This window comes from Notamacropus eugenii, chromosome 1 (genome assembly GCF_028372415.1).
Source record: "Notamacropus eugenii isolate mMacEug1 chromosome 1, mMacEug1.pri_v2, whole genome shotgun sequence".
NCBI classification, from domain to species: domain Eukaryota; kingdom Metazoa; phylum Chordata; class Mammalia; order Diprotodontia; family Macropodidae; genus Notamacropus; species Notamacropus eugenii.
Window position 1 is genome coordinate 307,067,356 of NC_092872.1, and position 246,717 is coordinate 307,314,072.

Below are 246,717 nucleotides of genomic sequence, written 5' to 3' on the forward strand. Positions count from 1 at the left end.
CTGGATGGTGTGGTTCTCTCACGCTTAATTAAGCTGATTCCCTTGTTTTTTGTATAGACGGCACTCCCCACCCTGCCTGTTCTCATCAGTTTCTTTTCAGCCAGCAGAGTGAGCAGTCCCCTTCCAGCAGTGGAAGAAAGAGGAAGTGTCTCAACTTCTGGCCACAGTGGGACCTCTAGTGTTGATTCTCTGTCCTGGCACAGTCCTCCGAAGTACAAACACACAGACTGCTCATTGTTTGGAACCCTTCACCAACCCACTCATCCTAATATGGAATGCAGCAGGAAACCCATGATTTCCTGACACTTAGCAAGCTGGAGAAAGAAAGGAAAAACTCCATTTGAAAAAAAAAATCCCGGCTTTCCTCCATGTTAGATGTGAAATGGAAAATGGGAAGGATTTAGAAGAAATCCCTGGTGTCTCCAGCCAAGTTGAAGAAAGAGAGGAAAGAGAGAAAGCTTCAGGCTTCTATCTTTCAAGATCACAGTAAACACCCAGATCTCTAGGAAAATGAGGGTGTCTTGATTCAAACGACAGGGGAAAGACAAGCTATTATATTTTTTTCTTTAAAAGTGGACATTCCCTTTCTTTCCCAGCATGGTAAAGTGAGCGGGCAAACAGCAGCAACCTGGAAAATGTTAATTCTGAGCCAAGAGTACCCAGCTAAGTGAGGGTAAACAAACCTGGGCGCTCACTCGGGTTTCTCTTCATGCGCTCCTAGAAGAACTTGGAGAATCAGGAATAGCCCCAGATAAGAATGAACTGCAAAGAGGAACAAGGGCAAAGTGGCTGCCCCAGCGAGGAGGACGTGAAAAAACCCCTAAAGTGTGTGGTGGTCGGAGATGGTGCAGTAGGGAAAACCTGCTTACTGATGAGTTACGCCAATGACGCCTTCCCGGAGGAGTACGTGCCTACCGTGTTTGACCACTACGCAGGTAAGGACAACTTTGGGGGACTTGCGGAAAATATACAGTGACCATCACTGTGCTCAAATAATCGCAAAGGGGGGAAAATGTTCTTTATTCAAACAAGTGTATTTCAGTCACTCTTCTGTTTAATAACTAACTGATGACAAGTTTTAAGGAAGAGGAGAAAGGAAACAGACAAATTCTCAAAGTAGAGTTAAAGAGACCAGGCTTACTTCTCGGATGGTTAGGAGAGTCAGGAAAGTTAGTAAGCCAGATTCTTTAGTCTGATGAACCAAGGAGCATTAGTAAATCGATTTATGTCACTTTATTTAAATTTTAAGCAACTATATATATATATGTATATGGAAAAATTAACCTAAATTCTCCTTTGAGTTCTTAGGCTGTAGCCATAAGTTTGAAGGGTCATTTGTTTTTAAATGGGATCCTTTAAAAACAACATTATTTCGGCAGCATTTCACACACCTACACCCCCCAAAAAAACTTTTGTCTTTTGCATTAAAACCTTCACCTAGCAACTTTTTTTCAAGTGATATATGTGCGAGTGTAAAAAACTTTGCAAACTTTAAACCATATTATAAATGATATCCATAATATACTGTATCATTCAAATGTGTCTGTGGATGTTATGCAAAAATTTATGAACACTATCACTGAATGAGCTTATGTTTTTATCAAAGCCAGCAGCAACCCAGTCATGTGAATTGGTGTATGATAAGAATAAAAAGGTTTTTATAGTTATCATCTAACTACCACATATCTTGAAGCAAAAGAAATTTTTTTTTATTAATAGTCACATGGCATATTAAAAAGAGCATTGCTTTTCAAGTCAGAGGACTTGTGTTCAACTCTTGCCCCTGCCCTTTATTACCAAAGTGACTTAAGCAAGTCATTTAACTCTGGAACCTAATTTCGCCTTCTGAGCAACTGTACTAGATGTCCCCAAAGTCCTTTCTAAATCTAAATCTATTGGTCCTACAATAACAGCCTAGAATATCCAATGGGAAAAAGCAGAGCAGATCAATTCAAAATAATGGACAATCTATTAAACACAAGATACTGTGTAGTGCATAAAAGAATTACAAAGCGATGTCAGGTGCAAGGTTGTATAATGGAAAGAGTACTGGATTTAGAACCGAAAGTCCTAGATTCTGATTTTGGTTCTGCCACTTACTTCCTGTGTGCCCTTGGCAAGGTGTTCAATTTCTGTAGGCCTCCAATCTCTCATCTAAATGCTCCAATCTCTAATCTAAAACTCCTTCCACTTCTAAATCTATATTCTGGAACTACTTGAGTCAAAAATGTCATTGTTTTAACTGATTTATGCTTTCTAGGATGTTCTGAAGTGAGGGTATGAACAGTCCATTGAATTAGAAATGACTACAATGTTATTTAAACTTTTACATTCAGACATTTACTAATTCTCATGATTTAGTATTCTGTAGCAGATCATAGGATCTAGGATTTGAGAACTTCGAGAAACCTTAGATCTCATTAGACCCTTCAAAAGCAGATTAGCAAAAAACCTTCAAACTGTATTCCTTAAGATGCTATTTCTGAACAATATTCTCATGATCACATCTTTTCGGAGATTTGGGATTTTGCAATAGGAAAAAATTTATCTATGTGCACCTTGGCTTTGGGTCAGGTTTAGTAAAAGGGAAATAGCCAACAGGAAACCTGAGTAATTGTTCAGTTTGCTCCATGACCAACTGAAGCCCTCTTTCCATAGGAAGTACCCTCTTTTCTAGAAATAAACAATCACCTAAGTCACCTCCTCCACCTCCATTTATGTGACTTATGGTCTGTATTATGCAGAAGATGAAAACAACACATTCCTCCCCAGTCCCATCTCCCCAAAGCCGCAGTGAAAATAACTGGCCACTCTCCAAGAGTACTCTTGCTATGTTTGCAAAAACCTAAAAGCAAATTTTGTTCATGTTTCCTCTAAGCCCTTTCTGAAAGCATAGTTACTGTGCATGACCCCCAAAAACACTTTAACAAGAATAGCATACAGAAAAGAGTAAGTACATTATCATCTTGATAATGTAAGTAATTTTAACAAATTGTGTTCCTAAGCCTTGCCATGTGTCTATAGAAAGTTACTCACACTCCAGACTCCACTAAACTGAGGCAAACTTCCTTTCTGCTGCAAAGAAGACCCCAAAATGATAAGAATTTTTTTCCGGAAAGCTACAAAATAAAGTAAGAACCCAGTCACCGAGGAAAGAGACTCCAGTCTTTATAAAAATCATATCTAAATGCCAAGCTACTATCCCAACCATATTTCAAAATAAACTGGAGCTGAGGCAAAAAAGAGAGAGATACTTTTGAGAAGTAGAAATGGGCAAAGAAATATAAGGTTACATTTCATTAGGATATAATGATCCTATGCCCTATCTATAGAATCTATAATGATTTGAAACTCTGTATCTGGAGTCAGAGAGACCTGAGTTCAAATCCAGACTCAGACACTTATTAGTTATGTGACCCTGGGCAAATCCACCTCCATCTGCCACAGTTTCCACATCTGTAAAACAGGAATGATAATAATAGCAACTATGAAGATAGAATAATATTTGAAAAGTGATTTATAAACTATAAAGTGGTATATAGATTAATTAATGATAATATTATTATGCATGGCATAGTCATATTAGGCTTTCTGAAGGGGTTTGGTTACTGTTCGTTTACACATCTACAAAGCATGTCCACCTCTAAAATGATATATAGCACCTAGCACAGCTTCTTACACATAACTTTTGTTGTTGTTTAGTTGTTTTCAGTAATGTCCAAATCTTTGTGACCTCTTTTGGGGTTTTCTTGGCAAAGATACTTGAGTGATTTGCCATATCCTTCTCCAGCTCATTTTACAGATAAGCAAATTGAGGCAAACAGGATGAAATGACCTCCCTAAGGTCATAGAACTAGTAAGTGTCACATACTATCCTTGAATTCAGGCTCTCATGACTCTTGGCCCAACACTCTATCCACTGTGCCACCTAGCTTCCCCGTTACACATAAGGCTCAATAAATATGTCTCCTTTAAAATACGTTAGACTTTCAAGCATATTTGTGAACGAATGGCACTAACTCAAGTAAAAAGAATTAACAAATCTAAAGTATAAGAGACAACTTCAAATCCCACCTCTGGCCACCTTGGACAAGCTATTTAACTTAATGTGTTAGTGACTTCATCCATAAAATGAGAGCTTGGACTAGATAACCCTAAGGTTCCTTCTCATTCTACAACTTTGATCTATGATGATGATGGGGAAGGAAATGCAGTGTATAGTTGTAAAGATAGTCTTATACTACCAAAAGCCCATGAGACACTGATTGCCAGTACTAGACTGTAAACTTCATGGCAGCAGAAATTTATTTCATCTTGGAAACTCAGCTACTCTTGCACAATATTAACTTCACTTTAAATTATAAAGCAAAATTCCATACAACATTTGGGAGTATGGAAAGATATTACAAAATCAGAAAACAATAGGGTGTCACCCAAAAGGATTTGAAGCCATTGCCGTAGGGATGAGAAAATAATTCCATGAATACTGTCGTTAAAATGTCATTATCCCCTGTATGCCAGAATAAAGATGTTTCTCCTACCACCACCCATATGTCTTCACTTAGAATGTGAACTGGAAGAGAGTGTGTGATTATGGAATGAAAGATGCTGAAGGAAATGGGCATAAGGTGGAACACATAGACTGTCAGTCATTAGAAAGATTTTATTAGTGGTGATTATTAGACCTGAAAAATGGGTGCATAGGGAAATAGGGAAGTCTATGGACTCTCCAATTCAGATGTCCTTTAAAAATGGATTTTGAAAGATATTTTAATTATGGAACTATCTGTTAGCAGTTGCATAACTTCCCAATGCCTCTTCTCATTCTGAGGCCAAAACTACCCCTTTCTCTGGGGAGCATTCTTATTTTCTAAGGAAACTATCTAAGTATAGGGTTTCTGTTTTTGTACTTGAGTCAGACATGAATTAATTCTTTGATTATAAGGTGGAGGTGGTTGAAGAAGCTGGCAGGCCAAGATATATAATCCATTCCATAAACCTGAAATAATATGACTAGAATTTATTAATTACCCATACACTACATAATACAAAGTAAAATAAATTTCCAAAGTAAATTTCTGATCCACACATTTCCCTCCCACTTTATCTAGTTAGACTTAGTGGAAACTTCCAGGTCACTCATAGAATGAATGAATACCAGAAAGATTCTTCTTTCCTTTCAATATCAATTTCTACCCACCTATGATCTGACTGAGAATGAATCTTTATGCAAAGTCATACGAGATATTTTACCTCATCACAGAATAATGTTAGACGTTTCAATGACTTGGAAACAATATTCACTCTCTGATTGCGATCAACTTATTGATTCTCTTTGATGAAATCATCTTCGGTTCAAATGTTCACTATATTCTGGGTCACTGAAAACTTCTAGTTTAGTGATAAAAAAAAATCACCAAGCAGTGCCACCCTTCTAAATCCTATTAGTCCTCAACTAAATTGAGATGTTGGCAGAGTGGAGTAGATGCTAGGTGTAGGGCTCCTCATCTTAAGGAGATCTCCAGCACCTTATTAACATTTGTTTAACTGAAAAGGGATTAAATGTTGTGTCACCCACAGTCTAAGTTAAGAGAAAATAGAATTCCTTTAAAATATTCCATAGGAGATATAAACAAGTTCATGTATGCTATGAAATAATTTGATTGCCAACAAATTTGTTCTGTCTTCATAGAATGAATCAGAATTTTAATTGGGTAATAAATAAAAGTTCTGCATAGATAACTAGAAATACCATACAAATAGCAATACTGAAGTAGGCTAAAAAAAAACAAGGCAAGAGAAATCTTATGGGCCTTGCCTGGTAATCCTTTCTCACTACATATCTTTATAAGGTTTCACCCATCAACCAGTTCATATGTTGTATAAATTTATAATTCTGCTTATGTTATGATGAAGTTGGAGAGATGGTACAAAAGTAATTTCAATAATTAATTATTTTAAATTTTACTTTTAAAAGGGAAAAGATAATATTACCTCTTTGTACCCATTACTGGTGCTACATCTGTCCCCACTAACTCCTGTGAACCTGTACTGCAGTGGAAAATCTACCAAATAATGTGACTCCACTGTGGATGAAGGCAAGCAAAGGGTAGCCTTAAGAATCCACTAGATTTCTACCAAGAGCAAACTAATTTCAAAGTCAAAACCTATTTGCCAAAGCACCAGACAATCTGAGCCTTTAGACAGAGTTAAAAGAAAAAAGAAACTCCTAGTTTTTATTTATGCAAAAATATTTTATTTATACAAAATAATTTTCTGACCCCATTGGGTTTCAAACTAGAGTAGGGCTGACAATGAAACTGAGTAGAAATGGACTGATGTGGAAACTGTTTTCCATATGGTCTCCAAGTGTGATCTCAATATACAGCTCTGACTGCAACTCTATGCACTTCCAAGGGGAGTATAAGCTGTCAATATGAACTTCAAAGCATTTTCTAGTTTTATCAAGGTCATATATCTTTTCACATACTACCCTAGCTTTGAATTTCTCGGTAGATATTTCACTATTGAAGAATCCTCAATCAATTAATGTCAGGCATGATACAAACCTCATCTGGTTTCATTTCTGTTTTGAGTTTAATTTTTGCTAGATTCTTTCAAGTAACCTAAATTCTTACCAACCAAAGTTCATATACTGCTTACTTAAATAGCTATATTAATTGATCTGCATTTTAAAATTGGTTTTACTTCAAAGTCTGCCTTTCTTCCACATTGACTTCTCTCCTTAAACATGCACTTGAGATTCTCTGTCATAAGTCATCTAACTTGGAAACTTACTGTAGGAACATACTTGACCAACTCAAATCTTACTCTCTCCATAATGTAACAGAACTTTTATATTTTAGATATTTAAGTCTAAAATTTGGCACATAGTTTGAGTGTAGTAATTCTGAGTAACAGTAGGGATGAATCCAATTGAGTGTCTGAACTAAGTTCAGCCTTAAAATGGTGAACTCTGGGAAGCAGACAGCCATCAGGCTACCTAAAGAGGGGCAAACTGGAAGACGGCAGAGTAGAAGTAGGGACCTACCTGAGCCCTCCACCCAAACCCTTCAAAATACCTGTAAAAATTACTCTAAATAAATTCTAGAGCAGCAGAAGCCACAAAATGACACAGTGAAACAGATTTCTAGCTCAAGACAATCTGGAAGGCCAATAGGAAGGACTTATTGCACTGGGCTTGGAGCAAAGCATAGCCCAGCATGGATCACACCAGCACAGACAGAACTGGAGCAGTCCTCAGGGCCACTGAATCACTGGCAGCTGTAGCAGTTTTCAGACTTCTCAACCCACAAACATGATAAATAGCTTCCAAGGTCACTGGGAAAGCTCTCTCACCTTGGTGAGAAAGGAACATGGTCCAGGTCCAGCCCCAGGGTGCAGCAGTGGCTGCTTCTAGAACTCTTGGCCTACAGATGGTGGGAGAATTGAGCAGCTGATCTGGGTCACAGTCCTAGGCGTTGGCCCTGGGGCAAGGAGGAGTGCTAGTCAGGCAGAGCTGGTGGCAGCTGTAGAGAGGCAATCCTACTCATGCTTCCATGGCAGAAAAAAGTGCTTGTGGTTGTTCACAGACCAGAGTATAGGCCAGGAGAGGAGTAACACCTTTCCTTTGATCATACCACTTTGGAGGAACTGAGAATTTACAGGTCCCTAGAGATATCTCTGAAAACAGCTGCACAAAACCCCTAAAACTTGGGGCAGTACATCCTCCATTTAACAAAGAGCTGAAAAGTCAAGTAGTTGGCTGGGAAAATGACCAAAAAAGGGGAAAATAAGACTGTAGAAGATTACTTTCTTGGTGAAAATGTATTTTCTTACAACAAGGAAGATCAAAGCATACAACCACAGGAAGACAACAAGGTCAAGGCTCTTACATCCAAAGCCTCAAAGAAAAATATGAAATAGTCTCAGGCCATGGAAGAGCTCAAAAAGAATTTTGAATATCAAGTAAGAGTAGAGGAAAAAGTGGGAAGAGAAATGAGAGTGAGGCAAGAAAATCATGAAAAACAAGTCAACAGCTTGCTAAAAGAGACCCAAAAAATGCTGAAGAAAATAACACCTTTAAAATAAGATTAACTCAAATGGCAAAATAGATCCAAGAAGCCAATGAGGAAAAGAGTGCCTTAAGCAGAATTAGTCAAATGAAAAAAGGAGGTTCAAAAGCTCACTGAAGAAAATAATTCCTTAAAAATTAGAATGGAGCAAATGGAAGCAAATGACTTCATGAGAAATCAAGAAATTATAAAACAGAACCAAAAGAATGAAAAAATGGACGACAATGTGAAATATCTCATTGGAAAAAAAACTGACAGAATAATAGATCTAGGAGAGATAATTTTAAAATTATTGGTCTACCTGAAAGCCATGATCAACAAAAATTTCAAAAAATTATCAAGGAAAACTGCCCTGATATTCTACAACCAGAGGGTGAAATAGAAATGAAAAGAATTCACTAATCACCTCCTGAAAGGGATTCCAAAAGAAAAACTCCTAGGAATACTATTGCCAAATTCCAGAGCTTCTAGGTCAAGTAGAAAATATTACGAGCAACCAGAAAGAAGCAATTCAAGTACTGTGGAAGCACAATCAGGATAACACAAGATTTATCAGCTTCTACACTAAGGGATCGGAGGGTATGGAATATGATATTCCAGAGGTCAAAGGAGCTAGGATTAAAACCAAGAATCACTTACCCAGCAAAACTGAATATAATACTTCAGGGGGGAAAATGGAATTTCAAGGAAATAGAGGACTTCCAAGCATTCTTGTGAAAAGAATAGAAAATTGGACTTTTAAATACAAGAATCAAGAGAAACATGAAAAGGTAAACAGGAAAGAGAAGATATAAGGGTCATAGACAGAGGGCACAGGGTGAGCTGAGTATAAGGGAGGATACCTAATAAATAAAATTCAGTGTTGAGAAGAACGTACTGGGAGAAAGAAAAAGGGAGAGGTAGACCGTAGCAAGTCATCTCACATAAAAGAGGCAAGAAAGAGTAGGTAAGAGGAAATGATTGAGCCTTACTCACATTGAATTTGGCATAAGGAGGGAATAACACCCTTTCATTTGGGTATGGAAATATATCTTACCCTACAGGAAGACAGAGAGGAAGGGAATAGGAAAGGGAGGATGATAGAAGGGATGGCAGATTGGGGGAAAGGATAATCAGAAACAAACACTATTGTGGAGGGACAGGTCAAGGGAGAGGAGAGAATAAATTGAGAGCATTACAGGATAGAGGGAAATGTGGTTAGTCTTTCACAACATGATTGTTATAGAAGTGTTTTGCGTGGCTATACATGTCTGACCTTTATCAAATGCTTGCTTTCTCAATGAGGGTGGCTACAGAGGGAGAAAGGGAGAGAATATGGAACTCAAAGCTTTAAAAATGAATGTTAAAAACTGTTTTTGCATACAACTGGAAAATAAGTTGTACAGACAGTAGAGTATAGAGATCTATCTAGCCCTACAGGAAAATAGAGGGGAAGGAAATGGGAAAACGGGGGCTGATTAAAGGGAGGGCAGATTGGGGAAAATGGTGATTGGGATGAATGCTGTCCTGGGATAGGAGAAGGGTAGAGATGGGGAGAAAATTTGAAATTCAAAATCTTATGGAAATGAATGTTGAAAACTGAAAATAAATTAATTATATTGAAGAAAAGAAAGAGGGGCAAACTGGTTTGGGTTGGAAACAGTGCAAGTTATAGCTCGTGAGTTGCTGTTTCACTTCCACCCTAGGCAAGAGAGGGAGTATGTTCTTGTTAAATTGTTTTTCAGTTGTGTCCAGTTCTTCATGATTCCATTTGGAGTTTTCTTAACAAAGATGCTGAAGTGGTTTGCCATTTCCTTCTACAGCTCATTTTACAGATGAGAAAGTTGAGGCAAACAGGGTTAAGTGACTTGCCCAGGGTCACACAGCTAATAAGTGTCTGAGGACCAATTTGAACTTAAGGAGATGAGTCTTCCTATTCCAGACATGGTACTTTATCCACTGTGCCACCTGAAAGAGAGAGAGAGAGAGAGAGAGAGAGAGAGAGAGAGAGAGAGAGAGAGAGAGAGAGAGAGAGAGACCTAGTCTCAAAAACAAAATAAAATAAAGTAGAAAATTCAGTCACATTACTAGATGTGGAGAGAGAATAGGGAGAGGACCCACTTCTTCATCTACCTTTGATTTCATCTCTACAATTACTTTCTCCACCAATATAAATTAAACCCATCTATACCTTCTCATCTTATACCATTCTTGTCAATGTCCTTCTATAAAGTATCTGCCCAATGTACTTGATAGTTCATTCCTCTCAGTTCATGCTTCCCAGTACTAAAACCTTGTTTGTCTAACTCTTTTACCTCCAGTTGAATGGTGGCCTAGGCATCATGGTAGATTCAATAGTAACTTCACTTTACCTATCAAAGCAACATAAACAGATGGCAATCAAGACCCATAAGAAGGAAAAATATTCATTGGTTAGGTGAAAACAACTGGTATTTGTACAAGGAGTTTAGGTGACAGAGTTGATAGAGCACTACACATGGAGCTGGAAAGAAATAAATTCAAACCCTGGTTCAAATACTTACTAGCTGTGTGACTGGGCAATCACATCAACTGCTATCTGCCTCTGTTTCTCCATCTGTAAAATGGGGATATTAATAGCACTTACCCCACCCTGGGGTTTCTCTGAGAATCAAAGTAGATAATATTGTAAAATACTTTGTAAACATGAAAATACCATAAAAATGCAAGCTATTATTATCATTTAAGGAACATTTCTATTAGAATTTCACTTCTGATTTATCTGAAATTTATTTATTACAGCATTTTGTCACCTGGTAGTCTAACAACTGTCTGATGATGGTTTGAGCTATCTATTTTTCACTTTCTTCTAAAAAATATGATTTTTTTTTTGGTGAAGGGGAAGGCCTCCCTTCAATGAAAGACTATGGATTGCTTGAAAATATAGTGATTTTGTAAAAACCAATAATTTTCAGATGGGGAAACACACAGTGCCTCTGAGGCTTGCTTTCTGTGGTTGCTGGTTTTGTTGGGTTCACGTAGTGGTGTACAGCAATGGGTAGCAGTAAGAATCATATTGACAATTTCTGCCACACTGGATACTGGGCCTCTTGTGAGGACAATTTCAGAGGGAAATGGACACTCAGGAGGCCAAACCACATTGTATTTGTGGTTATGCTGAAAAGTAATTCCTTTCGTGTGGGAATATGGCAAGAAAGAGCAAATAGGAAGGCATAAAAATAAAATATTTGCTATTGGAGTGGCACTTTACAGAGAATGTTAAAAAAAGAAAAGCCAAGTTCCCAAGGTTAGAAACTGTGTCTGGAGTTCATGAACTATCCATTCTTCCAGCTTTTAGCTCGGCAGTAAGCCAACTGCTATGACCAATTCAATCTTGAAAGGACAGGTCCTCTGTGAACAAGCACTTTAGTTCTGCCCAGCCCTACTGGCTTTGCTCCTCTGTCTAAGAAATCTATCTCAAATCTTACTATAAAACAACTATATGTAATGGGGCTTCAGATAAATAACATTTAATTACTAATAATATTGCAATCAAAGTTTTACTTCTCTCTCTCCCTTTCTTCTTCTCCCTTTTTCCTTCTTCCTTTCCTTTTCCCTTTTTCCATCTCTCTCTCCCTCACTCTCTATTTCTTCCTCTCTATATATGTCTTGTCTCTCCATCTCTCCCTCCCCCTTCTTTTTTCTCTTGCACTGTCTCTAGTTCTGGGATTTTTTCCTCTCTCCTTCCCCCTTCTCCCCCTCTCTCTGTGTTTTCCTCTCTCTCTTCCCTCCTTTCCTTCCTCTGTAAGTCAGTGAAACAAAGTATGTACTAAAAAAAAAAAGTAGGCAAGAGATCTAGGGAAATTGTGTAGATCAGTACAAAGTACAGGTCACACTTTGTGTGTCAGGAAAAAAAAAGTTTAGGAGAGTCTTCTTGGAGTTCAGTCTTCCCAGGTAGAAAATGCTTGAGGTCTCTTGAATTAACACAGCTGAGTTTTATCAGGTTTCCTTGATTTAAAAAAAAAAAAAATGATGGGAGGTATTCTAACATGCTCCACAGCAAAACATTGTTCTTAAAAAAGTGCTTCATGAATACGCCCGATTTGAACATGAGAAATGCACCGGATTCACATATCCAGGTAAATTCATATATATCCTTTAGCACTATGGCACTCCTACTGTTTTTGTTTGGATTGATAAAATAAACTTTAAACTATAACAACTGTTAAAAAATCTTTAAGAACTTCATTCTTTCGATCTGAATTCCCTCTGCTATCTTACAATATAGAGCTATTCTCATTCAATTTATTGAGTATTTATTCAATACGTTGGCGGAACACTGTACTAACTAGACCTTGAGGCAGAGAAGATACATCTCTGCCCTCATGGAGCACAGTGTGAAAGAGACTGTGAGACCTTGTGAATCTGAACAACCACTCTAAGAATATGAGCTCTGGTCAATGAAAAAAGAAACAGTCCAAAAGTCAACACAGGCCTTCCTAGGACTTTAGAGAGAACACATTCCTAAGGTGAAATGATATGAGCTGAATTTTATTTTCCCATTATAATGAAGTTATAAAGAGAGATACATTCTGAACTAAAGGCCTGATGTCAAGCTGTTTCTAGAAATGACCACAATTAATCAATTATTTAGCCAACTAGAAATATGTAGTATAAAATGTAGATAATAATTAAAAGCAGGAAATATAATAATGAATCACACTCACAAACATCTTTTATCTGAATAAAAGAAGTCCCTGAGTGTCCAAGTACCACATGATACTTTTATAAAACTTAATCATGTGCTAGGTCATAGAGAAATTAAAAATAAATATAAAGAGCCAAACTACTAAGCACGTCCTTTACTGACCATAATGCAATGAAAAATAGTAGTTAATTTAGAAAACACAAGCAAGAGATATAGACCTTACAGACCCAGATGGGTTTTTAATAATGATATACTAAATAATTAGTGGATCAAAGAATAAAGCATAAAAGCAGTTATTAAATGCTTAAATGAGAATAATAATGAGAAAACATGCCAAAATTTCTCAGATACAACTAAGACAGTTTTCAGAGGGAAAAGTACATCTCTGATAACATATTAACAAAAAGAAAAAGAGAAAATTAATGACCTGAGTATGCAATTTTAAAAAAATTAGAAAAATCTGCAAAATAACCTGATATAAGTGCAAAAGAGGAAAATATAGAATTATGTTAGAAATAAATAAAATGTAAAAGAAAAAAGAAAGAAATAATAAAACTAACCAAATAGATGAAAATAAAATTACTGAAATAAAAAAGATGAAATCACAAAGAAAAAAACAAATTATCAGAACCTATTCTATACAATTAAATGCTAGTACAATGGAGGATTTAAAACAAATGGAGTATTATTTACAAAAATGTGCAATACCCTTTTGTAATACTTAACCTTAAGCCTAGAACAATATAATGATTTCATGTGACTCCCTTATGTGAGCCTTTACAAAGTTTATTTTAGATAAGAATATATGAACACAACCATAATATCTCTGATTCCCCCACTTAGAAAAATTTGTAACATTTAGGCAGACTCTCTTTCTTCGTTACATTTATACCTATGTGGCCTCTTTGTCGTCAAATCAAGATTCAGCTTTCCAGAAATATTTAGGTAATGAAGCAATAGATTTTATTATGGTGTCTGTAGGAACCAAGAGGAGAAGTTGGGGAAAGAAACCAACCTTTTCTCAGTCCTTGAGTAGATATGTAAAACTTCTAGTTGCAATCTATGTCTTCTCTTCTTGTATGCCTGTGGGACCAAGATCACTCCTATATATCTTCCCTCCCTACCACAGTTCAGTCCCACCATTTCTTTCTCCTCTTGCTGTCCCTGGGCTGCCCATTCTTTCCAGGTCTATATGATGCCATTTCTTTCTCCCTGTTTCTGAACTCTAGTAATTGCTGAGATAAAATCTTCTTTTTATACATGTTCCTTAGGATGTGACCAAATCTCTCTCATAATGGCTTTAATTGACTCAGTGAGGAGTACAGATCCAGTTTACATTCAATTCTGATTGAATTATTCAATCGTAAAGTATTCTTACTTATTAAAGGTAACTACTTTTAAGTGGAGTGGAATAATGAATGAATTATAAACTTTAACTTTTACAAAGTCAAGTTAACAGAACATGAAATAGAGATCATAAAATGAAATTAAATAAGTCAGAAAGCAACTACAAAAAGAAAAACTCTTCATCCATCTGAACCCTTTCATAGGCCTAAATAGCTATTAATCTCTATGCTACACTGATTGTTCTCAAAAGTTTAGAAGGAAAATAATCTACAAAATTTGTTATATGAGACAAATATGGTCCAAATGCCTGAACTAGGTAGAGATAAAGAAAATAAAGAGAACTGTAAGCCAATAGGACTAATAAGTATTGATTCAAAATTTGAAAATAAATCCTACCATAGCCAGATTCCAAAGCATGATTGCACAGACTTATGGGAACTGTAGTCCAAAGGGACAAAACAGATTTTTCTCCATATAAGAGTCACCCATTTTGTCCCATTAAACTAAAATTACCATAAATCCATGCAGCCACTTTCTAGAGTCTAATTACGCTAGCAAAAAGCCTATAGAGAGATATCCCTAAAATTATTCACTATATTCTGTTACTGTTCAGTCTTGTCTGGCTTTTCATGACCTTATTTGGGATTTTCTCAGCAAAGATACTGAAGTAGTTTGCCATTTCCTTCTCCAGCTCATTTTACAGATGAGAAACAGGCAAACAGGTGACTTGCTGCAGGTCACACAGTTATCAGGTGTCTGAGGCTCAATCAGAAGTCAGGAAGAGGGGTCTTCCAAATTCCAAGCCTAGCATTCTATCCAGCCATCCAGTTGCCCCATTCACTATACCTAGGTCATATTTATATCAGAGATTCAAGGACAGTACAACATTGGTCATATAATTAACATATTTAATCACATTAAAAACAAAAACACCTCAAACCACATAATTATATGACTAGATTCTAAAAAGAAAATAAAACAACTTTTAACAAGCATTTATGCTTGAAAAACTACAAAGCACAGATAGAGAGGAACCAATATAAAATGATGAAAGAAACATGACTCTAAAACCCCAAACTAGCATTATTTACAATGAAGAAGTACTAGAAGCTTTCCAAATAAATACAAGAATAAACCAAGGATGCCTCTCTCCCTACTATTGTTTGGCACAATTTTAAAAATCCTAGCAATGGTTATAAGGCAATAGAGATAAATTAAAGGTAAAAATATTGACAAAGAACAGAAAAATATTCCTATTTTCAGATGATATAATGGTTTACCCTGAAAATCCTAGAGAATAATAAGGAAAATAATTGAGATAATAGATATTGGGACTGGCCATGTGATTTTGTTGGTATAAGGAACTCCCAAAAGAGGACATTCCATCCAGTAATGTGAGTCAACCCCGTTCTATGAGCCATATTGTAGAGCTGTGTAGAGTCATGAGAAGCCAAGGGGTTTGTCCAGGGTCCCACAGCCAGAATGTGAGAGGTAATCTTCCTAACATGAGGCCAGTTCTCTTTCAGTTATGATGTTTCTCCTAACAATAAGCAGGTTCTGTAAAGTAGTGTGGATACAAAATAACTATGCAAAAATCATCACTACTTCTGTATAGCAATAAGAAAATCCAGGAGAAAATAAGAGAAAGGGAAATATCATTCTAAATAACTTCAAAATAAATAAAATGCCTGTGAGTCAAACTATAAGAACCTACTTAAAACAGATAAATAAATTATAAAATACTCTTTGCAGAATTAAAGAATGCCTTGAATAATCATTGATAATGGTTGGGCCACACAAATAGGATAAAAAGTATGATACTCCCTAAATTATTATACAGATTGGGGGCTATATTCAAACAAACTACCAACTGGATACTTTATAGGAGTTATATGAAATAGTGGTAAAATTCATTTGGAAAGAATAAAGGGTCTATAATCTCAAGGGAAATAATGAAAAGAATGAAAGAGGATATCTAAATTACATTATAAGGCAGTGTTTATTAATATTATTTAATCCTAGTTTAAGAAATGGTAAAGTAGATCAATAAAACAAATTAGAAAATCAATAAGAAATAGATTCATTAAATCACCATTTGATAAAGCTAGGGATCCCAGTGGAGGCCTGTGTCAGTGAGAAGAGGCTCATAACATAGAAGAATTTTGTTATCACTTGACCTGAAGTACTTGAATGTGAAGTATACAAACCCAAAGTTAAATACTGTTTATTTAGCAAAGTTCTATAATATCTCTTTTATTTCCCAATGTCATTCATTTTGGCAAGTATCACATAATAGGCCAGCTTCCCAAAATATCTGCAATTCTTTTATTTATTAGTTTTATTGACGTCTTTTATTTTTATATTACAAACATTTGCAGATTGCCTCAACCCCAAGAGGATTATCATATAAAAAAAGCAAAACAATTAGCAAAATTAATGACAGTGATCTCATCTAGAACATTTCACATCTGCGTTATTCCCAACACTGTTTTTAATTGTTTTATTACCAAAAATCTATTTTCTCTCCCTTCCACCTCCAACCCCATTGGAAAAAAAGAAAGAAAAACAAATTCCTTGCACTAAATACACAGTCATGCAAAACATTTTCTCTGATTGTCTGCATACAGAAATATGTTTCTCAATCTATCACCTCTCTGTCAGAAGGTAGATAATATGGTTCTTCACTGGTCCTCTGGAGTCATGGATGATCATTATATTGATCATAGTTTTTACAGCTTTCAAAATTGTTTTTCTTCACAATGATGTTGTTCTTGTATGAGATATACCATAACTTATTCAACCATCCTTCAATTGATGGACATTTCTTTCATTTCCAATTGGGGCCATCAAATAAAGTGATGCAAATATTGTTCTACATATAGGACCTTTTCTTATTTCTTTTATCTCTTTGGGATAAAGATAGGTCTTCTAGTGATATAGCTGGCTCAAAGGGTATGCATATTTAGTATCTTTCTGTGTTTAATTCTAATTGCTTTCCAGAATGACTATACCCATTCACAGGTCCATTGATAATATATCATTAGGCCTGTTTTCCCATAGACCCTCCAGCATTTGCCATTTTCCATCTTTGTCAATCTGATAAGTATGAAGTGGAATGTCAGAATCACTTGAATTCACATTTCTCTACATGGTTCTGATTTGGGGCATTCTTATGTAGATCTTGGTTGGTAGACTCCCAAATACCTTACACGTCCTGTAGTTATTTTAAATGAAATCTATTTCTAACTCTTCCTGCTGGATTTCACTGGTAGATCAAAAAAGTAAGGGTAGAGGGAAGGGATGGGTCCTATCAGGTTGCAAAAGAAAAGCACTTTAACAATAAAATCCTGAATAAAACAAAATATGATGCACATTCCTGTGGGTGGGGAGATGACAAAAATTTATTAAGCATCTACTATATTCCAGACAGTATGCTAAGCACTTCTTAAATAGAAAGAGACCTTTCCTTAAAACAATAGATAGTGTATATCTGAAACCAAGACATATTTCACATGTAACAGATAAACTAGAATCCTTTCCAATAAAATCAGAGGTGAAACCAGGCTGTCCATTGTCACCACTTCTATTTAGCAAAATACTTGAAATGCTATCTCAATAAGACAAGGGAAAAATGTTGAGGAAATAAACAGGTAAAGAAGAAGCAAAATTATCACTTTGAAAATGATATGATGGTTTACTTATCATTATGGAAATTTTTTATAGTTTTCAAAAATAAAATTCATTTAATTGTCATTTCTATTGTCTCTAATTTTTTTAAAAAATGAAATATCCTTTTGATACTTGTGACAGATATTTAACATTTCAAACATACTGCTAAGTTCAAGGGAGCTAGGGCCTTCTCCTCTTCACTAAGGATCCATCTCAGATCTAGACCCACAAATTGATGACTAGATTTAGTCTTGGGGAGCCTGACCAGCTAAAAGAAGGAATCAGACTTTGTTGTCTTATTTACTTTTTACTTTACTTATTTACTTATTTCCTTTTTTTATTTACTTATTATTTTATTTATTTTTTATTTTATTTACTTATTTACTTTACTTTTAATCCCTCCCCATTACCCCAGAGAAAATTACTTAAAGTTTTGATTTGGGGTCATGTTCAGGGTCTTAGGAAACTTACAGGTAGGAGTAGAAATAGATATGCAATATAAATCAGATATAGGACAGCTATTTCCTTCCTCTATACAAAATAAAATACACAAAAACTCACAACATACATTTATAAAGACTTGAAACATGAAACTCTAACCTATAACTACTATTATAATCTTTCAGAAAGCTGAAACTGAAACATCAGAACATGAAACAGTTTGTAGGACTGCTGAAGAGGCATTTTCATTTCATGTTGACTCTTTACAATTTGAAAAATCCCTTCCCTTATCTTCTTGGCAAGCCAAGGTTGGATTGAGGATAGAGGATCCCCAGACTTCTCAAAATCAAAAAGTGATCTCCGAGAGTAAATGTGATGATCTTAGGATTGGTTTTTTTGGTCACATATACTCAGGAAAGAAACATAACTCAGATAAAGCATCAAGGGCTCTGAGATCAAGTCTCCGGATAATTCAGGTAGGACATGTACTTTAGCCGCCATGTTATCACAGATACCATAATGCCAAAGTAGAGAAAGGGTATCAACCATTCCATTGACCCTCTAAGGAACTAACATGATTTACCTAGGGGAAGAGGAGACCCTTTTTAAAAGTCCACCGAGTCAGTGACTCCTCTCATCATCTCAAAGCAAGAAACTCTTTTAGCATTGAGACCTATATGTTCACGATGTCTGCAGAAGTTTCCAGTGGAGCTCTGACATATCCATGGAATGAACCCTAAAAGTTCATTCCCACACATAATCTCTGCAACACGTAAATAAATAACCAGTTTGAACAGAAAAATCCACTGGAGCAGCTGAAACTAATATAAGTAAAGACAACAGAGAAAGTTTTAGTGGTGGAAATGCAGAAATACAAAGTAAAAGAAAAACGTAAATCCAGAAGATATGTTCTACTCTGTGTATCATTAGGATTCATAATTACTGTTTTGATGAAGACAAAAGACTACTGTGCTTGCTTTATAGAAAAACTAGCTGCAAATAATACTGCAAATGACACAATAATTTGAAATTTTTTAAAAGTCTGCTTATAGAAGGAGCAGCTAGATGATATAGTGGATAGAGTGCTAAGCCTGGAGGCAGGAAGACTCATCTTCCTCAGTTCAAATCTGACCTTAGACACTTACTAGTGGAATGAGTTTGGGCCGTTTGCTTATTCCTCTTTATTTTAGTTTTCTCATCTGTAAAATGAGCTGGAGAAGAAAATGGCCAACAACTCCAGTATCTTTGCCGAGAAAACCCTAAATGCAGTCACAAAGAGTTAGACAGACTGAAAACTTGCAGAATATATTGACAAGCATGATAGAAGTTTTCCAGATAAAATTAGATATAAATGAATCAATCACAAGCCAAAACAAAGTTAAGAAAAACACACTGAAACATCAAAAGGATGGCCTGCGCATCTTATGAAGTTAATTGCAAAATGACTAGGCATAAAACCTCATTTTATAGGAGAAATATTGATTCAACAATTGGTCTGGTTCAAACAATGTTCAGAGAATCCTATGCAAAGCAACTTCGAATAATTCCACTTGAAGATTTTATGGTGAGGAGAATTGTCCATATGATTACATACACACAATATGCTGGTGAAACTGACAGTGAAGATTTGGTACTTTGCAAACCTATTGATTACAATGCCTCAGAAGGTAAATTGTCAATATAATTGACAGGTTTCTAATGAAAATGAAAGAATGTGGGAGAACTGCATCAGACTCTTCACTAATAGAGCTTATCTATAACAGGATGAAATACAGTAAACATATTCTACTTTAAAATATGACCCCTCATGCAATTTATGCACATTACATAATTCAGAGACAATCACTTGTATTCTATATATTATATATAGAAAGATTAGTGAGAAGTAGCATAGAGCTTTTCCAGTTGTTTCAAAAGTAATCAACTTTATTAAAAATAGCTCATGAAAACTATCTCTTTACTAATAATAGTGCAATAATATGGGGGTAGAGCATAAAACATTTCAATGTTATTGTGAACAATCTGGCTTTCTTTTGCCAAAGTACTTTCAAGATGTTTAAGTTCAAAGAACTGCCATTTGTCTTAATGATAATAGCAGAAGGGAAACAAATGCATTTTATATCAATAATTTTTCTTATTGAAACTTTTTATGTTTGGGAGATATTTTTGAAAAACTCTAAATCCTCAAATTCATTCTCTGTTCCAGAAAGATAAAGTGTCTACATTTATAAAAAAAATATTGCTTCCCAATCTAAAAAAAAACAACCTGTCAAACAAATGTAATAGAATAATGATTTTAATCAGCCAGTACTACATTAATTTGTTATCATTAAGAAATTATTTATCAATTATTAGTTATCAAAAGGAGTTTTATTGTAATTATTATCAAGACAACATATCCCACTCAATTAATGGTTAAAAAAGAATTGTGAGTGGCAATATAATCAAAGATGCCACATAATAAGAAAATGTACTAAAAAACAAGCCCACTTATCACATTAATAATAATTTATTACATTCACTTTATATTACAAATGTAAAAACTGTAAATAATTTTATCAATAAACGTGTCTGTGCATATTAACTCTTATCATTATTCTATGTGTAAGATTTGTGTTGTTATAAAAAGTGTAACAACTTCATTATTTAAGTAAATATGAGATAAAATTATTTACAAAATTGTAAATTTGCCAAAACATTTTATGAAATGTATTGGAGGCATGACTTTTTTTTGAAAGGAAGGACATTGATATGTGACCTTTGGAAGCTACTGCCTTTGCATGGGTGGGTGAAATTGGCAGAGAACTGTGATTATGATTCATTATGAGTCTAACACTGTACTCTGGGAAAAGTAGTCATCAGAGTCTTTAGCCATAGCAGAGGGTTACTAATGGAGCTTTATAGCCACTTATTCTGAGTAGGAACCAAAGGATCTCAGAGAAAGAAATAGAAAGAACAGATCCTGATCTATTTGCCTAGGATTGTGTTAGTCGAAAGCGAAAGGTTACATAAGGCATGGGCCATGTCATATCTTCATTTAACCTACCATCTAGTATATTGTGATAACTGTAACTCTGCAGTATAATTATTTTAAAAATATGAGTTATCCTTCTCATATGGAAGGAAATAAGCCCAAAATAGAAAGATGAAGTATTATTATAGGGGGTTTTTTCCTCTTAAAGACCCATTTGACCTTAAATTCTACAATAAATAGTTATCCTTAACATTTGGAAGCCTTTATGTTAAGACTTTTTTCTCATACATTTATTTGGAAACACACAAAACCAAAACCTACCTACTACGTATTTCCTCCAAGTTCAAATTTTTTTTCTCTTAATGGAAATGTGGTTGTTGAAATTCAAAAAGTCAATGTCTAAGATATTAGTTAGCCAGCAAATGTACATTCATCTTAATGGAAACAAGTATTAATTTTCCAGTTGAATTTTCTCTACTGTCTCAGTACTGAAATGGTAAAAACAAACATGGTAAAGTCTAAGCCACCAAAATATGAGTCCCATGTAGGAAGAGCCTCAATAGACTACAGCAGTTACTGAACTAAAATAAAGGCTCTGCAGTACTATCTATTTGGCCTTCAATAATAACAATAGCTAACATTTATATAACGTTATATTAAGGTTTGAAAAGTACTTTGCAAGTATTATCTGATTTTATTCTAGCAATGCTGAAAGATAGGTACCATTACCATCCCCATTTTATATGCACAGGTTATACACACCTAACTAGAAAGTATCTGAGACCAAATCTGAACTCAGGTCTTCTTCACCCCAGGTCCAATGATCTAATTTCCTAGATAAATATTTGTGGTTTCTGCTAGTTAGTTAACTGAACTGAATTCGCTAGAATTCAACATGTTAAATGGGTGAGCAGAATATGTCTGTCATGGAGAAAAAATATTCCCAAAGCCCATTTTATTTCAAGTTTAAACACATGAACATTAAAGCATCTTTTTTTGAAAAACATATATGTATTTTGATAATCAGAACCATCGCTAAAATTATTAATGCTTCCCTTAAAAATATTGTATAGAATCATAGCATCTCAGAATTGAAAGGGACCTCACAGACCATCAAATTTAATTTCTATCTGAAAAAAAATTCCTTTTACAACATCCCAGAAAAGTAGTTATTCAGCATCTATTATTGGATTTGGATGAATTTAAAAGTTGCATTTTGAGAAGAAAACAAATAATATTCCAAAGAGTTGCATTTTCTTTCTCAATTTCACATGCATGAATTTGGAGGAGTTCCTAAATCTGTTTTAAAAAAGAATTTAAGGAATTTTTCCCTAATTATGCATTACACCTTTTGGTTTGTGTATAGAGGCATTGTACTTTGGTACCTTGGGCAGCTTAAATATTTCATCGCTGTGAGTACTTTTTCTATTGATACAGGATACAATTAATCATTCCACTTCCCACCTAGTTACACTCCTCTAGACTTCTCCATCATGCCCCTTCTACTGCCTTCTCCACATCTTCACCCCCTCTTCTAAGTTTTCCCCCTTCAGCTTCCTTTTCTGTGTTTCCTTCCCCCATTAGATTGTAATATCCTTGAGGAAAGGGCCTGTCCTTCTTTGTATTTAATACAGTGCATGGCACATAGTAGATGCTTAATAAAAGTTTACTGACTGTTGACTGACACAACTTTATACAATGTATGCATCTTGCCCATATTTCCCCATAAATGCCATGCACAGGATATACCCAGTACAATGAATGACTTCTTGGTTTTTTATTAATTTGGAGGAATTTAGATTAGAGTAATGCATTCTATGTCACTTTTTGCAGCCAGCTATCTTTGGTAACATGAATACATTTTGTTTTACCATATCAAGTGTTTTCTTAAAACCAATCAGCAATCATTCAAATACTTTTAATTGTTTGGTAAGGTGATATGCTCCTTAGCCTTTTGTCATCTTCCCCCATAATGTTTTGTAAATGAGTTTAAACTGCTGTTGCCCTCAAATATGTCTCCTCACCGGGCAAGAAGATTAAGGGGCTGCTGGATGAGGTCTTGTATCAGTAAACACCCCAACATACACAGGAGGGCCTTCTGCCACAGGTTCTTTGATCTGCTTCTCTTAAAGGAAAGGCAATTTTTGAGGGGTTAACAATCAGTTTAATTAATCACAGGTATCGGATTAAATAAAAATAAAAATTTCAGAGAAATCAAAAATCAACAGACAGCACTTCCAAACTGTCTGACCATTAACATACATACATCTTAACAGAGAGAGGGAAGCACCAACATCTGGGTTTGGGGGACTCCTTAGCGACTGCCCACAGTCTTATCTGACTCACAGACCTTCTTTCAAAAACCAAACCCCAAAGTAAAACCTCAGAGTATTTATACACTTTTCAAAGTCAGAGGGCATGACGCTCTGGCCCAGTGCCTCAATAGAAAAAACACAAGGTACTTGGGACCCTCCTACAAAACAACTCCCCTAATCAAGCTTCCCTCAATGGACAGGTCCATCAATGGATGGGGAAGATTTTCTTTAATCACATTCAAACAGAGGCATTATGCTTCTTGACTATACTAAAGCAAAAACACCAAAAAGATCCTACTTTGCTTGCCCTCACAGGTCTCTCTGTTTTCTAACAGTTTCACAGTTGGGTTTTTTTTTTCCTTGATAGTCACTTTGTTTATCTTGGAAGTCGTGAGATCATTACTTTTGTGCAGTCAATATTTTTATTTTTTGTCTATTTTTTCAGAGTTGTCATCTTGTTTAAATAGGTTGGACTGGATTTTCTATAACCATTAGTGATATCTTCTCACCTTCATATTTTGTGTAATTTGATTTTTACTTCAGCTTTTATTTTATCCACTAATGATCTGATTTCCTTATAAGTAGCTGATTCTGAAATGACTGCTACATATATTATCTATCAAATCCTATCTGAAGATATAATAGACTTGATTTTTTATTCTTAGACTCAGTGTTCATCAAATCCAATGCCTTCTTCATTTCTTGAAAAAAACATTCAGTGTATAAGCATGAAGCTGCTTAATAGTTCATACTTTTGTCTTTTTTCATTTCTTGATTCCCATAAATATAATTATTGCCATCTTCCCTAATGTTTACTTTCGAAATGAAATCAGTTGCCACCAAAATACATATTGATTTTCTTAGATGGGAAGATAGCATCAAGTTGCTCACCGGGCTTAACTATTTCATCCTCTGTCATGGATGTTGATGTATCAAGATACCATCATCCTCATTGGTTTCTTATACTCTTCATAAATACTGTAAAGTCATATTATCAACATTCAAATGAAATGATGACCATTGTTTCCTTTGGTTGATATGAATCATTGCTTAGAGAGCTTGAAAACTGTTCTGCTTTTGATTTTATTATTTTTCAGTTCATATACAGTGGGCATATCAGTCTGATTATGATCATGGTGGTGGAATTTGTTGATCTTCAGGAAAATTTTGTATGTTGAAAGAAACAGTTAAATCACTCTTTGTAAGCATTCAGAAAATTGGGTGACTCTTAAAACCCTCTACCGTGCCACTCTACCACTATCATGGCAGAAGGCACCATAACAAACTAGGGGTCATTTCGTGTTTTAGATCATTTCATGGGTTTCCATGGTCAAAAAATTCATCACCTAGTAGTTAAGCTGATCTTCAGATAGTAGACATGGTCTATTGCCAGATCTGTGTTGGGAAGTCTTACCTATATCTATTTCACTCAATTCACATAGCTTTCAAGAATATAGAGGTAGAAAGTCATCATAGAGAAATTATGTTCCTTAAAATAATATCTTGCATAATACATATCATTAACATCAATAATGAGATCAGTTGAAAGAGGAAAGCAAGTAATTTCCTTAATGCATTTCAAAATGCAGAGCTATCCCACTAAGAAATATGAGTGATGTTGGTTATAAAGTACAATAATCCATTTATCAAAAAAAGCACCAATTTTCAGCTGGTATGCTCACAGGAAATGCAATGAACATGTCTGTATATATTAATAATGGGCAATTTGCATTTGTCAAAGTAAGAATTATGTTAGTGAAATATATACTTCCACTTCAGATCTTCTTTTGATCTTATATTACTAGATTACTGTAATTATCACTGCCACCAGTCTGGAATGTTATTTAATAAGTTATTGGCAAATGTTAAAGTTACTAAATTAATATCACAAAATGTGGAATTCTCATGTAACTCCTTAACCAAACTTCCCAAGAGAATTCAAAGATATATTTGAAAAGTTTGGGTATTAATGTTAAACAATAAATTTACTTTTGTAGTTTTTTTATTCCCATTTAACTTATAAATTCATAGGTCCACAAGAAACATGTAAAACATGTCTAATTCATCCTCCACATTTACTCAAATACTCAAATGGATTTGTATGATATCAGCAATTTGAGAATTTCCTCTAATCATGCAAACTGTAATCTATCTGTACCTACCCATTGTCTACAACCTTGTCCACATCCTCCAAAAGTTTGCCATGGGAGTCCATCCATATGTTAGAGGTCTTCCTTGATTTTTCCTGATATAGTGAAGGTAACAATAAAACACTCTAGCCATCCACCTTTCATTCCTTGCTTTTGACATATGACCAACCCATCTTTTCTTCCTGCCACACAGTCCCTTGACAATGTCCTTTCCCTTTTTCTTTGGCATACCTTGCTGCTTATGTGTTGTGCTCTGCAGTCTCCATTTCTTTTTGTGTGGTAATCATTTTTGTTTCTTAGGAGGCAGTGTTGATAGGTGTCTTACTGACATATAGCAATATAGTAAGATGGTGGTATTGAAAAAATAGGTTTTTGCTCTCATGGGAAGTTCAGGGTTGGTAAAAGAGCCCTGTAATTCAACAAAGACAATGCAGTCAACTCTTTTCCTTTTCAAGTCTGAGTCCAATTCATTGTCCATCTGTATATCTTTTCTAGATATGCATATTTCTGGTCAAACTTTATAGATTATCCATCTAAATGTTGAAATCAGGCCTTCATCCATTTGGCCATTCCCATGGGGACAGGCAGACTAAAGTCCTTAAAGTAATTAGACAGATCCCTTCCAGAAGTCTCTGCAATGTTCTGGGGCTTGATGCAAACAGAACAATGTCCTCCACAAATAGGAACATCTGAAGGACTTCACTTTCCACAGGGAATATCTTCAACCTAAACTCTGTGTTGGATCTCCTCCATCACAGCAATGAATACTTTTGGCAAACACAATTCTATCTTAAATTTCATTTGATATTTCTTATCAGAGAATCATTGAGCAGTGTTATTTCTGTTGTTACATCCTCCAAGGAATATTGAATAGTTTTTGTATAAATGGAAAACATCTTTCTATAAAAACTTGTAAGGCAGAATTGGAGAAGGAAATGAAAAACCATTCCAGTATCACTCTGAAGAAAACCCAAAAAGAGTCACAAAGAGTCAGACACAACTGAAAAAAATGATTGAAAAAAATTATATGGGAATGATAGAAATTGGAAATTGTGCAGCAAGTCACTGAAGACTCTAAAAATTTAGCATCTACTAAATACCTAGAGAGACCTGAACTAGTGACTAGAGTTAAACAGAAGTTCATTACTTTTAAAAACTAACAAGACATTAAATCTACATGCTTCAAATTGCATAAATTACCTATACTGAAACCAGACCATTGTCACAAACAAAAAAAAAAAAAACCACAAAAAAATTGCTCACAATTGCCCTAGCATAACATTGATCTGTAAAAATTCAAAAAAATGCTGTAATTCATTTTATCTTAACAAATAGTCATAATTTCCAAATTAAGCAGAAAGGAAAACTTTTTAAAGTATGGAGATCTAGGAGAAGGAATAAAAGTTGTGTAAAAGCAAAATGAGGGACATTTTATTCCCACCATTCTACCTGCTATTAGAGTTGCCCAAAAAAGGTACTTTCAGTGAGGCTGGAGAAAAAAACTGCCACTCTAATATTTTTATTTAATTACCAAAAACAAACAGACAAAAACACAGCCACTTTAACCGCAGGACATCAAATATAAAAGAACAAAGCAAGATGAAGATTTGTCCCAGAACTATTTCTATCTTTTTGTTGTTCAGTCATTTCAGTCATGTCCATTTCTCTATGACCCTATTTGGGATTTTCCTGGCAAAGTGGTTTGCCATTTCTTTCTCCAGCTCATTTTACAGATGAGAAAACTGACGCAAACAGGGTTAAGTGAATTTCCCAGGGTCACACAGTTAGTAAGTATTTTAAGTCAGATTTTAATTTGGGAAAATGAGTCTTCCATACTTCAGACCCAGTTCTCTGTCCTCTGTACCACCTGGCTGCTCCTAGCTGTTTCTATCTAAATTGCACTTAAGAAAAAAAAAGATAACAATAGTGATCCTAAATAATGTATATGGTGCTTTAAGAGGGCAAAGTACTTCATCTGTACAATCTCATTTGGGCCTTATAACCACCCCAAGGAGTTAAGGTCTTTATGTAAGTCAAGTTCAATCCAAATTAGTGCTACATTTAAGGAGACAATTATAGATATGCCCCTAACAAGAATCATATGAGAATTCTCCCACAGATTGGGCCTAGGAGGATCTCTCTATGTTAATTTCATAGTTCAATTTCACCTCACTCTAAAATCTTCACAAAGCACACAGTTGACTAAGGTTGCTACCACTATTTTTGTAACTTCAGATTCTGAAATTTGAAACTAGTTACCCTTTTTGCCTTATGACGTAGCAGATCCCTATAAGGCACTAAACCACAAAACTCTTAACACCCCAAACAAATCACTATGTGCATTAAAGATGCCATAAGGCAGGCACAGGGCATGATTTAATTAGTTGCAGGGCACAGAATTGGTACGAAACCAAAGATCTTTTTTCCCAACATAGCATCTCTCCAAGAGCACATTTAATTGGTACTCTTTCTGTCACACATTCATAAGCAGCATGAGTGCAGGGGTGCCAAAAATAGAGCTCAGGGTTAGTCTATGCTTCGTGGACTCTGTAACGCTTACACAGAGCTCACTCTTCAATAAACAGAAATGCCTCAGAATTCTGTTCCTGCTGACCCTGGCAGAGCAGCAGCTGCTTTGGGGAGGAAAGGGGGAGGGGAGAGAGCAATTTCAGCAGCACTCATTTCCCTGGCTCAGGCCAGAAGAATTGTTTCTCATATGCACAGAAATTTATTTTTATGACCTTAAAAAGACTCATAATTTTGAAGTGTGGTTATTAGAGCACTCCATTCTAATGACACACTTGTTTTTACATAATGAAAATATGATAGTATAGTTAGACTAACAATATTTGGTGGCAAATCTAGGCCTCCTCTAGATCCCTTCAGAAAAAAAAAATAGTTAATATATAGCTATATCCAGCTAGGAGAGGTCTGTGGCCTTTATTCTGGTTTCTGCTTTTGCTTTTTACTAGATGCTTCCAGCAGTAATATTTCTTTATTATCCCATTATTGTTCTCAGGCCCTCACTACCATTTCTCTTTAGATATGGTCATGTCAACTTCACAAGTCGTAATCACAATCCTCTTTCTGTAGGAATCGCCCTAAGTTTTACTTACCCCTTCTCTGTGTTTGTCTTTTAAACAAGATCCACAATCAATCAAAAGAGTTTAATCTAGTGATCCATAGAGGAGAATCGAAGTAGATGAGTAATTCCTACTGTCCAGACTATGATATACAGTCAAATGGAGCTATAAATTTGGTGTATCAGTATATATGCTTTGAACAGACATGGAAAATGAACCTAGACTTGAACAGGCCAAAGAAAATAGGTCAGACTATATTTGGAAAAATGCATAATTCTAACTAACAGTTAATGAACAAAACAAAACCCCATTTTTTTAAATACCTGTATTTTTCTGATAACACTAAATGGCTCCAAATCATAAAATGGGGGTGGACAAGGTAAGGGATTATGAAGGGAAAAGGGAAGAAGCATTTATATAGAACCTATTACGTGCCAGGCGCTGTGCTGAGCACTTTATAAATGCTATATTATTTGATACCCAAAACAAACCTTGAGAGGTTAGTATTGTTATTACCCCAATTTTACAGTTGAGGAAAATTACCTCTCTTTGAGGCAAATAGAGTTTAAGTGACTTTCCCAAGGTCACACAATTAGTAAAATCTGAGACTGAATTTGAACAATGGTCTTTCTGACTCCAGACCCAGCATTCTATCCATTGTATTACCTAACTGTCTCTGATATCTGAAGAACTGAAATTATAGGTCACCCAAACATCAATGAAAGGACACATAGTGGAAGTCTACAGTATATTACAAAGTATTACCTACCATATTCGGCATTCAGGATACTATCAATGGTATTTATGACAGGAAAAAGAGATGGGTCACTCATACAGAAAGAGGGGAATAACCAATAAACAGCCCTGTAGAGATCCATATAATATTCAGTATTCAAATATTCAAAGACCTACTGGAAGACTCCACCTCATTGCATGGATCTCCCATGGTGGATCTGTGAGAAGACATAATCAAGAATCACACAACATGAGAAGATGTGAATGGTTTGCCATTCACTCTATTTGAGAGAATACTTTCCTTGGTGAGATCATGGATCTACCAAAGTATTATGCATGAAACCTTGAATATTTAATTGAGTGACAGAAGACTTTAGGAGAATAATCTCTTTCTTAGATGTCAACTCCTTACTCTGTTACATACTACCTATGTGACCTTGAACAGTTCATCTAACTTCTCTCGTTGTCATTTTCCCCATCTGTAAAATAAGATTTTATTAGGTAATCTCCAAAGTCTTTCCCAGGTCTAAGTCTTATAATTATTCTACTTTTTTTAAGAAAAAAACTAAAGATATACCCTAGGGAATGCAAATTATTTCCTTATCTAATTTTAGTCCCTACCCCTCTTCCACCTAACTTGAAGAATTTATTGCTTTTATTTCAGCTATTTTTATTTGGATATTTTTTTGTCTTCTGTTTTTGTGCAGACCTATGATTTCAGGGGGACTGGGGAGAACTTGCTCCACTGAAGTAGACACTTGATTTGTATCTTAGAATCTAGAGAGTTCCTTGAGGCAGTGAAAGGTTTAGTGACATGCTGGTAATCATATAGCTTGTGTCAGAGGTGGCATAAAACCTAACTCTTTCCTTTACTCTGAAGTCAGCTCTCTGTCTTTAATGCTTCACTGTTCTCTTTGTTTTGTTATTATTAGCTTTCTAAAATAAAAGCTCCATTGAAACAATACCCTTTGCATGACAAGAGGAAATGAGCCATTTTCTTTCAGCTTTGCTGTTGTTCAGTCATTTCAGTCATATCTGACTCTCCATGACCCCTTTGGGGTTGTCTTCACAAAAATACTGGAGTGGTTTGCCATTTTCTTCTCCAGCTCATTTTACTCATGAAGAAACTGAGGCAAACAGCGACTTGTTCAGGGTTACACAGCTGGTAAGTGTCTGAGGTCAGATTTGAACTCCAGTCTTCCTAACTCCAGGTCTAGTACTTTATCCACTGCCCCTTTCTTTCAGAAGTAAAATGTAAAATTGTGCCTTCTCATGCTATTTCTAAAAATTAAACCAAAGGTACATTTCAGCAAATCATACATGACTCTCAGGATATGAAGCTGAAACATGATACAATACCTGCCTTCGGGTGGTTTTATATTCTAAATGCAAAGGAAATGTCAAGAAAAAGTACTGGGAAAAAATTTGATAATGGAGAGGTGAAGGGGGGTGGATCTTCATAGATAAGGTGGCAGCCTTAAAGGAAAATAAGTATAGTCAAAAATGTGAAAGAAAAGCAATGAAAGTGTCAGAGACAACCTGGATGAATTCACCAAAGATGGCAGAGAACAAGACAAGATCAGAGAACTCAGTAGTCCAGGCTGACTAGAATGTAGAGTAGGCCAACGGAGTAGTGTGAAGTAAAATTGGAAAGTTAGGCTGCAACCATGTTGTGGAAGTCTCTCAATATCTAACTAAAGTATATTTTCTACTTAGTAAGGAGTTTTGGCTTTGGAGTGGAGAAGCGACAGCATGATCCTAGCTGTGCTTAATTACTATATTGTAACATATATGTAAAGAATGGATTCAAAAGGGGGGAGAGGAAATGGAAGGATTCCCGTTGGGGACTCTTTCAGTGCTGGGTGGGAGATAATAAAGGAAAAATATATAATTGAGTAAAGATTAGAACTCATCTGATTCATCTGGATTGACTATTAACAGTGATCGTTTTTACTTCCTTCTATCTTCATTTCATTTTGATTGTAGACATGTAGATTCATTACAGCTGCATTACTACAGTAACAGTTTACCTCCCCATTCCTTTCTTGCTTTATTCTCACAGTTCTTGGGATTCAGAGTTCTAGGAATTCTCCCTAGTATTTCTAAGGAATACCTCAACAACTCTTAAAGGAAAATTGGAAGAGGAACAGATAAGGAAATGTGCTGACAAACAGAAGAACACACCAACAGGAAACTATATCAATGAAAGGAAGGGGGAAGGGAGGAACCAAGCTATAAATAGGAATTTTCATGTGTGAGGCAAGGGAGGTGGAAACCACACGTGAAATATGGAGAGAAATCATTATGCTGGCTCTGGGGTAGTAATGGTCAGACTGAGGCAAAGTATAGGAAAGTACTAGGGTGCCACCTCTTTGGTCTTCATTATCATCATGCCACCAGTGGCTTTCCTCATCTGCACTCATGATTTGGTATAATTACCCTGGGCAAGGACCAGATCATCAAAAGGAATTTAGAATGCCCTTCCCCCAACAACTGACTTCCCTCAATTAGAATGGAGGATGTGAGATTTATCTCCCTTGTTCCTGGTAAGTGACAAAGAAAATGCCATATCTATAATAGCACAATAGTATTCCATCACAATCATATAACAAAACTTGTTCAGATATTCCCCAATTGATGGGCATCTATGCAATTTCCAGTCCTTTGCCACCATAAAGAGAGCTGTAATAAATGTTTTATAACATATAGGTTCTTTTCCTTTTTCCCTAATCATCTTTGGAAATAGACCTAGTAGGGATATAGAATACAGGCAGTTAAATATAGGCATAATTCCAAATTGTTCTCCAAATGGTTGGATAATTTCACAGTTCCACCAATAGTGAATGTGTCCCAATGTTTCCACATCCACTCCAATATTTGTCACTTTCCCCTTCAATCATTTTAGTGAATTTGATAGGTGTAAAATCTGATGCTGGACATGTGAGCAAACCAGGTAAGGGAACCACAGTAGTTTTTTATGGACAGGGGAGCTTGTGGTACAGGGGAGGGGATGATTGAGCCAGGATGTCTATCAGTTTGTACTCCAACTCCTCAGTGCCCTTGACATCTCTCACCTGAACTCCAAATTCTCTTCTTTTGAATTGTTACAGTATACCCCCTTTTCTCCCAAAGTATCTTGAATGTATTACTGATACTGTAGCTTTCAAAGCAATTCTGGAACTCTTCCAAGTCTCAGTCTGCCTCATATGTTTGGAAATTGAGTGGATGGAAGGAATACTTTTCTTCCCTAGCATATACCAAGAATTGAAGGAAGGGGTAAGGACTAAATCTGTGATCTCATAGCTCACCAGGGATTCCTGTGTGAGGAAACTGTCTTCACAAATGCAAGTCAGCATCTTTTTTGGAACTTCTTGTCTTAAAGAATACCCCAGAGCCTTAAGAGATAAAATTACTTGCCCAGAATCGTGCAACTAGTATTTCAGAGGCAGGCAGGAAGGAAACAAGCATTTATAAAGTATTTACTATGTTCCAAGTGCCATGCTAAGCTCTTTAGAAATATCATCTCAATCCTCACAACAACCCTAGGAGGTAGGTGCTATTGTGCCCATTGTATAGTTGAGAAAACTGAGATAGACCACGGTTAAGTGACTTCCTCAGAGTCCCTTAGTAAGTTTCTGAGGGTGGATTTGAACTTGGGTCTTCTTGACTTTGAGGTCCAGGGCTCTATCTACTTACTATGCCATGCTGCTTCTACAACTATTAAGGGGGAACCTGCTTTATAGTAAAAATGGTTTTCATACCCTAACTCTCAGACCAGTTCACTTGCAAAAGTCTCATGGATGAGGTGAGTAGGGCTTTTCATTTTGGGACAGAATATTAAGGGAAGTTGCCTACATTATGGATGTGATTCTAAGCTTAAGTTTGTTGAGGTTTTGCCCCCTATAGACTTTGGTGGGAGATTTATTTATAAAAGAGGAAAGGTGTTGTTTTTTTTTTAATGTTATCCTAGAACAGAGTTTAAGACAGTCATCCTAAGCATATTCAAAGTTATTGCCAAGTGGGCAGAGGCCCCACTTAAACTGGACACTTAGTTTAAGAAACAAAGTAATGTCCATGGTGGTCTGGCTATTTTACATATATCAGCGACTAAATGATTTGTGATCACCTCCTGGGGATGGCATCTGTACCCCTGTAAATTTCAGTGCCTAGGAATAATCCATGTTTGTCTCACTCTAGGTTCAGCTTTGGAAGTAGGAGAATAAACTACTGTGAGTTATAGTAATAGCTAGCTCTAGCTTAGATAACTAATTCCATATTCATGGATTACATCTTCTTTTCCATCAAGCTGTCCCTTATGCTTACTTTCTTTTTTCATTTCCAGTTTGATATTCTTATATTTTTTCTTTGTTCATTTCTCTGTGAGGTGTCATCATTTTCTTAGTTTTAATTGGTCTGAGCCCTGTTCCGTGGTCCCCTCAAATAATCTTCCATGAGCTTGCACATTTCCTTATGTATTTTGCCCATTATTTTTTCTAGTGTTTCTTCTATTATCATGAAATCGAACAAGTTAATTTATCCCTGTCTTTCAAAAATTTCAAAATAATTGTCCCCGTGACATTTTATGGCCACTGTATTCACTCCCCTATATCTATTGCCTCTCCTCATTAGAATGTAAGGTCATCAAGGACAAGAACTGTCTCATTTTTGTATTTGTATCTCATGAAACTAGCATTGCACATAAGTGTTTAATGAATGCTATTTCATTTCTTTATTTTTTCAAATCCCAGGAACACTTTTAGTCTCATGTATAATTTGCCTCCTCTTCCATAATCACATTTCCAGATAGCTGAATTACTGTCTTTAAGATATTTTTTTAATCAGGTGAATATTTGTTTGTTATTCTCTAAATCCTTAAATGATAAAAAAGAAATGGACTCAATTGAGAAAGGAAAAGTCTGACTCTGACAAAAGGAAGGTCATCATTATGAGGATAAGGAAACACTGGAATGGGTTACCATTGGAAATTGATGCTACACACTTAAAGATCTTCAGAAAGAAAATGAACAACCATCTTCCTGCATAGTTTAATATTAGGCAACTAGGTGACAGGGTTGACAAGGAACTGACCCTAAGTTGGAAAGATCTGAGTTCAAATGTGGCCTCAGACACTTACTAGCTGTGACTCTGGGCAAGTCACTTAACCTCCCTCTCCTTTAGTGCCCTCAAATGGAAAATGGGCATCATAATAGCACCTACCCAGCCAATCAATCACTCAAATAGCATTAAATATCAAGCCCTGTGTTAAGTACTGTGGATGAGAGAGGGAGAGAGCCAGAGAGAGAGAGAGAGAGAGAGAGAGAGAGACCCTGCCATCAAGGACCTTACAATCTAATGGGGGAAGGGGGAGACAGCATGCAAACAAATGTATATAAAGCAAGCTAAATATGGGATAAATAAGCAATAATTAACAGATGGAATGCACTAGAATTGAGGTTTGGAAGAGGCTTCCTACAAGAGATGAGATTTTAGTTGAGACACAAAGAAATCCAGGGAAATCAGTAGCCATAGATGAAGAGGGAGACCCTTTCAAGCACTGGGGACAACTTGAACTGAAAGTCGGTGTGTGAGGATAAGATGAGATAATAGAGAATGTCCCAAAATTCTTATTGCAGTTTTAAATGTCAATACCTTCAAAAGCATGAATGCTAGAAATTCATGCAAAAAATTTGAAAGTTTAATTAAAAGTTTAAAATATTGATAGGTTCTTATTAAAATTCAAGATAATCACCATCTTATGCTGTCATCACATTTTTTTAATTTTGTTAAAGTTTTCTTCATCTGTTGCTCAGTGACTAGAAGGGATTGCATTTGTATTTTGATGTATACATGACATTTTTCATGTGTTCCCACAAGAAAAAGTCTACTAGACCTAGATCAGGTGACAAAGGTAGCCAAGCAAGAAGTACTCCTCTGCCAATCCACCAATCAGAGAAAATGTCACCCAGAAATTGCTGTACAGGCAGTGCATAATATAACTGAGTGTCCTGTCTTACTAAAATTTTAAATGTGTTATTCAAAATTCACAAAACTAAATATGTATAAAAGAAATTTAAATAATCAAACTTTCAAATGATTTTTTTTTTGTAAATTTATATTCTTGAAGTAATTAAAGCTTTAACTACACTAAGACTTTTGGGGACATGCCATATTTGTAAAATGCTTTTCAAACTTCAAAGTGCTATATAAATGCTAGTTATTAATATTATTGTAATTACAATTACACTAAAAGTAAAAAGATAGTTGAGATGACCTTTTGAAGTTCCTTTCATCTCAATTATTCTCTTTTCCTGGGAATAACTATCCATATTGTGGGCTGGCCCAAATAGTTTTCAAACAGTGATAGACCTTTGGACCTCTGCCATCCCAAGCAAATTGTCATATCCTTAATCCAGAAGACAAGAAGAACTGTCCTCACAGTTTCTTGAGATGGTTAGTGCAAGTATTATGATCCACATAAGTGAAGACACTGAGGTTCAAATCAGTTAAGTTACTTATTCATGACTGAAGATGATGTCAGAGCTAAGACTCAGACCCATGTCATAGCTTCAAAGAATCTTATGACTTTAGAGCCAGGAGGAAGCTTCAGTGCTCTGACTCCAAGACCAAAGCTCTTTCAATTACATCATACATACTGCCCTCCACATGTTTGTTTTTCTTTCTGATACTCAGAGGCCTTTCTGTTCAAAAGGGCTTTATATCTGAGAAACCTGAATAAGAAAAAAATGAAACCCAAACATCATTATTTCCCCAGAACTCATTTGCCAGTCCAAAATAACCACAGTGAGACCAGAGCAGGGTAAAGGTCATTTTAGTGAACTTGGTAAGTGAACAGCAAGGAAAATGTGTAAATTATTTATCTTTGATTCAAGTGCCTACTATATGAGAAAGTTTGGCAGAATATATGGGTAACTACACAGCTGAGGCATTTTTAGCCAAATGCATGTGTTTCTTAAAGGCATGGTCTCTGCAACGAGTTGTTAAGGAAATCAGTTTGGTTTTTGAAATATTTTGTCAACAAATTCCAGGCAATGGTGACCTATTTCTTGAGGCCAAAAACAACATTCAAAAAGAGTGATATCATCAGGAGGGTACCAAATTCCCAGGTGTTATGTCATTTTTGCTTCTTCAAGTCTGATCATCTTTTCTACAAGAAGAGAAGGAGAAAGGAATAAGTATTTATTTGGCACGTACAATGTGCCCAGTACTGTGCTTCAACCCTTTTTCTTTTACAAATATTATCTCATTTTCAGGTATGCAATATAATAAGAAGTCGCACAAAGTACCCAAATGATTTTGTGATGAATTAATTGATGCACTCCAACCTGCATTTTAGAATGTATTTAGATCTAGCTCTCTCCTGTGGCTTAGGTTTCACCTGATATATTTGGCAAAAGTAGGATTTTAGTACGTTCTGTACTTTAAGAAAATATTTGCCATCGTGGTCTCATTAATGATTCAAAGTCTAGAGATGATGATCATCTATATAGTGCCTACTATTGTACCAAACACAATGCTAATCTCTTTGCAAATATCTCATTTGATTCTCACAACAACTTTGGGAGATAAGTGTTATTGTGATCCCCATTTTACATTTAAGGAAAATGAGTCAGAGAAAGGTTAAGTGATTTGCCCAATGTTACACAGAAAGTAGCTAAAGGTGAATTTGAACTCAGGTTTTACTGACTCTAGGCCCAGCATTTTATCTACCATACCACCCAGCTGTAGAGACCATGCCCTGAAGAAAAATATACATATATCTCAAAATTCATGAGGTATGCAGATACCCATAAGCCTTCTCTGCAGCCTATAGACTTATAAAAATTTACCTATGTTACACTAAGAAGGTAATTGACTTGCCCAGGTTCATATAACCTGTATGAGTAAGAGGCAGTACTGAAAACCAGATCTTCCTGGATATAGTCAATTCTTATAGCCGCTCTGTTGCATTGCCTCTCCTGTATGGCTGTCTACATATATACATGCATACATGTATACATGTATACATGTATACATATATACATGCATACATGTATAGACACTAAAATGTATCTTCATTTATTAGATGATATTCAATTTGGGTAACTCTTTTTTTAAATGTCTTGAATAAAAACAGATTTCATCCAGTAGTATAATCAATACCTAAAGGTATTTTTATGTGTAAGTAGATTGGTGCGCAATGTACACAATAGACTTCTGAGCCTAAAGTTAGGAAGACCTGGGCTCAAAACCTGCCTTTGACACTTATTAGCTGTGCAACCGTGATCAGGTCATTTCATCTTAATGTGCTTCAGGAAACTCTCTGGAATAAGGGTTCTCAAACTGGATGGTCTATAAACTTGTGTTTTTTTATACTTTGATGACTGTTTTTCAATGTGATTGTTGCCTTTGTAATTCTATGTTTTATGTATTTAAAAATAATATTCTCTGAGTATGAGTCCATAAACTTCACCAGACTGCCAAAGGGATGTCTGTTACAAACACACACACACACACACACACATACACACACACACACACACACACACACACACACACAGAATTAAGAATCCATGCCCTAGGCTTCATCTACTAAGTAATGGAGAGGCTGTGATCTGAGTTTGTAGAAGGAGCTGCCACACCAGGAATTCCCCGCACTCATGAAACCTCATATTCTTCTCATATAAAATCTCACATTCTCTGCCCTCCTCCCACCATACCTTTCTTGCATATTCTTCTAAATCACCTGGCAAAATCTAACTTATTGAGAGGCTGGCACTTCCAGGAACCATTTGAAATGATATAATTAACTTGGACAGAAGTCTTTTTCCAGGAAACCTACTAGAGTGAACCAGCTGGGGTAGTTTAGCCCAACGAATGACTTTTTAAAGATATTCTTTCCAAAATCCCTATGTGGTATGGAATGTTTTCTAATAGCCAATAAGAAAAAAACCAGTTTATTTTCCTGGAGTGGAGCCAGAATTCACTCCCCATGAAAATTGGCTGGTGAACACATTTTTAAGTGGATTGTATTGGACTTTAATTAAAGAGTAAACAAAAGAGCATCTTTAGATGAAGTAACTGTAAAGGTTTCATGGCATGCAACCCAAGAGCTCAAAAGATAAGGGAGAACCCAGGGGAAATCTTGTCTAATTTCCATTTTAACAAAGAACTTTGTTCCAGTGATACATGGAAGAGCAAAGAGCATGATGATAGGAAGGAAGGAAGGAAGGAAGGAAGGAAGGAAGGAAGGAAGGAAGGAAGGAAGGAAGGAAGGAAGGAAGGAAGGAAGGAAGGAAGGAATGAAGGAAGGGACTCATTCAAATTTTCAAAAGCCAAAAGATACTGTATAAAGCTTCCTCAGACTTTAGTGGGGATGTTTATTCCTCCATAATTCACATTAATATCTATAATAAAAAACATTCGACCTACCAACAAAATTCTTGCCCATAAGAAGAAAGACCAAAAGACTGATCTGTCCAAATAGGAAAGTTAAGACAGAGAATTGCAGTCTTAAGTACATTCTAAGGCTTCTTTCTCATATATTATAAGGTGAGATATTCCCGATGAGTATCAAGCTTTCTCTAGGGCCAGACATAGGTAACATTGTGAAATGATTTTTTTTTCCATTACTAAACAGCTGACTAATGGGAATGAGACTCTGAGAAAATCAATTAATCTCTATATGTAGGATATGCACTTTTCCTGTGACATCTCTATAATCAGACTTTGGTAACTGTCCAAATTGGAAGAGAAAAGTTTATTTAAAGCTAACTTTTGAAAGTTTTATTGAAACTTTTTTAATGAAAAAAGCAAATTTTAAGAAAAAAACTTTGTTAGTTTTTAATCAATCAACAAGTATTTCTAAAATCCCTAATGGCATTGTTCTAGTCACCAGGAATATAGATACAAAGAATGAAATATTCCCTGCTTTTGTAAGGAGTTTATATTCGCCAATTTCGGAATTGCAATTCAGAATGCAAGTTGCTTGAGAGCAAACGCTATTTTGTTCATCTCCAAATTTTCAGCACAATACACTGTTGTCCTTCCTGCTTAAAGAGGGCCAAAATAACATCATTATGTTGGGGTCAAGGTACAGTGTCACTGACTTTGGCTGATCTGACCAATATGAGCTCAGAAAGCTCTACCACAGATCAGTCACAAATAGTACATATGAACATTTGAAACAGAACTCTCTCTAAATTTGTTTATCTCGTGTTTTGTTTCAGCAGCTAGAATTCTGCTTTGCTCATAAAACACTGACTAATTTGATGCAGGCATGCCATGCGGGGAGGTCCTGTACCAGTGTCTTCCATGTCTCTAACGCTTAATACTTAATTGAAGGAATAAATAATTTTCACTTTAAAATCATTTTAAAATGCTGATATTTTCATAAGTTATCTTTTGTTTCCAGAAATACCAGGTCAACTGAATAGAATCATTGTCAATAGGTAACATGTTTTTTTAAAATTCTCACTTAACTGTCCTTTAACAGTTGTCACATCTAACCAGTTCCCAATAAAGCTCTCTTTTATGGTTTTAAACCCAAGTATGATGCCATTATCTAAAAAAAAATTATAGTTATCTGTTACAGTTCCAAAGCTATGGATTGATGTTATGGGGGGACAATATGGATTTGCTGCCCTCTTAAGTGTTCATTACAGTTTTTGTGATATAGTACATTTTATTTTGATGGATGTATGAGACATCTGTATGGATACTCCTCTCTTCCTGCAGATGATTACCCTTCCATCCTACGAGGTTCTAATCTAAGACTTTCTGTAATTCCTACATGAAGGAATCACCCATCTTGCTTATTAGCTTTCCTCTGGGTCTTTTGATATCATAGTAATGCCAATATTTAGATAGCCCCATTTGGGCTATCCATTTGCTATCACATTCTCACTGCTTGGTCAATCTGCCTACTCTTTCCATTACACCCATTCTTGATAGGTGTCTTTTAGGCCACTTTTTGTACTCTGGTAATCTTTGGTAAGATGCTGCTCTAGACCATTCATCTTTCCAATGTTCTTTGAGTTAACTGTAATTTTGATTCTTCTAAGATCCTGGTGTTATATGATTTACAGCTATTTAACATCGTCAGGAGAATATTAAAAATTACATTAAAAATTATGAATTTTGCATCAAGGAGCAAGTTTAGAATCATTGATTATTTGTAGAGTAAGTGGATTTCCAATCTTTTCTTCTAAAAGTTTTATCTGCAAATATTGTCAAGATGATTTAGTTCAGCTACACCTCCCAGCAAACACTCTGAAGACTCCCTGTATCCTCCACAATTTTCCACTCTTGTTGAGGTGATATAGTTTGAATTTTTGCATCCTCCATTATGTTCTGAAAATGAATTTATAGATTAAACTGGTATTGCCTTTGGTTTCCAAATCTCTCCTTTGGGAGAGGCAATTAAGCTTTTGTTTGTTAAAGCAATTTCTGGGTTCTTTCAATCACCTCATTACAACAACTTTTACATTTAGTTAAACTTCTCTAAGAAATTCTGTTACACAAAATTACTATCTATATTTTTGTCCATTACACACTTTTAAGAGCCAATGACTTGTTTAAATAAACTAGGTAGGAGTTGCTATACTCTCACATATACAGTGTGCTATCTTTATGTTTTCTTCTAATTTGGAATTTATTTTTACCTTTCCTCCAGTGAGTCAATTATCTAATTATACCCAACAACTGATTTTGAAATGACTACTATCTACCAATCAGTATCAAAGAATCTGAGTTGAGAGAGATGTCAAAGGACATCAGATACAAAACTGAATGAAAATTTCCCCATTGAGAACATTGAGAAACACAACAGTGTTCTTCCAGTGTTTCTTGAAGACCTTCAAAAAGGGAGAACCTACTACCCCATTGCCAAGTAGGGTCGATATGAAATGGTCTCTTTCCTCTTCCGTTATACTTGTATATCTTCATATTGGGGTAGCTAGCTGGTACAGTGGATAGAGTGCTGGGTGTGGAGTCAGGAAGGCTCCTTTTCACTGTTGTTCAGTCATTCAGTAGTGTCTGATTCTTCATGATCCCCTGAACCATAAGATTTCAGGCCCTTCTATCCTCCACTATCTCTCAAAGTCTGTCTAAGTTCATTTGCATTGTTTCTGTGACACTATCCATGCATCTCATCCTCTGCCATCCCTTTCTCCTTTTACCCTCAATCCTTCCCAACATCAGGGTCTTTTCCAATGATTCCCATCTTCTCATTATGTGGCCAAAGTATTTAAGCTTCTGCTCCTGTATTTGATCTTCCAATGAATAACCTGAATTAATTTCTATAGATATTGACTGATTAACATATGTATATGTTAAAATTTTACATTTAAATAAAAATATAATATATATTGTGGATTCTCTTTGTATTTATATTACAGTCATTTCTTACCCAGATTGCCCCATCCTGTGTGACAAATAAAAACTATTAATGCAGTAATACTGAGACAGTGTGACCCAAATCTATTCTGTCCACTCTTCTATGAGAGAAGTAGGTTACATTATCTCGAGGACTTTCACAGATTCTTTTTTCCATTACTCAGAATTCAACTTCCTTTTAATGATCTTTTCAATGATACTCTTCATTAAGTAGATTGTTCTCTTGATTCTGATTGTTTCACTCTTTATCAGTTCATACAAATCTCCCCATATTTCTCATATTTGTAGTTTCTTACTGCACAATAATATTTTATTACATTCATGAGGACATTTCAAGCAAGAGTAAAGGTGTAGAGGCAAAAGTGCATCAGTTACATTTATTGGGTGAAGAGAATTTGGAAGGAAGTGAAGGGACATAAAGGTAGAAATCTAAGTTGGTGCCAAATTATGGAAAATCTTAAGTGCCAAACCAAGGAATTTGAATGTTTTCTTATAGACAGTAAAGAATCACTGACAGATATTTTAATATTCTTCAGATATATCCATTCCATGTTATTGCCATTTAAGGGTAAGAGATATAGGGGTACAGGAAAAAAAGAGAATAAAAATAAAATAAAGAAATAAAATAGAAATTTAAAGGAGTTAACAGGAGATAGATATTATCCAGAAACGAGGACAACTAAAGAAACAAGAGGGAGAAGGTAGAGAGACAGAAGGAAGAAGAATTTGAGGATCTGAGTTCAAAGTGTAGCTCTGCCAAAGTTAAATGTGTGACATTGAAGTTGTCACGTAAACTCTCTGAGCTGTAGTTTCTTCATCTACAAAATGTGAGTCAGGGAAAGAATTGTACTATATGACCTTTAGCGTCTCATCCTGTGGGTTCATATAATTCAGTAAATTATATTAGTACAGTATTAATCAGCATTGATGCCTGACTTAGAGGAGAAGTTTCTGTGCTTTAGGTAAAGCTGTTGATTGTGGTTAATTACTACAAATCTGACTTTGGATTATGGTAGTTGTCCATGTCCATGGCTAATGGCTTTCAAGGAACTTCTGGAACCTTATGACAGAGGAACAGGTACATATTTCTGTTATGAACGTATTTCTTTTTTAAAATAAAAATCATATTACCTCAGATACTCACTTAGTTATGTGACCCTAAGTAAGTCGTTATACCTCAATTTCCCAAAATTAAAAATCTTAATGAAAAGGTTATCTCCCTTTAAATGTACCTTCATTGTATTCAAAATGAACAGACTCCATCAGTTCCCTCTAGTGTGCCACAGAGCAACAGAAGATAAGGTGAGAGTAGCAGCAACCTTATTATTCCTAGCCCTATTACCAGCCAATAGAAATTTGAATAATATATCCCTTGCATACAGAGATTTTCCACATGAGTCCTTGATAAATGATACTTATATGAAGAAAGAAATTTTTCTTGTCACTTAAGCCTGGCTGTTCTACTGCCTTACTTTGCCCTGCTGTCAACACAGATGTCAGCCATTGGCAAGCTGTATTTCAGACCAACTTCATGCATGGTTTAGGCATTTACTCCAGTAGGGATCATCTGCTGTTATCTTGGCTTCTGCCAGCAATTTATCACACTGTTACAAAGAAAATCCTTCCTAGAAGGACAAATGATGCTACTGATAACTCTTTAATAGAAAATAAGAAAGAGATTTCATTGCTCATATATTTTGAGTTTCAGAAAACTGATTTTCAGAAAACTGATTTCAAATGCATTTAGGGAAACATTTACTATTGTATGAAAGTATGTGAAGATGAATTATGAAATCAGCTATTCTCCTCTGCCCTGTAAAGCAATATGGATTTAAGCTGAAGCAAGAGAGAATGCATGTAAACATGGGGAGGAATGCAAATTCACAAAAACAGAGCAGAGGCCAAGAAATCACCTTCCTTTTGGATCTTTCCTATAGAAGATAATTATTTGTCTTGAATCGTCTGTTTAAAAGTAGAGGACAGGATCTCAAGGTCCTATCTGTATCATTTTATTTGCCTTAAGGTCTGAACATTCTCTATGATGCAAAATTATTGTTGGTCGTGGTGGTGTTGAGTCATTTCAGTCATGTCTGACTCTTTATGACCCCATGTGGGGTCTTCTTGGCAAAGATACTGAATTGGTTTGCCATCTCCTTTTCCAACTCATTTGAAAGATGAAGAACTGAGGCAAACAGGGTTAAGTGACTTGCCAAGGGTCACACAGCTAAATATGTGTCTGAGGCCAGATTTTAACTCAGATCTTCCTGACTCCAGGCCTGGTGCTCTATCTATTGCACCGCCTAGCTTCCCTATAAATTATCTTGCTAATCAAAAATAATTAGTTAAATGGATCCTTGAGAGAATCACAGAATTTTAGTATTGGAAAAGACCTTAGGGGCCATCCATCTTGTCTATCACATATATGAAATGAATTCCTGCTATAACACACCTGACAGCTGGTTATCTATCTTGTGCTTAAAGACTTTTCAGTGACAGGAAACTCATCACCTCTAGGTAGCCCATCCCATTTTTGGACAACTCTAATTATTAGGATGTTTCTCCTGATATCAAGCCTAAATTTGCTTCTTTGCAATTTCGACCTTCTGATCTTGGTTCTTTCCTCTGTGACCAAAGAAACAAATCTAATCCCTCCTTCATATTCTAGCTTTTGAGACACTTGGAGACAACCATCATGTTTTTCCACCCCTTCTCCCACTCTCAAGTTAATTCTTCTCTAGGCTATGCTTAGTTCCTTCAACTAAGCTACATACATCATGCATTCAAGGCCCTAAACCTTCTGGTTGCCTGGATTCCGTCTTTTATTTGTTTATGTTGATAACATTCAATACCGTAAACCCTTATACAATGGCTCCATTTAGTGGTGTTGCCAATCAACCAAGTGCTTAACTACTTGTTGAATTTGTCTCTTCGCATCTCAGCTGCTTATGATCCTCCTGAATCTATCATTCACTCCAGTGCTCACTCCAATGTTACCATCCTAAAAGCTACAAGGAACCTCTGAACCCATACAGTCCAGTTACCTCATTTTACAGATGAAGAAATTGAGACTGAAATCCAATGACCTCTCCTCAGACCTTCTCATCTTCTTTGATCTCTGTGCTTTTGACATCGTTGACCCTCCTTCTAGGTGGTTTTCCCCTCCCTTGACAATTCTCCCTCTTGGTTCTCTTGCTGTCTGTCTGATTGTCAGAGAGATAAAGGAAGATGTGGCATATGTAATCCACATAAACAGGTCATGTTATAACAGGGTTCTATTAGCTTTCAATTTTTGCAAAATGGTTCCAAGATATGGCAAGCACTACCAACTATAAATAACATTGCTAGTGAAAGGTTTATTCAGCTTTCCACCGGCTCTGCCATATTTCAGGTACATGGGTCTCACATGACTCCTGTTTTGCAGAGTGTTATTGCCTTCCCAGGGAAGCTCAGGAAACAGCATTTGAGTTGCCAAAATGACAAACACAAAAGGAAAAGGGAAAGGGGCACAATACATGTTTTCTAAGCCCTTTTGAAAACATGGTATCATTCTTTTGGCTACATATATGTGAATATACAAGAAAGGTTTGTTCAGAAAACAAGTTTTAGAGGAATTAGAGACAAAACCCAAGTCTAATTCCTGCCTCAGACATGAACTTGCTGTAAAGCAATTCACTTAGTCTCTGCCTCATTTTCCTCATCTGTAAGGTGGGAATAGGGGCAGCTAGGTGGTGCAGTGAATAGAGCACCAGTGCAGGAGTCAGGAGGACCCGAGTTCAAATCTCACCTCAGACACTTGATACTCACTAGCTGTGTGACCTTGGGCAAGTCACTTAACCCCAATTGCCTCATCCTCGGTCATCTCCAAGCATCCTAATGAATATCTGGTCACTGGATCCAGATGGCTCTGGAGGAGAAGAGAGGGTGGTGACCTGCACAGCCCTCCCTCACTCAAAAACAAAGTCAAGTGCAAGTCATGTCTTTATTTCTTTAATGGCATGGTCTTCTTGGCAATGAAGGACAAACACACACACAGATCAGAATAACAGTAGCACTTACACCACCAAATTGTTGTGAGGATCAAATAAGATAACCTGTAAAGCACTTTGCAAACCTTAAAGCAATACAGAAATACCATCTATTATTAATATTAATATTATCATTATTGAATTACAAAATGAAGTACAAAAAAAAGACCGAGAACAGAAACTCAAGGCCATTACATGGTCAACTGGGTTAACACACAAAATAAAAAGTTAAGGGTTGAGTTAAAGAATTCATTGTCAACAAAAGACTATTGATCTTCCCTCTTCTGGGGAAGCCTGCAGTGAAAGTCACTCCCACTTAAGTCTTTCAGGTGATCTAAGCTGCCTGAATGAGGTATTGGGCAAGAGGAGAAGTGACTGAAGAACTGAGATTTCTAAACCTATTATTACATTTTTTCAATTTTATTTTTTCAAATCCTAGAAATAAAAGGAGGCCCTTTTCTCCCTGTCTTTGTTCATATGTATAGAAGAATGATGGCTGTGGCAGCCTCAAGGTACAGCCTAGGATTTTTTGATGCAAAGAGGACAGGCTAATTCAGGCACATTCATTTATGAGTTTTCAGCTGCTTCATAAATGATAGGGATATCAACATCCACTGTAGTTTTACACTGTAGTTAGTCATGTTCCTAAGAACTATGTAGAAAGTAGGACAACCAGACACCAAGGACCAGCTGAGTAACTCAGCACCGTAAGCCGGGCCTGCTAATTGGCAGATTCACTGACATATGAAGCGAAATGCCAACCTAATTCTTATTTTTAAATGTAGGTACTCCCATGAATTAAAGGGTAGGAAGGCCATGCTAGAGGTCCATTTGGCCTCAAATTGGTAGAAGGATCGAGGATTTTCTAATAAGAGTGGAAACATTGGTTTATCCTATAAGTTTCTGCATGTTCCTTTTGAAGGAAGCCTCTTCTATACTAATACACTTTTAAGTGAAATGTGAACAGGTTTCTTGAAAATAGTTTGTAATTATATGAATAAAGTACTAAGCTATTCATAAGAATTCACTCACTGATCCCACAACTAGGTATGTATTCTAAGAAGGTCAGTGATAGAATGAAAATTCCCATATATGAAAGAATATTCAGAGGAACACTTTTTGGTAGTAAAAATCTTGCGAGGTGGGATGGGGAACGACATCTTTTGTATAGTATTTTATTGTTTCCAATTACATGTAAAGATGGTTTTCGACATTCATTTTTTATAAGATTTTGAGTTCCCACTCCTCCCCTCCCCTTCCCCAAGATGACAAGCAATCTGATTTAAGTTATACATGTATAATTATATTAAACACATTTCTACATTAGTCTTATTGTGAAAGAACAGAGTAAAGGGGGAAAACCCACCAAAAAAAATAAAAGTTACAATAGTACGCTTCAATCTACACTCAGATTCTATAGTTCTTTCTCTGGATGTGGATAGTATTTTCCATCATGAGTCTTTTGGAATTGGCTTGGATCATCATATTACTGAGAAGAGCTAAGTCAGTCATAGTTAATCAACACACAATGTTGTCCTGGTTCTGCTCCCCTCGCTCAGCATCAGTTCATATAAGTCTTCCCAGGTTTTTCTGAAGTCCACCTGCTTATCATTTCTTATAGTACAATAGTATTCTATGACATTCATATACCACAACTTGTTCAGCCATGGGGGGAAACATTTTTAAAAAGAAATCATTTTCCAATAAAATGTCATCCCAGAGTAGTCAATGCATTATCATTATCTTTAAAAGGAGAATTAAATGCCACATTTATTTTATATGTAAATTTTATTACCAAAAATACTTGAAGGCAGAGACTATGTCATTATCATGTGTGAAGATTCCCCAAATACGGCCTAGAACACTGAAAGCCAATAGTGAGTATTCAGAGCCATGTCAAACAGGCACAGTTTGAGCACAGAAATCTTTACAAGGACAAAGGAAACAAAATCCACAGCTGTAACCTTAATGACTTCTGATTAGAAGAATTGATTGCTGCAAGTTTTCTATCAAAGCAAATGATTTTTAAATATGCCTTCCAGACATCACAAACAGCAACCAATACTCCTATCTAAAAAATGAAAGAAAGAACATCCAGCCTTTCTCATATTGTTGGAGGTTTCCCAGCTGGCTGCTACTTTTTAAACTCATTCACTTGGAATAAGCTCACAAGAACCTGGAGAGCTCGATCCTGTTTATCTTGTTCTGTGGAAGGAAGCGTTGACATAGAACTTGGGGAGTTAGCTGTGGCTCTGAGGACCAATATTCCCCTCTGCCTGAAGGAAAGGACTAATTTAGAAAGTTATATGATGGCAGAAATTTCCAACTAGCAGAGCACTTTGGAACTGCTTAAGAACAAAGTCTTTCAAAGAGGACAAATTAACTGCTCCAGATGTTTGGAAAGTTTGGACCTTTGTTTATTCCTTTAAACAAGGGCTTCTTCACCTGGGGTCCACAGACACCCTCCCAAAGGGTCAGGGGGGTCTATGAATTTGGGGAAGAAAATAATATGAATTATTTATTTTCACCAATCACCAGTTTCCTTAGCAATTTTGTTATTTTATTTTATTCATTTGCAAACATTGTTTTGAGAAGGGATCCATAAGCTTCACCAAACTGCCAAAGGGGTCTGTGACACAAAAAATGTCAAGGACTCCATTTTAAACAATGTGCAAGTAAGCCTCTTATGAATCCATGAATGTTGAAGTAGTGACTTTCATTTAGCGTATCCCATGGGCAGCTATTTTGTTAGCAAATCCAAAAACTCCTGTCAAAAGCAAAAAAGACACAAAGAAAATATTATGTTGCAGGACATTACCTCAGGTTCCAGTTTAAATGGAAACTTATATATCTTATATTTAAATAAACATATATATGATATCTGTCATATCTGTTTTACTACAACAGGTTAAATATGTTGATTAGCCGTGGCAGCTACGTGGTGTAGTGGATAGACTTCTGCAGCTGATGCCAGGAAGATGAGTTCAAAGCCAGTCTCAGTCTCTTCCTAGCTGTGTGACCCTAGGCAAGTCATTTAACTTCTGTCTGCCGCAGTTTCCTCAAATATAAATAAGGATGATAATAGCTCCTCCCTCCCAGGGTTGTTGTGAGAATCAAATGAGATATATTTGTACAGTGCTTAGTAGATGCAGAGTAGGTACTTAATAAATGCCCATTTTCCCCCTTCCCCCATGCAAGCTAAGATTCAGGATGAGCACTAGATATAGAGTTAGATTACCTGGGTCCAAATCCTATTTGTACTTCTTTCTACCTGTGTGAAATCTGAGTGGATTGAATTTAATCATTTCTTAAGCTCTTTCCAGTTCTTTGTTATACAAAAATCAATACCTATGAATATATATGGACCATTCTATTCCCAATCTAGAGACTTAGTTACTGAAAACATTATTTGATGGCAAGTACTGTGATCAGTGCTAAAGAAATATGAAGTTTAGATAGTACTTTGTCCCTAAATTCAGTTAGTGTGTGTCTAATGGTAAAAGAATGGTGAGATTATCTCTCCAGATTGTCTCTCCAGTTTCCCTCTGAAAAAAAAGCCTAAACCACAGGGTAGTGCAATACATCTGGAAAACTTCAGAACCCTGAAGGGAAGTGGACATCACAAGACATGAAGAGTTGTATTGATTTTTTATGGCTTTCTACAAGTTATTTGCCTTTGTTACATTTCCTGTAGGTTGGACTAAAGACTGTCTTATCCTCTATAAATATTACCTTGAGTACTTATAAGGGAGTTAAGAACCCTGTTACTCTCATCTATGGAGACCTAAACATGAGCTATATTTAGAGATTTCCCAGAGGTAGGGATGAGCCAAAAAGAGAGATGATTGAGGTGGGGGAGGGTGTCAGTTCCCCAAGATTGGACCCGGTCCATGTAAACCAAAAGCTAAGACTGTTGACTCATAGGTTATATATACATGAGAATACAGATAGGTTGGACCTGCAATTTCACTGATAAAGGGAAATAAAATGAAGAAATTCCCTTTTCCAATGTAGGCCACACATTGGCACTTTTTCTATGGTCTTAGAGAATGATCTAGGGCACTAATAGGTTAAGTGACCCACCTTTCCTGATTCCCCCTTAATTCTAGTGTTTTCCTCTGCTATTTCCAGTTTATCCTATATTTAGCTTGTTTATGTGTTGTCTATCTCATTAATCTCTGAGCTTGAGAACAAGGACTATCTTTCACTTTGTTTGCATCCTCATGACTTGTCATGATACCTGAAACAAAGTAGGAACTTAATAAATGTTGAATGATACAGCCAGTATGTGTTAAATGTGGGACTTGAACCCAGATCTTCCTGTCTCTGAAGCCACTTCTCTATCCACTATCTCACAGTTGCCTTTCATTACATATATATATATCTGTTGATTATATATTGAATATTTCAGTTCAAAGTCCATTAAACATATTTTATATGATAGTCACTATGCCAGGAACTGTAATACAAAGATGGAATACTATTCCTGCCTTCAAGAAGCTTGTCATCTAATGGATAAAATATTTACATAAAATTTGATAAAGTAGAGCTTATATTTGTTATAAATGCAGAGTGCTAGACAAAGTGCTTTAAGAAATAGGAAATTGAAAAGCTCAGTTTGACATGGGAATGCTGAATACTAAGTACCAAAGCTGGGTATTTAAGTGGGAGAAAGCATCTCAACCATGAGAGAGAGAGGGAAAGGATATTCCAGACACAAGGAATAATTTGTATGAATGTAAGGGGGTTTGAAGGCAACATGAGATCAAAGAATAACTTGCAGTCCAATTTGACTAGAACACAGGGTGTGTGACAGGGAAAGAATGAAATGAGACTAGGACCATATTGTGGATGATACTAAATGTGAGGCTAAGGAATTTGTACTTTATGTTCAAGGTAGTCAGAACCCTTGATGGCATTTGAGCAGAGGAGAGAGATGATCAGACATGCATGATTTTGATTATGACTGTCTTGGCAACTATATAAAGCATAGTTTAGGGAGGAAAGAGACTACAAATAAAGAGTTCAGTTAATAAACTATGCATTATTGTAAAAGTCTAGTAGTGAGGTAGGAGAGATGGAAAGGAGGATATTGACAAGGATTAGAGAGTGGCATGTGTGAGGGATAAATATTGTAAATGTACACTTAAGGATATTAGAGACCTTAGAAATATGAACATAGAAATAGTTATTAATAGAAATAGTTATACCACTGATGTAAGTATAAATATAGCTGTATCTGGATAAGACTGCTATCATTGTGGAACCCTTATGGCTAGAGATACATATAATATTATACAAATTTTAAATCATAATGCATTAACTAGTCACTTACTATGTGTTAGCCTCTATACTAAACCCAGAGGATACAAAGAAAGACAAAAAATAGCTCCTGCCCTCAAAGGGTTCACATTCTCAAGAGAAAACACACAAGTTATTAGGTCCATACAAGATCTATTCAGGATAGATGAAGATTAATCTCAGAAGAGAAGATTCTAGCATATTGGGGGGAAAGGGGGTGTTGTTGTGTTTGTCCTTCATTCTCGACGAGGACCATGACATCAGGATGATAACATGATTTGCAGTTGACTTTGATTTGAGTGAGGGAGGGCTGTGCAAAGTCACCAACCTCTCTTTCTTCTCCTGTGCCATCTGGGTCCAGCGACCTGATATTCATCAGGACAGCTGGAGATGGATCAGGATGCAACATAGAAACAACTGGAAAGGCCTCCTGCAGAATGTAAGATTTGAATTGAGTCTTAAAGGAAGCAAGGGAAATTAAGAAGCAGAAATGAGGAGGACAGGCATTTTAGGTATGGGGCACAGCCTATGCAAAGGCAAAGAGATGGGAAATGTAGTATCATGTTTGAGGAACAACAGATAAACTAGTGCCATTGGATAATAGAGTACATGGAGGAGAGTAAAATATAAGAATGGAAAGGTAATTAATTATTAATTCATCATAGGCTATAGACTAGATGTGACTTGGAACAGAAATCAGGTTGCATAAGTAAGATGTTCAGAAAGGCCAAGACTATTTGGCCACAGATAGACATCTACAAATTATCCCAAAAAGTTAGAACCAGTATCATCTTGCTAAACATCCTGAACAAAGAGCCACCATGGGAGCTGAGAAGACTTAGGGTCTCCTCCTCCCACTCCCACTTTATGAGCTGTAGAAGATATTTTATGTCATGGACCCTTTTGATAGGCTGGTGAATCCTATGAACCCCTTCTCAGAATAATGTTTTTAAATTCCTAAAATAAAATACATAGGATTACGAAGGAAACAGATTATATTGAAATATAATTCTCTGTTTAAAAAAAAACTTCACAGACATCAAACCCTAGAGGATATTGGAATTCCTATCTTCCTATCTTCCAAGCAGATCAGCTGCTGCCATGTCTGCACTGAGAGCCAAAGATAGACTGGCTACAGATTTGTTATGCTTAAGGGGAACTTGCTGAGGACCCTACAAACATGAGGTTCTTTCAGCAATAAGGAGTTGCAAGTGATCCCTTTACTATATATGCTTTCAAAGTCTGAGCCCACTCTCTCCAGAACTGATAGGCACTTCTGAAAGAATGTATCACAGACTTGAGGGAGGGGAGGTAGATGATGTTCTGTACCAATTATTCTTTAACATACCATCTAAGTATGGTATGTTCCTTAGGCTGGCTGACTAACACGATTCTTGAACAACAGTCTGGGAGGAGAGAAGTATACCAGTAGGGGGTTCTAACTAATAATAACAGAGAATTATTCCCTCAGCTCTTGTAGGAATACTCCTAGAATCCTGAGATAGATAGATGATAGATGATAGATAGATAGATAGATAGATAGATAGATAGATAGATAGATAGATAGATAGATAGACAGACAGACATGAGATAGAGATAGTTATAGATATCCTTGCTTCGGACTTGAGATTCATCTATGAGTTGCAGTTTGGCTAAGAATGCCTCAGAGCTTAGATGAGCTACGTATGTATTGAGAAATCACTTTAAGCAGCTAAATGGAGGATGGATTTGAGTGGGAAGAAACTTGAGGCGGAAAAACTAAACTTGAGGACTATTACAATGGTCAAGGCAAGAGGCAATGAGGGTGATGACTGTGTGAGTGGAAAGGTTGCATTATACAGGGATGTTATGATGGTAGAAATTACAAGATTTGGCTATGTCATGTGAGTGACAATGAGGAGTCAAGAATGATACCAAGGTTGGAAGACCATGGCATTCTCAACAGTTATAAGGAAGTTTGGAAGAGGGGGAAGATTTGGTAGGGAAAAATGATGAGTTCTGTCTTAGACATGTTGAGTTTGAAATGACTATAGTCTATCCAATTCAAGATGTCCAAAAAGCAATTGGTAATGTGGGACATTTTAGCCTAAGAGAGAAAGTAGGGTGAGATACATAGATCTGGGAATCATCTGCATAGGGATGATAATTTAACCTGTGGGGGCTGAAGAAATCACCAAATGAGATAGAACAAAAAAGAGAAGAAGTCTCAGGACAGAGCCTTGGGGGAATATTCACATTTAGTGGCCATGAAATGGATCAGCAAGGGAGAATGAGAAGTAATTGGACAGATATAGGAAAAAGTTGAGTCACGAAAACCCAGAGAAGAAAGTATGCAAGAGACAGTATCCAAGAGAAGAAGGAGAGCAACGGTGTCAGATGTTTGCTGCTAAGAAGAAGGATAAGGACTGAAAAGAAGCCATTTCAAACGAATGATGTCAGAAACCAGATTGCAGGTATTTTAGAAGATAGTAAAAGAAGAGAAAATGGAGACATAGAGAAGCACAACTGATGTTATTGAATGGATTTCCTAAAACAAAAAACAGAGGCTAATCCACCAAATTCCACTTAAAAAGGAAAGAGGAAAATATACCAATTGTGAAATGAAAAATATCAGTAATAAAGAAAAAGAAAAATAGCCATTATCTTCCTGTCAAGGGTTAGTCTGATCATTTCATTAATCTTTTAGGTTAGAGAAAATATTTTGCTAATTATTTTCACAGGCATAAAGATAGGCCATTTTTCACATCAAAAAGAAACATCAAACTCTGTCTTGCTTTCAAAAGAAATATTTCCCATTTGCCATAATAAAAGTATGTCACTAGCAGCTTAATGTATTATGCTCTGAATCTTCACTAAAACAAAAGGTTTTAATTCTTTGGCTGCTCCATAATGTTGTAGAAAATGGAAAAAATTCATCTTCATCCCAAAGAAATGGAGAACCACAGACCAATTCATTTAGTTGTTCTTAGAGATCAGCACTTGGATTCATTTTATTTAATTCTTCAACTAAGAATCTTAACTTACCTGGAAAATAATCATGTCATAATATTTGTGAATTATTGCTACTTAAGTATTTCAAAGGAAATTTAAAATTATGAGTAACCCAGTCCTGGATGCCTGCAACATGGTATACTGGGAAAAAGTCAATTTACTGCAAGGCTGCAAATAACACAATTAAGCACTTTTCAATTACATCTGCAGAAATGGTAAATGCAACATATTTCCATCCAGGTCTAAGGGACTTCTTCGCTTAGTCCCCTAACCCACATTGGCATTGGCAGGTAGGGTCCCCTGAAAGGGGATAGATACTACTCTTAGGATTCTACCACATGTGTGCTTCCTCTTAACAGTCTGTTCTTTAGCAAAACCATTTACTAAAATAGCACAACAAGGAAAATATATTCAGTTGCAAAAACTGACCTTTGGAATGCAATACGATTTCTTGAAGACCACCTGCATGGCTTGATGCGCAGTCTGGGACTTCAGTAGTCACAGATGAAATAGACTCACTAATTCAACTACACCTAAGGATTTACTGAATGACAACCAGCCTCTAGATTAGGCACAGAACTTGGGTGGGTGGTGGAGAGGGGAGAGTGGCCAAAGAACTAAACAGTAGAAGCTCTTAGAACTATAGAGTATGAGTCTTTATAGATGATGGGGTTAAGTAGGTAAGACTTCACTCTTGGGCTTCACTTGCCCTCATGCCAGCTTGGGGGCCCATGTGGGTGTCATATGGTAGGGATTTCGTTTGACTGCTGTGGGGTGCTATACTTGAAACTTGAGCTATGCCAAGATGTGCAAGCTTAGGATGTGCAAAATTGAAAACGAAAAACCCTAGTCAGCTGAGCTTCTAATTTCCCCATTTATATAAGCAATGGTATACATAGTATATGTAGCTAGATGACTCAGTGGATAGAATGCTAGGCCTGAAGTTGGGAAGATTCGTCTTTCTGAGTTCAAATCCGGCCTCTGATGTTATTAACTGTATGACCTTGGTCAAGTCATTTAACCCTGTTTGCCTCAATTTCCTCATCTGTGAAATAAACTGGAGAAGGACAGGGCAAACTATTCCTGTGTCTATGGGATCATGAAGAGCTGGACACAACTGAAAACAACTAAACAATGATAACAAATAGATTAATTTCCAAAAACAACTCATACTTTTCTATGTGCCCCTATCCACTTGTTTATAAATTTTATCTCTTTACAAATATTTTTTCATTTTATCTTCAAAACAACCCTAAGAGGTAGGTGATATTATTGTCCCCATTTTACAGATGCAGAAACAGTCAGAGAGAGGTTCAGTGACTTGCCCAGGACCACACAGCTAGCAAGTGTCTGAGGCCGGATTTAAACTTTGGTCTTTCTGACTTTAGATCTAGCACTCTATCCACTGTGCCACCTTTATTTTAATATTGCTTCCTTCCCAGAATAGTCCGAAAGAATTTATTTACTTAGATTCTATCAGCTAAATGGAATTTACTAACAAGCAATTGAAAGTAAAACATGTTAATATACTAAGCAGCTGGAACAGATACCCTAGCTTCTAACAGATGCATCCAAAGCCCTTTCTCCAAAAATAAATGTTACCAAGCATCTTCAATCTCACTTCATAGCAAAAAGGTCAAAGTGTCTGGCTTTTCTTGCCTCACCATACTCCAGCCCTCCTCCCTTCATGACTTGTGGCAATCACCAGCTAGAGAGCACGACAGCCTGACAGGGAAATCCAGCTGTGACACTTACATGGAAATCCCCCAGCCTCTCTCCAGCTTCTTTCTCCGTATCTCCTCCAGATGTGTTGCAGAGCACTAGAAACCACCCACAAGAGGTCAACACACAGCTCTGTGTCTGACACGCCTAGTATGATCATCAGGTAACCTCAATTTTGTTCTTGTTATTTAGTTGTTTTTCAGTCATGTCTGACTTTTTGTGACCCCATTTGGGGTTTTCTTGCAAAGATAATGGCCATTTCCTTCTCCAGCTTATTTTACAAATGAGAAAACTGAGAAAAACAAGATTAAGTAACTTGCCCAGGGTCACACAGCTAGTAAGCATCCGAGGCCAGATTTGAGCTCAGTAAGATGAGTCTTCCTGATTCCAGATCCAGCATTCTATCCATTACACCATCTAACTGCCTACTCCTGCACTCTCTGTCACATTGACTTTCTTAATATCCTTAAACTATGACTTTGAATGGGCAAGACTGTCCTTACAGGAGTCAGACCTCAGAACCTTAGAGAGGCTATAGATTTCTAGATCAATACCTCCAAAGGAATCATCTGCTCACAGTAGTGAGCACAGGTGGCACAGCGGATAGAGTGCTAGATCTAGAGTCAGGAAGACCCGAGTTTAAATCTGGCCTCAAATACTTGCTAGCTGTGTGATCCTGGGCAAGTCACTGAACCTCTAGCTGCCTGTTTCCTCATCTGTGAAATGAAAACAATAACAGCACCTAGCACTTAAGGCCATTGTGAGAATAAAATATCACCTTATTTGATCTTTATAACAACCCTATGAAGTAAGTGCCATTACAATATACCGTACTGAGGATCCTATTTGCCGATGCCAATGTTGGTTAGAGGAGTAAGGTAAGAAGATCTATTACAGATAAATAAATTGAGGCAAACAAAGGTTAAGTGACTTGACCAGGGTCACACAGCTAGTAAAGATCTTAGTTCAGATTTTAATACAGATCTTCCTAACACCAAGTCTAACACTCTATCTACTTCACCCAAAAAAAACAAACCACGAAGGACTTTAAATGCTAAACTGAGAAGTTTATAATTTGTCGTAAATACTACTAGAGTTTCTTGAGCAGAGGAGTGATATGATATGCTTTAAGGAGATGATTTTGCCAGCTGTTCAGAGGATGGGCTATGAAGAGAAAACACAATAAACTGGAGGTCTAGTTAGGAGGTTCTTACAATAATCCAGGTATGAGGTATGAGGTAGGAAGGAAACAGATGTGATCGGTTTTACGGAGATGGAATAAAAAAACCAGCAACTAATTAGATGTGCTGAATGAGGGAAAAGAAAGATTCTTCTGTGAATGTAACATCTTTAAGGATTGTTCATGTTTGTCTTTACATCCCCTGAGCAAATGTTTGTTGATTTGAGCTGAATTAAAGTGAAGTGAAATATTTCCCACACCTGAATCAGCCCTTTGAGACATGGAGGGAAGGTCATTAGTAACATGTCTTTTACAGGAGGAAGTATGGTGCATTGTAAAGATGCTAGATTTGGAGCCAGAGGCCATCAGCTCAAATTCTCCCTCTGCTCCATAATATGTGGAGCCTAAGTTTCTTTTCAAAAGTAAGGGGTTTGGACTAAAGTATCTCTAAAGTCCTTTCCAGCTCTAAATCTATGAACTCCGATCCCTGAGTGTTTCACTAAAGTAGTATTAGTGTCGCTGATATATTGCAATATTGTTAAAACATAGCAGAAAATCCCTTGAGTAGGTGTTCTGGCATCTGTTGGAGGTACGAAAACATATGTAGATATTTGTTTTTGGTGATGGAGTGATTCCACAAACACAAATTCGATTTAATTTATGACAAGGTAAAAATGATTCAAAGCAGTAGAATGTTTGGAAAGCTAAAGAAAAAATAAAACCCCACAGTTTGGGAACTCACTGCCTTACATTCCTTTAGTCTGAGTCAGCTTCCCCTGACACTTCAGTGTTATGGAAAATATGAATTTGCTACATCCCATCCGTTGTAAGGCCAGAGTAATTCCTTGCTCTTTCCATTCTAACTGCTGTCCCTCTGCCCTTTGCTTTTGTTATATCAAGGTTACAAAAGCACAGGCTCTTTTCTATGGTTTCATATATATTTCAAGAGGAATGGGAGTGTTGGACCATAGCCTTTACTTCTGAAGTGACATCATTTCATTGCCAATTTTTAACACTGCTGTCTTTCCTCCAACATCATAATGAATACGGAACAAGAGTTGGAGTCAGAAAACTGGATTTTAATCCTTCTTCAGACATTTAAATATCTGTGTGGTCCCAAGCAAATCATTAACTACTCTAAGTCTAAGTTTCTCTGGCTGTAAAATGGGGATGATAGTATTGGTAACATTCAGTTCATAGCATTGTGGTCATAATCAGTTGGGGAATTATTGAAAAGCACTATTACTATTGGACCTATAGAATAATTAAAGTTTCAGCAATACTCACCATACTGATGGCTTTGTCTGAATCTCTGTGCTAACATGTTGTATATATAAGGAAACCTCACAGCATGAGGATGAAGACTCATTTCATATAAAGGCCACTAACACCCATTAAAATTTGTTGTTTTGGTCATGATAAAAGCAATGACTTGGAAATGAAAACCTTAATTCCTCAAGTCATCTGGTTCCTAAGAAATCATCTTTATTTATGAAATTAATAGTGCAAGATCAACTTGAGCCATGCTTTAGAATGTACATGTTAATAGCAATCTCACATTTTCATCATATGAACATTTGCTTAACCTTCTCATACATTTGTGGTTTCATGAAAACAAAACCATTCTTATCTCATTTAAATCTGATACTGTAAGGAATATTTATCATATAATACATTTCCCACCATCTGTAGCCATTGTTGTAATTGGAAAGAAATGATAGAAAATTTCATTAAAGAAATAATAGTGAAACAACATATTAAACATTTGGAGATGCAGCCAAAGTATTCCTAAGGGGAAAATTTACAACTCTAAACATTCTCAACAACAAAAGAGAAAAACCATACCAATTAATTGGCTGTGCAACTAAAAAAAAGTCAGAAAAACAAGAAATAAAAAATCAACTTAATAAAAGAGGAATACCCGAACATCAAAAAGTAGCTCAACAAAAGTGGGAACAAAAAATTATTAAATTAATAAATAAAACTAGGGTAGATTTTAAAAAAACTAGTGGACAAAACATTGGTTAATCTGATTTTTTTCAAAGGCAAACTAAGTTGCTGATATAAAAATTGAAAAAAGGACAACAGAAAAAAGATACATAAGAAAAATTACTACAAAATATTTTGCCAATTTATATGCCAGTGAAAATGAGAGCTCAAATGGAATGAATAAATATTTACAAATATGTAAAATTCCCAGGATACTGGAATATCAAAAATTGAATTTAAATAACTCTAACTCAGAAAAAGAAATTGAACAAGCCATAAATGAACTTTCAAAAGAAAATTTTGAAAATAAAAAAGAGTAGGGATTCACAAGTGAAATAATAATAATATTTTTATAATGGCAAGGATGTCCATTGTCACTATTATTTGATATAGTTCTGCAAATATTAGCTGTAGAAATAATCAGAGAAAGAGAAATTGAGGGGAAAACGATAGGCAGAAAAGAAATAAAATTACCAGTTTTTCCAAATGGCATGATGGTTTGCTTAGAGAACACCAGAGATTCAACTAAAAAAGTAATGGAAAGAATTATTTCAATAAAGTAGCAGGATATAAAGTAAAAATAATCACAAAAAAAAGTGTTTATATTTTCAACAAAACTCAGAAGAAATGGATTTTTCAAAAGGAAATTCCATTCAAAATTCCTACAAGATAAATAAAATATCTGGGAGTCCACTTACCAAGATTCACACAAGAATCCTACGAATACAACAAAAATTCGTTAGAAAATTAAAAGGAGACAAAAAATTCAAAAAAAAAACTAATTGCTAACAATGGATCATGCCAGTAAAATAAAAATTATAATACTCTTTAACTTAATTTTTCTACTCAGTGCCATAGAAAGTAATAACAAAATTAATCTGAAGGAACAAAAAAGATGAAGAATCTTTTTTTTTTTTTCAAATTGGTGGAGGAATGAAGGAGGCCTAGCAGGACTAGATTTAAAACTATACTATGAAGTAGTTATCATGGCAGGGCAAATTTGATAGTGACTAAAAAGACAAAAGTTGATAAAATAGATGAAATATGTGAGATAAAGAAGTAACTGAATGGTGTTAAGTAAATTGTATTATATATGTATTTTTTTCCAATCACATGTAAAAACAATTTTTTAACATTTGATTTTTTTTTAAATTTTGAGTTCCAAATTCTCTTTCTCCTTCTTTCCCCTCTCCCCCTCATTGAGAAGGCAAGCAATTTAATATAGGTTATATTTGTGCAGTCATGCAAAACATACTTCCACATTAGTCATGTTGTAAAAGAAAACACAACCAAAAAATAAGAAAAATAAAGCAAGTATTTAAAGGCTTTGATCAACATTCAGACTCCATCTGCTCTCTCTGTTGAGGTGGATAACATTTTTCATCATGAGTCCTTCAGAATTTCTTGGATTATTGTATCACAGTTGATCATCATACAGTATAGCTGTTACTGTGTATATAGTTTTCCTGGTTCTGTTCATTTCACATCAGTTCATCTAAGTGTTTGCAAGCTTTTCTGAGAGCTTCCTGTTCATCATTTCTTATAGCAACAATAGTATTCCATCACAATCATATACCACAACTTGTTCAGCCTTTCTTTAATTGAAAGGCATCCCTTCAATTTCCAGTTCTTTGCCACCACTAAAAGAGCTGCTATAAATATATTTTTTTATTTATAGTTCCTTCTCCTTTTTTATTTTTTATTTCTTTGTGATATTGACCTGGTAGTGATATTGCTAAGTGAAAGGGCATGTACAATTTTATAGACTTTTGGGCATAGTTTCAAATTTTTCTCCAGAATGGTTGAATCACTTTACAACTCCACCAACAGTGCATTAGTGACTAAATTTTCCAACATCCTTTCCAATATCTGTCATTTTTCTTTTCTGTCATGTTAGTCAATCTGATAGGTATGTGGTAGTACCTTAGAGCTGTTCTTATATACATTTCTCTAATCAATAGTGATTTAGAGCAATTTTCATGTGACTATAGATAGTTTGATTACTTCATCTGAAAACTGCCTGTTCATCTCCCTTGACCATTTATTAACTGGAGGATGACTTGTATTCTTATAAACTTGACTCAAGTCTCCATGAATTTGAGAAATGAAGACTTTATCCATGAAACTGCTGTAAGAAAAAAAATTCACAGTTATGATTACTAACTACATATTTCCCTCCATCCTATTTTCCTCCACTTTGTTCTACCATCTCCTTCCTTTCACCCTGTCCATCCTCAAAAGTGTTTTGCTTCTGACTACCACCTCCCCAATCTACCTTCCCTTCTATCAACATACCTTTTTTCTTTTCCCCTTCTGAACCTGCTTTTTTTCCTCAAGGGCAGGATATATTTCTATACCCCATAATTTTACATGTGATTCCCTCTGAGCCAATTCTGATGAAAATAAGATTCAAATGCTCTGATCCACCTCCTTCATTTCCCCTTTCACTGTCAAAACTCTTTCACACCTTTTATGTCAGATTATTTATCCCATTCTACCTCTCCCCTTTCCCTTCTTTCTCTCAACCCTTAATTTTATTTTTTTAAAATATCATCCCATCATATTCAACTTATACCCGTGCCCTCTATGTATACTCCTTCTAGCTGCTGTTAAAATGAAAAAGTCCTTAGGAATTACAATTATCGTCTTCCCATGTAAGAATGTAAACAGTTTAACCTTACTGAATCCTTTATGATTTCTCTTTCCTATTTAACTTTTTGGGCTTCTCTTGTGTCTTATATTTGAAAGTCAAATTTTCTATTCAGTTCTAATTTTCATCAAGAATGCTTGAAAGTCCTATATTTTATTAAATATTCAGTTTTTCCTCTGAAGGATTATAATCAGTATCACTGGGTAGGTGATTCTTTGTTGTAATCCTAGCTCCTTTACCTTCCAGAATATTATATTACAAGTCCTCCAAGTCTTTTAATGTAGAAGCTGCTACATGCTGTGTTATCCCACAGTGGCTTCAAGGTATTTGAATTGTTTCTTTCTGTCTACTTGCAACATTTTCTCATTGACCTAGAAACTATGGAATTTGTGTATAATATTGCTGGCACTTGCCATTTAGGGATCTCTTTCAGGAGGTAATTGGTGGATTCTTTAAATTTCTGTTGTTATCCTCTGGCTCTAGAATATCAGGGTAGTTTTCCTTGATAAGTTCTTGAAAGGTGATACATAGACTCTTATTTTGATCAAGGGTTTCAGGTAGTCCAATAATTCTTGAATTATCTTTCCTCAATCTATTTTCCAGATTGGTTGTTCTTCCAATGAAATAGTTCACATTTTCTTCTATTTTTAAATTTTTTTTAATTTTGTTTAGTTGTTGCTTGATGTCTCATGGAGTCATTAACTTCCACTTGCCAGATTCTAATTTTAAAGCAGTTATTTTCTTCAGTGAGCTTTTGTATCTCTTTTTCCATTTGAGCAATTATACTTTTTAAAGAATCCTTTTCTTCAATCAATTTTTGTACAGTTTTTCCATGTGACCAAGTCTACTTTTTAAGAAGTTCTTCAGTGGAATTTTGTGCCTCTTCTACCATTTGACCTATTCTGTTTTTTAAGGTATTTTCTTCAGTAACCTTTTTTGCCTCCTTTAGCAAGATATTGACTTTTTTTCATTATTTTCTTACATCACTTTTCACAGTTTTTTCTGTTCTCTCATTTGATTTTTAAAATCCATTTTGAGCTCTTCTAGCAATTCTTTTTGGTTATGAGATCAATTCACTTTTTTTGTTGAGACTTTTAATGTAGTTGTTTTGATCTTGTATTTTTCTGAGTTTGTGTTTGAAACTTCTTTCTGGTCAGGTTCTTTTCTGTTATTGTTGTTTTGCTCATTTTTATAGCCTATTTCTTGAATTTTAGCTTTATGTTAAAGATATGCTCTGCATCTGTGGTGGAGGGGATGAGAGTTCCAAGCTTTGGGAGTGTTTTGTGTAGTTGTTTTCAGAGCTAGTTCTGGGGGGTCTGTAATTTTTTAGCTCTTCCAAGCTAGTATTGTATAAGGAGAGGTATGTTTACTACCCTCCTGGCCTGTGAATGATCACAAGCACTCTTGTCCGCCTTGAAACTGTGATCAGGGTCCCCACTCCTCTGCAGCCACAAGCTGTGCTGTGATAGTGTGCCTCCTCACCCTGGAATTGCCACCCAGGACTGAAACCCAGATCCATGTATGGGCAATGCAACAGAGTCCTGCAGCCAGTGCCAGCAAAGGGTCCCCTATAATTTCCTTCTGACCAATTGTCTGACCCTTTTGCCATCTGTGGGTTGAGAGCTTCAGACGCCACTGCTACCAATTCAGTTGCCCCCAAGGCCTGCTGCTGGCTTGCCAGTTCATTGTCTGCGCTAGACTGTGTTTCACTTTTACCCAGGTTGAACAGGCCTTTCCTACCAACCCTCTAAGTTGTCGTGTTGGAAAATTGTCTCATCCATCCTTTTTTGAGTTCTGCCATTCCAGAATTCATTTCAAGGCATTATTTTAAAGTTGCTTGGAGGTAAACTTGGGAGAGGTTCAGACAAGTCCCTGTCTTTTCTTCACCATCTTGGCTCTAACCCTCCCCCCCAAACTGTGTTTTATAGTGTTACATGAACTGGAGTATTCAAAATGTTGGGGTAAGGACCCCACTATTTGACAGAAACTACTGGGAAAATTGAAAACAAGATGGCAGAAATTAGAATTAGGACATTTCATGCCACAGATCACAATAAGCTTGAATATATAAATATATGTGTGTGTGTGTGTGTGTGTGTGTGTGTGTGTGTGTAAACGTTAGTATAAAAGAAAATATCATTAACTAAAGATAAATGGAAGAAGATAACTGTTACAATGATGGAGAGGAGAACTGTTCTAAACCAAAGGGTAAAAAATACACTTGGAGATAAAATGGATGATTTCAATTACAAAAAAAGAATGAAAAGCTTTTCTACAGACAAAAAAATACGCTTAGAATTAGAAGAAAAAGAATTGATTGTGGGGAGAATTTACAGCGAATTTTTCTGCCAAAGTCTGATGCCCAAGATCAGATTCAAAAACATCTGAATTACACCCATTCCCCCAGAGAAATAGTCAAAATATATGGACAAGTAGTCCCTAATGGAGGAAAGCTAAGTTATCAACAACCACGTGAAAAAGAAAAAATGCCCAAATCATTAATAATAAGAAAAATACAAGTTAAAACAATTTTGATGTTCAATATTATAGCCATAAGAATGGCAAATATAACAAAAATGGAAAATGACAATTGACAATTGGATGTAATTTGGAAGGACAGGTACACTAATGCATTATTCATAGAGCTGTGAATCAGTCCAAACATTCTGGAAACTAGCATCATATCATGCACAGTATTTACATGGCAAAATACACTGTGTAAGAAGTGGATTTACTCATACCCTGAGCCTTTCACCTAGAATTAACTGATCAGCACCAAGAGTCTGGCTGACATATTTTCTTTTACGCATGGCCCTGATACTCCATCCATACCTTGATTTGGGGGGACATATGATCCTCCTAATTATCCTGGCCTAGGCCTAGGCAAGTCCCTCTTTCTTTAAGTCAATTACTACATGGCTGAGGCTTTTCCAAAAATGATTTTTACTACCAATTAAGGGCTGAAATAAAATAATTAAGTAAAGCATAGCCTAAGAAAAAGAACATGTTACTACAATCAGGGAGGAAGAACACTTAAGCTGGAAGAGTAAAAGATTACACCTGCTGACATTCACCCTGGTGAGAACACCAACCACTGCCCCATTATCAGTCTATCTAATGGAAGCAGATTTATGCAAGGAGAGACCATACCTCTAGCCAGATGTTCCCTACACTGGTCTTTGCTCGCTATCTGTGTCGCTGATTGTGTTGAAAGGAGGATAAGCAGAAGGGCCAGGTGGAATCTTGTGGGAAAACAAGATGAAAAGCTAATCCAGTATTAAGACCTGCTGGCAGCAAAAGTATGCTGTTATCAGCTCTAATCAACTCAAGAGAGTCAATAATCAGGGCAAATCCCTGCAAAATTTGTCATTTTGTTGATTTCTAGACTTAGAGTGTTAATAAGGCAAATTAAACTTAAGAAGGTGTGCATATATTTTTTCCCTAGAGTACCTGGTTGTTAAACATTTGACAACATCCCTCTGCCTATTCCCCATGGTACAGTTGCTTGATGTCCTTAATGTAACAGCAAGAGAAACCTCTATTTCCTCTCTTTGACTATAATCCTGCCTTATTTCTCTCTGTCAAAATTGACCTGAAATTCATTTACCCAACCCATCCAGATTTAAATTAAGCTTAAACTCTTTACCTATTGTACTAGTTAGCTACCTAGGTTTTGTCTCTTGTTAGCCATCTGTCCCAGAGCCTCCCATATGCATCACCCCAGCATTCAGAAACCATTGTTTCTCTTTTCCTGTTTTAGCACCCTATGTTGGAATTCCCACTAAGATGCATTTTCCACTTGCTGGTGAAGGGGATATGGGTAGTTACTCTAGTCATCACCTTACAGACAGAGTCCAAAAGATAGATACAATGGATACTATGTCCTGTGTCCACTTAAATGTTCAATGTCCTTCCTGAATCAGGTTAGCAGCCCCACCCAGCTGTTCATGTTATCTTTTCTGACTCATTCTTGGAAATTCCTACAGGAGTGGTCTTTTTCCACAAGTCCATTGTACAGCTTTACAAAATCACAAATAATTTAAGCATACAGTGAAAAACAGAATGTAGGGTCAAAGCTGGAAGGTATATTAGAAATCAATTAGTCCAACCCTTTCATTTCCCAGATATGAAAACTGGTGCCCAGAAAGGTTGTAACTTGCCTAAAACCATTATAATGCGTATCATATTCACTCCACAGCAAGAGAAAAATTATTTCATCACAGGCTGTTCAAAAGATATTTTTGTGGCTAATGATGACCATCTGGCTTTCATTTATCTTTATGTACCAAATACTAATTCCCTGATCCACCAAAAAAATTTTTTTAAATTAAACAACCCTCTTGCTTGGATATTACTAAAGTATGCAGATTTTAAATCACTGATAGGAGTTTTTTGACATGGTTTTAATAATATCTTCACTGACAAAGTTCAACATCATCTCCCCCACTTCCACCCCACCAAACTACCCATCAAAACTTGCTTTCCTCTAACCATTTCTGTTTTAGAAAATTCAGCCAACTGCCCTTATTTATTTGTAAGACAGACTCCATCCACACAATTACTGAGATAAGGTATATAATGAAACACAATGATATACAGGATAAGGTTGCCCAAGTCAAGGCCATTCCATAATACTGTCATTTATTCATTATAATCAAATAAGCCCCAGCATAAAAACACAGACCCTGGCTTTAATGTTGTTTGAACAGTTTCCAATTTGTAACTTTATCCTATGGAAATAACTGTTCCCCGTGATTTCTCCTAATATTTATTTGCTTGAGACCAATTAACCAGGTAAGGTGAGATATCCCTAATACTGCCTACGTACAGGATATAGAAGTAGAAAGTCAGAGAAGGACCTTAGAAGGCATCCAATCCAACCCCTTAAAAAATGACTTTTCTCAAGAATAAGAGAAAGGTATGGTAGAGAGGAGTTTTAAACAATTAACTAAAAGTTAGTTTTCAAGATTACTGGTAATTTACGAGATGTCTATTGCTTTCAGTATATAAATAGTTCCCTCTCCATTATAAGATGGCTGTTAAAATGTGCATGAATGAGATGGGCTTCAGTGGGATAATGAATGATGAGAAGAAACTAGTGGTGCTGTCTCAGGTTATAGAATTATTATTCTGAGTTTTGAAATGGCCAGCTATTGTGATTTCTTACTGGACTGGTGAGGCAAAGGCTGAAATGAGATAATAGATGTAAAGCGTTTTGTGAAATCTTCAAGGACAGTCATAATACTAGCTCTTTGTTGTTATTGTTGTCAGCCCATATCACCAGATCTACAGTCTGGTGAGGATTTTATTCTCTCAGCCTTCTACTACATTCCTGCTTGGCTCAAGGAATGTTTATGGAGCAACGCAGGGAGTATGCTGGTAAATGTTTAACAGTCAGACTCATAAAAGAAAATGTATACACACTTTTAAATTTAATCTGCATTAATAGAACTTTCTTAAGCACATAAATGAACAAAACACTCAATAAAGCCTTCATCTGCAATGCTTGCTTGATTTCCGAAGTGTAAATGCTCACACTTAGAACTGGCTCCAGTGGGAAGGTGTAGCTAACTCTTATTACCATAATTTTCCACTCTCTTCCACAATTCTAATCCGTGATCCTGAGGTAGGGTTCTGAACAAATACACCCAACCCTCCCTTTTTTCAGGATCTATGAGAGCAGGTAGTTCAAGGATTCTTCTGTCCCTCCAAAGATCTTGGAAGGAAAGCAGGTGAAGGATTAGGAGATGGCTAGAGGTGATGATTCCATGTAACAGCACTAGGCTTATTTCCTTTTGTTTTTTACTAAATTCAATAAACTATATGATCCCAGTATCCATATCTTCTAGTTATGAGGGACATCCAGACACACAGAGTTGTGACTCAAAAGCAGTATTTTCCTTTAGTTATTTGCTAAGACCCAGCCGGTACTATCTACATTAATATCCCATTAAAGCTCTTTTCTTTCTGTTCTTTTTTATAATTATCAGCACTCATGAATTTCTATACCTTTTAGCAAACTTTTCCCCAAACAGGAGTTTTACCATGTAACAAATAGTATAATCAGGCAAAACAAATTCACACACAGGCCCTGTCTAAAAAGGTATTTCATTCTATTTCTCTAATCTATCACCTTTAGCCAAGAGGTAGGAATCACCATTTAACCTCTCTGGGTCTTGGTTTCCTCATCTATCAAATGAAACTAGACCAGATGCCCTTTAAGGTTCTTTACAGCTCTAAATATATGAGCCTAGTGATATCAAAGGGTACAAATACTTCAACGATTTTTGCACTATAGTTCCAAATTACTTTCGAAAATAGTTGGACCAATTCACAACTTCATCAAGAATAGATCTTGGTGCCTGTCTTCCCACAGTCACTCCAACAATTGCATTCCTCTTTTAACATTTTTTTTTTCCAATAAGTAAAAGGAGGGAGTTGACCTAGTTGACTTTGGTTCCAGTTCTAGATAATGATTCCCTTATAAGGTGGAACCTGAGTTGTTTAATTTGCATTTCCTCTTATTATTAATGATGTGGAAACTTTTTCATATAGTTCTTTTTTTTTAACTGTGTTGTTTGCCTCATATGCTCCACTGATCAAGTTTTGTATTTTTAACCACTATCATGCACTTTTGACCATCAGTGCTTTATCTGGAAACTGATACTGCTAGGTCGTTTTCTTCCCTACTTTTTTTCATTATTGCCCTTGGCATTTTTGACCAAGGTAAATTCCCCTAAGTGCATTGTGTTATTATTTTGTCTGTTTCGTTATAGTAATCTTTTGTTAAGTTTGGCTGTAATTTTTTTAATTAGATTAAGTATTAGTTTTATAATGGTTATATTAGCCAGGTTCAACTATGAGCAATTAGTATCTCTTCAATTATTTTCCTTCCTTTCTGTAAAGAGTGTTTTATAGCTATATTCATATAAGCCTTGAGTATGTTTTGGTAGGTAGAGTTCCAAATATTTGGTGCATTTATAGTTATTTTTGATAATTAGTTTTTTGGGGGGATATGGCAAGGCAATTGAGGTTATATGGCTTGTCCAGGGTCGTACAGGTAGTAAGTGTCAAGTGTCTGAGGCTGGATTTGAACTCAGGCCCTCCTAACTCCAGGACCCGTGCTCTATCCACTGTGCCACCTGGCTGCCCCAATAAATAATTTTTGAAAAATATTTTGCTACCTCTTTCTGCTGAGTTTTTCTAGTAATGCACAGAAAGGTTGATTATTTTTATGAATTTATTTTATATTTTGCTACTTTGTTGAAATTATTGATGGCTTCAATTAATTTTGCAGTTAAATATTTAGAGTTCTCTAAGCAAACCATATCACCTGCAAAAAGTAATAATTTTGCTTCTTCTTTGCTTATGGTTATTCCCTTAATAATCCTTTATCTTACAATAGCTGGCATTTCTAGAATTACAATAGTTAATCAAGTCATATAATTGTTTCACAAGTAATGGTCATGACAGTAGACAACCTTGCTTTGTAACTGATCATATGAAAAGGTTAGAGCTACAGGCTAGCTTTTCTCCATTACAAATATTACTAACTCTAGTTTTAAATATACAGTTTGCTATGTTAAAGTTCAATTTATTACTGTGCTTTTTATTATTTAAAAATAAAAAACCTCTGTTTCATTAAAGTTCCTTTTCCCCCTGGATAATATATTAAGTTTTTGAAGATGTTATTCTTGGTTATAAACCTATTTATTTTGCTTGTTGGCCTAGTATATTCAAAGATTTCCTCTCTTTTATCCTACTCATTGCAGAATCTTATATGATCCAAACTGTGTTTCCTTTAAACTTGAATTTTTTCTGGCTATTTGCAGTACTTTTTCTCCTTCCCAGAAGCCTGAGATTTTGGTTTTGACATTTGTAGATGTTTTCAATTTGGAGTTTCTTTCCAGAAGAAACTCATGGGTTCTTTCCATTTTCATTTTGCCTTCTGATCCTAACAGTTATAGGTAGATTTCTTTTATGATTTCTTGAAGTGTATGTGTGTGTTTGATTTAGTCTTGCTTTTTTAATCATTTTAAAATTTTCTTTCTTCATTCTATTTTCCAAAAGTTGTTTTTGATAACAGATATCTATCTCACATAGACTTATTTTTCCCATCTTGTTACTTTCTTCTAATATTTCTTGTTGAAACATTTAGTTCTATCTGTTCCATTCTATTTTTTAGGAAGTCTACAGCTTAAAGCATCTTTTCCACCTTTTATTCTGAATAGTTTACTCTTTTCAATTTTTACCTCAGTAAACCTACCTCAGTAGCTATAATTTTATTGTTTTTAATATCTCACTTCATTTCTTCCTTCCATCTTTGGAGTCATTGTGGTCAAACCATTCTTTTTTTCTGAGGTTCAATTTCTACAGATTTTGGAGATTCTCTCTTATCTCTTGGGCTTGTCTTAACTGATAGTATTTCTTCATTTCATTCGGAGCTTTCTTTAGCTTATTCATGTCTCCAGCCTCAGTTTCTGAATCAGGAATTTTTCCAGGTCCAAAGTCTGCCCCCTTCAGACTCCTGAATGGGGTAGTTAAGCCCTGATTGTAGGCCTACTGCTGCTGTCTTTCCACAATTCTAGGTAGGATGGCTAGTTCTTGGTCTCCCTTCTTGCCTTCTCCTACAGTCCTAGACTGAAACTGGGAACTCACCGAGAGCTACCACTAAGTCCTACCCTTCATTTCTCCCTCTGTCTCCAGGTGGCTCAGTGGGGGCATTGACCTTGAATCTGTCTTTGTCTCTGCTTTGTACTTAGTCCAAGTACTTAAAATGGGCTTTGTACACTACTGCAGGCCTGATAGGTCCAGATAGTATATCAAAGATCCAAAAGAAATCCAAGAATGAGGTAAAGGGGCTTTATTTTCAAAAAAAATTATAATAACTATTTTTGTAATGTCAAAAAAACTGGAAAGTAAAAAGATATTCAACAATTGAGGAATGGCTGAATAAGTGGTGGTATATGGCTGTGAAAGACCATTATTTTACTGTAAGAAATGGATAGATGATTTCAAGACATGGAAAGACATAAGAAGTGATGCAGAGTGAAGTGAGCAGAAACAGAACATTTTATACCATGAAATCAATATTATAAAAAATTATATAATTTATTATATAATTATAATAATAAATTAAAAATAAATAAAAATTATAAAAATAAACAATTTTGAATAATTAGTTTAAAAATAAACAATTTAATTGAATAAACAATTAATGAATGAAGAAGAAATGAACAAAACCAGGAGAACAATTTATATAACAATAATATTATGAAAGCAAACAATTTTGAAAACTGTAAGAACTATGATGCATACAGTGACAACCATGATTGCAGAGGACTAGGGATGACGCATGTTACCCATTACACGTAGGTGACAGGTTTATATGGAGATAGATTTATATGGATGTGTGTGGGGGGGTGTGGGTGTATACACACAAATACTTGTTATTATGTTGTTTCAGTCCTGGCCAACTCTCCATGACCCTATTTGGGATTTTCTTGGCAAAGATTCTGAAATGACTTGCCATTTTCTTCTCCAGCTCATTTTATAGATGAGAAACTGAGGCAAATAAGGTTAAGTGGCTTGTCTACTGTCACACAACCAGTAAATGTCTGAGGCTGGATTTGAACTCGGTCCCCCTGACTCCAGGTTTGGCACTCTGTCCACTGAGCCAACTAGCTGCCCTGTATAGCCACAGGGAGAATTTGTTTTGCTTGAATATGCATATTTACTAAAAGAAATTGGGAGGGAACAGTTCTTTTCTTTCTTTTTTTTCAGTAAGATGGGGTAGGGGACTGAGCAACTAGATTTCTGTTCAGTTTTTTAAAATAGAGAGATAGAGGGTATTATATGCCACGTTTACATGAACTTTTAGTTGATATCACTGTATTATTAGTTTTACTTAATTGTTTTACTTTGTTATAAAAGATTTCTCTTGAATAGGGAGTAATCTGTAAATGTTTGCAAAGTATAAAAACAAAATTTGTCAATAAAACTGAAAGTGTAAAAATTTTTTTTTAAATTAAAAAGATCACACTGGCTTTAGGTCTTCTGCAGCGTCTCAGTGCAGACTGAGTAAGCTTCTTTGCCCCATCTCAACCTTCTCATGTCTAGAGCTGGCTGTCTCCTGATATGGCTTTGGAAGTTTTCAACTGAATATTGAAGATCATACTGACTTCAAGCCTCTGGGAGGGCTCTACTGTGGGTTGGCTCAGTGTTTTGCTCCAATCTGTCCCCTTGTACAGTGATCTACTAAGAGCTGGCTTTGTCCCTTACTGTAGCTCCAACAGTCTGATATACTATTGGCTTCAAACTTCACGTACTGGAGATTGCAGTGCCCCTTTGCATTCTCCCATCCCAAGCACCTGTAGGTTTCCAGTCATCTTTTGAAGTCCTAAAAAGTTTATTGGGTTTTCTTTTGTTTCAATTGAATCATGTGAAGGTCTTTGAAATCTTTGCTGGGGTGGTTTTGAAAAAAGCTGGGCTCAGCCAGGAACTGTTCATTCTGTCGTCTTTGCCCACTTTTTCTTGCATTCACCATGCCTATATTTAGCAATATTCCTAGATCCATCCATAGATTTTGCTATCTCCAATATGCTGAGGATTAAACAGAGAGAAGGAGAGAGAGAGAGAGAGAGAGAGAGAGAGAGAGAGAGAGAGAGAGAGAGAGAGAGAGAGAGAGAGAGAGAGAGTGAGAGAGAGTGCTAAGCTTGGTAGAATTGTGTGTAAAACAAAAAATCAATACATTCTGGGTGAAAAGCTGATGACCTTCACTTGAAGCAAAGTACATAGTTTTTTGGTACCTCATACAATACCTTGTATGTAACTTAATAACAATTATTTGCATTAAAAATGGTTGTAGATTCCTCAGAGTCCTTGTCACAAATCTGGGTTGTGACCATTCTCTAGGTAATTACAGTTGCTAAAAATCAGAACTTTTGGAAAATGAGATATAATGGAAATGTAAGTCTTCAGGGAAGAAAACGAAAGAGAAGGCAATTTTTCTGAAGATATCACAGGATAATGTGGAGCTAGAAGGAACCTAAGAGGTCATCTAGTCCTACCATTCTTTGAACAATAATGCCCTCTACAACATCTCTGAGCAGTGATCATCCAGTCACTGTTGGAAGATCTCCAGAGCCAGGGAACTTATAACCTTCTGATGCAGAATTTTTTATTTTCAGATTACTCCAAGCATTAAGAAGTCTTTTCTTATACTGAGTCAAAATTTACCTTTCTATAACCCATTTTCCCCTTCCAAGTCCTTTCACTCAATCCTCTTATGGCATGGTTTGCACTCAGTCTTTCTGCTATCTTGGTCACTGGATATGTGCTTGTATAATGTCCTTCCTAAAACATCACACCCAGAACTGAACCAGGTTGTCCAGATGTAGTCTGAAGAAGACAAACTACAATTGGGCTCTCAGTTCCCTGACATTATGAATCTACTGAAGCAAAAATAGTTCAGTAGAAAGAAGTTCTTTGAAGCCAAAAGGCCTGGGTTTGAATCCTGGCTCTTTAACTTAGCATCCGAGGCAAGATATTCAAACTCTCTAAATTTCAATTTCCTTATCTATAAAATTAGAAAATTGCACCATAGGATCCCCAAGGCCCCTTCCACCTTTGACTATATACTATGGTGCAATCCAACCAGTAGAACCACCTCAAACCAGCTTGAGAGAACCAGTTGTTAAGTTTTCAACATGAGCAGACAGAAATCAGCAAACATGGCAAATTAGGACTCAATTTATTGTTTTGTTTACTATCTAGGAAGTGATGAAGGGAATGTTAGAAACACAGATTAATCGGAAAAGTGTATCATTTTTCCCCCAAAGGAGACAGTTGTTAAGCATTTACTGAATCCAACTAAAATTGCATTGGTTTTTGAGGCTGCCATAGAAACCATGTACTCATATTAATTTATGTTACACTAAAACCTGCACACCTTTTTTGGATGAACTATTATCTAAACTCTCCTTTCCAATCTCGTGCTAGTGAAGTCAATATTTTTTTACTCAAGTGTAAGATTTTACATTTATTTCTGTTAAACACCATTTTATTTGACTGAGCTCATGATTCTAATTAGTCAATATCTTTTTTGAATCTTGACTCATCTAATATGTAAACTATCCCTCCCAGCTTTATATCATTTCATAATTGATGGGCATGAAAGTTATGCCTTTATTCACATCATTAATTAAAGCTGCACAGGTCAGAATCAAGGACAGATGCCTGAGGCACTCCATTCAAGGCCATCCTTCAGGGAAACAGTAACCAATTAATCACTGCTCTTTAGATCTAGCCATTCAACCTGTTCTGAAAACACCATCACTTGTCTATAATCTGGCCCATATAACTCCATTTCATCCATAAGGACCTTGAGAGATTGTCAAATATTTTGCTGAAATTGAAGTATACCCTGCTTCTGCATTTGCTTGGTCTTTCATTCTGGAAAACCTATCAAAAAAAAAGGAAATTATAGTCTGGCAGGATCTGCTTCTGAAGGATCACACCTTCCCTTTAACAATGTTCACAAAGTATCTGCAGCACCAACACAACATTCATAGTACCTACAGCAGCTATGAATATGCCAGCACAGTTCTGAATTACAAAATATAACAGACTCTCCACATGAAAGACAGAACCAAAACATTTATTCAAACACCAGAAAGCTACATCCCAAGACCAGAAAGCCAAATCCATCATAGTAACCAAGAAGTCTATACTCATGATCAGGTCTTTCCACAAACAAACACTCACAGTCCTAGCCGCCTGCTTGCCTGCCTCCTTCCCACCTCTGACTAGTCTGACCAACCTCCTCTTAGCTCTGTTCCAGCTCTGCCTCTTTCTGTTCTGCCACTTCCTGTTTCCACCTGCTCAGCAAACTCCTCCCACCACAGGCTCCATGTGACTCAAACTCATGTGAGTTTGAGTTTAGGTTTCCATGACTTAAGGAGGTCACATAGGCCTATTAATGAATGGGAAAAATCTTCCCATTCCATTAAAAATACATTAAAAACACAATATCCACTCAGCAATACATCAGGGTAGTTAGTTGATGCAGAGGAAAGAGTATAGACTGTGGAGTCCAGAGTACCTGAGTTCAAATTTAGCCTCAGACACTTAATAACAATGTGAGTCCCTTAACCCTGTGTACCTCAGTTTCCTCATCTGTAAAATGAGCTGGAGAAGGAAATGGCAAGTCTACATGCCCTGCAGAGACTACATACCTTGGCCAAACTCTGTACTCCCTGAGACCAGTGGAGAGGGATTAGACCCAGAGGCAGTAGTCTACTGAAGGCATCAGAAGGCAGTAGTGACCTCACTGTATTAGAGAATTGTTCCTCAACCTGTGTACCCTATCCACACTCATTTCTTTCCTACATCTGTCTCTTCCCATGCTCCGTAGGTGTGTCAATTCTTTGCACTGACAGTGTGCATATTTGTGGAAGAGTATTCCTGAAGTTTACTGATTTACTCTACTGTTAATTTCCTTAGTATATAATATCAATAAGTGTTTTTGCTTGGAACTAATTGTGTCAACTGATTGACCAGGAAAAGTAACTACATTGGGTAGATGTAATCTATATGGTTTTTGAGTGGATGAGAGTCTAAATTGTAGCTAGAACTTGGAGTAGTCTGTCTTAGGGCCCCACTTGCAGAGATGTTTGTATGAAACCTACTTAACATACTTATATGTTTATAATTATCTGTTTTTAAATTCTCCTATCAGAATGTAAATTCCTTTGGGATGAAACATGTTGGGATTTTTTTCCTACGTACCACTAAAGCATAGCAAGGTATCTTGACCAGAGTAGGTTAACAAATATTTGTTGGATTAGATAACATTGGATTATCATCTTCTTGTTTATCTTGTGTTTCAACTCCCAATTACACTATTAACCATTTTTGTTCAATATTTCTACTTTCATGGAATGAATTTTGTTCTCCTCAGTAAAGAAAATAGAAAAAATAAAATAAAGGGTGAATAGCTCTGCTTCTTCTCTGTCATCCAATGGGTATTTTAGATGGAGGACATTTGACTTCTAGATAGAAAACTCTAATGTGAAATTGATGTGTGCAGAGTCTGAAAACTGCAATGCCATGTGTCCAGGTCAGTTTATGGAATATTAAAAATCACTTTACAATGGTAAATTCTGTATGGGGTAATTAGTTGCTGAGTGACACACAGTTCAAGGAAAATCTACACAGATGCATCACAAATCAGCTATCATGCAATATAAAGGAGGAAAGAAGGGCAGTTGGGGCAGAGAGTTGCCTAATTAACCTAAGTTTAACTGTTAAAATGAGATATTCTGCTGCTTCAGGGAGATTTGCAAATCTTAGGCCGATGGGAACTGAGCTCAGCTCAGGATAAGAAATGCATCCACAAGGAAACTGTCAGGTTTTATTTTCAAATGTTGTTCTAGAAAAGTGAGAGCTTATATTGTCACATCAAAGGACAGCTTTAAAAAAAATTGCAAAACATCTGCTACTCAGAGACTCTTTTCAAGAAAGAAAAAAAGAGCCATCTCAGCCTTACATTCAAGTGTTGGCATAGGTCAGACAGAAATGCATTTGGGGAAGCATATGGAAAAAGAGAATTTGTAAGAGGATTACCTCCCACCATGGGGAACATGCACATCATTCCTCCTAGAGAAGTTAATCATCACCTTTCTTTTCACATCAGGACTGAAACTGAATCATTCTTTTAAGTTAGACTTGGGGGAAGGAAGACTGACATTTCCATTCCCAAGGCTGATGAGTTCCATTCGATTCAGATTCTTATTAAGGGTCTATCCTATGCAAGACACAGAGTTGGGGTCAAGGAGATTAAAAAGATGAATTAGACACAATTTCTTGCCTCAAGGAGTTTACAGTCTAATAATAGAGACTAAGACAAGAACACAAGTAGCTTGAATAAATAAATTCAAGACAGACTGTGATACATGCCTTAAGAGAGGCATCAGATCAAGGAAATGTCTTAATCTGGATTCAAGAAGGGTCAAATTAATGAGAGAATGTCTCTACTGAGGATAAATAGAAGGCTAACTAAAGTGATTAGCATTTAATCTGAGCCTGGAAGAACAGGTAATATTTTGGCTGGCAGAAGAAGGGAACAGGGCATTCAGATAGCATAAGCAAAGGTTCAGAAAACATATTCATGTTATGCTTTGTAGCCCAGTTTGGCTGAGGTATGGGATGTGTATAGGGAAATATTGGGAGATGAAGAACATAACTCATTATGTTTCCCTCTAACCCCTTTTCTCTTCCAAACTCCCCTATCTCTGTTGACCATGACCGCAATTCTTCTGGGTTTGTGATCTCTGAATAACTCTCATTTCCTCACAATTCTTCACTCCATATATCCAATCTGAATTGTCAAATCTAGCTGTCTCTACTTCAACATTTCTTACATCTGAAGTGGTTTGCCATTTCCTTCTCCAGCTTCTTTTACAAATGAGGAAAATAGGGCCAAAGTTTCACAGTTAGTGAAGTGTCTGAGACTGGATTTGAACTCACAGATATGAGTCTTTCTGATTCCAACCCAGTGCTCTATCCACTGAACCACCTAGCTACCTGCCTCTTCTCACACAGCAACCACTTTAATTTAGGCCTTCATCATTTCTCACCTTGTGAGAATTATTACAAAGACTGTTACAAAAGTCTCCTAATTAATCTGGCTTCAAGTTTCTTCTCATTCCTCTCCATCATACATGCGGTTCCCAAAGTGACATTCCTTCAAAGCAGATCTGATAATGTCGCTCCAATATTCTAATCAACTCCAGTGCTTTCCTCCCTATTGTCCCTAAAATCAAATATAGTTCTCTGTTTAATTGTTTAACTCATTAAACAAACTTGCTCCAATCAATCTTTCCAGTCTCATTACCCCACCCCCAGTCCTGCACTGTACTACTCAGACAAGCTCAAGCTTCATTCCTTTCCTAACATACACATTCCATCCCTAGTTTCATTCCTCTGCACTGTCCTTTATGCCTAGAATGTACTCCCTCCTTACTTCTGCCTCATAGAATTCCTCTCTTCCTTCAAGACAAAGTTCAAGCACCACCTTCCACATGAATTCTTTCCTGATCCCTCCCCAAATGCTAATGCCTTCCCTCCCAAACTATCTTATACTTAACTATTTTGCATTTGTAGTTATTCTTTTTATATTAATTCTGTATGTAATTATATGAATATATATATGTGTGTGTGTGTGTGTATGAGATACCTGTATATGTCTCTGTCTCTCATTCAGAATGTAAATTCCTTGAGAATAGAAATTGTTTTGTTCTTGTATGCTCAGTGCCTAGTACACACAGTGTCTGATTCATAATGGGTGCTTAATAAATGTTTGTAATTTGACTGAGACAAGGTTTGAAATGTAATTTAGGGTCCTATCATAAAGGATCTTCAGTGCCAGGTAAAGGAGTTTCACTCTGTTCAGGAGACACTGGGAAGCCATGAAGGCTGATGAGTAGGGTAAGTGATACAATCAGAGTAAATGAATATGCAGGCAATGTGTAGGTCACTGATGTCAGACTCACATAGAACCGAAGGCCACTAAACCATAATAGGGGTTCCTACAGATGGATATTGACTTAGAAAACCACATGTTAACATTATCTGTGTTTTACTGTTTTTATTTATTTTGTTAAATATTTCCCAATTACATTTTAAGCTGTTTGTGGGGCATATGGCACATTTTGTGTAGGATGTTTCAAGGCAAGAAGAGCGTCCAAAAGGAGACCTGCTAGTATGATCTCTTCATAGGCCAGATGACTGGGGGACAATGATGGCCCGAACTACAAAGGTCATGGTGGGGATGGAAATGATGGGACAGGTACAAAGGACACTCCAGTGGCAAGATTGTTGAGACTTGGCAACTTAATTAATTTTGTGATTAAAGAGGGGTGACTAAGGTTTCTAGCCTAGAATTAACAAAAATAAGGAAATCAGAAAGATGAATTTGGGTTGAAATCTGCTAGTGGATATTGATGCTGGTTTGGATGTTAAAGATATTGGCAAGATGGCCAAATGGAGATGTTCGTCAGGTAACTAGAAATGTGATACTTGGAAAAATGGAAGAGGGAACAATGCTGAAAATAGGGATTTATATCCCTGTATTCCATAATTGAATTACACTTCCAGAAATAAGAATGAAAGAACTCACCAAGGGACTATAGAATGAGGAAATGATTGAGGACCAATACTGGGAGAGATGAAGAAATGACCAGGAAGGTACGAGAACAAGGAGAGTGCAGTTTCACAGAAACCAACAGAGGAGAAAATCTTTTCTAAAGTGTAAGGTATTTGAAGGTAGGAACAGGGTCATTTGTTTTGCCTCTGTGTTCCTAGCACTATCATGGCACTTTGCACACAGTAGACATTAGTAAATGCTTAATTGAAGCACTTCTCTTTACGTACTATGCACTCCAGTTAAATTAAAATACCTCTTGTTCCTTCATCTTGTATTGCTCTCTCCCACCTTTATGCACACCATCCTTCATGGCTAGAATATCTCCTTTCCTCAATTTTTACTTACTGGAATCCTTCCCCACTTTCAAGGCCTAGCTCAAGTGCCGCCTCCTCCATGATGCCTTCCCTGATCCCCTCTAACTGTATTATATTTTTTACACATTTTTTACCTCCCTCCACTCCCAAAAGAATGCAAACTCCCTGAGGACAAGGACTGTGCTTTTTTTTTTTTGGATTCTCAGCAGTTAGCATAGCATCTTCCTTGCCTGTTTTTTTGTTGGGGGTAGGGGCAATCATTATAACAAATACTCATAGTCAAGCAAAACAAATTTGCATATTGATCATGTCCCAGAAATACGAGTCTCATTCTGCAATTTGGGTTCATCACTTCTCTGTCAAGAAGAAGGTAAGATGAAGGCATACTGTCAGAGGAAGTCAATGCCTCTGCCTCCAATACCTCCAAAATGAATATGAAATGGGCTTAGGCCATAGAAGAGCTTGAAAAGCATGTCAGCAGCCTGCTAAAGGAGAACCAAAAACAGGCTGAGGAAAATGACACCTTTAAGAAGAGGCTACCTCAATTGGAAAAAGAGGTCCAAAAAGTCAATGAGGAGAAGGAGGCTTTAAAAAACAGAATTAGCCAAATGGAGGAGAAGTTTCAAAAGCTCACTGAACAAAATAGTTCTTTAAAAGAGAATCAAGTTCAGGGAAGGTAATGACAATGAGATACACCAAGAAGTTACAAAATAAAACCAAAAGTTTGAAAAATAGAAGATAATGTGAAATGTGTCATTGGAAAAACAACTGACCTGGAAAATAGATCCAGGAGAGACAATTTAAAAATTATGGGACTACCTGAAAGCCATGATCAAAAAAAGAGCCTAGACATTATCTTTCATGAAATTATCAAGGAAAACTGCCCTGATATTCTAGAACCAGGGGGCAAAATAAATATTGAAAGAATCCACCGATCACCTCCTGAAAGAGACCTGAAAAGAGAAACTCCTAGGAATATTGTGGCCAAATTTCAGAGTTCCCAGATCAAGGAGAAAATATTGCAAGCAGCTAGAAAGAAACAATTTGAGTGTAGTGAAAATACAATCAGGAAAACACAGGATCTGGCAGCTTCTACATTAAGAGACTGAAGGGTTTGGAATAGGATATTCCAGAAGTCAAAGGAACTGGGATTAAAACCAAGAATCACCTACCCGTGGAAATGGTCATTCAATGATATAGAGAACTTTCAAGCATTCATGATGAAAAGACCAGAACTGAATAGAAAATTTGACTTTCAAACACAAGAACCAAGAGAAGCATAAAAAGGTAAACAGGTAAGACAAATCATAAAAGATTTTCTAAAGCTGAACTCTTCACATTCCTACATGGAAAGATAATATTTGTAACTCTTGAGACTTTTCTCAGTATTTGGGTAGGTGGAGGTATTACACACACACACACACACACACACACACACACACACACACACACACACACATAGACCAAAAAATTAAATAAAAATTAAGGGGTGAGAGAAGAAAATACTGGGAGGAGAAAGGGAGAAATGGAATGGGGCAGGCTATAACTCATAAAAGAGATAAGAAAAATCTTGTTCAATGGAGGATAAAAGGGAGAAGGTAAGAGGGGAAAAGTGAAGCTTACCCTCTTCACATATGGCTTAAGGAGGAAATAACATGCTCACTCAATTTGGTATGAAAATCTATCTTTCACTACAGGAAAGTAGGGGAGAAGGGGACAAGTGGGATGAGGGGGATGTTAGGAGGGAGGGGCAAAGGGAGAAAGGAGTAACTCAAAGTAAACACTTTTGGGAAAGGACAAGGTCAAATGAGAGAATAAAAAAAAAGAAGTAGGTAAGATGCTTCATCCTCAGTCCTCTAGAATTGTAAACCCAGGTCTTTTTGTTGTGTATAGAGTCCAAGAGTCATCTAGGTGGCACAGTAGATACAGCATGACTTAGAGTCAGGAAGACCTGAGTTCAAATCAGGCCTCAAACACTTAGAAGCTGTGTGACCCTGGGCAAGTCACTTAACCCTGTTTGCCTCAGTTTCCTCATCTGTAAAATGAGCTGGAGACAAAATGGCAAATCACTCCAGGATCTTTGCCAGGAATACCTCAGATGGGGTTACAAAAAGTCCAATACAACTGAAAAACATGAACTAAAAGAAGAGCCTAAACCTCTATCTACTCCACCAAGCTGCCACTCATTCCTTGCCCACAAAAGACAACTATTGTATTTTATTGTTTCCAGCTGAAGAGAATGGTAGTGAATAGAACACTGGAGTTGGAGGTAAGAATAACTGAGTTCAAAACTCACGTCAGATATTTTACTAGATGTGTGGCCCTGCACAAGTCATTTAATCTATTTGTAAGAATTACAGGATTTAGAACAATAAGGAGGAAACTAAGACCTAGAGGGGTTAGAAAACTTGTCCAAGGTCATGCAGGCAGTAAATAACCAAGGTGGGATTTAAACCCAAATCTTCTAACTCTATATCTAGCACTCTTTCTATTCCACTACACAACTTCCTCTGTGCCTCAATATCCTGATCTATATAATGAAAGGGTTGGAATCAGTGGTATCTAAGGTCCCTTCCAAATTCAAATCTATAATCTTATAATTCCATTACCTACCAGCTAGTGAGGGCATAGGTCAGCTACTTAATTCCCTGACCCTCAGTTTGTCTCATCAATAAAATGGGGGTAAGATACCATGGCTAAGGGTTCGAATGCAATAATGTATGTAAAATACTTTATAAAGGTCAGTATTAAGCTGAATTAAATGTGAAAGTTGGAATACCAGTACTAGGTCTATATCTCAAAGAGATTTAAAAAAAAAGAAAAGGACCTATGCACACAAAAATATAACAGCTCTTTTTATGCTGGCAAAAGTTAGAAACTGAAAGGATGCCCATCAACTGAGGAATGGCTGAATAAGTTATGGTATATGATTGTGATGAAATACTATTGTGCTGTAAGAAATGATAAGGAAGATGCCCTCAGAAAAACCTGGGAAGACTTACATGAACTGTTGCAAACTAAAATTGGCACAACCTGGAGAACAAAGGAACAGCAATATTGCGCTATGATGAACTATGAATGACTTAGCTATTCTCAGCAATACAATTATCCAAGAATAATTCCAAAACTGCTATCCAACTACAGAGAAAGAACTGATGAATTCTGTATGTAGAGAGAAGTATACTTTTTCATTTTATTATTTTGTGTTTTTTTTCTCTTGATCTATGTTCCTTTTGCAACATGGATAATGCAGAAATGTATTCTGCATGACTATGTATGTATAATCTACATCAAAATATTGGACTTGTCAAGGAGGGGGAAGGGAATTTGGAAAATTATAAAAAGCAAATGTTAAAAATTGTTTCTACATGTAATTGAGAAAAAATAAAATAAAAACATCATTTTAAAAAATGTTAAAGCTGGAAAGAATGTTCGAGATCATTAAATCCAACACAATCATTGTATAGATTCAGCTTTGTGATTTTAAGGAAATATTATCATTGGCAACATGAACCAAGCAACTGAGCTGAACACTGCATCTACTCTCTGGGTGAAATACTAGAAAACACACAAAGCCAAAAGAGAAACAGAAAGAAAGATGGGATTTAATGGAATGCAAGAACTTTCATTTTACATACTTAACAGGTCCCAGACAATGCTTCACACTTTGTTGCAAGAACCATTACTGCCATTAACAGGCCATTAGAGCACCTCAGTTCAAAACCTCCTAGAGCAAGAAAATAACTTTAATAGCTCGAAGAGCCTGGGGCTGATCTGGGATTGCAATCTGTCTACTGCCTGCCAGCTCTGTCTGCTCCTCTGATTTCTCTGAAGTCAATGTGCCAGATTGCTCAAATTTCGCTTCACTACAATCTGATGTTGCTTCTTCTGCCTGAGTAGGCTTTGGGTGCTGTCATGCCATCGGACCATAAGTGGACCCTAAGGGTGAAAACACTGAGCTTTCATGTAACATGATAAAAATTCACAATTCTAAATCACTCTAAGATTTGCAAAGCTCACAACTACCCTGTGTGGTAGATACATAGTGCAAGTATAAGTACCTCCATTTTACAGATGATGAAACTAAAGCACAGGAAGACTAAGTAACTTGCCCATGGTAACGTTCCTGATATTGCTGAGTGGAGACCCCTTCTCTTTGTCATCTTTGTACTTCAAGTAAGGACTGAGCTGGGTTAGTCACTCCTTCAAACACATTAAAAATGGCAGAGGCTGTGTTATCAGTTCCAACACTGGTTCCCATTGGATTAAAATCACAGTTCCCAATGCAGAGTGCCATCCCTTCTAATCAAACTCTCATGTTGTTTTTAAATTGGGGCCATTAAAAGTAAGGATGTGAAGTAGGATTCAAATTTGGATCTCATCATGCTGAATCTGTCACATTATCCTCTGTAATATTCCCACCCTTCCAAAGCTGGGAAGTAAGTATCATAGCCCTAGCCCTCTACTAGTATACAGCCATGTTGAATACTATAGATAACAATGATTTAGGACTGGAGGAAGCCTTCACGTAATCTCACAACAGGTTCACTTCTAGGTTGGGTTTCAGTTTCCCATCTCTAACAAGGATTTAATCACAGTGCATTATTACATGGGCTACTATGAGAGATCACATATCTAAAACCACTCTGACCAATAAAGTTCTATGAAAATATATGGGATTGTTATGTAGAATTATGAGATCACAGAATACCAGAGCTAGAAGGAACTTGAGAATGTATCTGGTACAATTCCCTCCTTTAACTAACTGAGACCCAGAAAGATGAAGTGATTATTCCAAGATCACATGTCAAGTAAGTGACAGAACAGGATTAATATTCAATTTTTTCCATAGCATTACAATGGTTCTCAACCTTTTTGTGTCATGGATGCTTTTCACTATCTGCTGAAGTCTATGGACCCCTTCCCAGAATAACATTTTCAAATAATTGATGGAAATACTCAATTTCAGTTAGATGTTAGTAAAAATAATGATGTAATCTTTTTATCATCCAAGTTTACAGACCCCCTGAAATCTATCCACAGACTCATAAAAAAATCACTTTATTTAGACATTAAGAATGACTCTGTGGAAACATGGCTTTGATATAGAACTAGAGATTCTGTTTTTTATGAAGCATCTTAACCTGAAAATGTGGCAGGTGGAAGCCATGCCTCAGAAGTAAAGGAAGAAAAAAATGGTAGAGGATTTGAAAAGCAAGAAGGGGTTCAAGATCTCCTTGACAAGACTAGCTCTTCCACATGTGCCCTTGATCCCATTCTCTTCCATCCTGGGAGTTAGCTTTATCAAGCCTTCCCTCTTTTTTCTCTCCGTTTCCATCTCTTCCTATCTAATGACTCCTTCCCAGTTGTCTACAACCATTCCTAGTTCTCCACCATCCTCAAAACTTTCATTTGAGCCTTACATCTCCTTAAACTGTAGTTCTTTATTAGTCCTTTCTATCAAAACCAAACTTCTAGAGTCTGGCTGTCACCACTCACTGTAATCAACTCACTTCTCATCCCCCTACGATTTGATTTTTCTTTTTTCCCTCACCATACTACTCAAATACCTTTATAATGACCTTTTTTTGTCTTCATCGTACTTGACTCCGCTCCCCTACAGTGTACACACACACACACACACACACACACACACACACACATGCATGTACGCACACACGTACATGCGCTGATGCATATGTGTGTGTGTATATATGTATGTATGTATGTATATATATATATGTATATATATATATATATACATATATATATATATTCACTCCCCAATTTCCTTTATTGGATCATCTTCTATCTCCCACCCCTTAAGTAAGTGTCTAACCCAAGGCCCCATTCTGGGCCTTCTTCTTCTTTATATTCTGTTCTCTCTGGTGGTCTCATCAATTCCTAGGAGCTCATTTATCAACTCTCTACAGATGACTTTCATATCTACATATCCATTTGTGGTCTTTCTCCAGAATTAGACTCTTACATTACCTTCAGCCATCTCCACTCAGATAATTTATCACCTTTCCCCTAAACTCACCCTTTCTCCAGATCCCTCCCACACTTTGTCATGGGCACTACCATCCTTTCAATCACATCACATCTTAACCTCAGTATGATCCTTCAGTTTTTATCCTTTATTCCCAGATAAATCAAATCTATACCCTTGGAAGTTGAAACTGCTACCATCAAGCAATCTTCCTTAGCGTACTAAGTGCTAAACTAAGAATAAGTTTATTCTGCTATCCATTTGGCTGCTATTTCATTTGCCCTCCAGTCTTGAGGAACTACTGGTAGATGAGATTCCGCATGAGCTTTCCTAGGAATCTGGACTGAGAAATTCCCTCAACTAGGAGAAAGGACCATTTACTTGCTTTTTGGTGCTTTATTCCCAACATTTAAACAGTGCCTTGTGCGTAAGGAGGTACTTAACAAATGTTTGTTGAATTGAATTGTGAGCTGCATAGTGTTGCACAAATGGTTGCTATTAGGGTAACTCATCTTCTAATACAATCTCCAGTGCCAAGCAGTAAACTAGCAGTAAGCAACACAGGAAGGTGGAGGCAGTTCATAGGTGGTATCCGGTGTGCACTTTCAAGAAAATTTCAACAAACTTACAAACAATTGCCTCCTTTCTGATGTATCTAGGGCTCACTTAAATTAGAGGTTTCCATATTATATTCTCTGGGTTTGATTTAATTCAACTAACACTTAAAAAGTACTTCTGGCTTTGTTCCCTTTATTCCTGTTTCTCAGATTGGCCCTGAATAGGACATTAAAGACATTATGAGGACATGTTTTCCTATGCCTCGTTAAAGGGGCCATGCCCTGGCTACTTCTTAAAGAGACCTATTCACTGAATGGGCGTTACCTCAACCTAAGTGAGTTCCTGGATAGACCTTGGTCTAAAGGGGCCAAGGTCTCCCATTGCATCCTGGGTCATCTCCAGTCATCCTGATGAATATCTGGTCACTGGATTCAGATGGCTCTGGAGAAGAAGTGAGGCTGGTGACCTGCACAGCCCTCCCTCACTCAAAACAAAGTCAAGTGCAAGTCATGTCATTATTTCTCTGATGGCATGGTCTTCTTCATCAACAAAGGACGAACACAACAGCAGGATATTAAAGAGGAGCTATTTCATTACACATCAGGAGTAGATATAGGTAACACAATGGATAGTGTTGGACCTACAGTCAGGAAGACCTGAATTCAAATATGGCCCCAGAAACTTATTAGTTGTGTGACCCTGGGGAAGTCACTTAACTTCTGTTTGCTTCTATTTTCTGGAAAATGGAGATAATAATAGTAGCGCCTACTTCCCAGTGTTGTCAGGAGAATCAAACAAAACATTCATTGTAAAATGCTTAGCACAGTATGTGACCCACAGTAAGTGGTACATAAATGTTAGTTATTATTAGTTAATGAACAACTGGGGGGAAGGGGTTGAAATGAGAGGAAAAAAATCTTGTGCTCTCACATTAACTTCCATTCCTAATAGGCTTTGGCAGAGGGCTGGGTAGAGACCCCTTCTCTTTGTCAGCTTTGCACTTCAGGTAAGGACTGAGCTGGGTTAGTCACTCCTTCAACCACATTAAACTGGCAGAGGCTGTGTTATCAGTCCAAACATTGGTTGATCCCATTGGATTAAAATCACAGTTCCCAATGCAGAGTGGCATCCCTTCTAATCAAACCCTTACTTTGTTTTTAAATGAGACCATTAAAAGTATGTTTCTACATCTCATCCTGAACCAAAAAAATAAAGAACATCAAAGTCCACATTAAATCCCTATGATCACGGTCTCCAGACTTGAAAATGGAGCCAACAGATGTCAGAAGTTCAGCCCCTAGGAGAGTTGTTCTATTTATCATTTTGAAGTTACCTGCCTTAGCTGCGCAGGAAACCAGTCTGGTGTGTGTGTCTCGAGTCTGCTTTCATTGCTTACTAAATTAAGAGAATGTATAGTTGGAGCATTTCACAATCTTAGACTTCAACGACTCTGGTATAGGCAAATGAGATGTAGTGGAAAGCTTCCCAAAAGACCTGAATTCTAGTAACTTGAGGCAAACCACTTACCCCTCCATGCCATGGTTTCCTGATCTATAAAATGGGCAAACTGAATGTCAGAGGACCTTTCTGATTCTAGATCCTATGATCTGAACCCCTTTAGCTTACAGATGAGGAAACTGGGCTAGGCCTAGAAAAGTGAAGTAAAGAAAAAAAGAAAGAAAGAAGAAAAGGGAAAGAAAGCATTTTATTTGCTTTTGATCTATTCAGTCTAGATTAAATTTCAACCAGGGGGTGTATTCTATTTCTAGGCATGTATATTTTGCCTGGTTTTTCTGTAGTCCCTCTCCAGGCACTTCCAAGCACAAAATTGCTTTGCAAGATGGTTCCCTCCTGCTGGGTAAATCAACCCATCCACCTGTCACTAGATACACCACAGTCCCCTTTTAAACATAGGAAGCCGATACTGCACAGAACAAAGATAGATGTCCAGATGATCCTCTTCTTTCCCCAAACTTCGAGGTAAAGGTGACCGGAGTAGATTGTGCTTGTATACAGAATAATTTAAGAAGTGAGTTTCATTTAATAAAAGGGGAATAGCCCCTTTCCATTAATTATTTTCTTTTTTTTATAAGCTGGAAGATACACAGGTGGGCTCTTTTTCTCAAGGCAATATTAGCATTTCAAAGCCTCAAAAAAAGCAAAAAAGACTTGTAACAACCAAGAATGTTGCTTATACAACTCTATATTCTGAAAGGGGTAGTCCCCTCCCCAAAAAAAAGATAAGAGAAGGCATGGAGAGATGACCAAGGTTATCCCTCTGATAGCCTGCTGAGAGATACCCTAATCCAAGTCACATATAGGAGTTGTTCGAGCTGTTTTTGGTTTCCTCGAGCTAGGCTAATGAAACAAACCAAAACAAAAGGAAAAAGTCATCAATATAAAGCTTTCAGCATCCAAAAGTTTTCCCTGCAGGAGGTTTAGTACTTCCAATGACTAATGAAGATCAGTCAGTTAGTGGCCCCCTGAGCGCCCCTCAATGGTTGGCAGCACCACTAAGATTCATCTCCCTCGGTTGAAAAGTTTGGGCTTTCCTAGGACCATCTGCTCTCACTTGTAGATCAAGGACGCCTTCCATTTGAGATTACTGCTGTCAGCTTAGTTTAAAATATACATGGGTAAAGTATATGCTTATCTGGCCTGCCTGGGAAGATGTTGGCATGGAGAAACATTGTCTGCTGGTTGATGTCTTAATTTTACAAATTCTTTCTTCTCTTTTTCCTTAGTTACTGTGACAGTGGGAGGCAAGCAGCACTTGCTTGGACTATATGACACAGCAGGACAGGTATATTTTAATTATCTTGATTCTTTATAGTGGTTTTTGGGGGAAGGAGAGGTAGAATTCTATTATAAGTCACATAGGTACAGAAAACCCTTTCCAAGGAAGATAAAAGGAGAGTAGACATACCTTTTCTTTTTATTTTTTGCCAGTTTGCTACTTATGTATATTGACTTCTTTGATGCTTTCTAACTGGGTATTCCAGCTCTTATCCCAGTGCCTTTGCAATGGTTGCCCACCATGACTGGAATACCCCACCTCACGCACCACATCTTGGAATCCCTAACTCCCTCCAAGCCTCATTTCAAGTGTCATCTCCCATGGGAAGCTTTTCTCATATGGCAGCACAGTGGATTAAAGCACTGGGCCCCTAGGCAGGAAGACCTGAGTTCTAATCCAGCCATATTCACATATTAACTATGTAACCCTAGATGAGTCACTAAACCCCTCTTTGCTTCAGTTTTCTCATCTCTAAAATGGGGATAATAATAGCATTTATTGTGAGGGTGAAATGAAATATTTGTTTGTAAAGAGCTTTGCAAACTTTCGAGCTCTGTAAAACTACCCGCTCTCATTATCATTATTGGTTGTTGCTATGCTGATTATTATTTCTATTTCCTGATTCCCTTAATTGCTAGTGCCTTTTCCCATCTCTTTATTTTATCTTGTTTATACTTATCTATTTACATGTTTTATTCCACCAGTAGAGTATAAATCCCTTGGAATCAGGGACTGATTTTCATTGTACCTTTATCCCCAGCACCTACTGAAGTATTTTGTATGTAGTACACAATTAACAAATGTTCATTGGATTGCATAATGATAGCTCATATTCACAAAGGACGTTTGAAGTTTATATCATTTTTTTTTGCTGGTTAAATTTTGTCTTTATTAACAAATGATGTTTCCAAGACCATTACATTGAGATTGGGGGCAGGAAACTGGGTGACTAGGGCTATTTGTTGCTTCTGCTATGCACAGATGAAAGCAAGGTAAGGATGATGGGTAGATGAGAACAGTAATCAGCCTCATTTTCCCTCTCCTCCATCAAGGAAGAACATTGGGGGAGAAGAAAAGATGGATAAGATTAGAAAGGGAGATAACATTTTAGCTAGCAGCGTCCCCCTCCTGATTTCCTGGAGGTAGAAGGAGATGATGACAGTGCTTTCAGAGAGTTAGAAGGAAATGATCCCCATGAACCATCACCTCCTTCCCCTGGAGTGACCGGTGATGTCCCCCTCTAGATCTCCATGCCACCCTCTAAGGTTTGGTACATTCACTAGGTAACCAATGCCCCTAGCAGACATTAAAAACAACTCCACCAGGTAAGTGTTGCAAATGTTATTTTTACCCCCATTTTACAGATGAAGAAACTGAGGCTAAGAAAACAGAAATGACTTACCCAAGATCAAAAACTAGGCAACAAATATGGAACTAAAATAAGGGTTCTTTAAAGCCAAAATCTAATCCACTGTTAATTTCACTGTACCATCATAGGCTCCAAGGAGAATATTCTCCCCATGGAAGAATATCCTTTTATCAAAAAGAAATAAATAACTAATACTATTTCATAATCTGATAAGTAACTTTGGATCATCCCATGTGTTAATTGGTAAATGAATATTGTTTTTTAGTTGATGGACAGGAATAGCATGAGTACCTGAAATCCAAAAATAACACTAGAGGGTTATTTGGTAATAGTCTTCTGCTACCAAAACTTTTTTCTAGAGCTAAGACAGAATGAACTTGATTGGTTTGGGTTTATCTTTCTTTGTCTTATCTCCTCATTTTGTATTACTTTAGAGCTGCCTTCTGCAGCTCTCCTCCTTAATCTGTCTCATATGAAGAGGTGACTTCCCTTGCCAAGGCAAAACCTCTACATGCACAAAAAATCACATTCCATCGACTCTTCTTCAACATATTGACCTATCATTCTCTACCCTCTCACTAATCTTCAATCTCTCACTGTCTATGAGTTGTTTTCCTACCACCTATAAACACACCATGTCTCCTCTGTTCTCAAAAAAAAAACCCTACTTGATCCATCCATCCCTAGTAGCTTTAATCCTATATATTTTCTCATGTGGCTGAACTCCTTAAGAAGGTTGTCTACAATTCCCTTTCCTTTCTTTCCCTTTCCTTTCCCTCTCCTTTCATTCTCTTCTCTGTTTAACTCTTATTCTTTTCTTAACTTATAACTTTTCTTAACTTAACTTTCTTAACTTTTCTTAAAAATGATTTCTGAATTCATCCTTCAACTGAAACTCCTCTTTCCAAAGTTAGCAATTATTTCTTAATCACTAAATTGACCTTTTCTCAGTCTTTATCCTTCTTGACTTCTCTGCAGTCCTTGACATTGTTGATGGCCATGTTCTCGATATTTTCTCTTCTCTCTAGGTTTTTATAGCATTTCTCTCTCCCGATTCTGCTCCTGTTTGTCAGACTACTCATCAGACTCCCTTGTGGATCTTTATCTAAGTCATGCTTACTAAAACTGAGTAGCCCCCAGAGTTGTGACTGAGGCCTTCTTCTCTTTTCCCTCTATACTATTTCACTTGATAATTTCATCACTTCCAATGGATTCACTTATCATCTTTCTGTAAATTGCCTTTTCAGTATCTTGAACTGGAAGGTCTGCAGACATCTTAAACTCAACATGTCCAAAACTGAATTGTTATCTGTCCTCCCCCACACCCACCAGCTGCCTTCTCCATAACTTGCCTATTACTATGGTAAGAGGGTACCACAGTCTTCCCCATCACCCACGCTGGTACCTGCATGTCATTCTTGACTCCTCACTCTCTCTATTCCCCCATATCTACATCCAATCTATTGCCAACTGCTGTAGGTTTTCTTTTCATAACATCTCTCTCATGTATGCCTCCTTCTCTCCTGTGACCCTACCATCATTCTTAGGCAAGACTTCATCATCATATGCCTGAACTATTGCAATAACCTGCCGGCTGGTCTTCCTGCCTCAAGTTTCTCCCCACTCTGGTCCATCCTCCACTCAGCTACCAAATAGATCTTCCTAAAGTAAAGGTCTGACACCCTCTCTCCATTCAATAAATTCTCTCTATCACCTCCAGGATCAAATAGAAAATTCTCTGGCTTTCCAAAGCCCTTTATAATCCACTCCCCCTCCCTCTCTACTCCTCCTTATACCTTACACCTCTCTATGTATTCTTCGATTTAGTGACACTGCACTCCTTGCTTTTCCTCCCATGACACCCCATCCTCCAACTCCAGGCATCTTCACTGGTTGTCTCCCAAGCCTTCCTCATCTCTTCCTTTTAACTTCCCTGCTTTCCTTTAAGTCACATCTAAAATCTCATTTTCTGCAGGAAAACTTTCTAAATCCCATACAATGTTAATGTTTGCTGAGTCTCTCAAATTTTATATATGTATATGTATATGCATATATACATATATGTATATGTGTGCATGCATGTATACAGTATTGTGCATGTGTATATGTGTGTATGGTATGTATGTGTGTTTGTATGTGTGGTGTGGATGTATATATATGTATACGTATGCATGGTATGTGTGCATACATATATGTATGTGTATATAGTTTGTATATGTGTATGTATGTATGTATGTATTGTGTGTATATATGCATGGTATGTGTGTGCATATGTGTGTGTGTTTATATATGGTATGTATTTGTGTGTATATATATTACATATGTGTGTATCTATGTCTTGTTTGATCATAGATGTTTTCTTGTTGTCTCCCCCATTGGACTGTGTATCTCAGGTATTTAGCACATAGTAGGCACTTTATACTGATTTGACTTCCTCTTTCCACCATCAGAAAACAAACATTTACTAATCACCTTCTATGTGCCAGGCACTATACTAATCACTAAGGATGTAAATACAATGAATGAAACAATCCCTATTTGTAAGAATCTTATAGTCTAAGAGGAGTAGTGGTACTGAGGACCTGGGCCATGATCCATAAAGAACCAGGATAAGGAGAACTCAAGGTGAAGTCAAGATCTTGGATACCATCAACCAAAAGTCAGTCCTTGAATATTCCTAGGTTGAGTCTGATTTTTTTTAAAACATTCTTACCTTCCTGCTACATTTGGAGAAACCATAAACCATCAGTTCTAGTTTTCCCAGAAAAGCTTTGATGTCCACCCCTTCCTAAACACAAGTCAAAGTGAAGGCAATGTGGAATAAAGTAGAATAAAGATAAGTCACTTCACATCTCTAGGTTTCTAGTTCTAGGTCTATTACATAGTAATATTAGTATTACTATTACATAGTAGGTGGAAGTTTACAAAGGGCAATGATGGGATTGGACTAGATGATTTCTAAAGTGCCTTCTAGTTCTTGATCCTAAGGAAACATAATATTTAACATTAGCAGAACAGTTAGATGGTGCAGTAGATAGAACATCAACCCTAGAGCCTAGAGGAGCTAGATTCAAATCTGGCCTCAGACACTTAATAGTTAATAGCGTGACCCTGGGCAAATCACTTAACTGCAATTGCCTCCCTCCCCACCGAATGTGTGTGTGTGTGTGTGTGTGTGTGTGTGTGTGTGTGTGTGTATTTAATGTTAGCACCTAACTCAACATGTTCAAAAGTGTCTCATCTTTCATATTGTGTTGACCATCTGGGAAATTCTGCCTCATATTCCCTTTAAAGAAATGCTTCTTTCCTTAAAAGTTTGGTTAAAGTGCTGTGTATTGAAGAAGGATGGGGAGAGAGGCTCCAGGGAAGAAGTAAAGGAAAAAAAGCAGAGAAGGAATTTAATAGAGCAGTTTTTGGCTCTTGCTCAATTTCCAGCTTAGATTTTTTTCTTCCCCATATGTCTTGGGTCACTTATTTAGGTCAGAATCAGCAGGCTATTTAGTCTGTCCAAATTCATACATCTTAAGTCCTTTGGAGTAAACATTTAGCCCTGCTTCTCACCCACTGGGACTTTCCTGGTAATTGTTATTTGCAGTCTTGTATACTCATCTCAGTCTTTTTTTTCACAGTTATCCAGAATTGTGTCTCTTTCCTCTTACACTTGAAAGTTCTTTAGAAGAAGAGACATCAGTTAAACCTATGTATTCATTCTGTGAAGAATGCCACTGTATCAAGCGGCATCATGAATGGGTTAAAGGGGTGAATGAAGTGCACAGATCCAAAGAACAGTGGTCACAATGCACCTTTGGAGTGAGCAAGGACCTTGGAGCTCATCTAGTCTAAGTGCTTGATTTTATAGATGAAGATCCTGGGGCCCAAAGACGTGATTTGCCTAAAACTGCATGGCTTGTAAGGAACTCCACCTAGTTCTTCTGAATTTAAGTCCAATTGTCTTTCCAAGGCACCAAACTCCACAGTAGTGAGTGACTCCCATGGAGGGGGACAGCAAAGGGGAGGGAGTGGGGAGAAGAAAAGATAAGGCAATTCCCCCAGGTCAGCCGCACTAACTCAGGAACTGTGTGTTTGGCCTAAAGAACAACAGGGACAGCAGTGGGGCTTCCCCCTTGGTTCATTTACTTAGCAGAAAATACTATATTTTTTAGTTAGTCCTTTAAAATGGGAGCTCTTTGATTCTTTGAATGAAAGAACTCCCCACTCCAACTCAGAAGAGTAGCTATTAAGAAATTAAAACTGAACAATGCCCTTTGTGTTGCCCAAAGGGAGGAGTATATTAAGTGTTGTATAGGTAAATGTTTAACAACCAACTCTGCAAGACACACTTTTAAGTTTAATCTGCATTATTCATCTTTACCTCATCTCTTTCTTCAGTCTAGACAATCAACAGAACAATGAATTGTAGTCTTTCCTCATTTCTAAATGGCAATGCATAGAATGCTGGACCTGGGATCAAGGAGACCTGAGTTCTCAGATACTAGCTGTATAACCCTGAGCAAGTCTCTTAACCCTGTTTGCCTCAGTTTCCTCATCTGTAAAATGAGCTGGAGAAGGAAATGGGAAACCAGTCACTAAACAAAGATAATAATCTTTGCCAAGAAAACCCCAAATGGGGTCCCAAAGAATCAGACACGACTAAAAATGCTCACACTGAAATTTCGATAAATAGCTTTCCTGGTTGGATATGAGCTGGCTCCAGCACGCCCCTGAATTCACCCCTCTATCACCCATAAGAGATGGTAGGAAGAACACTAGATTCAGAGATCAAAGGCCTGGGTTCAGATCCCTAGTCTTTGAATACTGGTGTTATTTTGGGCAAGTCACCTAATTTCTCTTGTCCTTACAGCAGTTATCTGTAAAATGAAAGGATTAGATGAGCTGCAAAATCTGTTGCAACTTTAATTCTGAGGCGACATGGTGAAATGAATAGAGAGAGGGTGAAATAAATAGAATGCAGAAGACCTGAGTTCAAGTCCTGCCTCTGATGTATATTGGCTGGGTCCCCAACAGCCACCTCACTTAAACTCTCCATGTCTGTAGGCAATTATGTAAGGCAGCTGGCGGAGCTAATCTGTATTGATAAGAGTTTCCACATCATCATAGATCTAGTCCAAAAAAACCAAAACACAAAAATCATTTACTCAGTCATCCAGTCAATGGATGGACACTTATTAAGTGTCCACTGTATACCAGGCACTGTTAAGTGCTGGGAATACAAAGAAAGGCAAAGATATTCCCATCCTCAAATCTAATGAAGGAAATAACCTGCAAACAATTATGTATAAACACCTTGTATACAAGATAAAATCAGACCCAAAGAATGCATTTCTTAGACAGTCTTGAGAATGTCCTATTAAAAACTAGTTTGAAAGTCCTAATGCTACAAGGCATAATAATAGCCACAATCAATTTGTGATGCCTTATTCCTCATCTTATGTCACCAATCCTTCTAAACTGCCTTATCCTTAAAATTGTCCATGTGCTAGGCTCCCATCTTCCTCTTTCCTTTAAGGCTTCTATCACGTTTTATCATTTTTCTTAGCACACTTGTTTTCTGTAGGCTTCAGATTTACTTAATTTAAAACTTTCTAATTAGCTTAAAAATTTTTTGGAGAGTTTCATCATATTTTCCAATTATAACTGAGTGCTCTTTCTGTCTGCTTGTCTCAGTCTCTGTCCCTCTCTCTGTCTCTGTCTCTGTTTCTCCCTCTGTCTCTGTGTGTGTATGTCTGTCTCTCTTTGTCTTTGTCTCTGTTTCTCCATCTCTTAATTTCTTTGTCTCTGACTCTGTGTGTGTGTCTCTGTGTCTCTCTGTCTCTGTCTCTCTATCTGTGTGTGTGTGTCTCTGTCTCTCTTTGTCTTTGTCTCTGTTTCTCCATCTCTTAATTTCTTTGTCTCTGACTCTGTGTGTGTGTGTGTCTCTCTCTCTCTCTCTCTCTCTCTCTCTCTCTCTCTCTCTCTCTCTCTCTCTCTCTCTCTCTCTCTCTCTCTCCCCTATTTCTAGTAAGGGAGTTGAGGCTATGAGATGTTGTTTAAAAAAAAGAAACATGGTATGCTTGTAGAAAATGTTTCTATTCAGGTTTGAATAGTTGACCTCCAAGGTCCCTTCCCAAGTCAGCCAGGTCACGTAGTAGAAAGAGCACTAGACATGGAGCCAAAAAGATTGGAGTTCAAATCCAACTTCAGACATTAGGAGAAGGAAAAAAGGGTGATGGTGGGGAGGGGGAGGCAGTAAACATTTATATGGCATCTATTATGTGTCAGGAAATGTGCTAAGTGCTTATATAAATATTATCTCATTTGGTCCTCCCAATAACACTGTGAGGTAAATGCTATTATTATCCCCATTTTATATTTGAGGTAACTGAGGCAAAAAGAGGTTAAGTGACTTGCCCAAAGTCACACAACTCATAAGTGTCTGAGGCTAGATTTGAACTCAGATCTTCCTGACTCTAGGGCCAGCATCTATATACTATGCTGCTAACTGCCCCACAGTAGCCTCACACCACCACATATTAGCTGGTGACTCCAGACAAATCACTTAATTTTTGTCTGCCTCAGTTTCCTCTCCTGTAAAATGGGAGATAATAATAGCGCCTATCTTCCAGTGTTGTTGGGAGGATAAAATGATATATTAATAAAGAGTTCTATAAACCTTAAAAATGCTATATAAAATTATATTAATATTCCTATTTCAATTCTGAGATTCTCTAATTCCTGACACTGGATCTAATGGTACACATGTAGGACAAGGCATGGTTTTGTTCCTCCACCTTGTGGCCCTGTTCCTTATTGGTCCTTGACCTTGGCTGCCATTTGACTCAGGAAACTAGGTCCAAAATTCCTCTCTCTCTCTCTCTCTCTCTCTCTCTCTCTCTCTCTCTCTCTCTCTCTCTCTCTGTCTTTGTCTCTCTCTTTCTCTTCCTCTCTCTTTCTCTTCCTCTCTCTCTCTTTTTCTCTCTCTCTTCCTCTCTCTTTCTCTTCCTCTCTCTTTCTCTTCCTCTTTCTTTCTCTTCCTCTTTCTCTCTTTCTCTTCCTCCCTTTCTCTCTCTCTTTCTCCCTCTCTTTCTCTTCCTCTCTCTCTCTCTCTCTCTCTCTCTCTCTCTCTCTCTCTCTCTCTCTCTCTCTCTCTCTCTCCTCTGTCTCTCTCTCTTTCTGTCTCCCCCTACTGCTCTACTCCTTCCAGCATGTGTTGTGGCATTTCCCAATTTGATTCAAGAACACTTTGCCGTTCTGTTTCTTCTGTTCTGGAACTACATAGCTCCTTATCTCCTAGAAAGTTACATGATTCTCTGAAGGAACTTCATGGAAAATAAAGCCACCTTCCAGGGTTGTTCTTGGTTAGTAATTCAATCTTGTACAACTTTCCGTGACTCCATGGACTTCTATCCTCTAATGTCTCTCAAAGTCTGTCCAAGTTCATATTCATTGTTTCCGTGAAGCCATCTATCCATCTTATCCTTCTGCCATCCCTCTTTTCCTTTTGCCTTCAATTTTTCCCAACATTAAGATCTTTTCCAGTAAGTCCTGTCTTCTCATTATGTGACTAAAGTATTTAAGTTTCAGCTTTAGTATTTGTCCTTGCAGTGAATGGCCTGAATTAATTTCTTTAAATATTGGCTAATTGGATCTCTTTGCTGGTCAAGGGATTCTCAAAAGTCTTTTCCAGCACCACTTTAATTCAATTCAAAAGTATCAATTCTGCAGCTATCCTTATTGCCCAGCTCTCACAGCCCTCCAGGGAACTGAGTTCATATTTCTGTGCAGAGCTCATCTCTTCTTTCTTCCTGTCTCTCCCTAGTTTTCAGACTCCTTTTAAAAGGTCAAGTCCAATGGGTGTGTCACAGGTGCATGAACAAGCTATAAGTCACATCAATCTTCAAAAACTCATTATCTTTATGGTGTCCATGTGATAGCAAGTATACAGCACAAAGCAAAAAAACTACACTTTATCAGTAAGATAACATCGATTCCAGAATAGTTTTTCTCAGTAGAGGACTTAAGGATATTAAGCCTGATTTAAGGATAAATAATCAATCCCAGAACAAAAGACCATAGAAATGGAACAACAATGGCCCTAGACAATACACCATACGTAATGTCCCTCAAAAATGTAAAGGACTTCCTTCCCATAAGCTGTTGTTGTAACAACAGCTTTAAATCCTAAATCAAAGAAAGTGATATCCCCTAAGTATGATCAAGTCTCCGTCAGCTGCCTTGTCTAAGCCTCAGGTACCAAAAGCAAGAGGTTGAACATTGGTTTAAAAAAGAAAAAAAGAATAACAGTCTGAGGACATTTTGCCTTATTGTCTACCACCTCCAATTTCCAAACTTCCAGAATTCATCTCTGAGCTCCACAGCTACAGACAAGAGCAGAGATCTTGGACATGGTCCAAAGGCGTGCCTCATGGAGGGTGATGAATCAGATTAGGATGGGATAAGAGACATGAGCACAATTAAAGCATGTGGTCCTGGGGCTAGTAGCAAGGGGCTATTAAATGGATTGATGAAGGAGGGTATGGGATCATTCTCTAGAGGTCTTACAATGAGATTGCCTGAAGGGTGGTTAAAAGTGATCCTGCAAGGGATGTGGAAGAGAGATTTCTCTTGGTCTCTGATGACCTTCAATGCCTTATTACCAATGTTTATGACCCCAAATTTTCTGAAACAGTACCACTTTCGAATAGTCTGGTCTACTGTCATCAAACACTATCTGATATTCCAGAAATTACAAAGTTTTGGCAAATAATGGCTGAGTGAATCAAGTCTTACAATACTAATATTTATATTCATTATGTATTTATTTATAAAATCAATTTATTGATTGACTTATTAAAATAATGAATTATTATTTATTATGATACTCATGCTCATGTTATATAGCACATTAGTATTTATAAACTACAATAATCTGTGAGGAAGGTAGGATGAATAGTTGTGCCCAGTTTATATATGGGGAAACTGAGGGTAGAGGATTTATGTGGCATACCTTGAGTCCCACAAAGCTAGGATTTTAATCTGGATCTATACTGACTCCTGATCCACGGTTCTTTTGATTGTACCATGCTACCTATGATTCAAAGATACAGAAATCATCCTAATAACCTGTCTGGCATAGTGACCTTGGAATCAGGCAGGTGTGTGCTAATGTCCTGACTCTGAAATGTCTGTCTAGCCAAGTAATTTAACCTCTTAATGCCCCTAGATAACACTCGGAAAACATTTTTAATTTAAAAAATTGTTTTTAAAACTTCATTAAAAAATCCCCTTAATAAAAGGATTTGTTCTGTAAAACTTGGACTCAGTCAAAAGGTGGTACCCAAGGACCTAGAAGGCATTGTGGCCTTTAGGCTGTGGGTTGCCCACCCCTGTATAGACAATAGATGATCTGCAGTGGTGAAGGGAGTTTCTACACTATCTTGACCACCACCTCCCCTCAGACCTTCATGGAGAAAGTCCAAGACCCTGAACCCTAAATGTAAAAGGGGGTCCACTTTCCTTGCCACTATTAGTCAGGTAAGCACAAGAGACTGAAGAGCTGACAGCATCTCCCAGACCACTAACCTTGCTTCCAGCTCAGCCCCTGCAGCCTATCATTCCTGTGTAAATGCAATCTGGCAGCTGCTTCTGCAGGACTCAGAACCCCTGCCTCCTCAATAGCCATAGCTACTAAAGATCTGGAAAATAAAATTCTTGCAAAAGAATTTCTATTTGTATCTCTAACTCTTAGCACAGTGCTTTGCATATAGTAAATGCTTCATGAATGCTCTTAAAAATTCCTTCCTTCCTCCTTTCCTTCCTTCCTTCCTTTCTTCCTCCCTCCCTCTCTCTTTTCCTTTTGGGTATGGGGTCCTGGGATTTCTCCATCAAGATCTGAGGGGAGGTGTTGCTCAAGATAGTGATGGTAATGTTACTTGGCTGACACATGCAGCCTTCTATCTTTGCTTCAGGGACCCTTTTTGTTTCATTTAGTCAGGCTTGTCTGCCCTGTAGAAGGTAATTGGTGGGGATGGCTATTGTACACTAATTTAAAATACCTTTCAACTGAAGCAATAAAGGTGTCCCCTTTTAGGATTCAGACAATGTGATCACCAAACTGATGAAGGATTGTGGATCTTTTCCACTGAGGTCTCATTCCAAATGAAGTATGAAGTATGAGTCAGATCCTAATTCTGTCTGATCTCAGGGATAGGGGAATGTGGATTGGTGACATCAGGAAGGAATCCAAAAATCTCATTTAAGCCTCTACTTCCTTCTTGGCCAAAAGCTCTGAATATAGTTTCTAAGAAGAAACTGAGATAATATAAAAAGCAAATAACTAGTATCATCAAGAGTGACATCAGTAGTCCCTAAATCTGGTTATATATAGGGCTTTGTCAGGTTAGGATTAGTGGAAATTTTTTAAAATGAATAAACCAAGCTTTAAAGCTAAGAAGTATCTGAGATAAAATTTGAACTCCAGTCTTCTGAACTCCAGGCCCAGCACTCTATCTGTTGCTCCACCTAACTGCCCTTTGCAATTTTAGGAGGTAAGTGCTATTCTTCTCATCTTACAGTTGAGGAAATGGAGGCAAACAGATTACGGTAATGAAGTTAGTAGGTGTCTGAGACTGGATTTGAATTAAGAAAGAGGAGTACTTCCTGATTCCAGGCCTGGTGTTTTATTCACTGCACCACCTAGCTGCCCTCATAATTAGATTTATCTAAAAGCAGATGTGCTACCTCAGGAGGTAGTAGGCTTCTCTTCAATAGAGGTTTTTTTTAATAGTATTTTATTTTTTTCCCTAGTTACACGTCAAGAACATTTTTAGCATTCAGTTTTACAAGATATTGAATTCCAAATTTTTCTCTCTCCCTTCCCTCCCTTCTTCTGAAAATGGTAGGCAGTTTGATATAGTTTATACATGTACTATCATGTAAAAAAACCTTTCCATATTAGTCACAGTTGTGAAAAAATAAACAGATTTTTAAAAAGATATGAGAAATAATAAAGTAAATGAAAAGAAAATATGTTTCCATCTGTATTTGGATCCCATTTGGTTCTTTATCTGGATGTGGATAGGCATTATCCTTTGTGAGTCCTTTCTCACTGGAGGTGTTGAAACAAAATCTGGATGGCTATTTGTTTGGATATCTTGTACAGAGCATTCTTGTTCAGGTATGAGTCTGGAAGAGACTTTGGAATCCATATAGTCCAATCTCCTTATTTTACAGATGAGAAAACTGAGACCTAGGTAGGTAAAGTTACATTTCAGAAGTCACATGGGCAATAAGTATCAGAGGTCAAATCTGAACCCAGCCATGAGCTTGGCTATGTCACTCTCTTACTTAATGAACTGAAATGGTTCCCTATTCTCTCCCAAACAATTTTTGAGATTGTCCCACCTCTGAGATTTGGTGATTCTGTGACTTGTTATTTGAGAGTTATGTGGTTGAATTTGGTAAAGCCTTTTAAAGAACAAATATCCCTGGGAAGGGTTACCTCAAACCATGAAGTGTGTGCTAGGAGGGAAGACAGAAATATGCCTCCATCACTAATTTGAAGTTTAAAGATACTTACATAATGTTTGATCATGTAGCCAGAATGGCAAATGTGTGTTTTCCTAAAACATTATTTTACAGAGAACTCACACAAGGCAAGTGCTCACACAGAGGTCAGATCAAGTGGTACAAGGACACTCTCAAGCTCTCTCTAAAGAACTTTAGTATTGATTATGAGACATGGAAGACACTGGCACAAGACTGCCCAACATGGCATGCTTGCACCAAAGGAGGCACTATTGTCTATGAGCAAAGCAGAATCATAGTAAATGTGAGATGAGCAAATCTAAAGACATCTCTACCCCAAATATTCAAATGGATTATTTGTGCCTGACTGGTGGTAGAGCTTTCTGAGTTTGTATTGAACTGATCAGCCATAGTCAAATACACTATACCTTGATCCCAACACCATGATGTCATGCGTCCTCTTAGAGTACAAAGAACAAGCAACATCTATACCATTAATTACTATACCAGTAACGAACTACTTCCCCATCAAAGGCAATATGATGTAATTGAAAGATGATTGTAGAATTAGACAGCCTGGGTTCAAATTTTGACTATCACAGTTATTACCTGTGTCACTTCTGGAAAGTCACTTTACCTACTTGGGCCTCAGTTTCCTCATCTGTAAAATGAAGGGATTGAACTAGATGAATTCTAAGGTCTCTTCTAGCTCTGAATTTATGATCCTATTTTGTCTGGACCCAATTTGCCATTATTTGTATCTATATCTACGTTTTAGGAGGTGTAACTATGGTTAACTTTGAAATCTAAGTAACCCAAGATTAAGAAGAGGAAATCCTGTGATTAATTGATTTTAGCTTTAAAGCTTGGTTTATTCATTTTAAAAAATTTCCACTAATCCTAACCTGACAAAGCCCTATAACCAGATTTAGGGACTACTGATGTCACTCTTGATGATACTAGTTATTTGCTTTTTATATTATCTCAGTTTCTTCTTAGAAACTATGTTCAGAGCTTTTGGCCAAGAAGGAGGTAGAGGCTTAAATGAGATTTTTGGATTCCTTCCTGATGTCACCAATCCACATTCCCCTATCCCTGAGATCAGACAGAATTAGGGTCTGACTAATAATTCATACTTCATTTGGAATGAGACCTCAGTGGAAAAGATCCACAATCCTTCATCAGTTTGGTGATCACTTAGCTGACCCTGGGCAAATGACTTAACCCTGTTTGCCTTAGTTATTGTCATCTTTAAAATGAGCCAGATAAGGAAATAGCATACCACTGTAGTCTCTTTGCCAAGAAAACCCTGAATGGGATCCTGAAGAGTCCGACACAACTGAAATGACTCAACAACAACAAACCCAAGGCAGTTGTGATGATCAAATGAGAAAATATCTGTATAGTGCTTAATAAAGTACCTAGAACATAGTAGGCAATATATAAATACTGCTGTTATTGTTACTACTTTATCCTGACTCTGGGCATTTTCACTACCTGTACCCCCATGCCTTGAACTCTCTCCTTTCTGATCTCTGCCTCAGTCTCCCTGACTTTTCATCACAGCTAAAATTCTACCTTCTGTAATCCCTCTTCATTTTAGGGCATTTTGCCTTTTGATTATCTCCTCCTGATCCTTTCTATATCTTGTTTATATAATTGTTTACATGATGTTTCCCTCATTAGACTGTATTCTCCTTGAGAGCAGGAACTGTCTTTTACTTTTCTTTTTATCCCTGTGCTTAGCAGAGATCCTGGCACATAGTAGACACTTAATAAATAAATGTTTATTGACTACCTGATAGCTAATATTTCTTCCCTGAGTTTTCCCTTCACCAGCCTAAATATACCCAATTCCTTCACTCCATACTTTATGGCATGGTAGTACGATCCTGAAGCCTTTCACTATGAGAACACCCATGTCATAAAAATCACAGATCCTTCAAGAATTAAATAAATGTTAAATTATTCTCAAAGACAGATAAGGATATGAGATTCCAATTTACTTCTGTGCTACTAAAGTGTTACTGCCCTTCACCCCCACTCCTTGCCACACAGTCACATTTTTTTTTTCCCAATCACTATCCCAGAGACGGTTGCATTCTCTTTTTAATGCCTTTCTCACGATTCCTCCTGCAGTCTCTAGCTCCTCTTACCCAGATTTCCTATAGGTATTTTCACAGGTTTACATCATTTTTTCCCTATCCTGCTGTTTCTGAAATAAGTTGGGACCTTGCTTTTAGATTGGTGGCACCTTGATGTGGTTTGAGTGCAATTCCAGGATTCTAAGGTGCAGTATAAAGAAGGGCGGAGCATTACAAGAGAGAAGACAGCATGAGATGGGAGTCAGCTGAGAGAGAGTAAGATAAGCAAGTTTTCTCAGGGAGAGGGGGGAGGGAAGGCAGTCAGGGAGAATGGATACAGATCAGGTCCTACTTGGATCTCCAATTGAAAGAAGGCACTAAAAACTAACTGACAAAACTAGGTGAGTTTTTGTAGGATTCTTATCTGGTACAAACAGGACCAGGCATTGAGAGCAGAAAATGAGAAGCCTGGATCTGGTATACAGTCTAGTGGTAATTCATCCTGGGGGCAAGAGGCTGGGGAATTGGCAGCTAGTGGGTATGCAAATTCTCTTCCAAATAGGAATAAAGACTTTCAGCCATTATGCAGGTCTTACTTTGACGGAGTGACTCAGGGGATTTGAACCTTCCTGGTGGCTTCTTCATTTAGCAGGGTTGAGAGGCTACTGAAGTCCTTACAGGAGGCTTGTTTGTTATTGTAATTATGGCTGTTCACTGCTAGTAATGCCAAAGAAACAGACTTAGATAAACAGGCTAAGGGGGAAGGAGGTGACATAGTAGAACGAATGGAGAGCCCAACTCAGTCAGGAAGACTTGAGTTCAGCTTCTCCCCTGACATATATTGGGTGTATGTGACTCTCAATACTCCAGGTAGCTCTCTAAGACTCTAAATGCAAAGGAGTTGCTGATTTGCATTGGTGGAGGGACATTTCCCACTGGGAATTCTTTATACTGATCATATCTCAGATTTGAACGACACAGAAAAAAATAGCAGGGGAGGAGTGACACTGGAGGTGAGGAGATTACAAAATTATAGAGAGGAAGAAAGAGAAAGAGGAGAGAAAGACAGAGAGAGAGAGAAGTTGATAGCTTTAGTCTTAAGTACATATGTAAGCAAATTGCTGTTTTCTTATTTTCTTCTATTCAGTAATACATTCTTTCATGTCTTCCCAGTGTTGTTCAAGGTTTTAGTTGGGGTGAAATTGTCAGGACCTTCACCCTATACTTTGCAGGAAAAAAATCCCATTTTGGATTCATGCACACTGACCTCCCAGTAACCGTTATAAATAGGGCTTTTGCCGATTCTCCAGAGCCAATTGTTAAATTTTCAGCGTGAGCATTTAGATCTCAGAAATGAGCAGATTTTACTAATCAGGGCTTGTTTTATTGTTGTTTTTTTATTGTCTCTAGATTTAAGTTAGTGATGGAAGAAATATTGGTAATGCAGATTAGACTTAAAAATGTGTCCAATCTTTTTGGAGAGCTGGTTATTAAAATTTAATCAACACCCCATTATAAGGGCCACCTAAGATTGGAATCTGATTTTACATAAAGATTTTGAGAAGGTGCATTTATATTTCAAAGAGAAATCGGGCTGTCATTCTCAATCACATCTCCCTGTGTTCCCTGGGGAATTATTTAGAATCATTAGCTTAGTCTCCAATATTGAAAATCCTTGGTTAGCTAAATGTTCCAGAGACATCTTCCTTTCAAGGAATGATTATTCCCAACAAATCACATCAGAATCTAGTTGCTTAATCAAAAAGTGTTTTACATGCATTATCTCATTTTAGCTTACCAGCAACCCTATATGATAGGGTGCTATTATTATCATCATTTTAGAAATGAAAATGAGGCTTAAGATAGGTCATGACTTCCCCCAAGTAGTATGTAATCTGCACATAGGTCTTTCTAAGTCTAGCCCTCCAGCCACTGGATCAGTCCTTTGGGACTATCCAAGTCCCTAAGAATGGTCTAACAGAATTTCCCAGAACACCAATCTTTGGCTTAGCTACAGAAAAAGAGTTTCCTAAGTTGACTTTTCCATGACGTACTTAAAGGCAGATTTGTTTAGAGTATGTCATGGGACATACAATGGAGAGCTAGGAATGAGAGAGGAGCAGATTGGTGGGGGAGGAACAGACAAGGAACAGGAGAAATGGTTGGTTCTTTAGTGGCAAAAACCAAAGAATTCTAAACAAGGGAGGGGTTGGTTCCTGCACAGAGATAAAGTTACTACCATCCCCATAGAACTGAAGAATGCAATAGACCAAAGAACAAAAAACAACTGGGCTCACTTAATCCAGTACTGACACTCCCTGCTACCCTGTCTTTCCTAGAGCAATATTCTAGGGCCTGTAGTAAGTGCAAACCAAACCCTCCCAATGTGATATCTCAGACAACATGGTATGATGAGAAAGCATCAGAAGAAGTGAGCTTACATCCTAGCTCTGCCCCTTCTTGGTTGGAAAATTGAGCAAATTGCCTAATTTTTCTGAGTCTCCTTCCTTCACCGATGAAATGGAGCTAACAATAAGAATCATGATTATTTTTGGACCTTTGATTTCATCCTCACCTCCCACTGAGGAAACTCCCTTTATCAAGTCAGATCAGCATCTGCTCTGCAGCTTAAGGAGCACTGACAGGTTAAGGGTCTTGCCCAGGATCACACAGCCACTATGTGTCAGTGGCGGGGCTTGAGCCCAGGTCTTTCCAACTCTGTGCCTCTTGATAATAACATTGTCATCTGTTATCATTGTTGTAACAGAAAATTCATTCTCATTTGATGGACTTCAGATATAAATAGTCCTGGGACAAGCCATTATCCTGCTACTATTCTTTCATATATAATGTTCTGAGAGGCAGCATGATGTAACAGTAGTAATAATATGGCATTCATTCATATAACACTTACAATGTGCCAGGAACTGTGTTACATACTTTACAATTTTTATCTCATTCTGATCCTTGCAACAGCTCTGGGAGGTAGGTGCTATTGCTGTCCGCATTTTAGAGATGGGCAAACTGAGGTAGACAGTGGTTAAGTGACTAGCCCAGGGTCACATAGCTAATAAGTACCTGAGGCCAGATTTGAACTCAGGTATCCCTAACTCCAAGCCCAGTATATCCACTGTGCCACCTAGCTACCCTAGTGGAGAAAGAGTTGGCCTTGTAGCTGTGAAGACCTAAGTTCAAGTCTTGCCTCTAACATACACTTGTCTGTGTGCTCTAAGCAAGTCACCTAACTTCTCATTGTTCAAAGCAATTCCCTAAGACTCTGGCAAGAAAAGTTTCCTCACCCAGGAGTTCAAAATACACATGAAATAATAGGTCCCATCCCTATCCCTATTTAATGTTCTGTGGGCAATTACACAAGTGGATAAAATCTCTGTTTTTTGTATTTGACAAAAAGTATGAAGATCTTTGTTCATCTTTGATAGGGTCCTACTTTGAAAATATCCTAGATGCAATCCCAGTAGCTGACAGAATGAGAGGGGTGATCTGTCTTTCTATTATAAAACAATTGTTTTGTTCTGCTGTCTGTATTTTAGAAGTTTTAAGTTTCATGCAACCTGGACATTATGAGTATTTGATATAGGTGCAGGCTCATCTGTGTGGATCAATGCTCTATTATAATGGTCCAGGTTTATTGTTTGTCCTCAAAGGTATTTTAAAGTCCTTATATGTAGCACAAGAATTTGTTTTCTGGCAGTCAATAAAATATATCAAAATTCTGATGTTAGTAGATCATATCTTGCTAGGAGTTCAATATGTGCTCGATTTTTACAATCTGCAATGATGTGTTATACAGTCACTAAAATTGTTTTGTATAATATTCACTGATCAATTAGTCTGGGCTGCTAACTTTTCTGTACCACCTGGTGACGTGGACCTGAATTGCTTAATATAATTCTTTCATTTCCATACATAAATCTATACAGTCATTTGCTCAATGATTCTTGAACAACATGTTGGCTGGGTTCATACAGCTATCACCCATCGAGTCGCTTTCGATTGCATTCTTGGATCTTAGCTATTTCATAAGCTGCATCTAGAGGTAAACTATAACTTGTTACATTAGAAAAATGCCTTGGCACAGACCTGTTGACCCAAATTATTGCTTGGTGAAGTGATGTCTGCATTTTTCAAATATATTCTTGCAAAAAAAAATTTATGCATTTGTCAAATGTTTTGAGATTATCTGTCAGTCTTCCTCCTTTTTAGTGGAGTCCTAGTCTTTTTATAGCAACCTTTGGATGATGTGCCTTGGATTTTTTTAATATTGTCTAGGTTTCCTGTTACGATATCTTTCAGATCTGTTATGCTCTGTTTTGTAGCTCCAAAGGTGTACGTTAAGACTGATATTAGATATATGTGTTTTTTCCCACTGGACTTTTATTTCAGGATGCCAGTACATCTCTTAATATATTCAGCCATAGTGTCTGGTATATCTGGAGAAGACCAGGATTTATATAAGCATTGCCTTTATCCACTGCTGAATTTGAATTTAAGTTTGAAGACTTTAGACTCTATCTTTCCTCAGCATATGTTAATAATCTAGACTTATTGAGTCCAGTAATGTTTTGATATCATTGGAGAAAGATTCCACAAGATGAGTATGTTTAATGTGTTTTTCAGTGAAGTCCTGTGATTTTATATCATCTATATACAAGTGATTAATAACATGTTTTGATATAATTGCCCTTCTAAATCAAATGTTGTGAGCAATTCTGTTTAGGACTGTTGGCATTAAGGGTTTGGGTCCAATCTGCTTCCTGGAGCTTATCCTCATAACTGAGTTTTACTCTGACTTTGTTAGCTTGGCTTCTTGGTAGTCTGCATAGATCACCTCAGCAGAGTGGAGACAAGGTTGTGTGTCCTAGTCAAGGTTTTAAAACTGCATCCTGTGGATTATTATCCACCAGAGATTTTGAACTTTCGCTATTAACACATAAACTTTGAATTATAACAAAGTTAGTAGTTGTGCACCATGGAGAACTGTTTCATGGCATTACAAATCCATATGTGCATTGATGGGGTGTGGGGGGGAGGTAGTTTCTACAAAGGAATATTTATTCCAAAGGTATATCAAGAACAAACACACCAACATCCATCCCTGCCTTAACATCTAAGGAGGCATAATATCCCTCTATACCACTTCAGTTTCTGGGGAGTAAAGGGAATTAGGTTTGCCCAATTCTGCCTGGGCAAAGAATTGGGTGCTTTAGGGAATTAGTTTCATGGTACCTTGATGCCCCTACTCCACAAACACATGTGGAGCCCCCAGAATATTTGTAGTATCCTGAACTAAGGAGTTCAAGATACTCTATGAATGAATCCCCTTCCTATCATGTGGACTTTTTCTCTAGTCAGCTAGAGAACACAGTTCAAAGCAAAAGCGTTTAACAAAATAGCACAGTAACAAATTGCAATAGAATATTCTCTCTATAAACCTAGAGCATTCTCATCCACAAATACATACACCACCAGCAGAGAGAAAGGACAAGCACAGGGATCACATCAGAGAGGCATACACAGGAAGCATACAGTCACATGTGGTGGGATAACATGTCTAACACTTCAGAATCAGGTGATGTCATTACTCTGCTTTTGGGGGGCCCTACACCCCTTTAGGGATCACTCTACTGGACCTCTCTTGCCTGCTAGGTATTGGCTTATAACCTCACCTGAGCACTGCTCTTCTGAGTTTGTAGTTCCTGAGAGATAACTAGCCTCTTTTGGGCCTTTTGCCTTCTGCTACCATTTTCTGGGTTTATCTCTTTTGAGTCACTTCCAATGCATACTGAAGGCTGCTAGAGTGTACTGACAAGAACTTCTCCCTGTTAAGGACAAGGGGACACCATGTCTACCTAAGAAAAATTAGGCAGAGTGCCCCACCACCCAGGCTAAATCCCTTATCTTTTCAACCCCCATATTTGGGCTCCATGGAAGATTTCTTCTGTAAAAAAACTACCCAAGATTCTCATTTGTTATGTAAGGGGGTTGCCCTACAGCCTTCTCTCAGTGTAATATAATCAGGGCAAGGGACAGATAAAATTTCAAATGTATAAACACAGTGGTTTATACACTGTAATCTCTTTAAAGTGTTAACTTCTTTGATTAAGACAAGAAGCAAATAATCAAGCAAGCTAAGCAGGCCTCTGGGGGTTTTAAATAACTGGAGTAATATTGACAGAAGACCATCCAGCAATGAAGTAGCCAGGCTTCGGAGGACTTCAGGTCTTAGGTGGCCTTAAGGAGGCCCCCTTCCACCCGTACCAGAGAGCAGGAAGGGAGAGGGGAGAAGAATAGTCCCAGAAGGAGTATTTTACTTCCCCTCCTTGTTGAAAAAGAGAAAATAAACTAATGACAGACAAGACATCCATCTGAGAGCAGTGACAGCACACTGAGGGCAAATGTGGACACAGGCAGATACAAAAGGACAACTTCCTGAGCGAGAAAAGAGCTTCAGGGAGCATGACCCCACACAATAGAGAGAATGTTGACTACAAACTCCAGAAAAGGCAAGCAAAGGGTTACATCTAAGGGGGACTTTGCGAGAACTCCATAAGGGGAGAAAAAGACTTACAGTAACCAGGAGATGTGAACCTTTTGTTGTACGTGCACTCTAGACATGTACCTCACTGCCTTTGTGCTTTTAAGTTGGAACCCATTCTCCTTAGAAATATTGTGTAGGCAGAGAGCACATCCCTAATCTCTAGGATCTGTAATTGTTCTTTTGATACTACCTTAGTAAATGCCCTATGCTAAAAGTCTGATCTGTTATTAAAAGGAAATACACATAGGAGAGTTGCAGTTTGAAGCTCTGGGAACCCTGAAATGCAAAGGTACAGAGGGTCTGCCTTGAAAGAATTTGACCACTCAAACCTTCTTTCAGTCAGAGTAGCAACATTTGGATATAACACTAGTAAGACGGGCAAGATTCCTAGTAAATCTGCCGCATTGTATGGCCAATAGGAGTGGGCAGAGTTCCTAGTGAATGGGAATCTGATGAAGATGGGACTGATATTTATATATAAAAAAGACTGTGTGAGAAGATTTGGGTGGGATTAAGGAGTGGTAAATAGCCTGAGGGGCCAAGGTCCAAATAGTGAAAAGATCTAGATGGGATTAAGTAGTATCAAATCAGTTAATTAAATAATCAAAGTGAGCTAGGGTGGACCAGATGTCTTGGGTAGAGGCACCAATAATCTGGGCTACTAAAATGTATAGGAAAATTCAGGGTCCAGGTCCCATCACCTTATCAGGGGTGCACAAATACTGGAAACCCCCAGTCCCTTGGTGCTGCCTCTAGAACTCTGAGGAGAAAAGTAGTCAACCAACACTCTAGGGAACCCAACCAGCAAACGCAAAGTCAGCTTGGGAGAGTGGTCTCAGAAGACCTACCATGCTTAGCATGCAAATGAACATCTGCCAGAAGCAAAGGTGAGCTAACTGGCAAGGTCATTGTTTTCAACCAACCTCTTGTGGATTCCTGCTTTTATTGTGCATTATGTTGCAGCAGGAAAGTCTGTTGTTTCCATGCTGTTTTTCAGCCAGAAACCTATCTTCCTACATGTGTAAGGCACTAAGCAGAATCTCCCACTAGAATACTGCCATCCCAACAGCCTGCAGTAGTTCAGCTTTTGCTAAAGACCGTGGGAGCTTAGAGTTAGGGAAGATTTCGATTGGGCCAGGCCCTTTGCCCACTTCAATGGCACCTCAAGGTTTACTGTCTTCCTTGATTTCCAAGTCCCTTCTAACTTCCAAGGGATGCAGAGGCACAAGGCCAAGCTGAAAGGCAAGTACAGCTGGGGCTTATTAATAGCAACCCAGAGTCAAGTTGGAAGGCAACAGCCCTTCCCTCTTCTGTTGGCTCAACCAAACAAGCCATCTGGAGCGAGAAATCTGACTTCAAACTTCATATAGAAACTCTTTAAAAGCCTAGAACACAAGTTTTTCCTCAGCTGGCAATGTGGACTTCCTCACTGTCTCAAGTCATAATTCTGACTTGCAAACTGTGAAATCAGGAAAGTTAGGGCTTTTATGTGTGTGAAGCAGCCTTAGTAACCTTAAAAGCCATGTTCTTGCTTCTTCAACTGTGAGAAAATAAAGATGTGTGAGATACTGATTTGGTGTTTGGAGACTAAGTTTGTAAACACTCCTATAATCTCATCACTGGCTCTGGGTTCAGATGACTCCTCTGTCTGTTCTGTTCAGCTATAGTACAACCTACTTTCAAATCTGGCCCTGCTATTTAATGGGCGTGGAGTAATAGAGCTGGAAATTGCATCCATGGCTGGCATGGGGAAGAAGAAGGATGGAGAGAAAACATTTTGTTTGACCCCTGAAGCCCTGAATTGGAATCTGGAGGAACTCCAAAGCAAAGTGCTGTTATTTCCAAGCTGAAGCCTTTTTATTTTTTCATTGACAGAAAGAAGAGGCAAGCCTCAGAGTAGCTTGGAAAAAAACTTCACTATATTCAGATCTCCAAATGGTGCTTATGTTTAACAGCAAAGTCAAATGGGCTTTGCTCGCCCCCCTGCCCAATCTAACACTTCCACCCTCTGTTGTTCACATTCACAATAAGAGTCTATTCCAAAAGTGGTTCTGGGCCCTGTGAATCTGATGACCCTAAAGCTCCTTCCTTTGAACTTTGGCTCATGAAGGCCACCCCGAAAAGCCAGCCCCACCCATAGGCAGACTCTTTGCATGTTGCGATTTAAGAGGCACATAAATCCTTCCCCACTGGTCCCTCACTTTCCTTTCACGTAACCTCAAGTTCCCAATTTTTGAATTTCTCACTATTTTGGTTTCAGGCATTGGATTGCTGGAAAACCACAGTTAAAATGCATTTATACTACCTAGTCTCAATAGTAAGGGATTGTAATTTAATGAGCACCATTAATAATGTTTTTTTAAGCTGCTGACACAAGACCAAGTCCTCCCTGCAGTCTCCATAACATCTCCACCCTTTTCCTCATTGCATCTCTCTTCAAATAATTCATAATAGCAACCAACAGTGATAAGACACAATAAGTAGGGGGAAAGGGTAGGCCCAAAGACTGAGTCACAGGCTGAATAGAGGGTTAGTAACCTGGAAAACTCTATGCCCTATCCAAGCACTCATTTAATTTGTACCCACTGCTGTTGTGGAAAGGCTGGGAGTCATCAGGACCTGGCTCCAACCCAAGGTTACAGGCTGATGACACAGCCTTCCCCCTCATACACCCTATTCTCCAGCTAAACTGACGTATTTGCTGTTCCCCATATCCTATCATCCATCTCTGGCCTCCATGCCTCTCTTTACATGAGCCTATCTATTTCCCATACTTAGAATGTTCTGCTTTTCCCCCTTACCTCTTGGAATCACTAATTCCTTCAGACTCAGATGCTACCTCCTTCAAGGGGCCTTTCCCATTTCTCAGGGTCATAAGTATACTCCAATCTCCCTAAAACTTGACTTATTTTGTATGTATCCAGCATGCACTTATTTGTGAATATGTAGAAAACTCCCCCAACAACGTAGCTCTTTGAGGGTAGGGACTGTCTCATACTTGTAACCACAATGTCTAACAATGCCAGACACATAATAAGTGCTTACTAAATGTTAGTTGACTTGTTGGTTGATGAGGTTCTGGTCTTGTCTCCTCCATGATCCATGACAATGGACATGTTCATTCTTTATATCTCTGCCTCAGTTTCTTTATCTATAAATAAATAAGTTTTACTAGATCAGTAGTATTGAACTCAAAGAGAAATGGGGGACCACTAAACCATACATAAGGATCCCTGAGGGCAACATATTGACTAAGAAAAGCACATGTTAATATCTGTCTCCTATTGTATTTTTATTTAGCATGTTAAATATTTCCCAGTTACATTTTAATTTGGTTCTGGCTATACTGGGGAGTGTTGCCAGTTATGTATCTGGACTAGATAATTTCTAAATCACCTTCTAGCTCTAAAGTTTAGTGATTCTCTCCAATTTGATGACTAAAATATTATCAGTCAAAAAGCTTAAAACACATACAGCCTCGCTTGAGTAAACATTCTACCTTAACTCATTATCATCCATCCTCTAACTTCTTAGACTAACTCATTTGTTCCATTTATCACCTCCTCCACCTCTTTATCACGCACCATCCCTACTGTGTCCAGAACAGTCTTCAAAAAAAAGGCTCTCCTAAGACCTATTGAATTGACCAAAGCAAGTGAATGTCAACGCAAGATTCACATCAGAACATCAAGTATTGGTATTTGGAGGGGGGGAGGAGAGAAAACAGAGAGTGAGGAAGATACCCTGAGGTCATTGAGTATCTTGATGGGAAGTTGAGAAAGAAGAAGAAACTTTTTCTCCTTTACAATGTTCCCTGGTGCCTAAAGTGTGCTAAGCCCCCATATACTCTATGTCATTAACAACACAAAACATGGCTTAGATCAGAAATCTTTCTTTCAAACTGTTAGATGAAAAACCAAATAAGCGTAAACTTCTCAAAATCTCCATTATCTTGTTTCACCATGATGGGATCTCCACCCCAAGCCTCCACTTCTTTGAATCTGTAGTACATAGCTCCCACAGTTTGTTTTCAGTTTTGAAATTAACATTATACAGTATCTACTGCCATCTTGTGATCTTCCTTAGCATACCACTCAAATGGATCTATCTAATAAGTTTTCTCCTGTTTAGTTTCAGGTGAAATCATTATGCTATATTAAAACTTTGGATTGCTCATATTTTCAAAAGAAATTTAACATTTATACAATGCTAACTCTTAATTGCAAACTGATAGTCCATGGCCCTAGGAAAACACTTAGGTCACAATTGACATTATCTCTTCCAGCTAGTCAGTCTAATCAACAATGAGCTGAAGTGTTATAAAAGAATTGTAAAGAAAATCATCATGGTACCAGTTCCTGTCTTCCACCCAAAATATTTGGTCTTGAATGATTTATAGAGTATTTCATTAACTTGCTTAAAGTATAGATCTGGTGTTTGACTCATCTTATCTTTGCAGTTATTCCCTTAGAGTAGGGGTTCTCAACTTTTTTGTGTGTCATGGACCCCTCTGACAAACTGGTAAATGTATGAACCACTTTTCAGAATCACATTTTTAAATAATTCAAGGAAATATCCCATTTGATTTGGAGGTTAATAATAATAATGATGTAGTTTTTTCCCCTTCCAAGATCAATGGACTCCTTGACATGTGTCCATGGACCTGTTGAGAGTCCTTGAATGCCTGGTTAGGAACATTAGAGGGCGGCTAAGAGGACAGGACTCCAAAACAGTTCAAGACTGCAGAAGGTTCAGTTGGTGTATGGAAAGAGGTGCCATTTAGAGAAAGGAATGCAGAGCAACCATACTTATCCAGAGAAATTAACTTAGTTCTGGATCTGCTGCCAAATGTAGCCACAACTATCTGTTCTCATGAAAGCTTGGTAGATCATCCAAAACAATAGATAATCCAAAAATCGTTTTTATTTGACTTCAGAATGTATCACTGGATTGTACTTGGCAATGTGCTTTCTCATCTCCAAAATGGCTATTTGGCACGAGGACTGGAAAATTTTTCTTGGAATCAAGATGACAGGGGTTCAAAACCTGTCTCTGATACTGTATAAATGGGGGAAAGTTATTTAACTTATCTCTTTTCTAAGCCTCAGTTTTCTCTTCTGTAAAATAGGGGTGACAATAACTGTACCACGTACAGTTCTTCTAGTTCCACCTTTGACATTTACTGTCTGTGTAACCATGGGCAAATCCCTTCATCTCTCATTGTCTCCACATTACTGCCCAAGTAATTACAAGATGTCAGAGTAGTTGCCAGTGGGCATTGGTAGAGAAGGCTACCTTACCAGGCATTCCTACACCAATGAAATCACAGGTGCAGGACCAAAAAGAAGTAGCCATCTCAAAAAGTTAATGAGAGACTCAAATGAAGTAACTTATATAAAGCACTTTGCAAACTTCAAAGCAACTATCCTTAATTTCCTTCTGGTTTGTTGGTTTGTTGGTTTGTTTTGCCCCAAGCTAATATTAAAAATAGTTTGCAATCTCCTGCACATGCCAGCTGGTGGAAACTACTGAGAGGTGGAGGGAAGCTTCTCTGGGGTTGTAAACTGTACTGGGTACCATTCACGTGCAAATAACCAAAAGCCAGCAGGTTAGGTCTAGAATGCCCATGCTTTAGTTAATTCTTAACAGTACTTAAAAAAAAAACCTCTAAGGCCCATACCATGTCATGAGCAAAGGAGCACCGAATATTGGGATTTTCTGTATTGAACAATGGGACTTGTCACTATTATTGTTTCATGTATGTCCTAAAGAGTTAATGGTTTTTCTATTGTGTATCTACAATCTTTTGAATGTTCCATGCAACTCCCATTCATCTAACCCTCTGGAACAAGAATTCCCAACTTTTCTCCAATCAAGACACTGTATTTGTTTCGCTGGCTTTGTTATACTCCAGCTCCCAGTTGCTGGACCTCAAGTATTATCTGTAATTTTATTGTTTAAATCAAAATGGATTTTGGATTTATTTTGGTTAAATTGATTTATTTTGATTAGAAAATTTCAGGACAGTAGTTAAAGTAAAGTAATCTTGGAGCTAAGAATTGCTAAAGTAGAATCTGGTTTCCCAGAAGCTCAAAGTTACTACCACCACCACCACAACCACCCCCATCTAAGAAAAAAAAAAAACAGCTGGGTCAGAGTTCAAGCAAAGTTTCTTCATCTTAGAGACTTTTCTCAAATTCTCTGGCTCATTGTCCTTGGGCCAGACTTCCAGGGAAAGTCCCTTACACAAGACTCCTGTCTAGGACATCTCTCATAGAAATTAAGAGGGTCCTTTTGTATTCATGTGCAAAGTAGTATATGTCAGATATAGGACAGTTATTATTTTCTCCATCATAAAAGAACTGAGCTAGCAAACCAATTGAGTCTAACTCAAAACTCAAGCTCTTGACTCCTAATTTAGTGCTTTTCCCTCTCTACCAGAGTTATCCCAACATGATACAACCTCCCCAGACTTCAGCAACCTTCTCCATAAATTGAGGGTTTAACAGTCCCTTCCAATCATAATTCTCTGATCTAGTCATGAACTCTTCTGAATTTCATGGTGTAAACTGCCATGGAAACATACATAAAAAAATAAGTATCTTTTGACCCCAAGTATACTAAACCACTTTTCATAAAATCTTTTGACCATGCCTAATGGAAGTTTCCTGACCCTGGTTTTACAGAGCTACCTCTGAGGTGACCCAGTGTTACAGTTCATTCACTAATATCTCCCAAGCTCTTTATTTCATCAGAGACCTTCTGAACCTGAACAGATTTTGTTCTGCAGTCTTGTTATGAAGTATAAATTGTCTGATACTTAACCCATCCCATCCACAATATGACCTGTAACCTGATTACAGACATTAGAAACTAAGTGCAAGTTATAGTACCAATTTCTCATAAATTCTATTGTATAAATGTTAATGTTTTAGAGTGGAATTGTGCAGGGACCTTTCATTTTTTTATTATAATCACTCATATCCAAAAATCAAATCCTATTACAACAAATATCTCTGTATAAGAAAACCAATGCCCTCCCCCAGGGAATGGCCCACTAATTCAAGCAATATCCAGTACTACAAATGTCCTGTATATCAAATCATAGGTTTTGAGCTGAAAGGGGCTTTAGAGGTCATCTAATCAAGCACCCTAATTTTATAACTCCTCTAAGATCAAATAAGTAAGAGAGCTAAAATACAAATCTAGGTCCTCTGACACTAAATCCAGCATCCTTTCTGCTGTACCACGTGGCCTCATGAGAATTTGGATCTTAATGAGATTTGACCTATACAGTAAAAATCTTTGTAAAACAAACAAAAAAAATGTCTCCCAGCTGATAGCAGAATCCTAGGATTTTGCAACTACTAGGTTTCTCAGATGCCATCAAGTCTAACTCAAAATGGCTTCATTATTTAAAACAATATTTGACTAAAAGTTTTCATACAATAATGCAATTACCTGTATTTACATTCTATCTGCTATTAAGTGAGTACTTGCCAGCAGAGCACTCAACCCTGTCTTTTGTTTTTCCCACAGGAAGACTACAACCAACTGAGACCACTCTCTTACCCCAATACTGATGTTTTTCTGATCTGTTTTTCTGTTGTAAATCCTGCCTCTTATCACAACGTCCAGGAAGAATGGGTACCTGAACTAAAAGACTGTATGCCTCATGTCCCTTTCGTCCTCATAGGAACACAGGTTAAAACCTAAGATGCAGATATGGGTGGGTGTGGGTAGGTGGATGGGTAAGGTGTTAAGAAAAGTCAGAGGATCTTTTTGAAATCTTTGAAAACTGAACTTATGAATCTAATAAGTATTGTATAGCAACATTTCCTTTGCAAATGTTTCAGGATCTCTCATGTAACCTCAATCATTTGGTCCATATAAAAGAGAGGTAAAAAGCTGTAATAATGATCTGTACATACATGAATCTGGGTATAGATGTTCTCTATTTCCATTTAAGAATACTCTCCTCACTGCCATCTTGGAGAAGAAGATAAAACTGGAATATTTTATTGGTAGTGCATAAACAAAACGGTAGTTACAGAACTCTTTTAAGTCCTTTTTAAACTAACCAGATTTTACAAATATAAGAAATATTTTATAAATAAACAATAGTGTTAATCAAGTCCCTCTCTACTTAAAAACTTTAAATGGTTCCCCACTGCCTACTGAATTAAGTCCAGGCTCCTTAACCTAGAATCCAAGACTCTTTGTGGTCTAAGTTCAACCTCCCTTTCCACCCTCATCTTCTGTTTTCTTCCCCTCCTCTTCCACAAAGTGGACTTTTTGTTGTTCCTTAAACACATCCCATGTTTTCCTGCCTCCATGTCTTTGCAGACATTTCCTTCCTTGTAGGATGTCCTCCTCCCCCAATGCCACCCATCTACCTCTACTTCTCAAGAATCTCCCGTAAGTTCCTACTCAAATGTCATCTCCTCATGAATATTTCCATGATCCCTGTAATTGGATCATTGAATCCTTGAAGAAAAAGCATTGGAAAAAGTGCTGCATTTTCAGTCAGAGAATATAGGTTCAAACACCAGCCCTGCTACTCACTACCCATAATTTTGTCAGGCAGTTACTTAACTTTTCTTGTTCCTCATCTATAAAATGAAGGGGTTAGTCTTAAATGACCTCTAAGTTCCCTTTCATCTCTAAACCTGTCATCCTATAAATATTTTTTGACTTCTTAAGTTAATTTTAACAATTATCAACAAGCATGAACATTTCAGTATTTAAAAAAAGAAATGAGGATTTTATATGAAACTATAAACTCCTTTTATATACAATTGTTTTGAGCCTTTTTAAGGGATGATGTCTTCTTCATCTTTCTATTCTCCACAACGACTAACATAGTACTTTGCTCATAATAGGTCCTCAATAAATATTTGTTGAAGGAATGATTTTCAAATAGTTGCCTCCATGTCCACACAAACAGAATTTAAAGAGGGCATTAATCTTTACATATTTACCTGGATTTTGTCCCTTTTTATTCAAATAGCTGTATTTGCACTTAGAAAACTGCCTAAACACGGAATGACACCAATAGTCTTAGTATTATGAGTATAGGCTTTCCTCATTATTATTTTATTTCCCTTCTTGGGAGTCTTGGGAGGGAAAGAAATCTACAAAGGGATGGAGAGATGTTTTCTAAAAAAAACAAAAGATGAACACAATATATATGTTTGCATATATTTGAATATTGTAAATTGTACATATTTGTATAAAAAGGGCAAGAAAGAAGAAATTATAAATTGGGTTTATAATTCTGTTTTTATGAAAAGTATGCAAACATAGCAGTTGCCTGATTCTGAGTGCTCACTACAAAAATAACAGCCCCCCAATTCAAATACCCTATGTAATATAATGTCAGTACTGCTTATTGAGAGGTACTGATGTTGCTCATCAAGGCAGGAAATACATACGTGGTTAGAGATGAATAATGCTAGTATAATCAGGTTTGGAATTAATGATTGTGCTTATTGCTTTATGTTTCAGGTAAAAAGTCCACAAAAACTCAGAATATTCTCTGTTACTGTCATATGTACAAATATACGTAATATGACTATAATGTGATATGGCATTATTTACCATGAATGTCCAAATTTATCCATCCAAAAGAATGTTATCCACATTAAAATAGTCACCCAGGGACACCATGCACTTATTCCACTGTTCTTGTTATGATTCATTGCAAATACTTTTAGCACTATCTCCTTTTGAGTATACTCAGTGCTGGTAAATACTTATCCTCTAATGGTATATTTGATTTTTAGAAATAGTCAAAAGAGATTAGGAAGTAAGTATGATGAATAAGCTGAATGAATATGAATTTAGGTAATATCTTGGGGGGGGTGAAAAAATGTAGTTATAAAATAAACTATGTTGCAGGGCTCATAAAATGACTCTGGAGGCAATTCCAAGAATATTTGGTCAAATGACAGGATTATAGGACTTAGCACATCACCTCTTCAGGTGACATTTTGGAAGGACAGCATTCATTTGTGACACGTACATTGTGCATATTGTTTAAAAATCAGCCTTCTTACTTTATGGTCCTGACCGATGAATGTGGCTGTTCATTTCCCAAATTAAAAAAAAAAAAAATCTTGTAGTATGTTTGTAGGGTTACTGCTTCACAATGGAAAACATCTCATGTAACTTGGGGAAATCTGAGTTTGTCATGTGTGCTCTTTTTTATAGATTGACCTTCGTGATGACCCCAAAACATTGGCTCGGTTGTTCTACATGAAAGAGAAACCCCTCACTTATGAGCATGGAGTGAAACTTGCCAAGACGGTATGGTAGAACTTGAGTGAGATCTTCAAATTTATTCTAGGAGAACAATTTGGAATGTTCTATATGAGTGCTTTGGAACTGGCGGGAAGGGAGACACTGCCATGCTTTTGCTAATATCCATTTGAAATCAATTCAACAAACATTTATTTACTGCTGGGCACTGAGGGTACAAAGACAAAACTGAAATATCCCTTCTCCCCATAAAGATCACATTCTACTGCGGCAAATAAATATGTAAGTAAGGAAATAGTTATTCCTTCCACATCACAATTTTCGCCATCTTGGTTTCTATAAATCATGGATTGGTATAAAAAATTAAATGAGAATTTGGGGGGAGTTTTGCAGAAGCTGCAGATGACATGTTAAGACCTGTAAATGACACAGAAAAAGTTTAGAAACTCAGAAATGTAAAATATTTGTATAGTACTATATAATAGCAACCCAAATTTTCCAATAAGGTACTGTAAACATTCCATAAAATAAAAAATATTCAGACTTCTTCTCCAGTACAAAGGGAGGACCAAAAAGATGTAGGCAGATTTTATAAATCGTAGAGGTGCTGTGCCCCCAATTGAACTCCCTATGGAAAGGATAACTGTACAAAGTAATTTGGGGGTGGGAAAACCTTAAGAACTATGGAGAAAGGAGAAGGGATCAGAAAAAATTATGGGAAATAGCCTTTGAGCTGATCCTTGAATAGGTGAAAATTCAAAGAGCTAGAAGTGATGAGAGAGAGCATTCCAGGGGGAGAGGTTGTTGTTATTGTGTTCGTCCTTCATTGCCGAAGAAGACCATGGCATCAGACATGATGACATGGCTTGCCCTTGACTTTGTTTTGAGTGAGGGAGGGCTGCACAAGGTCACAAAGGAGAAGAAGGGGATCAGTCTAAGTAACAGCTCAAAGGAGACTGGAATTTTCTGAACAGGGAATATAGAAAGTAGACCAGTTTGACTGGAATCAGAAAATATGAAAGGAAGTGAAGCAAAATCATTTTAAAAAGACAAGATTGGAGCTAGATGATGAAAGGTTTTAAAAGCCAAAGGAGTTTTTATTTATCCTAGAGGTGACAGAGAGCCATTGAAATTTCTGGGGTGACATGATCCAGTGTATGCATTGATTTGATGACTATACAGAAGATGAGAAGAAACTTAAGGCAGAGAGGCCAGTTAGAAGACTGCTGCAGTAGTCTGGCAAGGGGTTGATGACAGCTTGAACTAGGTGAGTGGAAAGGAGACAGATGTGAGAGGATTTAACCTCTCCTGTAGCCTTGTGGGAATGGTACATTTGATTAATGTGTTGTAAAGCAAGATTGTCTGTACCCTAATAAGAAGAAAATTTGGTTAATTAAAACATCTGAGGTTCTTATTGTTTGATTTAACAGCCGCCATGATTACTGTTTGCTGTATTTTATGATAATAAAATCACTCATCCAGTCTGTTTATTTGCAAATCTCACAGCACATTATAGGTGCAACATTTAAATTAGCCTCTAGAGGCATTTTGTGGTTGACTTGGGAAAGACTTTAGACTATCATCTAGCAAATTAATGTGTGCTGAAAAACTTGACAATAATTGACAGAGTGGAATGAGTCCTGGATCTGAAGCCATGGGACCTGGATTCAAATTACAGTTGTATCACTATTTATATGACAAAGAGCAAGTCACTTAACATGGGAGGTGATATAGGGCTTTGGAAATAAGGCTAGATTTGGAATCAGAGAACCTGAGTTCAAATCCCAGTTCTGTCACCTGTGTGACCTTGGACAAGACACTTAAAACCTCTCCAGGCTTCAGTTTCCTCATCTGTAAAAGAATAAAGTTGGAGTAGGTGACCTTGGAAGTCCCTTCTGTCTCTAAATCTACACTCCCTGGGCCTCAGTTTCCTTATCTATATAATGAAGTAGTTGTACTGGAAGGTGTCTACAGCTCCCTGATCCTCTTGGAGAATCTGTGCTGTCAGGAATTTTTAAAAGAATAACTCAGACAAAACATAAGCATGGCAGGAATATGAACTTTTTCACTAGGAATTACAACATACTCACAGCTGGATTTATTTTTTAAATGTCCTTTCTTGGCAGCAAGTTATTTGGTTATGAAAACATTTGGGGAAGTATTTGCTAAGTTCTAGATTCTGCTCATGTCCACTGTGTCTCCCTGTTGCTGCAAATATCTGTCTAAAATTGATACCAAAAAATTCAAGTATTGAGGGCAAACTTCATTTTCTACAGTGAATGTGCTTCTGAAAAGTTTTCTGTAAAACAAATCATACTTTCCAACTGACATTTCACAAGACTGTCAGCTCTGTGGTAGCTCTGCTCCAAGACTATAGAAATTCAAGAAACATAAGTAGTTGGAGCCATATTAAATTTATATTGCTGTTCAATGATTTTTTATTTTTGCAGCTGACGTTCATTGTTTTCCTGGCTAAAGCCAACCTTGGGGGAAAGTTTGAATTCAACACATTCAGATTTTCATGGTTCTACCCTCCTGTCATTCCTTTGGTGGTTTTTCTCTTCCCACCACATTTCATCAAAATTATTCTTATAGCTGTTCTGACCAGAAAGTCTGAGGCTCTTCCCTTTCTGGACTAATTCTTTTGTGAAGGCAAAATAGGCCATCTCTTACCTCAATTCTTACCTAGCCTTTAATTACAAAATGGGTGTCGACTGAGACAAACAGAGACCTGGGAAAGACCTTAGTTCAAAATGGACAAAGTCTCCCACTACATCTTGGGCCATTGCCAGTCTTCTGACCTATATCTTTCCACTGGACCCCAATGACTCTAGAGGAGAGACTGAGGCTGATACTTTGCACAGCTCTGCCTCACGTAAATACAATTCACTTGCAAGTCAAGATATCACCCTCCCAATGTCATTGGTCTTCTTTGAGAACAAAGAACGAACAACACTTCCTTCACCTTTTGCCAATTTTAATTGCTGTCATATCCCCTGCATTAGCTCCCTCTCCCTCTCACCTTCATTCTCTGTTGGCATCTTCCCAGTATGTACCGTTTACTTTCAGGAGAACCTCATTTATAGAATCATGAGTCTAGAGGTAATCTAGTCTACAGTTAAGCTTAAGAGATTTTTAATACAACTATCTCATGTTATAATTAAGGAAAATAAGAAATAAAAAGATAAAGTGGCTCACTCAAGGTCACACAAAGGGCCAGTGAAAGAACTAAGAGTAAAGCCTATGTCTTCTCATGAAAGGCATTGAGGTATAGTACAATGTATGCTGGTTTGGAGGCAGGGAACCTAGGCTCAAATTCTGTTCCTGTTTTTTATTATGTACATGACCTTTGGCAAGTTACATCCTCTCTGTGTCTCAGTTTCTTCATGTGTACAATGAGGGGTCTGGACTAACTGACCTCTGAGATTTCTTCCAGCTCAATGATCCTATGACTCCATTGGTTGTTTTCTTTCAGCTCTTGGGTTTAAACAGGATTAATATTCTTTTTCTCTTTCTATTCATAGCTCAGCAAAGAAGAATGCAAATCTTGCCCCAGGTCACATAAGTAATGGCAAAACTGGGTTAAAGATCTACTACTTCTGATGCCCCGCCTATTAGATGAATGGTCCAAAGAATCTATTAATATTTCCATCTAGCATCAGTTTTTTAACCCAGGGTTTTTGAACTTGCATTTAAAAAATATTTTTGTGTTTATTGTATTTTTGATGTTTTGTGTATTTTTGATGTTTTGTTTATTTTTGACACAACTGGTTTCCTTGGTAATCCTATGTGTTTTATTTTGTTTATTACTCTGAGAAAGGATCCCAAGGCTTCACCAAACTTCTAAAGGGGTCCATGACTCGAAAACATTACAAAGCTTTCATCTAAAAGGTGCTTCTACTCCAGAGGATTCCACCCTCATTTTTCTGTGTGATACACTACAGTATTCCTAGACACACTTGCATTTCCAACTTACTTGGAAGCCTGGAAATCTTGGGCTTTTCCCAGGCTGTACTAAGGCAAGATATGGCAAATCACAATTGAGAGTAGAGATAGAGGGAGTGCCCCTAAGCCTGGATTATTGCAGTAGCCTCCTGACTGATCTCCCTGCCTGAAGTCTCTCCTGCTTCAATTCCATCCTCCATTGAGGTGTCAAATTGGTCTTCCTAAAGCACATTTTCATTCCCCTATTGCCATTCAGTAAACTCTAGTGGCTCCCTATCATTTCCAGAATCCAATATAAAATTCTGTCTGGCTTCTAAAGCCCTGTCTGAACCCTTCCTACCTTTCCAGTCTTCTTAAATCTTACTCTTCTCCACATGATGCAGTGACAAGCCTCTTTCCTACATGTCTCCGTCTCCTGACTCTGGGTATTTTCACAAGCTGTCTGCCATGCCTGTCCTCATCCTCCTGGTTTCCCTGGCTTCCTTAAAGCTTCTATTAAAGTCCCACCTGAAAGAAAATTTCCTTTGTCCTCTACAATTTCTCTGAGATCATCTCCAATTTATCTTGTCTATATCTTGTTTGTATGTAGCTGTTTGCATGAAGTCTCCCTAAGTAGACTGAGAGCAGGGACTGTTTGCCCTTCTTTGTATCCACAGTGTTTGGTCGATAGTAGATGCTTAATAAATGCTTGTTGACTTGACTTAACAGCACCAAACTCCCTAAATGATGGGTTTCTAAATCCTTAGAGTCTTCAAATGACTTTAAGCACCCATATAATTTCTGAAATTGCAACTTGAAAAATTTTAATGACTGATAGGATTTATTACAACCAGTTAGACACACTAACCATAAAATAATTAGAAATATCTTTTGGTATTTTCCAAGATGACTGTTGGGAGTGGCTAAATGGCAAATAGGCATGAGACTGAAGTGTTAATTAGATTCTCATGCTTTCAAGATTTGATAAAAATCAAACAAAATAAATGGGCAGAATCCAAAAACAAATGGATGACAGATTTTATGACATAATTAAGGGAATTTGTCTCTTTTATTTCTCTCTCTTGTATCCAACTGTGTTCTTTAATTACAAAGTAGCTATGTGCCGTTTGCAAAGACCAAACAGTGAAAAAATGAAAGTCGTTTTAAAAATAGCCCTAAACTTTAACATCCAATATCCTCTCCTTTGCTATTTTTCTACCATGAAGTAACATTTTTTCACAGCTACTAAATTTAGGGTACCTTTTTATAAAAGTTACAGAAAATGTTATCAATACTGTCTTCCCTCTCACTTAATGTGATTATTCCCCAAAACTCTAATTTTGGCATTCTGTATCCCCTGCTAAAATGTAAGCTCTCCAAGGCAAAGACTGTCAGCCTTTTATAGTTTTATCCCCAGTGCCTAGTGTGGTACATGGCACATAGGAGGCACTTAGATGTTCCTTCATTCATGTATATAATATCCAAATGCTCTCCGTTAACCATCTCATCATTCCCATAGCTTCAACAACCACCTCTTTGCAGATGACTGACCAATCTAGTCATCAGCTCGACCCAGAGTAGCCTCTGCACCTAGAGGGCAGCCCTGCTACAAAGACCTTAAACTCAAAGCATGTCCAAAAGTACCACCATTCACCTATCTCCTGTGCTCAGAACTTTGGTGCCTTTATTGACACTTTCCTCTCCATCACTTCCTATATCCAACCAGTTACCAAATCCTATTGATTCTATTTCATATCTCCCTTTTCTATGTTGTTATTGCTTATTGTTCACTCGATTCAGTTATGTCATGGCCCCATAGACCAAACTGTCAATGGGATTTTCTTGGCAAAGATATTGGAGTGGTTTGCCATTTCCTTCTCCAGCGGATTAAGACAAACAGGGTTAAGTGACTCACCCAGGGTCACACAGTAAATGTCTGATGCCAGATTTGAACTCAAGAAGACTCATCTTCCTGACTCTAGGCCCATTGCTCTATCCACTGAACCTAACTATATACCTCTTATCCATACCTTTCTCTCTATTCCTGCTGCTATTACCCTAGTGCAGGCCCTCATTCCTACCAGCTTGTATTACTACAAAAGGGGGAAGCTAGGTGGTGCAGTGGATAGAGCAGCAGTGCAGGAGTCAGGAGGACCTGAGTTCAAATCTCACCTCAGACACTTGACACTCACTAGCTGTGTGACCTTAGGCAAGTCACTTAACCCCAATTGCCTCATCCTGGGTCATCTCCAGGCACCCTGATGAATATCTGGTCATTGGATTCAGATGACTCTGGAGGAGAAGTGAGGCTGGTGACCGCACAGCCCTCCCTCACTCAAAACAAAGTCAAGTGCAAGTCATGTCATTATTTCTCTGATGACATGGTCTTCTTTGGCAATGAAGAACGAACACACACATTATTGCATGTATGTCTTCTCACTTTCGCTCCCTTTCTATAATCCAATTTTTATATCATTGCCAAATTAATCTTCTTTTTACATAGACCTAAGCATGCCATAACCTATGGTCAAAAATTATTTGTGGCTCCCTTATACCTACTAAGTAAAGTCAAAATTTCTTTTCCTGGTATTCAAGGCCTTCCACAGTCTGTTACCACCCGACTTTCTAATACCTCATTATTACTTTCCTCCAGGCACTCCATTCTCTAGTCAAACTAATCCCCTCTCTCCCACTCAGATAAACTTTGTACTCCTTCCTATAAGCCTTCACCTTATTCCCCAGATCTCCAACAGCCTCCCTCCTCTTCATTTGTTGAATATTGCCTGCCCTTTTTAAAGGCCAACTAAAATGCCACTCCCCTCCATGAAGTCGTCAGTAAATTCCCTGCTTTGGTAATGACTTTGCCACTTAGACCACACATCATACTTTTTTAGACCTCTTTAGTGCTATATTAGAGGTAGCTAGATGGCTCAGCCAACAGAGAAGGAAATCAGTACCTTTGCCAAAAAAACCCCATGGACAGTATGGTCCATGGGGTGAAAAGTCAGACATAACTGAACAGCAATTGATGCAATACTCTGTGTCCTACAGTATTTGTTATATGTATATGTCTATATAGGTTATATATTATCTATTATAATTATTGTTTTTATTTTTATTATCATGTTATGTGACCCTGGTTACTTAAGTATCTATTTAAGTAATCCCTCACTGGTTTTATATCCATCATTGCTCATTTGGCATCTTAATTTTTATATACTTAAAAAAACATGTAGACGACATGACCATGGGCTATCCAGTTCCCACAGTGCTTGGGGCTAAGAAAATAACAAACAAAAGGGGTTATTTTTGGTACAAAAAAATGCTTTCAAAACTCCAAAAAATAAAAATCAAAAACCAAACCAATTTACCCTAGCCCCCTCCATGTGAACCAGTAGCTGGGACAGAGAGCAAAAGGATGTTATCCAAAAGCAGTAGTTACCAAACCCAACTCTATCCATAAGCTGATCTCTGGTGGGATTTCATGTCTTCTTTTTTCCTCTTTTATGTTTCAGATTGGAGCACAGTGCTACTTGGAATGTTCAGCCCTGACACAAAAAGGCCTTAAAACAGTCTTTGATGAAGCAATACTCGCCATTTTTCACCCCAAAAAGAAGAAGCAACACTGTTCCAGATGTTGCCACAGCTGCTGCACCATTGCATGAGATGATTTGAGATACTGTTCCAAGAACCAAGAGGAGTGAGGACACCACTTCATCTTGGGGCTCCGATATGCCCCTAGAGGGAGTACATGACCACAGCAAGAATTTACTTCAAACCAAAGTCTTACTCCAGTCTATGAGACTTCACGTTAGTCAACCAAATATTCTTTTCTTCCTCGAGTCCAATACTCTACAAAAAAATGCACTGAGCCAATATTACAGTCAGAACAGCTGGTAATGATGTTGAAAACAAAATAAAAGACATCGTACATCTTTGTATCTTCACCTCCAGTGAATGTGAAGATGTACAGAAAATTCTCCAGACTCTGTATCAGACCCTAGAGACATATTCAGTTACAGTTCGGCAGCTTTAACAGATGCCTTTAACAATATACCCAAATCCAATACTAATTTATCAGTCAAACTTTTTTCCTATCCATATTTGTCTTACACAGATTTATTATGTTTCAAGAAGCTTGTTTTATCTTGATGTATCCCACAAATCAGCCTATGCAGGGCCTGTTTCACTAACATTTTATATTTTCAATCTTCACACCAAAGACTTCAGAACCAACGTTTACCTCCAATCTCACTTCTGAATATAAGAAGCCAAAGAAAACTTTGAGACCCTATATCTATATGCTTCCCAAGGTTGACCAAGAGAGAAAGCCATGGGAATTTTTAGAGACTTCAACCAAAAAAGTGCATCCTTATTTTTGCCAGAAGTCCTTACACATGAATCAAGGTATAATGGAGTCTGTGGGTAGCCTGATTGTCAAAGTGTTTAAGCATCATAGCCTATTTGATGATGGAATTTTAGAACTAGGAGGATTTCCAGAGATCATCTTCCATTTTACAAAAAGAGGAAAATGAGGCTTGGAGAACTTAGAGCCTTGTCTGAAGTGATTCATGGATCAGAGAAATCTCTGTTTCTCACCCAAATTGGAGGAATGGGACAGTTCCTAGAAATGTCTGGAAATGGGTGGAATTAGTCTCAGTCTCCATTCTCCCTTTTTTGCCCACACCTCTTTATCCTTCCTCTTGTCAAAACCTGCTCCCAAGAAAGAATTTGAAAATCTTCACCCTAAAGACAAAAGGTCTGATTTAATGCAATTAATTAATTAATCAACAAGCACTTCTTAAGTACCTACACAAAACTCTGCCAGATACTGTATATTCTCTCTGAGCAGTTGTACTGTAATTGGCTACAGAGCCATAAGTAGGACAGAGCAACCATGACTTTGCCCCAAATTTAGATGGTGCAAAAAATTTAACAAATATGCTCCTTAAGAAACAATTGAATGCAGCAACTATTTCCCTAGAATAATTATGTAAAATAAGGAGCTACTAAATCAATAATGCCCATCTGGGAGCCATCATAGTTAGTGACTAGTTCCCCTTCCAATTCAAACTGGTTTGTCTTAAATATTTCTTATATAGATGAATATACATATGTTAATATATATTCATATCATGAATTACAAAGATAATTTGGGGGCACAGTTTCATGTTGCTAGCCCCAAACATTAAAATTACGAGTTATATATCTGTTAGTCAAATACATCCTGAAGCTACAGAGTGAAAAAGTTCCCAGGGCATAATTTCAAACATCCACTAGCATGTAGAAGAGTTACTTGTTGGATCAGCAAGACATTCCCAGCCATCTGAAATTATGCCCCAAGGTTATCTATCTGCTCTGTCCATGTGGGAGTCCTTTCCCAGGACTGCTGAACAGCTAGTCTCAAAAAGTCTCTAAAGATCAATCATGTTTGTCTCGAAGGATTTGATCACTTTCTACTAATTGCCTAACTCGCAATAGCTTCTCCTGGTCATTACACAGTGCATCCTATTTTATGTCAGTAGCTTTCCTCAGTATGGGTTACCTAGGGTAAGATGCATTTTCTCATCACTGGTTCTGCCTTCTTCCTATACTCATCTTCACAGGTGACTTTTCAGGAGATGTCTTAGTATCATATTCAGAAATTGTTTTTTACTCAAGTTACAGACTCATATAAGAAACTTATACCTAGGGGTATAAAAATTAACAAGTAATACTGGGGAATCAAATTAAGTCTTTCCTTTTTCTCTAAGACTCTTCCCTGGAACCAGTCTTTTTTTTCCACAATAGAGCAAGTTACTGCTATGCTCTTAATTAGAAGCCATAAGAACTTTTTAATCCATTTTACAGATACCCTGGAAATGCTTAGGGAATGTCTTAATTTTATTCATTTTTATCTTTTACTTTCTCTTTAAAGTTCTGTTCTCAGACATAGAGTGACAGTATTTATGCTTCTGAACATTGCCAGGTCCAGATGATATTAAAAGAAGATCTGTCTATGAAGCAGCTACAGGAAGAGGGAGGGTAGGCTTGAAATAAAATCACATGAGAAGCATAGAAAGAAACTGCAGGGGACAGAATCATTCATTCGAAATTTCCTTAGGAAGTTGGTCTATCTTGCATATAATCCCCTGAATATGTAGGAAGTACGTGATATTTGCCATATCCCTTCCATCTCTTCCTCTCCCTCTTCCGTCCCTCCTTTGATTTTATTTTTTTTACCTTCTTATCTGATCCCTTCTCTAACGTATACATACATTGAAAAAAATAGGAAATCTGTAAGTGGAACACAGATAGTAAGAGGAAACAAAATACTTTTCAGCTTTTGCAACTAGAGATCCATAGGCTATAAAATATGACTCTATAGAGACCACCAATTTTATCTTGTTCATGTAGTAATAATGATTTAGCAGGCTTACAAATGAAATATGATCAGCCAGTTTTGCTATGATATCACACACTAGCTTCTTGCTAAATGCTATCTAGTTAACATTTGCTGGTATGATTCAGAAACAGAGTGACATTCAGTAGCCACACTGAGGAAAGTTTTCAGGATTTATACACAGCCTTGCCATGTCTCTCTGGGTTTGTACCCACCTACTGGACAATAGGGATTAACTTAATTGTTGTGTAAATGTTTCTTCATTTACTCCTTCAAACCCTGGAAATGAAATTTAGCATTCTAGAAGTAACTAGTCAGTCACAGGATATGGAGCTGGGCAGTACCTCAGAGCTCACCTAGTTCGTGAGATCAAGCTCTTCATTTTATAGAGAAGGAAAATAAGAAAATGATATGGGGAGGCTCAAGGTCATAGGGGTTGTAAGGAGAAGAGCCAGGATTTAAACCAAGATCTGCTCATTCTAATTCTTTTAAACCACACTGCCTCTTGTAAAATCCAAAGAAGGAATGAAAAGGCCTATATGACCTAATCCCTCCACCCCAAAATCAATCACTTGTTCACTAATTAATGGCAGAACCAGGTTCATTGGGTTTTATTGCACATGTATGCGTAATGACCATCTCTAATCCAACTAACTCATTCTACAAATGAGGAAACTGAGGTCTAGAGAGCTTAGGTGACTTTGCCAAGTTCACACAACTAATTAGTGGCAGAACTGGATCCCCTAACTCCCAAACTAATGGCAGGTTAGTATATAGCTCAAACACACTGGCTTATGAAATTTGTTGAATGAATAAATAGATGGATGAATAAGTAATTTAAAAGCTTCACTAGGCATGGGTATGAAAGCTTGGTCAACCTGAGGATGGTAGCTTTTAAATCTATTGGGGAAAACCTATTTGCATGTGCATCTTTTCTTGTTAAATTGGCTGACTGGGCAAACCTTATGAAAAATGTATATCCAAGTGCAAAATCTCCAGGGAGGGTAATAATTAGATGCACCAGACAAATGCTAACAAGGTCCAGAAATGCAATGAAAGCATGGGTTATGTCTAGTGGAATTTCCATCTTTAGCTGTGTGTCCAGTCTTATTTGGGGGAAATTTCTTTGAGAAATCTACCAAGGAGATTCTTGCTCACTCATGAATAACTAGGACATAAGCATGCTCTAGCATTCTACTTTTAAAATTTCACTGCAGAAAATCACAATGAAACTTGAATGGATAATTCTAGTCTCTTCTTTTTTGTTCTCTTGAAGAGGCAATTATGTCAAAACTAGACCTTTTTTTTCCCTTTTAATCAGGTTCTACTCTGGCAAGTCTGTACTGCATGATTTTCAATTTGATGGTGACTCAAAAGGCAGAATTAATGCTCAAGCTGGAACCATTTAGTTTTATTTTTAGCCATGGTTTTCTCAACCATTCCTGCATGGGAGGTCAGTACTGTGCTGAGCAGAGGTCAGAGAAGTAACTGCCTAGGAAATTGCTTATGTGGGACATGAGGTGGTACTATCAGAGAAAGAATGACTGAGCACCAGGTCTCAGGGTCAGTGCCTCGTCAAACTGCCATATGTCCTGAGTGTCTCAGTATCTAAATGGGTCTTCTTTTGAAAGGAAGAGAATTCTCTCCAAGCAGGAAGTATTAGTTTACTGAAGCTTTGTAAAAATAATAATAATAGTAAATATAGGTAGATATATAGATAGGTAGATATCATAAACTTAGACTTAAAGGGACCTTAGGGCCGTCTACTCCAACATCTTCATTTTACAGATGAGGAAACTGAGGCCCAGAGAGATTAAAGGACTTGTCCAAATTCACACAGGCAAAAAGAGACTGAGACAGGATTCTGATTATTTTCAGACTCTTACTAGCTAAACAGTTCTTATCATCAAAGGTGGATTTAACCAGTCAGATTTTCCCTCCAGTGGAGATTATTTACTTTAAGATCTATAATGTAATCAATGTAGATGTGCTCTCCATTATTGAAAATATGTAGCCTATATGGGCATGTACTCAGCATTTCATTTGCTGATACAGCCTTTAAGGGCCCAGGATTACCTCCATTCGCCCAACAAGTCATCCAAGGAGATGACTTGCCTGGGGAGAAAAATTAAAGAATTCTGCATTTTTTTGGTCAACATGAGAATGGTGGCTTTTGAATGCGTTCGGACAATTGCACACTAGGACAACTGATTGCATTGGCATAATGTTTATTCACTCTAGGGTTAGGTAGTCAAGGAGTAACATGCTTTATTACGGCAATACTTCCTCCACAAGATGACACCAGTGTGAGTGAATTCATAAGCTTTCTAGGCCTTAGTTTTCTCATATGTAAGATGAGTGTTAGACTAGATGACCTCTATGTTCCCTTACAGTTCTAAATTTGTGATCCCATGACCTTTCTCTCTCCTGGAGTATCATTTGCTCTTTTTTCTCAGAAAGTCATAAGCTGTGAGCCAACTTAAAGATTCCATCTGTCTTTTCATTGCCAGATAAGTCAGTAAAAAGACAGTTACGTGAGATGGAAATGTCACCATATACACTCTTGGTGAGACTCAAGCAGTGACATCTTAAAAATATTCCCTAGGCTGATACTCAAATTAACTACATAAGCCAGCCAATTTAAAAGGCTGATGCTCCCTTTTATTTCATTTGTCCCTTGGGCTTCTTGCTAAGCTCACTTCCCATCTAACAGTGGTAAGTGAATGACCAAACTCCTCATGGACCATTACACCAAATAAGGGAAAAGTAGAATCTATTTTGACAGAAGGCAAGTCTGAAGAAACATAGGTCAGAGAAGCCATTGAGTTTTTCTGATGTTTAAAAGGAAAGCAAAAAATTACCAAGCCAAAAACAAGTATTTCCAAAATACAATAAGCTCTTTTCATGGGGAACTTGCCAGTCTCATAAGGAGCCTTGATAAAACTCAAATGTGGGAACCAAAAAATCATGTGGGTAAAAGAAGCTGAATAAAGTTACTCACCTCATGGCTCAGGAGAGGCTGTATACATTCCAGTATGATAAAATAATGACTTAGTGCTAAGCATGGCATCTCCTGAACAACGCATTACAGGTATTCTCTGCCTGAAGGAATTCTAATTCTAGAGTTTCTTGACATTTCATTCATCCATTCAACAAATATTTTATTTTTAAGAATGACTGGATACTAGTCAGACCCTCCAACATATGGCATCTTGCCCTCTGATTATAACACTTTTATGAGTAAGGAACATCTGGAGAGCAAAACATAGCCACCATCTCAAGACTAATCTGCGATGGTCATAATTCTTTCCATGTGCTCCAAAGGGCTCTACAAATTTTTCTTGAACATTAGTGATCAGGATCTTAGTATCTCTACACCAAAGCAAGAGCCTCAGCTACCTTGATTCATATGGCAGGACATTCACTAGGGCCCCATACATTTTTTGAAGATCCTGTTCCCTCTTGCAAAGGTTTCCATTATACTTCTCTCCAAGTAGTAACACTAGCCCAGACACCATTTGGTTTTAATGGCTGTAACCCAGGGTATGATGGCAACCTGCAGCATGAATTCCTGTGCTCTCTAAGTCACGGGTTCAGAAAAAAATAAAACAGCTCCTTACAGAAGCCCTAAGCATTCTTCCATCAGGTGGCTTTTTATTTCCAATCGATAAATGTTTATTAAGCACCTACTACTTTTACAACCTAAAGTTCAGACCCTGCCTATGGAAAGATTGCAAACTTCTTTGAAAATTTCCAGCAAGTCACAATAGCATAGCGTAAGGAATCTTGATCATGGAATCCAGAGGAGCTGCTTTTAAATCCTGCTTTGCAGCCTGACTAGTTGAATTAGCCCTGAATAAGTCATTTGACCTCCCTGTGCCTCAGTTTCCCCAGTATATGCAAAGGGAATAATAATAGCACCTCCAGGGTTACTATGAGATTGAGATATGGGAAGTATTTTGCAAACACTGAAGCACTACACAAATGTCAAATATCATTTTAAAATCCAAAATGGCCTTTCACCCGAGATTGATTTTAATAGGACAAATTCATCACAATTTCCTTTCTGTTATAAGCATTCATAGGAGGTACTAGGAAACGATCATCAATCTCATAGCAGTCTCCTAAGTGGAAGTGTATCTATCTGCCTCCTGACTTTCACCACAAGATTTCTCAGTATTACTTCTTTTTACTTCTTTTCCTGATGCACAAAATGAATAATATATCTTTGTTTTCCTTTTGGGACAAATGAATATGAGAAGGAAAAAAGGAGAGGGCAGATTTGGTGTATACTATTGTTTTGTATCACACGTAACCCTATATGCCTACTCTACAAGCTTTATTCCCAAACTCCTTACTTGCCTTTCCCTTCAAAATGACATTGCAGTTTTGAGATATCTGGTGAGATCCACCATTCAAATGAACATTTTCCCACTGAATTGAGCCCATCAATGTCGAAAACCCAAAATCTGAGCCCTGAACTTAGCACAGTTATTCTCACCTCCATAATTCCCATCCAGCAAATAGGTCAGAGTCATGTGATAAATTCACCCTTGTGGCAAAGGAGTGTCTGTCCTGGAGCTCTGATTCAAAATTGATTATGCTGGAATTTGCATTGGGATATGTCCAAAGGAAAACTATATGTTTGTTTAAATGAGGAAAGACCCTTGGCTTCTTGATCTGGCCCCAAAGTGATCAAAATTTCATATTTTAAGACATTCCACAAAATACAGGTATGCCTATTCATTTTTGGTGGAATTGGGAATTAGTATAAGCATTCTTCAGAGTAATTTGGAATTATATAAATAAAGTAGCTAAAATGTTCAAACACTTTGACCCAGAAATTCCCCCATTAGGTTTACACCACCAGGAGATCACTGACAAAATGAAAGGCTTCACATACACTAAAACATTTATAGTAGCACTTTTACTGGTAATAAAGAACAGAAAATAAAATAGATGTTCATCTATTGAGGAATGGTAACTAAATTATGACACATGAATATTATGGAATGTTACTGTGCTGTAAAAGATGATTGGGACAGAGAAGTACAAACTTACATGAACTGATGCAAAATAAAAGTAGTAGAGCCAAGAAAATAGTATTTACAATGACTACAATAATGTGAATGGAAGGAATAACCAAATGACAAAATAAATTAATGACAAAATAAAATTAATCTTGTAAAATTACAAAGGACAAATTTAGTCCCAAAAGAAAAAATAAAACACCTCATCCATTCCTTTGTAGAGGTGTGGGATATTGTATATAATGTCAATTTTTTTCAATGTATTGATCATTTTTGCTGATTTTTTTCTCTTCTTCCTCTTTTTCTTTAAAAAGCTTACTTGGAAATAAGGGATGATTCTCTGGGAGAAGGGAAAGATGCAGAGTGAAATGTAGGTGTTATAAAAACAAAAGCTATTAATAAAAGTCTATGAGAGAGAGAGAGAGAGAGAGAGAGAGAGAGAGAGAGAGAGAGAGAGAGAGAAAGAGAAATCTACAACTAACCAGGACAATAATATTGGTATTTTTTTTTATTGGAAAGAGGACAAATTTTTACTTTTTTAAAGAAACTGGTTTTTAAATTTCACTGAGTCAAATAGATTCCAAAGGGATCCTCTGTGTAAATTTGAAGGGGGCAAAGGGGTATAAGTTAGAAGACATAAGTTAAAAATAGCCATGTGGACATAGGCTAGCAATTTATGTCACTTTGATTCTAATATTCTCAATGTATTATTCTCTGTAATATCTTCTGGAGTCTAAAGAGAAGCAATACATGGAAAACAAGAAAAAATGTGATGTTCAATCATTTTATCTTATATAGGAACAATTTTCAAGCTAACAGGATTAACTTTCTATTTTAAATACATAATTCTATGTCTCTATTTCCTTGATATAATGACTATTAACAATCCATTGATATCCTTTATTATATGTGTACATAATATATTTTAAGAAAATAAATATCCTTTCAAATGACAAAAAGCATTTAATGTTGCCAGCTGGGGAGAACATAAGTGGGGAGGGGCAAAAGACACTTTTTTCTTTGAATAAACAATCCAGTTTTTACAATTGAAGGTGCTTTGGGAAATTTCTATTTTGTTGTTCAGTCATTTCAGTCCTGTCCAACTCTTTGTGACCCCATTTGGGGTTTTCTGGGTAAAAATACTGTGGTTTGCCATTTCCCTCTCCAGTTCACTTTACAGATGAGGAAACTGAGGCAAACAAGGTAAAGCAACTCACCCAAGGTCACACAGCTAGTAAGTATCTGAAGCAAGATTTGAACTCAGGAACATGAATCTTCCTGACTCCAGTCCCAGCACTCTATCCATTGTGCCACCAAGCTGTCAGAAATCTCTATAGTTGATTATAAAAATGAAAGTGTTCAAGTGATTGACATATTTTTCTATTTTTTTATTGATGTTAATGTATGATTATTTTTCATATCACCTTTGTATTCCTAGCACCTAGTACTGGGCCTTTTACTAAACAGACACTTAAAATGCTTCAGGGATTATATTGGATTGCAACTGACTTTCCTATTTACTAGTCTCAATCCCTTGCAATCTTGGTACTTTTTACAATCCAATCTGCCTCTCTCTACCTGGGTAGGGATTTCCCTATCCCAACTCAACTTTTACTTAAATCATTAACAGTATGGTATACAACAGAAATAACCAGATCATCTTGAAATTGGAAAGTGGTTTTCTTATGGAAAAATAACCATGGTGCCATGCTTCTCTTCCTCCTAGCTATCTCATTCTGTCTCTTGCCTGGTTTTTTTTTTTTGACCTCTAGCCTTTCATTACTCATTATTCTCTCTAAATTTTCCCACATCTTCCATTACTGGAATAACCAAAGGCATTTAATATACTGAGAAGATCTTGTATGTCTGTATCAAATTGAATCCCAAGTTACCAGTCCTCTCATTAAGCACTTAGAGGAGAAGCCAAGAGATTTCCTTACCATATTTGGGATTACCACACAGTAATCATCCTAGTGAATAATATCTTCCTAGTGTTGAGTTTGATAATTCTAAGAATCAAAATTTTACCAACTTACAAACCCAAACAATATTTTTCATCAATTTAAACTTTCAGAATTAAAAGAAAAACTGTCTTCCAAAAGATACAGTGGTTATAAACGTGACCACTTAATAATTGACTGAAAGAAGCTGGAAGGAAAGCAGTGCTTATCATTTTTATGAAAGACTTTCCTGGGTTAATGAGGTCATCCCATGCAGCAGGAAAACTTAATGGAATATGTTTTGTTTTATATACGCTTCATTATTTTCAGTTAAGTGCTCTCAGTTCATTTGTTTCACCTCTGAGATACTTTTGATTACATGAAAAACCTAATTAAATTTGAGTAATAAGTAGGACCTTGCTATGAAATTACATAAATTGTATGTCATTCAGAGAGAAGGCTGTAAATCAAGAGAGGGAGCCTAGGAAATATTAATTTCCAACAATGAATCTGACATCAGCTCACTAACAGGGTGCTGACTTCAGAGGTAAAATAACATTGGAGAATTTATTTTGGTCATCTTTTGAGGACAAAGAGTATTAAGAAGCAAACAAATGAATTCACAAAAACAAATTATCACAAAAGGCTCTCTTGCCCTTTAATAATTGTAAAATAAACAACTCTCAGCAATAAGTTAGTTTGTTTTGGAGGTAGCTGTCACTAATTATCTTTTCATCACACTGTGGCACAAGACATATTTGCAAAGAAACCCAACTATGTTCTTCTATGTCCCCATTTGGTCTTACCCCCAAATTGCCTCTAAAGTTGCCCTTGCCTTTGAGTCTTGACTTTTTTACAGAGGTCATTTTGTCTAGTCCCCTCACTTTATAGATCAGAGGGTTGAGGCCCAATGAGGTTAAGTGACTTTTAGAGTCATACAATTAGACTCTTTCCAAATCTCTCACTCTTTCCACTGTATCCTGCAGTAACATAATACAACTTATGTCTAGGTTTTCTCAAATGTGGATTAAAGGGGTGCCAGATTTAGTTCTCAAGTACTTTTAGCATTTTAAAGCACTAAATGTATGTCAGGTATAAGACATCCTTTATTTCTCCCAACAGGAAAATTCAAAAGATGAAAATTACTTAAGGAAGTGTATAGAGAAAAAAGAGACACACACAGAGTATTTAAATAGCCCATTTTTTTCCAAAAATAGTGAATTAGACTTGAGATTGGCATAAGGGCAACCATCATTTGACATTCTAATGAATCTCTTTTCCAGATATTTATATACCCCAAGATTTCTATACCTTTCCCCAGAGAGCTACTGATCAAGCAGTCTCCTTCCCTCTGGACCTGCCCAGTCTGCTTTGCTCTACAAGCAGGACAATGAATGGGATCCATGTAAGCTTTTGCTGTCCAGGAAATCTCCCTTCTCTGTCCATAAGGCTAGGGTGTGGAATCATATTATCTAGAGATTTCAAAATGCTCCCTCAGGAATTGAGGTTCACAAATATTGTTCATTAAATCCCTTCTTGGATCACATACAACCACATCTATACCTCTACCATGTGTTTGTACTATAAGTCACCATCAAATTCTCTGGAGCTGGAGAAGGAAACTATTTATAGGCATAGGTCTACTCCACAGCCTTCTGGTCTGCCTTTTCAAAGTCCTAGAATGAAAGAGACAAAAATGACAGAATTGATTTCACTCTTATAAAACACAGGAAGGAATGGCTCTTCCATTAAGAGTCTTATCATCTTGAGTCAATCAATCATCTTGAGATTCCAATTTCCTTTCATCAAAGTGCCAATGGTTATGCTCACATTCCATGGAGAGGTGCCTTTTAGATGTCTCCAAAGAGCCACACCTTGTAGCCCCATTATGCTGACTGAGGAAGTCATCAGATTGAAAGATCAGTGACTCCCCTGGTCATCCCTACCCAAATTGTTACAGACTAAACTATTTATTAGAACAAGTTAGAAAGAATTAAGTACGAATCAATTCATTTTTCATTGTTTTTATCTTTATATCTTCTGTAAATGCAAAAGGTATTTTTCTTTCAATATACTATTAGAATACCAAAGGTCATCTGATTTTTATAGTGATCAAGGCCAAATCCAAAGTGCAGTACTTATTCTATGAATAAGGAGACTTCATTTTCTTTGACATTAATTATTCAACATGTTAAAGAAAATAACCAGCAAGAACAGACTGGCTCAGGGTCAGGCTTAAAGCTGAAATTACTTTGGGAAATTTAAGTAGTTAATTCTGATAATAGGTCCCTGGAAGAACAAATAGGATTATCACATTAAAGATCTAGAAAGCAGGGACTAATTCTCTGTAGCCCACCAATTATGGAGCTGTGTACCTATACCTCATCAAAGGATGCGCATACATCCCATTTTAATAAAGTGACAAGCAGTTCTACTGGACAACTTTGGTGTCAAATAGTTTGCTTTATACCTGAATTTTCCAGCTAGTCAAAAGTTTATCCCTTTAAGAGTCAAAATTTCATTTTAATTATTTCTGAAGGAAATTTTTCTAAAATATCTTATGTATTTTTTTCTTGTTTAATACTTTGCTAAATCTAAATTAATCTTTTCTTGATGACTTGGGGTTCATTATTCTAAACATGAACAGATCTTGGTTTAACTAGAAACAACACTGGATTCAGCGTAAGAGAAATCAAGCATCAAATTCTTATTCTACCACTTACTAATTGTGTGACGAAGTCACTTAACTGTTTTGGGCATCAGTTTCCTCATTCATAAAATGGAAGTTTGCTAAGGTACCTTTCCAAGGACCTTAGTCAAGACCTTGAAAATTAAGGGACTTTCAAGTCCCTTTCTAGCTCTTATAGTGCATTATAATACCATAATGACTTCAAAGGCTATTGAGGCCCATGCAGCCATTTGCCCACATATGAAGTTCCATTAAGTGTGAGTGTTAGTGTGAATAATGAATCCTATGAAGTGGTCACATGTATTTGAATTTGCACACTTTGAAGAGATAATTGCATAAAATATGGTCATTGGTTCTAGCCTATTGGAAATATGCAGTGCAAATTCAAATAATTCAACTACTTTACTGAATTCCTTATTCACACTAATTAGGACCTAGCTTTAAAAGGCTGCTGTCAGTTTGCTGCTCATACATATAATTATATGAGAGAGGGTTGAAGGCAGCTCTTGGTTCTTCTATACTTAAAGTGCAAGAACTTTGTAGTAGCTCTTTTCTCAGCTATCATTACATGACTTTTAGCAAGTGACTTCAGCTCTACAAAATAGATGCACTAGAAAATCTTCTGTGTTTTCTGCCACCTCTAATACTTATGATTCTTCCCTTTTAGAAATCTATTAAATTTACATTCAGTTTTCAGGTGATATTCCGTTGTAGGTGAGGTGACCAGAAATCTAATTGCTTAATAAATGACGTCTTCTACTACTTCACTTAGAAATTACCCTTATTGCTATGATGGATTCCAAGGTCTGTGTGGACCAGGATTGATTGCCTATTCTTTAATATATACCTCCAAAAGCTTTGTGGAATACTATGCAACTTGTGAGTGCTTAATAAATACTTATTCAATGACTAATGTAGATTTTCTTAACAATAATGGACTGTGTCATCTGATAGTGGGTTGTTTAAAATATATAAATAGCCTCTAGCTCTGGCTATATATACTCTTTCCTTCTCTCTTCTCTTAAATTTTCTTCATTCAGTGTTGTCTTTTGGTTTAAAATTCTTTAAAGACCCCAAACTTCTTTTCTCTTCCATCATTCTGATTCCGTTTCCTCTTGTCTGTTTCATTTCTTATTTTCTCCTACTCTAACAACCTGATCATTTACTCAGGACACAACTCCACCATGAGACTTCTATCCTCAACAAGGATATGTTGTTGATCCATCTCCCTACCCAAGTCTCTATCTTTTCCAATCCATCCTCCACTCAGCTGCCAAATTGATCTTCCTAAGGTACAAATCTGATCATATCACATACATCCCCAACATCCCCACATACAACAAATTCTAGTGGTTTTCTATTATAGCCTGTGTCAAATATAAAATCCTCTGGTTTTCAAAGCCCTTTAAAACCTGTCCCCTTCCTACACTTCTAGTCTTGTTACACATTAATCTTCCCTGCCCTCCTCATATACTCTCTAATCTAGGGGTTGCTTTCCTGTCCCTCAGATTAAAATAGCCCATCTCCAAAACTCTGAGCATTTTAACTGACTCTTCCCCAAGTCTGCCACACTCTCATTCCTTTATCTGTTGCTCCAAGCTTCCTTGGCTGCCTTCACCTATCAGCTTAATTTACACCTTCTATAAGCAGCCTTGCCCAATGTCCTTTATTTCTAGAACCTTCCCTCTCTGTTGCTTATGCTCAATTTATCTTGTATGTTTTTGTATATGGTTGTTTGCATGTTGTATCACCCCCACCCCCACAGAAGCCTGTGAGTTCCTTGTGAACAGGGACCATTTTTTTACTTTCTTTGTTTCCCCAGTTCTTAACACAGTGCCTGGGACTTAGTTAAACACTTAATAGAGGATAGGTGACTGACTGAGAGATGTTTCCTATCATTTCTACACCTAAGTTAGTGTCAAGAGAACTAGAAACAGGCCTTCATCGTGTTGGGTGGACCCCCTGTATATGAAGGGACATAGATTAAAATCACACAAAGAGGGGTAGACATGGTTCAGTTGTGGTCTGTATGGCCAAAGGGGTTACCCATATAAATAAGCTCACAGATTCATCAAAATATCAGTCAGTACCTAAGAATGAGAAGTGGTATTTATATTTGAGAAAATATCTCAGTCATATTCCCCCTTTATGAAACAAGGTAATTCTATTTCCACTCCTATCTAAAGGCCTTCATGGGAGGAAGTGAGTGGGGAGGGAAAAGAGAGTTCTCCACAGTTTCTTAGTGGATGAAAAACTGTCTGCATCTCCTGTAATTCCGCTTTGTATCAGACCTGTGATTTCATTTGTATAAGAAACTCCCTTTTATCTATACCTATTTGTAATATATAGTCTTAAAGAGTTTCCTAGGGCACTAAAAGCTTAAGTGACCAAATATGTAAAAAAGGCAGGAAATAAAACCAGGTCTTCTTTACTCAAAAATGGCTCTCTGTATATTTCACTACACCGTCTCTCACATCTTTTATGTAAAATGCTTAAATGATACAAAATATAATCAATGATGAAGTAAAAATCAATATGTGGAACAACTTTGAAAATACTCACTACAAGTTCAAGTTTATTAAGAACTAGAAAATATGTATCTGTAGGTTATCATTGCGTTGAATTTTAAAAGGCAGATGACAAGCTCTATAAACATCAAAATATATTGTCCTTAGGCAAGTTATTGAAAAATAGCAAGATAAAATATAAGCCAAAAAATTCCCAAAGTAACTCAAGACAAATATATGTCATCAGGAGTTAAAAAAAGAAAGGCAGCAGAAAACTGACATTTTTTGAGTTGACAGCAAGCTCCCCCTATCGCTGACTGTTCCTATGTAACTGGCAATACAGTTTTATAAGTATATGCAAAATTAAAGAGTTTAATAAATTAGAGTTTAAATTAAAGAGATGTTTAATCATTCCAGAGACTAGATCAGGAACACTTTTTGGAGAACTTTGATATGTGTGTTGTCTGATAGAGGCTTGGGAAACAGAAGTTGAGTTTCATGAATGTTTATGCCCAAATGAAGGCTGGAGTCCAAAACTGCACATATTTTATAGCTGTATAATGTCAGAAGGATCATTTCTGTGGAGGTTTTTGCTCATTGAATAATTCACCAAAGTCCAGCGAATAGAGATTTTAAAGTGTTGTTAAACTCCATTTTTTAAATTCACCTGATCTCCATGTATTAGGTAAGTAATTGTTCAATTTAAGAGTTTTCTTCTCCTAAAAGCAACTTGTGACAAGCATTCCTAGAGGCAGAAAAAATAAAGGACAGATCATATTCCCTTCCAGTCATTTCTAGAAGCCATTATCTCTGAATCCCATCCACTTGAAGGCCAAAGATTAAGTAGTATATTAAATTTAATTCAGACTTCATCAGAAGTCTTCAAGCAAAGACTAGAGTCATGTAGTAGGGATTTCTTTTGGGTAGCAATTGGACTAAATGGCTGCTGAAGACCCTTCCAAATTTAAAAATTATGTGACCCAGTACATTTTAAATATTGGCACATTAGAAATTCAAGTAGTAGGTTTCAGAAGCTTGATGTAAATAAATGTCAACTAGTTATTTTCATGTAGGCATAAATGGCATTTCTATGAACATATTTATTGATGTAGACTCTTTATCTTCATAGCCTGAAATACCTGTCATTATAGGAGCGAGTCAGTATCTACTCTGTGATATGCTCAACTGTATTGAAATAGTTCTGAAATCAAAGGGTTGCAAAGGATGTATGTGGTAGTACTGCCTATATAAGTAGACCCATGCTTCTTCTAAAGGCTCCTCAGAGAGTTTCTCCAGAGCAGCTGTGTAAGCCAATGATAATTTCAGACAGTCTCACATTCTGTTGTTGCAGTAGAACATGCCCCACAGTCACACCGTATGGCCATGGGGTATGTGTAGAAAGGATCAACTCCTGGGGCACAGCTGGGCAACTTGACGGTCACCTGTTTGGTCTCGTTGTAGGTGCAGACTCGATGGTGGGCTTCGATGTAGGGAGGATCCAGGATAGGTTTCTGCTCATAAGAGGTGAAAAACAAGGAAGACATCAGATAACTGTGCCTAGAAAGTGTCAGAGCTATTGGATGGCCTCTCCTGAAGACTCTGAAGACTGAATTTTTGGCCTTTTAAGAGTCCCAGAATAGGGGCAGTTAGGTGGAGCAGTGGATAGAAGCACCGGCCCTAGAGGCACAAGGACCTAAGTTAAAATCTGGCCTCAGATATGTACTATGTGACCCTGGGCAAGTCACTTAACACCCATTGCCTTCAAGAAAGAAAGAAAAAAAGAATCTTAGATTCAAGGAAAGCTTTGATGAAAGAAAACATACCAGAGTTCTAGCAAGCCCCTAAACAATTATTCTTTCACCAAATAAAACTATCCTTCTGCAGTATTAGCCTAACCGGTAAACACTTGCCCTCAGTATTTTGTTACAGAATATCATCACAGGAAAGGCATTATGTTGTAGTAGATAAGAAGCTGGTTATGAAAACAGGAAGACGTGCATTCATGTCCTGCCTCTAATATGTATTGACTATGTGATCCTGAGTAAGTCACTTAACTTTCTGTGTTCCAGAAAGTTTTCTAAGACTATGAGTTACAGAAAAAGTTGTCGTTATTCTAAGTTGTAGAAAAAGTACCTATCTGCATGGGTACAGTTTTTTTTTACTATACCAATGAAATCACAAGTCTGGTCTTTATCCCCTATGTTGTTACATGCAAAAAGAAAAAGACAAAGGAAAATCAGAATGAAATTTTGTCCTTAGATGTGATTGGATTAACCTTCAGTTGACTTTAGCAAAGGTGGAATTAGACTTATCTTTCAAGTGCCTCACACACACACACACACACACACACACACACACACACACACACACACACACACACACACACACACCTCAAGCCCATAGTTCAACAAGCACAACTTGCTTCACATACTGCAGTGTCCTAGACACTGCAGCTTCCCATGTCATGGGTTATCTGGGGTCAACTTCTAAAAAGGAGATTCAGCCCCTCCAAATCTCACTAAAATATGAGATATAATTTCAGCTTTGCCCCAGGGAGCTGAGAGCAGTACCTTTTAGTAACATAGGAACAACAGAGCTTAACATTTGCTAAGCAAAAATAATAGGCTAAAATTTAAAAAAAAAACTTACCAGGTATTGTGTTGGGGTGGGCTTTTCTCCAACACTGTCCTGTCATCCCTCAACACCCTCTGTATAGCAGCCTCCCCTGCAGCATATTCATGATGGTATGTGAACCCCTATAAACTGCTTCCCATAAAGAAGTACTTCCCTTCCTCAGAGACTGCATGTTATCACTTTCCCCTCATGTGGTTTCTCTTAGTCCTTGTTCCAAGGACAAAAAATCATAGCTGTGGCTCTGAGTAAAATCTTTGTCTCCAAATCTGTTCTCTGCTTTATTTGTAGGAATGGATATGTTCTACCTTTCAAATTTTCAAATCACAAAACGAACAGACCTGGATGTTTTAATTAATTTTTCCATTAGCAAATTATCTGAGACCATAAGTGAAAATTGGCTACAAAGAATAGTAAACTTGCTCTCTAATAGGCAGAGGACTTAAGCTTTTTTCAATGAATTCCCCAGGATCTGGCCTTGCATGTAATAACTGTGACCAAATGAAGGATGCTATGTCCCAAAGGTGAAAAAAAGGTTGATTGAATTTTCAGAAACAATGACTTTCAATGAAAATGGCCCAGACGTCTCACTAGGCACAAAGGGTCCTAGGGTTCGAATAATAAATAAGCCTGAAAATGATGATCTCTGACAGACACAGCCATATAGGCAAGAAGGTCCCAAATCATCTCAGATTGCTTTGACAATTAATGGCATTCGTGGTATCATTAGAAGGTAAGCTTCTCCTTCTGCCTTCATTTGACAAATGTACTCTCACTCCCCTCAGAAATATGAAAATAAAGGCAATTTGGCTAAGTATTTGAACCTAATTTTTTACACTCATCTATCCAAACCCAGTTCCATTAATAGATATTCAGCTTTTATTTAATATCAGATTTTTTTCCTTAGTTTACTGCATAGAGGGAATATTTTTCAAAATGGCATAGACTTCCCGAAATGCACCTATTGTCATTTCAGATATTCCCTTTTATCTTAGGAAGAATATCAGACTCCACTAAAGAGGTTCCTAACAGGAGAATAATGTCCCAAGTTTCTCATCAGTGCCAAGTCTAGTGGAACAAACAATTTTCTAAATGCTCTTCTTGAGGATACTAAAGGTACCTGCCTCCCACCCCAACCCCAGAAAACTTTCTGTTGCCTGACATTTCAAACAGATTTATTCCTTTGTCTCCTGCACAAATGCAAATAACCTTAGGAAGGGATCATCACCAGACTTCATCAATGATTTACACCTTGCTTTAGAGATTTTTCAGATCCTTCTGACAGTATCCTTTGATCAGGAGGGAGAAAGGTGGGCAGGTGGAGAATAAGAGGACACTGGATGCTCAAGGGGCAGAGAGAAGGGGCACCATAAGAAAGCCAAAGGTTAAAAAACCATAATGTTGAGTATGCCCAAAGACAAATTTCATCAGCTTCACAATTCTGTGTTGTATTTGCATCATTTGTAACAATTTAATTTTATCACAAAAAGTGAAAACAGAGTGGAAATGTGATTATAAATCTAGGCTAAGAATAGATCACCATTTTTGTAACTAGTTCACTGCATATCTTTGAAGGGGTCACTTTTACCTTGATTTCCTCAGTTACAAAAGAATAATAACAACTCTTACCCTCCCTGCACAGTGACAAAGCCCAAGAAGAAATTCAAAACACCATAATGCTGAAAGTTCTATGTGTGACCATCATTCTGTTTCTCCTATGTAATACTTGGTTGAATGGGTGTATCTCACTCAAAGTAAGATTGTGATAAGACCTAAGCCTGAAAGGGCTAGGGTCTCACATTGCATCCTGGGCCATCACCAGTCGTCCTGATGAATATCAGGCCACTGGACCCAGATGGCTCAGGAGAAGAAAGTGAGGCTGGTGACCTTGCACAGCCCTCCCTCACTCAAATCAAAGTCAACTGCAAGTCATGTCATTATCTTGATGTCACAGTCTTCTTCAAGAATAAGGGATGAATACAACAACCACAGCAGCCACCTTAACTCTCACTTCATTTAATCAAAAAGCAAGGAACAACTATGTGAGAGCCAAGAATTTGACGCAGATTCCTATCCTCTTCTCCAACAGCATGGTCTAATGAGTAGAACACTAGACTTGGAGTCAGTAAAGAAATGAATTCAAATTCAAGCATTGGCACTTATGATCTATGACCATAAGCATGTCATTTAACATCATGGGGACCTTATCTACACAACGAGAACAATTACGCATGCCATACCTACCTGACAGGGTTGATGGGTACACCAAGGGAGATAATGTGTTTTGTAAACTTTTAAACCATTACACGTTTTGGTTATTATTGTCACTATTACTATTACTGCCCCAGGCATAATCAGGGAATAACTCACCTCCCAAGTCTCACAGCGTCCCCAGCAGGCGTCTGTAGTAATCCGTAACCCCTTACAGCCTGGCTTCTTGGCCAAAAAAGTGAATTCTCTCACAGCACAGCCAACAAACCTTCGGAGGTCCCCTTTGGAGGTGTTGAAGGCCCAAATGCAATGAATCAAGAGGAGAAGGGACATTGAGCCCAGGAAAAGGTGCCCAAGCTTCATGCTGGCCCTCTAAAGGAAGACAGAAGGGGAGAAACGGGTTAATTAAGAGATGAAACTGCATTTTTGCCCCATTTTTCTGCCTCTGAGGTTAGTAAGTGTAATATGTCTCTTAGCAATAGGAGGGGTTATGCTGTGCATCTTAGAAGGAAAGGAAAGTTTGCATGCCTATAATTTATATTATCTATCCATCAGACAAACTGGAAATGATCCTAGAATTGATTCAGTGAGATAATGTATGATCCTACCTTCATGTTACATAGATACCAATCATTCCAAGAATGTCCCCAATCATTCCCTTGCGGTAACTCACCTGGATTGTGATTTAGAGAAAGAGAGAGATGTGTATTACATCTTTCAAATGGTTATAAAGGAATACAAAGCACACTGGATTTGTAATTAGAGGGTCTGGGTTCAAATCTCCTTTCTATTATCTAATGCTTCCATGACCCTGGTCAAGTTACTAACCCTTTCTGAGTCACAGATTTCTCATCTCCCAAAGGAAGGAGTTGAACTATGGTCTCCAAGGACTCTTCCAACTCCAAATTTTATGATCTTATGACTAGTATCTCCAAGCATTATGACTGTTACTAACAAGAAGAAATACAATTTCAAACAATACATTGTGTTTATGTCAGAATGGATGCACATCCTTTTACAAAAAAAGTTTCATGAATAGGATAACTTAATAGAATAGTGAACCTATAAAAAATATCAACAATTGCATATGCTTTGTATATTGCAAATGACACAACTCAAACATGCATCTGAAATTCAGCACCTTTCAGTGACTTTCACCTCAATGCAACCCTTCTATTTTGACTTTCTATAGCAGGTTATGCCACCTTGTCACTAGCAATGCAAATCAGGCATATTTAAAGACAGAATACAAGAAGTTTGTAATCTGTTACAAAGTTTTGATCTCTTCCCCATGTCCTGTCTAAGAGTACAAGTCAAACCTTTGGGTCTTGGCAAATAGATAATGCAAAAATAAATGCAGAGTAGAGGTGACTGTGTTTTATGAATAGTTTGCAAGTTCTTAAAGAATCCAGATCCGAGTTTCCTCCTAGCATCCACCACCCTAGCTTCATCATAGAGGCACTCATCTCACCTCACCTCGTCAACGTCCACTCTTCTTCAGAGATGAAAATTGCACTCAGGATTTCAGAACAGCAAAGTGAATGTCAGGAGACTTGTGCAGCACTTTCACATTTGCTCTTGGGAGCCTCTCTACCTGCTGCTACTGGGCTGACTGCTTAATTGCTCAAATATATAGGAAAAAGTCTTGTCAATCAAAATAAAAAAAGGCAGATCCTTACATGAACCATGAAGGACATCAAAGCCGCTGAACATAAAGGAAGCCTCTCTTTTCTAATACTGCTTACAACTTGAAGGGTGTTGTCTTGTTTCTTAACATCACTTACTAAAACAGAAAATTACCTTGGTGGGTGACATAATCCTGGAAAACAGGCAGCAGTGTATCTCACCCTGCTCTCCAGGGAACAAATGCACTGAGGCAAGGTGGATTAGAGTTTCCTTCATGGTAACCACACGTTTCCATTTAGAACAAAAGTTAGTCCCTCATCTTTAGCAGCAAACTTTTTCCTCTGGTCTCCAAAACATATTTCAATACAACAAGAAGACAATAAAAGTCATTCACTGGAAAGAACACTAGATCATGAACTGAAGGAATGGAAAGACATTGAAAAAGAATATTTGGGGAGTCTTAAAACTAATAAGTTCTAGGTAAAGTTAACTTTCAAAAGTAGGCATTGTGCTGCATACAATGACTGTCATGGGAAGGAAAAAGATGTTTCATTGGAATTTAGGGTCTTAAAGATCAAATGGGAAAGTTGTAGTCTTTGTCTTTAGGAGCGTGGGATACAGGTTTAGATCCTAAGTTCCATTACCAGCATTGTCAGCCATAGGAATATCAAAAACATAAGAATTTAACTAAATGTTTCTTTATTATTCCTTTATTAAAAAGAAAAGGCTATTTCTCAACAGATCCTAATATGGCATAAACCCAAGGACCTACTCATCCTGGATGCCCTCCTATGAATACTTTTCAGCTAATCAATCAATGTCTTTCCTAAAGCATGGATCCCAGAATTGAATGCAGAGGTCCAGTTGAGTCTGGCAAGGGTAAGGTAAAATAAAACTGATTTTCTTAGTCCTAAACATTGTGCTCCTCTTAATACATCCTAATATCACGTTGACTTTCTTGGGTGCCATATCACACTTTTGGCTCACATCTTAACCACTTAAACCTCTAGATCTTTTTCAAACAAACTGCTGTCTTTTATCTGGTGAATTCAGAAGTTAATTGCCCAAAGGTTGCCACTTTAGTTGTCATTTGTTTGGGTTTGCAACAAGGGATACTCAACCCTTTTTCTGGCTTGAAATTTACTTTCTTAACTTTGGCATTATGGCAAGGTAAGAAAAAAAGGTCAAAGTTTGACTTGGGCCCCTACTTGCCAGAGCCCTCCCGCTCAAAGAGTGTATTTCTTCCAAACCAAGACACAGTTGTATGTCTTCCAATTATACAAAGTAACATACAAAGTACTAGGATACCACATGTGTTGTAACTGGTGCCATCAGAACCACTTTAAACAAATAAGGCACCACAGTGAAACTGGAGGAACAAGGAAATAGCCTGACCCAAAGTATTTTTGTATAACCCAAATAGTTTTGAGGTAATTCTCCTTAAGTCAGATAATAAAGGTTCAAGAATTCTATTAAAATATTATGTGGAAGAGAAAGAATGGTTCAACTGGTAGAATGTCAAAATTGGAAGGGACCTCTGTGGTCAATACAGTAAAACCCACAAATGAACAGGAATCAGCCTTGGCAAGTGGTCATTTAGTCTCTGCTTGAAGGCCTCTAGTGATAAGTAACTCACTCCCTTTTAATGAAATTCACTCAAGTTTTGGATATCTCTAATTCCGGGTTTTTCTACCTTTTTTGTGTCATGGACTTCTTTGGCAGTCTCATGAAATACATGGACCTTCTATCAGAATATTATTTGATGCCTTCCTTCATAATTGATGGGAATGTTAAATTTCATTTAGAGGTTAGTGAAAATAAATAATTTATTCCCCCCTCCAATTTACAGATCCCCTGAAATCTATTCAAGGATCACTGAGAGATTTGTGGACCCCGAGTTAAGAGATCCTACTTAATTGTTAGGAAGTTTTTCTTTATAATGAGTCTAAATATATTTCATGAATTTATAGAGATTCATTTATTAAGTAATCTATCATCAGTTGAAATCCTAACATAATTAGAATATAAAGGTGACCATGGGTTCTCAGAGGTTATGCTGATGGGCATTGAGTGTGGTCAGGGCCTATCATATTTGAAAAGTATAAGATATTGATCCAGCATATAAGTTGATCCAGTCATATGAGAACCAGCCAAGCTAAGTGTGAAAAGGTTCTTTCGTAAAGGGTTGGCCAACAGGTAATGAATTTTTACAGCTGTAGCACATGTGACTCCCCCCTACCAGTTCTTTGGTACATAAAGCCCCAGAATTTCTTCTTCAGGTTCAAGGTCCTCTGTGGTTGTGCATCAATTCAAAACTCCATTAGTGTATTTACTTTTACTTTAGCCAGCCAGCAGATACTATTAGTTAAAAACATTAGTAAGAAATGTTACAATAACACATTTCCTTCTTAATCTAGGGTGCACTTTGCCATAAATATACACTCCACCACTCAGTACAGATTATACATGTAGGAGGACATTGGAAATTAGTGTCTGCTAGTGGACATAAGGCCCTATGTGAGCTCCTGGGGGCAATGTGAATGTGTCTGTGTCTGGGGAAAAAAAGACTCTCTCCTTTCATCTTAGAAGGGAGGAAGTACCAAAATCTCATGAGAAGTAAGAAATGAGTAATATGCTTTGGAAAAGATAGAGTACCTCTCCAACACAACCTAGAAATAAATGGGAAGTGTCCTTGGAGATCACTACCATCTCTGCTGAAGTTGTTGCCTCCACTACTACTACCATGATTAAGGCTGAACTAGAAGTCATATGAGGGTCGATGCAAGAACAGCTCTATTCAGAACAACTACGATTATGTTTCCCCTTTTCCCTCTGATCTCTTCCAGAGAGTTATCTTTTCCAAAATTTATCTGTTTCTTTAAAGTTTATGTTTCACATTTCTATCCACCTAGTCAATTGTACTAGCCTGTACTAAAACAAAATTATGGTCAATTCAAGGTAATACTGGACTATATGTATTTCATTTTCCCAAGGGCAGTTTAAGGGAGCATTATGATCACCTACATAAAGTAAAGAAAAATATATTTTTTTAAATGGGGAGGGAGAGGTTTCTGACTAGGGACTCAAACCAAAAACATTTTATTGAAAAATAACTTTGTAAAGGTCCCAAAGTAGGGACAAGATTAAGCTTTGTGAATCCAGACTCTCTTGAATTCCCATGGACAAAGGATTAGTAAGTAGTGATGTTAAGGGAAATGGAGCCTTGAGAGAAAGCTAGAGTAGATTCTCTCAGCAGCAGTTGCCTTAGAGAACTATGGTAAATTTCCTTCTTGTTCTTTTTCCCATGGCAAATTCAAAAGACACCACAAAGTTCTGAAAAGAATTTCCATTATGATATACACGAAAAATGGACATCCCGTCTCTACTTGAAGACCTCGAGTAAGGAGGGACCCAGTACCTCTTCTAAGGCTGTTCACTGTACTTTTGGACTACTCTAATTATTAGGAAGGTCTCTTGATATCAAATCTAAATTTGTTTCTTCACAACTCTCATCTATTGCCCATGGTTCTATCCTCTTGAGCCAAACTGAACAAGCTGAATATCTTTTCCAAATACTTCCAAACTTCCAAATACTTGGAGACAGCTGTTATATTCTCCCTCAATCTTCTATTTTCTCAGCTAAAATTTTCAGTTCCTTCGACTAATTTTCATGTCGTCTTATACTTCACAATCCTGGTTATCTTATTCTGGATAGTCTCCCACTTATGCCTCTCCTAAACTTTCGAACCCAGAGCTGAATACAATGTGGTCTGTCAGGAAAATTTTGCTGGGATTTTAGATCAAGTCCTCTAGTCTATATTTTTGAGAGTCCATTATCTTCCCTAGTGAATGGCAATCTACAAAATTGGAGAGAATATCCAAATCAATGAAATCACAAATATATTTGAGTAAGCAATAGAAACCATTTTTAAGGGGTTATGTTTTTGATAGGGAAAAAATTCTCTCTACACAAATACAACAGCTCATGAAAGGTATCTACTAAGGTTCAGAGGGGGTTTAATCTGTATCAGTAGAGGAAGAATATACACAGAAGAAATCACAAATCTTCACATGTTGAAGATGAGACATAGAATACAAATTTAAAAGGGATTAAGGAAACAAAGTGAAAAAAGAATCCATTTTAGTAGAAAACTGTGAATGGCTAGGAGAAGTATGATCCCATTAAAATGCTTTACCGGAGCCCATAGAAAGTTGATGAGACAGGAAAAGGACATCTAGCCAGAAGGATAGCTTCAAATAATGGCACAACCAGTACCTGGTATCTGGGAATAAGAGAAAGAAAAGTTGAAAAAGGAGGGACCCACTAAAACAGAGCTTCATTTTCTTCAACCCTCATGTCATGATGGGTCAAGATCACAAATGAAGTCATTTGTGGATATACAGGAGTAATTTCTCAGAGGATGTTCAACTGGACAGAGGGAAGTTGAGGGAAGGAAGGAGGGAAGGAAGGAAGGAAGGAAGGAAGGAAGGAAGGAAGGAAGGAAGGAAGGAAGGAAGGAAGGAAAATTTCAGGAAAAACATGTTAACAAACAGAGAATGGGGTTCATATCTTTTGAGAGCACACCTAGTTATGGTTCCACAACTACAGCTAATCAAAAAATCAGTCACTCACCACATTGGTTCTGGTCCACTAGCCAAAACCAACTATCAGATGTCTGCAAATACTCCAAATTTCTCCAAGGCACTTCCATTACATGTCAATACAACTCTCCCAGAGGTAAGCTCCCCAGCCTCTTCCACATAAGGAAGTGCATAAGCAGCACTGTACAAATTCATAAGGATGTAGAAATAGGACCTGGGAGTTTGGATGAATAAATCCACACTAAATTCTTAGGCTACTGATATGAGCAGTGCTGCCCAGTAAGAAGAGAGAGGTGACTTAGTTTTCTGAGAGCTGGTAAGTTCTTCATGAGATTCCAGATGATGAGATCCCGAGATGAGATTTCTTGATGAGAACCTGCTGCTGTTGGATGGGGTATATAATCAATGGGAAGTGACTGTACTGACAGCACTTGGTCCTAATTATTAAACAGTTTCGGGAAATTGGTCAGTAGTAAAATGTATTTTACATATTTTGACATGGAGCCACTTAGCTTCACCAAGCAGATTTTCTTAAAATACATCAATTGGAACTTTTATTATCATCATTATTATTAATATTATTATTATCTTTTTATTAGTTTCTCCTCTCTCCCATGCTTCTCCTCAGGGTAAGAACTTAAATTGACTTTTATGAAGAGAACATGCTTAAAGAAAGCAAAATCAAAAGTTCAGGGATTTTCCAACAAATACAATGAGAATAGAAGGCACTGGATAAATCTGGATAACAAAAATGGTATTTTCCAAGATCAATTTTGTTTTTCTCCATAGTTTTGTTATCACTACATAAATTATTTTCCTAGTTCTGCTCACTTCACTCTAAATCAGTTCGCAAAGATCTTCCTGTTTATCCTCTGAAATTGTCCATTTCATCATTTCTTAAGGCACAGTAATGTTTTATTCCACTCATATTCCACAATTTAGACATTTCACAGCAGACTACTCCATTAGTTTCTAATTTGGGGTTACAAAAAGAGCCCTATAAATATTTTGTACATATAGATCCCTTTCCTATTTCTTTCTAGTAATAGTATAAGTGGGTTCTTACTTTTTCAGGGTTTTTAATAGTTAGACTCATATGCTCCCCAAATGAACTATGGTAGATATACTTTCAAATATTGTAGAGCTCTGGTAGTTATTTTTAATGGAATTTCACTTTCTAGCTCTTCCTGCTAAGTTGTGTTGTTTACTTATATGGATATATTTTTGGAGTTATGTGGATTATGTGGATAAATATGGATTTATATTTATATGGATTTATTTATATTATGATTTATATGGATTTTTTTCATATTCTGTAACATTGTTAAGGGCTTTAACTAATTTTGCAGTTGACTCACCAGGATTCTTGCTAAGTACATTATCATATAATCAGCAAATAAAATGATCATTTTGTTCCTTCATTGCCATGCTTAATTTCTTTTTCATATATTATTCCCAAAGCTAGCATCTCAGGCACTATGTTAAATATTAGTGGTGATAGGGGACCTCTTTACTCCTGATCTCTAACTTTCTCCATTGTATATAACATTTGCTTTCAGATTTAGATAAACATTGTTTTCTATATTAAGGAAAGGTCCATTTATTCTTGTGATTTCCTTCTAATTTCCAGTGTCCTTTTTCTACCTTCTTCAAACACTATCCCCATACCTTTTCTGTGTCCCATTCCTATGGGGTCTAGTTTTCAGCTAACTGTCAACTTTTCAATAAGGTTTTATGACTGCTGATAACTTTAAAGTGCTACTCTCCCAAAGGTATTTTCTAATCCAGGCCTCTTTAAGGAAAAAAATATATCTCTGACTCAAAGGAATGAAGCTCTAAAGGTAGAATTAAAGGCACTATGGCAAGGAGAGAAATAATTTTAATCTGCCCAGATATCTTTCAAATCATATATTATCTATGGCCACCAACATTCCTACTGTAGTCAACCATATTTCAAATCAGTAATTCTCTTCTGCTGACATTTTTATTTACCAAGGGGGCCATTTAAAGTGCAGAATTTCTTAATTTACTCAGCAGGAAGAGGAATATGTCAGAAGACTTTAATACATCAAAATAATGCATTCTATAATTAGAAATGCCTGACTAATTTCATTTCTGGTTGAAATAAAAATCAAGTCAAGATTTACTGAGCACCTACAGTATGTCTAGTCTGCCTTTGCTAGGATTTGGTCGATATGCTTTTTATACTTCATTCCTGAAAGGGACAGTTGAAATGAAAAGTGCAAGATTTCATGTATATGTTCCTTGTCACTCTCCCTATATGTACCCTGCCTGCTCCCAGGGACCAAATATTTAATATCAGTCTGCCACTGGAAAAAAATTCCAATAGAGACTCTACTTTCAGAAATAATAGAATTACACAAGACTTTGCTAACAGATCCAGAAGGAAATGTAACTTGCGAAACTTAGAACTTGAAAAGTAGCATGGTAACCATTGGGAAGAAATCAGATGTTATTGAAAAGGAATTTCTTCCCTCTCAAAGCTCTAGGTACTTACAGCATATCTACTTCTACAACATATTTTATAGAAGTAATTATCAGTCCTCAGAGATAATATTCATGCCATATGATGGCGTAATCACTATGGTAACTAATTTTTTTACAACTAGAGAGTACTTTAATGATTGCTATAAGTTAAGCCTTTTTCCCAACTGCCTTAAAAGAAGTATTAATTTATTTAGGATTAAGAAGCACATGGTTTAGGCTCTCAAATATGAAATTTTCATTTTTCAACTTATTCTCTCTCTCTCTCTCTCTGTGTCTCTCTCTCTGTCTCTCTGTCTCTCTCTCTCTCTCTCTCCTCTCTTTTTTCTCCCTCCCTCTCTCCTTTATGTGGCATAAAGCAGTGGATAATTCTTACCCCTGATTAATACATACAGCATGACACTGAACAAGGCATTGGACCTCTCAGTATTTTAGGCAGTTTTCTAAAACTGTAAATTTTACAGAAGATCTGATCTGTGCTGGTAGAGGTGCTTTCCTTATCTAGACATTTCCCAAACCAATGAAATCTTAACTCCAGTCTGTATTCCTATTACTGCTCTTTAACTGAAGTGCACCCTGGACTCCTAACCCTTTCCTTTGTCATTCCCCAGGCAATCTCATTCAGAATGAATGATAGAATATTTTGTTAGTCAAGCATCAACAGAACAAACAAATCTTCTCCCTTGTTACTTCATTGAGAAAAAAAAATGAATTATTGAATCAAACCCCAGGTTAGGAGGGGGAAATGGATTGTAATGTTCTCTGGAACCATAATGGTTTGGGTTTACAAAATAATAGTAATAGTATGATAATTAGTACACTCAAAGACTCATTAGACCACTCTTTCTAATTGTATCAGATTCTGGAAGTCCTCCTTAAATCATATCATTCGGCACAGGTGTTAGTTGCCTAGCTTACTATTGTTCTTCGTTCATTTTTAAGAAGACCAATGACATCACGGGGTAATATCTTGACTTGCACATGAATTTTATTTGAGGCAAAGTCTCACAAAGTCATCAGCCTTGCTCTCTCTTCCAGAGTCATCAAAGTCCAGTGGCAGGCATGACAAAGGTCAAGATGACTGCCAATGGTCAGTGGATGACCTTGGGTGTCTTCAATGTCTGACCAAGCTCTTAGCATGGCACAGTGCTTGCTTTAATTACCTATAAAGGTAATTGGAACAAATTGTTTTCATCCACTCATTCCTCCCAGTGAAGTCTTCACCACAAAAAAAAAAAGGACTGCTAAGGCTGAAATAACATTTTGGACAATGGATGAGAGAAAGGTGGTCCCCAGGACCACAAGGGAACCAACAGAGATGAGTAAGGAGGAAGAAATATTAGCATACAACCATCATAAAAGGACAGTATTGGACAGAAGTTTTAAAAGAGACAAAAGCTTTTAAAAAAAGACATCATTTGCTGAAGCTTTGTACTAGTCCATCCATACTGTTTCCTGACCCATTCCATGTTAATATCCTCCTCCACACTAAAAAGTACACATACATGTATATATGCATGTATATATGTATGTGTGTATGTGTATTACCTCCATTTCAAGATTTCTACCTAGAAGTGAAACTCCTTGCCTTGACCCCCAGCATAGGATTCTCTTTACACTTTGGGATCACTTCCCCTCCAAGCCTAGCAACTGCCTATCGCAGCTGCCTATCACTTGCAACAGCTCTCTCTCTCTCTCTCTCTCTCTCTCTCTCTCTCTCTCTCTCTCTCTCTCTCTCTCTCTTTCCCCCTCTCTCTCTCTCTCTCATTCTTCACATAGTCACCAAAGAGATTCTCCTAAAGTACAGGTCTTACAGTCTCATCTTCCAGTTAAGTTTTCAAGAACTCCCTATTACCTATAGGATCAATCATAAATTCCTTTGTATGTCATTTAAAACCCATTAAAACCTACATTTCTAACTGTATTATACAGTAGTTTCCTTCATACAGTTTATAATTTTTCTAGACTGACTTCCAACTATTCCTCCTACATGGAATGGCATCTCCCCTGCCTTTAAAATGTCTGTCCCCCTGTAACACCAATGCAATATTACTGCACCTACAGTGGCCATGAATATGACAGTGCAATTCTGAATCGCAAAATACAGCAGACTCCCCACATGGAAGATATAACCAAAACATTTATTCAGACACCAAAAAGCCGAATCCCAAGGCCAGAAAGCCAAATCCATCATAGTAACAAAAAAATCTATGCACAATAACAATGCAGAGGGCAATACCATTGCCAAGCCTTCCCACACACCAGATCCTTTAAATAAATCACAAACAGGCTCTCCCACTCATGCTAGTTGCTGCTTTTCCCAGCTCTGACTGCTCTCTAACTTCCTGTCAGCTCAGTTCTACCTCCTTCTATTCCTGCTCAGCCCTTCCTATTGATAATGCAAAAATACATTATCAGTGTACCCCAACCAAGAATCCACTCCCTCCTCAGTTCCACCACAGAGAGTCACTAGTTTTCTTCAAAGCTCAATACAAGTTCCATAAGTACAAGAATAGCAGCATTTATATTGTGCTTTAAGGTTTACAAAGTGCTTTACACATTTTAGTTCATTTATTTTCACAACAACCCTAATATACAGATGAGGCAACTCAAAGTGATGTAGTAGCTTGCCCATAGTCACAGAGCTAGTGGTATGTAAGGCAGAACTTGAACTCAGATTTACCTGCCTCCAAGTTCAGCAGTTATCCATTGCAAAACTTGGTTACCTGATACATGAAGTTCTTCCTAATTCCCATTGTCTTCCTCACCAGCTGTTAGTACTTCCCCCTCCTTTTGACAGATATCTTGCATTGATATCATATACTTTTATATAAGGTTGTTGTTTTCCCTGATGGAACAGAAGGCCCTTAAGAGAAGACAATTTTTTAAATGCCTTTTAGTGTTTCATTTTTCCCCAGTTACATATAAAAACAATTTTTAACATGTGTTTTTAAAACTTTGAGTTCCAAATTCTCTCCCTTCCTCCCTCCCCACACACCCCCGACATTGAGAAGGCAAACAATTCTATATAGGTTATACATATGTAGTCATGCAAAACATATCCACAATTGTAAAGCTGTGAAAGAAAAGATAGACAAGAAAAAAAAACACAAGAAAAAAAGAAAGCAAAAGAATATTCAGACATCATCAGTTCTTTCTTTGGAGATGGACAACATTTTTCATCATAAGTCCTTCAAGAGTTGTCTTGGATCATTGTATTGCTGAGAACTGCTAAGTCATTCACAGCTCATCATCTTACAATAATGTTGTTACTTTGGACATAGTACATATCACTTTGCATCAGTCCATGCAAGTATTTCCAGGTTTTTCTGAGAGTATCCTGCTCATCATTTCTTATAGTACAATAGTATTCCATTATAATCACATACTACAACTTGTTCAGCCATTGCCCAACTGATGGACATTTCCTCAACTTCTAATTCTTTACCCCCATAAAAGGGCTGCTATAAATATTTTTGTAGATATAGGTCCTTTCCTTTTTGTTTTTTTTATCTCTTTTGGGATACAAATCTGATAATGCTATTGTTAGGTCAAAGGGTATGCATGGTTTTATAACTCTTAGGGCATAGGTCCATGTTGCTCTACAAAATGGTTGAATCAGTTCACAACTCCACCAACAGTACATTAAAGTCTTACCATATCCTCTCCAACATTTGTCATTTACTTTTTTATCCTGTTAACTAATCTAATAGGTATGAGGTAGTACCTCAGAACTGTTTTGATTTGCATTTTTCTAATCAATAATGAGTTAGAGTAATTTTCAGTATGGCTATAGAGAGCTTTGATTACTTCATCTGAAAACTAGTCAAACTTTTGATCATTTACCAGTTGGGAACTGGCTCTTGTGAATTTGATTCAGTTGTCTATATGTTCGAGAAATAAGACCTTTTGGAGAAACTTGCTTCAAATATTTTTTCATAGCTACTATTGCTAACTGTGTTTCCCTCCATCCTATTCCCATTGCCCTCGTTCATTCTATTTTCTCTCTCCTTTCACCCTGTCCCTCCTCAAAAGTGTTTTGCTTTTGACTACCCCTTCCCTCAATCTACCCTTGCTTCTATAAACTCCCCCTTCTCTTATTCCCTTACCCTCCTACTTTCCTGTAGGTTTAGATAGATTTCTATACCCAATTGAGTGTGTATGTTATTCCCTCTTTAAGTCAATTCTGATGAGAGTAAGGTTCACTCACTCCCCTTCACCTGCCTCCTTTCCCCTTCATTGACAAAGCTTTTTTCTCGTCTCTTTTATGTGTAATAATTTACCCCATTCTACCTCTCCTTTTCTCTTTCTCCCCATACATTCCTCTCTCACCTCTTAATTTTATATTTTTTGGATATCATCCCTTCATTTTCAACTCACACCTGTGCCTTCTGTCTATATATGCTCCTTCTAACTACCCTAACAATGAGAACGGTCTAATAAATTACAAATATCACCTTCCTACCTATCTAGCAATGTAAACCGTTTAATCTTATTAAGTCCCTTATGATTTTCCCTTTCTCTTTACCTTTTTATACTCTTGCATTTGCAAATCAAATTTTCTGTTCAGTTCTGGTCTTTTCATCAAGAATGCTCGAAAGTCCTCTATCTCATTGAATATCTATTTTTCCCCTGAAGGATTATGTTCAGTTTTACCTAGTTAAGTGATTCTTGACTGTACTCTTGCCTCCTTTGCCCTCTAGAATGTCATATTCCAAGTCCTCCAATCCTTTAGTGTAGAAGCTGCTAAATCTTGTGTTATCCTGACTGTGGCTCCTTGATACTCAAATTATTTCTTTCTGGTTGCTTGCAATATTTTCTCCTTGACCTGGAAACTCTGGAATTTGGCCATAATATTCCTGGCAGTTTTCATTTGGGGATCTCTTTTGGGAGGTGAGTAGGAGATTCTTTTGACTGCTATTTTACCTTTTGATTCTAGAAACTCAGGGCAGTTTTCCTTGATAATTTCATGAAAGATGATGTCTAGGCTCTTTTTTTTTTTGACATGGCTTTCAGGTCCTCCAACAATTTTTAAATTACCTATCCTGGATCTATTTTTCAAGTCAGTTATTTTTCCAATGAGATATTTCACATTTTCTTCTTTTTTTTATTCTTTTGGTTTTGTTTTATTGTTTCTTAATTTCTCATAAAGTCATTACCTTCCATTTGCTCCATTCTAATTTTTAAGGAATTATTTTCTTCAGTGAGCTTTTGGGCCCTTTTTCCATTTGGTCAGTTCTACTTTTTAAGGCATTCTTCTCCTCATTGGCTTTTGGACGTCTTTTACCATTTGGCCTAGTCTGTTTTTAAGGTGTTATTTTCTTCAGTATTTTTTGTGTCTCCATTACTGCTGACTCATTTTTCATGATTCTCTTGCATCATTCTCATTTCCCTTCCCAATTTTTCCTTTACTTGATTTTAAAAATCTTGTTTGAGTCCTTCCATGATCTGAGATCAATTCATAATTTTCTTGGAGGCTTTGGACATAGAAACTTTGATTTTATTGTCTTCTTTTGAGTATATGTTTTTGATCTTCCTTGTCACTATAGTAACTTTCAATAGTCAGAGGTTTGGGGTTTTTTTCCTGTTGCTTGCTCTTTTTCCCAACCCATTAATTGATTTTTAATTCTTTGTTAAAATATGGTTCTGCTTCCAGGGTGGAGGGCCTACTGTCCCACACTTCAGGGGGTTTATGCAGCTGTTTTCAGAAATACTTCTATGACTCTGTATGTTTTCAGTTGTTCCAAGGTGGTATGATCTAAAGAGAGGTGTTTACTCTTCTCCTGGCATGTGTTCTGGTCTATGAGTGACCACTAACACTCTTTATGAGGTGGATCCTCCCTCCACTGCTGCCACAAGCTCTGCTATGAAAGTGCTCTTCCTCACTCTGGGACTGCCACCCAGGACTGCAACCCAGATCCATGTATGGGCAATGCAACAGAATCTTGTAGCCCCTATAATCTCCTTCTGACAAGTTGTCTGGACCCTTTAGCATCTGTGGGCTGAAAGCTTCAGAAGCAATTGTTGCTGTGGCTCCCAAAGTCTGCTCCTGGTTTGCTGGGACTGGGGCAGTGCTTGTGTAGCCTGCACTGAACTCTAATCCAGGTGAAACAAACCTTTCCTGCTGAGCTTCTAAGTTGTGGTGGGCTATGGGCTGAGAGGTCTGGAAACTACCACTGCTGTTACTGATTCAGTCAAGCCAAAGCCTACTCCAGGTTTGCTGGGGCCCAGTCTATGCTAGTATAGCCTATGCAGGACTGGCTTCCTCACTTACACTGGTGCAACAGACCTTTTTTTGACAATGTTAAAAGTTGTCTTGGGATGGAAATTTGTTTCACTCCATCTTTTTGTGGGTTCTGCTGTTCTAGAATTTGTTTAGAATAATTTTTAAAGATATTTGGAGGGACTTGGGGGAGATCTTAGGCAAGTCTCTGTCTTTACTCTGCCATCTTGTCTCTGCCCCAAGAGGAGACACTTTCATATTTGTCTTGGTATCCCAAGTGCCCAGAACAAATTGTAGTGGATATTAATGAATACTCATAATTATTTAGTTAATTGATAAGTGACATTACCACTTTCCCTATTTCCCTCCCAGAGCCATGAATCATTGACCTACAGTAACTTCATCCCAAGATGATAAGTCCACTGAGGTTATATACTACTGGTAGAACAGAAGTACATCTGTGTTAACAATCTGATTATAACTGAAACCAAAAGGGTAAAAACACTGAAGCTAAATTAAATAAAGCTCATAAATTTGGGGAATACATTTTTGTTTTCAGCTTTTACAGCAAAAACAGAAATACAAACATCCTTCCCCCGACATGGTAGGTAAGGGGAGCTTGCCACCATCATCAATCAATCGATAAAAAACATTTATTAAGGGCCTACTATGTGCTAGACACCATGCTAAACACATCAATCAATCAGTAAATGTTTATTAAGGGCCTACTACGTGCTAGACACCATGCTAAATACTGGTTATGCAAAAAGAGTTCCTGCCCTCAAGGCAATTTAATAGGAGAGACAATGTGCAAATAAATACATGTAAAGTAAACTAGCGATAGAATACATAGGATTAACAGAGGAAAGACAGTGGAATTAAGAGGGGTTTGGGAAAGCTTCCTGTAGAAGGAGGGATTTTAGTTGAGATTTAAAGGAAGAAGGAGGTCAGTAGCCAAAGCAGAGCAGAGAGAGCATTCCAGACATGCAGGACAGTCAGAGAAAAATACCTAGAGCCAAGAGATAGAGTGCCTTGTTCCTGGAACAGCCAAAGAGGCCAGTGGTACTGGATTGGAGAAGTAAAGTAAGGAGGGAGGCAAGTAGGGAGGGAAGAAAAGATAAAGCAAAGGAGGAAAAGAGGAAAGTTATCATACACAGCAGAAAGGAAATCTATAAAACTCATTCCCCTAAGAATTTGTTGAAAATTTAGACAGTTTTTTTATAGAATTGAAGTAAATTCATGGTTAATAGATATAGAACAGATAATTAATGATGACTGTGAAACATCTTTTACCTTTGGAAACTGAAATCCTAGAGAATAACTGTACTATTCGTCAAAAGGCCCCTGACCATCACTATCAGAGCACCTCTTACAGGGCAGATGGAAAATGGACTACACTCCATTCATCTCCATTATGTTCTGGGATTAAAAAAAAAAGCAAAAAATTATTAGAAATATGGGTGGTTATATGCAGGAAGAATACAGAAATTCTATTTTGCTTGCAATGTGTTTTTACAGAGCAGAATAAGTATGTCATTCTTTTTTACACTGTTATTATTGACCCAGAGTCACTATGACATCAGTTTGAGGTTTTTCCCCACCTGATGATGAAGGGTCATGCTGATCCTGCTACAGTCCTGCAGTTGGTCTTCCTTGAAAGCAATAACATACATTCTCAAAACTGTAAGCAAAATTTAGGGGTGCATTTTGGAACCATGGTTTTTAGTGAAACTAAGTGGACTATCAAGAAATTAAATCCATAAATCTAGTCTAAATCACACTGGGCTCAACCCAATAGAGCTCAACTAGCCTGAGGTAGAAAGCAAAATGGGCTGAAAACAAAGTCAAAACAAACACATAAACTATCTAAATCCATTGGCTGCACAGGAAAGCAAATGATCCATATTTCCATTTTCTCTGTTTAGAAATTTTCCTCGGTTTCAAGTTAAGCTTAGCAAACCATTCCTGTAGAGTGGTAGCAAAGCTACAAAGAATGGTCTCATTACAGGTAATGGGACATTATGAGGGGTAATCCCAGCTACCTGGAGCCTAAGGCTGGCTGCAGTCTTGGGCTCAGGAATTCTGAGCTGCAGTGTGCTAAACTATTCAGGTATCCACACTAAGTTTGGCATTAATGTTGTAAGCCTCCAGGAGTTGGGGATATAGGTCAGGGGATGGTGGCAACTAGTTTACCTAAAGAGGAATGAAGTAACCCAAATTTAAAACTGAGCAGATCCAAAGCTTCTGTGTTGAACAGTAAAGGGATTAGGTCCATGGGTAGCCCCTACACTTTCGGTCTGAACGAGACTGTCTTTTTTTTTTTTTAATTTAAATTAAATTTTAAAAATTTAAAAGAATTATCTTCACCCGTTTTAGAGAACAATTTGGGATTAAGAAAGAAATATCACGAGAGTGTTCATCTCCTTCAACTCAATCATCCATCATAGCTATGTATTCTAAGTATATACACTCCAAGGAAGAGGGGTTCTTTGTATACCAGAGTATTCATGTATTCTAGCCAGTAAAACCCAAGTTAACTGGGCATCTTCTGGCCATCCAAATTTGCCTTCTTTTGGAGAGGAGAAGGAAGGAGAGGGGGAGACAGACAGGAGAGGAGGAGCTGAGCTACCCAGCTAGCTGGGTCCCCATTCAGGAAGCTGTGTCTGCTCACAGATTATTGTGTTTGTCCTTCATTGCCGAAGAAGACCACGCCATCAGAGAAATGATGACATGACTTGCACTTGACTTTCTTCTGAGTGAGGGAGGGCTGTGCAGGTCACCAGCCCCACTTCTCCTCCAGAGCCAGGCTATTATAGAAAAGGCTAAAAGACGCACATGCACATAGCTCCGAACCCACAACCCATAGAACAACTACAAAGAAGTAACTCACGGCGAATTCTGCACCCAGAGGCCACAGAACATTGGAGCGAGGGAGATTTCTGTTCCGGAGAGACCTGCAAACCTCTCGTAAAAGGTCCCTCGTGCTGCGGACTGGGCGCCGGGACTGGGAGCTGAGTACAGCCCTGCCGTGGCCGCGGCACCAAGAGGAACAGATCCGAGCGGGCTTCAGGGACGGGATCTCCAGCGGCCGCACAAGTACCTCCACCCACAGGTGACGGGGGTCTGTGAGAGAGTCCCTTTGGCGGGTCGAGGGGGGAGTGGGGTGCCCCCATGGCTCGGGCCCCCTCGGGAGACAGAAGCTGAGGGGCAGCGGCAGACCAGGGCTCTCCAAGCAGGCAGGAGCCTGGTTCCATTGTTGAAGGTCTGTGCATAAACTCCCTGAGGGAACTGAGCCTGAGAGGCAGCCCTGCCCTCACCTGAGCATCTGAATTTAATCTCACACTGAATAGCAGCCCTGCCCCCGCCCAAAGCCCTGAGGCTGGAAGCAGCATTTGAATCTCAGACCCCAAACACTGGCTGGGAGGATCAGGAGGTGAGGTGGGTGTGAGGAAAATATTCAGAGGTCAAGTCACTGGCTGGGAAAATGCCCAGAAAAGGGAAAAGAAATAAGACTATAGAAGGTTACTTTCTTGGTGAACAGGCATTTCCTCCCTTCCTTTCTGATGAGGAAGAACAATGCTTACCATCAGGCAAAGACACAGAAATCAAGGCTTCTGTGTCCCAGCCCACTCAATGGGCACAGGCCATGGAAGAGCTCAAAAAGAATTTTGAAAATCAAGTTAGAGAGGTGGAGGAAAAGCTGGGAAGAGAAATGAGAGACATGAAGTCAAAGCATGAACAGCAAATCAGCTCCCTGCTAAAGGAGACCCAAAAAAATGTTGAAGAAAATAACACCTTGAAAACTAGCCTAACTCAATTGGCAAAAGAGGTTCAAAAAGCCAATGAGGAGAAGAATGCTTTCAAAAGCAGAATTAGCCAAATGGAAAAGGAGATTCAAAAGCTCACTGAAGAAAATAGTTCTTTCAAAATTAGAATGGAACAGATGGAGGCTAATGACTTTATGAGAAACCAAGAAATCACAAAACAAAACCAAAAGAATGAAAAAATGGAAGATAATGTGAAATATCTCATTGGAAAAACAACTGACCTGGAAAATAGAGCCAGGAGAGACAATTTAAAAATTATGGGACTACCTGAAAGCCATGATCAGAAAAAGAGCCTAGACATCATCTTTCATGAAATTATCAAGGAAAACTGCCCTGAGATTCTAGAACCAGAGGGCAAAATAAATATTCAAGGAATCCACAGAACACCGCCTGAAAGAGATCCAAAAAGAGAAACTCCTAGGAACATTGTGGCCAAATTCCAGAGTTCCCAGGTCAAGGAGAAAATATTGCAAGCAGCTAGAAAGAAACAATTCAAGTATTGTGGAAATACAATCAGGATAACACAAGATCTAGCAGCTTCTACATTAAGGGATCGAAGGGCATGGAATAGGATATTCCAGAAGTCAAAGGAACTAGGACTAAAACCAAGAATCACCTACCCAGCAAAACTGAGTATAATACTTCAGGGGAAAAATTGGTCTTTCAATGAAATAGAGGATTTTCAAGCATTCTTGATGAAAAGACCAGAGCTGAAAAGAAAATTTGACTTCCAAACACAAGAATGAAGAGAACCATGAAAAGGTGAACAGCAAAGAGAAGTCATGAGGGACTTACTAAAGTTGAACTGTTTACATTCCTACATGGAAAGACAATATTTGTAACTCTTGAAACATTTCAGTATCTGGGTACTGGGTGGGATTACACACACACACATGCACACACGCACACACACATAGAGACAGAGTGCACAGAGTGAATTGAAGAGGATGGGATCATATCTTAAAAAAAAATGAAATCAAGCAGTGAGAGAGAAATATATTGGGAGGAGAAAGGGAGAATTGAATGGGGCAAATTATCTTTCATAAAAGAGGCAAGCAAAAGACTCATTAGTGGAGGGATAAAGAGGGGAGGTGAGAGAAAAACATGAAGTCTACTCTCATCACATTCCACTAAAGGAAAGAATAAAATGCCTACTCATTTTGGTATGAAAACCTATCTTACAATACAGGAAAGTGGAGGATAAGGGGATAAGCAGAGTAGGGGGGGATGATAGAAGGGAGGGCATGGGGAGGAGAGTGCAATTCGAGGTCAACACTCATGGGGAGGGATAGGATCAAAAGAGAATAGAAGTAATGGGGGACAGGATAGGATGGAGGGAAATATAGTTAGTCCTATACAACACAACTATTATGGAAGTCATTTGCAAAACTACACAGATTTGGCCTATATTGAATTGCTTGCCTTCCAAAGGGAAGGGGTGGAGAGGGAGGGAGCTAAAGAAGTTGGAACTCAAAGTGTTAGGATCAACTGTAATGTTCTTACCACTAGGAAATAAGAAATACAGGTAAAGGGGTATAGAAAGCTATCTGGCCCTACAGGACAAAAGAGAAGACAGAGACAAGGACAGAGAGGGATGATAGAAGAGAGAGCAGATTGGTCATAGGGGCAATTAGAATGCTTGGCGTTTGGGGGGGGAGGGGAGAAAAGGGGAAAAATTTGTAACCCAAAATTTTGTGAAAATGAATGTTAAAAGCTAAATAAAAAAAAAAAAATTTACTTATAATAAACTTTTAAAATACACATTTTTAAAAAAAAAAAAAAAGAAAAGGCTAGACCCCCAAAACAAAACAGTTTTTACACAGAGGTATTAATATCATTTATTATGAGACATGGTTCTTCATTTTATGGTCTAGGAGGGGGATATGACGCATCTACAAATATTTATAAAACAAAATCATACGTGAAATACTCTCCTCTCCTGGCTCCATTCCTGACTCTACCTTCTTTCTTTACCATGTCCCAGCAGCTTTCTTGCCATGAAAAGTGCTTTTGTCCATGGAGCATTCTCATCCCTCCACCCTTGTGGCCTCTTCCTTTGGTTGGTGGGTTCCTTTCAGAATCTCCCTTCTGAAGAAGTGCCAGGGCAGTTGTGGTCACTCCTCCCTTCTCTGCTCTTGCATCCTGGGCCATCTCCAGTCATCCTAATGAATATCTGGTCACTGGATCCAGGTGGCTCAGGATTTCCCTATCCTTATAGTCAGGAAGTACTTCAATAAGCAGGGGTGTGCTGCAGCCAGTTTTAATCTGTTTGGGAGAGTTGATTATGAAATTTTCAGTGAGAGTACCTAGTCAGTAAACATTTATTAAGCACCTACCATATATGCCAGGTACTGTGCTAAGTACTAGGGATACAAAAAGAGACAAATCACAATCTAATGGTGAAGACAATAAAAAAGTAAAAGCTGATGTTATTGTTTCATTTCAGTTGTGTCTGGCTCTTTGTGACCCCATTTGGAGTTTCCTTGGCAAAGAAACTGGAGTGGTTGCCATTTCCTTCATTTTACAGATGAGGAAACTGAGGCAAACAAAATTAAGTGACTTGACCAGGATCATACAGTTAGTAAGGGTCTGAGACTGACTGAACTCAGGTCTTGTTACTTCAGGCCTGTTACACTATCCATTGAACCACCTAGTTGCCTCAGACAAAAATATACAAACAAGCTAATTATACAGGATTCACAGGAAGTAAACAAGAAAGGAAAAGCATTAGAATTTAAAGGGGTTGGGAAATGCTTCTTGTTAAAGCTGAATTTTTTATTGGGACTTAAAGGAAACCCTGGAAATCCATAGGTGGAGATGAGGAGGGATGAGGTACAGCTGGAGAAAATGCCTAGAGTCAAGAGATGGAGTATCTTGTTTGTGAGACAGGAAGGGGAGCAGCATCACTGGATTGACATACGTGTCAGAGAGTAAGGTGTTAGGAGACTGACAAGGTAGGTGCAGGGTAGGCATTTATCATCTTGGAAATCAGTAACTCCTATAAATCAGGTCTTTATTTATTGTTTTGTTGATTGTATAGATTTAATAAAGTAATAATAGTATGGATTAGACCAAAAAAGAAATATGTGCTCATATGATTTTTTCCTCACAAGTGAGACTTGTTGTTAAACTTTTACCAGCACACTCTTGTTTTGTCCTGTAAATATTGCTTGAACTCAGCAGAAGTGTAGTACAAGGCTCAGGGAATGAATACATCAGACTAGAGGCCTGGTGAAAATAGAATAATTAGTAATAATAATAAAATATGAATAGCTGGAATTTATGTAGTGCCTTAAGTTTACAAGCCTTTCTTCATCTGAACCTTACAATATCCCTATCTATATGTCTAACTTACATCCCTCTTGTTGCTGGTCTAACCTCTTTCCCTCATGGTCTGTTCTTGTCAGAAATGACCTTTGAACACTATCCTTTCATGGAATGTATTATATTGACAAGGTCATTGGATTAGAAGTTGATTATTTGGATTTTAGATCCATCGCTGTCATTAAATTTCCTCGTCTTGAAGATGAGCAGGTTGGACTTCAGTTCATAACCCAGGTTCCATGATCTTGTTTAAAAATTTTGATAACTATATTTCAATATAATTGTTTTCCTGTATATTTCATTCTGTGCATCTAAAAATAATTTTCTGAGAAGGGGCCCATAGGCTTCACCAGGCTGTCAAAGGTGCTCATGACACAAAAAAAGTTAAAAATTCTTGGAACACATAATTATTCAAATCCCTTTCTATCCAAGAAGTCTATGATTCTGAGAATGAAAACCACTATGAAGTTCTCCCAGGCCCTTTACAACATTAATCTTTTCTGCCATGAGCTAAATAAGCCTAGTTCCTTTTTCTAGTAAAAGGGCTGTTCTTTTTAACAGCCTTTACTTACCTGTTTGGTTGAAAACTAGATCCAAATAAGGGGACACCAACCTGGAGGACTGTCTCCAGTGACATACCAAGGGCTCTAAACTTCACCCTCTTGTTCAGTATTTGTAGCAGTAGCTTGAATGAAAACAAAAAGCTAAGATGGTCAGATCTGCAGATGACCCAAAGTGGAATGCTGGATGGCAGAGTCATGGTGCAAGAATGGTACTGATAGGCTGGAATGGAAAGCCAAAACAAACAAGATGAAATATAATAAGAATGATGTAAAAGAGTAGAACACATCAGCTGTACAAGATTGGGCACTGAGGGAGAGAAGGAAAGGGAGTGGAGAGGTGTGGACTCTTACTTCACAGCAGTTCATGTGAAAAATATCTAAGAAATGATAAGTTCAATATGAAGCCAGCAGTGTGATAGTAGAGCTTCTAAAAAGCTAATGCAATCTTATACTGCATTAATAAAAGAATAGTTTTCTAACCAGAGAGGGTTTTAAGAACTGGAAAGAAAATTAAGCATTATTGTGTTCAATAAACTCATTTTATAGATAAGGAAACTGAGAGTCAGCAAGGTATAGTGATTGGTTCAAGATCCCCTTGGTTAAACAGTGAGATACAGTGGAAAGCATGTTGGACTTGGAGTCAGGAAACCTGCCTCTGCCAACAACCAGCTGATGTGGGCCAGTACTATTCAGGACTTGGCCAGCCCACATCTGGAGTGTGTATAGGCCTGAAAACTACCTTTTCAGTGAGATATTCAGAAGATAGATTGTATCCAGAGGAGGGCAACCAGCAGGATGAGAGCACTTCAAACTCTGTCATGTGAGAAATGATTAGAAGAACTAGCATGTCTAGACGATAGAAGAGATGACAAAGGATTCACGTAGCAGTCTTCAAATATTTGAAAATTTTTCAGGAAGAAGACTCAGACTTCTTTTTTAATTCTGCAAATGAGAAGTAGAACCATGGAATCATAGAATGTCCGAACTGGAAGTGATCTTAGTGATGAATCCAATCTATTGGTCCATTTTATACACACGGAAACGGAAGGTGAAAGACATGAAGTGACCTGTCCAGTTAATAGTTAATAATAATAATAAGCTAGTTAATAGCACATCTGGGACAGGAATGCAGCCCAGCCTTTGTCCCCTATCCCCTTTAAGACTATCCAGATAGTCTTAGCAAGTGCTAAATTGAATGAATGCTTAGAAAACATTCTGAGAGTGAAGATGATGGGGATGTGGAGAGAGAACTAGTGTCTGTGGTGCAAATACTTTGGATTATATGTTGCAAGGAGTTTAAACATTGAGGGAGTGAGACTGAAGAGTGAGAGGGTGATTTAAGTGAGTGAATGCAGGAAAATGAGATTGAGTACTGCAACGTAAGAGACAGCTTTTAAGGTTGGAATTACTATCTGAGTCCCAATGTCTCCTACATTCAGGAGAATACTAATGGACATGGTGGTGATAAAAAGGTAAGGTAAGCCATTTTACTTTACACCACATATGTGATTTAGCTCTCTGGTACTCAGTTTCCATATCTGTAAAATGAAGAGATTGGATTAATCAAGTGAACAAGCATTTATTAACTGCTTGCTTTGTGACAGGCTCTGTGACAAGAGCTGAGGATACAAGGCAAAACAAACAAATAGTCCTTTCTCTCAAGTAGCTCACAGTATAGTGGGGGAGACAACATACAAAGAATGATGTGTAAACTAGATATAGACAGGAAAAACTGGAAAAGATCAATGGAGGGAAGGTACTAGTGTTAAGAGAGACTGTGAAAGGCTTATTGTAGAAGTAAGGGAATTTAGGAGACAGAGATGAGGAGGGAAAGCATTACAGACATAGGGGAAGCCAGTAAAAATGCCTGGAGTCAGGAGATGTACTGTCTTGTGTGAGGTACAACAAGGAGGCCAATGTCATTGAACTGTAGAATACACGACATGGGGTAAGGTGTAAGAAGCTCACAAAGGTTGGAGTGGGTCAAGTTTTGAAGGGTTTTGAATGTCAGAGGATTTTATATTGAATTCTAGAGGCAGTAGGGAGCCACTGGGCTTGTCGAATAGAGGGTTTATTGAATAGTCATATCTATATTTTAGATAATATGAATGGAAGATGGACTAGAGAGGGGAGAGTCTTGAGGCAGGGAGATTTACTATTGATTTACTTTAATAGCCTAGGCATGAGGTGATGAGGGTCTGTATCTCTTCATAGCAGAGAAGGGGAGGATGCTAGATGGCCAGTTCTAGGTCTATAGTCTAATAATCCAAATTATGAATTCCTCCTGGAACTATTTTGAGAAGAGATTGTCTAGGGGACATAAAGTGACCCAGGGCACAGGATATCTATTTCATTCTAGCTCCAAGGTGCTTTTCCTTGTGCCATAATGTTTAGCAAATGGCACTGACCTGGGATAATTTCTTCCATTTAATTCCCCAAGGTCAATTGCACTAATTTTATAACATTTATTTAATTACATGATTTGATTTACTAACTAGGAAACAGACACGTGTATGTATATAAACTTGTAAACCATCTTATCGGTAGTAATATTCTAAAGGAAGAGATTAGGTTAGAGGACATCAGTACAGAGGTGACCCTGGGACTGTGGTTGAAGATCACAGGCTCTATGAAACTGGAAAGGCTTTGAATATGATGGCCAAGTTTAGAGAGAGACTCATCACATTGGTCACTGAGTTATAAATTTATTTTTGCCTTTACAAATCCATAAAACCTCCTAGGTGGACTGGATTATTTTAGTTTAAATGAACCTATGTGACTTAGCCATCTGATTTCTTCCGAGAAACCTGGAAGGCAGTCCTAAAAATAAGTGGAACCTGAAGTTTACCTTTCCTGAAGATTTTGATTCATATTTCTGAGATCGGTGTGTTGTCTTGAGTAGAGGGGTTATATATTTTATTTCCAAAGTTATACCCTCTGTACTTTCTTGTTAGTTTCCCTTGTCGCCAAGGCAATCTGGAAAATAGAGCATTAACAATGTTCATGATACATGCCAGATATACGTGTCCTTTTTCCAGAGGACTAGACATATTCAATGGGAGGGAATATGAGCAAATCCAGCTAATGCATCTTTCAACCTGTTAGTTTCCTTGTGAGTTTCATTCCTAATCTTTGCAATTGAAAGGAGAGGATCATTGGAATTATATCATTGCCCACAAGGCTGTTTGAAAAGCCTAAACTCTCTTTTCAAGAAATCATTAGGGAGATCTATATTACAGAACAGCAGAAGTAATTTATATCAAATTGGCAATTATTAGTCACATCTAATTTACTTAGATTCTACGTTCTTTGAAAAGATACTCCAAGTTACAATGAAAAGATAGAAGCGTTTTCCAGCTAGCTACTTAAAGTTAACCTTTAAAGCAAGGACAGTATTTGGGCCTCAGAAGACATAGGGAAACACAAACAGGTGGGGGGGGGGTCAGGGTCGAGTGGGGGTCACCTGGATATAGATTGATTGTCCACATTGTGGCATCTGGTTTGGCGAGGAAGAATTTCACTTTAAGTTCCTAAGTGCAAAAGATGAACCTACGAAATTAGTGGAGTTCTCATGGTCTGTCTTCATGTTCTCAAGTCCTCTTAGTTACCTAGGAGCCTGGCAATTTAGAGCAAGCCTAGGGGGCTACTATGGAAGACACTGCCCTATGGGAGATCCTTTGTCAACAGCAGGCTCTTGGCACATCAACTTGAAGTCTCCCCAGGCTGGATGAGTTTTTAGCTTCTTCTGTTGATATTGAGTATAGTGAAATCAGTCTTTAAAAAAGCTTTATTTTTGTTTTTTAGACCACAATTATTTCCCATATGTTGCCGCTATCACTACATAATTGTACCTATTTTTGTAGTAAGGAAAATACAATGACTGATGGAAAATTGGCTGGTGGGAACACTGTGTTTAACAGTATATACAGTATTGTGCCTCTTTAGTGACCTATATTTACTCCTGAGAAGAGGGAAATATGCTTTATCACCTGAAATAGCTTAAAATAGCACAGAGACTTTTGGGACATCCTGTATATGTCTTCCCAAGTTCCTCTGGTTTTTTTCTTATGTATCAACTCCTATTGTACAATAATATTCTATTACATTCATGTATCACCATTGGTTCAGTTATTCTCCAATCAATAGCCACAAGTTTTGTTTCCAGTTCTTTGCTACAATAAATAAATGTTGCTATGAATACATGAATTGTTAGTATTGTGTTCGTCCTTTGTTGCCGAAGAAGATCATGCCATCAGAGAAATGATGACATGACTTGCACTTGACTTTGTTTTGAGTGAGGGAGGGCTGTGCAGGTCACCAGCCTCACTTCTCCTCCAGAACCATCTGGATCCAGTGACAAGATATTCATCAGGATGACTGGAGATGGCCCAGGATGCAAGAGCAGAGAAGGGAGGAGTGACCACAACTGCCCTGGCACTTCTTCAGAAGGGAGATTCTGAAAGGAACCCACCAACCAAAGGAAGAGGCCACAAGGGTGGAGGGATGAGAATGCTCCATGGACAAAAGCACTTTCCATGGCAAGAATGCTGCTGGGACATGGTAAAGAAAGAAGGTAGAGTCAGGAATGGAGCCAGGAGAGGAGAGTATTTCACGTATGATTTTGTTTTATAAATATTTGTAGATGCGTCATATCCCCCTCCTAGACTATAAAATGAAGAACCATGTCTCATAATAAATGATATTAATACCACTGTGTAAAAACTGTTTTGTTTTGGGGTTCTAGCCTTTCCTATAATAGCCTGGCTCTGGAGGAGAAGTGAGGCTGGTGACCTGCACAGCCCTCTCTCTCTCAAAACAAAGTCAAGTGCAAGTCATGTCATCATTTCTCTGATGGCGTGGTATTCTTTGGCAATGAAGGAAGAACACAACAATAGCCTTCCTCCACTCTAGACATGATCCTTCTTCCTACATGGTACCTTTTTCTGAAATTGTCTACATCTGGAGTGTTCTATACTTTGAAAAAAGTCCCTGCCTCCAAACAAACTTTTTGCTCATTAGCTTCTTGCCTATGACATAAGAAATGGAAAACCAATCAGGCTGTCTGCTAACAACCCTTCCCCTCCTCAAAAGGTCTCTGGTCCTGAAGGACCCAGGCATTCTAACACCAATCTGGGAAGGGTGAAGAGATTCTGTTGTATTCTGGGTTCAAGGCTTAGAAATATCCTCCTTCAAAATCATTGATGTCCTTGTTCCTTTTTTGTGGCTTAAACATCACCTCATTCAAAGTTCAGATCTCCACTGATTGAGCTGCAGGTGTTACCTGTGGTTGTATCCTTGACCTACTATTAACTGAAATCTCAATATATCTTTTGTCTTTAACCTCTCTTCCCTTGTCCCTCTCTTTATGCACCTGGTGTCTCAAAGGAAGCTTTCTCTGGTGTGGATGAAATAATCAAGACTTATTGCTTTTAGCAGTATTCGGTTCACAATTCTGTGAAACCCTTTATATATTTAAACTGGATACAACAAGACAAGGACAACCTCAGTGTTGTACAACACTTTATGACCTGTTCAACAAATATATACGAGTTATTTACCTTAATCTCTGTGCTAATTTCTGGATATACAAAGACAAAACTTAGAAGTCCCTATCCTCCACAAGGAGCTACCTTCAGCTAGGAGTCTGCAAGATGGTGGAGATGATGCGAAGCAGGGAGTGACCTATTCAAAAGAGGAATCCATGCAAAATGATTTAAGAATATAGAAGGAACAGGGAAGCTAGGTAATGCAGTGAATAAAGCACCTGCTCTGGAGTCAGGAGGACCTGAGTTCAAATTCGGCCTCAGACACTTGACATTTACTAGCTGTGTGACCTTGGGTAAGTCACTTAACCGCAATTGCCTTGCCTTCCCCTCTCCAAAAAAAAAGAATATATAAGGAAGGAGAGAATACTTTCATCTGAGGGCATCAGGGAAGAATGGATTCTGACAATGGCATGAGTAAATTTGAGGCCTATGTGGAATGTACAGAACCACAAAACTGCATGTTGGATTCAGGGAATCATTTGTAATCCATTTGGATTATAACATGGAATGTGGGAAGGTGAGGAATGTTAAGAAGAAAACATCTTGAAAGGTAGATTTCATTCAGGTTACAAGGATCCTCAATGCCAGGACAAGAATTTCTGAACATTGGAGTTGGAGTTAGAGAACTTTGGATTTGCCACCATAATAAACAAGTCACTTACTATCCCTTGGACTCAGTTCCCTCACCTATAAAATGAAAAGGATGGAGAACTAGGATGTGTGCTTCACTTCCATCTCATAAGGAAAATGAGGCACAGGGATTAAGAAATTTGCCCATGGTTCCATAGCAAATAAATAGTAGGGCCAAGATTCAAACAAGTCTTCTGATTTCAGGTCAAGTGCTCTTGTCACTAACTGCTTACTCAGACCTTATATTTCTCTCAAGCAAAGAATCCCAGAACCACCAGATTTTTAGAGAAGAAGGCCTCCAGTGAAAGGTAAATCACTCCCTCCTAAGGCAGCCTATTCTACTTTGCTCAGCTATAATCTTTAGGAAAATTTTTGGTAAGATCCACGGGTTCAAGTCCTACCTCTGACAAGCTATATAACCCTGGGTAAGTCATTTAACCCTAGTACTTTGGACAGCTCTGGATTGCAGATTACATGTCTACTACTGAGAAGGGGACTTCCCTTGCATAAGAGTTCCCAATGTCAATGAAATAACCTTTCTCCCCTCTTTGCATGGATCCCACATCTGCCTTTCTAATTTGGCCCTTTCTCCTGGTTCTGCCCTTGGGTCTAACCAGAACAAATCTAAGCCCTCTTTCAGTTCTCAGTCTTTCAAATACTTGTTGACAGCTAGAACATCCTTGATAAAGATTCTCTTCTGTAGATAAGACATCCTCTTTTCTTTCATTTGATCTTGATATGGTAAAGTCTCTACTCCCCTAACTATCCCAGTTACCCTTTCTGGGACCTGTTCCAATTTGTTGTTGTTTAGTTGTGTCTGATTCACCATTTAGGGTGTTCTTGGCAAAGATACTGAAGTGGTTTGCCATTGCCTTCTCCAGCTCATTTTACAGATGAGTAAACTGAGGCCAACTGCCAGAATCACACAACTAGCAAGTGTCTGAGGTCACATTTGAACTCGGGTCCTTCTGGCTCCAAGGTCAGGGCTCTATCCACTGCACCACCTCATTCCAATTCACCATAATTCTATATACACAGTAGGTCCTTAATAAGACTTCATTGAATTGAATTTTCCAACTTACCCTACTTCTTTCTTTAAACAAAATAAAGTATGGAAATTGGCACAGTTGACCTCTTTGGTACCATTTCCCCCCTTTCAGTTTGCACTGAGGTCTTGAACAGGTCCTATGAGATCATCCCCAAAGAGTTCTACGTGCAGCCACTCCCAAAGCAGTCAGTCACCTGTATGATAACTCCAGGATGACAAGATAAAACAGTTATTCTGTGTCGGGTTTTTATAAATAGAACCTTTCCCTGGAGGCAAACTTTACCACCATTGAAAATTTGTCATGGTTACAAAGTAGCTTTGATTTCACAAAAATAAGAGGACTTTTTTTTCCTGGAGCTCAAGTGGGAAACAGTGTTTTGTTTTCTACAGATTAGCCAGATGTGAACCACACGTTCAGTGTCAAGGAACCAAGGTCCCTTCCTGACTTTCCCTTACCATCCCCCCTCAAAGGCTTAATTCTTTGCAATTTATGTAAAAAACCTTTCACATTAGGGAGATGAGATCTGATTAAAACAAAACATTTTTGTCATTGAAGGAAGAGGGGACTCTGAACAGATGAGTGGACAGAATGTAAGCTTTTTTAAAGTGCTTTGTTTCAAGCTTCATCTAGCTTTATGATTGCCTAGGTTTACGTAATTCTAATTCTACTAATTCTACATAATCCTAATTCTACTCCATTGTATCTTGCTCAGTGAAAATAAATGAATGCAATGAAGAAGATGACCTGTCCAAAGTCCAGGCCTTTGCTGGGATTTGTACTATGGAAGCATGGACCCATCATTGTTTACTTCTCCTCCTTTTCTCAAGCAAACTCCTGGAAAAAAAAAACACGCACTCTTTTTCCTCCTCCTCTCCTTTCCTCAACCCTTTGCAGAGTATCAAGCCTCATCACTTAACAGACATTTCTTCCTTCAGAATGAACTGTCAAATCTATTGGCCTTTTCTCTATCATCATCATCTTTCTTTTCCTCTCTTCAGTATTTGACTCTTCTGACTGCCCTCTCCTCCTGGATGTACTCTCCCTTCCGGGTTCATAAAAACACTCCAGTTACCATTAGGAGCGTCAGTGGAGAGGTTATTCAGGTGAAGAAGGCCAAAGGCTAATGAGTCCCAACTGTGGCAGCTCATCACGGTGAGTGTCTTATGGACATGGAGATTATGAATGCTTGAGAGCTGGCAATTGCTTATATTCATGGTAACCTTTATACCAGTTATTGTGGATAGGGCCAAAGGAACCCTTGGAGTTGCCTGATTCATACTGTGTAGCTAATACCAAACTATTGATTCTGGGGTAAGAAAAGGAGGAATTATTCCCTTGCTCATGGTGGAGATGAAGGAGACTAAAGTATTTTGCTATACCAACCCCCCCCCCTTTAAAAATATCTAAGATCTGTAAGGAATACAATGACACATAAAGGCCTTTTTATTATACATATATATATATATATATATATATATATCTATTATAAAGTTGTCACACCAATCAGCACTGTCATTTCTGAACTCATCAATGTAGTGGACCAAGCAGCCAAGCTCTGGGTGAGCAGTATGGGGTTTTTAAGCAACACCTTTTTCTCTGTTCCAGTGGTTGAAACTAGTCTCACCTAAGAAGGAAACCATTTTACCTTCAATGTCCTTCTTCAGGGCTAGTTGAACTCCCCATTATACTACCACAATCTGGTGGGCAAAGTCCTAAAAGAGAAGCCCTTCCTAAGTGTATTGATGTCCACCATTACATCAATGACATACTGTTGATCAGAGCAGACAAAACCATGGTGGAAAAGGCCCTAGGCATTTCTAACAATTATAATGAACCCAAATTGAAATTGTGCCCTATCTAAGGCACAATGGATTCCTCCTCGTTTGAGGTTTTTCAGCAGAGGCTGAATAACCATTTTTCTGGCATATAGCAGAGGGTATTTTTTCCAGGTATGATTTTGATTAGATGATCTCTGAGGTCCCTTCCAATTCTATAATTCTGTTAATATAGTGCCCCCTCACTTTGTTTGCCCCTCTTCTACTGGACAGAACAGCAGAGCTTTGGTCATAGATGAGAACAAGACAGGAAAAGCATGCAACAGGAAGTCACAAGGTACAGCAGGCAAAGGTTATGCTGAGGAGATGCAGCTGACAAGGTAACTAAACAGAATGAGAGCTGAATTAAAAGAACAACAGAGATACCTAGGAAACAGGTCCTTGCTACTGATTCCATTTCCCAAGTCCACATAAAATGAGCTCACTATATAGCAAGAAGCAGTCAAAGGTCCTTGCCAGCTTTATGATATGGAAAAAAATCACCAGCTTCTAAGATTATTTCCATGATGCTGAGGAGGATACAATATGCTGGGTCTGGAAATCCTGAGTCTTTAAAGATTGGCTATATGGAATCTATGAGTTACATATTAATTGCAAACTGTGTCTATACTCCTTTGACTGCTTTTGGGAGAAAAGGACAGGGAGGCTAATAAAATGAACTGTTTATTTCCTAAAATTCCTGGGTTCAAAGTGATCTGTATACCGTATAGCGTATAGGAGGAAATGTTGCTTGCTTTTTATGGCAGATGTTTTATTATTTATTGTTTTATTTTCTTCATTGATTTTATATCAAAAGTAAAATACAGTTTACAGTATCTTAGCATGTCCATCTGTTGCCATGGGGAGTTAATTCACTATACTATACATAAGGAGGATTCAGTGAGATATAGCAGTATTGGAAGGGAGGATTTGCCTAGGATAGGAACTCAGGACTGTTTTGATTGGGTAGACACTAAAACACAGTGCTAGATACCAAGTCAGGATAACCACACAGAAAAAAGGCAGAGGTTGGAAATAAAAGATCGTCCACTCTCTAAGAACGGCAGACAACCTGGGTATCACCAATTCTTCCATTCACTGAGGCAAACTTGGAACTTACCCAGAATTAAAAAGATCAAGATACTGGTTGTTAACACCCCTGGGTGATTAATACCAAATGTGCTTGTAATGTCCAACAAAATGTAAAATTTCTTCAAAAATCCTTAGTTTTGTTGGATTTCTCAGTCAGACCCAGTGGCTGAATCATTATGAAGAGGCCATAGTCACTGAAAGTTAGGTGTGATCACTGGAATCCTAGGGTCACTCTAGGATTTAATACAAGTTCAGGAAGCTCTTAACTGTACCTTCTTATTCAATCTAAAGCCTAGATTTAGAGTAATCCTCTCCCTAGAATGCCATGCACTGCTGCAATGAGTAAATATAAGTCTCTCCTTGGAATTGTAATACAGACTACTCTAGCCCCAATTGCCTGAAGGCCAGATAGGTTAGATTTTACTCTTCTCCCAGAGTTTTCTGTTTTCTAGAGAGGGGTATCTAGGCTCTCTACAAATGGTTCCAGTCCCCACAAATGGTATTCCCTCAATTGTAGAGATTGGGCCTGTGGACATCAGTTCCATTTAGCCACCAACAGTCAGTTTATCTTTGACATAGAAATATTTACATAAAAAGGCAAAAACATAAATATACAAACTTACTCCCCCCAACATGTGGGAAGTGTAATCCTCCTCTCCTGTACCACCTCAGTCTCTGGGGAGGAGAAGAAAATTAGGTTCATAGTAACTTAGCTGGGTTCCCATAGAGCACAATCCTAGTTCCAAGTCCAAAACCCACCTTGGGCATGAGTCTCAACCACACTGGTTTCTCAGGGCTTCTATGCTGAGATAGCTGGTGGCACCATCCCTCCCCCCTACAATCCTGACACCAAGCTTACTATGGCTTGGACTCCTTCTCCAGTCCCATGATCACCTTTGAAACCTGGAACTGTAGAGGACAAACACACAAGAGAGACAAACTCTGCCAGGTCCATTTCTTAGAGAAGAGGTAAAAGAGAGAGAACAGGGAAAGGAAAGTCTCTTGCTGGTTCATTTCACTATGTGTGAACTGGGATCTTCATACACTGGACACAGCTGATAAGAGTGAACAGCTCAGTCTGGCCAGTTCTAAAGATACAAGCAGTCAATGAAAGTTGGCTATCCCCTTCCACATGATAGGGGACACAGGCCTCTATTTTAAGCAATTTGGACATGTTCCAAAAGCCCCTTAAAGGTGCTTCAGTGTTAGGCAAACTGTGCATGGCCAGACCAGCCGAGGATCATTGAAAGTCACTTAACCTCTATCTGTTTCAATTTGCTCAATGGTAAAATGAGGGTTATGATGGCACCTACCACGCAGGGTTGTTGTGAGAGTTAAAGGACATAATGATCTGTAAAGCATTTCGCACAATATCTGATATGTAATGAGGTTTAATAAATGTTTCCTTCCTTTCATCCTAGATTTAACCTAAGTTTGACAATTCTGGACATGACCTTAGAGGTCGTCAAATCCAATCCCCTCATTCCATAGAGGAGAAATCTGAGCCCAGAGAGGAGAAATAAGTTGGTAGTCCATAGCAGAGCCACGTTTCAAATTCAGGACTCCAAATCTAGTGTTCTCTCCACCTCTCCACACTGACATTTGGGATCCTTCTTGAATTAAACACGGCATATATGTTGCTGCTGGAATACTAAAATCAAAACAAGATTGCCTAGAAAAGAAATGGAAATACAAAGTTTATTGTAGAATATGTTTCCCTGGAAAGCATTTCCCAAATGGATTTTAAAATATAAAATGTCTAAGCAAGTACATTTTATCCCCAAGGAATTGTCAGGTCATTTCATTCATATTCAGACAAAGTAAATAAGGCAGCAGTTTCGCAACAGAGAAAATATTTTGTCGCCAGAAGTAACAAGGCTGTAAATTACAAGACATAAACCACCATCGGAACATCCTGAACCATTCAACGACTAATTTTGCCAAGAAAACAATTAAAACTAAGAAATTAATCTGGAACTAGCAATGCCTACATGGTAATTTACTGATAAACATCCCTAAAAGATGGCATTAGGAAAACTAATTCTGGTCTGGTTTTTGCACAATTAATATTGCCATCACTGCTATAAGAATACAAAATATTTTGATGGTTATGATAGTCCAAAACGTCTGTCTTGTTACCTCTCTTGTGACAGGCAGCCTTTGCTCTGGACATGCCCCCTCCTCCTGCCTAACACCCCTGTCCTTTTCTATTCCTATGCCCAGTTCTAGAAAGTTCTGTGCCCCACTCCTGTATAGTCAGAACCTCTGTGGCGAGACTCTGCCAATATGTAATATCACTTGGCAAAGACTTAAGAGATGGAAACTGTGTGAGTTCACCCAAAAAGTCATCCTCTTCTTTTAAAACCCATGACTTTTTTTCTTTGAGTTTCACTGATGCAGAGGAGATGAATGACCCCCTAAATGTCTCATGTTAAGCCTGGAGCCTTGCCTTGTGGGAGTTGAAAAGTGTCATAATAAAAGCCTATTACTGTCCTCAGTACTAGCCTGTCTCAATCTTTTGTGAAATCCTAATCTAAGTCACTCAAAGTCTCTCAAAGTCTCCAGTGACTACTATGTGCCAGGGGCTTTCCTTCCCTTGAATGGATAATGTCATTGAACTAAACAATTATTACTTTGTTGAACTCTTCATATCACCTTTACATTAACCTGCATGAAGTATCACACACTATGCTAAGATATTTTTTGAAGGAAATATTTTTACAACACTATCTTATACTTCTTAACTTAAGAATTCCAGATTTTCTCAAGATTGGTACTACTTTCAACTGATCCAAATAATAATTCCCTCCATGACTTAGTAGATCATTTCACAAGTAGATACAGCAAAAAAAAAGTTCATCATGGAGTATATAGGCCTTGGATGATAAACCTCTGTAAGCAGCTTAGTTTGGCTTGTCTTTGTACAACAGATGTGTGGTCCACTCATAGCTCCGTACTTGAAGTCTTTTCAGCTTAATAAGCCCCGCCTCAACTTGTGCTCCACTAGAATAACCATCAGGAATCCTGGGTCATCTCCATGCTATCATGAGACCTCAGAAGAATAAAGCCATCACTGAGCTAAAAAGAAAAACATTCTTGAACCTCTTGAACTTCTGCTCTTTGGGGCAACTAGGTGGCCTAGCAAGTACAGCACCAGCCCTGGAGGCAGAGGAGCATGAATTCAACTATGACCTCAGACACTAGCCATGTGACTCTGGACAAGACACTTAAGCCTGATTGTCTCCAGATAAATACAAATAAAATAAAATGGAGCTCTTCTCAAAGACTGGCACATTAAAATGATTACATTTAAGATTTACTGCCCCCCTAAACCCCCAAATGCTGGGGGTTCACAATGAAACAAGGACCTTGCTTCCAGTGCTGAAAAGGATTAGCTTTTATCATAGTTTTCTTGTTATTTCCCTTTGATTACCTTATAAAGCTTTTCTTCTATGAAAAAGTTCCTATTATTGACCTTAAGTTACTTGTGCTTTCCTGGCTTCTATTAAAAGAATAGAATTTGTTCATAAAATTTTTCCTGGATGATCCATCCATCTTTGTGGCTAACCTGCTTAATTTGACGATGAATGTGGTAAACATATCAATAGGACCAGAGCCAGGACCCAACCGAAAATTAGAGCTGGAAGGGAATTTTGAAAGCATCTTGTACAATCTCCTTCCATTTTCAATATGTAGAAACTGAGGTCAGAAAGATTTCAGTTATTTGCCTAAGATGATGAAAGCATTTATTGCTAAAAAGTTAGTTGTCCTGATTCCCGATCCAGTTCTTAATCCATTACATTATGCAGCAGTATACAATATATGCAGGACTAGCCCAAGGGGAAAAATTGTAAAAGGGAAATTTGTCTTTAGTAAGCAATTGCCTTGGTGGGGATAGCCCTCCACTATCCACAGTACCTGTCTTTGGCCCAGACTTATTGTGGGTCTTCCCTTGCATGTCTCATACCATTTATCACCTTGATTCTCCTACCTCAGTGGCAGGTTGGGAAACCAAGTCCTAGGAAGATTGTGACTTGCAGGCAAATGGTGGCAGAGCCAATATTTGAACTCAAGTCCAAATTCAGCATTCCTTCCACTGGACTGCATTGCCTACCTATAAATGTTATTACAAACTGAGGCTCCTCACTTGGAATTTCCTGTCCTATCAGGCCTTATGTTTTCCCTTAGGTCTCCAGAACTTGGGCCACCCCTTAGTAATTTACACAAATGCACAGCAGTAAAATTGCTCTCAGATTTCCTCTCAAGCTGCATCTACACAATAGCAAAATGACTTGTTTTGGAACACAAGGGGAGGGGAATCCAGTGATGGCTTCATGAAAAAAAAAAAACCACCCAAGAAGAAAATAGGAGGAGGAGGGAGAAGGAAGAAGAATGAAGAGGAAGAAAGAAGTTACTCTTTTTACAGACTCAGGAACAAGTAGAACACATATTTCCTTATAAGATCCAACTAGTTCAACTTTCTCATTTTACAGAAATAGAAACCAAGATTTAAGTGACTTGCCCAAGATCATACTGATCATGAGTGACAGTGGTGAAGCCTAGATCCAAGCTCTGTGTCTCCATAGTGTCAAGTTGCTCCCACAATTCATTTTGGTTACAAAACAAATATAATTTGGGGGCTTGATCTTGCATCTGAGACTTGACTCCTAAATACTATTTGCACAGAACAAAATGTGGAGTAAAATTACTCAAGGCTAAGTTCATGGACCAATTGCCCATCCATTTTGCTCATAGCCAAGGCAGTTAGAGATCAAACTTTAATTATCTTTATATGTTGCCAAGCACCTAGAGCTGCACTTTGTACGTAGGAAGTACTTGATAAATGATTACTATCATTGTACAAGGCCTCAGCTAAAGAAAAAGCAAGCTATTAGCTTGAGTTAGGCACATGGCATTGCCACCTTGTGTTTATCTGTTTCTCTTTTCCCTCTTCCTCATTCATGACAGCCCATATTCTTCCCCAGTGAGATATGTATCTGATGATGGTTTTACCCTGATTCTCACAGTAAGTCATCATAAGGCAACAAGGTGAAATAATGAGTAAGACAAGAAGAGCTAAGCTCAAATTTGTGCTCAGACGCTTACTAGCTTTGTGTCCATGGACACGTCATTTAATTTTTGTCTGCCTCACTTTCCTGGACTGTAAAATGGGCACAATAATAGCATGTACATCCCAGGGTTGTCATGAAATATATGTAAAGTTCTCAACAAGGATTGTACAAATTAAATTTTTGTATAAATTTTTATTGTTGATATTCTTCTGCTTGTATGTCTTTCCAGTTTTGATTATTCTGAGACCATGGTCTGATATGATTCACAGATCTCTAACATTACAATGGGAATAGCTATAGTGGGGAAAAAATGAGCTTTTGCATCAGAGAAGAACTTGAAATTAAGCTCTGTGTAATCTCCCCAATTTAAGCCAGCCTGCTCTCCTTCAATTTGAGGTTCAGCTCACAGTCTGTAGTGCCTATACTAACTCAATGGATTGTTCATCCAACAATATGCCATGATCTGATCAACTTGCATTACTTTTTCCTGTATGAATTGCTAGGCTGGTCTCTTTTGAATGACCAGGAATTTCTTTAATGAAGGCCTATAACTCCCCAGGGCTCAATGCAATGTGTATAATGTCATCAATGAATAGGGATATTTGGAGAATATCTGTCTACTACATTGGTTCTAGAATTTTTTTGGTCTCAGGACCTCTTTATACTCTTAAAAATTATTGAAGACTCAAGAGATTTTGTTTATATGGAATGTAGATATATATGTCATATTAAAAATAAAAACTCATAAGTTTTATGATATGTTAATTCCTTTTAAAATAATAAATTCATAAATTATCTATATATAACATTTTTACTTAAAAATCACTATATTTTCCAAAACCAAAGAAATTTAGTGAGAAGAGTGGCATTGTTTTACATATTTTTGTAAATTTCTTTAATGACTGGCTTAATTGAAGGCAGTTGGATTCTTAGATCTGCTTCTGAATTCAATCTGTTGCAACATTATTTTGGTTGAAATATGTGAAGAAAATCTGGCCTCACACAGATATGTAGTTGCATAAGGGGATGAGTATTTTAATAGACAAATAGCATTTTAATATTATTAAAATAGTTTTGACATCAAAGATTCCCTCAAAGGGTCTCATGGAGTCCTAGGGGGTCTATGGGCCACATTTTAAGAACAACAGATTTGTAAGGAATCCCTCTTCCATTTGGATTTGGTGGAGGAAAACAACCATAATAGTGACAAATGCTTTAAGGAGCAAATATCTCCCAGTTTTATGCTTCATTTATTATGGGTGCTGATATGGTCATTGAAAAAAGCTTTCTCCATGATGGTGTTTATTAAGGAATCATGTATATCTTAACATGTAAACACATCTTGTTGGAGAGCATTAAAGGCTATTTTGTTCTACTGAGTCAGATTTTGGTGGTTTGAGTTTTTTGTTTGTTTTTGCAATCAATAAACCATAAATACAATGTGATCTCAAAGTTTCCACGACTGTCAGTCAATTGCATGACTTATAAAGATATGGTCTGCTATAGAATATCATCTTGGAAAGTCTATCTCTCCCCTTCTCACATTTTACACCAAGGATATCCTCAACTCATGTATAGGATATTCCTGAAAAGATTTTAGACATTAGAAAATAGGCATCTATGTCAAAAGTCACTGATGTCTTCTCAATTGATTTCTATTATTCATAAATCTATCCTTTGCGACTTTCCCTTCACTGAGATCATAGGATAACATATTTAGAGCTGAATGGGATTTTGGAAGGCCATAGAATCCCACCTCCCCATTTTACAGATGAGAAAATGGAAGCAAAGAGAGATGAGGTGACTTGACTCATGTCACACATTTCATAATTGTTTAAGGCAGTATTTGCACCTAAATTTTCCTGGATCCAAGTCAGTACCTTAACCATTACTCCATAGTACAACTCAAGATATCTCAAAAATCATTTCTTGAGCACTTTTATAATTACGTCACCTGATGACAGAGTAGAAAGATGCACATACACAAGCTCTTCCCCCACAGCCCATAAAATACCTGTAAAAAATGACTCTCAACAAATTCTAGAGCATCAGAAGCCACAGAATGACAGGGTGAAAGAGATTTCCAGGCCAAGGCAATCTGGAAGGCCAACAGGAAAGGTCTATCACATGGAGCCCAGCCTTGGCCAGGGGCCACCAGGAAGAACAGGACCAGAACAGGCTTTGGGGGTGGAATCCTCAAGAGCAGGTGCTCAGATCTCTCAACCCACAAAAGCCAAAGACAACTTCAAAGGTCAGTGAGAGGGCTTTTTCACCTGGACAAGAAGGGATCAAGGTCCTCCCCTAGTCCCGGGCCCACAAGGCAGTAGGCAACAGCGGTAACCGCTGCAGTAACAAATGGAAGCTGCTGCTGCTGTTACTGCAGCGGTTACTGCACTCAGCCTAAAGCTCTTGGGGTAATTGAGCCCCTGATCTGAATTTCAGCACTGAGCACAGTCCTGGGGCATGGGGGAGCTGGAGGTAGTTGTAGAGTAGGAATTCTATTGCTTGCAGATTCTGGGCAGAAAAGTTTTTGGTTGCTCCCAGACCAGTGCATAGGCCAGGAGGGGAGTAAACTCCTCTCTCTTGATTGTGCCACCTTGGAGGAACTGAGAACTTACAGGTCCACAGAGTATACCCTCCTCTTGACATAGGACTCAAAAGTCAAGTAACTGGCTGGGAAAATGCTGGAAAAAGGGAAAAAGAATAAGACAACATAAGGTTACTTTCTTAGTGAGAAGGTTTTTCTTCCATCCTCTCAGATGAGGAGGAGTGATGCATGCCATCAGAGGAAGACCAAAGGGTAAAAGCCTCTTCATCCAAAACCATCAAAGTGGATGTGCAGTGTCTCAGGCCATAGAAGAGCTCAAAAAGGATTTTGAAAATCAAGTAAGAGAGGTGGAGAAAAATTGGGAAGAGAAATGAGAGCAATAAAAGGAAATCATGAAAAACAACGTAGCAGCTTGCTAAAGGAGAGCCAAAAATGCTGAAGAAAATAGCACCCTTAAAAATAGGCTAACTCAATTGGCAAAAGAGGTCCAAAAATCCAATGAGGAGAAGAATGCTTTAAAAAGCAGAATTAGCCAAATGGAAAAGGAGGTTCAAAAGCTCACTGAACAAAATAGTTCTTTAAAAATTAGAATGGAGTAGATGGAAGCTAATAGCTGGATAAGAAACCAAGAAATTATAAAACAAAACCAAAAGAATGAAAAAAATGGAGGATAATGTGAAATATCTCACTGGAAAAACAACTGACCTGGAAAATAGATCCAGGGGAGACAATTTAAAAATTATGGGACTACCTGAAAGCCATGATCAAAAAAAGAACCTAGACATTATCTTTCATGAAATTATCAAGGAAAACTTCCCTGATATTCTAGAACTACAGGGCAAAATAAATATTGAAAGAATTCACTGATCGTCTCCTGAAAGAGACCCAAAAAGAGAAACTCTTAGGAATATTGCAGCCAAATTCCAGAGTTCCCAGATCAAGGAGAAAATATTGCAAGCAGTTAGAAAGAAACAATTCAAGTATTGTGGAAATACAATCAGGATAACACAGGATCTGACAGCTTCTACATTAAGGGACTGAAGGGCTTGGAATATGATATTCCAGAAGTCAAAGGAACTGGGATTAAAACCAAGAATCACCTTCCCAGCAAAACTGAGTATAATACTTCAGGGGAAAAAATGGTCATTCAATGATATAGAGGACTTTCAAGCATTCTTGATGAAGAGACCAGAACTGAATAGAAAATTTGACTTTCAAACATAAGAATCAAGAGAAGCATGAAAAGGTAAACAGGCAAGAGAAATCATAAAGGACTTTCTAAAGTTGAACTGTTTATATTCCTACATGGAAAGATAATATTTGCAACTCTTGAGACTTTTCTCAGTATTTGGGTAGTTGGGGGGATTATACAGAGAGAGAGAGAGAGAGAGAGAGAGAGAGAGAGAGCACAGGTTGAGTTGACTAAGAAGGGATGATATCTAAAAAAATAAAATTAAGGGGTGAGAGAGGAATATATTGGGAAGAAAAAGGGAGAAATGGAATGGGGTAAATTATCTCTCATAAAAGAGTCAAGAAAAAGCTTTTTCAATGGAGGAGAAAAGGGAAGAAGGTGAGAGGGGGAAAAGTGAAGCTTACTCTCTTCACATTTGGCTTAAGGAGGGAATAACATGCTCACTCAATTTGGTATGAAAACCTATTTTACACTACAGGAAAGTAGGGGAAAAGGGGACAAGTGGGGTGAGGGGGATGATAGAAGGGAGGGCAAATGGGAAGAGGAAGTATTTAGAAGTAAACACTTTTGGGGAGGGACAAGGTCAAATGAGAGAACAGAATAAATGGGGGGCAGGATAGGATGGAAGGAAATATAGTCAGTCTTACACAACATGACTACCATGGAAGTCTTTTGCAAAACTACACATATATAACCTATATTGAATTGCTTGCCTTCTCAGTAGGGATGGGTGGGGAGGGAGGAAGGGAGTATTAGAAACAAAGTATTAGAAATAAATGCTGAAAATTGTTTTCACATACATCTGGGAAATAAGAAATACAGGTAATGGGGTATAGAAATCTACCTTGCCCTACAAGAAAAGAGAGAAGATGGGGATAAGGGAAGGGTGGGGTGTCATAGAAGGGAGGGCATATTGAGGGAAGCGGTAATCAGAATGCAAGGCATTATGGATTGGAGGGAGAGGAGAGATGGGGAGAAAATTTGGAACTCAAAATTTTGTAAAAATGAATGTTGAAAACTAAAAATAAACAAACATTAAAAAAATAAAAAATAAAATAAAATTATGTCACCTGCAGCACAAAATATTTTCCAACCTTTTTCACAGAACTGCCTTTTATGTTGAAGTCACCAAACATCAAGGCACCTGTAAAGTAATAAGTAGTATAAAAGATCTTATCAAGTTCTTTGTGGCAATTATTTTGAGGACAGATTCAGGCTCTTGAATTAGGTGTTTCCATATCCTCACAGTGTATCTTGCATAAGGCCATATCTCTTCACGTGGCTGTCTGTTCACAAGTTAGATGTTGATATTCTAGGTAACCTGTGGTCCAGAACTGAAGCTCTGGCCTCACCAGGGGACAACATTTGATCTTAAAGGCTTGTCCAAAATATCTCTATGGTTCATTTTACCCCCACCCAGGGAAACAGAACATCTGAACTTAGCAAATTCCTGGCTTTCTACAAAGGGTCTTTAGTTCCCTGCCAAACACTAAATTAACAATAGAATAACCTCATTAAAAAGAATATAAGCATAGTGGAATTGATTAATCAAGAGATTACAAACCAATTGACCAAACTCCACCAAATTTGATAAATAACTTCACATCTCATTCATGGACAGCTAGGTAGCACAGTAGATAGAGCACTGAGACTGGAGTTAGGAAGACCCATCTTCCTGAGGTCAAATTGGTCCTCTGACAATTTCTGGCTATATGACCTGGGTAAGTCACTTATCTCTGTTTGCCTTGGTTTCCTCATCTGTAAAATGAGTTAGAGAAAAAATTGGCAAACTGCTCCAGTATCTTTGCCAAGAAAACCCCAAAGGAGGTTACAAAGAGTTAGACAAAACTGAAAAAATATCTGAAACAACAGAGTGAAAAGATTTCTTTTCCATTCCTTTAAAACTTTGTTATCCCTGTTTTCCTTCCCAACCCACATACCACATTCTGTAATTTAACAAAATGGATTGACTAAGAGAAGGGAAAGTAGGAAATCAATCAATTAGAGTTCCCCTGTTCAATCACTCTCTCTTCCCTATCTCTATAGAGGACTGAAAACAGACCCACATCCAAACCCACTTAGCAAAGGAACAGTTATAGCTCACTTTCTGGTAAGTACCTTTTCTTCTTCCTATACCCTCAGTGATTCAGCCATAGTCCCCACAAAACTTCAAGCAGTAATTAATAGAGTGTCTTCTTTGAATATTGCTGTCATGGGCCCAGCACCAGTCCAATATCAGGTGCACTCTGCTTTCTCTCAGGGTCCACCACCTTGATGGTCTTAGCTGCCACTATTTTAATTTCTCAGCTGGTCCCCACAGCATTCACTATTAATACTGACAGGATCATCGAAAAAAGTTTTCTCAGTAACTGTTTATCAAGAAATCGTATATATCTTAACATGTAAATGCATCTTGTTGGAGAGCATTAAAGGCTGTTTTGCTCTACTGAGTCAGATTTTAGTTACTTGGGCTTTTGAGTTTAGGGTTTTTTTGGTTTTGTTTTGCAATCAATAAACAGTATGTGATCAATAAACACAATGTGATCCCGCAGTCTCTATGAACTTGACCCCGGAACTCCGTGGCACTTGTTGGTCAGTCACTGCTTCAGCAACTGCCAACTCCCATCCCTTGTGACCACTCACTCTAAAATCTCTTCTTCCTCAGTCTGCTGCGAAAGCACCTTGTGTCTATTGCATCATGAGGAAAAATCCATTTGGCTCCCTTCAGGTTCCTGCAGCCTTGGGTTCACAGTATCATGGAAAAGATCCAGCTCTTCTGAATTAGCTTACTACATTTATGAAGTGGAACATATGGTATGTGTCTCCTCTCCTTGCTGTTCAAATGGGGTTCCTGACGCCCTGTCTGAGCCCACAAAGAGTAAACACTTTGCTGTCAGTTATGCTGAGGGAATAGGGTATTAAAGAAAATTCCCATTAGCTAATGTTTCACCAAGTGATCTCTCTTTGCTATTTCCTTTGCACTCCCTTCTAAAACCTAAAATTGAATGAAAGGGTCCATACAAATTACTATTGTGTACAAAATCCATGGGAAGCAGAGAGCCTTTTCCTCTCACGCAGGATCAGGCAATAACAACCCTCTGCCAAGGCTGTGTAATAACCCCAAACTAACCCCAAATCTCTATTCTGTGTAATTTCTTCGTTGCTGTCATGGCTTACGCCAAAGATTTGTATCAAGGAACAAAGAGCACTCAGACTTTCAGCCTGAAAAGGAGGTAAATAAAGAAGTGTTTCCTTTAGCTGCTTGGTCTGTAACACTTCATGTCTTACACATAAGAAGGAGTCAGACTAGATGAGTTCTTCCTTAGTCCCAAATTTAAATAGCAGCTAAATGTCACTGTGACTAGAGTGTTGGAGCTGGAATCAGGAAAACCTAAGTTCAAATTTGTGTTGAGACACTTACTAGTTGTGTGATCCTGGGCAAGTCCCTGAATCTCTACTTACCTCAGTTTCCTCAACTGTAAAATGGTGATAATAATAACACTCACATCCCAGGGCTATTGTAAGGATCAAATAAGATATTTGTAAAGCACTTGGAATATCATAGGTACTTAACACGTTTCCTTCCTTCCTACTGAAAAAAAGAAAGACAGACCATCCCTAACCAGGGCAGAATTTGTATCTCCGTTGACCAGAATGAAGACAACAATATCTACTCAAATTCATACAAAAATATATAAAGTGCTTTCTCCCAATGAGCCTGTAAGCAAAGTAGTACAAACATTGTCATACCCATTTCAAAGGGGAAGCTACATGCCTCCTAAGTTCAACTCCAGAATTTAGACTCATGCCCCCAGTCTAATGCCTAATATGACACCAAAATCCTCTTCATCTTCATCGTTTAATTCTTTATTTCATATAGAATATGGGACATAAGAATATAGAGAGCCTTTCCAGTGATAGGATGGCAGAACCAGAAACAGAAGCCTGTGTAAAACCTATTAATTCCATAATCTATTCCTGACCAAAGATAAAGTCATTGAAACACAGTGAACAAAAGTTGTCTGATTTCAATTAGTACACAATGGATTTTCAGAAAAACCTGAAAAGACTCATGAACAGATGGTGAGTGAAGTGAGCAGAACCAGGAGAACACATCTAGCCATATTAGATGTATACAGTAACTATGTATACAGTAACAGGAACATGGTGCCATGACTTTGTTAGGCTTAGCTCTTCTCAGCAATGCAAGGATCCAAGGCAACTCCAAAAGACCCATGATGGAAAATGTTTTTCACATCCAGAGAAAGAACTATGCAAATCGAAGCAGACTATATTCTCTTTTGTGTCATTTTTTTGTTTTTATCTTTCTCATGGTTTTCCCCTTTTGTTCTGATTCTTCTTTGACAACATGACTAATGTGGAAGTATGTTTAATATGATTGTACTTGTGTAGTCTATATCAGATTGAATGCTGTTTTGGGGAGGGACAAGGGAAGAGGGAAATTTAGAACTCAAAATTTTATAAAAGTGAATGCTGAAAACTAAAAATTAACTAACTAATTAATTTTTTAAAATAAATACTTTTTGGGGGGAAAAAATGAAAAAAAATAAATTAGTGCCTAAGATACCCTTAAACACACACACATATGGGAGAACACAAAATAGTTACCATTGGTTCAAAAGTGTTCTGAGAGTCCATATCCATTTAGAACCATGGATTACCCATGTGTTTATATGTTCTCTAGTCAACCAGGCAAAGGAATTTAATGAAATAGCTTAGTAAATTTTTTAAAAAGTCACAATAAAACATCCCCCTATAAACTTAAGGCATACTCTCCCACAAACATACACAATCAGAGAGGAGGGTAAGCACATGTTGGGATGAAATATAAGGAACAAGTAGGAAATTTGCATGGCCAGGGCACGAGCATGGAGATACTTCATTACTGAAGGACAATGGATATCTTCTGGTGATGTCCTCATGCATCTCTCACCCAGCTTTGTCAGGTGAAGTGTCTTTGCTGGGCTCATTTCCCCATTGGTCTGGTGCTGTAGTCATTGCTGGACTATGCTGCTTGATACCAGCTTCTGCCCTCATCTCTTCAGGGCCTTGATAAAGGCAAGCTTACAACTCTTTAATATTAGCCTGCAAACTAAGCTAACAAGGGAGAACAGATTGGGGGAAGGGGTAATCAGAATGCACAGCGTTTTGGGTGGGAGGAGGGGAGAGATGGGGAGAAAATTTGGAACGTGAAATTTTGTGGAAATGAGTGTTGAAAACTAAAAATAAATAGACAAACATAAATTTTTAAAAAGTATGTAGATGTATGCTATGTGTGCATATACCTGTATATACAGCATCCATCAGCATTGGTAATTGCAAGGGGGTGGGGAGCATAAGGAAAATGGTGCTTGAGTTTCATCATTAAGAGGAAGACTTTATGAGGCAGAGTGAAAAGGGAGTGCGTGATATTAAAAACTGAAATTCCTCTGATTCTTACCTCCAAGACTTCCATCTCTCCTGTGTCATGTTCCTTGGTCAACTTATTTTTCATCATCAAATTGAGCTCCAGTCACTTCTTCCCAGGCTGTTCTCCCAATTCATCACACCCACTCTGGTCTTATTTCCTTCCCTCACAGTCATGATCTAATGGTTGACTAGCTCAACTATACATCATTCCTGGCCCCCTCATCCTATTGCTGCTCCTGCGTAGCCATGGCCAAACCCCAACCCCACACTATTCCCAGAGTCCTTGTCTCCACTCCCACTTTTAAGCTTCAGAATTAAGCTGGAGGAAGGAGCCATACAGCCCTGATAACTGGACTCGCTACAAATTTATGTTACCTAATCTCAATGACCTTCACCGATTCATAGCAATTCTTACCTGATTGAATCACCGACTGCATTACAGTAACCTAACTGGATTCAAGGATACTTTTTTCCAGAGCTAGAGCTCCCAGGCTGTTGTTACTAAGTACAGCGACTTACTTGGTTTTAAGATAATTAAGAAATAACCTTCACCATATTAATTTTAAATACACAAATATACACAAAACAACCCACAGACTAGAAAGGCTGAATTAGGCTGGGTCAGAACTGGAGCAGATCAAAGCAGTCACTGGATGCTGCACTTCCAGCCTGGGAAAGACAGAAACAAAAACAAAATAAGCAAATCAAGCAAAGCAAATTCCAAAAATATACGTATCTTTCTGCATTGTGAGTTCATCATCTCTATCATGAAGCAAGTAACCTGCTTCAAACTAAGCGGTGCAGTGGATACAGCTCTGGGCGTGCAGTCCGAAAGACCTCAGACCCTTATTAGCTGTGTGACCTTCAGTAAATCCTATAACCTCTGCTTGCCTCAGTTTCCTCATCTGTAAAATGGAGATAATAATAACTTCTACCCCCCAGGGCTATTGCAAGAATTCAGTGAGATAATAATTGTCAAGCACCTGGCACATAGTACGCACCACATAAATGTTAGCTAGTATCATTATAATTACTATTATTATTCAGACTAGGTCCTCTGGAGACATAGTCGGTGATTGCGTTGATTAGAGTTCTTTCGATTCTTTTTTATAATGTTATTGCTGTTACCTAAATTGTTCTCTTAGTTCTGCTCTCTCTGCTACTCTGAATCAGTTCATACTACCTAAACATACTCAGAAATTATCTTTTTAATAATCTCTTATGATCCAGTATTGTTCCATTACATTATGTATCACAGTTGGTTCAACCATTTTCCAACTAATAGGCAACTCTACCCTTCCTTAGATTCTAGTTCTTTTATTTTTTTTTCTTTTTTCCTTTTAAATGTCATCTTAAAGATATGGAAGTTTGCTTTGTTTGCAACTGTTCTTTCCCTAGTACTTACCACCCTTTTCTCACACACACACACACATACACACACACACACACACTCTAGCCCCATTTGTTTTCCTGTTGAGCTTGGTGCATTTTTTTAATACCAGTTTATGTGTTTTTTCCATTTCAAATAAGAGTGAGATTCATCTGATCCCACTCCTCCACTCCCTCCTTCATGATTGCAACTCTCACATACCCCATTTAGGAGAAATAGCAAGTTTTACCCAGTATATCCTTCTTTCTACACTGGTGTATTCCTTTCATCTTTTCTTTCCCCTCTTCAAGCCCAAGAAGGAGTCTACCCACAAGGTCTTCTGGTTTTCTTCTTTTAACTCCCTCAATAACCTTTGAAGACACCAAGGTTACGAAGAATCATGTGTTTCTTCTCCCCTCATTAGCATGTTAGCCACCACCATAATAACCCCTTCCTATTGTTTAAATAAATTTGCCAAGTTGGAACTCAAAGTTTTAGGAACAACTGTCGAGTACTGTTCTTGCCACTAGGAGATAAGAAATACAGATAAAGGGGTATAGAAAGCTATCTGGCCCTACAGGACAAAAGAGAAGATGGGGACAAAGGCAGAGAGGGATGATAGAAGAGAGAGCAGATTGGTCATATGGGCAATTAGAATGCTTGGTGTTTGGGGGGGAGGGGACAAAAGGGGAGAAAATTTGTAACCCAAAATTTTGTTAAAAAGAATGTTAAAAGTTCAATAAAAAAATTAAATAAAAAATAAATAAATAAATTTGCCATTCTAGTTTTCTCTAGGCTCTTGTGTTTACATTTCAAAGTACCTACTCTGCTCTAGTCTTTTCATCAGAAATGCCTGAAAGTAATTTTTTCCACTAAAGGTCTATTTTTTCCCCACAGGATTATATTTAGTTTTGCAGGATAAATTATTTTTGATTGTAACCTTTCTCTTTTGCCTTTTGGAATACTGAATTGCTCCCCTTTACAGAAGAGGCCAGGTTTTCTATATCCTAACTGTGGTACCTGAGGACTTGAATGATTTTTCTCGAATGTTTGCTCTGGATTTTGACTGTGACATTCCTGGAAATTTTTTTTCTGGTTTCTTTTTTTTTATTTTATTTATTTTCAGTGTTCTACAATCACTACCATATAACTTAGAATTTTTTCCCCTCCCTCCCCAAGACGGCGTACAATTTTATATAGGTTCTACACATATATTCCTATTAAATACATTTTCACTATAGTCATGCTGTATAGGAGAATTAAAATGAACAGGAGAAATCATGTAACAAACCAAAACAAAAGAAAATGAGCTGCTACAATCTGCGATTGAATTCCATAGTTCTTTCTCTGGATATGGAAGGCATTTTGCCTTAAAAGACCATTGGAAATTTTTTTAAGTCCTTGCATTGCAATGAAGTTCCAAGTCTACCAGAAAAAATTCTCACACACTGTGATCGTTGCTGTGCACAAAGTTCTCCTGGTTCTGCTCCTTTCACTCAGCATCAGTTCATACAAGTCTTTCCAGGCCTCTCTGAAGTCTTCCTGTTCATCATTTCTTATAGCACAATAGTATTCCATTACCTTCATATACCACAATGTATTCAGCCATTTCCCAGTTGATGGGCATCCCCTTGATTTCCGGTTTTTGGTCACCACAAAGAATGCTGCTATAAATATTTTTGTACATGTGGGACCCTTTCCAATTTTTATGATTTCTTGGGGATATAGCTGGAAGTTTTTCTTGCAAGGTTTCTTTCAGGAGGTGATTGTGGTCGGTGGGTTCTTTCTATCTTCACCTTTGGTTTTAATAAATCTGGAAAGTTCTTTTTTTTTAAATTTCTTGAAATATAATGCCCAGGATTTTTTTCTTAGTCATGGTTTTCACAAGTTTTAATGATTTTTTATTATTTTTTCCCTTGTTCTCTTCTATAGATCAATTAGTTTTTGATATCATGTATCTAACATTTTCTTCTACTTTTAGAAAATACAGGCAAATAAGAATATTGTTTCACCAATACAGGCCGAGTACTAATAGGTTTGGTCTCTGCCCCTATAAAACCTGAATCATATCACTCTTAGAATGTCAGGGAAGCTGATAGACAAATCATAGTTCACATAAAGAAGGCACACTCCTTCCTGTAGATATAGAAGATCGAAAGCAATTGTAAGATTCCAAAATCAATATGCAGCCCCACTGTTAGCACTTACATTGGTGACACCAGCCCTGAGGCAAAGAGATTCTCTGCAGACCGAGGGGAACATTCTAAACTGAAAACACTCTGGCTCTCAACATATAGCCACATTGCTGCTATTTTGAGGCCATGGGGCATCAACTGTCCCCCAAAATGTCCCTCAAATTTGATTTCAGAATCACAATTTTTGTGTAAATTGTCTTTCATTTTCTTATATAACCAGTGACTGACAGCAAAAGGCACCTAAACAAAAGGCATTTTCTTTGGCTGTCCTCCATTCCTAGAATACTTTCCTTCCTCGTGTCTGTCTCCTGGTTTTCATGACTTGCTTCAAATCCCAGGCAAACTCCCTCCTTCACCTAGAAGAGGACTAGTGACATCAGGAGACTGATGTCTTGACTTGCTAGAGAACTGGATTTGAGGCAGAGCTGTGTAAAGTCATCAGTCCCACTCTTTCCTTCAGAGTCATCAGAGACCAGTGGCAAGACTATAGTATAGAAGCCTTTCCCAATTCCTCTTAATTCTAGTGTTTCCCCTCTGTTAATTATTTATTTGTCCTGTATATCACTTGCTTACACATATTTGTCTATTCGTTGTCTCTTCCATTAGTTCGTGAGCAACTTAAGGGCAGGAATTGTCCTTTGCCTCTTTTTGTATCCCTAGCATTTAGTAGCATCATATAGAAAGTGCCTTCCACGCAATAGGGAAGCAGGGGATAGAGAGGGAGGACTAGGAAGACTCATCTTCCTGAGTTCAAATCTGGCCTCAGACACTTATTAGCTTTGTGACCCTGGGCAAGTTATTTAATCCTCTTTGCCTCTCTTTCCTCATCTGTAAAATGAACTGGAGTAGAAATGGTAAACCACTCCAGTACCATTGCTAAGAAAACCCCAAATAGGGTCATGAAGAGTCAAGACTCCACTGAAAAACGATTGAACAGCTAATGCCACACAAGCACTTTATGAACGTTTACTTCCTGAGTAATTAACAAGCATTTGCTGCTAAATCTTGAGGGGGGCAGGATAAGAGAAATGAATCACTTTTCTAGCTGTCCTCACCTCAGATCCCAATTTAGCATTTTGCATTTGTAGAGTGTGGTACTCTGGGACTCACAGACTTATAGCACCATTTGAAGAATCTGAAAATCAAAGGGTAGCCCTTAAAGATCTGATATTCCCTTGGAACTAGGTCACCAGTGAAGTGCTCCATGAATTTGCTTTTGGGCCTATACTTATTTTTATTTGACTTGCATAAAGGCATAGACAACGAAAACCTCCAGGTAAGGAAATGGTTATCTCTTCATATCCTACTCTTTTCAACTTCTTTGGATTTCCTCTCTTTATGGCAAAAAAGGTACCTTCTTCCCCACCTTCACCTCGACTTCCAAGCTCCCTTTTTCTGTTGTCTTACCCCATTGAACTAGAAGTTTCATGATGACATGGACTGTCATTCATTTTTGTATCTGTATTTGCATCCCAACACTTAGTCTAGCACATAGTAGATGCTTAATAAATACTTAAAGACTGATTGACTAACAGATGTCATACTTATCCAAATTGCGTATGACACAAAACTAGAAGGGACAGCTAACATTCAGGTTAACAGAGGCAGGATCAAAAAATACTCTTGACGGGCTGGAACATCAGGCTAAATCTGATAAGGATAAACACAACTGAAAAGGTCTCTCATTGTCATCTGATACAACCTCCTCATTTTTCAGCTAAGGAAATTAAGGTCCTAAGAAATTACATGGCTTACCTAAAGTCACTTCAGCTAGCAAGTGGTAGAGCTTGGAATCATCTTTTGTCTACAAATCCTTCACTTTTTCCTAAGCACTAATAGGTAAGAAAGTTCTTCCAACTTAGGAAGCAACTGAACAGAAAAAACAAAATCCATAACTTTCTCTTTCCTGATCTGATGGGCCACGTCTCTGGTGCAAGTTCAGATTTGAGTCCTGCCTCATCTCTGCCATACTAGTCGTGGGACCAGTACTGTATATAAGAGGAGCTCACATCAGTCAAATAAGTAGCTACTAAGCCGATGCTGATCACACAGTTGTCACTGCTGGTATCACCCCTCCACCACCACCACCACCACCACCATTTTACAATGTGCTGATGGTATAGTTAAGACAAAGACAAGCACTCATCACCACACATATACTGCAACAAATGGCACAGGGGAAGGAGAACGGTTGGCACCATGTTTGAATCAATCAATAAACATTTATTAAACACCTATTATGTTCCTACTATCTTCCCTGTGTTTCACTGTTCCTTCTCTCTGTTCACTCTTTCTCAGGACTAGTGACTCCCTGTGCTTGCTCACTACGAGCACTGACTCTCCCATCTTGCCCTAACCATGCTCTCTGACCAAGGCTAGTCTAAGTCATTCACTTTGCCATACATCAGCATTTTGCCTACTTCCTGCCACCTCTAAGTGTCCTGCTATCAAATTGTAATCAATCCTGCCATCTTGTGATCTCTCTCTGTCTCTTCCTCTGTCTCTGTCTCTGTCTGTCTCTGTCTGTCTCTATCTCTGTATCTGTCTGTCTCTAGCTCTGTCTCTGTCTCTCTCCTTTCTCTCTGTCTCTCTCTGTCTCTCTCTCTGTGTCTCTCTGTCTCTCTCTGTGTCTCTGTCTCTCTCTGTCTCTGTCTCTGTCTCTCTCTCTGTCTCTCTCTGTCTGTCTGTCTCTCTCTCTCTCTCTCTCTCTCTCTCTCTCTCTCTCTCTCTTTCTCTGTCTTTCTCTCTTTCCTTTCCTCCTCCCCCTTGACTTAAGGTGGTGAAAGCTGCAGAGGGAACTTTCCCATACTTCAAACAGCACCACCTGCATGAGTCTCTCTTTCCTGGCCTCATGGCACCCACCATCTCCTGACATTTAGGCACCATTTCAGTTTTACAACTACACCAGCATTTGTAACTTTAATCCTAACATGATCAAAGGATTACCTAGCATGGTTGTATGTAGCTCTTTCTCCACCACATTTTCCCTGGTGACTAAACCAAACACACATTTAAATTAGCAGGCTTTTAATCCAAATAATGGGTTGCACAGTGACAAAATTTTGATGTCAAGACCCAGGATTTTTGTTGTTGTTGTTGTTGGGAAGGCCTATGTTTTAGTCTGAGAAGCAGAAAACAGCTGAAATAGCTGTGGATTTATAAAGGATGCTTGAAAAGGGAACAAAAAATGAAAGGATTAACGAGGATTTTGATATAAATTAAGGAATTTCCTAATCTCTCCTACTAGGAACTTGCCACTCACATTGAAGGAGGTCCCTGCGTGGCTTTCAGACATGGCAAGGTTATTGTCAATTCTTCCAGCTCTCTGAGGAATAATGTTCTGTACAGATGTCTATAACATTTTCTTTTTGGAAAACATAACTTACGTTGCTAAGTAATTGCAATTAAGCCACTTGCAATTGTTCCTTAATAGAGTCTTGAAAAAATATCTAAAATGAAATTTTTATTAAGGGCCAGAGAGTAGCAGAGTGGGTGACAGGAGTTGCTGGATTGGACACCAGTCAAGGATATCCAATTCAACTTTTCTAAGATATCTATTATGTTTCAGTAACTATGCTTAAACACTAGCAATAGCAAAGACAAAAAAATAGTACTTAAGAAGCATCATCATTGTGGGCTTCATGACATTTACATAGCACTTTAGCTTGCAACCTTCTTTACGTTTGCATTTGGGTGTCACAACAACCCGACAAGGTAGGTATTATAGGTATTATAGGTATCCTTATGGAAGTTCAGAGAGGTTTAATACTTTGCCTGCACTCACACAACTGGTAAGTACTGAAGAGGGTAATTGAATAAAGGCTTCTTGAATCCTAATCCAGCATACTTTAGAAGGGAACAAGCATTTATTAAGTACCTTCTATGTGCCAAACACTGTGCTAAGTACTTTGCAAATATTATCTCACTGTGACCACTATGCCCTACTATGACTGCAAGACTGCAATAGAAAGTTTCCCTTGAATTGGGGAGAGCGCTATATATACACAGACAAGAAAACATAAAGTAAGAGGAGAGGAAAGGATGTATTAATTGAGGGGTCCCACAAAGACCGCATAGAGAAGGCTTCTTTCAGAAGGCTAAATGTATTAATTTATGTAAAAGTATCAAAATCCATTATAAAACTATTTGAAAAACTTTTTATCATGAGAATCATAATATTTTAGAGTTAGAAGGGATATTAGAGGTCTTATTTTTTCAGATGTGAGTAAAAAAGTGAATTAAAAAAAAGCATTTATTCAGTGCAAGTAAGCACTATATGCCAAGCACTGGGAATATAAATTGAAAAAGAAAACAATCTCTACTCTCAAAAGCTCACATTTAATAGTGAGAGATAATACATAGAAGAGGTTCCAGTTGCCTGCAAGATGGAAAGAATTCATTGTTTCTAGGGTTCAACAGCAAAGCAGACAGTAAAATATCTTCTTTCATGTTATTTCCACTGATCAAAACATATCCATTTACGATGTTGAACTTTTTTACTTTGGTGACCTTGAACTTTGCTTTCTGGGTCATCAATAATTGTGGCAGTTAAGGAAGCAGAGGCTGCAGGAAGTGTAGAAGTGGTTGCCAGAAAAGAGAAAAGGACAAAGGGAGACCATCAATTGTAACTTTCAAACTATATTATAAAGTAGCAGTCATCAAAATGATTTGGTGTTGGTTAAAAATAGTAAGACAGATCAATTGAACAGACAGAGGAGAGAGAATCAGAGGGAGAAAAAATGAAACCCAATAATCCAGTGTTCCATGACTAATAAAAACTGTCAGAAAAATTGGAAAACTGGCAAAAATTAGGCTTCAACCACTGTTTTGTACCATATTCCAGAATACACTCTGAAAGGATACATGATCCATTTAATAGGTGATATACCATTAACAACTTTGGGTAGAAAATATATTCTTAACCAAACAAGGGATAAAAGCAATTAAGAAGATAAAATATATAACTTTGTTTGCATGAAACTGAAAAACATCTGCACAAGCAAAATAAATGCGCCCAGAAGGGAAGAGGTCAAATGGGGGAAAGACTTTTTTATACAATTTCTCTGAAAAGGGTTTGGTATATACATACATACATATATATATGTGGACATATATACATGGACATATATACACATACATATATGTGTGTGTCCATATATGTGTGTATACATTTATGTATACGTATTTTGTATGTATGTCAGGTGACTTGCCAGAGGTCACAGCCAATTTGTAACAGAATAGGACTAGAGTGCATGTTTCCGGATTCTGGTATGCTCTTTCTAACATGCCATCTTGACTCTATGAACAGTAACTGCCAGCTATTTGAAGACAATGGAGCGGGATCTATCTAAATTAGACTGAGCCACTACAACATTAGACAACATTAGACAACTTTGATCTACCTCTTATTTACCAATGCCACGTGATATAATGGAAAGACTACTGCACTTGGAGTCAAAAGACCTGGCTTTAAAGCCCAGTTCTATTACTTCTTATCCTTGTACAAATCAGTTAGTCTCTCAGGATCTCTGTTTCCAGCTCTAAATTTATGATCTTGTGATTCTTTAAGTGTGAAGGGAATAAGGGACAATCTGTGGAAATGCAAAATACCCAGAGGCGGGAAATGGAATGTCTTGTGTGAGGTACATCAGATAGGCTAGTTTAGCTGAACCATAAACTGTATAATGAGAGGCAATGAGGTAGAGTGAGTAGATAGAGAGTTGGCTTCAGAACCAGGAAGATGTTAGCTCAAGTCTCACCTGTCATACATATTGACCACAGGGCACTAGACTCGACCTCTCAAGCATTTTAGACAACTTTTGAAGATGTTCACCTACAGTGGCACAGGGATTTTCCTCACCTGAGAGTTCCCTTTAGTCAATAGAATCGAGGTCCATTCCCATCTCTCTACAAACATGGGTCCAGATTGTCGACTTTCACATGTCTAAAGGAAGAATTTATACTTATCCTAAAAGCAACAGGAAGCTACCAGAGTTTATTGAACAGACAAGTAACATCTAGAATGTCACTGAGCAGCTATTTGAAGGATGGACTTGAGAAGAGACAGACTTGAAAAAGGAAGACCATTTAAGATGATATCTATTCTGATAGTCCAGATGAGAAATGATAAGGGTCTGGACTGGGGTGGTGGCCCTGTGAATTAAGAGAAGTTGAACATAAGAGATATTGTAGAGATAGCACCAATATGATGACTATATTGGGATGGAGGAGAGTGAGGGAAAATGAAGAATTAAGAATTGACGTCAAGGTTGTGAACCTGGCTTATTAAAAGGAGGTTTGTGATCTCAACAAAAACAAGAAAGTTAGGAAGATGGATAAGTTCGGAGGCAAAGATAATGAGTTCCATTTGTAGATCACTCAAATCATTTCTGGTGATAATGACTGCCAGTTCTGGGTGTTTCAGATCTTGAGGGGAAGAAAGGATTCTGATGGAAACTATGGCTGGTTTAGACAGCTTAGCAAAGCATAGAATTGTGGAAATAATGTGGAATTGGTAGTCATAAGCTTTAGCTTATCCAAAAACAGAATCAGTAGTCCAATTGCTCTTCAGATCTGCAGAGGAACAAATAAGACCAAGTGTATATAAATAGAAGAAAGAAAAACTATTAGTCTATAAGAAAGAACTGACTTGTCTAACAGTGATAAAACACTGGAATGGGCAATCAAGAAAAACTAGAAAGACTATGCCAGAGGCTTCAAAACAGAAAAAACAAGGAGCAAAACTGTTCTGAAAGATCTAGATATTCTGAATGAAGGCAGGAGGACGGACCCAGTAATATTTCATAGTTCTGTTTGTTTCTGTGAATCATTGATTCTATGACTGAATATTTAAGAGCTAAATAGTATGTTGAGGGTGGATAGCACTCATTGTATTGTAAGACAAGAATGTTTTCAGGACTTTCTGATGGGGGAACTCTCTTTTGGATTGGCAAGCAAATTGCCTACATCGTATCTTTTCTCAAATTCTTCATTTGTTCATTCAGCATTTGAGTTCCTATGACATTATGCTAATGTCATTGAGCCACAGAGCCCTACTAAATCCAAAAATCAGGTCATTCAGAAATATGCCTAACCATCCACACAGGAAAAAATGCAAGAGATAATTACATACACACACACGCATGCACGCACACACACACACACGTACGTTATTGCCAAGAATGATCATGACAATGCAGTTAGATGGGTCCATCAGTAAACATATATGTGTGTCGAACTATATATAAATAAGGATAGAGAGAGAGAGATACTTTGATATCTAAGTATCAACATCTAAAGATAGAGATATAGATCTCTAGACTAACTTGTTGTTCACAAAGAACAAACCCCCAAACTGGAAATAGCTTTAGAAAGAAATGTATTAGGTTATTTGGTAGAGGAGAACAAGCTAGAGAAGAGATGTGGCTCCCTCTCATTAAGGCTCTAGAAAGTTCACATTATATAGGATTTAGACAAGGGTATCTTTACAGGGACTACACATACATGGCTAAGCAATTGTGTCAAGAGTGCAAATTGAAAGCAAGCTAGATTGAGATGGATATGAATGAGTAAATGTGAATATTCAATAAAATTTGGGCAAAGCCAAACATAAAGGGGAACCCAAAACACAAGCTTAGATGGATGCAAAGTAAGAATGTTTGGGGTAGATCCAGGAGGTAGAGAAACCCATAATTTCTTTTAACTATCTCTAATATTCCTGGAGAATTACTGAGGTGAGGTTATTATTCTGGGTCCAAACAATCTGTGGTCACATGAAATTGGATTTAAACCATATAATAATTAATAAGTTTTCCAAACAATAAAATAAATGATAAATAATAGTCTACAATCTATATATGGTCAATTCTGCTATAATGCTTGTTTTGAAAATGTGAATTTATTCTAATGCATTTAATATATTAGGGAATAATATGATTATAACAGGATTTTTGGTTTACTTATGTGAGATTTCAACACTGAAAGACAAAAGGAGGACAATGGATCAGATCCATACACATCTTGGTGTATAACTTTTCTTCAGATTTCAGATAACCCTCCTTTCACCATATGACAGTAATTCACAGGCTCCAACCCTTTTGACCACTTCCACAAATAAATTTCAGATCTTTTTCAAGGCAAACTGTCATATCTATTGTGTGTCTTCTGGTACATTAGAACTGTGAGCAGAGGAGGGCTGGTTTGTACCTCTTACTCTACCACCACCCAGGATCCCTCTTCCAGGAATAGAAGCCCACCAAGGCCTCCGTCTCACCTGTAGTCAACTTTATCATCCCGGGCCCCATGGAAACTGGGCTGGGCAGCAGCCTGAGGCTAAAGATGTTACTACAATTTATGATAACACTTCTGTCTCTTTTTAAGCATTTTACATGTATAAAACTGTGCTACTATTCTTATCAGGTTCTTATCTTTTCTTCTCATATGTCACTGATGATACTGAGTGTCATATTCTAATCCCATTTTTTCCATAAAAGCTCCATGGTTTCTAATATGTGATTTTACATAATTTGGGGATTTTGAGGAATAGATACATCACATTTCAGGAGAAATGACTGTATCTACATATCATTATGTATACAGATCTTAAACAATTGCTGAGTATGAACACTGTGCTGGGTTCAGAATTTCAGAGAATTAACCTTACGAATGTGCACAATGCTTTATCCCTAGTCCTTCTCTATCTTAAAAGTCTGTCAGTAATTTCCCAGTGGTATTATATAATATTTGTATTAATAATATCTAGAATTTCTGAGGTGCTTTAAGGTTTGCAAAGTGCTTTACAAATATTATATCCTTTGCTCCTCATAACACTCTTGTAAGGCGGTCAGGTTGACAAGTATTTGTGAAGCACTCTTTTTGTGCTAGCCACTGAAAATGTAAATACAACAAAAAGAAAGACAGTCTCTTGACTTCAAGGAGATTACATTTTAGTGGGAGAAGACAAAACTTCAGAGGAAACTGAAAAGCTGGTGGGGAAAAGCAGGGAAAGTATGAAGGTACCAGCTATGGGTCATTGTGGAAAAAGTCTGGGAGAGTCGGGAGAATAGCCTGGAGAGGAGTGGCTAGTCAGTGCTTCCTCCTTATTGGCTCCGTATTAATTTTCTAAATTTTATATGATCTATTTTTTTAATACATTGAGTATGGTGATGACCTCACATCTATATATGGTTAGACAGGTCCTATAACGTGTAGCAAAACTTGAAAGTACTTAAACAAAACAAAGGTTGGCATCTGGTATGGTCAGAGCATAGGTGAGTTCTGATTAGTAGAAAGTAGTAGCAAGTTCCCTCTATAAGCATGAATTTCTTTCTTTAATTGCTTTCTTCATTATTTCATAAATATTTTGATTTTATGAATATATTTTGTTTTAACATCACCTTCATTTCTGAATATAGTCCTCTACCCCATCATCCAGTGAGCTACTCCTTGTATCAAAGAATAAAAATAAAGAAAAATGCAATTGATCAAAAAACTACCCAGCACATCAATTGGTTCTGACATTATATGCAATGTTCCACAGTCAGAATCTCCCACCCCTGCAAAGGGGGAAGTAAGATGTATTTTCTCAACTTTTCTCCAGAACCAAGTCCGGTCATTGTAATTATGCAGTGCTCCATTTTTATGAACTATTTTCAAAGAAAAACATAATAACACACACTTAAGAAAACTACCCAGAACACAATTATTTCTTTATGATTCAGAAGAAATTTTAGCATCTTCAAGTGCTTCCAGGCATTATCATCATTAATGTCAGCAATCATTACAGTGTGGGGAACTTGGTACAAGGGAAAGAACATTAGCTGTGGTGGCGTCACAGGGCTGCTCTGTTACTTGCCATATGTGAGACTGGGACAAGCAATTTAATCTCTGAGTTTCCTTCTCTGTAAAATAAGGAGGTTGGACTAAGAGATCTTTAAGGTCCCTTCTGCCTTTGCATTTCTGATCAGATGATAAAATAGATAGGGTAAAATAATTACTTCTATGGAATTTTAGCTAGTTTCAAGAAATCATAGGCTGTTAGAGATAGGAAAAAACTCAAAAAGACCCTTGGCCTCTTATGCCTCCACACTAGATGTCACAGCAAACTTGTGGTCTGTGTTATATTTAATCCTGGTCTGCCAGGAAATCCACTAGCAAGGGCTTAATCAAGAAAAAGCCAATCAGAAGATGACAGAGTAGAAGGGCAGACCTGCTCTAACTCTCCCCACATAACCCATAAAATACCTGTAAAAAATGACTCTAAACAAATTCCAGAGCAGCAGAAGCCACAAATTGACAGAGTGAAATAGATTTCTAGCCCAAGACAGTCTGGAAGGCTGACAGGAAAGGACTATCCCACCAGGTTCGGAGCAGAATGCAGCCCAGCCTGGACCACATGGCACAGAATGGAAAGGACTGGAGCAGGCTTCAGGGCATGGAATCAAGGGTAGCAGCTGTAGCTCTCAGATTTCTTAACCCACAAACATCAAAGGTCAGTAAGAAAGCTCTTTCACCTGTGTGAGAGGGGAGCTAGGTTAGACCCCAGCCCCGGCCCCAGGGCAGCAGCAGCCACTGCAGCAGCAGCATTCACTTTTGGAGCCCTCAACCTAAAGACTCAGGGAAAACCAAGTAACTGATCTGGATCTCAGTCCTGAGTGGTGGTTCTGAGGTGAGGAGGAGTGCTGGCGTGGTGGAGCTAGTGGTGGCTATGGAGAGGGAATCCTACTTGAAGTTCCAGGGCAGAAGAGAGTGCTTGTTGTTGCTCACAGACAAGAGCACAGGGCAGGAGAGGAGTAAACTCCTCTCACTTGATTGTACCACTTTGAAGGAACTGAGAACTTACAGGTCCCTAGAGTATACCTTCCACTTGACAAAGGACTCAAAAGTCAAGTAACTGGCTGGGGAAAATGCCCCCCAAAAGGTAAAAAAGTAAGACTGTAGAAGGTTACTTTCTTGGTGAAAAGTTACTTTCTTCCATCCTTTTGGATGAGGAAGAACAAAACGTACCATCAGAGGAAGACATCAAAGTCAAGGCTTCTACATCCAAAACCTCCAAAAAATATATGCAATGGTCTCAGGCCATGGAAGAGCTCAAAAAGGATTTTGACAACCAAGTAAGAGATGTGGGGAAAAAAATTAGGAAGAGAAATGAGAGTGATGCAAGAAAATCATGAAAAATAAGGCAACAGCTTGCTAAAGGAGACCCCAAAAAATGTTGAAGAAAATAACACATTTAAAAATAGGCTAACCCAAATGGCAAAAGAGGTCCAAAAAGCCAATGAGGAAAAAGAGTGCTTTAAAAGCAGAAATAGCCAAATGGAAAAGGAGGTTCAAAAGCTCACTGAAGAAAATAAGTTCTTTAAAAATTAGAATGGAGCAGATGGAGGCTAAGGACTTTATGAGAAACCAAGAAATTATAAAACAAAACCAAAAGAATGAAAAGCAGAAGACAATGTGAAATATCTCATTGGAAAAAAACACTTGACCTGGAAAATAGATCCAGGAGAGATAATTTAAAAATTATTGGTCTACCTGAAAACCATGATCAAAAAAAGAGCCTACGTATCATCTTTCATGAAATTATCAAGGAAAACTGCCCTGATATTCTACAACCAGAGGGTAAAGTAAAAATAGAAAGAATTCACAAATCACTTCCTGAAAGAGATCCCAAAAGGAAAACTACTAGGAATATTGTAGCCAAATTTTAGAGTTCCAAGGTCAAGGAGAAAATATTACAAGCAGCCAGAAAGAAACAATTCAAGTATTGTGGAAATACAATCAGGATAACATAGGATTTAGCAACTTCTACACCAAGGCATCAAAGGCTTGGAATATGATATTCCAGAGGTTAAAGGAGATATGATTAAAAATCAAGAATCACCTATCCAGCAAAACTGAGTGTAATACTTCTGGGGGAAAAATGAAATTTCAGTGAAATAGAGGACAACAGCATTCTTGTTGAAAAGACCAGAGCTGAATAGAAAATTAGACTTTCAAATACAAGAATCATGAGAAACATGAAAAGGTAAATAGGAAAGAGAACCCTTAAGGAACTAATTAAAGTTGAACTGTTTACATTCCTACATGGAAAGATCTTATTTGTAACTCATGAGACCTTTTTCAGTATTAGGGTGGTTAGAGGGAATATAAATATGCAGGTGTGTATGGGTATGTATGCATGTATATATTGCATACGCGTAGATATGTATATGTACATGGGTGTATATGTGTATGTATGTGCATACACACACATATAGATAGAGAGAGAGAGAGATACACATACACACACACATACATAGACAGAGGGCCCAGGGTAAATATGAAGGGAGAATATCTTAAAAAATAAAATTTACTGTTGAATGGAAGGTACTAGAAGTAAGAGAAAGGGAGAGGTAGAATGGAGCAAATCATCTCACAAAAGAGGGAAGAAAGAGCTTTTACAGTGGAAGGGAAGAGGGGGGACATGAAAGGAAATAATTGAGTCTTACTCTCATGGGATTTGACTTAAGGAGGGAATAACACACACTCCATTGGATATGGAAATCTATTTTACCCTGCAGGTAGGCAACAGGGAAAGGGATGGGAAAGGGAAGATAATAGAAGGGATAGCAAATTGGGGTTGAGGGTTAATCAGAAGCAAATACCATTGTGGGATGATAGGTCAAGAGAGAAAATGGAATAAATGAAGGGCAGGCTAGGACAGAGGGAAATATGGTTAGTCTTTTACAACATAACTATTATGGAAGTGCTTTGCATTGTTACACATGTATGACTTATATTGAATTGCTTGTTTTCTTAAAGAGTGGAGAGGGAGGGAGAGTGGAGAGGGAGGGAGAGAATATGGAACTCAAAGCTTTAAGAATGAATGTTAAAAATTGTTTTAGCATGCAACTGGAAATTAAGGTATACAGGCAATGGAGTATAGAAATCTATTTTGCCCTACAGGAAAATAGAGGGGAAGGGGGGGGGGGTGGAAGAAAGATAGGTAACAGAAGGGAGGGCAGACTGGATGAAGGAGTGGATGTCCTGGGGTTGGGGGTAGGAAGAGATGGGGAGAAAATTTTGAATTCAAATTCTTGTGGAAGTGAATGTTAAGAACTGAAAAATAAATTATTTATTTAAAAAATAAAATAAAATTGTATTCCTAAAGGGAAAAAAAAGAAAAAGTCAATCAACTTTCTGAATTCTAGCAGAGAAACCATGGGAAATCAGCATTTAACTTTTAGCTTCCAAGCCACTTGTTCCTGATGGAAGCACAAATTATCTTTGCCCACATCACTAAGAGCCTTGCTTACTGCCCAGAGACAGTTGGAAACCCACCTGGTCCCTACTAATGTCCTCATCAAGGATGTCCTCAGTCACTGAAACATTTTTTAAATGCAAAGAAGAGAACAGAAGGAAGGCCAGAAGGAAATAAAGACAAGCAAGACAACTCAGAAAGTTAAATGTTGAATTTATTATATGCTTAAAAAGAAAAAACAAGCTGTGTGTGATAGAGATTTGCAGTTTCATGGAAAATCCTCTTTTCTGCTCTATTTTGTTATGTATAACGGCCTACTCTATTTAGTGTTTAAGTTCAGAATTTTAAAAAATAAAATATTTAAAGAGATGTCTGCAGTATGTGGAGATTATTCTCACAATTGTATTCACATAATAATAATTCTCATATTATTATCACAGTAGTTACTTTTACAATAATTATTCTCATAATAATTAAATTATTTACAATATTAAAGCACTTTGCAAATCTTAAAGCACTAAATAAATGGCATCTACTATTATTATTACTATAAACATGTAAATGGGAAAGTAGATATAGTTGATTATTAATGTTCTCTTGCTTACCTTTTTCTTACATTAATAGAGGCCTGTGATTCTTTTCTCTTGCCTTTAGTAGCTGCTTCCTATAGACAACTTATGAATTAATCTCTCAACCTTCACAATCAGGTTGTTCCTTGCATAGTTCTTACATGCACTTGGTCTAATGGACCTATTTTTTCCAGTCTGTAATCCTTACCTGTTGATACCCTTAATGTGATATCTTGGTCCAATGAGCAGTGAAGGGAAAAGTGAATGTATCGATCTGAATTCTTTCACCATAAATGAAAACAGAAAAAGGAAGAAAGTTGGAGCTAACTGGAAAAGAGAACCCACAGGTTCTCCTTGGAGAGACAAATAAAGAGTTGGAGGCGCTTGTTTTAAGAGGTGCCCAAAGGCAAAAAAAAAATATCATTTCATAGGGGTGTTGGTTATCTTTTATTGTAGTACCCATAAATATTTGCAAAAATAATTCCATGAATATAAAAGCAGTTTGGAAACCAATTTCTGCATCTGTGGAAGAGAGGTGGAGAAATACTACAAAGAATTCAATAATAACCACCAAACTAAATCAACATGTATTTTGATTTCAGTGATTTCCATGCCATGGTAGGCATAGGGAAGGATGGCAATAGAATAGATAGATAGATAGATAGATAGATAGATAGATAGATAGATAGATAGATAGATAGATAGATAGATAGACAGACAGATAGATAGACAGATAGACAGATAAACAGATAAATGGAGGGATGAATAAACAAATGGGTGAGTGAGTGAGTGAATGGATAGATGAATGAATAAATGAATGAATGAATGAATGAATAAGTGTTGGGGGTGGAAGCTCAATTCCATGTGGACAGTCTGGGGCGGGTAAAGGTGGGAACTTCTAAATCTTAGAGTTCTCATGAGGACCCCCAGAAAAACAGCAGGGAATCGAGGAGTGAGACCGAGCAATCTCGTGTATTTCCGCCTCTTCCCGTGAGAAACGTGATGGGAGGAGCATCCCCCTCAAGACTGTCTCGGATCTGGGCACACCTATTGTTATCTAACAGGCACGGTATTCAGGTGCAAACTATGCGGCCGGAGAGCTTAATTAGGATCAGGAAAGCCTGAAGGCGCTTTTAGCTCGGGAGGGGCCCTGACCGACAGAAGGCCTCTCCTCCCTTTCCCTCTCTTCGCTCTTCCCTCCCCCTCTCTCCCCACTTACACTTCTGCTTCCAATCTCTTATTGTAAGATCTTTGCCTCCTTGGGAGATTCCTCGCTCCCTCCTAAGGAAGAATTCCCCTGCACTTGTAACCAGAACCCTGAATAAAAGCTTAACCCTTGTTCAACTCTGGGAGGTCTCTTCTCTCATACGACTATCCAGTTTGGCCAGCCGAAGACCTGTGAGAGGTAAGGTAAGAAGACTCGGGTAGCCCTCAGGCCTCTAGGCCAGGCAAATAAGTAAATAAATAGATGAATAAATGAAACAAGGGAAAACACTTAAATATAAAAACCCAACAGTTGTTTGAAGAAGGCATAGAATCTAGGGAGAAAAAAAATGAGTTTTTCCTGGATAAAGAGAATTATACTATTAAATAGTATAATTTTAATGAGAAATAAAGTATGAGACCAAAGACTTAAAGATTTACACGTAGATCTTGCATAGTTTCTTTAAGAAAAAGAATTGGAAGTTACTGGAAGGGATGAGTGCAAGATAATATCATAGAAAAATGAAAATATCTTTTTATTTAACAGTCAGTAAATGATTTGTGAATGATGAAGGATGCATTCCTGAATCACTTATCTATATGATCAGACCACTAACTTGTTAGAATGAAGATCAAAATTAAAATTAGGACAAAGCTAGAAGAACGAATAAAAATGAGAAAAACATAACATTTATTGAAAGCAATTCCATTCTGACCAATTTAAACATATTACTGATGATGGAAAGTGGACAGAAGAAAGGATAGAGATACTGACTACAGTAATTTCATGCAGATGCTTAATGGCTAGAAATCAACTACCATAACAAAGAGACTAAATGAAATTAAAAGTGCCTCACTCAACAAACACTTGATTTACATGCCAAGCAGAAAAATGTGGCACCCAAAGTTTACCCCATTTATCAAATCTTACAGAGAAAAATAACAGAAGGTTCTGAGCAGTATTGCCTGCTCAGAGAGGAGCAGATTAAATAAACTTCTTTAATCATAGTTTAGTGAGAGTTACAAAGTAATCCTAAAGGCATTTAAAAATAAAAGTGAATATAAGACAATGCAAAAAAAGAATGGAAAATATAATGAAAATATTTTATGGTATAATATTTATACCATCAAGGATCATGAAGCCACCATACTTGTCAAATCAAGTCAATAACCATTTGTGAAGCACATACCATGTATCAGTGGAAAAAGAAATGGCAAACTACCCCAGTATCTCTGCCAAGAAAACCCCCAATGGAGTCATGTTAGACATGACTGAAAAATGACTCAACAACGACACTATGTATAAGACAGTATGCTAAGTGCTGGGGGATATACCTCCACATCAAAAAAGCAAAACAAATAAGCCCTAGCCCTGGCTCTCCAGAAGTTCAGTCTAACAGAGGAGACAACATGTAAACAACTCTGTACAAACAAAATATATACAGGATAAATTTTAGATAATCCCAGAGGGAAGGTATTACGATTAAAAAGGATTAGGAAAGGCTTCTTGCAGAAGGTTCGACCTGGACTTAATCCCTTATTTAGTGTGCTTACAGAAGAGATAGAAATGACAATATTGCACATCCATCTCAATCCCTTTATTCATTATGAATTTCCTCCTCCCAAATGAAGGTATTTTAAATGTTTCAAACAGCAAAGCAATGAATTACAGAACACAATAAATTATACATAAATAATTATTCTGCCTTTTATGACACTAGCATAAGACCTAGATCAACTCAGTCAGTTTCCAAACTTCTGTCTTTGCCTCAGGGTCTTCCCAACATGTCGCTGGATACCAGTCACTAAGTTTCCTAACCTCTGTCTTCACACCAGAGATTTCCCACTGCCTCTGTCAGACCTAGATCTCAGGTACCCACTTTAGTACTCTGTCTTTCTCATAAAGTCTTGCCTGTGCTTTATTGTTAGTTCTAGATCCCACAGAACTACCATCTCTGTTCTCTTTATCAACCCCAGGGCTTTCTCTAGTTCTCCAGAGGCCATCCCTATATGAATTCACCTCCCACTGCCCCTTTGTGCCTCTTGACCAGATTCTCCCAAACCATACCTTCATCTGCTTCTGACTGATGTGAGGCAAGCCTCTTGGGCCTCACAGAACATATTACCGCCTACCATAAGATTAGAACTCTCTTCAACCACTGATACCTGTCTGGTCTCATTCTTTAATCATGAGCACATTCCCATCCTTTTATTGATTCTAAGCCCCCTGCTGCCAAAGCACAAACACCATCTCCAGCTTCTCATAGCCTTAGTCCCATCTCTGTCTTCCCTACTCTCTCAGGGTTCTACTCTAGATTTACCTGCCCCTTCCATTGTGCTCTCAAGAATTCCTGCTCAGTAATTATCAAGCTCCCTTTCATTTTCAAACTTATCCTTTCTCCCTCTTTTCATTTTCTAGCACTCACAGAGACTTGGCTCCCTCCTGTTGACACTGTGTCATTGACCAACCTTTCCAGTACTGAGTGTATTTATATTCAAGCCCCTTGACAAGCTGTAGTGAGAGAATAGTTATTTCTTGCTCCCTCTTGCTATTTTTAGATCCTCCCTCCGTCACCATCACTAAGGAAACTTTCTCTTCTTAAATGTTTACCCTATTCAAATCCAGATGCTAAGGACATTATTTATTGAACCCAAGGACATTCTCCTTTCTTCCTCAATAATCTTAGTGACTGACTCATGATTTTTCTTTCCATAACTCCTATCCTCATACTAGAGAACTTCAACATGTATATTGATGCTCCTTCAAATACCATAATTTCCCAGTTCCTAAATCTTAGTTCCTTCCTCCATTCTGCCTCAGCTCCATGCAGATATAATCATACCATTAATATCAATTTTTTATTCCATCTATTTCTATGTCTTGCAACCCCTAGGTCCACTATTTGTCATATCTATGAACTCTAATTCTTTTGCCATCCAAATCTTTCTTAAGACCTTGTCTCTATACTGGCTAAACTTCTCCTTTCTCTAACTCAATCCCTTCAGGAACTAACCTCTACATTCAAATGCTTTCCTCTCTCATCCTATCACCTTTTATATCTTGTGTCCACTCCCCTCTTCTCACTTCTAAACTTTCTTCTATTTGGCTCTGGGCTTCATTTAACTAAAAACAGTTCTAAAATTCTCAATAATCTCCACATTGCCAAATCTAATGTTTTTTCTTCAATCCTCTTCAATATGTAGCCCTCTCACACTGTTGCTCTCCTTCATACTCTTTCTAGGTTTTCATGACACAGATCTCTCCTGTGTTCTCCTTCTACTCATCCGAGCTTTCCTTCTCAAGCTCCTTTGCTATATCTTCATCCAGGTCTTCATACACCCACTATATGTGTGTCCTCCCAAAACTTGGTTCATCTTCCTCTATACTGTCTCATTTGATGATCTCACCAGTTCCCACGGGTTCAATTATCATCTCTAGGCAGATGACTCCCAGATCTATCTTTCCAGTCCTAACTCTCTCCTGAGCTCCACACCTCTTTAATTAGATGTCCCATAACTATCTCAAACTCAACATGTCTAAAATAGAACTCTTTATTCCCCCCCCAAATCCTTCCCTTCCCAACTTTCATATTTTTATCAAGGACACCACTATCTTCCCAGTGACCCAAGGTTACTCAGTTTTTGACTCCTTACTTGCCCTCATATCCAGTTTGTTATAAAATCTTCTCACCCTTCCCTTTCTCTCTTCATATTTCTCATATTTGTCCCCTCATCTTCATTCACACAGTGGCCAACTTCACATTCACACAGGTCATCATCACCTCAAACCTGGACTTCTGATTGGCTTCTCTGACTTGAGTCTCTCTCCATTCAATCAATCCTCCACTAAACTGACAAAGTGATTTTCTTGAAGTGTAGATCTGATCAGTCACTCCACTACTCCATAAACTTTAGAGGTTCCCCATGACATCCAGGATCAAATATAAAATCCTTTGTTTGGTTTTTAAAACCCTTCCTAACCAGGCCCTTTCCCACTTTTCAGTCTTCTTCAAACTCTCCAACTCAGCTATTCTGGCCTGCTTTTTGTCCCTCTCACGTGACATTTCATCTTTTGACTCAGTGTCTTCACAATCACTATTCCCCATGTCTGAAATATTGTCCCTCCTTATCTTCACAAAGTGGAGGTGAGGCTCCCTTCAAGGCTAGATGAAATCTCCTCTTCATTAGGAGACCTTTCCCAGTCTTCCTTGCTACTAATATCTTCCCTTTGAAATAACCTTTCAATTACATTGTACCTAACTTGTACCTACATAGTTCCTGACACGTTGTCTTCTCCATTAGGATGTGAGCTCCTTGGGGGCAGAGAACATTCCTTTGTATCCCCAGCACATTGTACAGTGTCTGACACATTGAAAATATTTAATAAATGTTTCTGACTTACTAAGAGACCAGTTATTAAGTATACAGACATATCTGTGCAGTCTTTATTATTCAAATTGCTTTTGGGATGGCATATATGTGATATATACATCAACTCTGAAAACAGAACCAAGGAGAAAGAGACAGAGACAGAGAGAGAGAGAGAGAGAGAGAGAGAGAGAGAGAGAGAGAGAAATAATTAACATTAAACAATGAAAAAAATTCAGTTCAACTGGCAGCTGAGAATACTAGGCTAGGACTCAAGTTAGAAAAATACACAGTGACAAAAGCTGAACTAAAAAATCCTTTAATGAGATTGGAATCTATGCAACTTACTTAGCCCATGGGATGATGCTGTACCCAAAGCTGTCCCTCTAATCTTGAAGTCCTATAAATTCTTTCCAACTGGCTGAACTAGGCAATCATTCTGTAAAGCAATCCCGTATTACTACCAAATGAAAAGATATCCGCTGTAAAGCATTTTCATATCTTGTTTTAGGAGGCAATCTGGACTGATTAACATAATTCCTTATTCTTTTCCTGTACTGCCTCTAAGATAAAATTCAAATCCCTCAGCCTGGCATCGAAAGCTCTCCACAGCCTGATTCCCCCTCCCCCTCCCTTCCTATTATTACTTGATAATATTCCTCTTACAGTTAGCTAGATGAATAGAATAGAGCACTGGGTCTGGAGTCAGAAAATTTGAGTTCGAATCCAACATAAAACATTTACTAGCTGTGTGACCCTGAGTAAGTCATTTAACCTATGTCTGCCTTTGTTTCTTCAACTATAAAATGAGAATCATAAAAGCACCTACCTCATAGAGTTGTAAGGATTAAATGAGTCAATATCTGTAAAGTGCTGGGCACAATGCCTAGCACATAGTAGAAGCTTGATAAATGCTTGTTCTTGGGAGCCAAGATGGTGGAGTAAAGGCAGGGATTTACCTGATCTCTCCCACAAATATTTTGAACATATGAGTCAACAAATCCTAGAGCATCAGAACTCACAAAAACACAGAATAAAACAAATTTCCAGTCTAAAACAACTTGGAAGTTGAACAGGAAAATTTTATTGCTCAAGGATGAGCAGAGAATGCAGTCCTCACCAGCACATGATGAGCTCAGGTGTACCCCAAGAATGTTGGGGTACCACCAGAAATGATGGAATATAGACATGTAGGTCCTATTGTCCTGAAAGAAGTTCACTTGGACAGTTCTCCAAGTTAAAGAAAGGCATTTACTGGGGTGATGCACCCAAGCAGGCCCAGCTTTGTGGGAGGGACAGAGCATAGGCCATGGGCCCTGCTCCCCTAAGAGAGGCAGAGCGATTACTGGGGTTAGGTGTCTGGTCTATATACAGCTTGATGGGATAGGGGGAAGGGGAGGGGGAGCATCCAGAGGTACCTTCCTCACAGTTCCAAAGCAAAAAAGAGTGCTTGTGGTTACTCATAGACCAGATCTAGGCCAGGAGAGGAGTAAATACCTCTCCTTGGATCATACCACCATGAAAGAACTGAAAACTTACAGGTCCCTAGAAGTAACTCTGAAAATAAATGCTTCTTCTCTTCCCTTTGTTCTCCTTTATGAATATTCCCTTCCAGTCAAAAGAGCAGGCTAACTGTTCCTTGTATTACAACACATTTGTATAAGTGATCCTCCCACATGTGGAATGCACTCCCTCTCTACCTCTGCCTCTTAGAAATCCTAGTTTTCTTCAGAGCAAGAGCTCAGGTGGTACAACTTCCACATAAGGCCTTTCCTGATCTACCCAGTGGGAAACTCTTTTTCCCTTTTGAAATTCCTTTCTATTGCCTACAAATGGTATTCTAGAAAAAAAACATCTTTTTTCCTTGTATACATATTTAATCCATGCCCCTTGAATGGAGAAATTTTCCTCCCCCCCAAAAAAAACCTTGTATCCCCTCCACCCAAAAGCAATAGTAGGTGATCAATAAATGCTCATTGCATTTATTAAATTCTCATCTGTCCTTAAAACCCCTCTGCCTCCTCTATCCCCTCTTTCTCTTAGCAAATAAATGCATCTACCAATTTACTTAGAAAACTGAGTCACCTGATATAAATTCCCTCATCTCCCCCCATCTCAAAACTTATCTGTATCATCTATTCTCTCCTTTGCCTGAGTCTACAAAGAAAAGGTCATTATTTCCTTAGCAGAGACAACCTCTATTTCTGTCCCTAATTCCATACTTTCTGGTCAAGTGTGCCTTTTCTATCATACCCTCCTCAACATATTTAATCCCTCCTTATCTATTGTATGTATCTTACACTTCTGCCTAAAACCACGTACCAGTTTTCCTGTCCTTTAAAAAAAAGAAAAACTCTCGCTTGACTCTGCCATCCCCTACAAATATCATCCTATATCTCTCATTTTCACTGCCAAGTGCCTAGAAATAAGTTTTCTACTCTTGTTTTTTCTACTTTCTCCCTACTCAATCAAACCCTTACAATCTAGCTTCTGACTCACCCACTCTACTGAAAATACTCTTTCTAAAGTTACCAGTTCTTCCTTCTTGACTTTTGTACTTCTTTTAATGCCATCAACCATTCCCTCCTCATTTATTGTCTTGCTTCCTTTGGCTTACAGGATACCCTTATCTCCTGGTTGGGGCAGCTAGGTGGTGCAGTAGATAGAGCACCAGTGCAGGAGTCAGGAGGAACTGAGTTCAAATCTCACCTCAGACACTTGACACTCACTAGCTGTGAGTGATGTTGGGCAGGTCACTTAACCCCAATTGCCTCATCCTGGATCATCTCCAGTCATCCTGATGAATGTCTGGTCACTGGATTCAGACGGCTCTGGAGGAGAAGTAAGGCTGGTGACCTGCACAGCCCTCCCTCACTCAAAACAAAGTCAAGTACAAATCATGTCATTGTTTCTCTGATGGCAGGGTCTTCTTCAGCAACGAAGGACAAACATACACATCTCCTGGTTACCCTTCCTCATGCATGACCACATCTTCTTAGTTTCATGATCTACCGCCAAAACCTCCTGCAATTGTATACCCTAAGGCTCTTTAATTAACATTAAACAGTGGAAAGACTTCAATCCAACTGGCTCTTTTCACTCCCTTCTCTATCCTTTCCATTAGAGATATCTCCCGGTCCTATCAGTTCAATGAGCATCTCTAAGAATGACTGTCAAATCTATATGCTTGGCCCTAGTTTCTTTCCTGAACTCTTACTCCAAAATTTCCTGCTTCTATTGATGGCATTTACTGTCCTTACAAACATGTAGGTTTGAAACTTCTGAGTCATCTTTAATGTTTCTCTCTCTCTCCCTCTCTTTCTCTCTCTCTCGCAGACCTCTCACCCATCCAATCAGTTCCCTTATAAGTTACCCAATTCTCATCCCTTTGCCCCAGTGTCCCAATCTATCCTTTCTTCAGACTCAATGGTCTTTCCCTTTGTGCATTCCTCTCTTAGTTCTTCTCACATTCCCCTTCATAATTTCCATCCTACAAAGTGATAACTTCTAGCCTTCCTCCACTAGTGAGGTCAGCCATCATTAAGGGACAGTATTATTTCAAAGTTTCAGTAAGAAAGTTGGTTTGGGGATTTTTGTTTGTTTTGGGGGTTTTTTTGTCATGAGTCTAAGACATTTGTTTGAGGGCATAATTTCAGAGCACTTACAATGACTCATACATGAATCAATTACTTTCTGAGAAGCTTAAGATTTGAAGTGCACTGGGGAAAGCAATAATATTCTTTTGAATCCATCAACAAGTCTGCAAACTACTAATTAACACAATCTAAATTCTGTATTTCCTCACTCAAGCAAACTCAAAGAATATTTCTGTCAGTTTTCAGTCTTCTTTAGTGAACAGTGACCTCTACACATCCTAGTCACCATCCTTTCAAAAGCAGGGAAATGGTGCTATGTATTTCTTAGGGAGAAAATCAAGCTTTGGTATAGTCTTTCCTGAAGTTTCCTCTTATATAAAATGAGGAAGGTGTACTGGATGATCTCTAAAATCATTTCTAGGTACTACAGTCTTATATATGATTTTCCATATTAATGATGTTGAGTATTGTAATGTGTTACTTTGTGTATAAATATTCTGCCCTTATATAAGGCTAATTTTGTTTCTGAGCTTGTTTAGTTGTGTTCTTTATTTTTTCACCAGGCTAGTGAGTTTTTGATTTCTTTTTTCAACGATTTATATATGTAGAACAAATTTCATAAAAGATAGCTAAGCTTAGGTACAGAACCAGCAAGGAAATATTTATTTCCTTTTCTCCTTTTATGCCCTCTTTCCCTTTTTCCAGAGATAATAGATGGCATCTGGGCCCATAAAAGTACAGTCTCAGCAGGATTAGGAACGGCTGTCCACAAAGTTCTGGCATATAGATATAATTACTGACAATATGGATTCCTGGTGTGAATTACTATTCTATGCCCTTCCCCTTGGCTCCAGTTCCTATTTCACTCCTAGGAGTTCCCTTTAGTGAAGTATAGAATGACCTCTGAACTGATACACTCCAATACAGCACTCTTTGAAGGAAATGACCACCAACAGAAGCATGAATTCAATCCCTGCCCAGGGTTGCCAGAAGAATTGGTCCTTGAGAGAAATAGTACAGGTGCAATGCCAAGTTGAAAAGAAAGTTCCAATTCAGTAGTCCCACAAAACATGTTTCCATATTTTAAGTATTAGCCTCCTGGAACAACGCAAGGTCTTTGTCAACAGACATGTTGCAAGGTTTTATGATCTACCACACTAACCAGTAGTTTATATGGAGTGATCTTTCCTCATGGCCTACCACTTAACTTACTAACACATTCATTCCCATCATTCTGAGTTCTAGGGTCCAAGGAGTATGTTTAGATATCTTCCCACTAATTACTAAAATTGCAACATCTCATTAATTAATCAATTAGCTCAGAGCTCTCACTTCAGTTAAATTAAATTAAGCATTTAATTAAACTGGAGAAACCTCTTTTCCTATAAGCAATCGCTCATCTGTGAACAGGAACCTCCTCCTCCCTCTATAACATCTCTACTGAGTTAGCATACAGCCTCTACTTGCTGCCCCTATTGACGGGACATACAACCTTGAAAGGCAAACCATTGCACTTTTGGACAGCTCTGGTTGTTAGGAAAGTTTGTCCTTACATGAAGTTCTGCCCCTAAGAGGCAGAACTTCACTTCACTGACAACTTCACTTCTTACATAGGAATAATCTTTTATACATTCTTAAAACCTTTTTCTCATATTGAAGTATTCCATCACAAGAAAGAAAACTTAAAATACTGTGACAATTGACTTAAAGCAAAACATTTCCAGACTTTTGGCTCACAAATATTTTATTATTTTCTACGTAGTCATCATCTCTGAGCATTCCACTTTCTCTGCATTGTCACTGTAAAGTGTCGGGCTGCCTGTCTGGTCCTGGGGTCTTTTTTCTACTGTTCTGATAAGAAAGAGCTGATATTGCCAGGCTGAACCTATACATATTACGTGTTGATGAGGCTGACTTCTGCTCAACAACGAGAGCCTTGCCTAAATCTAATCTGCCCAGTAACAGGGGCTCTATCTGTTGACAAGAAAACCTAATTATTTTCTGTGTACATGACTAACCCCTATGGTTTGTGCCGATCTCCTTAAATGTTGCAAGTTAAGGTCCCTGTTGTGTGACCACATCCCTGAACTGTTTTGTGAAGTACCCAACACACCTACTTCCCCTTTCCTGAAATCCTTTCCTGTAGTTAACTGCCCATGTAGGAACACACTCTCACCCCTAGATCAATGCCCAAAACTTGTGTATAAAAGTAAGCCCCAGTTTTTTTCTCAAGCTGCTAGTACTCCTATGGACTAGCCCGCCACTTTTGCATCAGTAAAGCTCTCTTGACTAGGAGAACCTCTGCCCCTAAATTCTTTCTGGACAACCCTACTCCGAACATCATCTACCTCGTCTGTGTGACCTTTTCTTTAGTCACAATCCTTTCCTTCTTTCCTGCGTGGCACAGTGGATGGAACACTGGACCTGGAATTAGAAAGACCTGAGTTCAAATCCAGTCTCAGCTGCTTACTAGCTGTGTGGCCCTGGGCAAGTCACTTAACCTGTGTTTGCTCAACTGTAAAAGGAAGATTACTAATAGCACTTACCTTGCAGGGTTGTTGTGAGGCTCAAACGAGATCATATTTGTAAAATAATACCTAGAACATAGTAGGAACTATAAAAATGCTTATTCCACTCTTTTTCCTTCTTCTGTGGAGGATGAATCAGCCATACCTAGCTACAACAGTAAGCCCCCTTATAGTCTAGGGACAATATGATGGTACTCAGGTCTATGTGGTCCTTTCCTCTGCCATTTGATGGTGTTTATATCAAACAAATAGCTAGTTGTACAATCACAATCTCTCACAGCCTCCAATTAGGAAAATTCCTAACACTCAAACAGAAGTCTGCCTTAATTTAAATTTATCTCTGGCTAATCCCTGACCTATTTAAGTTTCAGGCAAAAACAGGATCCAGAAAACATTTGGGCAAAAGAAGGGAGTAAAGAATAATTCAATGTGTGTCCCTCAATAAGCACAGGGAGGCAACGTTGGAGTTTTTCTGGGCATGCCCCTCAGTCCTTAAAGAGCTCAGTATGTCTGGTAGCTTTAGCCTGTCTTCTGCCCCAAGATGTCTATGGGGGCCTTCGGGGCTTCTAGGATCTTTACCTTTTCTGTAGCCCTCCTTTCACCCTCACCTTCATTCTCCAGTACTGGTTTTTCCTTCTGCCTACTGCCATGCCGATTCTTTCTAGCTCCACTTAAGTCCTAGATGGGTTTGAGGAAGTTGTCCCCCCACTGCAGATGCTCAGCTCTTAAAGTTCCTACCAAGGAGTATGCTGGTAAATGTTTAACAACTGCCTCTTGGGGGATGAATGCAGCACCCTACATTATCAACATTTTCTCCAATCCTTTTTTAAGTCTACATAATCAACAAAACAATGTAAATCAAAGTCTTGATTTGTAGTACTTGCTGATTTCCAAAGTATAAATGCTCACACTGAAAATTTAATAAACTCTCACAAGCTCTTGGAGCTGGCTCTAGCACATCCCTGTTTTTATTCCTTCCTGTCAATCAATATCTTGCAGATTATGTGTTTCTTTTAAAGAATTCCCAGTTGTGACTCAAATCTGCCTTCTGGTTCAAATCCCCAATCATTCTCAAGACTGAAAGGGAATGCTTGTTTCTCTGAACTACAAATCCTAGGATACTGGCATTCTCAAATCCCCATCACATTTCCAAGTTCCCAAATGATGAAATCCTCTTTCCCACCAGAGCTTCCAATCCTTTTACCTTTCCCACTCTCTCAGTCATGCTAAATATATTCCATTCCTATTTTACTTTTCATTCCTTTTCTTATCCCTATTTTCCTAGTCTCTTTTCCCAACCCTAACTTCACTTTCTGTTTTTAAGAAAAAGTATATATCTATGGTACTTTATGTTTGCAAAGTACATTCCTAAGTTTGCTTTTTTAAAAAATTTCTTGATAAGTTTGCTAAAAAAAAAAATGAACAAGCACACAAGCCAAAAAAAAGAGCATTCTTCCCTAAAACAGTTAATACAACACAAAAGAAGATAGCATGGTTTTAGGGTCCACCATACTCACTTAAAGGCTGTTTGGGGTGGTCACTACTCTGCCTGGTGCTTGACTTGTTATTATACTTATCATCCCGGATTTTGAGTCATCTATGGATATGTTTGATATTTCCTCATTAACTACAAAATTAAAAAGTTCTTACCACCAAAGTTCTTGGTACCACCAAATGGTTTGACATGAGAAACCAATACAGTTCTATCCATGGAAATGCCATTAAAGAAGAGGCATTACCATCTCCTTTTGCCTCTGTATGCATCTTAAGGACATCTGAGCCTTTCCATCTGTCCTGCGTATGGAACTCTTTTATGACATGAATGGAGATGAGCTCCCTCAGAACCAAGAAAGTTAAACTTGGAACCATCTTGCTACACTACTTCTGTTCCTAGTGTTTGGCAAAGTGCTTTGCACATTCATTCTTGCTGTGGCTCATTCAGTCATGTTCAGCTCTGTATGACAAGCCCATGGGGTTTTCTTGGCAAAGATACTAGAGTGGTTTGTCATTTCCTTCTGCAGGCTTTGCACATAGTAAGTGCTTCATAAACGACTTTTTTTCATTTTTCCATTCAGTCCTTACAACTTATTGTACACACTTTATAATGTGCAGGTGCACAGGGTTCTCCTTCAGGAAAGCAACTCTGAGGCAGTATATAGCCCTTCTTTGTACCTCTTATTTTTGATTCTCTCCATCTGCCTGTGTCTTCCTTTTCCATCAAGTATCTAGTGTATGATTAACCATTACTCAATCAATCCTCCCCAAATGTGGCATTAATGGAGTTGTTTCCTTCTTGAGTAGAGAGATATCTTCAATGTAAGGACAAAATCCTCTTGAGTAGGTGGCAATGGGCCATTGCTTAGGGATCCCTCCTACCCCACTCCCCAACCTTTACTTTATTTGATGCATGTGTGGCTCTTTCAAGGTGATTCAGAGCAGTTGTTCTTAGTCCAAACCTCCCACTCATCCAGCTTGCCAGAACTCTCTCTTGTCTGTTACTTTATTATTTCCCTAGCTTCTACACTAGATGCCCTTGCAACTCCCTGACCTCGCATCATTCCTGTCCTACTAAGCTTCATCCTTGGCCAACTCTCCAAATTTCTTTTTCTGACATCTCAACTGCTGGAAAGATACTGGAGAGCATGACAAAACAGCTGATTTCACCCACTTCAAACAGGGTTCAGAACCTGGCTGGCCTTTACTGTTATTAACCCTACTCTACTTTTACTGGCTTTCTTCATAGCTCATTCCCCATAGTAACTGTTTCTAATGTCTCTCCTCCAAGACCAACCATGTGCCCAGGGCCCTGTTAGCTCATAGCCTCCTATTTCACTAAGAAGGTTGAGGTAATGCACTTTTCCTCTCTTAGCACTCAGTGCTTTTTAGTGTACTCTTAGCACTTTTCCTACATTCTTCAAAATTTGCCTCATCCCCCATTCTCCTCTTTCCCTCTGGCTTTGAGTCTTTCCACTATACTAGTTGCCCTCCCCTGGACACAATTTAGTTTATCATTGTCTTCCTTAAAATATGGCATCCATTGCTAAGCATATCACCCCAGGTGTCTGACCATGGCAGAGAACAACAGGATGATCACTTCTCTAGTCCAAGATGTTGTGCCTTTCTTACTGAAACTGACCGTCACATTGTAGTTTGGTTACCATTTTGGTTATTGTGGCATGTTTTTGATTCATTTAGAGGATAAAATACACTTAAACCCTTGGATCTTTTTCTGAACTGCTATCTAGCCATGTGTTTCTCTTATCTGTTACTGATAGAGTTGGTTTTATAAGTCTATATGTAAGGAAGATTTTGTTATTCCTTTTAGATTGTAGTTTAAAGGATCCTAGATATAATGTCCCAGGATCCTGGAAACAAACAATTTCTGTGACTATGCAGTGAGATATGGGGAAGACAATGTAAAATTTACTACACTTTCACTGAATGACAATATTGCTAAAGTTAACCTGTGATGTTTAATGTTGTTTCACAGATAACACACAGGCTGGAGTTTTTGGACTCCAGCTTCTAACAGATTCACTCTTGATCTGGTCAGACAGGAAGGACAGGAAGACAGCTTCGAAGGGGTTAATAATCTTACTTTATTCTAGTCTAGTCTTCTCAAAAGCAAGTTGCTGATAATGGAAGCACCAGGTCCTACAGCATTCCCTAACAACCCTTTTCACAGGGACCAGGGAGAAGAGGGAGCAACTACCCCATGTCTCATTGAGGTCAATCAAGATGGGCACAGCTTGTACACTCTCCTAAATCCCCTAAAGCCTCAATAGGGGCCAGTTGAGGCAGGTACATGCATTCCTCTATGCATTACCCATGGTTTCCCCATGCGTTCCCCACCCACTGACCATTTTTATAGGGCCACAGACAAAGAAGGCATATTGCCAATTATGGCCTCACAGGTTAACTTTAGCAATATTGTCATTCAGCATAAGCACAGTGAATATCAGTTATGTCACCCTTATATCTCATGGCACAGTCGCAATAGGACTGTCTGTCACTATGATTCTAGGAATTACTATCTAGAATCCTTGGAGCTATTCTGGGAGTTATTATCTAACACCTGGAAACTAGACATCTCTATGGCCACGGATCCTGAGAAACTCAACTCTAAAAGGATAACAAAATCTTCCCTACATACAGGTGGCAAGATGCCTTCTTTGTCTGTTACCCTATAAATCAAGTGGGTATGGTCACTAAGAGGGGGAAACTTTAGGGGAATCTGAATGCACAAGTTGGAAAGCTGTGCATGCCTTTTGCATGCCTTGATCAGCTCCATCAAGACTTAGAGGACTATATGAGCTGTAGCTTCTACTGTACTCTCACCCACCCCTGCAAGAAGAGTTATAAAGAAGCTATAGAGGTTGGTGCTCCCCTTATCAGCAATCTCTTGTGAGATTAGAATAAAGTAGGCTTATTTAATCCCTTACTGTGTCTCTGTTCCTGTCTGTCTGCCCAATTCAAGAGTGAACCTGTGCTAGAACACCTGCTAGCAGTCCTCCCATATCTTCTGCTACCACCTGGCATAGTTGGGTGTTACCTGTGTGTTTACTTGTGATACAAACCCAAATGTAATTTATCCCTTTTAAATTCCTTCTTATTAAGTTTAGTCCAGTGTTCCAGCTTGTTGGGATCTCTTTGGATCCTGACTCATTCAGCATCTCAGTAATTCTACCCACCTTTGTGTTAACTGCAGATTTGATATACATTCTAACCATGCTGTCATTCAACACATTAACTAAAAATTTTGTATGGACTAGAATCAAATACAGATTCCTAAGATATTTCACTAGAGACCTCCCTCCAGGTTACTCCATTCATTAATGACTAATCTTAAGGTCTAGTCCTTCAACCCATTTTTGGTAGGACCTGGGTTCCTCTCTCACCTTCCCCTTTCTTGCAATAGGGATCATTTTTCCTAAAAGGCAACAAAGTTGTCCCTGGGACTTGATTGGCTCCTGCCTCCCTTGAAGCATTTTCCAGGTCATGAAAGAGCTTAATGCTTAATAAGTATGAACTCTAAGAAGTTGAGGCCCCTCCAGCATGGTGGATTTCTGAAGATCATGCAAGTCATCATATCCTACCTTGCTGCCCAGACATATTTTCAAATAGAGATTAGAGTAGCTTCAACCAGAGAAGCTAAGAGCCACTGTATCCTTGTTGTATATCCTCACTGTATTAGGGCAAAGTAAAATACCTTTTTTATTAACTGTTCATTGAGTGCCTCGCTTCATCCCAACAACTGAACCTAAATGGGATGCTGATGGTAAGCCCACTCCTAATACCAGTGCAATCCACATAACTTCACAATCAAGTAGCACATATCTTTATCCTGTTACCAAAAATAACATGAGATACTGCTAAAACGTCTTACTGAAATACAGCTCTAATACGTCCACAGCATTTTCAATTAGTAACCCTGCTAATAAAGAAATAAGGTCAATCTTGCAATGAGGTAAATCAGTTCTCTCTTCTTTAAAATTTTATTGATTTTTTTTTTACATTACTATTACTTCTTAGAGGTTCTCACTCTCACACTCTAATAGAACCCTCCAGTAAAACAAATTAGTACAGTTAAGCAAAACAAACCAACATATTAACTATGCCTGACAACATATGCCTCATTCTATACTGATAGTCTACTGTCATTCTGCCCAAAGGCTTGGCTGTCAGTCCCTTAAAGCAGAGGTGTCAAACTCTGCAGGCAAAATGAGCAGGCAAAATTCCTGAGTGGGGCTCTAACTAGATTAAAACATAATTAGGAAAAATTTAATAAAATAAGTAAAAAATATAATGCAGTATAGATAATGTTAATTTGAGGTTTTCAAAGTCAATATGAATTTATATTGAGTTTAACAACATTGCTCTAAAGTCACAATTTCTTACTTCAATGATCAGAGTCCTTAAATCTTTCCATTTTATTTGACTTTACATTATTGTGATTGTTAAATCATGAAAAGAAATTAACAGAGTCACAGAGGTTATGCAACTACTGTTAAATCTTAAAAATACCAGAACTCAGAGAGGTAATCCCAACTATTAACTCTGAAAAATAAAATTAAAATTAAAATTAAACCAAATAGCTAACAATGGTCATAAGCAAAAAGCTTTCTTTATTATATTGGAGGAGGGAAACTAGATACATACACTGGGGGCCTCTTTCAGGAAAGGACTCTCTTTAGCAAGGCCAAGCCTTGATACACATAGCAGTACCTGCACAGTGATAGGTAGCCCTGACATTGGTGGGGTAACAGCAACAATGAGGCAAGTTTGATTCATAGCAGGACTTCATGACCAGAACATGGCTCCTCCAGGTACTTGTCTGAGCTCAGGGACCATGAGGCTGGTGTGAAACAATTCTTGGATTTTGCTGCCTCACAGTTCATCCAGATGATGAGAGCAAAGGATTACTCTTATACCAAGCTCAGGGCACAGCTTGTTGGCTGGGCCATAGCTCTGGAAAACAGGGTATCTCCTAATAGTAAAAGAGAAGAATAGAAAGAGAGAGATTGTCTTGACATGAGGATCCTGGCATGATCATGATATGAAACATTGTTCTTCTTACTTTGCTTTTTCATAAAAGTCTACCAAGATTCATCAGAATCTTCACATTCATCTTTTCTTACAGGACAATAATAGTCAATAAAGTCATAATTCCATTTGAGAATTTCATTATTTGAATACATGTATGTACCAGAATTTTTTTTGCCAACTGGGGAATAATGGGAAGCCACCAATTTCCAGTTGTTTATTACTATAAAAGTGCTGCTACAAGTATTTCTGTGTATATAAGACGTTTTCCTCTGTCTTTGGCCTCCCTGATGGGATGGCATAGTAATGTTAATACTGGGTCAAAGGGATATATTTACTGATTTTTCTAATATAATTCCAAGTTATTTTACAGAATAGTTGTACCAACTCATAGCTCCCCCAACAGTACATTAGTATATCCATCTTCCATCTTCCAGTCCAATATTTACCACTATTTCCTCTTGTCATCTTTTTCAAACCAATAGATATAAATAAGGTGAAATCTGACTTGTTTTCATTGGAATTTCTTCTTTTATTCATTACTTGGAACATTATTTCATTTATTTGTTGATATTTTTCATTTGGTCTTTGAAAACAATCTCAACCTATCCTTTAGCCACATATCTATTATGGAATGGCTCTTATTTTTATATATTTGGATCAATTGCCTATAAGTTTTGATTATTAGTTCCTAGGAAGTTTTTTCCCTTCTAAAATGAAAAGTTTTGTTTGTAATTTTAGTTGCACTGATTTTGTTCATTCAAAAGCAATCTAATTCTATGTAATCAAAACTGTTCATTTTATCTTTTGTGATATTTCCTCTGCCTGGTTTAAAGAATCTCTCTCTCTATCATTCTTTAATCTTTTTATGTTTAGTTTATATGTGAATTAGGAGGTAACTATACTAAATGGCCTAAGGTACCGTTTCAAATCTAATTTCTGCCAAACCTCTTTCCAACTTTCACAATTGCTCTTGTTGAAAGCGGGTTTTTGCTTCATTATTTTCTGTTCTTGGGTTTATCCAATTCTAGGCTATGTTTGATTGCTTCTGCATATTGCTTCCATAGACTATTCTGTTGATTAACTTTTTCATATTTTAGTCTATACCAAATAATTTTGATGATTACTATTTTAAAATATAGTTTTAATACTTTCCTCAAGATGGTGGAGGGGAAACAGAACAGCCTAGTTCTCTCACATCTACTCCATGTAGCCCTTGTGATTTCAGGGTTATACCCCTTATCCCAACTCCCACTCTTGCAAAGAGTTCCCCTTCAGGATTCTAGGGGGTTGATTTTACTTATTGACACTGGCTTAGGTACCAACTGGTGTGCTTCCCTCCAAGATACTCAGGATGTGCAAATTTAGAGAATTCACACAGACTATTTGGGCCTGACCTGTGGTAGAGCATTCTGATCTTGTATTGGTCTGATCAGCCACAGTTGGACACACTGAAACTTGACTCTAGCATAATGATGTCACTTTGATCCTCTTCAAAAACAAAGGACAATAACCAACCAATCAGTTGAGAATAGTTAGTCAGCCAGCCTTAAGTAGATTTTATAAAATGATATTACCCAAACACCAAATAATGAAGATCAGGACTGATATGGATACACATGGTGCCCTAAGGGTTAATATTAAGGGCTACTTTCCCAGGCATCTGAGGTGGGAAGGCGGGGAGGGGAAGGCTGAGATTCATTCTGTAGCCTATCCTGGAACTTGAGATTCTATAACTTAAGAGTGTCCTAATGCCCTTTTTCCCTTATCTTGAAATAAATACCATACAACTGGTACCAAAAGAATTGCTTTTGTCCCCCATCCTGTGTTCCCTATCCTGTCTATTCATTTTCTTCATCCTGTGTCATGACAATCTTTCCTCATCTTGCAAGCAACCATCTTCCTCATCTTGTTTGTACTTATCCTGTCCCTAAATCTTCAACTCTGATAAGAAACCCTAAAAATTACATCATCTTGAACATCTCCATATAAGCATAACTCACCCCAAAATAGGGGTCTCTCTCTTAACTTTCTTGATAAGGATGCCCATGACACTTTTTTTATGCAAAATAAAAAGCTCCTATTGGCTAAAGAGAAGTGAATTCTGTCATACCTGAACCTGCTCTCCCTACTCTGACCTCAAAAGTGCCAAAGGAGGATTCATCATTACTTTCAACATAAAGTTCTAATTCCAAAGTAAGGCTGGAAAATTGAGGAAACACAAAAGACTGTTGAGGTTGAAATATAGAGCAAGGGATTTCCAAGACATTAACCCAGAAGAAAAGAACTGCACATCATCAATTTTGCTACAAGTTCTACTGGAATTCTTGAAAGAAATAAAGGGAGAGTTTTTTAATGATTGCTCAAGTAAAAGAGGAGATCTAGAGGAAAAAATGAGCAAGGGAATGAGAGCTCTAGAGGAAAGAATTAGTAGGATGATAAAAAGCTTGGAACAAAATATGCAACACTTTGCTCAAGTAATACCCTCCTTGAAAAAAGATTGGACCAGAAAGAGATCAATGACTCTAAGGAAAAGTGCCTATCATTACCAGATCTCCAACTATATGTCAAAGTAGTATTCATCAAAACTAGTCAGCACTGGCTAAAACATAAAGAATAGGCATACAGTTTATAGAAGCAAACGAGCACAATTGCATAGTATTAATAAGCCAAAAGACCCCAATTACTGGAACAAAAAAACTCCTCTGCAAACTAGAAACTAATCTGGCAAAAATTAGGGTTAAACTAACATCTCACATTGTACTTTTCAGAACTATCAACAGAGGACGAATTCTTGAACAAATGGAGATAAAATTTTGTTGCATAAAATTGAAAATTTTTGCACAAACAAAATCAATGCAGTTAAAATTACAAGAGAAACACTGTGAGAATCTTTGCAGCAAGTTTCTCAGATAATAGTTTCAGATTCAAGATATATATGAAACTGATTCAAGTATATAAGAATGACAGTCATTCTCAAATAGATGAATAGTCAAAAAAAAAAATATGAACAGGTAGTTCTCAAAAGGAAGTAATCCAAGTTAACAACAAGCCTAAAAAAATACCCTAAATCAAGGGTTGGGAAACTACAACTTGAGGAACAAATCATGCTGATAGCCTATTTTTATACAGTCTGGAACTAAGGATGGTTTTCACATTTTTAAATACCATAAGACATTATTTTAAAATGTAAAAACTATTTTTAACTAATGGGCAATAAAAAAGGTGGTAGGTTGTAGTTTGCCAATCTCTTCTAAATCACTAACAATTTAAAGAAAAACAAATTTTAAAAACTCAGATTCTACTTCAGATTGACAAAGGTGATAAAAAATGCACAGTTACAGTCATTGGAAGGTCTTCAGGAAGATACACAAACTTGTGCACTATTGGTGCACATGTAAATTGGTTTGGCATCTCTGGGAATCAATTTGGAACTCCTACCAAAAAGTCACTAAAATGTGTATACTGTTTAAGTCACCACTAGACCTGTCCCCAAAAAAGTTTTAAAAAGGAAAAAAAGAAATACAAAAATATCTATAGCAACTCTTGGAGTGGAAAATAACCAGAAGCTAAGGGAATACAAATCAACTGGGGAATTACTGAACATATTATGGCATGTGAATGTAATGATATACTATAATAACAAGATGAAAAGGTCAATTTCAGAGAAACTGGGACTACTTGTATGAACTGATGCCAAATAAGGTGAAAAGAGCCAAGAGAACAATTTATACAATAAGAATAATATTGCAAAGGAAGACAACTCTGAAAGATTTAAGAACTCTGCTCAGTGCAATGATCAGTTACAATTACACAGGATTAAAGATGATGCGTGACACCCACCTCTTGACAAAATGATGATGAGCCTAAGGTATAGAAAGAAGTGGAATTTTTGGAACATGACAAATATGCAGATTTTTTGATTATGCTGTTTTATACAAGAATTATGCTTGCCCTTTTTTAAGGGGGGAGGGAAGCAATTTGAGAAAGAGAGAGAAGCTAACAACAATGCTCCCTTACCTTCTCTCCAAAAAGAAGAAAAATGAGTCATCATTTTTGAAAATACACAGGAAAGAAGGAAGAAGAGGGAAACACAGACAAGCAGGAAAGTTTTGAAAAAAACATTGAATTTATTATATACTTTTTTTTAAAAGAAAGTCATACGTAATAGAAAATCATGGTTTCACATATAAAAAAGTTTGTTGTCTGTTAGCCCTAGGCCTTCCCTTGATTTCTACTAACTTCATTTTTGACCTTTTTTTCCCCTCAAGGTAAATTTTGTAATTATTTTGTATCTGTCTACCAAGTAATTTGGAGCCAGCCCAGGACTCTGTTGGTCATTGTTTGAGTGGCCCAGGGAGAGTGTAAATAGCAATTGTTTCTGTTCTGGCCAGAAACCTTGAAGGTCTTCCTCTCCCAAGTTGATTTTTTTTGTTGTTGTTGGTAAATAGGCAAATGAGGTCATCTTTTGCTTCATTTCTTACCCAGCCTTAAACCACTGAATGGATATTGCCTCAGACAAACTGAGACCTGAGAAAAACCTTCCCTTAAAAAGGCCAAGTTCTCCCACCGTACTTGGGACCATCTGCAGTTGTCCTGATCTATGTCTTGTCTTTGATGGCTCTGGAGGACAGAGTTAGGCTGGTGACTCTGCACACCCCTGCCTCACTTAAATCCAATTCACATGCAAGTCAAGACATCACCTTCCTGATGTCATTATGGGTGCTCTTCAAGAACCAAGAACAAATAACACCAACAACTACTTGAGGGCAGGTAGGTAGCACAGTGAATCAAGCACCAGACTTGTAGTCAGGAAAACCTAAGCTCAAATCTGGCCTCAGACACTTACTGATTGTGTGACCCCTCTACAGTTTCCTCATCTATAAAATGAACTGGAGGAGATGGCCAACCACTCCAGTATCTTTGCCAACAAAACCCCCAAAGGGATTAGGAAAAGTCGGATACAACTAAAAGCTCAACAACCAAATAACTCTTGGTAGTTGCACTGATAATGCATTTTTTGTTTTATTATAATCAACTGACTCTGATTGAATAATATGATTAAAGATCTTCCCCACCTATTAATGGGCTTGGGAAGATATATAGGATGGCCCACACTTTTCTTAAGTTTCTAATGAGACACTGGTTCTCAAGGGTTGTGATGCCCTCTGGCTCTAAAACATGTATAAATACTCTGACAGTGAGGTTTTACTTTGGGGCTTACTGATTGGAAGTGTTTGTTTGGTCAGATGAAACTCTAGGCAGCCACTAAAGAGACTCTCAGCTTTGAAAACCTGGATGTTGGTGCTTCTCTCTCTGGTAACTATGTATGTATGTAATGGTCAGATAGTTGGATCTGTCTGTTGATCTATGATGCTATGTCAGACAGCTGGAAGTATGTCTGTTGATTTTGTATTTTCTCTGAAGTTCAGGGTGCTTTTTCCCCCTGAATTAAGTGCATGATATATGTGCCTGATTAAAGTGATCGCTGACTCCTCAAATGTTGCCTTTCCTTTTAGAAAAGTAGATCTAAGAATCTCTGAAAGTGGACCCTCCTGCGTATGTCAGGGTGCTTGCTTTTACAGTAGTTACCAAAGCCTTTTTCTGTGTCTATTGATGTAACATACTTTTGACTGTTTTTACTTTTTAATATTGTATTACTTGACCAAAATATTTATAGCAACTTGGATGAAGCCTGCTGGATGGGGCAGAGAGTTTCAGTTTTTGATCAGCTGACAGGAATTATCTCTTAAAAAACAATATAAATACTTTCTTCTTGTCCCAGAGAATGAGAGATGAAATGTACACAGGTGTAAAGGTAAATTGGGACACCCCGTGTAGAAATTTTGATAGAGACTGGTAGAGTAATAGAAATAAACCCACTGCAGCTAGAGAGCACTCAGAGAACAAGTTGAACAGAGCTTCTAGGCTCAAATCCAGTTTAGGACACTTAGTAGTTGTGCGACTCTAAGAAGTCACTCAACCTCTCTGTTTTAGTTTCTTCATCTGTAAAATGGGTGTGAAAATAGTACCTACTTCCCAAGTTTGTTAAAAAGATAACATGAGATAACGTTTATAAAGAGCTTTGCAAACTTTCAAGTGCTATATAAATGTTAGCTATTCTTATTACTGAAGGTTACGTTGGTAAGACACTAGTTCTGTCAATATCTAACGAAGTTGGGAAGGTTCTGAGCCCAAGCCTTTATTTGTTGACTGTGAATCAGAGTAGCTAAGTCTGTAGAGGTTTATCACCAGTGACAAAGGACAATGAAACCTTAATTAAATCAGGTGCACGGGGAACAAGATGTCCCCATTAGTTGGATTTTTTTTATTAACTTTTAAAAATGGTAATTTTGTTTAACAAAATAATTCCAATAATGAACATAATTGAATTTTTCTCTGATGATTGAAGATATTGTAGTGCTTCAGGGTCATCTGGAACATCTATTCTCATTTTACAGAACTCAACAAGTTGATGTTTTAACTTTTAAATGTGTCCTCTTATCATTTGCTTCTTTTTATAAAACTGGAGTGCAGGGGGGAAAAATAATGTAAATGAGTTTTTGCAGCAATATGAGTGCTGCTAAAATTATCTTTTCATAGAAGACCTTAGACTTCAATGAAAACCAACCCATTTAAATGAACAAACATTACACTAGATGTTTGCTATAAGGCTAAAATGCTATATTTATATAACACATTGAGCAATCATTACCTGGGTCTTATTTATTGACTTTTTAAAAATATAATGAAGATGATACTGTGCCCTAGAATGGCCTGAAGAGTATTTAAATATTCACCTTTACCAGTGAGAGAACAGTTCTTAGCACTATCTAGCTTCTCAAGGAGACGAGGAGGCTAGAGATGAATGCCCAACAAATGGGGTGGGTGGAAATCCCCCTAACTTTCCCCTTCTTGTCTTTCCTTCCTCTCCTGCCCCACACACATAATTTCCCCACCCTTATTTGTTCGATCTCTCTGACTACAGAGACTTAATTGAATGACAAACTGGGCCCTCCTATCCTAAGAGACTGTAAAGAGGAGAAGGAGGAAAGCCAGACAGAGCCACAGAATAGAGCTATCCTACGCAATAAGCACCAGGACCCCAGGAGCACAACTGTGAGGAAAGAGTGTGCATGATGCACATCAAAGAGGATGCAGTGCTGGTGAAGTTCCTTCCACTCACATTGCAGACCTCAAGGCGGTATTTTTTACTTGTCATTTTCAATTTATATAAAAAAACAAGCATTTCCATAACACAGTATAATGAAAAAGATAATTGCATGTGAAACTGCAAATCTGTTATGTATAACTTGCTATTTCTTTTAAATACATAACAAAATTATCATGTAAATTTCTTTTTCCCCCCTATCCTAGACACAAATAGGTGCATACACACACATATGCAAAATTATTCTTTAAAACTTCTATTTAGTGATTCTTTCTCTGGATGCAGATATCACCTTTCTTCATATATCCCTTATAGTTAATTTGGGTATTTATAACAGTCAAAATGACTTCTTCACTCAAAGTCATTCTTAAAAGCATTGATGTTACCATATACAATTATTACAATACTGTATACAATATACACAAATATTCTCTTGGCTCTGCTCATTTCCCTCTTCATTATTTCATGCAAGTCTTTCCATGTTTTTCTAAGGTCATCAAGTTCATCATTTCTTACAGCACAGTAGGATTCCATCACAATTATGTACCACAACTTATTCAGTCATTCTCCAACTGATGGGCATCCCTGTAATTTCCAGTTCTTTGCCACCACAGAGAGATACTATAAACATTTTAGAACATATAGATTCTTTTCCTTTTTTCCTAATTATCTTTGGAAATAGAGCTAATAGTGATATTGCTGGATCAAAGAGTTAGGCAGTTAAATAATTCCAGATTGCTTTCCAAAATGGTTGGATCAGCCACAATTCCACCAGCAATAAGTGAGTGTTCCAATTTTTCCACAAGGGTGATATTTTTTCATTTCTCTTTTCCCCTTAACCTGTCTCCACTCTCCTCTCTCCATGGAGGGTTGGAGCTGATATATTTTCTTTTGGGTGTGGGGAAAACCTATTTCTAAGAATTTTCTCTTTATATTTCTTTGTTTAAATGTTTACTTTGTCTCTTTAAGCTAGCAACTGGACAAACCGCTACCACAGGCATTAAGAAAGAAATGTTTCTGCTAGTAACCCAATGATTGAGGTCTCAGATGAAAAAATAGGATATAGATTCATTTTTGAAAATTCCAAGGGCAAAGAAAGAACATTTATGTCAGAATCCCTCTAGTTAAGGAATGGGTTATTAGATGCTAGGAGGGCTGTGAGAAATCATGTTAGTTCTGACATAGGGACTTCACCATTTTTGTACCAGACTTGGTTTGAACACAAAGTTCATCTCAGAAAAGAAGAGAGGAGGGAAGTACTGGGGTAGAAAGAAGGATGAGTAGCACTTCTCACCAGCATACCACTGCACCACCTAGACATGCAACTAGGCAAAAATAAAATAAAAACAAAAACAAAAAGTCCACTAACCTGTGGTGCCTTATCTGAGAGAAGCAATAAGACCTATAAATATCAACTAGGATAATTGGAGACTTGTTATATTTGTTGGAAATGTTTTATTTTAAGCCAGAAGATGGTGTACCATTATCACCAAAAGTCACTGTAATGTTATATGTTATTTATATGTATGTATATATATATATGTACATACATTTATACATATATATATATATGGATCTATGAATCTATGAATGCCTAGTCAGGGCATAGGCATTCTAGGTCATTTTGGCACAAGATCCCATTACTGTAGGACCCAGTCTAGCTGAGTTTGGAGACAGTCATGGTCTAAGTGTTGACCATTAGGTCATGATTCTTTTTTTCAGTTACAGCCACAGTTGAAGATAATTAACTATATTCTAGAGGAATTGTAACCTGTATCAGTGGAAGGAGTTTTCACACAAATGAAATCACATATCCTTACAGGTAGTTTTTTCTATTTTGTAAACTTATTTTTCCAAATTTTGGGACTACTTGACATTACTGAAGGCTACTTAGAATACTGCTTTGCATTTCCCCCCCTTTTGGTTCAGACCAGTGATTGGATCACTACAAGTAACTCTTGGTGTAGAAAGTCTCTCCACCCATACACATTGGCAATTAATCTATAATTTATAGTCTACGAAATTGCTTGGGGATCTACAAGTATAAGTGACTGTTTTTGGACACACAGTTGTCATTTTCAGAGGCAAAATTTTAACCCATGTCTTCCTGATTCTAAGGCAGACCCATTAGACCCTGTACCACATTGCCTTTTATATAATCTAACAAATACTTTAGTCCTTCCCATTGACATTTAACTAACATCTTTTATAATTTTAAAATTTCCTATAAAATGAATGGAGAAATATAAATGCTCTATAAAATTGCCTAGTTAACTATTCTTATGAATTTTAGTTTTTCCTATAATCTGTTTAGATTCTTCATCTATTTTCTTCTAGTTTGCCTAGTTTAATTACCCCTAAAAATGAGCTGTTATTATGGTCATACTCAAGAAGTTATCCTCAGATGGAATGGTTAGTTCTTTAAGATATTCATGAAAATCCTCATTTTATCTTGATTGAATTCTGCTTGAGATATCAGCATGAAAGTTCATAGAGGTGCCTCACTCTCTCACATATGCTCTAGCAATGATCTAATCAGGGCACTAGACTGAATAATGAATAAGAAATTCAGAGTGAAACACCAGTAAGCAACTTTATCAGTATTCTATCCTATGACTCTACCAAAAGACAGCCAAAAGTCTGTGGCACTGAAAGAGGGTCACTGCCATGAAAACTGACATGAGCTTAGGTAAAGACTCCAGAAACCCCTAGCAATGTCCCCAAACCAGGGACACCCTAGGGAAGACCACTGCAGTGCACAAATCAGGGATGCACCAAGAGTGACAGGAGCTTAAAGCAGTTCCCTGACGAGTAAAGCTACATCAATCTCAGAAGTTTGTAGCAGTCCCTCAACTAAGGACATCCAAAGGGGGAGGTGGAAGACAGCAGAAGTCTAACCAGGGGCACAAAATCCTGTCAGTATCCTGGCATGGAATCACCAGGGGAAAATTTAAGCCTGCATCAGGGTACTAGGATATAATAGATCAGGTCCTGACAACTCCATTCCATAGTATGAAAAGAGATGGAGCTTGGTCTAGGCATAAAGCCTCAAACCCATAACTTTGCCTGGGGATATGAGTAAACAAAAGAAGGCACTCAACATTATGAAGAAATATTATGGATCAAGAGACACCCAAGAAATAAAGCCAGAAAAAGACAGTAACTTCACAGCTACAAAGAGATCTTCAGAAGGGAAGAAATGGTTTGACCACAAAGAATATGAGTACCTAGGAGAAATGAAGAGATGAAAATGTAGTGACAATTGAAATGAGTTCTCCAGGAAAGAAATAGAAGAATAAATAGCTTAGAACCAAAGGTGAAAAACTATACCCAAGTAGTGAACTTCTTGAAAGTTGGAGTGGAACAAACTGAACTCACTGAACACCAAAAGTCTGAAAAATTAGTAGAAACAATTGATATAGAAATGTAGTCAAGGAAATATAATTTGTCACTGGACTTGTTGAAATTTAAGACAAAAAACAAAAACAACACAGGGTGGACAGAAGAATAATTAGACTACCTGAAAGTTTTGATCAAAAAAAGAATCTTGATACAATAATAGAAGAAATATTTTAAAGAAAATTGTCCTGAAGCATTAGAACAAGAAGGGAAAGCAGAAATAGAAAAAATCTGCCAATCACCACAGGAATATTATAGTTAAATTCTGAAACCTCCAGATCAAGAACAAAATATTACAAGCAACAAGAAAAAAAAACAATTTACACATGACAGTACCAAAATTAGAATCACAGAAGACCAAGTGTTGGCACCACAAAGATTACAGGTCTAGGAACATTATATGTTGAATAGCAAAAGAACTGGGCCACCAGCAGGAAATATCAAACCCAGCAAAGCTAAGCACAATTCTGAATGGGAAAAAAAAAATGGACATTTGATCAACTGTCAGACTTTCAGGACTTTGTTAAAAAAAAACACTAATAGAAGATTGGACATACAAGAATCATGAGAAATATAAGAAACATACCAATGATCAATTACAAGGGACTAAATACGGATAGAATGTTTACCTTTTATGTATGGAAAATGTAATACCTATGTCTAAGATTGTTACTAGTAATTAGGTAGCTTATAAGAAAGATTGGGGTAGACCTGAGTGTGATATAACTTCAAAAAGTAAAACCATTCAAAAACAGCTAAAAGAGTAATTACCTTATACAAAAGAAGGTGCAAAAGAAGAACCAATTAGATGGAAGAGGAAGGGGTTATTAGGTCTGGAAAACTACTTTCATCATGAATGGGTTTAAGAGGGGAAAATGCATACATCAAGAAGAGTATAAAAATATTCTAAATTTAGAAAGAAATAAAACTCTAAGGGGATGGGGGGAGAGGATAAAGGAGGGATCTTTAGAGGGGAGGGGAGGGAATAGGTTGAAAGGATATAGGGTTTTTAGATTTAGGGGAATGGGAGGATAAGGGAGGGAGTTTTAGAGGGGAGGGGGACAGAATAAGTCAAAGAGGCATATAAAAGGGTATTTAGATTTAGGGGAATGGGAAGATAAAGGAGGTATGGCTGGAGTGGGGGTAAGTTAAGTAATAGAAGGGCAAGGTAGCAGGTAGAAGTAAAGTAGAGGAGTTAGGAGAGATAAGAAAAAACAGATATGCACAAACATAAAAACAAGATTAGGAGTAGAATTTCTTAGGGAAAGTATATGTTTATATATGTATGTATGTGTATATATGTATACATGTATGCATATATCAATAGTCATCTATAAATATATCCAAGCTCAATTGTAGCTTTGGAGTGGTAGGTAAGGGTAAGGTAGGGAGAAAAAAGAACGAAGTAAAAAAGTGTACAGCAGAGAACAAAAGAAAATCTACAAGGAAGCAACGAAAAGATGGGACAGTTTTCAGCATAATGCACAGTATTCAATATATAGGCTTTCTTGAAATGATAAGTTATTGCAATATATTCTGAATCATCTCCTATGTTCTGCTGTGCAAATGAAAGTTTTCTTTTTTCTTTTATATGTAAATTTAATATGTAAGTTTATAATGTTTCTTTTTTCTTTTCTTATTTAGGTTTTTGTATCTGTCTAAAATTTTTTAAAAATTGAAAAAGAAGACACAAAGCTATCTATAGCTATATGAAAAAATGCTCTAAATCACTATTGATTAGAGAAATGCAAATTAAAACAACTCTATCAGAAATGACAAATGCTAGAGGGAAAAACAGGTGCACTAAAGAACTGCTGGTAGTGAACTGGTTCAACCATTCTGGAAAGCAACTATACCCAAATGGCGTACTCTTTGACCCAGCAATACCACTACTGGGTCTGTACCCCAAAGAGACACAAAGGAAAAGAAACTACATGTACAAAAATATTCATGGAAGCTTTCTGTGAAGGCAAAAGAATTAGACATTGAGGAGATACCCATAAATTGAGGAATGTCTGAATAAGTTGTGGCATATGATTGTGATGGAATATTATTGTGTTGTAAGAAATGACAAGGGGGCTAGTTTCAGAAAAACATGGCAAAACATATGAACTAATGCAAAGTGAAGTGAGAAGAACCCCAAGATCATTGTGTATAGTAACAGCAATGTTGTCATGATGACCAACTGTCTATTTGTCTACTCTGATCAATACAACAATACAAGACTATTCCAAAGGACTCATGATGAAAATCATGAGTTTCACCTTCAGAGAGAGAACTGGTGAACTCTGAGTACAAACTGAAGAATAATTTTCTCATTTTCTTTGCTTTTCTTGCTTTTTAAAAAGAATATGACTAATATGGAAATGTTTTGCATTATTTCACATGTATAATTGATACATTGCTGCCCGTCTCAGTAGGTGGCAGAGGGGGTGTGAGAGAGGGAGAGGATTTGAAATTCAACATTTAAAAAGAAAACAATGTTAAAAATAATTAATTTTTTAAGATTAAAAAATTAAAACGAGAGTCATGATTTAGTAAGCGTAGCTAGCAACATCCTTTGAATTTGAAGCTACGTATTTCTGTGAAGTATCCTGTTCCACTATGACAGCCTTTAAAACCAAATATTGAAAAAATCTCAACTTTCAATGATATGCATGTATACAATGTTTGAATAAATATGTAGACATATACTCATATCTCTCTACTTATCTATCTGGAAAGTGCGTTGTCAAATATGTTTTTAAATAGTTTTTAAAGAGATTACTTTAAAATTTGGAGACCACTAATCTATACTACTTAGTTCCCTTTCCAAATTCTGATATACTTCCACTCCTCTCTGCCTAATTCTCATCCAAACCTCTCTTCCTAATTCTCATCCAAACCAGATGTCATAATTGAGCTGGGATCTGAGGTGTTCACGAGGCAACATGAGGAAGTGGATGAGATTGAACAACATTCAAGTGTTATTTCAAAATACAGGAACCCATAAGTGTTGTCCTTTTTCATATGCCATATTCATTGTTTCTTCTTGACCAGGGATTCTTTACCTTTTTGGATAGTCTAGTGAAGTCTATGGACACTTTGTTAGGATGATGTTTTCAAATACATAAAATAAAATGCAAAGGATTACAAAGGAAACCCATTCTATTGAAATAATTATCAAAATATTTTTAAAATAAGCTCATTGACCCTTGGTTAAGAACCCCTGTTCTTGGGAGCTAATATTGATGGTCAGAAATTCATTTTGGACTACACAGGGAAAAAATTCAAGGACAAGAGAATTTGAGAAGTAGGAAAAATAATTCCTGGAATGAAAATAGCCACAAGCAGACTCAGAGAACTGGTGCTGAATAACCACACCTGTAGTGCCACTGAAGAAAGTCTGCAGGAAGTGGAAGAAGGTGACTTCAATCAGCTTGCCCTGGAACAGCTAAGAGCAGTCTAAAGGGTACATGTTCATTGAATCTGCCTCTGCAGAAGATGCAAAAGAAGCTTTGAATTCTTGTGACAGAAGAAATGTTGAAAGATTAAATTCATGGCTCTCTTGGTGCTGGGAAAATCATAGACAGGGAGACACTTATCTAAAGGATTCATTTTTATGGACCTCAACTCAGAAGAAGCTGTAAAAGAAGCCATGGAAGACAGGGAAATTGATGGAAATAAAGTGACTCTGGACTGTGCCAAACCCAGCGGCTTTGGAAGCCATGGTCATGGTCCTGACACCAATGGTTGTAGAGGCTTCCATGACTGAGGAGGTGGTAAAGGAGGGTACGGGGGCTTTGGAGATCCAGGCGGTTTCTGAGGAGACTGAGGAGGAGACAGACCACAAAGAAAGAGACAAAACTTGAAAAGCTTCTCTCCCATTCTCTTTCTTCTGCAATTTGAACGGACTCTTACCTAATCATTGATAGAGCCTTCTGAGGACATTAAGACAAAGAAAACCCTGGATGACATTTCAAGGGATGGAGCATGTTGGTTTTGACTAGATGGACATTCCAATTTCAATTTGTTGTACAGACAGGTGATTAAAAAACAACCAAAAAAATCCCTGTTCTAGATGGAGAAGTGTATTAAAGAATTAGGTCTGACTTAAAGAATTAGATCTTTGAAGGGTGATGTGAAAAACCAAACAACTGGGTTTATTCACCTTTCTTCAGTCTTTTCCTCTGGACTTAAATCTATTCTTTATGAGTGTGGAGAGGCATCTTGTCTGAACAGAGAGTAACTTTCCCAACTGAGGCTACCCTAGAGAGACAATTTGGAGCATAGCGTTTGAAGTAGTACAAACTTTCTTTAAAGTTTTCATTTAGAAATTTTTTTTAAGATTAAAGATTTCTGTTTAGAAACTTACCTGGAAAAGGCTATGGGAAGAAGGGAGATTTGGATTTGGAGAGGGGGTAGGGAGAGACAGAGTGAGAAAGATGTTACAGAACTTTTAAGACCCCTTCCAACTTTAATAGTCAGGAAGTTGTTTTTTTGTTTTTTTTTTTTTACTACTTACTAGCCTAAATTCCTCTTGCAACAACCTTGTGAGATAGGTGCTATTATTATCCCCATTTTACAGCTGAGGAGACTGAAGCAAAGAGGTTAGGTGACTTACCCAGGATCACACAGCTAGCAAGTGTCTCAGGCTGGATTTGAATTCAGGTTTTCTTGACTCCAAGCCCAGCATTTTACCCACTGTGCTACCTTGTTGTACAGTTTTGTCTGATTCTTCATGACTCCATTTGGGGTTTTCTTGGAAAAGATAACAGTGGTTTGCCATTTCTTTCTCCAATTCATTTTTTAGCTGAGAAAAATGAGGCAAACAGAGTTATATGACTTGCCCTGGGTCACATAGCTAGTAAGTGTCTGTGGTCACATTTGATCTTGGGTAGATGACTCTTTCTGCTCTACGGTCAGCACTCTATCCACTGTGCCACCTAGCTGCCTCTTAAAGGCAAGAAATGATACACCAGCCCTAGACAGCTTTATTGCAAGTAGATTAAATATTAGTTACCAAAAGAGATTTTTATAGACTCTCCAAGAGAAAGTATGGCATTGAGTTTAAGGCTTACCTACTAGCCAATGCTACACTTATTAATGCCTTAGTTTTTGAGTCTAAGGCAAGCAGAAATCAGCAGAGGACTTAGCACAATGTATTGTACCTAGAAAGCAAACAAATTTGAAGTATTATATTGAACCTGTTCCTCCAATAAACTTTAACTCTGACATCTCATCATTGTACAGAGTTGATCCTGTATTCTTAAAGGCTACACCAGTGAAGTATAAACTTTGGTAGGTCTTACCAAGCTGGAAAAACTTTGATTACAGTTTGGAGAGGCTTATCACAAGACTGAACACCAACTGATTTTTTTGTCCACCCATGAAATTCAAGGACACCTGCTAAGCATGGCTTGGAGGAGCAGTTATCACAAAGATTTCATTAGGGTTGTTTGCCTTCTCAATGAGATGGGAGGGGAAAGAAAGAGTTTGTAAGTTAAAATTTTAAACATTTTTACATGCAATTTGAAAAAAATAAATTTAAAAAAGTCTACCATGTATGTGCCAGGCGCCACACTAATGGTGGGTGATCCAAGACAAAAAAGAACCACCCTATGGCCTCAAGGAGCTTACCATAGGATAAAACCCTCTTCATTAAGCTGCTTTGATAAATCCACCACACTGGGGGCTCCCAGCTCTGATAGGTGAACTTTTGCCTTATTTTGTGAGGGCCTAGGCCTCTTCCTCTCCTCACCATGTGATTTGCCTCTCCTCCTCCTATTCACGTGTTTTTCTCCATTAGAAAAGGACAGAGACAGAGACTATTTT

The 246,717-nt window shown here is 37.7% G+C and overlaps 2 protein-coding genes across 2 annotated transcripts; one reads left to right on the top strand and one right to left on the bottom strand.

Annotated features, from left to right (window-relative positions):
• Nucleotides 1–275: 275 nt before the first annotated feature.
• RHOJ (ras homolog family member J) lies at nt 276–129,717 on the top strand. The gene is made up of 5 exons (XM_072629413.1): nt 276–935; nt 88,521–88,579; nt 117,648–117,812; nt 120,321–120,416; nt 127,808–129,717. The coding sequence occupies exons 1-5, from the start codon at nt 758–760 to the stop codon at nt 127,955–127,957; spliced, it is 648 nt and encodes a 215-aa protein (XP_072485514.1). The 5' UTR covers nt 276–757; the 3' UTR covers nt 127,958–129,717.
• Nucleotides 129,718–144,080: 14,363 nt separating this feature from the next.
• Nucleotides 144,081–148,045, bottom strand: GPHB5 (glycoprotein hormone subunit beta 5). Its single transcript, XM_072629414.1, has 2 exons — nt 147,842–148,045; nt 144,081–144,351 (listed from the first exon to the last, which is right to left on the bottom strand). The coding sequence occupies exons 1-2, from the start codon at nt 148,043–148,045 to the stop codon at nt 144,163–144,165; spliced, it is 393 nt and encodes a 130-aa protein (XP_072485515.1). The 3' UTR covers nt 144,081–144,162.
• Nucleotides 148,046–246,717: the final 98,672 nt, after the last annotated feature.

Bases quoted from the DNA above. Each gene is read 5' to 3' on its own strand.
- GPHB5 (XM_072629414.1), bottom strand. From the start codon at position 148,045: ATGAAGCTTGGGCACCTTTTCCTGGGCTCAATGTCCCTTCTCCTCTTG. The intron at 144,352-147,841 runs GTGAGTTATTCC...TCTTATGAGCAG, and splicing joins GACGCTGTGAGACTTGGGAG to AAACCTATCCTGGATCCTCC.
- RHOJ (XM_072629413.1), top strand. From the start codon at position 758: ATGAACTGCAAAGAGGAACAAGGGCAAAGTGGCTGCCCCAGCGAGGAG. The intron at 936-88,520 runs GTAAGGACAACT...CTTTTTCCTTAG, and splicing joins CGTGTTTGACCACTACGCAG to TTACTGTGACAGTGGGAGGC. The intron at 88,580-117,647 runs GTATATTTTAAT...TTTTTCCCACAG, and splicing joins TATATGACACAGCAGGACAG to GAAGACTACAACCAACTGAG.